Source organism: Cervus elaphus, chromosome 4 (assembly GCF_910594005.1).
Source record: "Cervus elaphus chromosome 4, mCerEla1.1, whole genome shotgun sequence".
NCBI classification, from domain to species: Eukaryota; Metazoa; Chordata; class Mammalia; order Artiodactyla; family Cervidae; genus Cervus; species Cervus elaphus.
In genome coordinates, this window is record NC_057818.1 from 49,896,671 (window position 1) to 50,172,169 (window position 275,499).

Consider the following 275,499-nt stretch of genomic DNA (forward strand, 5'->3'; position numbering starts at 1 on the left):
TGCCCAATGTGATTGAAAGAAATAAGAGGGCAGAAACATAACAGCGCTAGTGCCGGGAAAGCCTGAACCAGCCTTGTCCCACCCCTACACGTTCTCGCCAAGGGAAGAAGGCAGTTTTCTCCAGGCCACCCCTGGGAAGGAAGGTTTAAGTTTCCTCAGGCCAGTTCTCACTGGCTGGAATTTGTTAACCAAGTTGTCCAGCTGCTTGCAGAAGTGCAGAATTGGAATGGATTGAGGGTGGGGTATGGACGGGAGAGAGATTTGGGAGTTAGGTGGGAGGAGGCTGGAGGTAGGGAGAGGAGTGTCTTGCTCAGGCCTGGGAGAGGTGTCTCTGGGGAACAAAGGTTGGGGAGAGTAGATTCCAAAGAGGGACATGTTTAGGAAAGGGGGGGGGGGCAATTCTTCACCTTCCTCCTCTCAAACTTGCCCCTCCAGGGTTCCCTTCACAGGGTGACACTAGAACCCCATCTCCAGGATATAACCCCAGGCTTCTTCCTAGATGCCTCCTTCCCCTCACCAGAGAACTGTCCACTCAAGACTCTCTCCCACCCACTCTCCCTTCTCTACCTCTGGGCACCTGGGTTCCCAGCCTCTGCTCTTTCATCCTCTGATCCATCTTCACACAGTTGCCAAGGGAAGCTTTATAAAATACAAATCTGACTGAGCCCCCTCCCTGTGTCTCCCCTGCTCCACTCCTTGCACAACACCTTAGACTGAAGTTTAGACTTTTTACAATGATTCTGAATAGTTTCGTGTCCTTTGAACAGGCTCTCTTGGGACTGATCGCTCTTCTCCTCCAAGCGAAAGTGAAAGTGTCTGTTACTCAGTGGTGTCCAACTCTTTGCAAGCCCATGGACTGTAGCTCACCAGGCTCCTCTGTCCATGGGATTCTCCAGGCAATACTGGAGCGGGTTGCCATTCCCTTCTCCAGGGGATCTTCCCAACCCAGGGATAGAACCTGGGTCTCCTGCATTCCAGGTGGATTCTTTATCATTTGAGGCACCAGGGAAGCCCTCTCCTCCAAGCAAAGTGTTAGTAACTGTAGGGGATAGATTTGAGTTCTTCAAAGGCACCAGGTGCTCTCCAGTCGCCTGGCTCAAGTGGTATCTTCTGCCTAGAATGTCATAATGTCTTAGAACCTTCTCCCGGCTCATTCTCACTAAATCAGGTTTCAGATGGGACATCTGCTCTTCCACAGAACCCTGTCTGCACCTCAAGCTGGGTCCCTCAGCCCTCTGTGCTTCCTCCATCAGAGTTCTGGCCACTCTGTTGTCACTGGCAGGGGCAGGACTGTCTTCCCCCCTGGACTGTGAGATCTATGAGGGCAGTGTCACTGCTAGGTCCACATAGTCACCCCTGGGTCCCTGGCACAGAACCAAGAGAGGAAGTGAATGAATGAATACCCAGGAAAAGTCTCACAGAGGCAGACAGAGACACTGAGACACTCAGATAGATGTGGATCCTCTAGAGTAATCTGAAGCTCTTGGCTCTAGTTTTATTGCCCCCTTTCTTTGTTCTCTGTTTCACAGGATGCTGTCCTCCCGGACAGGGCCAGAGCCCTATTCATACACATGGGAGGGGTAGGTGCTGTGCCCGTCGTACTCATCAGTGGTGAGGCAGCGCAGCATGAAGTGGCCCAGGTCGTGTTTGGAGATGACCCTCGAGGGCCCTCGTCCATCCAGGGTCACTGTGTAGGCCCCAGTCAATGGGTGGTCTCCTGCAAGGTAAAGACAGAGGGGCCAGGTAAAGCAGATGACCTTTCCTCTCCCCCAACTTGTGATCACTCCAGTGACATCCCAGGGTGTCTACAGAGTGCCTAGCTCAGATGGTAGAAGATGGTATAAGAGCTGGGCTTCCCTGGTTGTCTGGTGGTTCAGAATCTGCTTGTCAATGCAGGGGACTCAGGTTCAATCCCTGGTCCGGGAAGATCCCACATATCTCAGAGCTACTAAGCCTGTGGTCACAGTTATGGAGCCCAAAAGCCTAGAGCCCATGCTCCACAACAAGAGAAGCCACTGCAATGAGAAGCGCAAGCACCGAAGAGTACTTCCAGCTTGCTGCAACTAGAGAAAGCCAGGTCACAGAAAGGAAGACCCAGAGCAACCAAATAAATAAATTGGGAAAAAAAAAAAAAGAGGAAAGAAACATACACTGTCACCCATGTGGCATTCCTGCCAAAAATATTTAATCTGAGCCCGTAAGACAGGAATTTCTGTAATGACAGAAATCCAGAATGTGGAATATTTTAAAAGATATCTGGGACAACAAAACCCTACTATTTAGCATAGGGAACTACATTCAATGTCCTGGGATAAACCATAATAGAAAATAATATTAAAAAGAATGGATTCAAGAGGGAGGGGACACATGCACACCTATGGCTAATTCATGTTGATGTACGGCAGAAATCAAACCAATATTTTAAAGCAGTTATCCTTCAATTAAAAATAAATTTAAAGAATGGATATATATGTAAAAAGAAAAGACACCTTGCCTGTTATGTTTCATGTTAAAAAATAATTTAAAAAAATGATATGGAGGATTGTTCTAGATTGAAGGTGACATGCCAACTAAACACAACACATGATCCTGGATTGGATCCTGATTTTGAGGGGAGGGGAAGGTTGGGAGATATTTTTTGGCAATTGGGTATGTCTGAGTACAGAGTGGATACTAAATGATGTGATAGAGTAAATGTCAATTCCCTTAGTGCAATAACCGTACTGGGGTTTGTTTCCAAATACTTCTTCTTGGAAGATGCCTACCAAGAGGTTCTAGGAGTAGAGTGTGCCAATGTAGACACACACATTTTAAAAAATGTATGTATATACACTACATATATATTCACATAATTACACATGTACATTGTGTGCTAAGTCATTTAAGTCATGTCCAATTCTTTGCAGCCCCATGGATTGTAGCCCAGACTCCTCTGCTCATGGGATTCTCCAGGCAAGAATGCTGGAGTGGGTTGCCATACCCTCTTTCAGGGGAATCTTCCCAACCCAGGGGTCAAACTCATGTCTCTACATCTGCCTGCATTGGCAGGTGGATTCTTTATGACTGGCGCCACCTGGGAAGCCCCTACACATGTATTCACACAAACACACATACACATTAGCTGCACGCATAAATGATAAACAGATAGATGGGGAAAAGAAACAAGCCAAAATGTTAACAAGTGAACCCAGATGAAGGGTTTATGGGTAATTCTTAAACCTTGAATTTCTTTAACTTTTCTGGAGGTTTCAAAGTTTTCATACTCACACAAAAAAAGAACTAAAAAAAAACCCCCACAACTTCATGTTAAATAATTTTTAGGCTTAATCTCTCTGAATATTCACTTTAAACCTGGGAGGTCAAGAAGTAATATGAGCCCTGTTTCGAGATGAGGAAACTGAGGCTCAGAGGTCACAGGCCTGAAGTCTACACAGCGCTGGGGCTGGAGCTCTCCTTGGCTTCTCCACCATGCAGCCTCACCGCTGATTCACAGTTCAGGATTCTCATCTCAACAGGGTCCCTGAACTGAACCTCAGCATCGAAGCTTACCTGAACATCTGGAGGGTGGTATACGAGCCACCTCCTCCTCCAGGCAGAAGGCACACAGGCAGGCACAGAGGAAGGAGATAACAGTTCCTGACTCAGGCCTGGGCACTGCTGTTCCCTCATCCCAGAATGTCCTCCCTTCCCCCAGACACTCACCTGCTTCCCTCCCTCAGGGCACGCAGCCGTGTCCTTAGAAAGCCTCTGCTCTAAGCAGCACCCCATTACTCTCTTCACTGAACTATTAACGTATGTTTCTTCATTCAGCATAGCACCATCCATCTATCTTTCGTTTGGGCTTCCCTGGTGGCTCAGATGGTAAAGAATCTGCTTGCAATGCAGGAGACCTGGGTTCAGTCCTGGGGTTGAGAAGATCCCCTGAAGAAGGGAAGGGCTACGCACTCCAGTATTCTTGCCTGGAGAATTCCATGGACAGAGAAGCCTGGTGGGCTACAGTCCATGGGTTCCAAAGACAACTATTAACTTGCTCTTTCACATCTTTGTTTTGTCTCCCCCGCTAGAAATGTAAGCTTTGTGAGATCAGAGACTATGTCAGTGATACTTGCTTTATTTTTTTGGCCTCATCACGCAGCTTGTGGGATCTCTGTTCCCCAACCAGGGATCAAACTGGGCCCTGGGTAGTCAAAGCCAGTGAAAGCTTGGAGTCCTAACCACTGGACTCCCCGAGAATTCCCATTGGTACTTGTAATGGTGGCCAGGTGCACACCTCCTGTGCAAGAGACATTTGTAAGTGAACAAATCTCTCCCTCTGACTTTGGGTCTCTCAATGTGAATTCCAGACCAGGGAGGGGTAAAGAGGGTGTGGTTCCCTCCACAGCACCACCTGGAGGCAAGGCATCTTCCCTGGTATTAGTTCATTTCACAAATATTTACTGAGCACTTATTACAAACCAGTGGCTCAGTGGAAAAGAATCCGCCTGCAATGCCAGAAACGCAGGAGATGTGGGTTCAACCCCTGGGTTGGAAAGATCCCCTGGAGGAGAGCATGGCAACCCACTCCAGTATTCTTGACTAGAGAATCTCATGGACAGAGAGACTGGCGGGCTACAGTCCATGGGGTCTGAGCCAAGAGTAGGACAGGACTGAGCCAAGAGTAGGACAGGACTGAGCGACTGAGCATGCACATTGTTTTACAATGTGTGTGCCAAGCCCTTTCTAGGCCCTAGGAGCACAGCAGTAATCAAAACAAGACAAAATCCGTGCCTTCAAACAAAGCTTCATACTTCACAATTCTAGTGAGGGAGACACACACTAAATAAGATTAAAAAACAAGGGAATTCCCTGGTGGTCCACGGTGACCACTTCGCACTTCCACTGCATAGGGCAGGGGTTTGATATCTGGTAGAGGCTCAAACAGTAAAAAATCTGCCTGCAATGCAGGAGACCTGGTTTCGATCCCTGGATCAGGAAGACCCCCTGGAGAAGGGAATGGCAACCTACTCCAGCATTCCTGCCTGGAGAATTCCATGGACAGGAGAGCCTGGCAGGCTACAGTCCATGGGGTCGCAGAGTCGGACATGACTGAGCATTAACAATTTCTTTCACTTTCAGAGTAACTAAGATCCCACAAGACGTGCGGCACAGCCAAATTAATACATGGGTTTTAAAAAGAAAGAACCGACGTGAGTATAACTTCCCATCCCTTGAATGTGGGGCAGCCTCAGTATAACTTCCTTCTAATAAAGAGAGTACAGTGGAAGAAGTCCTGAGAGATTGCAATTTCAACAAACCTAGACAGCGTATTAAAAAGCAGAGACATCAGTTTGTCTACAAAGCTGTATAGTCAAAGCTATGGTTTTACCAGTAGTCATGTACAGATGTGAGAGTTGGACCTTAAAGAAGGCTGAGCGCCAAAGAATTGATTGATGCTTTTGAACTCTGGTGCTGGAGAAGACTCTTGAGAGTCTCTTGGACTGCAAGGAGATCAAACCAGTCAATCCTAAAGGAAATCAGCCCTGAATATTCACTGGAAGGACTGATGCTGAAGCTGAAGCTCCAATACTTTGGCCACCTGATGTGAAGAGCCGACTCATGGAAAAGACCCTGATGCTGGGAAAGATTGAAGGCTGGAGGAGAAGGGATGAGGATGAGATGGTTGGATAACATCACATGAGCTTGAGCAAATGAGTTTGAAGGACAGGGAAGCCTGGTGTGCTGCAGTACATGGGGTCACAACTGAGCGACTGAACAACAACAGGGAAGGCCCAGCGAATGTCCCCAGAGGACTGGAGGGGGCAGGCTGGTGCTGACCCTGCAGTTGGCTCTCTGTCCACTCACCTATATGTGGTGGCATCACGGCCACGTACTTCAGGCCCGACTGCTGGAGTACCTTGTGCATCCGGACATGGTCATCAGTCACATCCTGCAGTCTTGGGGGCACCTTGGAAGGGTCCCACAGTAGGAAGGCTGGGGGGACACAGGGCAAGATCAGACAAGACTTGAGGACAGCCTGGCCAGGCCCATACCCCGCAGGTCTCCTGCCAGAACATCTCCCTGCAGGAACTCATTACTGCCCTTCAGTTGTTCCAGGCTTCTCACCCCACCTGCTCCTGTCCGCTGTTACCTCCTGCCTAGACCATGGCAGAGCCTCCTCCCTGTTCTCCTGACCCTACCCCTGCACATCTGGGACCCTACCCCGACCCCACCTCACTCAGAGAGAGAGCAGAGGCCCCATCAGGGCCCCGGGGCCCCACTTGATCTGATAGCATCAGCCCCCTGGCCTCACCGCCCAACACTCTCCCCATCACTTGCTCTGTTGCAGCCATGCCCCTGCCTCACAGTCCCTTCCTCTCCTCACTGCCCCCTCATGCCGTCTCCCTTCCCTGGGAGACAACAGGTATGATGGGACAGAGGTGAGGAGTGTGGGCGATGGAGACAGACAGCCTGGCTCCACACCCCAGCTCTGCCAGCTGCAGGCTGTGTGATCTCGGGTAAGGCGATGGGCCTCTCTGGGCCTCCACTCCCTTGACTATAGACGGGAGGCGGTAAGAACAGCTGCAATTCACTGAGCACCTACGATGTGCTGCCATGAATGGAAGCACTATCAAAGGAATTCTGAGAGGATTAAGTGGCATTCGTCTGTAAGGTGCTCATATGGTGCCAAGCACAGAGTAAGTGCTCAACAAACATTGCTAGCATTAACTGCTCCTGTTACACACCCTGCAGCCTTCTTTTCAGATTATTCAGGAAGGGCATCTCTTTGTAAATTGGGAGCTCTTTGAGAGTAAAGACCTGGCCCATGTATCTAAGGCTCTGTCACTTCCTCTTCCATGCTCTCCCTGACCCCTTCTTAGGCTGGGTCAGACACCTCCTCTGAACCCCCAGCGTCCTCTAGGCTTCCCCCATCCCAGCTCTGATCCCTTTCCCCATGCTCCCCCCAGGTCCTGGCCTTGACCCCTCTGCCTGTGCCCCGACCCCCATCCTGGCCCTGACTACTCTGGCCTGTCGCGGTTTGATGATCACGCTGTTACCACTTCCCTTCTATTCATGAGACCCATGAGTGCAGGGCCCAGGTACCATTCAGCAAGGTTCAGATGCAGAACTGGTGCTCAATAAATGCACAGCAACTTGCAGTAGCTCCAATGCCACCTTGTAGAAACCCCGGGGCTGCCTGTGCAGTACCCAGCTCCCACTCCTCAGCCCCAACCCCTACGATCCTGCCACCCACCCGAGGTGCAGGCCACGACCTTGTCCACGCCATGGGCCTTCATGGCCGCCACGATGTTCTGGGCACCCTCGGACATCATTGTGGTAGGACCTTAGAGGAGACAGAGAGTGGCTGTCACTGGTGGGCGGCGGCGGTGGCAGGGGTGGCAAGGGAGGGGCTGGGGGCGGGGGCGGCGCTGGGGGCCGAGGTGCAGGGGTGGGCCGCGGGCAGAGCGGGGGCTCAGTACTGAGGTCATTGCGGGTGCCCAGCAGCACGACGACAGCATCTTGCCCAGCCACAGTCTTGTCCACGTCTGCCGGCTCCCGGACGTCACCCACCACCACGTGGGCCGGCTGGGGCCCGTCTGAGGGCAGCCTGGAGGGGTCCCGCACCAGCACCGTCACCTCATAGCCTGCAAAGAAGGGCAGAGAGGCAGGTCAGTCGGCTTGCAGGCTGGCACTCCTAGGCTCCAGGGGCTGGTCCTGGAGGGTGCCATGAACCCCCAAATCCATCCCCCAGGTCCCCTGTTCTGAGACCACGATCTTCAAACATTTTTGCTGGCATACTCACAGTTGATATACATACAGTTGATTGTTAAAATAGGGTGATACCTCCTGCCAGTTCATAAATAATCTGCTCTAATGCCTTTCTCTGCCTCTCATCTCCTTGACTTCTCCACTCCCTTCTCCCCCCACAACTAAAGGGTTAATACTCATCATCACACTGGTCTGTGTCCCCCGTCCATGGTCCTGGAGGAAGCTGAGGCACCTCCAAGTATGTTCATCATTGGGTTTGGTCCTCCAGGCCTCACTTCTGAAGGGCTGGGTCCTGTCTTGCATGCACATGTGCGTGCTAAGTCGTTAAGTCGTGTCCAACTCTTTGTGACCCCATGGACTGTAGCCCACCAGGCTCCTCTGTCCATGGGATTCTTCAGGCAATAATACTGGAGTGGGTTGCCATGCCCTCCTCCAGGGGATCTTCCCGACCTAGGGATCGAACCCGCATCTCTTACATCTCCTGCATTGGCAGGTAAGTTTTTTACAACTAGTGCCAACTGGGAAGCCCTGGGTCCTGTCTTAGTAGTCATTTATTTTGAATATTGTTTTGGCATGTCACCTCCCAAAGGAATTTTGGATAACTCCGTGTTCCTTGGCCCCACCATCACACACACAAATACTCCTTTTTAAAGTTTATAACCAACAGGGACTTGCCTAGTGGTCCAGTGGCTAAGACTCTGTGCTCCCACTGCAGGCACCTGGATTTAGTTCCTGGTCAAGGAACTAGATCCCAGGTGAGGCAGCTAAGAGTTCACATGCCCCAACTAAGACCTGGTACAATCAAATAAATAAATAAGTTTTTTTTTTTTTTAATCAAGTTTACCAGCAACATATTTCTTTCTTTGTTTTAGACAATGGCAAAATATATTAATGTTTATGCATATTGAAAAAAAAAAACAGTAGTTGTAGTCTCTGTCATGGGCTGAATGCTTGTGTCATATGCTGAAACCCTAACTCCCAATGGAATGGTATTTGGAGATGCAGCCTTTGGGAGGTAATTAGGTTTAGATGAGGTCATGAAGGTAGATAGAGAGTAGGGTCCCCATAATGAGATTAGTGTCCTAAGAAGAGGAAGGGGCTTCCGTGGTGGCTCAGTGGTAAAGAATCTGCCTGCAAGGCAGGAGCGACAGGTTCCATCCCTGGGTCAGGAAGATCTTCAGGAGGAGGGCATGGCAACCCCCTCCAGTATTCTCGCCTGGAGAATCCCATGGACAGAGGAGCCTGGCAAGCTGCAGTCCATGGGGTCGCACAGAGTCAGAGATGACTGAAGCAACTTAGCATGCTTGCACGCAAGAAGAGGAAGACCAAGGTACTCTGTCTCTACAGTGTGAGGACACAGCATGAAGGCAGCCATCTGCAAGCCAGGAAGCAGGCCCTCACTAGAAACCAAACCAGTTGGTACCTTGATCTTGACCTTCCCAGTCTCTGGAACTCTGAGAAATGAGTGTTGATTAAGCCACTTGGTCTGTGGTATTTTTGTTATAGCAGCCTGAGCTGATTAACACAGCCTCTAAACAGCATTCTCGTGAAAAATGAACCAGAGCTCCTTGAAGAAATGGCTGCTTGCTGGGCCCGGGCAGGGAGAAGACAAGACGAGCCTGGAACATCTGTACCACCAGCTATGTGAAGTTTAAAGAATGGTGAAGTGAAGTCAAGAGGACACAGAAGCCACTTGAAGGGGTTCTCAGGACCAATCAGGGGCAATTTGATTTGTCCCAGAGAATACAGATGGCAAAGAATGGAAGCACATCAAATATATAAAAATATGTGAATTCATAACGATAACTAAGAAAGTTCATTGGTCATCACTGGTAGCTATCAGAGGATTAATCTATTGTTCTGAAAATGATAAAGGAAAAGCAAAACCACAAAATTGTCCCAGTTTCCTTGATACTTGTCATCATATATTTAAAAAACAAATAATTAAAAATCTGTATACTCTGGGGCAACGATGATAATAGTGATACTTAGTGGCTTCCCTTGGTGGCTCAGTGGTAAAGAATCCGCCTGCCAATGCAGAAGACATGGGTTTGATCCCTGATCTGGGAAGATCCCACATGCTCTGAAGCAAGCAAGTCCATGTGCCACAACTATTGAGCCTGTGCTCTAGAGTCAGGTAGCCACAACTGCTGAGCCCCAGCGCCGCAATGACTGAAGCCTGCGTGCTCTGGAGCCCATGCTCTGCAACAAGAGAAACCGCCTCCATGAGAAGCCCACTCACAGCAACTAGAGAGTAGCACCCTCTTGCCACAATGAGAGGGGAAAAAGAAGTCGTTGGAGCAACGAAGATCCAGTACAGTCAGAAATAAATAAAATTTAAAAATAAAGATACATAATATTTATAGAGCACTCACTATATGCCAGGTGCCAAGTACTTTATATTTATCAGCTTATCTAATTGTCAAAGCAACCCGGATTTTGAATTCTATCTGTCCCTACCGCTAGCTAGCTGCATGACACTGGGCAGGCCACTTAACCTGTCTGGCCTTAGAGCCTTCATTTGTAAAATGACACCAATAATAGTCTCTGCCTTATAGGGTTGATGTAGGTTTAAATAGTATTCCTAAAAGTTTAAAGTGGTTGGTTGATTTTTGACAAGGGTGCCAAGACAATTAATTCAATGGGAAATGAAGAGTCTTTTCAACAAATGGTGCAGGGACAACTGGATATCCATGTGTAAAAGAATAAAGTTGGATCCCTACCTCACATCATATATGAAAATTAGCTCAAAATTATCAAAGATCTAAAGGTAGGAGCTAAAACTGCAGTCCATGGGGTCGCGAAGAGTCGGACAGGACTGAGTGACTGAACTGAACTGAAAACTATAAAAATCCTAGAAGGAAAGTGAAATTGCTCAGTCATGTTGGACTCTTTGCGACCCCATGGACTGTAGCCCATCAGGCTCCTCCATCCATGGAATTTTCTAGGCAAGAGTACTGGAGTGGGTTGCCATTTCCTTTTCCTTTTCCTAGAAGGAAACATAAGCATAAATCTCTGTGCCATTTGATTAGGCAGTGGTTTCCCAGCAGTGACACCAAAACAAGTGACAAAAGGGAAAACAGATTCACTGGACATCATCAAAATGAAAAATAAAAACTGGTGAAAAAATGAAAAATGAAATGGAAAAAAAAAAAAGCTTCCAAGGACACTATCAAGAAAGTGAAAAGACAACCCACAGAATGGGAGAAAACTTTTGCAAATCATATATCTGATGAGAGACTTGTATTTAGAATACATAAAGAACTCTTACAACTTGATAGTAAAAGATGAATATTAAAAACTGAGCAAAAGATCTGAATAGACATTTCTCCAAAGAAGATAGACAAATGGCCAATAAACGTATGAAAAGATACTCAATGTCATACAAATCAAAACCATAGTGAGATACTATCTCATACCCACCAGGAGGACTATAATCAAAAAGACACAATGACTGTCCGCGGGCCTGTAGGGAAATTGGAACCTTCATACACTGCTGATGATGTTGAATGATGCAGTTGCTTTGGAAGACAATCTGGCAGTTCCTCAGGTTAAACGTATTGTTACCCCTGTGATCAGTTGTGTCCAACTCTTTGTGACCCCATGGACTGTAGCCCACCAGGCTCCTCTGTCCATGGGATTTTCCAAGTAAGACTAGTGAAGTGGGTTGCCATCCCTTTCCCAAGGGATCTTCCCAACCCAGGGACGGAACCCACACCCCCTGCGTGTCTCATGAGCTGGCAGACGGATTCTTTACTACCACACCACCTGGGAAGCAATTGTTACCCCAACGACCCAGCAATTTGACTCCTAGGTATACGCCAAGAGAAATGAAAACATGTGTTCACACAAAACCTGTACATGAATGTTTATAGAGCCATCACTCAGCATAGCCCCAAAGTGGAAACAACCCAAGTTCCCATCAATGGAATGGATAAATAAAAGTGGTATAGGGAGGAACTTCTCTGGTGGTCCAGCGGCTAAGACTCTGTGATCCCAGTGCAAGGGGCCTGGGTTTGATTCTAGTCAGGGAATTAGATCCCACATGCCTCAGCTAAGACCCAGCACAGCCAAAGAAATTAAAAAAAAAAAATTTTTTTTTAAAGTGGTATAGGGACTTCTTGGCAGTCCAGTGGTTAAGACTTCACACTTCCAGTGCAGAGGGTGCAGGTTTGATCCCTGGTCAGGGAACTAGGATCCCATATGCCACACGACACAGCCAAAAAGTAAAAAAGAAAGAAAGAAAAGTGGTGTAGGCAAATAATGTAATGGTGGTGTTCTGTGCTTAGTCGCTCAGTTATGTCCGACTCTCTGCAACCCCATGGCCCACCAGGATCTTTTGTCCATGGGGATTCTCCAGGCAAGAAAACTGGAGTGGGTTTCCATGCATACCCTCCTCCAGAGGATCTTCCCAGGAATCGAGCCCAGATCTCCCGCATTGCAGGCAAATTCTTTACCGTCTGAGCCACCAGGGAAGCCCATGAATACTGGTGTGGGTGGCCTATCCCTTCTCCAGGAGATCTTCCCAACCCAGGAATCGAACCGGGGTCTCCTGCATTGCAGGCAGATTCTTTACCATCTAAGCTACCAGAGAAGCCCAACGCAATGGTATTCAACAATAAAAAGAAATGACACATATGCTACAATATAGATGAACTTTGGAAAAATTCTTTTTGCTAAGTGAAAGAAGCCAGTCATAAAGAGTCACATGATGTATGTTTCCATTTATAAGAAAGGTCTGGAACAGGCAAATCCATATAAACAAAAAGTAGATGAATGATTGCCTAGGGCTGGGGAAGTGGTTGAGCAGGAAAATGGGGAGTGACTTCTAGGGGTTTCTTTTTGTAGTGATGAAATGTTCTAAATTGATTGTGATGATATTTGCATGAGTCTGTGAATATGCTAAAACCCATTGAATTACATTCTTTAAATGGGTGAATGGTATTGTATGTGAATGATAAAGTAGCTATTGAAAAGATGCAAAATGAAAATAAATGAAAAGCTTAGAGGAGTGTCTGGCACAGAAAAGAGGGCTCTATGAGTGTTGGCTGTGACCAGGCCTTTCCATCATCTCACAATTGTATTTCCTGGCCTGGTCTAGTCCTGCCTGGGCTCCTGGCATGTCTCAACCCCTCCAACCCACACTGCACATGGTAGCCAGATAGAGCTTTCCACAGTTATATCAAAGTGCCCTACAACTGCCCTGGGGGTCCAGTAGCTAAGACTCCATACTCCCAGGGCAAGGGGCCCAGGTTTGATCCCTGTTCAGGGAATTAGATCCCACACGCTGTATCACAAGATCCTGCCTGTTGCAATTAAGTCCCGGTGCAGCCAACATAAATAAATTAATTAATTAAAAAAAAAAAACCAAAAACAAAGTGCCCTTGGCTCAGATCTCTCCTTATCCACCCCCCACCCCAGTGCCTTAAGATAGTCATGTTCTTTATGATAGCCTTCAAGCCTCCCCTCTACAGGCCCCCTCCATGTGACCTCTCCTCTCCAGACTGTACGGGAGCCAAAGCCCTCTTCACTCACTGCATGTCTTTCAGTTCCTCAAACGCACCATGCTGTCTCCTGCCTCCCGGCCTTCGCACATGCTCCTCTGCCTGAAGCACCCTTACCCTCTTTCTCCAGCCAGCTGTGCTTCCTCTGTCATGGCCCTATTTATGCTGACCAACCAACCGCCCTGTGGGTGCAGGGGCTGTGACATACTCAACACCATCTCCTGGATTTTATTATTATTTTTTAATGGCCCTGCCAGGTAACATGTGGGATGTTAGTTCCCCAACCAGGAATTGAACTTGTGCCCTTGGCAGTGGAAGCGCGGAGCCTTAACCAGTGGATCATCAGGGAAGTCCCTCCCCTGACTATTAAATCAACACAAAAGCACAGGCTATACTGCCCCAGGGACCTGAGTTCGGACTCCAGCTCCACCTCTCCTTTTTTTTTTTTGACTGCACCGCATGGCCTACAGGATTTTAGTTCCCTGACCAGGGGGAACCTCAAGCCACTTGCAGTAGAAGCTTAGACTTTTAACCACTGGACTCCCAGGGCATTCCTCTCTCCACCTCCTACCGGCGGAGGAACCTCAGAAAACACCTTTCCTGATTGGTCCCCAGTCTCTTCTCTAAAGTGAAGATCAGGGCTCTCCTGGTGGCTCAGTGGTAAAGAATCCGACTGCTAATGCAGGAGACACGGGTTCGATCCCTGGTCTGGGAAGACCCCCACATGCCTCAGAGCAGCTAAGGCCTCAAGCCACAACTGTTGAGCTTGCACTCTAGAGCCCGGGAACCCCAATAACTGAGCCCAAGTGTCGTAGCTACTGAAGCCGGAGCGCCCTAGAGCCTGTGCTCCACAACAAGATAAGCCACCGCAATGAGAAGCGCATGCCCTGAAACTAGAGAGTAGCCCCTGCTGGCCGCAATTAGAGAAAGCAGCCATGAAGACCCAGTGCAGTCAAAAATAAATAAATAATTTTTTAAAAAACTAAATAAAAAACTAATATTAAAAAACTAAAAAAAAAAAAAAACTAAACTAAAAAAACTAAAATGAAGATGATAGTCTCTAGCATGCCCATTCCTTTCATATGGAATGCTGGTCTCAGACACATTGGGGAGCAACGGGGGCTTTCAGGGTGTCAATGGAGTCACTGGTTAACTACCACCGTATTAGTAAAACGGATCCTAGTAAATTGTGGGCATTTTGGAGGAGAAACGTTCTCACCAACATGAGAGCTCTGACGCAGGCTCAGCACGAGAGTGCCCATCAGTGGGACATTATTGGTAATTGTGCTAGTGCCAAGTCGCTTCAGTCGTATCCGACTCTCTGTGACCCTATGGATGGTACTCTGCCAGGCTCCCCTGTCCATGGATTCTCTAGGCAAGAATACTGAAGTGGGTTGCCATGCCCTCCCTCCAGTGGATCTTCCCAACTCAGGGATTGACCGGGTGTCTCTTATGTTTCCTGCGTTGCAAGTGGGTTCTTTATCACTAGAGCCACCTGGGAAGCCTTACTGGTGATTAGAGACATTTACTGAGAGCCTCCTAGAGAATTCCCTGGCGGTCCAGTGGTTCAGACTGCATGTTCTCACTGCCGAAGGCACAGATTCAACCCCTGGTTGGGGAACTAAGATCCCACAAGCTGCAGGGCCCAGCCAAAAAAAAAAAAAAAGCTTTGTATGTGCCAAGGGCTGTGCTAAGCTCCTTCCACTGACGAGTGACTTAAAAAAAAATTTTTTTTAACACAACTCACATTTAAATTTAAATAGCCACAAGTGGCTAATGGCTACTATGTCAAACTGTAGTTTTAGAATTCACAGATTTTGCCCTTTACAAAGAACACAAGCATTTGTAAGGTTATTTCCAAACTTAAAAAAAATTTTTTTCTTTCTTCCTTTTTTGATTAAAACAAATCTCTTTATTTTTTTCCATTAAATTTTATTTTGAAATAAATCCAGACCTAGAGGAAAGTTGCAAGATCTAGATTCTCATATTTGCTTTATCTTTCTCTCTGCATGTATACACAACACATACATGTAACATGTATAATTATATGTATATGTATAAAGTTTTTTCCTAACTATGTGAGAGTAAGTTGCAGAAATCATGCCCCTTTTAAGCTTTTTTGATCTCAGCCCTCCATTCAAAGTAGATTTCACTAACCCCGAAAAACACAAACTTATACATGTATAACTGAGACAATAGTTTCATAAAACCAGTATTTAACATGTGATCCATTCCGACACTGTTATTACCCATTAAATATATTTCAGAACCCTCTATGATCCGCAGTTTGAAAACAGCCCTCAGATTCCAAAAACCTCACAAAGTAGGTTGTATCATATGCCCATTTGGAGGCTGGGGAAAGTAAGGCGAGTTTAGGTAACTGGGCCAGGATCACACAGCTATAATCTATATTCACTCAGCCAAGGAGTGTCTACTGAGCACCAGCTGTATGCTGGACGGGCTTCCCAGGTGGCTCAGGGATAAAGAATCTGCCTGTTAATGCAGGAGATGCGGGTTCAATCCCTGGGTAGCGAAGATCCCTGGAGAAGGAAATAGCAACCCACTCCAGTATTCTCATCTAGGAAATCCTATGGTCAGAGGACCCTGGCGGACTACAGTCCATGGGGTCGCAAAACGTCAGACACTGCTGAGCGACTAAGCACCGCACACCACATGGGCACCAGAGTCTGTGCCTTCAGGACTCAGTCCTACAGAACCACTGAGGTCAGTAAAAGCCTAGTTCATTCAAGCGCTTCCTTTTTCTGATGGGGACAGGGAGGCTCAGGCTCACTGTGGCTCTGAAGAGACCTCTCAGAGCCACTGTAAGAAGGCAAGGGCTCCCCTAGGCCTCAGGTACAGCCCATACTTCCTGGTTGCAGTCCCAGCTGTAACCAGCAGGGAGGCTAAGTGAAATTTTACAGAATCCAAGATTAAGAGAAAGGTAGTAGTAATCTGGGAATCCAAAACTCACAGTGACTCAGCATCTCTCAAATTCTCCCTCTTACTTCCTCCCCGAGAAATGTTTATCAGCAAATTTGTTTCTCCTGTTCCCACAAGTCAACATCCTCACTAGGTCTTCCCTGAGGAGGTGGAGAGAAGTGGGGCTAATGGGGAACTTTTGAGTCACAATCCCTCTCAGGCAAAGTTGGGATAAGAGGCAGCTGAGAGTGGGATCCTGGCGGCCTCCACCCTTTGGGGGCACCCAGATAGTCAATATCTTCAGAGTCACTCAGGCCAGCAAGGGTGGGGCTGTATATCTGGACAGGCCAGACTCTGCTGGGGGTTGGTGAAGTTGGGATGGTGGGGGCTGGGTCCTGCTGCATGATACTTATCCCCTTTCCTGTGGGGCAACTCTGAATTTTCAGCCCTCATTGACTTTCCTGGGGCTCGTTTCCCCAAGTCTTCACCCTTGTCTCCATGATCTTCTTTCCATTAGGTACTCATAGCAACCCACTCCTCAGTTTTTCAATTTTGAAATCCTTGGTGCTCAAACCAAGTGCTGGAGGGCTCTCAGCGGTTAAGAGCAAGTGTCAGGTAACAAATTCCAGCACTGTCCCTTTCCAGTATGTGACACTGGGCAAGTCACTCAGGGAGACTCGGTTTTCTCTCATTTGTCAGGTGGGGTGATACTAGTTCCCACCTCACATGAGTGTTATGAGTATTCAACACGTATGGCGAGAAGGCAGTGCAGGGAAGATGCCTCGTGCCTGGCTTAGCGACGCCCTTGCTAGGTGTGCAACCACCCACCACCATCACCACCACCACTACCACCAGCACACCAACTGCCTTTCATAAGAGCAATGGATGTAAATCTGTCACTGTAAAACAGTCCCCCAGCCTCCCAGGGCCATTTCGTTTCCCTTGGGACTCAAGATAAAACTGGACGTCATAGCGTCCCCCATTTCTGCCCCCGTGGCCACCAGCTTTGCCCTCTAGGTCCTCGCACACCAAGGCACGATGGCTCCAACCTCCCTAGGCCCAATCCCACGATGCCTAAAGTTCCAGGTGTGCACCCCGCGACATTCCCTGCCCGTCCCAGCTCATGCCTGCTTGCACCGCCTGCGCCAGCGTGGTGAGCCCGGTGTTGCCGGTGGCGCCGAAAAGGGCAATCTTCTTGACGACCATGCTGCGGGATCGTGGGGGCGCGAGGCCGCGGAGTCGCAGGACACGCGGGAACCGACTGGCTGCCTGTTCCCCTCGCGTCCTTTCCTAGAGGGAGGGACGGGGCGGGGCCGCCTAGAGGACCAACCCTCAGCCCGCCTCCTGCCCCACAGTGCGGTCGAGGGGAGGGGCCAAAGGCCACGCCTTCAACTGAGGACAGAGAGGGCGGAGCTGGAGACAGCTCTCCTGAGGCCCAGCACCGCCCCCTCCGCCCGCCACTTAGCCCGGAAGGCGTATCTGGCGGTCCGCGAAGGTGGACGCAGAGCACCGCCTCCGCTCTCTAGCCTCCCGGGGTGGGGCGGGGCGAGCGCGGGCCTCGCCCACAGTTCTCTGCTCGTTCACGCCTCCTTTCTCACGGCCGTGAGTCTGATCTGGGGCTCACAGAACGCCCCACGGCCTTCCCGAGGCGACAGGGGAAGAAAGTGAGGCAGGACAATGTGGGTGCGTGAGGGTGACACTAGCTGCGTGTCTATGTGCCCGTGTTGACCCCGTGTGTCTCTGCGAATAACCCCAAGGGAGAGCATGATCGTGGAAGACACTGGTGCCCTCTGTGTAAAACACCGTATTACGGTGTGAGACTATGTGTGACACCACGTGTGGAAGGCACTGATGCTCTTCCTCTTTGACCTTGTGGTGACGCCGGTGGATAGTGTGACCGTTTGTGATACTACATGCATCCATGACGCTGGGGGATACGGTGTGAGTGTGGGACATGTGTGAGTTGTGATATACGGGAGTGTGTGACTCTTCGTGTGTGACTCTGTGACATCATTTGAGTGTGGCTGTGGGTGTTACTGTTGTGAGGTTATTTGTGACCTGTGACTGTGTAACGTGTGTGTGACGGTGCAGGACGTGTGACTCCGATGTGAGTGTGTAACAAGTTTGAGTGTGTAAAAGTGTGTGAGCTGTGTGATGGTGAAGCCGTGTGTGATATGTGAGTCGATGACACTCTGTGATCCCACGGAAGTGTGCAACGGTGTGTGGCACATGTGTGCTCGTATATGACTCCACGTGAATGGTGGTGACACAATTTGAGTGTTTTACGGTGTGTGACGCTGTCGGGCACCGTTTCAGCGCGGGACCTCGTGCAAGCTTGTGACTGCGGGACACACTTTGAATATCTGACCCTGCGTGACCCCGTATGAGGGGGCGACAGTGTGAGCGTGTGTATGTGGATAGTCCTTGTGACGCTGTATGCGACCCCGCGTGTGTGTGTGTGGCAGTGCGGGAGTGTGTGACCCCGTGGGAGTGTGCACTGTGTGTGACGCTGCCTCCGGCCCCTGCAGCTGTGTATCGCACGCTTTGGCCGGGTGTGTGGCCGCGCGTGGGCAGGCGCTGCAGGCGGCCGGGGTTGGCGGGGGACCCGCGGGCGGGAGAGGGTCCCGGGGGCGCGCCGAGCGCGGCGGCCGCGCGAGCGGGAGGAGGCGCGCCGGCGGCAGCGGCGCATGCGGATCTGGCCGAGCGGCGGGGCCGGTGGGGCCGAGCCGAGCCGGCTGGGCCGGGCCGGGCCGAGGACACCGACAGGGAGGGCGGTCGGCCACGGCGAGCAGCGGGGACAGCGGCACCGGCGGCCGCGGGCCCAGGTGAGCGGCGTGGGGGCGGATAGCCCCTCCCTCCAGCATCTTCCCACCTGCCTGAGCATCCCTCCCCCGCGTCCCGTGGGCATGGCCTGAGCCCCGAGGGTCTCCCCGGCTGTGGGAGGCAGAGGGTCGAGGGCAGAATGAGTCCCCAGTCCCTCACCCCAGTCCAACCTCGGCGCCATACGTGAGTCTTCCACCCAAGCCTTGTCCTTCCCAGGCCCCCTTCCTTGGGAACGGTGACTAGACTGTAGGGAGAGAGAGGCGCGGCCTTGGAAGGGTTAAAGCATCGGCTCTCAGCTCGTATCCCCAGCCTCGCCCGACCAACCTTTCCTGGGGCCCTCAGGACACCCCTTTTCACCTCCCCCACCGCCTTCTCCCTTCCCCGTTGAATCACGTAATAGACAGGGCTGTTCCACCTCCAGCCTGACCGAGAGCTCACCAAGTGCTAAGTGCCTTTCCATCTCCAAGTATCCTCCATTGAGGAAACAGTTGTGTTCATCGTTTAACAGGGAGGGACACTGAGGCACGGAGAAGCCAAGTTAAAGATAATCGGGTTTAAAGATAGAGCAAGAATAAAGCAGGACTTGAACTCATTTTTGTCTGACTTCAGCACAGGCACTTTGATTTTCTAAGATATGTGACTGGAGGGTGAATAGTAATAGCAAGGCCCATGTATTGAGGGCTTACGGTGTACTAGATACCATGTTCCCCACATCATTAATTCTCTCATCTTCAAACACCCCTGGGAAATGGGTACTATTATTATTGTTACCATTTTACAGATGAACAAACTGAGCCCTAGAAAAGGTGACTTGGCCAAGGTCACACAGGTGCCCACTTAAAGCTTTCCATGGAAGAAGGGAAAGATAATCATGGATTTTTGAGTGTCTATGGAAAGGGACAGTCTCTACTACATTGACCAAGACCGAGACCCTGCCTTCCTAAAATCTGATTTGTGGGCTACTGTCTGAATACTTTGAGAATGGGGACATTGAGCTCCTCGCAGCTCCCTCTTTTCTTAGTCTTAGAACCAGGCTTGGGGTTCTAGAGAATGGAGGAGATGTATCTAACATCTCCCACACCCTTAAATTTCATATTTACAATCTGGCAGTGTTCTAGAACATCACTCTAGAGTCAGACAATATGTCAGTCAGCTAGTGCCACAAAAATGCTACATAAGAAACCACCTCCAGACTCAGTGTCTTAAAACACTAGGCATTTATTTAGCCTTGAGTTAATCTGAGGTCAGTCACTTGGGCTCATCTGCGCTTATTTCCCAGTTAGGATGGGTAGGGGGATGTTGACTGTTGGTTGCTGAGGCTGGCCTTGGCTGTGATGAGGGCCTTGGACTTGGACTAGCCCAGCAATGTTTTTCTCATGGCCACAGTCAAACACAAGCAAAAACATGCAAGATCTCCTGAGTCCTGGGCTCAGAACTCACTAGAGCTTCTACCTAATTCTGTTGGTCACAGCAAGTCGTGTGGCCAAGCCGAGTCAGGGGGTAGGGCTTCCCCCCACTCAACCCCACTCTTTCATTCCTCCCGTCCCCAGAGTGGGAGAGCACTGAGGAGCTATGTGGCAGAGGACGTGGCTATACAGATGAAGAATTGAGACCGTTAATGCAGTTATTCAATCACAGTGACTAAGTTTCAATCCTGGTTACTCACTAGCTGTGTGACTTTGGGCAAGTGAATTAACCCCTCTGTGCCTCAGCTTCCTCCTCTGTAAAACAGACCTAATAATACCTTTCTTTAGAGTGTTAAATTTGTGGGAATTAAATAAGATATAATGCATATAAAGTACTGAGCACAGTGTAAGTGCTCAATAAATATTAATTATTGTTGTTACTGCCTTATAGAGTTCTATTGATAACAATGCTATAATTCTAACAATAACAGTGACAGTTTTTTAGGGGGGAGGCCATGTGGCATGCAGGATCTTATAGGTTCAATCTCTTGTTCCCCAACTAGAAATTGAACTTATGACCCCTGCAGTGGAAGTGCCGAGTCTTAACCACTGGACCACCATGGAATCCTAACAGTGACAATTTGCTGAGCCCTTACCCTCTGCTAGGTGTTAAGGTGGGTGTTTGACCACATCCCTGTGATGTGGTTAGGGTGAAAACTATTGTCATTATTAGCATGTCCCTCCCTTCTAAAGACAGAGAAACTGAAAGTGAGAGAAGGGACAGAACTCATAGTCAGTCCCTGTTAGAGGTGGGATCTCTAGACTTTACTGGTGGTCCAGTGGCTAAGACTCCATGCTCCCGATGCAGGGGGCCTGGGTTCGATCCCTGGTCAGGGAAACAGAGCCCATGTGCCACAAGTAAATATCCTGCTTGCCACAATGAAGATTGAAGATCCTGCGTGCTGCATCTAAGACCTGGCACAGCCAAATAAATGAATTTTTTAAAAAGAAGTGGGACTTCTGAACTCAGCCCCTGTCCCTAACCTGCCTCTCCTCATCCCCAGGCCTCATCTCCCCCAATGGCGCAGGTACCAGGGGAAGTGGACAACATGGAGGGGCTACCAGCCCCCAATAACAACAACCCTGCAGCCCGCTGGGACAGTCCCGATCGGGGCTGGGAGCGGGAGCAACCAGCCGCCTCCACTGCAGCAGCCTCACTCTTTGAGTGCTCCCGGATCAAGGCCTTGGCAGGTACCTGGAAGAGGGCTGGGGTTGGGGGTGGGAGAGAAGGAAGGGAAGGCACTGCTGGGGTGGTGTCTGTATACCTTGATGACCTGGAGGATGGGAAGAGGGTTACAGACACTTGGAACTGGAGTTTTTAGACCAGCACTCTCCAGTAGAACTTTCCATGATAATGGAAAATTGTTCTCTATCTGTGATGTCCGGTATTGTTTAGTTGCTAAGCACGTCCAACTCCTTTGTGACCCCATGGACTATTAGCCCACCAGGCTCCTCTGTCCATGGGATTCTTCAGGCAAAAATACTAGAGTGGGTTGCCATTTCCTTCTCCAGGGGATCTTCCTGACCCAGGGATCGAACCCATGTCTCCTGCATTGGCAGGCAGATTCTTACCAGTGAGCCACCTGGGAAACCTCTCATAGAACCTTAGAAATGTACAATCCCAGAAACTTGGGACTTTCTTTTTTTTTTTTTTAACTTGGGACTTTCTAAGTGTGCTTCCTTAGAATCCCAAAATGCTGACATCTAGCATCTTAGGACCATGGAATGTCATACTCAGAGATTCTTTGAATCCAAGACCTTTAGAAATGGCGACTCTTGTAAACAGAACTTTGTAATCACCGATCTTAGACATTTTAATTGTTGGGTCTTAGAATCTTAAAGCCTCAGAAATCTAGACTCTAATATACATAGGTCCTTAGGGCTTTATAATCCTAAAGCTTTAGGATTTCAGATTAGAAACATGGATACTGAGCACTTTGAGAAAGAATGACCACACCTTCATGTTTTTTTGCACTGAAACCCTCAGTCTTGGGACAACTAGAATGGTTTGTCACACTACTTTGATGTTTTAGGACAATATAAGCAAAAACCAGAGAACTGTATAGACTCTTAGGACCTTAGACCTTTGGAACTTTAAGTTCTTGAACCTTTGGACTTTGTATTCATGGAGTTTTAGAACCTCAGAAGTGTTTAACCCTCAATACTAAAGTTTTATGAGCAAAGACCCTTCTCAGACACACAATTCCATAATTGTAAGCCTTTAAAACATTAGACCCTTAGCATGTTGACCCTTGGAATGTTAATATCTCAGAAATGTGGCATGTTATACACATAAAATATATATTGTCAGAGTCATGAAATCCTAAAATCCCAAAGTCAGTATCAGTTCCCTCAGAATCTCAGAATGTTAGTAACTCAACATTTGACAATCGTGGGATCTACAATACTGAGATTCTTGGAACTTTATAAGATGTTAAGCATCTCATTAAATTCATGGGCCTCTGGGGAAGCAGGTGACATACACAAATGAATGGTCAACTGGGTGCTCTGGTCAACTGGTCACCAGCTCTAAACCCTAGGAAATGTGGGCCCAGAGCTGCTAGCTCTGATGTTTATCTGCCATTTCCCAATTAAAAAAAGAAACTGTAAGTAAGTGCACAAAGTCTGAACCAGATTCAACCCATAGATTGCTGGCCTCCTCTGGTTTCGACACCTAGAAGGATATAAACATATACTCATGAAAACTTAAAACTGTACTTAATTTTATCATTTTTTTGATCGTACCATACAGCATGTAGGATCTTAGGTCTCCAATCAGGGATCAAACCCATGCCCCCCGTATTGGAAGTGTAGAGTCTTAACCACAGGACCACCAGGGACATCCCAAAAATGTATTTTTAGACTCTTAGATTTAAAACCTTGGGCATGTATCCTCTTAGAATTCTAGAATTTATTATTTCATCCACAAAATATTTAGGCAGTGCCTGCTCTGTGCTTGGCCTGCTCTGTGCTTGGACAATAGGAGGGACGTAGTGGTGACTGAGGCAGCCCAGGTCCTGCTTCTCCAGGGCTCCCAGTCCAGTGGGAAAGTTAGATCCAGTCTGGCTGTGATGAGCCACAGGGATCAGAGCTGAGATGGGGGAGGCATGGGCAGAGGCCAGACGGGGAAGCTCAGAGCTGTAAGAACCCAGATGAGGGGCCTGATTCAGGAAAGAGGATCAGAGTGCTCCATGGAGGAGAAGATGGCTAAGCTGAGCTCCAAAGGACGAACAGGAGTGAATCCTGGGGAAGAGAGTGGAAGAATATCCCAGAGGGAGGGAACAGCATAGGCAAGACCGCCAGAAGTTGAGAGTGGCTGGAGCGGGGTGGTGAGTAAATGATGATGGGAGAGGAGGCAGTGGCAGCCAGATCTTGAGGAGCCTTGTTGGCCCTTCTGAAGAGTCTGAGGGCACCTGGGACTATGGGGAGATTTTATGCAGAGGTGGGATGTGTCTATGTGTGGATCAAGGACTCTACAACTTTAAGAACCACTGATTCGAAAACACCAGCCCCAGACACTTCAGATAGCATCCAGTCCAGAGAAATGTAGGGACCTCCTTTAAGGAAAAAAGCTTTCTCATACACTCCCTGTGTCTACTTAAATTATTACAACTGTGGTTTTCTGTTGTCTTTTTTCTTTTCCATTATGGTTTATTATAGGATATTGAATATAGCTCCTTGTGCTATACAGGAGGACCTTGTTGTTTATCCATTCTATACATTTATAATAGTTGGCATCTGCTAATCCCAAACTCCCAATCCATCCCTCTCCCACCCCCGCATTCTCTGTGTCTGTGAGTCTGTTTCTGCTTCATTTGTGTGATATTTTAGATTCCACATATAACTATTATCATTGAACTATGGTTTTCTTAAATGTACAAAAACACACAGCTCTGTTTATATCTCTTATGCTTGTTCTGGAACTAAAACACATAAATTGGATTGAGACTCAAACCACAAACCAGTAACTTCAGCTTAACAATGACGTCAAGATGCTGCTCTCCTACTGCGCAAAATGCTATTATGACATAGACAGCTACTGTGCATTTTCTTTTGCATCTCTTTGCCCACTTCTCTCATGGTTTTCTTTATTCAAACTAAAGCTAAATCTTTGAGCAGAGTCCTCTGTAAATGTTTTTGCATGAATTTATTTAAAAAATTGTCTGGATCCCGTGCTCAGAGAATTTGTGGTTCACTGGTCTCATGTGTCTGTTTGAGGCCCCATTCTCTCTCTCTCTTAAAAAAAAAAAATGATTTATTTTTCTGCTTTGGGTCTTAGTTGCAGCATGCAGGATCTTTTAGTTGCAGCATTTGAACTCCTAGTTGCAACGTGTGGGATCTAGTTCCCTGACCAGGGATGGAACCGGGGCCCCCTGCATTGGGAGCTCAGAGTCTTAGCCACTGGATTGCCAGGGAAGGCCCAGGGGCCCCTATTCTCTTGATCTACTCTTTTATTCTCTTTTATTCCCAAATCTCACATCAATGCCTTCTCTCTTATAGGCAATCATTGTGATTGTTTTAATGCAAATCTTTTTCTCTGCATGTGGATAACTTTGCAACATGTATTGCTAATTCCTTTGTATGCATCCATATTTTTAAACTCTTTATTAAAATATCACATGAACAGAGAAAGACAGATATATTGTGTGGCCAACATTTCCACAACGAGTACCCCCTTATAACTAGATTGGGAAACAGACTCTGACAGCCCCAGAGAAGCCCCCCTCAGGCTGCCTCTATATCATCCTGAGAGTAAACACTGTCTTAGCTTCTAACACTGTACATTCAGTTTGCTGGCACTTGAACTTTATATAAATAGGATCATGTAGTGGGTACCCTTCTGTGTTTGGTTTGATTCACTCAGCACTCGGCTCATGAGATTCATCCATGTCTACCTATACTTGTAGGCTGTTCCTTTTCATTGTTGTATAGTATTCCACAATGTGATTATGGCATAGCTTATCCGTTCATCTGTTGATGAGCATTTGAGTTGCTTCTACTTTGGGACTATCACAAACCAGATGATTACAAACTAGAGACTAGTGGTATCACAAGCGATTACAGATTATTGCTGCTCTAAACTGTGTAGTATACAAGCACTCATGTCTGACAGCTTATACCCACCCAGGAGTGAAATTGTTGTGCCATTTGGTATGTGTATATCTAAACTTTAGAAGAAACTTCTGCTTTGGATAATTTTACATTCCCACCAGCAGTGTATGAATGATTCAGTTGCTGTACATCCAACCCTTGGTGTGGTCAGTCTTTGTAATTTTAACCATTCTGATGGATGTGCATTCTATTGTGGTTTTAATTTGCATTTCCCTGATGACTAAAAGCAACTAATGAAGTGGAGCGCCTCTTCAAAGATTTACTTTGTGGATATGCTCCTGTGAAGTGCCCATTCAAGTCTTTTATCTACTTTCTTATTAATTTTCTTGCCTTTTTTTTTTCTTTTTTTCTTTTTTTTTGGCTGCACTGCAGGCTGTGTATGAAAGCTTAATTCCCCAACCAGGGATCAAACCCACACCTCCTTCATTCAAAGCGCAGAGTTCTAACCACTTGACGGCCACAGAAACCCCTTCCTGCCTTTTTTCTGTTTTGTGGATGTTCTTATATACTTTGGGTACAAATCCTTTGTCTGATATATGTCTTCTGAGTATTTTCTCCCACTATGTGGCTTGTCTTTTCATTCTCTTAATGTTGCCTTTAAAAAAATAATTTTATTTATTGTTTTTGGCTGTGCTGGGTCTTCGTTGCTTCACGGGCTTTCTCTAGTTGTGGTGAACAGGGGCTTCTCTTCCTTGCAGCGCTCGGGCTTCTTGCTGCGATGGCTTTTCTTCTTGTGGAGCCTGGACTCCAGCGCGCATGGGCTCAGTAGTTGTGGTGCTTCGTTGCTCCACAGCTCTGGGATCTCCCCAGATCAAGGGTCAAGCCTGTGTCTCCTATATTGGCAGGTGGATTCTTTACCACTGAGCCACCAGGGAAGCCCGTAATGTTGCCTTTTGGTGAATAGTGTTTCTTAATTTAAAGGTAGTTTAATTTGGTAATTATTTAATCATGATTTCCTATATGGCTCACACTCTGTGTCTTGTGTAAGAAGCCTTTGCCTGCACCAAGGTCATGGAGATATTCTTTGATGTTTTCCTCTGAAAGCATTATTGCATTCATTTCACATCGAGATTTCTAAGCCAAATGGTATTTAGTATGTTTATTATTATATACAGTGTGGGTCAAAGTTCTTTTCTCCCCCGCCCCCCCCCACCCCCCCCTCCACCATGAATGTCCAGTTGACTCAGCTCCACTTATTGAAGAGATTTTCCTTTCCCTACTGAACTGCCATTTCACTCTGTTGTAAATCTGGGAGCCCTGTATGTGTGGGTTTGTACATACAGGTATGGCTAATCAATGCATGTTTTATCATGGTCTCAATTGCATTTTTGGCATCATGTTCTCATTCAGCGCTATGCCGTAGAGCCTCAAGACTCATCCATGTGGCTCTGTGTGCCTCTAGTCTCACTGCTGCGGGGAGCTGATGGTGTGTATTCGTCATGCTCCACGTTCCCAGTGATGGACAACCAGGCTGTCTCCAGCCCTCAGCCTGTCCCTGCCCCCTCCCGCCAAACAGCACGGAGCTGAGGCATCGTCATGTGTGCTCCTTATAAACCAGTGTGGAGGGACTTCCCTGGTGGTCCAGTGGCTGAGACCCTGCCCTCCCAATGCAGGGGACCTGGGTTCAGTCCCTGGTCAGGAAACTAGATCCCACATGCTGCAACTAAGACCTGGTGAAGCCAAATAAATAAATAATAAGCATTAAAAAAAAAACAACAACCCATGTGGGAAAGTTTACAGGACATATACCTAGGGAAAGAATTATTGGCCCACAGAGGGAATGCACTAATTTAATTTGACTCAGATTGTCTTCAGAGTGGGCTTCCCTGGTGGCTGAGATGGTAAAGAATCTGCCTGCGATGCAGGAGACCTAGGTTTGATTCCTGGGTCTGGAAGATTCCCCTGGAGAAGGGAATGGCTACCCACTCTAGTATTCTTGCCTGGAGAATTCCATGCACAGAGGAGCCTGTTGGTTAAAACCCCTGGGGTCCCAAAGAGTCAGACACGGCTGAGTGACTAACACAACGGTTGCCCCACCAGCTGGCATGAGGATTATGATGTTCCCACATTTCCATCAATACCTGGTATCTCCGGCTTCCTCACTTTTCTCAGACTAATATCCAGTGTATCGTTTACATATTGTCTCTATCCTTTCTTGGAAACCAGTATAGTTAAGGGAGTAGTTAGTCCCTGCTCTATGAAAATCTTGATGTATTAAATATGTGAAAAAATTAAACTCTTATTCTAAGGACATGCATTTCACTTAAAAAAATTTTTTTTGGTCACACTGCACAGCATGTGGGACCTGGTTCCCTGACCAGGGTCGGAACCCTCACCCCCTGCACTGGAAATGCAGAGTCTTAACCACGAGACTGTCAGGGAAGTCCCAGGCTTGCATTTCACTTGAGATTGGTGACTACCACAGTGGGGAAGAATATGTAAATGGCAAAATAGTATGAGCACAATGGCAGACAAAGAACAATTGTAATTTGACTTAGAGTCTTGACAACCCAAAGATGTGTATGGCAGCTAGAGGACCAGGAGGAAGCAGATGGGCCCCTCAAAAGGGTAAAATTGAGGAGAATTCAATGAAGGGACTATTTACAGATGTGTGGAGATTCCAGGGACTGGGAGAGATCCCGGGGAGTGCTGAGAGGGGAGAGAGGCACCTCCAGCAGGAGTGGGGGCTGTAGGAAGCGCCACCAGGCCCTGGGGGAAGCCTAGTCAAGCAAAGAAAGTGAAAGTGTTAGTCATTGTTCAGTCATGTCCAACTCTTTGCAACTCCATGGACTGTAGCCCACCAGGCTCCTCTGTCCATGGGATTTCCCAGGCAAGAATACTGGAGTGGGTTGCCATTTCCTCTTCCAAGGGATCTTCTCGACCTGGGGATCGAACCCAGGTCTCCTGCATTGCAGGTAGATTCTTTACCCTCTGAGCTACCAGGGAAGCCATGCCCTCCTCCAGGAGATCTTCCTGATCCAGGGATCGAACCTGTGTCTCTTACATCTCCTGCATTGGCAGGCGGGTTCTTTACCACTAGGAAACCCTGGGGAGGAAACAAATCCCTCTCTCCTCTCATCTCCTGCTAGCCAAACCCAACCAGAAGTCTGAGGCCTCTAATGACCCGAGAGCCCATTCCCACGGTCCACCCTGGCCAGCCTCCCTGGGCTCAGAGCAGGTGCACCAGAGGAGGTGGCACCAGAGGGGCAGATGGAAGGCACCCGGCGAGGTAGCCGCACGCGCTCACCGGCACAGTCAACGTTCAATGTCAACTTAGGCCAGAACTGGCACTCTAGGACACATTTGGTTTCAACCCCACTGTGTTTTGTAAAAACGTAAATCAGTTGCCAGCATTTAAAAATAGGGAGATTCTTGTCTCCAGATTTCTGGCACCTCGTGGGCTATCCCGTGGTACGGCAGCACCGGGCCTTCACTCCCGTGAGGCTCCAGTCGTGCGGGGCTGTGTGGCTGCTGCTCCCTTTTACCAGGGCCTCTTTCTCCCTTGTGGAGCCTGCCTGGCCGAGGTGGGCATTTCAGTTCTGGACCCCAGCTCCATGCTAACGAGACTGTAATCACAAACTCCCAAATCTCACTGCATCGTTCTCTATAAAGTCACCATCACAGACAGTCCAGGATGTGTTTCTTCTCCTTCTTTTTTAAAAGAGTATTTATTTATTGGCTGCACTGCTGTGTCTTCGTTGCTGAGTTCAGGCTTTCTCTAGTTGCGGTGAGCGGAGGCTACTTTGGTGCACAGGCTTCTCACTGCAGTGGCCTCTCTTGTTGCGCAGCACAGGCTCTGGGAGAGGGGGCTTCCCTAGTGGCAGCTCGTGGGCTTAGGTGCCCTGCAGCATGTGGAAACTTCTTGGACCAAGGATCGAACCCGTGTCACCTCTGTTGGACTACCAGGGAAGTCCATCCAGGATGTGTTATTGTTAATTTTCTTTGCAGATCACGGAAATGAAGTTACAAAATTAAAAACTATTCTCCTGAGTCCTTGTTTTCCAAGCATGCATTCCCAAACACCCAGGGTCCCCCAGAGCCCACTGAAGTAACCCTGACCTAGTCTAAACCCCTCATTTTGGAAATGGGAAAACAGAGGCCCAAAGAGGAGGGATGGGCTTTGGGCTTTTCCCAACATAGCCTGTCGTTAGTAAAGGCAGAGCTGAATCCAGTTGCCCTCATTCTGCCCCTCTCAGGGGATGCTCTCAAGTTCCACTCGGGCCTCAGCATGAACCGTAATCTGCTATGGGCATTGGCTGTCAGAAAGCAGGATAAGCAAACACCCCATTTACATATTTTCCGTCATCACTTCCTTATGTGTGATCAGTGATCATGTGTTCACACAGGTCCCCCATCCCATCCAAAAGTACACAACCCACATTTAAACAAACAAGGTTTGCCATTTGGATTCACTGGGTTGTTTCTGTATATTCAGAAAACATTTATTTTTAAATTTTATCTATTATCTATTTGGCTGAGCTTGGTCTTAGTTATGTGGGATCTAGTTCCCTGACCGGGTAGGATATGGCATATCCATACAATGGACTACTGGGGCTTCCCAGGTGGTGCTAATGGTAAAGAACCCACCTGCCAATGCAGGAGGCATAAGAGACGTGGGTTCGATCCCTGGGTCAGGAAGATCAGCTGGAGGAAGGCAAGGCAACCCACTCCAGGATTCTTGCCTGGAGAATCTCCATGAACAGAGGATCCTGGGGAGCTACAATCTGTAGGGTCACACAGAATGGGACACAGCTGAGTGACTTAGCACCCACGCATGCACAATGGAATATTACTTAGCTGTAAAAAGGAATAAAAAACTGCTACATACCACAACATGGATGAACCTTGAAAACGTTATGCTGAGTGAAAGAAGTTGTACACAAAAGGCCACATGTTGTATGATCCCATTTATGTGAAGTGTCCAGAGTAGGAAAATCCTTGGAGACAGAAAATGGATGAATGGTTGCCTAGAGTTAGGAAAAGGTGGAATGGGGAGTGACTGTTAACAGGTATGGGGTGTCTTTTCTGGGGTGTTAAAAGTGTTCTGATATTAGATAGAGGTGATGGTCGTATAACTGTGTGAATATGCTAAAAACTACTGAATTTACAACTTAAAAGGACAAATTCTATAGTATGGGAATTATAGCTCATACTAAATCTGATATTTAAAAAAGAAATGACAGGAAGAGAGGTCCCAAACAATTTCTTTGTAAGCAGCAAGGAGAAGTTGCACACATCCTCCCCACCTTGCACCTCCCCCTTATGTCATCCCAAGCCTTACTCCTTGCCCCAGGGATGGGGGAAACCTGGCAATCTAGCTACCACAGAGGGGAAGATGTGGTTCCTGCCCTCAGGGAGCATGCAGTCCAGCACAGTCCTTCCTCTTAGTTCCCCCACAGCCTGTCAGTGGCTAGCCCTTACTTTTTCATCTCTAAAGAACTCCAAGATGCCCCCTCTCCCATCCCCTCAGTGTCGGCCCTGGTCCAGCCTCTTCCTGTCTCTCCTGAGTCCTTTCCCCAATCTCCTCCCTGGGCTCCAGGCTGCCATTCTTGCCCTCTCGGATGTACCCTCCCCACAGCAGCCAGGGATAGTCCTAAGACCCAACTCTCATCCTCTCCTCCCTCCTTAACCCTCAATGACTCCCTAGACTATTATCTGTGTGCGTAGGCACTCAGTCGTGTCCGACTCTTTGCAACCCTAGGACTGTAGCCCACCAGGCGCCTCTGTTCATGGGATTTTCCCAGGCAAGAATACTGGAGTGGGTTGCCATTTCCTCCTCCACGGGATCTTCTCTACCCAGGGATCGAACATGCTTCTCCTGCATTGGCAGGCGGATTCTCTACAGCGGAACCACCGGGGAAGCCCCAGCTTATTATCTGTGCCCCCACTAAGCTGAGCTCTGCCAGAAAAGGGCTCTGGCTGAATTCAGAGCCTAGAACAGTGCCAGGCGCATAGTGGGCGCTCGAATACTTACTGAACGAATGAACAGAGCTGAGTAGGGTAAGAAACAAGACAGCTTTCCTGTGGAACTGATAGCTCAGGAAAATTTAAAGGACAGGGCGGTGAGGGAAGGGCGTCCCAGATAGGAGGAAGCACCTGCACAGACTTGATAGTTGCAGAGAGCTGGGCCTGGGCAAGAACTGCCTGGGCCTTGGAGGGCTGGGGTGAAACTGATAGGTGGAGTTCCTGGAGGAGTTGGGGGCTCATCAGGACCTGTCCTTCAGATGAGCGGGAGGCCGTGCAGAAGAAAACCTTCACCAAGTGGGTGAACTCGCACCTCGCCCGCGTTGGCTGCCACATCGGGGACCTCTATACGGACCTCAGGGACGGCTTCGTGCTCACGCGGCTGCTGGAAGTGCTGTCCGGGGAGCAGCTGGTGAGGGGGCCAGAAGGGCTGGGGAAAGGGGGCCGCCCTGGGGTCTCGGGCTGGGCTACTACAGGGCCAGGCTAATGGATGGATGGAGCTTACTAGAAAGGCTGAGTGGGTTAAAGACGCCTCATTCGGGTGGGCGGGGCCATGGCACAGGGTGGAGCTTAGCTGGGGAGAGCCTAGGGGGTCTGGCTTGGAACAGAGGTGGGATTCTGTCTAAGGAGCAGGCTGTCCTTAGGGGAGGGACTCTGGGCTTGGGTGGGGCTCTGTTGGAAGTGGGGCGGGGACTAATGGAGAACGATGGAGCTTTATTAGAAGGGCTTGGCTTGGATATGCAGTAGCAGGAGGCATGGCTATAAAATTGGGGCGGAACTCTGTTTCAGGGGTCTATGGTAGAGGGCGTGGTTGTCATCTGAAAAGTGAGGCCGAGGTCCTGGGAGTCTGGGGATTAAATGGAACTCTTGTATGTATATGGCATATTGTATGGTTTGCAGTTATATTTCTGGGCTTGGATGGGACTTCGTTGCAAAGGGTAGGGTTCTGATGGAGCTAGAGATTGATGAAAGGACCAGAGCTCTGGAAGTCGTGAAGGGCACAAGGTATAGAGCAGGAGCACCCTTGGAAGGAATAAAGCAACTGAACAGCAACATAAACAAGAGGAGAATCCTGGAGTGGGGCGGGGCTTGAAAGGAGTGGGCATGGCTCTAGGCAGCAATCTTAAGAGGAGGAAGTAAGGGGTGTGGTCATGGGACTAGTGGCAAAACAGTGGTGGCCCTGGAACAGAGAGCCAATGGAAGGGGCGGGAGTAAGACTATGGGCAGGGGGCAGGGCTTCATGATAAAAGGTGTGGCTATCAGTTTAGAGGTGGAGCTTAACTTGAAGGGGGCGGGGCCAGGAACTAGAATAAGCCCTGAAAGGACAAGGCTTACAAAGGGTCTGGCTATGAGTGGGGCAGATCTTCTTTAGAAGGATTGCATCCTGGGGCTTTGATAAGGCTGAGGGGGCGTGGCCTGGGCCAGGGGTAGAGGGGCATATTTATGCAGATGACCTTCTTTGGTAGAGATGGGATCAAGGGCACGTGCTCTTGGCCAGGCCCTGGCTCTCCTAATTACCCTGCCGCCCTAGCCGAGGCCCACGCGTGGTCGCATGAGGATCCACTCACTGGAAAACGTGGACAAGGCCCTGCAGTTCCTGAAGGAGCAGCGTGTGCACCTGGAGAACGTGGGCTCACATGACATCGTGGATGGGAACCACCGATTGACCTTGGGGCTGGTCTGGACCATCATCCTGCGCTTCCAGGTGATCCCAAGTGACCCCAGCCCAGCCCAGCCCACCCCCCGCGCCGAGAGAGGCCTTAAGAGGCTGTCCCTCACCCACTCATCCAGTCATTCCAGAAATATTCCTAACAGGCTCCAGGAAACAACACCATCATTACAATCATCATGCATATAGATTTTACTCTGCTCTAAGCACTTGGCATTTAATATGCACAATAACCCCATAAATTCGATATTATCCATTATCGCATTTTACCAACAAGGAAACTGAAGCCCCGAGAGGTGAAGTAATATGCTGAAGGTCACACAGCTGAGTAGTGGAGCTGGAATGGGCATCCAGGCAGTCTTTCTCCAGTTCAGAAACAAAATAGACAAATTTTCTGTCTTTATGGAGCAAGACATGGGGGGCAGCAGTAGACAGATAATAAATAAACCCATCAATATGCAAACAAGACATGTGGGGAAAGGACCAATTCTAAGCAGAGAAGAAAAAAAAGAGCTATGTAGAAAAGAATAGATTATGATAAAGCAGTAATAGGGATATAAAATAGCTAGTTGATCATATGGACCAGAGAAGGACTCTGAGAGAGGCTGATGGCTGAATGATTATGAAGATGAAAGGGAAGAGCATTCCAGGCAGAGGGCACAGCAGATGCAAAGTCCCTGGGGTGGGAATGAACTTGGCAGTTTGCAGGAACAGAAAGACCAGTATGATTAGACTAGGGAGCAAGGGGAAGACAGGGAGGAGATGAGTCAGAAGTGTCGGCAGGGCCTAGGTGATCTGTGATTAACAATTTAATCTTATTCTGTCTGAGATGGGGAGAAATTAGAGTTTTATCAAGAGAAAAGGCATCATCAGACTTAGAACTGTCCCTCTGGGTTGGGGGTCATCAACAAGATTGGGAGCTGGAAGCCCAAGGAAGAGGCTGGAGCTGGACTGGGGTGGGGCACAGGCAGGTGAAGAAGGGGCCAGGTGGGAAAGACTCGGTAGGGGGGAGTGGACATGCCATAGGGGAAGGGGAGGGGGAGAGAGTTGGTGCCCCCACCCCAAGCCTGAAGCTGCTCTCCCATCTCCTCTGTCGCCCCAGGGTGTGTGTGGGGGGGTGTCTCCCAGCCTCAAGCCCTCCAGACCCCAGCAGCCATGTTTTGTATCCTCACAGATTCAAGTCATCAAAATTGAGACTGAGGACAACAGAGAGACACGCTCAGCCAAGGACGCGCTGCTCCTGTGGTGTCAGATGAAGACAGCTGGGTAAGTCCTCCATTCTCAGGGGAGCCAGGCCCTCACCTCTGGGCTTCCCCCCGGGACAGGTGCAAGGGTCAGCTCAAGTCCTCAGTGTCAAAAGTTGCATCTTAAGTTACCAAACTCTTCCAACCTTGGTGTATCACAATCCCGTATCACAGTGTAACCCGTATCACAATCTGGAAGAACTCAGACTCCTCAGGGGAACAATGCCGGGAGGTGGGGGGCTGTCCCCAGCCTGCCCCCTTCTTTCCTTCCACCTGGTCCTGCACCTCTAGAGGCCTCAGGTGCACCTGTGTGGACCCCTGGGCCCTATTCCTGATCTCTCCCCCACCCCACACCCTTGAGAGTAACCCGCTCAGCCTAGGAGGGCACACCCAGGGCTCAGGCAGCTGGGATGGGAAGTTCAGGGTCCCGGTATCTTCAGTGGGTTTGAGAAGAGGGGCACACAGACACCGCTGGGCATGCCCCCTGGTCCCCCAGCTCTCTGCTCTGCTGGGAAAGGCCTGGCCTGAAACTCAAGTGCCCTCTGGAGAACAGCCTGGGGAGGAAGGAGGTAGGGGCAGGCATGGATGGAGACTGGACGTTCTCTGTCTCTTGTCCTCCTGGGGCTGCCTCTCTGTCTTGCAGTGCTATTTGTTCTTCCGTGTGTCTGTTTTTACCTCTATATCTGCTTTTCCTTGTTCTGATCTCTGCCTCCCCCCGCCCTTCTCTCTTCTTCCTTCTTCCTTTCCCCACCTCTGCCTGTATCTCTCTCGCTCTGTCCCTCCCTTTTCCTTCTTCCCTTTGTTTCTCTCTCTTGCTCATCTCCCATCTCTCTCAATCTCTCTCCCTCCTTCTCCCCATGCTCTCTCCATCTCTCTGTTCCCTCCTTCCTTCCTTTCTTTTCCCATATATCTATGTATCATCTGTGTCTATCTACCCATCTGTCTACCTACCTACTTTTCTATCATCTATCTTTTATCATCTATCTATCCATCTCTGTTTCTCTTCCTCCCTCCCTCTTTCTCTGGACTTTCTCCATCTCTGCCTCTGTCTCTCCTTTCCACGCTGCCAGTTACCCTGAAGTAAACATCCAGAATTTCACCACCAGCTGGCGTGATGGCTTGGCCTTCAATGCCCTCATTCACCGACACAGGTACCACCTGGCCTCCTGGGGCAGCTCGGCCCTGCACCCTACCCCCACCCTGTCCCTCGGGTGCTCACCTGTACATGGATGTGTATAGATGCCACTCACGGACACAGGACCCACTCCCTTCACCTCTCTGCTTACATACACATTTCCAGTCACACACATGCTCTTACACATTTACACAGAGATGCACACACACACAGACCCTGTGCACTCATGGAGACCCATGTGCCCACCCATAGATGTGTGCACACCTGCATACACTCATGCACATATACAACTTCTACATGGACCTGCTGCTTGGATGCTCCCAGGACGGGCAGCTCACTTACTATGGATGGTCCACTCTGGTGTGTCCACAGCACCTCCTCCTATTAGAAAGTTCTTCCTCACAGTGAGCCCCCAAGTCCTCCTTCTGGCTCCCTGCTCACCCACCTATTCCTGCTTTAGGGTCTGGTGCTGAGCTGACTGAGGAAGGGTTCCCAGGTAAATTACACCCACATCATGATTGATAACCTGGAGGAGGGCATGGCAACCCACTCCAGTATTTTTGCCTGGAGAATCTCCATGGACAGAGAAGCCTGGCCAGCTACAGTCCATGGGGTTGCAAAGAGTCAGACACGAGCACACACGTGCACACACAGACTGAGCACACACGCACGTCATCCATAATAACGGGTCTGTTCATATGACAGATGGGGGAAACTGAGGCCTGAGACTGGAAAGGACTTGCTTCCGGTGTGAAGGAAGCCAGAACCCACATGTACACACTCATGTATATGGGGAGACCCAGCGCCACCTACATGCCCATCAACCCACAAGCTCTAACTGGAGTCCTGCTAACAAGGGGAACATCACTGAGTGTCCCCGGCATGTTCTAAGTGCTTTCCAGTAAGTCATTTAATATTCAGTGAGCCTATAGGCAGAGCCTGTTATTCTCCGCTTTTTACAAATGAGGAAACGGAGGCACAGAGCAAGACAGTAGCTCACTCGGAGTGACAGCCAGGAGAAGGCTGGGCTGGGGTTTGAGTCAAGAGGGCGGGCTCTGGACCTCACATTTCCAAGCGCTACACAATACAGTACAGAACCCATCCACATAGGTACATGTGAGTCATAAAGTCAGACGTACACGTGGGCTTCCTGGTGGCTCAGAAGGGAAAACGTCTGCCTGCAATGTGGGAGACCCAGGTTCGATCCTTGGGTCGGGAAGACCCCTGGAGAAGGAAATGGCAACCCACTCCAGTACTCTTGCCTGGAAAATTCCATGGACAAAGGAGCCTGGTAGGCTACAGTCCATGGGGTCGCCAAGAGTCGGACACGACTGAGCGACTTCACTTTTCTTTACACGTGCCCTCACGCAGCGCTCGCCCCACAGCTACATGGCGCACAGACACGCACCAGCGCACACGGCTTTCCCCTTGGCCGGGTTGTGCTCCTCCTGCCCTCGCCCTGGGTGGGACTCAGACAAGGATGTCTTTTCACCCGTTTGCCCACCGGCTTTGGAGCCTGCCTGCTGCCTGCCCGCTCTGTGCCCCTGCCCAGGCCCGATCTCGTGGACTTCAGCAAGCTCACCAAGTCCAACGCCAACTACAACCTGCAGAGAGCCTTCCGCACGGCTGAGCAGCACTTGGGGCTGGCACGTCTCCTGGACCCTGAGGGTGAGCCCTGCACGGCCCCAGCCTGGGTTTCCTCCTGGGGGACTCCCAAATCCAGTGCTGCCCCCAAACTCAACTGCAACACCCACCCAAAGCCCAAGATCATTTCTAATTCAACTCCCTCCCAGTCCCCACCTCTTCCTCATCACCAGTGCTACCCCCTTCCGGGCCCCATATCTTCTACTTTCTCCATCTCTACTTGTTTTTTTTTTTTTTTTTTGGCCATGCTGTGGGCCTGGCTGGATCTTAGTTCCCCAGTCAGGGATTGAACCTGTGCCCTTGGCAGTGAAAGCCTGTAGTCCTAACCACTGGACTGCCAAGGAACTCCTGTTCATCTCTGTCTCAAACCCAACCCTATCTCCATTCCTATGTTCAACTTACCCCTCCTTCCCCAACTCCATCCTTTTTTTTTTTTTTAAACTTTTTACTTTTGTATTGGGGTATAGGCGATTAACAATGCTGTGATAGTAATAGTTTCATTTGAACAGGAAAGGGACTCAGCCATACAAATACATGTATCCCTTCTCCCCCAAACTCCGCTCCCATCCTCCGCTCCCATCCAGGCTGCCACAAACATTGAGTGGGGTCCCATGTGCTATACAGTAGGTCTTTGTTGGTTATCTATTTTAAATATAGCAGTCCCAACCCCATCCTTGGGCTTCCCTTGTGGCTCAGCTGGTAAAGAATCCACCTGCAATGTGGGAGACCTGGGTTTGATCTCTGAGCTGGGGAGATCCCCTGGAGAAGGAAAAGGCTCTCCACTTCAGTATTCTGGCCTGGAGAATTCCATGGACTGTATAGTCCATGGGATCCCAAAGAGTTGGACTTGACTGGACATGACTGAGCAACTTTCACTTTCAACCCCGTCCATAATCACCTCCCTGCCAAACCCAAACCCCCCAACCCCAGCCCCATCCCTAAAGCCAACACCACCCCCAACCCAATCTCCAACACCATCTTCATTCCCATCCCCAGCCCATCCATATTTCTGCCCGCATGCACAGCTCTGCCCTCATTCCCAACCCCTTCCCATTTTCAGTCTGTCCCCAACCCCACCCCTGACTTCAACCTCATTCCAAATTCATGGTCACACCCAATACCAGCCCCCCATCTCTAGGGTAATGGCCATGATCACACCCCACCAATTCTCTGTATCTGGAATAATGGTTGCTTCCTTTTTCCGAACACCTATGGTGTGCCAGGCACATGGCTGGAAGTTGTATCAACACTGTTCCCTTTCACGCTCACACTGATTCAGTTGGAAAGAAGTCATCAATCCTGTCTTAAACTGATGGAAAGGAAGGCTCAGAGATGTGGAGTCACTCATCTAGCATCACACTGAAAACCCAGTAAACAGTACTTTCTGATTCCAGAATTCATGGACTTAGTCATTCCTCTGCCCTGCCTCTTACAGTGCCTGGCACATAGTGGGTGTTTATTGGATGTCAGTTTTATGAGGTGAAGAAGAATAAGGGCCAAGTATGATGCTATGCATTCAGTGGGTAAATTGAAATGATAATCAGGATTTATTGAGTTTCTCCTTTATGCCACTATGAGTATTCTCCACTATGAGTATTCTCTCTCATACTCACAGTGTTCTTAGGTGGCAGGCACTGTGACTGTCCTTACTGTAACAATGCGGAAACTGAACTCAGAGCAGTTCAATCTATTTTATTAGGATATTGAGTGAGTAAGTGGTTGAGTTAGGATTCAAGCTCAGGCTGCCTTCAAAGCCCATGTTCTTGACCTCAAACTTCATATACCATTCATACACTTAGTTTATGTATTTATTGAGCTTCTGCTGTGTGCTGGGCATGGCAGGGACAGTGGTAAAAGACAGGCATAGCCCTTGTCCTCATGGAGCTCAAACTTGATAAAGACACAATCACATAAGGCAATGTGTAATTAGAAATTGGGCTTCCCTCATGGTTCAGATGGTAAAGAATCTGCCTGCAATGCGGGAGACCCGGGTTCGATCCTCTAAGGAAGGGAACTCACTCCAGTATTCTTGCCTGGAGAATTTCATGGACAGAGGAGCTTAGTGGGTTGCAAAGAGTCAGACACAACTGAGCTACTAACACACACACGCACAATTATAAATTGTGATATATTCTAGGAGGAAATGATAAGAGGCCACGAGGAAGAATAACAGGAGGAGATCAGGTCTAGACAGGATGAACAGGAGGAAACTTGAGTGGAGCCCTGAAGGGTGAGTGGGAGTTTGGCACATGGGAAAGGGAACAGTGTTCCAGACAGTGAGAACAGCATGTGCAAAGGTCCTGAGGTGGATAGTAGAATGAATGGTGTGTCCAAGAAATCACTATATATAATTTCTCCATGGTGGTGTATATGTGTCAGGCACTGTTTAATCCATGAAATGGAACCTCACTGGGCAGATAAAAAAACTGAGGAACAACAGCAGACTTCCCTGGTGGTCCAGTGGTTAGGACTGCACACTTCTGCTGCAGGATTACAGGTTTGACCCCTGGTCAGGGAACTAAGATCCCACATGCTGCTTGGTGTGGTCCAAAAAAAAAAAAAAAAAGACAAACTAAGGAACAGAGAGGTTAGTTATCTTGTCCAAGGTCTCACAGCTAGGAAGACTGAGTTCTCCCAACCTCTCCTCGGTATGTTTGATCTCTCTGTCAGAGTGCTCATCGTCATGCTCTCTCCTTTACCCCTCAGATGTGAACATGGAGGCTCCAGATGAGAAGTCCATTATCACCTATGTGGTCTCTTTCTACCATTATTTCTCCAAGATGAAGGCTCTGGCTGTGGAGGGGAAACGGATTGGAAAGGTACAGGAGCCCAGGAATGGAGTGGGTGGGAGCCTGGGAACCATACGGGGGTGTATCTGGAATAAGACTGACCCCCCTCCCTTCCTCTGCCGGGTCAGGTCCTGGACCAGGTGCTGGAAGTGGGGAAGATCATTGAGCGCTACGAGGAGCTGGCGACCGAGCTGCTGGCCTGGATCCACCGCACCGTGGGCCTCATCAGCAACCAGAAGTTTGCCAACTCATTAAGTGGGGTGCAGCAGCAGCTTCAGGCTTTCACGGCCTACTGCACGCTGGAGAAGCCTGTCAAGTGAGGCCTGGTTCAACAGGGAGGGTGGCAGATGGAGGTGTGGAGGCAGGGTTCCTGAGCTCAGGCCCCTTCAGGTTTCAGGAGAAGGGAAACCTGGAAGTGCTGCTCTTCAGCATCCAGAGCAAACTGCGGGCCTGCAACCGTCGTCTCTACGTGCCCCGGGAGGGCTGTGGCATCTGGGATATTGACAAGGTGAGGCTGAGGATGTAGGGCAGAGGAAGGGTTGCCCTGTGAGGTTGTATAGGTTGTGCACTGCTCAAGGGAGCCCTTCTCATTGTAGATGTCATGGATCTGACATCCATTCTAATGGTTTTTCCAGCAGTAAAGGGTCACAAGGAAGCAAGATTTTTTTTTCCAGTGTGTGCAAAGGTGCCACAAGTGCTGAGCATGACCTCAGACAGAGAAGCCAAGGCCATTAAACTGTGGGGAATTATTGGAATCTTATTTATTTATTTGGCTGCCCCAGGTCTTCATGGCAGCATGTGGGATCTTACTTGTGGCATGTGAACTCAGTTTTGGTATGTGGGATCTAGTTGCCTGACCAGGGATGGAACCCAGGGTCCCTGCATTGGGAGGACACAGTCTCAGTCACTGGACTACCAGGGAAGTTCTGAGTTGTTGGAATCTGACTGCCTCTCTAGGCGTGGGGACAACTGGAGAAGGCAGAACATGAGCGAGAGGCTGCCCTCCGGGCCGAGCTGATCCGGCAGGAGAAGCTGGAACTGCTGGCCCAGAGGTTTGACCACAAGGTGGCCATGCGGGAGAGCTGGCTGAATGAGAACCAGCGCCTGGTCTCCCAGGTATGGGGCGAAGGGCTTGGCTCCGGGGGAAAGGGAGAAAGGGTGGGGCTGACGGCCCTGGGACCAGAAAGGGAGACTTCTTGATTTCCTAAGCAACAGAGAAGTGTTGGATTAGTCTCCTAGGTGACAAATGAAGGTGGGATGGGAGAATTGGCTTCCTAAGTGACTGGTGGGGGAGGGATGTGGGCCTGCTCTCCAGGGTAATAGGAGAGTGAGGCAGGTCTCCAGAGTTAACTAGACAGGACAGAATTAGTCTCTTCAGAAATAGGGAGAGTAGTTAATTATCTCTTAAGTGACAAAGGAGGTTGTTATCAGGTGTCCAGTGTAACTCAGAAGGCTAGAATTGGTCTCCTAAGCAACAGGACAGGGTAGGCCTGGTCACCAATCTCTAAGGAAATGGAAGGATGGGGCTTGTTTCCTGGGTAACAAATTTAGGGTTAGAGATGTAACAGGGAATGGTGGGGCTGGTCTCCAGGGTAACTGGGGGATGATGAGACTGGTCTCTAGGGTAACTGGGGATGGTGGGGCTGGTTTCCAGGGTGACAGGGAAGATTGGAGATGGTCTCCAGGGTAACTTGGGGTGATGGGGTTGATCTCCAGGGTAACAGGGAAGGATGGGACTGGTCTCCAGGGTAACAAGAGCAGGTAGGGGAGTTTCCAGGGTCACACAGTGTCAAGGTAACAGGTTAACTGCTGAGTCATTATGGATGAGCATCCGTGGCCTGCCCTGCCCCAGGACAACTTTGGGTATGAGCTGCCGGCGGTGGAGGCAGCCATGAAGAAGCACGAAGCCATTGAGGCAGACATAGCAGCCTATGAGGAGCGGGTGCAGGGCGTGGCAGAGCTGGCCCAGGCCTTGGCAACTGAAGGCTACTATGATGCCCGCCGGGTGGCAGCCCAGCGCGACAGTGTCCTGCGCCAGTGGGCCCTGCTGACTGGGCTGGTAGGTGCCCGGCGAACACGGCTCGAGCAGAACCTGGCTCTGCAGAAGGTCTTCCAGGAGATGGTGTACATGGTGGACTGGATGGAGGAGATGCAGGTAGGGGCCAGATCGGGGACCAGTGCTGGGGGTGGCCTACCTGGAGGGGAGGGAGGGATCTTTACCCTGAAAGAGTTGTCAAAGATGGAGAGAGAAGAGGAGAGAGACAGAAAGAGATAAAGAGAAAGGGAGACAAAAAGAGTGAAAGATACAGAGAGAGACACAGAGGCAGAGGAAGAATGTATGAGAGACAGAAAAATCTCTGGAGAAATAGAAAAAAGACACAGTCGTACAGAGACAGGCAGGGACAGACAGAGACGGAGGTTAAGTCAGAGGAAGATTCAGATGGTTTCAGAGAAAGAAATCAGAAAAAGACCTGGAGAAGCAGACCCAAAGGTATCGCCAGAAATCTATTAAAAAATGGCTACAGAGAAGGACACACAGGAAGATGGAATCCATTTGTGAAAAAGAGAGAGACCTATGAGAGAGAGATAGATGGATACAGAGCGAGATGCAGATAAGATGATGGAAGCAGAGAGAGAGATACAGACACAAGACATGGGGAGAAAGAGATAGGAATCGAGATGGAGGTAGAGAAATATAAACAAGAAAGGGATGAAGGCAGAGAGAGAGATGGAGCCCAGAACTATGGAGACGATGAGAGACGGAACATCCAGAGAGACAGAGATGGAGAGAGGTGATGACAGAGACAAGGAGTCTGAGACAGAGATCAGAGTTCAAGTGATGGAGTAGAGGAGCGAAGGCTGGCGTGGGCGGTGGGTGGAAGGGAGAGTGGCCTGCGGGCTGGTGCCAAAGCCACACTCAGGGCAGCTCTTACCTGTAGGCTCAGCTGCTGTCCCGGGAGTGTGGGCATCACCTGGTGGAGGCGGAGGACCTGTTGCAGAAGCATGGACTGCTGGAGGGGGACATCGCGGCCCAGAGTGAGCGGGTGGAGGCCCTCAATGCCGCTGCCCTGCGTTTCTCACAGCTGCAGGGTGAGTCTGGGGTTGAGGACTGGGGTGGAGACTTTCAGGGCTTGTGCTAATAGAAGCAGAATGTCAAAAAAATAAAAAAGAAGCAGAATGTCTCCTGAGATACAGATGAAGAAGTGAGCTCCCCATCTTTGGAAGCATCCAAACACCAACTAGGATCACACTCCATCAGGGACATCACATGGGAAATTAGTGCCTTGGGTGTAAGGCTGGCCCACATGACTTCTTCCTGCTTTGAGATTCTGCAATAATAGTTCACATTTTTTGAGCATTTGTTATGTGCTAAGCCTTTCACAGCGGGGTCTCAGTGAATGCCATAAAAAGACTGGGTAAGGCAGTTATTGTCAAGGCCTGCTCAGCATTAGGCGATAGAAACTCAATTTCAATTAACTTAAGGAGAACAAGGGAAGGTATTGGCTGATGTAACTAAATGTGTAAGAAGGGTTGAGTTTTGCTTCAGGTATGGCTGGATCCAGGGATAGTTCAATGATGCTTTTAAGACTCCACCTCTCTCCAACTCTAGTGTTTATGTTTGTGTCACTATTGGACAGTCCCTCCCCTTGTGGTATAAATCTGGGACCATCCAGCCCACATTTACATCCCAGCAGCTTCATAGATCCAGCAAGAGACAGGCCCCTTTCTCCCAATATTCTGGCAAAAAGCCCAAGGAAAGCTTTCATTAGCCCATGGTGGGTTCCATTCCCACCACTCAGCCAAGCATTATGGCCCAGGGCTATATACATCATCTAATTGGCCACATCTATGTGACATGCTCACCCAGGGCTAAGAGTGGGATCAGCTCCCTCCAAAAACATGAACTGAGAAGGGGGCAGGGATGGGATGCCATTAGCAGAAGCAGGGCCATGTGTGCCAATAGGGAAAAACTTAGACTGACTCTAGAAAGTTTCTCATTTTAGTAATGTCAACACCCTCCAGCTAAAGACCACTAGGAACCCTGCTGTAGTCAAATCAAGCTTAATTTGCATGCATGGGAGTATGGGGACCATGGGGCATCTTAGTAAGAGGATGTTAAGAGGGGCTTATTGTAGGACGTGGGCTTGTGTTAGGTGATTTGGGATGATTTAACGTAGTGTATTTTGCTGCAGGTTGGATGCTGTCAGGAAGTTGAGTAATTAGATGATTGTGCATCTTAATCATTTTTAACCAGGTGGTGGGAGGAACATGATTGGCAGGAGTGGTTCACCTTGGCCAGGCGTGGGTGGGCAGGCAGGTGACTGTTTTGTGGTTTGCACAGTGACCTTGTTTTGTGTGCACTCAGACATGATTGTGGAATGGTCTTGTCTCCATCATGATTGTGGAGTGGTCTTTTTTTTAAAAAAAATGATTTTATCTATTTATTTTTTGGTTGTATTGGGTTGCTGTGCGGGCTTTTCTTTAGTTGTGGTGAATGGGGGCAACTCTCTCGTTGTGGTGCATGAGCCTCTCATTGTGGTGGCTTCTCTTGTTGCTGAGCATGGGCTCTAGGGCACATGGGCTTCATTAGTTGTAGTTCCCTGGCTCTAGAGCATAGGCTCAATAGTTGTGGCCCATGGACTTAGCTGTTTTGTGGCATGTGGGATCTTCCTGGAGCAGGGATCGAACCTGTGTCTCCTGGATTGGCAGGTGGATTCTCTACCACTGAGCCACCGGGGAAGCCCTGCTGAGTGGTCTTATCTGGTGTTTTGTCTTGTGCAACTGTGTATGAGTGCTGACAGCATCAATACTGCTTTTTTCTTTCTCACTGATGAGGAAACTGAGGTTCAGAGGTGCAGAACTGATAAGAGGGTTTGAAGGCTGATCTATCTCATTCCTTTATCAGGAGCTAAGGCCCTTGGGAATCCTGGTGCATTGTTAGACTATGAAGAGGCTCTCCAGCTTTCAGGGGCTACCCAGGTGGTATAGTGGTTAGGAATCCTCCTGCCACTGCAGGAGATGTGGGTTCGATCCCTGGGTTGGGAAGATCCCCTGGAGGAGGAAATGGCAACCCACTCCAATATTCTTGCTTGGAAATTTCCACAGACAGAGGAGCCCAGCGTGCACACACACTCCAGCTTGCAGGATGGTCAAGGGAGTTTCTCACTCTCATGGGCTGGGTCATGTCCTAAGAGCAAATGTTGAGGTCTCCTTCCAAGCCCCGGTGCAGGCATCCCCATCCTAGCTCAGTCCATCACCAACCTCACAACCCCAAGAGACATCATTCATTTGTCATCCTTCACGCTTTGTTCTTATGGATGTTTGTCCAGGAGGCTCCCCCTGTCTTTTCCTTGTGAGATCTCAGGGCCCAATGATAATGCGCCAGCAGTGCCGTGGAAACAGCAAAGAGGCTAGTATGGGGTGTGTGTTGTCATGGTGACGGAAGGCAGCAGTGTGTGTGTTGTCATGGTGATGGGAGGCAGCTCTGCCTGCGAAGTGGTCCAGAGTTGGCCTCCTGATGTACCACTTCTTAGCTGATCCTGAGCAAGCAGCTTTCCTCCCTGAGTGTGAGTTTCTTCATCAGCAAGATGGAGCTAAGGAGGATACTGGCCTCATAGGATGGTTGTGAGAACTCAGTGACATTGGGTCAGAGTAAGGGCTGGATACATGGATGCCATTGATTTTTACCAGTTGGGTGCCTTGGAATTTGGGTCAATTTCAGTGAATGTCCAGCAATGCATAAACCCCACATGCCATCTAGGGCAGTGTCTCGCCCACTGTTTTGACCCAGTAAGAAATACATTTACCTCATGACCCACAGTTCACAGGCACATGTGCAGACACACAGAGAGACACACAGAGACACAAAGCCTTTGGAAAACAATGCTTCCCCTTACTTCTCATATTTTCTATTCCTTCTACTCTATTCCATTAAAGAAATGCTGACTGCCACCCATTAAGTTAATCTCACAGTTCTCAAACTAGAGATCCAGGTGTGTGCATGTGTGCTAAGTCACTTCAGTACTGTCCGATTCTTTACAACCCCATGGACTGTAGCCTGCCAGGCTCCTCTGTCCGTGGGATTCTCCAGGTAAGAATACTGGAGTGGGTTTCTATTTCCTCCTCCAGCAGATCTTGCCAACCCAGGGATTGAAACCACGTCCTGCTGCTCCTCCACTGCAGGCAGGTTCTTTAAGAGGTCCAGGAGGAAATATTTGAAGATAAAGAGGAGTTTAGGTCATCACTGGGTTAAGAGATAAGATGACAGAGGATGAGAAAGGGGAGTCAAATACATAGGTTAAGAATAGAGAGGCTTCATTTTGTCAATTTCCGAAGGAAAGACACTGGGCACTTAAACTAAAATATAAAGATTCTAGGATTCTCTGAGTCTCCATTTGCATCCTTCATTCAGTCAGTAAGGCACCATTTTCACTAAGCTACTGCTCTGGGCTCCACCATGTTCTGGGCAGTGGTGCGAACATGGTCTGATGGAGACAGCCCCAGGTCTTGTCCTTATGGGGCTCCCACTCCAATGGGAGAGACAGACTGTTTGCCACAGCCCAGAGGGGTCAGAGGTAGGATGAGGGAGTCACAGGCAGAGTGGCCCACGCTGGGATAGGGGAAACAAGCCTGGGCGAGCCTGGTAAGGTGCCTGCTCCAGATTTGAGGTGTTGGGGAAAGCTGCCAGGAGGAGGGGACGCATAACCTGACATCTGATGAAGTCGGGCCAAGGACTCGGCAGATAGCCTGTACCACCCTCTCTTGGGCGGCTCCTGGTCCGTGCCCAACCTGGGATCTTCCCCTTTCTGTGGCCCAGGCTACCAGCCCTGCGATCCGCAGGTCATCTGCAACCGCGTGAACCACGTGCACGGCTGTCTGGCGGAGCTGCAGGAGCAGGCGGCCAGGCGGCGCGCGGAGCTGGAGGCCTCGCGGAGCCTGTGGGCGCTGCTGCAGGAGCTGGAGGAAGCCGAGAGCTGGGCCCGCGACAAGGAGCGCCTCCTGGAGGCGGCGGGCGGCGGCGGCGCGGCTGGCGCAGCGGGAGCGGCGGGCGGCGCACACGACCTGTCCAGCACCGCGCGCCTCTTGGCGCAGCACAAGATCCTGCAAGGCGAGCTGGGCGGGCGCAGGGCGCTGCTGCAGCAGGCCCTGCGGCGGGGCGAGGAGCTGGTCGCGGCCGGTGGCGCCGTGGGTCCGGGCGCCGAGACGGTGCACCTGGCGGGCCTGGCGGAGCGCGCGGCAAGCGCGCGGCGGCGCTGGCAGCGGCTGGAAGAGGCGGCGGCGAGGCGCGAGCGGCGGCTGCAGGAGGCGCGGGCGCTGCACCAGTTCGGCGCGGACCTGGACGGGCTCCTGGACTGGCTTCGCGACGCCTACCGCCTGGCAGCCGCGGGCGACTTCGGCCACGACGAAGCGTCCAGCCGCCGCCTGGCCCGCCAGCACCGCGCGCTCACTGGGGAGGTGGAGGCGCATCGCGGGCCCGTGGGCGGCCTGCGGCGTCAGCTGGCGACACTGGGGGGCGCCAGCGGCGCCGGGCCCCTGGTGGTGGCACTGCAGGTGCGCGTGGTGGAGGCCGAGCAGCTGTTCGCCGAGGTGACCGAGGTGGCTGCGCTGCGGCGCCAGTGGCTGCGCGATGCCCTCGCTGTCTACCGCATGTTCGGCGAGGTGCACGCGTGCGAGCTGTGGATCGGGGAGAAGGAGCAGTGGCTGCTGGCCATGCGCGTGCCCGATTCACTGGACGACGTCGAGGTGGTGCAGCACCGGTGAGCGCGCACCGGTGGGACTCCCGGTCCCCTTCGTCCCGCACGCAGTCTCGATTTCCTTGATTCAACAATTTTCCCATGTTCACTCACTCGGAACCAGCGTGTGTGAGCTTAGTCGCTCAGTCCGGTCCGACTCTTTGCAACCCCATTGGACTGTACAGCCCACCAGGCTCCTCTGTCCACGGGGTTTCCCAGGCAGGAATACTGGAGTGGGATTGCAATTACCTTCTCCAGGGGATCTTCCCAGCAAAATGGGAATGATACTTACTGGTCCCAACCTCATGGGCTCCTGGAGAACAGTAAATGAATTCATATGTGCAAAGTAGTTAGCAAATGCCTGGGTCCAGGGAGCATTCCAGGGGCGTTTCCTGCTATTCCTGTGAGACGTATAGTCACCTGGCTATATTAACCTCCAGAAATTAACCTCCAGAGATGGCCCAGCACGATGCCTCCCCCGGGACTCCCATCCCTAGATGGGAAGGATGTTACCCCTTGCATAGATGTTACTTCCCCAACTAATAAAACCGTTCTGACCCTTGTCACTTTCTCTTCTCACCCCACTTTACATTTCTTCATAGCAGTTACCACCCTGGGACATACTAGATACTGATTTATCTGTTGGCAGACTTAGAGATGGGTCATTAAGTTAGTGGATAGACCCTCTGCATCTCTCTCTCTGAGCATGTTCATCCATCCGCTCATTCAGTGGATACTTATTGAGCCCCTGCTCTGTTCCAGGCCTTGGGCTGGGCATTGCTGGAAACACAGGCCTGGTCCCCATTGTTGCTGTGCCCACAGTTACCCAAGTCATGGCCTTGGGCATTGTTTTAAACTAGGGAAGACCATAGCCAGCTTAAAACTGTTCTCCCTGGCTGCCATGTAGAGGGTGGACTGAAGTGGGTGAGAAGAGAGGCAGCTAGGGTGGTGGCTCAGGTAGGAGATGACAGGACTGGACCAGCGCAGGAACCCAAGTGGACAGGCTATGGGGGGCAGACAGACTTGGGGGGAGTATTTGTCCAAAACAGAGCCCAGGGCTCTGGCCTAGGGATTGGCTGGGGTTGGGGAGGGGGAAGGGAGGGGAGCTGTCCCTGGGATGGAGACCCAGAGGAAGAACAAACTGCGGGAGATGTTGAAGCGAGTGTGAGTCACAGCAAAGAGCCCAGAGAAAGAGCACAATGGGCTTTAAGGTGGGGGACAGGCTCGAAAGGGATAATGTTGAGGCTGAAGACAGATGTGGGACTGACGGGCTCGGGGGCCAGGGCGGAAGCTGTGGGGGTGGGTGAGATGGATGAGGCAGGATGTGAGGCAAAGCTGAGAGGGCCCAGGGCAGAGCCCTGAGGGACCTAATGCTTAAGTGACAGGCAGAAGAAGAGAAGCCAGCAGAGGAGCCTGAAGAGATGAGGTTGAGAGTTCAGAGGAGAACCAGGAGTAGGCAGTTTCACAGAAGCCAGTGAACAGGTCCCCAGGGTCCAGGCCCCACTGATCGTGTCCATCTTCTTCCACAGATTTGAGAGTCTGGACCAGGAGATGAACAGTCTGATGGGCCGTGTCCTGGATGTGAACCACACAGTTCAGGAACTAGTGGAAGGAGGTCACCCCAGCTCGGATGAGGTGCGCTCCTGCCAGGACCACCTCAACAGCAGGTAAGTGAAGCCTGGGGCTAGAAGTCCTTCTGGGTCCCAGACCAGTTCTTCCTATCATTCTTTTCCTCAGTCACTCAACTATAGAGGACAAGAATGTGCCCTTTCAAATTCCTGAGATGATAAGGTTGTTATTGTTGTTCAGTCACTAAGTTGTGTCCAACTCTTTGCGATCCCCTGGACCACAGCACACTAGGCTTCCCTGTCCTTCACTATCTCCCAGAGTTTGTTCAAACTCATGTCCATTGAGTTGGTGATGCCATCCAACCATCTCATCCTCTGTTGCCCCCTTCCTTTCCTGCCCTCCATCTTTCCCAGTATCAGAGTCTTTTTCCAATGAGTCAGCTCTTCGAATCAGGTGACCAAAGTGTTGGAACTTTGGCTTCAGCATCAGTCCTTCTAGTAAATAAAGGCTTCAGGCTGCCTAGTAAATTCGCAAAATCTTGAAAAAAAAATGATAATACCCAGTGTTAGTTATGATGTGGTAAAATGAGAACAGAGTACATTTCAATGGGCTCTTAATTTACTTGTTCAGAAATGATTTATTGAGAATCCAATAGCTGCCAGGAATTTTTCAAGCACTTTTTTAAATCTCCCAATATCCCAATTGCCATAGTAAAGTTTCCAGCATTCAGAACTCTTTAAGAATAGTAACCGATTAAATCTTTCCCCCTAGAATACTACAAGTAGTTCTTGCAAGGTAGGAGTCTTATATGAACACACAGATCCAGAGAGGTGAATTCCTTATCCAGGATTACTCAATCGAGTAAGCAGGAGTCAAACCCAGTTCTGCCTGAATCCAGAGCTGAGGCCCTTGACCACATATATGCAGTCTTCCCAGCAACTCTGTAGGGGTGTAAATACCCGTATAAGAAAGGAGGAAACAGGAACTCAGAGAGGTAAAGGTGGTCTAAGGTCCCATGGGAAATTAGGTGGGGATCAAGCCTGAATTTAAAGTTGAATTTGTGCCTTTAACTGCTGTGCTGTGAGATCCCAATATCCAGTGATTTCCAAGCCTCTGTATCCTCAACAATCCCAGGGTACCAGGTCCTAAAAAGATAATGACAGCTAGTGATTTATGGCAGTTAGTGAGATGATGTGCCAAGTACTTTAGCCACAAGACTCATTAAACACCCAGTGAAATGGACATAATTATCTGCCTTTTTTCAAATGAGAAAACAGAGACGAAAATTATTTGCCCAAGTTCACATGGTGAATCTAGCCAGAGCAGAATTTGAACTTGAGCCCTTCTGATTTCAGAGTCCTAATCTCTGCCCTTATGCTGTGTCCATTCTAGAGGGGTCAGAGAGAGAGTAAAGAAATAAACAATAAAAGAACAAGATATTTGGAGAGTTGTAAAGATTCATGCAAGGAAACCAAACCAGTCAAACCCAAAGGAAGTCAACCTTGAGTATTCATTGGAAGGACTGATGCTGAAGCTGAAGCTCCAATGCTTTGGCCACCTGATGCAAAGAGCCGACTCACTGGAAAAGACCCTGAGGCTGGGAAAGATTGAGGGCAGGAGGAGAAGGGGACGACAGAGGATGAGATGGTTGGATGGCGTCACCGACCCAATGAACATGAGTTTGAGCAAACTCTGGGAGATGGTGAAGGACAGGGAAGCCTGTCCCTCTTTGTGACCCCCTGCAGTCCAGGGGGTCACAAAGAGTCAGACAACTTAGCGACTGAACAACAAAACAATGCAGGAAATAAGAGTGATCTGGTAGGGCATAACTGGGGCTTGGGGGTGATTTTAGATCTTGTCTTGGGCTGGTGTGCACCATGACATGAACTGGGCCCTCAAAGGGGATGAAAAAGATCTAGCCAAGAGTATATATGGGGGAGGGGAGGGAGGGTACAAAGCATTCCAGGCCATGAGCACAGCCAAGGCAAAGGCCCTGAAGCATAAAGGGGCTTGATGTGGTCCTGAAGTGTATCCCCACTCCTCGCTGGCAGGTACTGTTTGAAGTGCTTCACGAATCATATTAATAACTCATTTGACTCACTGCACGCCTGTGAGGTTGGTACTGTGCTATGACTGTGTGCATTTTGCTGGTGGGGAAATGAGGCACAGAGAATGTTGCCAACCAAAGGGTACATAGCTCAGACCTGACTCAGAGCTTGACACTGTCAGGCAGTATCATCACTTGCTTGAGGGCACAGAACAAATTTAAAAAAAAAGAAATCTTTTGATGGCGCCTACAGATCTTAGTTCCCTGACCAGGGATCAAACCTGTGCCTACTGCATTGGCAGTGTGGTCTTAACTACTGGACCACCAGGGAAGTCCCATAAATTTATTTTAGGATAAAATAGGTTTGACTCAGCACGTGGCTTATAGTACATGCTCAACTACTATTTATTGCATCCAACATATTATCTGACATCACAAGCCAACAGGTTTCACACTCTTTGGTTCCAGAACCCTTTGCATGCTTAAAAGCAATTAAGGACCCCCAAAGAGCTTGTTTTAATGGGTTATGTCTGTCAATATTTACCATATTAGAAATTAATACTAAGTAATGTAAAATAGCAAGTCGTTAAAATAACAATAATAAACTTACTATGGTAACATAACTTTTTAAATGAAAAAGTGACTATTTTTCAAAACAAACAAAAAAAAATGTAGCAAGAAGAATGATGTTGTTTTGCATTTAAAAAAATTATTTACTTTGGCTGTGCTGAGTCTTTGTTGAGGTGAGAGGTTTTCTAGTTGCCTATGTGGGATCTTCATTCCCCCACCAGGCATGGAACCTGGCCCCCTGCATTGGGGGCTGGGGGTCTTATCCATTGGACCAGCAGGGAAGCCCCTGTTTTGCATTTTTGCACATCTCGTTAATGTCTGGTTTAAGAGAAGGCAGCTGAGTACTCATGTCTGCTTCTGCAATCAGTCTTTTTCCTGTAGCTTCTGGAAATCTCCACAGTACACTCGGCACAGAATGAAAGTGAAAAGGCAAATAGCGTCTTAGCATTTTGATGAAGATAGCTTTGCCCTCGCTCAGGTTACATTTTGAGAACCGCTGTTCTAAGCAAATGTGCCTGGCAGAGTCCATTTTACACAGGCAGGAACTGGGGCTCGGGAAGATAAGGATGACATTCCAAGGTCACACAGTGGCTGGGTTCCTCCCAGGGTCGATGGGCCCTCTGCACCCAAGGGAGTGTCTCTCTTCCTTACGCCGCCCTGCTTCTCCTGGGCAGGTGGAACCGCATCGTGGAGCTGGTGGAACAGCGCAAAGAAGAGATGAGCGCGGTGCTGCTGGTGGAGAACCACGTGCTGGAGGTGGCGGAGGTGCGCGCCCAGGTGCGCGAGAAGCGGAGGGCTGTGGAGAGCGCGCCCCGGGCGGGCGGCGCCCTGCAGTGGCGCCTTAGCGGCCTGGAGGCGGCTCTGCAAGCGCTAGAGCCGCGCCAGGCGGCCCTCCTGGAGGAGGCGGCCCTGCTGGCTGTGCGCTTCCCGGCGCAGGCTGCGCGGCTGCACCAGGGTGCGGAGGAACTGGGCGCCGAGTGGGGCGCGCTGGCCAGCGCGGCTCAGGCCTGTGGCGAGGCGGTGGCGGCGGCCGGACGCCTGCAGCGCTTCCTGCACGACCTAGACGCCTTCCTGGACTGGCTGGTGCGCGCCCAGGAGACAGCGGGCGGCGGCGAGGGGCCCCTGCCCCGCAGCCTGGAAGAGGCAGATGCGCTGTTGGCGCGCCACGCGGCGCTCAAGGAGGAAGTGGACCAGCGAGAGGAGGACTACGCGCGCATCGTGGCCGCCAGCGAGGCGCTGCTGGCGGGCGACGGCGCGGAGCTGGGCCCGGGCCTGGCGCTCGACGAGTGGCTGCCACACCTCGAACTTGGTTGGCACAAGCTGCTCGGCTTGTGGGAGGCGCGCAGGGAGGCGCTGGTCCAGGCGCACGTCTACCAGCTCTTTCTGCGCGACCTACGCCAGGCGCGTGCGGTGCTACGCAACCAGGTGCCCGCTTCGGGGGGTTGGCACGGGTGGGGGTCTGAGGACGCAGGGGATTTTGGGAACAGAAAACTGTATGGAGGAGTGTGTTTGCGGGGACCACTGGGTTCCTGGCGTATCTCATGCTGCGGGGGGGGGGGGGGGCACGGGTATCTGGTATGAATAACTGGGTTTGTGAATAATCCGGTGTGAACAAGTGTGGGTGTGTGTGTAACAGAATTTGAGTATTACGATGGGGGAGGTGTCTTAGTCTCTTAGAGGTGACTAAGTTTGTGGACTGTTCTGAGTGAGTAATGCACTTGGAGGTTCTTTGGAGTGACTTCCCGAGTTTGTGGGTTATCTGGAAGGAAGGAAGAGTATGAGTTTGATTGGTGATGGTTAATGGGGTTTAAAGAAGCTCTTGGGGTGGATAACAGAGGATGAAGTTTATGGCAGGAGGTAGTTCAGGCTGAGGGATTCTTGTGGTCAGTAAATGATTGTGGATTATGTGGCTGTAGGGGCCTAAATTAGCAGACTGTCTTCTTCTTGGGAATGGCAGATTGTCTGCAGAGCGTCACTGCGTTTATTATGGCTTGAGGAATCAAGTGCCATGGTTATCTGGGAACAGCTGATCAATTCAAGGATCTTTCTGAGATGGGGACCAAGTTTGAGGATTTGGACAAGATAAAACACCTGGTTTTCAGATAGTCCAAGAGTAGATTCCAGCTTTTAGGAATCATTTTAGATAACAGGGGCTTCCCAGGCGGTGCTACTGGTGAAGAGTCTGCCTGCCAACGCAGGAGATTCGAGACACGAGTTCAATCCCTGGGTTGGGAAGATCTCCTGGAGGAGGAAATGGCAACCCACTCCAGTATTCTTGTCTGGGAAATCCCATGGACAGAGGAGCCTGGTGGGCTACAGTCCATGGGGTCACAAAGAGTCAGACACAATTTAGGGATTAAAGAACAACAACAAATATGCTGTGAAAAATAATAAGGCAGGGTAAAGGGATACCTAGGGGGGGGTGGAGAGGTCAGAGACCCGAGGAAAATGAAAGAGCCAGCCATGGGGATATCTGGAGGGAACAGCATGGGCCAAGGACCTGATGTGGGGTCACGCCTGGCACGTTCAATGCTAGAACCTAGTGAGCAGGCGAGAGCAAAGTGGTAGCTGGGCAGGCTGGCAGCCCCCCCAGGTCCTGGATGGAGCAGGGCCGACTGGAGCCTCCCCGTCCTCCGTCCCCAGGAGATGGCATTGTCGGGTCAGGAGCTGCCGGGCACCGTGGAGTCGGTGGAGGAGGCGCTGAAACGGCACCGCGATTTCCTCACCACGATGGAGCTGAACCAGCAGAAGATGCAGCTGGCTGTGCAGGCTGCCGAGGGCCTGCTGAGACAGGGCAACGCCTACGGGGAGCAGGCCCAGGAGGCTGTGACTCGGCTGCTGGAGAAGTAGGTCCCTCAGACCCCAGGGGCCCAGGGGCTGGGATTCAGCACAGAGGAGGGGTGACCAGGCCAGGATTCCCTTTCCTTCCATCACATTTCTGCTTCTTTGTTTTTTTTTTTTTTTTTGGCTGAGCCATGAGGCTTGTGGGATCTTGGTTCCCTGACCAGGGATCGAACCCATGCTCCCTGCAATGGAAGAACTGAGTCCTAACCACTGGACCTCCAGGGAATTCTCTCTGTGTCTCTCTCCGATTTCGACTTCATTCCATATTGCCTTAGATCTGATTTAAATTGATATTGGTGAAAAGGTAACTTGTGGTTGATAACCCCAAAGCTTCAGAAGTATATACAATGAAAAGTTTCTCTCCCAAGCCTGCCCTCAGCCTGGAATAGGAGGACTGGTTGTTACAATGTTAACATCTACTGTGTGTCAAGCACTATTCTAGGACCTGGGCAAAACAGCAACCCCTCCCTTTCCCAAGGAATATTCTAGCCCTGCAAGCAGTGACAGGGAAGCCTGGCCATGCTGCAGTCCATGGAGTCGAAGAGTCACTATGGGGTCGCAAAGAATGGGACACCACTTAGCGGCTGAACAACAACAGCACCAAGCAGAGTCCTTTATAGGATTTCCTTCAGGCCTGCTTCCTTCTGTCTGTCCTCCCTGTTTCTACTCATCCTCGTGACCCCAGCTTTCTCCTCTCTGGCATGAATGAGACAGGAGGAGAGCCTAGTACTGCCCTGTCTTCTGTCTCCTGATGGAAATCATAACCCATCCCTCCACCACCATCCAGAGTCCTGAGACCCCCCGCCCCTCATCTCTCTGGCTCTGGCATCCTTTTCCCCTAAATCCCTTTGGGAAATGGATGGTGGAGTTTCCTAAAGGAAACTTGTATGGGGATTCTCATCCTGAGGAAGCGAATTCATGATCTAGTGTCCCCAACTCCAGGCCTGGCACCTTCTTTCTTTTATTCCATGTTTCCTTTAAAAAAAAATTGTATTGGCTTTATTTATTTATTTGGCTGTATCAGGTCTTAGTTGCCACACACAGGATCTTCACTGCGTGGCACGGACTCTAGTTGTGGCACACAGGCTTAGTTGCTCCAAGGCATGTGGGAATCTTAGTTGCCTAACTACGGATCAAACTCAAATCCCCTGCATTGCAGGGCAGACTCTTAACTGCTGGACCACCAGGGAAGTCCTTCACATTTCTTGAGTATCTACTCTCCGCCAGGCTCTGCAGAATCAGAAGGAGGAGGAACCTGGAGGGCTGTTCTTTTGAGTCATGCCTTTCTTCCTTCGCAGTCATTACTTGCTCCTTTCATCCTATTGTTTATTCATTTATTCCTCAGCCAATTAAACAGGGACTGAGTCCATGCTGTGTTCCTGGCTCCATGTGGGGCAGTGCTGGGCATGCCCTGGTAACCGGGTCAGAACACAATTGCATCCCTCACAGAGCTCTCATGCCATCTGGCAAGGATGACCAAGAATGGTCAGGGCCGGGCTGGGAGAAGCGTAGGCAGAATGGGCAGGTCTGGGGTGGAAGAGGTGCAGAGGTCTGAGGGAGCCCTGGGGTCAGACAGGGCCAGGTCCCAGTCCCAGCTCTGCCTCTCAACCTGTGAGATTCAGGGCAAGTCACTTCTTTCTCCCCATGGGGCTCACCTCGCCTGGAACCTGGCCCTGACCTGCGTGAAAAGATGTTCTTGCGTTTTGTCTGCATTTGGCACATGAGGCTCAGAGAGGGGAACAGACTGGCCAGAGGTCACAGCTGTTTTCTCACCCTCCAGGAGACAAAGGGTTTCTCTCATCCCTGGGACAAGTTGGCTGGTGAAGGCCTGGAGGGACTGAATTCAGTTCCATTTCAGAGGCATTTCCTGTTTCCTGAGCTGAATCTGGGCAGGAGGGAGTCCATATTCTGCTTGTCTCTGGCCCTTCATGTTCCTCCATTCAGCTCTGTGCTTGAATCTCTTTGTAACTTCCTCACACTCTCCATCTCTTTGCCTCCATCTCTCTGTACGTCTATGTATCTCTGTTTCCGTCTCTCTCCCTGTTTTTCCTACTTACGTCTACATCTGTCTTTTCTGCTGCCTCTCTCTTTTTCTCAGACATTTTACTTCTGTTTCTGCCCTCTCTCTTTCTCTCTGCCTGTCTCTCTTTCTCTGTCTTTTAAAATCAATTAATTTTTGGCTGTGCCGGGTCTTCATTGCTGCTCATGGGCTTCTCTTGTTGCAGAGCAGGAGCTCTAGATAGAGGGCTCAGTAGTTTCGACGCATGGGCTTAGCTGCTCCGTGGTATGTGGGATCTTTCCGGCCCAGGGATCAAAGCTGTGTCCCCTGCATTAGCAGGCCGATTCTTAACCACTGGGCCACCAGAGAAGTCCCCTCTATGTCTCTCTTGCTTTCTTTCACTCATCAAATATGTATTGAGCACCTACTGTGTGCCAGGCCCCTTTTTTAGGTATTGGGGAATACAGGGGTGAGCAAAACAGATAAAAATTCCTGCCCTCGTGGAATGACGTCCTATGGGGGAGACACACAAGATAAATAGGGGATATATACAGTGTGTTGGATAGTGTTAAGTGCAAAGGAGAATGTTAAAGAAGAAAAGAAAGCCAGAAAGTGTTGGGCAGCGGTCAGGAGGGGTCTTGCTAAGAAAGTGACATTTAAGTACACTTTGAGGGGAAGAGCATTCCAGTCAGAGGAAACAGCCAATGCCAGCCAACGCTCTGAGCTGGGAGTTGTTTGTTCAAGGCACAGCAAAGTGGGACCCTTTCAGGCCTCTCTGCCAGGCCTCTTGGGCGCTTTGCCTGCAGTGCAGGCTGGAGGCCAGGCTGCCTGGGGCTGTGATGCCTGCTGGCTCCGGGTTGGCGGGGCCTGGGTCCAGCCTGGCCAGTTCACTTAGACCAAGGGCCTGCCTCACTTTGCCTCCCTATGGCTCCAGCCCTGTTCTATCCATGCTCTGCTTTCATCCCTCTTTCCAGCTCTGTTGCAGCCTTCTGGCTGGCTGGCTGTACCTTACTGGTGGCATCTTGCCACTTCTCTACCTGTCCCTTTCTGGGCTCTCCCTCCCAAGACTCCCTCAGCCACTTTCTTTCCCTCTGCTTCCTTGTCTATGGTGTTCTCTTCCTCTCTGTCTCTCTGGCACTACCCCTGCTTCATTTGTTTCCTTTTTCTCTATCTTTTCCTATTTTCTCTATCTCTGGGCCTCTTTCTCATTCTTTCCTGAATCTCTGTTAATCACTCTTTCTCAAGAAATCACTCTATGTCTCTGGTCTTGTGTGTGTTTCTGTTTATCTCTCTAGGTCCTTGCATTCTTCTCTGTCTCTCTGAGTCAATCTATCTCTTCCTCCTGATCTGTCTTTCTCTCTAGGTGTCTCTTGTTCTCTAAGTTTTTGTTTCCCTCGGTATTTCCTACTCTGTCTGTAGATCTCTGTTATCTCTCTCTATGGGGCTGCGTCTGTGTCTCTCTAAGTGTCTCTAGTTCTTTCTTTCCAGATATCTACCTGTCTCTGTCCCTCTCTCCCTCCCCTCTGTCCTCTCTAGCTGTCTCTGGCTTTGCCCCCACTGACGTTTCTTTGCCTTTCCTCACATCCCCACTTTGCTCTCTCCTCTTCCTCGCTCGTACATATGCCCCAAGTTCCTAGCCCTGCCAAGTTCGATGCCCTCACAGCCCCGCTGCTAGCGCCCCCAAACTCAGGCTTCCCCCAACTCTTATCTCCTCATCCCCAGGAGCCAAGAAAATCAACTACGGGCCCAGCAATGGATGCAGAAGCTACACGACCAGCTTGAGCTGCAGCATTTCCTCCGAGACTGCCACGAGGTAGGAACTCTAGCTGAACTCCAGCTGTGCTGGGCACGGGGACTTCTTCGCTAGGGAGGGAAGTGCTCCAGGGCAGAGGCGCGGTGGGGGCAGGGACGCCCCGTCTAAGTGGGTCGCGGAGCGATGTTCACCTGGCACCGCCAGGAGGCGTGCGCATCCTGGCCTCAGTGCGCATGCTCATCAGCTCCCTCCGCCCACGCGGGCGCGGCGAGGGGGGGGGGGTGGTGGTGGAGGGAGGGGCCTTGGGCGCCCCTGGCAACGACGCGCGTCCGCGCCTAAGGGTCCCGCGGGGACGCGCGCTGATCTCACCTTTCTTGCAGGAGATTCGTGAGAAGTGCTTTGCTGGGGAGGGGGACCAGAGACAAGGAGAGGGGTATGCGGGGAGGCGCGGGTGGACCAGAAATCCAGAGCGCAGCTTCGGTCAGAGATGGTCCAGGACCAAGACTTCACCCCTTTAAAGCGTCCAGGAATCAAACTCTGCCCCTTTGGAGATGATCTGCACACCCGTTAGGATCTCCCCAAAACAGAGGTGGTCTAGATCCCCTTCTTCACTAGAGACGACTCAGGAGATAATGTTGCCTTTCTCTCCTTCCCTCGAATTCCATAGAAACTATGCTGGACTCTGACCCCATAAGAGATGGCCCCATGAGAGATGGCCGAGTAAACATTTTCCTAATCCCAAACAGAAATGATCCTGGCCTCACCTATCTACCTGACCCGGGATAATTAGCAACCCCTCCACGAAGACACAGAACAAGTTTCCTGCAACCAAAGATGGTTCAGAAACCAGGTCCCAGTCCCCCCAGTTAAAGATGATTTGATTCCCCCATGGTGAACCCCCGTGGAACTCCCCGCTCCCACCCCCCATAAAATGGTTAAGGGCTTCCATCCTCTCCTCCCAACTCAAGTTCATTAGAGATGGGTCTGGGACTCGAACCCACTAGAGACAGGTGCAGGAACCCCCTGTCCCTGCCTTTTTCCCACAGGCAGATTCTTCTGGACTGAAGAGTCCAGGCCCCCTCCCACATTTCCCACTCCTGTATAGCTGAGGTAGCCAGGAATCTGAGCCCCTTCCCATCAGAGATGATTCAGAAGCCCACCCCACCTCACCCCCCTCACATCGCTGGGGTAGGCCAGGCTTCAGCCTAGCCCCCAGAACCTCTCCGCAGCTATTTGGTCCTGGAGTCCCTTCCCCCTCTCGTTAGATTGTTCTGGACCAAGCCCAATCATCTGAGATGGCGCAGAACCCCCGCCCCCCACCCCACACTTTAGGGAGGGTGATGATTTCTTCTCCACCCGCATCTGGGGCCCGGCAGGGAGGCGGGCACCGAGGCAGGCAGGGGGCGCGCGCGGGCGGGCGCGCTGCCGCGGCGCGGGGGCGGGGGAGGGGGCGCGCGTCCGCCGGAGACTCAGCCGTCACCACCGCTGCCGCCGCCGTCGCAGTGGAGGGGCGAGAATCCGCCCGCCCGCCGCAGGGACGCCCCATCAACGCCTCCGCCACTTCAGGTCTCGGGGGCGCCCAGGGGTGGGGGCTGATGCGCGCCCCCGCTGAGGCGGGCGGGGGGGAGGGGGCTTGGGCGCGTTCCCGCCCGCCCGCCGCGGGAGGGAGCGAGGGGCGTCGGCGGCGCGGGGGTGGGTCGGCTGGGCTCTGGGACCCCAGCCCCGGGGAGGGGCCCAGATGCCGGGAGCTGTCCGCGGTGCTGCTGCGGGTGGGACTGAGGGGACGGGTCCCAAGGGATAGTATCGGAGACAGGGGACTTCTAAGGCTACTCCTGGGGTAGTGTGGGTTTGCCCTGGGGGTTAAGGGGGTCCCAACCTCTCTAGGGGCCTCTTCTCTGGGTAGTGGGGCATCTGAGATTTGCGCTGAGGTTGGGGGACTCTCAACCTTTGAAGGGATTCTTCCCTGGTTCTTGCGGAGTCTGAATTATAGATGATGGGGGCGAGTCACTTTTGCCGGGATCTGCCTTGGGCAGTGAGGGTCTTGGACTTGCTCTGGGTTTGGAGTGCTCCGACTTTGGGGGCTTTCCCCCCAGGTTATTTGGGACTCTGGCTTTGCCTTCAGTGATGGGGGGTTAGTCACTTTTGGGGGGCTTTACTTTGATGACGGAGTACCTCTCCTTCAGGGTCTTTGCTTTCCCTGTGAGCTGTGACTGCCATTGGCAAACTCTTCCCTGCTTATGTCGGGAATCTGTGAATAGCGTTGGAGGATTCAGCATTTGACTTGGCTTGTGTGTGTGTGTGTGTGTGTGTGTGTGCACGCGCGCGTGTGTGTGTGTGTGTGTATGTGTATGTATGAAGGAGTCTGAAACTGTCCTGGACCCCTGGGGAGCACATGCCCAGGGGACAGAGTGGTGTTTGGCCGACTGGGAATTTGTCCTTGGCTATGACTGCAAGCTAGAGTCCATGGGTTGTTTTTTTCTTTTTTTCCAAGAGGGAGGAGGAGGATCTTGTGACTGAGGGGGGAGGAGAAAGGGGAGGAGCAAACTGTCCAGGTGCCAGGTTTGGTCATGAGTGGGGAGGTTCCTGCTTGAGGGACAAGTCTTATTGGAAGGGAAGGGTGGCTCAGAAAGCAGCCTTGTGATTGGTCCTGCTGAGGGTAGTGAGAAGGGCCCACTCCTGTTGCTTGCGTTTGGATGACTGATTTTGTTGGGGAGTGGGGGCACTAGAACTGGCTTTGGTTTGGGATGGGGGTTGGCTACAGAAGTTCTCTCTGGTCCGTGTTGGAGAGTCTGATCCTAGATTTGGAATATCTCCTTTGGGGCAGACTCATTTCGGGAGCCAGAAGGTAGCCCTGATGCTTGCATTTGGGGGGTTGGCTTTGGTTGGGGGCTAGAACTCATCATGGTCTTGGGAAACTGTAGTCTTGGCCCGAATCCTCAAGGCTGGATCTGGGGAGTCCTGTGGGCTCATTAGTGAGGCTGGATCTGGGTTGCAGGGCACAGGTCTACCCCAGATGGGAGGGATGGTTTGGAGGGAACTAGACTTGACACTGGGGCTGCCCAGGTGGTGCTACTGGTAAAGAATCTGCCTGCCAATGCAGGAGATGCAAGAGACGCAGGTTCCATCTCTGGATTGGGAAGATCCCCTGGAGCAGGAAGTGGCAACTCCAATATTTTCGCCTGGGAAATCCCATGGGCAGAGGAACCTGGCGGGCTACAGTCTGTGGGGGCCATAAAGAGTCAGACACAACTGAACACAAGCACGCAGACTTGGCACTAGTTGGAAGTTTTTTTAGGGGTTCATCTAGCCATATCGGGAGTCTGGGTTTAGATATGGGGCCTTCACTTGATACCTTTGGGAATGATTTGGATATCTTGAATTGGTCCTTATTAGAGGTAGTGAGAGGAATCGAAGGATCTAAGTATTTCTGGGGATGGGGTGCAAGGATGAATTGGGAATGAACTGAATTAGGTTGGAGGGCTTGTTTGAAGGTTTGATTTGGCTATGGGTAGGAAGACTGGTCCAGGAACCCTGCCTTGGAGCTTAGGGCTTATGGGGAGTTGAGAAGGGCTGTCCTGAGGACAGGGGCTAAGAGATGAGGCATTCTGGAGAGCCTTTCATCCATCCTCTACTTCCTAGAAGAGGGCTTAAGCTGTCCTCACCACCGCCTCCCCACCCATGAAGGCCTTACTTGCAAAGGTTCTTCCATCCCACCGTTTTCTCCCTCCCCAGTCCTGGAAGCCTAGGCCCCAAACTGGGGACATCATGGAGGGGATGGGGGGCTATGCTAGGTTGTGGAGAATTGGCTGAGCCCCTCCCCCTGTCCCGCACAGCTGGATGGCTGGATCCATGAGAAGATGCTGATGGCGCGGGACGGCACACGGGAGGACGGCCACAAGCTGCATAAGAGATGGCTCCGGCACCAGGCATTCATGGCCGAGCTGGCTCAGAATAAGGAGTGGCTGGAGAAGATTGAGAGGGTGAGGATGCAGAAAGCCTCTCTGCCCCCACCCAGGGTCAGGGGCCTCCAGGGAACTCACGTCTCATCTCCTTCACACTCCACTGCCAGCCTGCATTTCTCATACCTGTGAACTGCTTCAGATCATTTCCATGCCCATTCCTAGCTCTGTGGCCTTGAGTAATTCATGTAACCTCTTTGAGCCTTAGTTCCCCCGTCTGTAAAATGGCCAGCATCTCTTATGAATGACTGTTAAATATTTCACCCCTTCCTATAATCTCTTCTCCAGGCTTCCTTCCACACCATTTGGAGCATTTGCAATAAGACGTCAGGTAGTCGGGGTGAGGCAGCCCCAGGAAGCTAGGGTTAAAGTGAACATTGGACTTCCAGGGACAACCCAGGGTTCTCATTCTGTCTATGCCTGTTACCAGCTCTGGGGCCTTGAGGGAATTGTGTTAACATCTTTGAGCCTCAGTTTGCTCTGCTGTATTTTAATTTTTTATTATTTTTTACTTTTAATTTTTTACTGAAGTATGATTGATTTACAGTAGTGTCTTAGTTTCTGGTATACAGCAAGGTGATTCAGTTATGTGTATGTATATACATTATAGATGTATATATATTTTTTCTTATAGTTTATTGTGGGATATTGAATATAGTACCCTGTTCTCTCCAATAGACCTTGCTCTATTTTATTTTTTTAATTTTATTTTTTTTAACACCAAAAACATTTTGTATTGGGGTGTAGCCAATTAACAATATTGTGATAGTTTCAGATGAACAGTGAAGGGGCTCAGCCATATATATTATGCTCTACTTTAAAATTAAGGAAATAATAACTGTAACTACTTCCCTGGGCTCTTGTATACGTAAAGTACTTAACACAAGGCCAGGCACCTAAGAGCTGTCATTGCTATGGTGTTACCTTTTTTTTTTTTTTTTTGGTGTTACTATTTTTAATATGTAATATGATATATGTGGCTCTAGGCCAACATATATGAGAGCTTGACTTCAGTCTTGGGGGGACCCAGGAAGATTTTTGCTGTAAACATCAACCCCCAAAACTGCCCCTAGACCTGCAGCCCTGTATCCCCCCACCGTTCTAACTCAAACACCCAGGTGGGTCTTAAACCCTTAAATGGTCACTGGTGCCCCATAAATGGTGGCACGAGGCAAAGCCACGCTCCTTGACTTTCAATTTAACAGAGGTTTGTTCTCTCTGCCTCTCTCCCCCTCTCTTTCTTCCTTCTGCCTCTCTCTGTCTTGTGGTCCTCTTGCCATGTTTGTAACTTGGTACATATCTCTGTGTCCATCACTTTATTTTCTCCCTGTCTCCTTCCCATGCCTCTGTGTCTCTGTCTGTCTCCTCCCCACACCTCTGTCTGTCTGTCCGTCTCTCTTCATATACGCCTGGTGCTTTCTCTGCATCGATCCCCGTGTCTTTGTCTCTCTGTGTGCCCTCAACTCCTTGCTTCCGTCTCTCTCTCCGTATCTCTCGCTGTGATCTGCTGCCCTCGTATTTCTCTGTCCCTCCCCACCATCCACTCCCTCGCTCTGATTTCCTACCTCCCATCGTCTGGGGCAGGAGGGCCAGCAACTGATGCAGGAGAAACCAGAGCTGGCGGCCTCGGTGCGGAAGAAGCTGGGCGAGATCCGGCAGTGCTGGGCGGAGCTGGAGAGCACCACCCAGGCCAAGGCGAGGCAGCTCTTTGAGGCCAGCAAGGCCGACCAGCTGGTGCAGAGCTTCGCGGAGCTGGACAAGAAGCTCCTTCACATGGAAAGCCAGCTGCAAGACGTGGACCCTGGTGGGGACCTGGCCACTGTCAACAGCCAGCTGAAGAAGCTGCAGGTATGGCCTGGCGGATGCGGATGGGGGCTTTCTAAACACGGTAGGGCCCCAGTCAGAGTCAGATCCCACTGGAGGTATTTCAGACAGAGGCTAAGATAGGGGTTATGTGTTAGAAGGGCTGGAAGCAGAAAGGGAACATGAGGCAGTCCAGCTAGTTAGTTACGGGAAGCAGCCGCCACCCCTAGGGAAGGAGAGGAAAGGGAGAGGAAAGATTTAGAGCCAAGAAGGTGGATTACAGGCACACCTGAGGGTTTCTCAGAACCCTGACATCTGTTTCCCTGGATAGAGAAACCAAGGCCCGGGGTAGGGGGATGGCTTTACACAGAATAATAACAGCACTCATGGGACTTGCCTGGCGGTCCAGTGGTCACAGCTCCGTGCTCCCAGTGCAGAGGGCATGGGTTTGATTCCTGGTCATGGAACTAAGATCCTTCATGCCATGCCATGTGGCAAACGAACAACAACAAGAACAAACGGCGTTCATGGAGCACTTCCCCTTACTGAGGAAGCCTTCTTGCTGAATTCTCACTGACTCCCGCCAACAATCCTGAAAGATCGGTACTATTGTTATCTCCAATTGGACCAGCAAGGAAACAGACACAGAAGGTAGAGCGCCTGGCCCAGGGACACACAGCCAGTCAGCGTCTCCATCGCAAAGCAGGGGTCTTAGAAGACAGACCACGTCTGCTTTATCTCTGCTTCTAGCCTGGCAGCCAGTAGATGTTCATTATCTGACTGATGTGCTGACTGAAGGTGCGAATATAGGTGTTGAGTCCGTCTCACCTCCCAAGGTGTGACAACTCCTGCCCGTACATCTTAGGAACAATGCCTGAGGCTCTGGGGGGTGAACTTACGGCCCAGGGTAGCAAGTGGCTGAGCCTGGATTCAAATCCAGGTCCCTCAACTCTTCACTGCTCCTGCATAATTATGCTTCTAGAGTGCTTGACGTGGTGTCTGGCAAAAAAAAGTCAACTGATAATAAAAGCCCATGACACTGGTTAGTATTTATTCAGTTATCTATGCAGCAAATCTTTATGGAGCACTTATGTCAGCACGCCAGGCACTTTTCTAGAATACAGCAGTAAGCAAAACATGAAAAATCGCAGCCCCCGTGGGGCTCCCATTCTGGTGGAGAGATGGGCAAAGGAGCAAAGAGAAACACAGACCTGCATGAGATGCCAGGGTCGTCATCGGTTTCTCCACCCCAGTGGTTCTCCATTGCCTTGTCTCCAGGATCCCTTTACCTCTTACAAATCCCTGAGAATCCCAAAGAACTGGTTTGTGTGGGTTGTGCCTGCTGATGTTTGCTATATTAAAAATTAAAACTGAGACATATTTTTAAAATATATTTTTATTTATTTGGCTGTACAGGTGTTAGTTGCAGCACGCAGCATCTTTAGTTGTGGCATGCAGGCTCTTAGTTGCAACATATGGGATCTAGTTCCCTGAACAGGGATCGAACCTGGGCCCCCTGCACTGGGAGCACAGAATCTTAGCTACTGGACCACCAGTGAAAGTGAAAGCCGCTCAGTCATGTCCGACTCTCTGTGACCCCTAGCAGGACTGTAGCCCACCAGGCTCCTCTGTCCATGGAATTCTTCAGGCCAGAATACTGGAGTCGGTAACTCTTTCCTTCTCCAAGAGATCTTCCTGACCCAGGAATCAAGTCAGGGTCTCCTGCATTGGAGGCAGGTTCTTTACCAGCTGAGCTAAGTCCCTAAAACTGAGACATATTTAAATGATCGGTTTGTTTTAAAACAACAGTAAGGAATCAGTCAATCACATGTTATCCCCAAAGCATTCTTTTTCGAAGAATAGCTATAATTTCCAAAACAATGGAGGCAGAAGGTTGTCTTCATTCTCAGTGTTTCATGCCTGGCTTAAAAGAGCACTGGAGGGACTTCTCTGGCCGTCCAGTGGCTCTATGCTTCCACTGCAGGGGGCATGGGTTTGATCCCTGGGTGGAGAACTGAGATCTTGCATGCCATGAAAAAGGCACTGGATTCTCACTGCTTCTGCATTCCATCTCTTCCAATAACACAGGTCCTACGGTCCTTGCAGAACCCCGCTGTGCACCTGGGAGAGAATGAGAGTGAGGAAGGCAAATAACACCTTAATATTTTTTTAAAAATGATAGTTGTAACCTAGGGACTTCCCTGGTGGGCCAGTGGCTAAGACGTCATGCTCCCAATGTAGGGGGCCCGGATTCCATCCCTGGTCAGGGAACTAGATCCCACATGCTGCAACTAAGAGTTTGCATGCCACAATTAGAGATTCTGCATGCCGTAATGAAGACTGAAGATCACACGTGCCGCGACTAAGACTTGGCGCAGCCAAATAAACAAATAAATATTTTTTAAAAATAGTTGAAACCTTGCAGATGCCTTGAAAAGATCTTGGGAATCCCCAAGAGTCCCCAGACCACACTTTGAGAACCACCGATCTGTGCTCTGTGCCCGCCACAGATAACCCAGCCCTCCTCTCCAGCAGGCCTACCAGGAGGGGCCCTGCTCATAGTCACTGGACATGTGAGGAGCCCACAGCACAGACAGGGTCTGTGACTCTCCTGAAGCCACACAGCCACACCGTGGCCATTCAGGGCCACGTTTAGTTCCCAATCGCCTTCCTCCCTGATACTCCCAGGACGCAGTGGGGGAAGGTGACCCCCTCACTGGTCTCTGAAAAATCCATCACTGTCTGAGGTCCACACTGCGTTGGCTGGGCAGGCAGTGGGCAGGTGGCGATGGCCTGGCCCCAGGTCTGCTCTGAGGGATCGCCCAGAGTACTGGCAGAGACAAGTGGTGGCCTGGATGGTCAGACAGAAGAGAGAGCAAGATGAAATCTTGGGCAGGGGAGGCAGATAGACCTGGGTTCAAATCCCAGCCAGGGCCTAAGTGTAGTCCTGCTCTGAGCTTCTGTCATCCCATCCCTGCCTCAACACAGGCCCTCTAAGGCCCCAAGTGAAAGTCGTGCACCAGGGTGTGGTGAGTTCCCAACAGATGGGGATCTGTGACTGTCAGGGTCCCAACCGAAAACAGAAGGCATCCTCCACTGAGGACAGTTTGAAGAGGGCTTATTGAAAGTATTGTCCAAGGTGTGAGCAGGCGATGGGGAAGCCTTGAGGCCAGCAGCAGGGAACCTTCACTTCCGGGGGGGAGGGTGAGGGGCGGCATGGAGTCTCCAGACAAGAGCAGGAACCCTTAGTCAAGAATGGCTACAGGGGCTTTCCAGGTGACCCAGGTTCGATCCCTGATCCGGGAAGATTCCATGTGCCGAGGAGCAACTCAGCCTATGTGCCACCACTGTTGAGCCTGTGCTCTGGAGCCCGGGAGCCCGTGCCCCCAACTAGAGACTAACCCCTGCTCACCACAACTATAGAAAAGCCCATGTAGCAATGAAAACCTGGCACAGTCAAAAATAAAAATCAATAAATAAAATTATACACATATGTGCATATATATATTTCTAAGAATGACTACAAAAAAGAAAATCAAAAACACACACAAAATGGCTGCTACTGCAGGGAGGAGCTGGGAAATAATACATCTACCCCCCCTTAGTTTTGAAATTAATTTTTTTTTGGCCATGCTTCAGGGCATGTCAGATCTTAGTTCCCCGACCAGGGATCGAACCCTCGCCCCTTGCAGTGGAAGCACAGAATCTTAACCTCTACTGATTTTGAAATTCTTAACATTTGAATCAAAGGACCTGCATTTTAATTTTGCACTGGGCCCTGCAAATTATGTATCTGGTCCTAAGCCCAGCCCAGCTGGAAGCCAGAAGGCAGGGGAACCAATTGCTGTGGTCCTTACAGGGCACTTCACCCACCCAGGGCACAGAGCAGGATGGAGAAGCTTAGACTGTGGTCAGGAGGGGCAAACCAAGACCTCCAGCTCAGTAACAACTACAGCTAGGATTATTCATTGTCTTACAATGTTGGCTAACTCTTTCCTGGCAGCTTACTGCAGTGGATAAAAGCAGACTCGACTCTCAATGGTATGGGTTTGAATCAGAGCTCTGCCACTTACTAGGTGTGTGATGTTAGATGCATGGCTTTCCCTCTGGTCTGAGCCTCTGGTGCCTCTTCTGTCCAACGAAGAGGACCCTAATACTAAGCCACTCGGTGGCAACAGGGCTACGAGAGACAGTACATGCCAAGGTCGAGGCCGTATATGCTGAAGTCTGGCTGCCTGGGGTCAAGCCCAGCTCTGTGATTTATTAAGTGCATCATCTGGAATTATTTCTCTTTTTGTGCATCAGTTTCTTCTTCAGTAAAATGGACATAATAATATTAGCGACTTCATGTGAACAATGTAAAGATTAAAAAATGATGCATAATGTAGTTTCAGAATTGCTGACCCAGCAAATCTAAGAGACAGTACTTGTTTACAGGTTTTAAATTTTTAATTGTCTTCAACCAAAGAGTACATCATCACTCTACTGTGTTAGAAAGTTGGGTTATTTCTCTGTCTTCCATAGATGATGTTGACTATGTGAAATAGTTGTTTCATTTGTTTCTGATTATAGTCCATTTTGGCATTTCCCCCCTCCCCCATCATGTAGCTTTTAAAAAATGTATTTGACAGGGGTCAGGCGGGGGTTACTTCCTGGTGGTCCAGTAGCTAGGATTCCAGGCTCTCATTGCCGAGGGCCTGGGTTCAATCCCTGGTCGGGGAACTAAGACCTCACAAGCCGGGCAGTGCATCCAAAAAAGAAAATTCAGTTAGAAAAATAATGTCTTTGGATGGGGACGTACTATATGAAACATTAATATAGTGTGAGAAGTCAGAGGCATTTGCAGTTCACCCGGTTGTGACAGATAGCTTGCCTAAGTCCTGATGCCGTTTGATGCATTAAATGAGAGCTCCTTTTTCCAGCCATACTTGCCAGCACTTGGTGTTGTCAGGTGTTCAGATTTTTCCCCAGTCTGGGGGATGGGAAGCATTTCTCACTGTGGGATTTGCGTTTGCAATTGACTTCACCCCTGTCTCCCTTTCTGGCCATTTAGGTTTCAGAGGGAGGGTTTGGGGCCCTCTGCCCAGGACAGGTGAGGACTTGGCTTGACCCTCCACAGGGTGGTGGGTTCACAGGGCGGCGGGTTCAGCCCCCCACACCCTGGAGAGCATGATATGGGGTTCCCATTGTTTAAGGGAGAGACTGAGACCTGGCGGGGATGAGGGCCCGGCTGGGGGGGGGGGGGGGCGGTCACATGGCGATGAGCAGGATCCAGCGCAGGACTCCTGGGCCCTTTCTTCAGCAGAGGGCGCCCGAGGCGGGGAGTGACTCAGTGGGCCGAGGCCTCCAGACGGAGTCCAGCTGGGCCTCAGGAGCTGCCCCTGGGGGAGGGAACTCCCGAGGCCCCCGCTGACCCCTGGGGCCTGCCTGAGATCCCAGACACTGGGCTTGTGCAGCAGAGAGGGGGCGGTCCAATGGGGCACATTTCCCGGCTGCCCCACCCCTCAGGGCACCCGAGCCAGGTTGGCTGGGGGAGGTGGGGCCCCGGGTCTGAGGGGTGTGGATCCGTGAGTTCCCCATCTCCCCTCTCTGCCTCGCTCTGGGCCTGAATCCCAGTCCTGCTCCCCCAGTTCCTCTGTGTCTCTGTTTCTCTTAGTTTTTCCCTCTCTCATCTGTCTCTCTCACCTGTCTTTCTCAGTATCTCCATCTTGCTCTCTCTCTCTTCACTTCCTTTCTCCCTCTCTGCCCCTCTCCCTTGACCGCTCCTCATCCCTCCGTCCTCCTCGCCTCCTTCCCCTTGTCCCTCCATCCCAGCCTCTGCAGCAGCCTTTCTGGAACCCCAGCTCCCAGGTCAAGGCCACATGGCACCCTCCCCCCAGTCCTCCTTTGGGGCCTCCTCCAACTGTCCTTCCCAACTGAGGGGCCATATGTTGGAGTCCCAAACCCCTGCTTTCCCAGTCCCCAGGGGCCAGGCCAGCTGGTCTGGCTCAGCCTCGGGCTCTTCCAGGAGGGAAGGGGGGAGCTGGTCTCCTGCCATCTCAGGGGGACCAGACAGGGCAAAAGGCACTGGAGGCTTTGCAGCTGCTGGGCTGAGTCCCCAGAGACTCCTTACCCACCCCACCCTGAGCCAGAAAACACTCTGGCCAAGGAAACACCCTCTTTAACCGAGAGGGATAGAGTGGGGAGGGAGGTGGGAGGGGGGTTTAGGATGGGGGGCACAGACATATGTATACCTGTGGCTAATTCATGTTGATGTCTGGCAAAAAAAATCACAATATTGTAAAGTAATTATCCTCCAATTAATTAATTGAAAAAAGAAAGAAAACACCCTCTTTGCCCCTTTTCAGTCTTTGTCCCCCATTTCTTCATCTAGCTCAGCATGGCCCAGAGTCGGGAGCCACACCATCCAGGGTTTGAACCCCCATTCTACTACTGTCTACTGTGTGACTGAGGGTGACTAACACCACCTTTCTGGACCTCATCATCCCGGATTGCAGAGAAGCAGAGTGGCCCAGGGCTACGAGGGTTTTGTGGTCACATGATCCTGGCTTCAAACTCTGGTCCTGGCAGTTTTTACTCTAGACCAGGCACTAATCTTCTCTGAGCCTCAGTTTCCCCATTTGGAGTATGGGAAGGCGGCAGGCAGGGCTTCCCTGATAGCTCTGTTGGTAAAGAATCCGCTTGCAATGCAGGAGATTTGGGTTCGATTCCTGGGTTGGAAAGATCCATTGGAGAAGGGATAGGCTACCCACTCCAGTATTCTTGGGCTTCCCTTGTGGCTTAGCTGGTAAAGAATCTGCCTGCAATGCGGGAAACCTGGGTTCGATCCCTGGGTTGAGAAGATCCCCTGGAGAAGGGAAAGACTACCCACTCCAGTATTCTGGCCTGGAGAATCCCATGGACTGTGTAGTCCATGTGGTCACAAAGAGTTAGATGTGACTGTCACTTTCACTTTCAAGGCAGCAGGCGGGTCTGAGTAGGAATCAGGCTGATATAGGGGATCTGGGTTTGCATGTCACCAGGTGGCAAAGCACCTGAGGTTCTTTTGGAAATAGGTGCCTCTGTGTTTTGTTGATTTGGTTTGGTTTTTGCCTTGAATTTGAATGTCTTTTTAAAAATGAGATATGATTCCATACCACAAAATATACTTTTTTAAAGTGTATAGTTCAGTGGTTTTTAGTGTATTTGCAAAGTCGAGCAACTCTCACCACTAATTCCTGCACAGTTTCATCACCCTGAAGAGAAACCCTGCGGGGCTTCCCAAGTGGCTCATTGGTATAAATCTGCCTGCCAGTGCAGGAGACGTAAAAGATGCGGGATGGATCCTTGGGTTGGGAAGATCCCCTGGAGGAGGAAATGGTGACCCACTCCAGTATTCTTGCTTGGGAAATCCCAGGGACAGAGGAGCCTGGTGAGCTACAGGCCATGGGGTCACAAAAGAGTTGGACATGACCAAGCGATTGAGCACGCAAAGAGAAACCCCATACTTAGTCACTCTCTGTACTAGTCTGCTTTCTGTCTCTACAGATTTGCCCATTTTAGACATTTCATATAAATGGAATCATACAATATATGGCTCTCTTTGTTTCCTGGCTTCTTTCACTTAAAGTTTTCAAGAGTCATCCATGTCGTCCCTTTGGTTTTAACATTTCAAGCTGGTTTAATTTTTTTTTAAATGTTAACCTTTAATACCAAGAGAAGCAGAAGAACATGGCAACCAATCCAACAAGCAAAAGCAACACATGTTTATGGAGATTTACTCTGTGCCAGGCATGGAGCCAGGAGCTGGGCTCCAGTTGTGAGCAATATGAACATCCCCATCTTCCCTGACCTCATGGGCTGTTGTGAGGATTAACTTAATTCATTCTTGTCAAGTGCTGAGAGCAAACATGGGTGTGTTACCCATTATTGCTGTTATGGTAAGAAGTTCAGACAGAAGAGTATGATGTGAAAAGTAAAAAACCTTTCTCCTCCACATGCAAGTCCCACTCCCCAGGGGTGTAAGTGCTCTCAACTGTTTCTTCTCTATTCTTCTAGAAATATTCTATGCATACTCCCACATGTACACATGACATACAGACCACAGTGAAGCTTGCCTTTTCCCTTGGCCGAACACCCTAGGCATCCCTCCTTGTAGGACATACCCTGTCCTTTTAAACTGTTGCGTGATATTCCAGGGGATAGTTTGACAGTGTCATTGACCAGTCTTCTGTTGCGAAACCTTTAAGGCCGTTTTTGAACTTCTGCTAGTATAAATAATGTCACAACAGACATCCCTGTCTGTGTGTATTTAAGCCTGTGTACAAATATTTGAGAAATAATCCTCAGGACTTCCCTGGTGGTCCAGTGGCTAAGACTCCATGCTCCCAATGCAGGGTGCCTGGGTTGAGTCCCTGCTAAGGGAGCTAGATCCTGCATGCCACAACTAAAGATCCTACATGCCGAAAAGTAAAGCTCTGTCATGCTGCAAGTAAGACACGGCACAGCCAGACAAAGGTATTTATGTTTACCACTGAACCACCTGGGCAGCCCCCCTTCAGTGTTTAGGAAAATGCAAATAAAATAACTACAAAACAGTATCTCTCACTTCTCAGATTAGTGGAGATAAAAGGTTTGCAAATGCCTAATGATGGTGGCCATGTGAGGAGATGGATGGTTTTATATATACATATTTATATTATATATGTATATAATATATAGAGAATATGTATCCTTTTCTTATATATGTATATGTATGTGTATATTATAAGAAATATATATTAGAAAAGAATTATCAAAGTAAAATTTTGGTACCAGAAGATTTATGCATTAAACTTTCCCCCTCATTTCTTTGTTTCTTTCCCTTTTTTTGGCCATGCAGCTTACGAAATCTTAGTTCCCCAACCTGTGCCCTCTATAGTGAAAATGAAGAGTCCTAACCATTGGACCTCCAGAGAATTCTCTAAACTTTTTGACAAATATTACCAAATATCCTCCTGAAAAGGCAGTGGACACACTTGCAGAATGACAGCCATCCATCTCCCCACATGGCCACCTTCATCAGCTGTTAGCAAGTCTTTTACCTCTGCTAACCTGAGAAGTGAAAGATAATTGGTTTGTGCTATGTTAATTTGCATTTTCCTAAACATTGAAGAGGGGACTTCCTAGGTGGCCCAGTGGTAAAGGATCCTCCTGCCAGTGCAGGAGACACAAGTTCAATTCCTGGGTTGGGAAGATCCTCTGGAGAAGGAAATGGCAACCCACTCCAGTATTCTTGCCTGGAAAATTCCATGGACAGAGGAGCCTGGTGGGCTACAGTCCTTGGGGTGGCAAAGAGTCAGACACGACTGAGCAACTAAACGACAAGATGACGCTGAAGGAGACCGAATACCTTTTCTCGTGTTTAATGACCAGGTACTTCTGTATCCTTTGCCCATGTTTGCAAGAAAGGTTACATATTAAATAGGTGTTTGAAATACTTTGCATTTTTCTAGAAGTAGAAACATGGCCGTCCCTGGAATAATTCCATCTCAGGCTACATGGCCACTTGCTGCAGAGGGATGAAGGGGTTTTCATTTCATGGGGAACTGGAACTTATAACCTTAAAATTTCAGACTATATTCAAAAGTTTCCTCAATTCTAATGTATTTTTATTTTCTACATATCACTACAATGATTTTGTTAATAAAAAAGTTTTGGGGAATGACTATTTCATTTTTCTTTGATTTCTGCCACTTGTGTGTCTTTAAAAAATGTCCATTGGATATGACTTTGATTTGTCATAAGGTTTGATTTTTTACCCATTTTTCTGACTCCTACAGATTGTGAACTGTATCAGCTGGGACTCCTTAAGGTGCGGTTCCTAGGACTTAGGCTAAAAGGAGCTGAAAGTTGTTGGCTCATATAGCTGGAAGAACCAGGGGTAGGGGCCTGGGGTAGGAGCTTGGGGCATGGCTGGATCAGTCCCACAAATTCTGTCCTTTGGAGTTTCTCTTTGTTTCTGCATCCTGCTTTCCTCTGTGTTGGTCTCATCATTGGGGAACCTGTTCTCTCTTGGTGGCAAAATTGTCCCTATTATCTCAGGCCTGTGTTCTTCCAGCTTTAGAAACAGGTTGAGGAGGAGACCACCTCTTTTCAGCTCACAGGCTTTTCCAGAAAAAGTATGAAGAGTTTTCATTGAAAAAAAAAAAGAGTTTTCATTGGCTGATCTTAGGTCACATGGCATCTCCTACCCAATCCTTGTGGCCAGGGTGATTCAGTGTTCTTATTGGCCAAGCCTGAGTCACATGGCCTTTCTTGGACTGATGGCTTTCATCATCCCCTCAGGAAGCTGAAAGAGTTTTCATCCACCCAGCTTAGGTAATAAGGCCGTCCTTGATCAGTCCTCGTGGCCACAGTGGTTTCAGTATTTTGATTGGCCAGGTTGTGGCCCCCTTAGGCCCTCTAGGTTTTAGTAGAAGGCTGGTCAAGAAGCTCTCTGGTGGCTCAGCGGTAAAGAATCTGCCTACCAATGCCAGAGACATAAGAGATGCAGGTTTGATCCCTGGATAGGGAAGATCCCCTGGAGAAGGAAATGGCAACCCATTCCAGTATTCTTGCCTGGAAAATTCCATGGACAGAGAAGCCTGGAGGGCTACAGTCCTCGGGGTCACAAAAAGTTGGACTGGACTTAGCTACTACACAACAACAAGAAGTTGAGGATCTGAGAGTGGGATTTGAGATGCTAGGAAAGAAAGGACCAGTCTGGGGCAGGCAAAAGCAACAACTCCGCACTACAGAACCTTGCAACAAAAGTCTTGACTTTGTTCTTAATATTCCAGCTTTGGGTTGCAGTCTTTTGCTTTAATCTGTTACCACTTAATTTCATTCCTGTTATTTTGTTTTCTATATTTCCCCCATCTGTTTAGAATCACACAAGTAATACATAAATATATTCTTTTGTTAAAAGCTACTGCTATCTTAGAAATATTCAGTAAAACATAAAGTCTCCCTTCAACATGCCTCCTGATCCCACAATCCAGAGAGAACCTCAATTATTATTTGGTATGCATCCTTCTAGACCTCTCTTTATGTGTTAATAGAGGTACCTATATGGATTACTAATGGTTTTATTTTTTTCATGCTTCAATTCTTTTTTAATTAATTAATTTATTGGCTGCACTGGATCTTCATTACTATGAGCGGGGGGGCTATTCTCTAGTTGTGGTGCATGGGCTTCTCATTCTGTTGTTGCAGAGCATGGGTTCTAAGGGGCTCCGGCTTCAGTAGTTGCAGCACATGGCTCAGCAGTTATGACGCATGGGCTTAATTGCCCCCAGCATGTGGAATCAAACCATGTCCCCTGCATTGGCAGGCAGATTCTTAACCACTGGACCACCAGGGAAGTCCTAATTGAGATTCTTGAATAAATAAATATAATGATTCAGACATCAAAAACTGTATAAAAAATCTTATGTGAAAAGTCTCGCCTTCATCCCTGTCCCCATTCACTAAATTCTCATGCCCCCAGTAGGTAACATCTGTGATTAATTTCTTCTTTATTCCAGGGAAGTTTTATACATTTGCAATTCACCACAACTATCTATTCATAGTATTCATATAGTATTCATAAGTACAAATATCTATTCATAAGTATGTTCTAATTTTTTTTCCTCTTAACAGTAAGTCTTGGGTATTATTCCATATTGATGAGGATTTGTTTAATCATTTCACTCTTGATGGACATGGAGGTTAGTTTTTCCATTTTTTCCCATTATAAGCTCTGCTATGATGAGATCTTTGTTTTATTTATTTATTTGGCAGTGTTCAGTCTTAGTTGTGGCACATGGCATCTTTGTTACACCATGTGGGATCTTTTCTTGCGGCTCAAGGGCTCTCTAGTAGTGGCATGAGGGTTTAGTTGCACGTGGGATCTTAGTTCCCCGATCAGGGATTGAACCATGTCTGCTGCCTTGCAAGGTAGATTCTTAACCACTGGACCACCAGGGAAGTCCCCATGATGAGATCTCTGGACAAACATCTCTGCTATGATGAAAATCCTTGTACGAACATCTTTGTGCATACATGCCACTGTTTCTTTAAATACGTTCCTGGAAGTGCAAGTGCTGGGTCAAAGCATTTTGACACATACTGCATTTTGATAGTACCTGCCAAACTGCCTTCCAAAAAGGCTGTTACTAATTTACACCACCACTGACAGAGGCTGAGTGTGCTCATCTCCCTGTATCTTTGCCAACACTAGATGTTATCCATCTTTCACAATTTTGCCAGTGTGATGAATAGAAAAGAATACCTTGTTTTAATCTGTATTATCCCAATGATTAGTTAGATTGGGCATCATTTCCTGTGCTCATTTTTTCTTCTTTGTGTTGCCTGTTCACATCTGTTGCCCATTTCTCTTTTGGGCAATCTCTCTTTGCTGATGTCATTCATTTGTGCATTGGGCAAACCACAGTAGAAGGCCTATTACTTGCCAGACATGGTTCTAGGCACAGGGGAATACATAGGTGAAGAGAGACACAGCCTCTGCCCTCATGAAGCTTATAGTCTAGAAGCAGACCAAAAACAAAAGTCTCATGAGTAAAGACAGTTATCCGATGGTGTTTAAGTGCTGACGAGACAAAGGGAGCTGGATAAAAGGGAATTCTTTTACTGTTAAAGAAACTAGTTCCTTGCTCTAACACATTTTAAATGTTTTTCCAGTTTGTCATTTGCCTTCAAATCTAGAAACTTTGGTTGACACAAAACTATTCTTTGTGGCCAAGTTTATAAATCTTTCCCTTTACGGTTTATATGCTTGGAAACATTTTCTCCATCCCAAGACTGTAAAAACATTTGCCCAGATTTTCTTGGTATGCCTTATGGATTTACTTATTCTCCTTAAGTCTTTAATCCATCTGGAATTGTTTTCAGCATAAAGAGTGAGGAAGGGATCCAGTGAAATTGGTCAGCAACTTGGCCCATGACCATTCATTGAATAATCCATCTCCTTGGAGATTGGAAATGGCATCTATAAACTATATGAATTCTCCTGTGTATTTGGGTCTGCTTTTCTGTCCCTGTGGGCCATCAACCATTTAAGTCACTATATCTGTATTTATTTAAAATTATTTAAATTATTTATTTATTTGGCTTCTCCAGGTCTTAGTTGTACATGTGGGATCTTTATTTGTGGCATGCCAACTCTTGAGTTGCGGCATGTGGGATTTAGTTCCCTGACCAGGGATTGAATCCCGGCCCCCTGCATTGGGCGCTTGGTCTTAGCCACTGGACCACCAGGAAAGTCCCTGTATATATTTTTGATATTTGAAAAGATTGACTCTTTGGATAAATTACCTAACTTTTCTGGGCGTCAGTTTGCTCCTCTATAAAACAGGGATACCACCAACCTTGAAGGGTTTTTGGGAGAACTGATGGGCTGCTTTAGTCCAGGGACTCAAGCAAGCCTCATTGAAAAGGTAATAAGTAGTTGAACTGAAATCTGATTGACGGGGAAGAGCATGTCTGGCAGAGGAAATAGCAACAGCAGAGGCCCTGAGGCGGAAACTAGCTTAGTGGGTTGCAGGGATCAGAAAGGAGGACAGCGCTTCTGGAAGGAATTGAGCAAGGGGAAAGTGGAATAGTGGGCCTCGACCAGGGGGTTGGCTGTCATCATAAAGGTACTGGGGAGCCACAGCGGGATCGGGAGGGAGGCCGGGGCCTGCTGACCCTGCTCTTCTTCCTTCAGTCGATGGAGTCGCAGGTGGAGGAGTGGTACCGCGAGGTGGGGGAGTTGCAGGCGCAGACGGCAGCGCTGCCCCTGGAGCCGGCGAGCAAGGAGCTGGTGGGCGAGCGGCAGAACGCGGTGGGCGAGCGCCTGGTGCGCCTGCTCGAGCCGCTGCAGGAGCGCCGCCGCCTGCTGCTCGCCTCCAAGGAGCTGCACCAGGTGGCGCACGACCTCGAGGACGAGCTGGTGAGGATCCGCGCGGGGATCTGGGGCGGGGCCCGGATGAGAGGAGGGGCAAGCGGAGGTGGGGCGGGGCCAGCGGGCAAAGGGGGTGGAGACTGGGTGGGGGCGGGGCCGTGGCTCTGAGAAGGGTTCAAAGGTGGAGATGGCGGAGGGACCTATCCACTAATACGCTGATAGACTCAGTCATTAGACCCTTAAGTTTTTCATTACTCGCTCGCTTATCCACTCATTCATTCATTCACTCTCACATTTCATTAACACTTGACTCGTTGATTTATTCATAAAGTCATTGATTTATTCATCCCCTCATCCTTTATTCCTTCCATCATGCATTTATTTTTCATTTATCACTCATCCATTCAGTTCCTCATTCAGTCATTCACTAATTTGCTCATTCACTTGATCGTTCTGGGCCCGGCCCTTTCTTACATGACGCTAGGGTCACAGGAGTTACCACAGCAAATTCCGTTTCTCCAAAGGGGAAAACAGACTTATCCTAAGTCAAGATGGTTAGGAATGTGATGGGGGAAGCTAGGGGACTGTGGGAGCCCAGAGGAGGCAACTGGCCAAGTTTTGAAGTCAGAGAGACTTCCCTGGAGGAGGGAATCCCTAAGCTGAGACGTCAAACAAGAGCTGAGCCTGCTGACGGGGTGGGAGGGGAATTCCAGGAAGCACGACCTGCCTATGCAGAGACCAGAGGTAAGCAGGAACCTGACTCAAGTGCAGAGAGCCAGTTAGAGCGTGTCTAGGGAGGAGGTGGAAGACAGGAGCAGGCATTTAGTTGAGGGAGGCCCTTGGTTGCTTTGGAGGCTTGGATTCTTGCAGTTTAGTTGAGATGGAGGGGTCCTTGCCCTGCTCACTGTGTCCTTCCCTTGACCTGTTCCCTGATTCCTTTCCAGGCATGGGTCCAGGAGAGACTGCCACTGGCCATGCAGACAGAGCGAGGCAGTGGTTTGCAGGCCGTCCAGCAGTACATCAAAAAGAACCAGGTGAGCAGAGCCAGGGCAAGGGAGTGGGTCTGGACACATTTGGATACAAATGACAGAAAATGCTCAAGGTGGTTAAAGCAGAAGAGGAGAATGTATAGGCTCTTGTAACTGAGGAGACCGTGAACAGCAGATACAGAGGTGTCCAGGTGCTTCCAAGAGGTCATGAATCTCTCATTTCCATTTTTTTTTTCCTTCCTATTAGCTTTGTTCTCAGGCCAGCTCTTTTCTTCTGCTGGTAAAAGAACTCGCAACAGATTCAAGTTTATATCCCACCAGGAAAACTAAAGAGACTCGCTCTCAGTAATTTCAGTAGTAGTCCCAGGAATAACTCTTTTTGGCTCAACTTGAGTCGCATGTCCACTCTGAACTAATCATGATGGCCAGGGATTTAGACTGCTCTGAATGGGCTGGTCTGGGCTGAGGGCTCAGCCTTGGAAGCTGCGGTGAGATCAGCCTTAATTATCTGGGCTGAGATGGAGGCAAGGCGGTTCCCCAAAAGAAAATCAGGGTCCTGTGACTGAAAGTAAGGAAAATGGCTATTGGGCCATGAAAAAAGAAAACAACAGACAAACAAGAACTCCAGGGACTCCCCTGGTGGTCTGATGGTTAAAACTCCACACTTGCACTACAGGGGTCATGGGTTTGATCCCTGGTTAGGGAACTAAGATACTGCATGCAGTGCAGCTGGAAAATAATAATATAATAGTAATAATAATAATACATTGATTAAAGATTTACTGTGTATCAAATACTGTCCTGGGGGTTATGTCAGATATTTAATCTCTGCAATAACCCTATGATGTAGATATTGTCATTACCTCCTTTTATAAAAATATATGTATAGTTTGGGAGAATAGGGCACTGAAGAATGGTAGGGAGGTGGGCACACAAATTATTTTGGAAAGATTCGTGATCGTGCTCTACTAGGGGAAGTTCTTTAAAAGGCTGGCGGTTTTCTTCGATTTTGTTTTTCTATCTTGATGAAAATACTGCTGGTGGTGGACCATGCTAGGAACAAACAAACCGGCCCATCATTTTCACAGTTGAGGAAATCAGTCAAGCGCATTTAATATTTAAAATTGGAGATGCTGGAGCTGTGTGTGTGAGAGATTGCTAGATACACAGGGGCTGTGAAACAAATAATAGCGGCTAATGTTGATTGAGCACCTACTGCACGCCAGGCACAGTTGTCAGTGCTCCACGGTACAGCAACCCCACAAGGTAAATATTCGGGGGCCACCACTAGCCATGTGCCTTTGGCAAGTTCTTCCACCTCCCGTTGCCTCAGTTTCCCCATCTGTAACATGAGAATGATGCTTGGCTCCTGGAGTTGGAGTGAGGACTAAATGAGTGACTACAGGGATTTCCTTGGCGGTCCAGTGGTTAGGACACTGCCCTTCCACTGCAGGGGGCACGGGTTCCATCCCTAGTTGGGGAACTAAGGTCCCACATGCCACACAGTGTGGCAAAAAGAAAAAGAAAGTGACTACATTATGCAAAGCCCTGACTTAGCAAAGTGCCTGGCAGGCACTGGGTGTTGACTGTTGTTATTTTGTTATTATTTAATATCTCCATTTACCAGTTGGGGAAACAGAGGCAAAGGAGAGGTTAGCTAAAGAACTCAGCAAGTACAGAGCTGGTTGAGAGAACCTTCTGGGGGTGATGGAAGTATTCTGTATCCCGATCTGGGTACACAGGCGTAATAATGTGTAAAACGTGTCCAGCTGTATTCCTAAGATGTGTGCACTGTTGGGGTAAATTATACCCCAACCTGTGTTTAGGCCTTTGTTGGGATCATTAGGCGGGTATCATGGATCACCAAGGATCTTGTTTGAAAGCAGAGTCTCTGGATCCAGCTTCTTGTGTTCAAATCCTGTCAGCCCTTACCAGCTGCTTGTTCTCCCAACGTACTTCACCTCTGCTGCCTATTTTCCCACCTGCAACAAGGGGAGGATGAGTGAGGAGGAATCGCGAAATGTGGTATCCGGCCCGTGGCCAGCGATCTGGGGCTGTTTGTCACTCTCTCCTGGTTGGTGCCAGCCGTGCAGGCACCGGGCCTCTGAACCCCCTCTCCTCTCCCACCCGCAGGGCCTGCGGCGGGAGATCCAGGCGCACGGGCCACGCCTGGAGGAGGTGCTGGAGCGCGCGGGCGCCCTGGCGTCGCTGCGCAGCCCCGAGGCTGAGGCCGTGCGCCGCGGCCAGGAGCAGCTGCAGGGCGCCTGGGCCGGGCTGCGGGAGGCGGCCGAGCGGCGGCAGCAGGTGCTCGACGCCGCCTTCCAGGTGGAACAGTACTACTTCGACGTGGCCGAGGTGGAGGCGTGGCTGGGGGAGCAGGAGCTGCTCATGATGAGTGAGGACAAGGGCAAGGTGCGCCCGGGCTGGCGGTGCGGGGGGTCGGGGGTGGGGGGCGGTGCGCTGGAGCCCGGGGTCGGCCGCTGCCGCTCATCGCGGGCGCCGTGTGTCCCCAGGACGAACAGAGCACCCTGCAGCTGCTCAAGAAGCACCTGCAGCTGGAGCAGGGCGTGGAGAACTACGAGGAAAGCATCGCGCAGCTGTCGCGCCAGTGCCGGGCGCTGCTGGAGATGGGGCACCCGGACAGGTGGGCGGGGCCAGTTCTTAGGGAATGGTCCGGCAGGATCTGGAGCTTCGCGGTTGGAAATTGGGGCAGGGTCAGGACTGGACGTTGGGGTGGGAGGGGTGGGTCCCTTTTGGCCCCGTGCTGGTGCTTTAGGACTTTGGCAAGTGGTTGGGGTCCCCTCATGGAGGAGCGCTGTGAAAGGACGTTTGAAGGTATGGGGCCAGGAGCACTAAGATTTGAGTGCGTAAGGGGAGTTGTCTAGAACTGAGGGGAGAAGTAAGAGCTCAGGGCAGGAAGGGTTCTGTTCCTATCCAGTGTCTGGGAGGATAGAAGAGCCTGGAGCACAGTGAGTGGGTGTGGCCTGAGACCTCCTGGACTGCGGGTCATGTGGCCTCTCTGAGGTTAAGTGTAGGGGCCACATCTAGGAGCCTTGGCCCAGGGGTGAAGTCTGAGACAGAGGCGCAAGGCTCAACCTCTGTCCTCCTGAGCCTGGAGATCCTGACTGGAGGTGAGGTGGGTTGGCTGGGGAACCAAGTAAGGGGTCTGGAGGCCCCCCCGAAGTCGCTAGAAGGGCCAGGTGTGTGACCGCAGCCTGGAAGGCTGGGCACACGCGAGGGGATGAGAGGGAGTGATGAGCTTATCAAGCTTAGGGAAGCAGAATTTTCCTTGAGCCCTGAGATGCAAGTGCTGAGTTGGCTGCATTCAAGACTTGCAGAAAAGAGAGTCGTGCATGAAGGAGTTTGGGGGGGGACTCAGTTCTGCCTCAAGGTTCAGAGGAAACACAGCCCTGCCCTGAGGGGAGGGGGTGGCAGGGGCTCAGAGCTCGGTCCTGGAAGTCTCTGCCCTTCCCTGTCCCCTCCCTGTCGCCTTCAGCGAGCAGATCAGCCGGCGGCAGTCTCAGGTGGACCGCCTGTATGTGGCACTCAAGGAGCTGGGCGAGGAGCGCCGGGTGGGCCTGGAGCAGCAGTACTGGCTGTACCAGCTGAGCCGCCAGGTGGATGAGCTCGAGCACTGGATCGCCGAGAAGGAGGTGGTGGCCGGCTCCCCTGAGCTCGGCCAGGACTTTGAGCATGTCACGGTGAGCAGCATTAGGAATAAACAGCGATCCAGGGTCCACTGTGTCTGCTACTAAGGTTCTCGGGGTCTCAGTTTCCCCATCCATAATAGGGCGATTGTAATAGCACCACCTCATGGCTCTGCTGAGTCACTGATGGATTAATATAACTTGAAGCCGCGGTCCTCACCCTTTTTGGCACCAGGGTTCAGTTGCATGAGAGACGATTTTTCCACGGATGAGGAAGAGGGGATGGTTTCAGGATGTTTCAAGCACATTACATTTATCGTGTACTTTATTTTTATTGCATCAGATACACCTCAGATCATCGTTAGATTCCAGAGGTTGAGGACCCCAAAAAAGCACTTAGGACAGTACTGAATACCCACAGAGCCTAACACAGTGTTAGTTACTATTCTTAGGGTCTTGTTAGTTGCTCAGTCAGGTCCCACTTTTTACGACCCCATGGACTGTAGCCTGCCAGGCTCCTCCATCCATGGGATTTCCCAGGCAAGAATACTGGAGTGGATTGCCATTTCCTTCTCCAAGGTGTCTGCCTGACCCAGGGATTGAACCTGGATCTCCTGCATTGAAGGCAGATTCTTTACCATCTGAGCTACCTTATTTTATTATTGTTACTATTGTTGCTACAGAGTGAGTTCTCAGTAAGTGTGGGATGTTGTATTTTGTTCTGATGGTCACCATTAGTGTTGTTATTCTGCCACAAGATGATGGGTTGGAGGGGGCTCGTGTCTACGGCACTTTGCCCATGCTGGCACCCCCCGCCCCCCACTCCCTGGTGGCAGGTGCTGCAGGAGAAATTCTCAGAGTTCGCCAGCGAGACTGGCACGGCAGGGCGGGAGCGGCTGGCAGCCGTGAACCAGATGGTGGATGAGCTGATCGAGTGTGGCCACACGGCGGCGGCCACCATGGCCGAGTGGAAGGACGGGCTGAACGAGGCCTGGGCCGAGCTGCTGGAGCTTATGGGCACGCGGGCCCAACTGCTGGCTGCCTCTCGGGAGCTGCATAAGTTCTTCAGTGATGCCCGAGAACTCCAAGGACAGATTGAGGAGAAGCGGAGGCGACTGCCTCGCCTGACCACCCCGCCGGAGCCGAGACCCAGTGCCAGCTCCATGCAGCGGACCCTGCGCGCCTTTGAACATGACCTGCAGCTCCTTGTGTCCCAGGTCGGGGGCTGGTGGCCAGGAGGGGCTGGTGGGAGGGCCTGGCAGCATGGCCAAAGGACGGGGGCAGCAGTCCTGGCAAAAATCGGGCTGTGGACCACGTTGAAATTAGACAGTGGAATAGACAGAAAACAGACCACAGAACAGGGAGAAGTTATATGATGGGGCAGGTAGAAAATGGACTGATTGCATGGGGCGCAGAATCAAACAATGACAAGAAAAAAGCAGTATAGTATGCCTGATAGAAATCAGACAGTGTTTCCAAGGGAGGTTGGGCAGGGGTTCTTGTGAAAACTGCAGAGTGAATCTTACCCAAAGCCCGATGGAGAATCTAAAACGAATTGCAAGGAAGTTGAGAGAAATTTGGCTGCAAAGCAAATAGAAATTAGACCGCAGGTCTCTGATAGAAATCACATGATTTTCCCTGAAGAAATTTGATGGGGTTGGATCTCATGAATGGAAATCAGGGCTAATAGGAATCAGGGAGTGGATTTGATAAGAATTAGGAGGTAGATCTGAGAAACCAGGTGAAAAGGAAGCTGTGGGCCTCACAGGACACAAGCCACAGAACTGAAGGAAATAGGGTTGTAGGTCTAGTGGAAGGTAGAAATTGGACAATTGTTTTATATATATGATATGAAAGATTGTTAGAAGTCAAGCAGAGATTGATAGTCATTATGTGGTGGATCTGACACAAATATGATGGTCCTCTGAAAGAAGTCAAGTGGCTGAAACCATGGAGAGTGAGCAGTGACTAACTCACACAGCAGAGCTAGTGGAAATTGGATGGGAGACCTGCTAGTAATTGAACAGCGATCCTGAAGGACATTGGGTGATAGGGAGTGGTCTGAAAAAATTGGACAGCACGTCTAATAGATGTCAGGGTGAGGAAGGGTTTCCCGAAAGAAATTGCATGGGTCTGAAACAAGACAGAGGGGGGACCTGAAAAAGCGAGGTGGCAGACCCAATAGAAATAGAGCTCTCAGGTTAGAATTCAGACAGTGGACTGAAAGAAACCTGACGGTAGCTGTAAAAGAAGTCAGAATGCAGGTCAGTCACAGAAACATTAGGCAGCAGACATGAGAGAAATACGGTAGTGGGTCAAAAAGAAGTCAGAGAGTGTGAAGGTCAAAAAGAAAGCGGGCAGTGTCTAGGAATGGAACCCACTGGAATCTCAAGGGTGCAGGCTCCTTACTTCTTCAGGCTCTGCACCCAGTCTGCAGACGGGGGGTGGGGGCGAGGGTGGAGCCTGGATCCCCATGGAGGTCTGGTCCATGTGCTCATCAGGTACGGCAGCTGCAGGAGGGGGCAGCCCAGCTGCGGACGGTGTACGCGGGCGAGCACGCGGAGGCCATCGCCAGCCGGGAGCAGGAGGTGCTGCAAGGCTGGAAGGAGCTGCTGGCAGCCTGCGAGGACGCCCGCCTGCACGTGAGCTCCACGGCCGACACCCTGCGATTCCACAGCCAGGCCCGAGACCTGCTCTCCTGGATGGATGGCATCGCCGGCCAGATTGGGGCAGCTGACAAGCCCAGGTGCCCCTCTTCCCACCTCGGGTTTCCTCCCTGCCTCCGGGCAGCCACCCTCAGCCCCTCCACAGTCCCCGTCCCATAAAAAAAAAAAAAAAAAAAAAAATCACCATAGCCAATACCTGCGTGGCTTCTCTACCTGCCATGCATTGTTCTACAGGCTCCTCATGTGTGAAGACCCCTTGTCACGCCTGCCATGGAGCTCAGAGCACAGGGCCTCCTCTGCTTCTGTAGGGGTGTCACAGCATGGGATGGATTAAAGCCAGGATAGGGATGGGGAGGTGTATGTGGGGCTTGACCTAGTAGGCACTGACTTACTGCTCACATCATGGCTTGATGTGAGTATGCAGCAGAAGCCTCTCCCACAGTGGTTGGGAACCAGTGTCCTTCTGTCATCAGCCCTGACATGAGTTGCTGGGCCTTCTGCATCAAGCTACAAATGAGGAAAAGAGAGCTGAGAATACAACCAGAGGTTTTAGAGACTAAACCTGCACTCACATCCCTTTGGCTCAGTGGTCCAAACCTGTCTGCTAGGAGCTCTGAGAAAAGTAGTCCAGCAGTGTGTCCAGGAAAACAAGGTTGTAGAGAGTAGTGGATACATAGCATTGTTTCTGTGACTGTGAGGACTGGAGTCTGCATTCATTTACTCAGCAAATATTTATTGATGCCTACCGTATGCCAGAGGGCTTCCCAGGCAGTGCTAGTGGTGAAAGAGCCCGCCTGCCAACTCTGGAGACATAAGAGATGTGGGTTTGATCCCTGGGCTAGGAAGATCCCCTGGAGGAGGGCATGGCGACCCACTCCAGTATTCTTGCCTGGAGAATCCCACGGACAGAGGAGCCAGGTGGGCTACAGTCCATAGGGTCGCTGAGTCAGACACGACAGAAGCGACTTAGCGCACATGCACGCACGCACTGTATGCATGCAAGCTTAAGCCCCTGACCAGTGCAGCTTACGTTCTGAGGGAGGAATCAAGAAACAGATAAGTCAATAAACAAACACTTAATATTATTCCAGATAGTAATAAAAGAAAAATAAAGCAAAGTAAGGGGACCTGAGTGCAGTGATGGTGAGTCGGGTAAAGTTTTGGGGGAAGGGTCTTCCTGGTGAAAGGATCAGCAAGGGCAAAGGCCCTGAGGTAGGTTGTAGTTAGATATGTTTGCAGAAAAGCTAGATGATCATTGTGGCTGGACAGAGTGAGTGAGCGGGAGAGTGGAAGGTGGTAGGAAATGAGCTTAGAGGGACAGTAGCATGGTGCGGGCTTCCCATATGGCGGTTAGTGCTAAAGCATCCACCTGCCAGTGCAGGAGACACAGGAGACATGGGCTGGATCCCTGGGTCAGAAAGATCCCCGGAGTAGGAGCTGGCACCCCATTCCAGTATTCTGGCCTGGAAAATTCCGTGGGCAGAGGAGCCTGGCAGACTGCAGTCCATGGGGCCTCAAAGAGACATGACTGAGTGCTGGGCGTGGTGAGGAGTTTGCCTTTTTTTGGAGTGAAATGGGAGCCACCGGAGAGTTTAGAGCAGGAGGAGAGGGTGATGTGATATGGTGTATATTTGAGAAAGATCAATCCAGGTGCTTGTGGGAAGTGAGAGTGTGGAGAGCCAGGATCGAAGCAGGCAGGCTGCTCAGGAGGCTTCTGCCATCATCCAGGGCACAAGGTGACGTTGGCTTGACCCAGGGTGGCGGCTGAAGAAATGGGAAGAAGTGATCGATTTTAGGAAAAAATGGAAAAACTTTTTATTATGAGAAATTTCAACTCTCCACTGAAGTAACAGTAACAGAGGGAACCCACGGGTGTACAGTGAATACCCAGCCAGTCTTCGTCTATGTACTCCCCTCCGCCCCCTCCACCCTAAGCTATTTTAAAACAAATACCAGATTTCGTATCATTTCACAGAGTATATTTTAAAACATTTTTTAAAGATTTTTTAGAAAATTTATTTATGGCTGCACTGGGTCTTCGTTACTGCAGGCTTTCTCTAATTGTAGCGAGCAGGGGCTACTCTCTAGCTGCAGTGTGCAGGCTTCTCATTGCAGGGGCTTCTCTTGTTGCAGAGCATGGGCTCTAGGCGCATGGTTCAGTAGCTGCAGCTCATGGGCTCTAGAAATCTAGCTCTGTAGTTGTGGCACACAGGCTTATTTGCCTGAAGGCATGTGAGATCTTCCTGGACTGAGGATTGAACCTGTATCCCCTGCATTGGCAGGCAGATTCTTCATCACTGGACCATCAGGGAAGTCCATTTCACAGAGTATGTTTTAAAGTTATAAATGTCCAGTCTTGACTGATGGATTAGGTTCTGGAGCTGAGGGGAAAAAGAGGAGTTATAGATGAATAATGGGTGAATTTATTGAGGTAGAGAATTTCGGGGAGGGTACATTCAGGAGACGGGAGAATCAGGGAGACTCTTCTAGGCATACTAAGTCTTAGGTAGGAATTGTTACAATGTGGATGATCAGAAATAAATTTGAACATATTCAACATTAAATCTTTTTTTTTTTTTTTTTGGTCACACTGCATGGCTTCTGGGATCCTAGTTCCCTGACCAGGGATTGAACACAGGTCCTCAGCAGTGAGAGTGTGGAATCCTAACCACTGGGCTGCCAGGAAAGTCCCTGGACGTATTAAGCCTTCTAGGGCTATACTTGTTGACTGATGGAACCTTCAGAAATTTGGAATTTGTTTTGGCCATATAACAGTTTAGAATGGTCAATAATTATACAACACACGCCACAAATATGATCCACATATATAATTTAAGATTTTATTGTAACCACGTTAGAAAAAGTAAAAAGAAGCAAGTGAAAATTCATTTTAGTAATTCATTTTATTTAACCCGTTTATGCGTGCATGTGTGCTAAGTTGCTTCAGTCATGTCCGACTCTTTGAGATGCTATGGACTGTAGCCTGCCAGCCTCCTCTGTCTGTGGGATTCTCCAGGCAAGAATACTGGAGTGGGTTGCCATGCCCTCCTCCAGGGGATCTTCCCAACCCAGGGATCGCCCGTGTTTAAGTTTCCTGCATTAACACGCAGATTCTTCACCACTAGCGCCACCTGGGAAGCCCTTTACTTAACCAAGGATACTCTAAATATGATTACTTGAGCATGAAGTGAATATTAAAATTATTGAGATATTTTTCCTTCATTTTTTATACTAAATCTTCAAAGTATGGTGTCTGCTTGACTCTTGAACACATCTCAAGTCAGAGTAGCCACATTTCAAGTGCTTGACTGCCATATGTCTGGTGGTTACCCTCTGGGACAGCACAGACTTAGAATCACGGGCTAGTGGAAGCTTCAGAAGTATAGCTTTAGAGGATTAGAAAAATTGGATCTTGAAATTCTCAGAATCACCAAAGTGGGACATTTTAGCACTCTGGGAGAAGTCGGAATCATTGAATCAGTGAAGAAGGTTGGCCCCTCAGAACCTGGTTGTGGGAGGTGGGCGGGGGGAGCACCAGCCTGGGGGATCTGGGCTCATCACAAGAAGTGTATGTGGGGTGGGCTGAGGGAGGCGGCCCGTGGCTCAGATCCTTACCCGCCACCCACTGTAGGGACGTGTCATCGGTGGAGGTGCTCATGAACTACCACCAGGGCCTGAAGACTGAACTGGAGGCCCGGATGCCAGAGCTGACAGCGTGTCAGGAGCTGGGGCGCTCTCTGCTGCTCAACAAGAGTGCCGTGGCTGACGAGGTGGGAGGGGCGGGGCTTCCCCTTTGTCCTCTGTGCCCATTAGGGTGGCAGGCCAACCCTGATGCCTCTCCCAACCACCTGCCACTCCCAGATCCAGGCGCAGCTGGACAAGCTGGCGACCAGGAAGGAGGAAGTGTCGGATAAGTGGGACCGCCACTGGGAGTGGCTGCAGCAGAGTGAGTGTGGGCCCAGACACACGGGGCTCAAGGGCACAAGGACATCATGCCCCAGCGTGTCAGGAAATGCCCAGAGGGTGACAGTCATGCTTGCATACCCCATGGGTCCCCAGCGGCAAACATGAAGGCCTGGGCGAGTGGACAAGGGGGCTGCCCTGGCACTGACTCCCAACACCTAGGGGAGAAGCTGGTGTCCTCAGAAATAGCCCAGCCCTTCACCTTCCTGCAAAGCCCAAAGTGGCCAGGGCTGGGATGGAGGAAGCCAGAGCGGGTGTGGAAGGCCAGAGAAAACAGCCCCCAGGTAGGGCCCCCGGGTGCCCCCAGCACCCTTCCCCTGAATGTCTCTCCTCAGTGCTGGAAGTGCACCAGTTTGCCCAAGAGGCAGTGGTGGCCGATGCCTGGCTGACGGCCCAGGAGCCGCTTTTGCAGAGCCGGGAGCTGGGCAGCAGCGTGGACGAAGTGGAACAGCTTATCCGGCGACACGAGGCCTTCCGCAAAGCGGCCGCAGCCTGGGAAGAAAGGTTCAGCTCTCTGCGGCGCCTGACCACGGTCAGCACCCCATTTCCTGCCCCGGACCCCACCCCCGCACGGTCCCACATCCATCTCTCTATATGAGAGAAACACATGGGCCAATACACAGCCTCCACGCTGTGTTGAATGAGGGCTGAGACAGACCATCACCGTGTTTCCAGTCCTGGGGGTGAGGGGAGCTTTGAAGGGAGAGGGGACAGACTGTCACCTGTCCCAGTGACAGTCCGGGGCTAGGATGGGGGAAGCACAGGGGAACTTGAGAGCCCAGAAGCACTTGTCCTGGCCTGGGAGGAGTCTGATCTGATACTTGAAGAATGACGAGATCATTGTAATAAAAGTCTCAAGATCCTGAAGGAAGGAGGCAGTGGGTGGGAGCGAAAAGGCACCTACAGAAAGCGATGATTTAATCAGTTATTAAATGAGCGCTAGGTGCTTGCTGGAGAAAATAGGAATTAAGCTTCTAGCCAACCCTGCTTTTTCACTGATAAGAACCAATAAACTGGGCGGTGAGGCAGACGACCCAGAGCCACCTTCCCAGTCCCCACCTCCACCCTGCCCCTCCACTGGAGCCTGGCCCCTCTGTCCCCAGATTGAGAAACTCAAGGCAGAACAGAGCAAGCAACCGCCCACCCCACTCCTGGGGCGCAAGTTCTTTGGAGACCCTACGGAACTGGCGGCCAAGGCCGCGCCCCTGCTGCGGCCAGGGGGCTATGAGAGGGGCTTGGAGCCCCTGGCCCGCCGGGCGTCGGACACGCTCTCCGCCGAGGTGCGGACCCGGGTGGGGTACGTGCGGCAGGAGCTCAAGCCGGAGCGCCTCCAGCCGCGCATCGACAGGCTGCCCGAGGTCCCGGGGAGGGTGGAGCCTACGGCCCAGCCGGCGGCACCAGAGGACGCCGCTGAGACCCCCGGGACCCCTGCGGTAGTCGCAGCGGAGCAGGTCCGGCCGCGGCCCGAGCGGCAGGAGTCAGCTGATCGCGCGGAGGAGCTGCCCAGGAGGCGGCGGCCCGACCGGCAGGAATCGGCCGATCAAGCTGAGGAGGCTGCGCGGAGGCGGCGGCCAGAGCGGCAGGAGTCAACGGAGCATGAGGTGGCACACAGCCTTACCCTGGGCCGCTACGAGCAGATGGAGAGGCGGCGGGAGCGGCGGGAGCGGCGGCTGGAGCGGCAGGAGTCTAGCGAACAGGAGATGCCCATCAGAGGAGACCTGGCCAAGGGGTGAGGCCTAGGGAGTGAAGGAAGGGGGACAAGGAGAGCTCCTGGAGTCGCGCAGGCCCAGAGGCGAGGGTTCAGAATTGCCTAGCTCCCTGGATACATTCGTGGTACCCATTGAACAGAGATGTAAACTGAAAGAGGCTGAAAGAGGGTAGGAGTCCTGCCTAACAACCCACAGTGGCAGTGGCTTCCTTCAGGTGCAGGTTGTCAGGTACCGGGTCCTGACCCCTGCATCAAATCCCCTGGGTGACCCTGAGCAAGGATTTCATCCTCTCTGCATCTCAGTTTCTCCACGGGGCTAACGGTGGAACCATCACCTCTCTGATTGGAGTTAAGATCCTTCATCACCATCTCCACCTTATAAACTGGGAGATTTTATGGATGGAGCAATTGAGGCTCAGAGAGGGCAATTCACTCAGTTTGGGTGAAACAGGACCAGAACCCAGAGCTTTCAGAATCCAGAATTAATGAGAATGTGTCATGTGGATCACTTCAATCAGCCGTGTCCCCAGAAAGAGGCCTTTGGTCAAAGACGTTTCAGTGACAGTGATTTCCAGACCCCTTTTAAATTCTGTATTTCATGAACACTGGCCAAGCGCCCACTCTGTGTGTGGTATGTGCTAGGGAGAGCAATGACCCAACCAGCTTCAGCCCTGCTTTCATGTGGCTCACAGTCCAGTGGGAGAAACAGATTTGTCACCAGAGAGTATGACGCAGAGTGACCAGGGGCTGGGAGGGGGCAAATCCAGGGAGCCTGAAAGCTTAGGGGATGGGTGGAAAAAGGCAACAGTGTGTTCAAAGGCTTGAAGGCACCGGTTTGCATTTTGGTCTTTGTGTTGCTTAAAACTCAAGAGGGCAGAGAGGTTCCTTCGTCCACCTCACAGACACAGTGCTGAGCACCCATGGTATGTAAGGCAGACAGCCAAGACAGGCAGCTGCGGAAGTGGACAGGGACCTGGCCTCTCAGGCTAAGATGTGGAGGCTCCTCCAGCCAGCCAGGCTGGTCTCTGGGAGAAGGCATCCCAGTCCCAGTGAATCTTTCTGCACCCTGCCCCCAGGAAGGCCACCCTGGCTGACATTGTGGAGCAACTGCAGGAGAAAGAGGCAGGCCCAGGGCTCCCTGTTGGGGTAAGTTGAGCCTCGGCATGGGTGGGGGTATGGGGGCCCCTCTCAGAGCAGGAATTAGGATTCCAGAAACACAGGAGCCTAGCCCTGCCCCCTGTCTGAACTGTGCAGAGAGACTCTTGGGATGGACAGCGGCCCTGAGACACCTACCACAATCTGAAATTTTCTCCCTTAGAAAGATGAGGCCACCGACCTAAGAGATTCCTACCACCCTACACAACACACAGATTCCAGACTTTCCACATTTGTCCTAGACCCTTTCCTCTAAGCACAGCAGGAGTCTCAATATTCCTTACTGACAACGATACACAAACAAAGAAGGCCCCGGATTCCTTCTATAGATAGATGGGACACCCACCTGCCCGTATCCCCACCTCCATAGGACCAGAGCCCTTACCCCCAAGATCTAGAGGGATTCCAAACATAAGAGTCCTGACAGGCCCACTCCCAAGATCCGGGGAGCCCTTAAGCGTTGGGACTCCAACCCTGAGGTCCTCCCAGACTCGCCTCCAAGACAGATGGCCCTGCAGACAGATGGGACCCCCCAGGCCCGTGAGTTCCCCCAGACAGATGGCCCCCCACGCCCCACTATGGACAGCACCCCTCTTCCCCCTCCCTTCACACAGCCTTCGCTGCCTCAGCCTCGCGAACTTCCCCCCGGCCGCCTGCCCAACGGGCTTGAGCCGCCCGAGCGGACACCTCGGCCGGACCGGCCGCGGGCGCGGGACCGGCCCAAGCCGAGACGGCGGCCGCGGCCCCGAGAGGGTGGTGAGGGCGGGGGAAGCCGGCGCTCGCGCTCCGCCCCGGCCCAGGGCGGCTCCGCCCCCGCGCCTCCACCACCGCCCACTCATACAGTGCAGCACGAGGGCTTCCTGCTGCGCAAGCGCGAGCTCGACGCTAACCGCAAGTCGTCCAACCGGTGAGCGTGTGGGCGGGGCTTTGGAAGGCGGGTCCCAAGCGCAGTGTCCAATGAATGAATAGGTGGGCCTGGAGAGGGGGTGGGGCCAAACTCTAGGGCGCCCAACCCGTGGTGGGGTAGGTGGGGCCTGAGAAGGGGGCCTTAACTTCAAAGAGTCAAGCAATGAACCGGAGAAGCGGGGCTTAAGGTTAGTGTGACCAATGGGAGCCGGCGGAGCTTAGATGGGACGGGACCTGAAGAAGACGTTATTGCTACTCAAGTCTCAGATCAACCAACCCAAGAGTTAACTAGTGCTAACAGCAAACTAGATGTGGGGTCTAGTCAAGAGGGTTCTCAAGATCTGTGAGGTGGAGCCTGGAGAGGTCCTTCAGCCAATGAGTAGGGTGGGTTAATTTATTTCAGTTCAGATTGCGGAAGGGTCTGATAAGGGGCTGATCCCAAACTAAGGAGTGGGGGCACCTCATATAGGTTTCCTTCCGGATGGGGGGGCCTGACAGTGATGTGTCTACTCTTGGGAGTCCAGCTCAGGGCTGTTCAACTCTTTTTTGTCCAACTGGGAGTCAGAATCTAGGGAGAGGTGGAGCCCAAAAGGGAAGAGTTGAACAAGCAGAATGAGTTGGGCGGAACAGATTGAGGTTTTGTCTGTGGGGTCTGGAGTTAGTCTTTCCTCCTTGTGCTGAGACCAAGGGGCACCTTGGGGGTATTTTGCTTGTGGGAGACTTCCTCCTCGGTTGGGGCTTTGGTTGAATGGGGAGATAAGAATTCCTCTTTTCAGACATAGGCTAGTAGATCAGCCCTTCAGGGGATTTGGGGATGAGGGTGAACAGGGGTGGAGGAGTAGCAAGGAGCATGCCCAAGCAAAGGCTTGTGGAGGAGACAGCTTAAGTGTTGCCTTCAGGAACTTCAGTGTGGGAGGGGATGAGGAAGAGCAGTTCCAGCAGGGGCCAGTCTGGGCAAAGGCTTGGTTCCCAGAGACTGGGACACTCCTCTCAGCTTCACAATTGCCATAAGGAAGCGTACTCCCGGCGTGTGGCTCAACTAGGGCAAAGGCCCAGAGGGAGGAAGACTCAGGCATATTCAGCCCCCGAAGGGTATCAATGAAGAATACCCAGGCAGAGTGCTTTGACTCTGCCTTGAGCCCCATCTCATTGCCCCAGGTCATGGGTGAGCCTGTACTGCGTGCTCAGCAAGGGGGAGCTGGGTTTCTACAAGGACGCCAAGGGCCCGGCATCCGGGGGCACACACGGCGGGGAGCCACTGCTCAGCCTGCACAAGGCCACCAGCGAGGTGGCTAGTGACTACAAGAAAAAGAAGCACGTCTTCAAGCTCCAGTGAGCCCCGTCAATGGGCGAGCGGGAGGGTCCCAGACCCAGCTTCCCCCTCCCAACAATACCCTGCTCCCCTGGAGGACCGTCAGTAGATGGGTGGATGGGTGGGCTGTGCCCCTAGTCCTGGAGCCCCCAAGTCTTGTGTCCTCTCCCACAGGACCCAGGACGGCAGCGAGTTTTTGCTCCAGGCTAAAGATGAGGTGAGATCCGATCGTTTCTCTCCCTATTCCAACCTCAGGAGCCAGCTGGCTGGCTGGCTGGCTGGCTCCTGGCCCTGAGTGATGGGTCTACGAAGAGGGAAAGTGCAAGCCAGAGTTACCTGGGCTGAATGGGCAAGCCCATGGCAACGAGATTTCAGAAGTTCCTAGCCTAACTGTGGGAGATGGAGAATCAGAAGCGCTGCCTGGAGGCCCCAGGATAAAGTCCAACCTCCTTGCTTTGGCTTCTGAGATGAGACTGAAAAGTTAGGAGGGCATTAGCTTAAAAAAAAAAAAAAAAAAGATGAACTGCAAGTACAAGGAAACAGAGGTACAGAATTGCAAAAGGTTAAGTGTGCTGAAGGACAGTTCAAGGAAGAACGTTATTAGAAAGGTTCCCTGAGGCTGGATCTCTAAGGACACTGCGGGTCATTCAGGGAAGTCTGGCATTTATTCTAAGTACACTAGAGAGGGACTTCCCTGGCAATCAAGTGGTTAGAACTCTGCTTTCACTGCTGAGGGCTGGGGTTCAATCCCTGGTCAGGAAACTAAGATCCCACAAGCTGTGCAGCACAGCAAAAACAGAACAACAAACAAAAAAACAATTCTAAGGGCACGAGGAGGCCGTGGCAGAGTTTTGAGCAAAGGAAGGCTGCAGTGCTGCATAAGAAAGATCCCTTTGGCTACCAGTGTGCAGGGTAGATTGGAGAGGGTGAATGGAGGAGTGAGGCACAGGAGTGGGCCGGGCAGGGACCTGGGCGGGAGAGCACAAGGCTGGGAGGGGTCGAGGAGGCAGGTGAGAGAGAGGAATGTGAGCAGGCCTTGGGACTGGGGCTAAGGGGAAAGGCAAGGGGAGGAGGAACAGGCACAGAGGTGGTTTGAAGAGATGTTGAAAATAGTAACACTTGCTACCCATTCATCTTCCCAAGAGGCTATGAAGTAGGCCTTTATTCTCTTTTATTTATCTTTAAAATGGAAATAGTTTTCCATCATTGGGTTACTGTGAGAATTAAATAAGTTGATACAAGTAGAATACTTACTAAGCTGGGAAATTTAGTGTCTGCTGATATTATTGCTTCTTGTTGTTTATCTCTATAGTGGGAGTTAGATATAATCCAATTGCATTGGATTAAGTGAGTTGATCCACAGCAGTGCTTAGAACAGTGTGTGTGTGTGTTAATCACTCAGTCGTGTCCGACTCTTTTGTGACCCCACGGACTGACTATCCCCTGCTAGGCTGCTCTGTCCATGAAATTCTCCAGGCAAAAATATTGGAGTGGGTTGCCATTCCCTTCTCCAGGGGATCTTCCCAACCCAAGGGATCGAACCCAGGTCTCCTGCATTGCAGAGGGATTCTTTACTGTCTGAGCCACTAAGGAAGAGCTAGGCACAAAATAAGTACTAAGTAACTATTTACTTCATCATCGTTGTTGTTGTTTTTATTATTACCCCGTTTAATAGATGAGGAAGCTGAGGTTCAGAGTGGGCAGTCAGATTCCAGACTCATCTATTACTCAGTCTCCTCTCTTCCAAATATAGTCTATATGCCCTATTTCTCTCTCCAGGAGGAGATGAACGGCTGGCTGGAGGCTGTGGCTGCGTCGGTTGGGGAACACGCCGAGATCGCCCGCTGGGGCCAGACACAACCCACCACGTCGTCCACAGACGAGGGCAACCCCAAGCGGGAGGCAGGGGAGCGCAGGGCCAGCGGGCGCCGGAAGTGACTTCCCACCTCCTCGACCCTCCTCCCCGCACCGTGGGCACAAAGACACTTTCTCTTCCGTAGGGGCGGGAGCCCCTAGTCCCACTAACACTGAGGATGCGCCATGACCGGCACTGGAAAGGAGGGGACTTCTCCTGCACCCCCAAGAAATGGTGGGGGGATTGCTGCCCCTATAGCCATATCTCGGCCCCTTCCCGCTCGCCACCCCCACCCCAGGTGCTGGGGCTCTATTATTTTTATGCAATAACTGAGCTTGGGGGGGCGGGGAGCGGGTAAAGGGCCAGCTGAGCCAAGCCCCCTGCCCCACGAAGCTGGGGTGGTAGGGGCGATAATTCCCGTCCCCACCCTCCGCCCTAGGGACGGGCATGGGGGCGCTGGTGAGGTCCCCTGGACCATCCAGGGTGCTAGGGGGTGGGGAGGGGACGCCCCCTCCCCGCCTTTACCTCACTTCCAATGCTGCCTTGATCTCTGTCTGGGAAGGGGGCGTGAAAGGGGCCCTAGCCTCCGCACTCCGCTGTCTCAGAGCCATGCGGTAATTCCTTAGTTTATTTTTGCAAAACGTCGACCTCCTCCTCCCCTGCCCCGCATCCGCGAAGGCTTTTAATGGGAGGGGCGTCAAAGCTCAAAACTGTCTTCCTCTCTCCTCCCCCCTCCAGTTGTAAATACGACATGGTGAGGGGAGGGGCGAGGGGAAGCCCTCCCCCCCTGCATGCTTCTGGCTGGAGCACCTCCCTGGGGAGTGGGGGAACTGGGTTGTGGGCAGCCCCCATGGCCACCTAGAGAAGCCACTGGTCCAGGGGTGAGGAGAGGTGTGGCAGGCGCACACTCTATGTACCTATAATAAATCTTTTGGCTTTGACGGTCTAAGCGGGTTTGTTCGCGTTTCATGGGCTGCACCCAGGAGGATTGGGTGGAACGACAGGAAGAAACTGTTTTACAGCGGACATTTAGATGTCCCTATTGGTGTGGACTAGTTTCGAGGTCTAAACTCGTGTTCCCGATTAAGCACCTAGATGCCACTCCTAAATTGGGAACCCCAGAGGAATGGAGGAACGGTCTGCTATCTGTGGTAACTAAACTTCCCCAAAGGAGCCGCTCGGTCCGCCCCGTCCAGGACAGGAAAGGCGGGACCCTTTAAGGAGGCGGAGAAATGAATCGCGAAATGGGCGAGCGTTTTGCCCAATCGCTAGCTGCTCTGGGAGTCTGCAGCCCAATGAGCACGCGGTGGGGGCGGGGGCGGGATGCACACCCGGAAGCGGGTGCAGGCCGGCCGGCTAGCCCGGGGGCCATGGCGGCCGCGGCCCCTGCAGTCGACGGGGTCCCAGGTCGAGGGCCTCCTGGAGAGGTGATTCATTTGAATGTGGGAGGCAAGAGGTGAGTGTAAGAGTTTCTTGAGTCACTACTCTCGGGGCCGGGGACCGGGCTGGGAGTACCCGCCTCTCCCAGGGGGGAATTCTGTCCATCAAGGATTGCTCCGCCCCCTGCTGGAGGCGCGGGAGCCTGGCTGGATGCTGGGGGAGGGAGGGAAACTTACCGGGTCCTGAGATTGGGGGCCGCATTCTTCATCTTCCCTCCGTCATCTCGCGTCCGCTCACCGTTTCCGCACAGATTCAGTACCTCTCGCCAGACTCTCACCTGGATCCCAGACTCCTTCTTCTCCAGGTGATTGGGGAAGCGAGTTTAGCGTAGGGGACGGGAGGGTTGGGTATGGGGAGACCTCATCTCCCCGTTACACACACTCCGGCCCGTGACACCTGCTCTGCGTCCCCTCCCTGCAGTCTTCTGAGCGGACGCATCTCGACACTGAAAGATGAGACCGGAGCCGTGAGTAGAGCGAGAGCTGAAACGGGGCGGCTAGTAGGAGGAGGGACAGGAGCCCCACTCAGCCCCGCTCTTTGCCCCATCTATTCTCTGCCTCCCTTCCCCGCAGATCTTCATCGACAGGGACCCCACCGTCTTCGCTCCCATCCTCAACTTCCTGCGCACCAAAGAGTTGGACCCTAGGTGGGCATGGAAGATAATGGGGAGTCCCCCACTTCTTTACCCCTTGAGAAGTCTCTTCTTCCTCTCAGAATGTTCACTTAAGTCCTTTAGAATATCCCTCCCCAACACACACACACACACACACACACACACACACACACACATTTTCACCACCCAGATCATTTCTTCTTTAGAATCTTGATACCATCAACATTTGCTACCTCTTGAGATTCTCTCTGCAGTTTCAAAAACTTGGTCCCCAGAATTCTCTGCCCACTCCCACTCCCCAGATCCTGACACCTAGTCAATTCTACTACCTAGGGGTGTCCACGGTTCCAGTCTCCTCCACGAAGCCCAGTTCTATGGGCTGACTCCTCTGGGTAAGTGGCCCAAACCCCTTAGCATCCTCATAGAAAGCCAGCCCTCTAACGATGCTCCCTCTTTCTCCTCACTTCTGAAAGAAGGTGGGGTTAGAGCTGAGAGCACTGGATTTCGTGGTCCTGGGTATCAGGGGACGGGCGGTATTCTGTGGAGAAAGATGGGGGAGGGGGAAAGGTTCTGCTTCAGCCTTCTCCAAGTCCCAGCCTGTGAGTCCTTCTGCCTCAGTTCGTCGTCTACAGCTTCTTGAAGAGTTGGATCGATCTTCTTGTGGAAACGTCCTCTTTAATGGTTACCTGCCTCCACCAGGTGGGAACTACTAAGGAATATAGGGTGGGAATGGAGGGTGGGGGATTAAAGACTACATTTCCCATAAGGCTGCAGCCCTTGCATGCCTCAGCTGTGATCCCTGAGACACTGTGGGAATTGTAGTTCTATATCAGATGCTTTGACTAATGCTTGGAAAGGAAGTAGGAAACTGCGTTTCCAACGAGGCAGTGGGCCAATCTAGTCCCCTTGAGGCTCAAGCTTGCCTTGGAGCCCAGTGGAAGTTGTAGTCCAGTTTTGATTTCCTTGTAGAGAGTCTTAGGGAGAACTGGTGTCCTTTGCATGGAGGGGAGAAATATTAAAGGAGAGTTATTGACTGTAATCCCCATGGAGCAGCCAGCCCACTGGTCATGGAAAATATGCCCCAACTGGTTATTGGGAACTGTAGTCTACTATGCTTTGCTGATTGGTAGAAGGAACAGAGTTGGGGAGTTCAATTTATGACTTTATTTCCCTAACTTCAGTCAGTACGTGTCACCTTCATGAAGTTTACCAAATATGAAGACCTACTGTTCTCTTAACTTAGTTTGATCCTATATTTTTTTATTATTATTTTAAATAGAAGCTTTATATCATTGTCTTTTATGCCATAAATAAGTGGATGTGAAATATAAGAGTGTAATTAAACTCTGGGTAGATGCTGTTGCCTGCCAGGCTTCCATTTCTTAAAAAGAAAGATTAGCAAATATTGAAGAGGTATCAGTATCATCACAGCCCCAAACTGATTCTTTGTGATGGGCTCAAAGGAACTGATCAGGGAGCAGCTCACTATGTGATTCAGTATCACTTAACGCCACGTCCCTGCACCACCAAAAATCTTTTCTCTAGGAGAGGATGCTACCTGTGTGGGAAAATCAATATCTGGCACATTTTAAGTGTTTGCTCTGTGACAGTTTTTACAGTTATTACAATGATTGTTGCACTGCCCCTTCTTTCTGCCATAGTGTTCCCGGTGAAGCGGCGGAACCGGCACAGCCTGGTGGGGCCCCAGCAAGCAGGGGGTCGCCCAGCCCCTGTCCGACGGAGCAACACGATGCCCCCCAACCTGGGCAATGCAGGGCTGCTGGGCCGAATGCTGGATGAGAAATCCCCTCCCTCCCCGTCGGGTACATTTCTGCCTCATGGGAGATCGGGGTAGCCAGTGGGCCCTGTGACCCTGCCCTGATCCCTGCCTTTCCCCCTAAGGGCTACCTGAGGAGCCGGGGATGGTGCGCCTGGTGTGTGGACACCACAACTGGATCGCCGTGGCCTATACCCAGTTTCTTGTCTGCTATAGGTGCTCAGGGAGGGTGGTGGGAGGAGGCCTTGAGCCCTGTTGATGCGGGTAGGGGATGCTCAGGTGAAGGTTGATGATGTCCCCCAATCCTCCAGGCTGAAGGAAGCCTCCGGCTGGCAGCTGGTGTTCTCCAGTCCCCGCCTGGACTGGCCCATTGAGCGCCTGGCACTCACAGCCCGGGTGCTTGGTGGGGCCTTGGGAGAGCATGACAAGATGGTGGCAGCAGCCATGGGCAGCGAGATCCTGCTGTGGGCTCTGCAGCCGGAAGGCGGTGGCTCTGAGATAGGTACGAGAGGGAACCTGGGCTTCCGTGGTGGCTCAGCGGTAAAGAATCTGCCTGCAATGGAGGAGACCCGGATTCGATCCTTGGGTCGGGAAGATCCCCCAGAGAAGGGAAGGGCAACCCACTCCAGTATTCTTGCCTGGAGAATTTCACGAACAGAGGAGCCTGGCGGGCTGCAGTCCATGGGGTCCCAAAGAGTCGGGCACAACTGAGCGACTAACACTTTCACTTTCTTTCTGAGATAGGTATGGCCCCAGGCTTTTTCTAGAACCCTTTCACCCTTTATAATCCTGCTCCAACCTGTGGCTTGTTGAAACAGCCACCCTACAGAATTCTCATACCTGTAAGACTTTGTGTTGTTACAGTGTGCCAACCCTTTGAAATTCTGTATCCCATTAGCATTCCTTGATCTGGTAGAAAAATCCACCCACATACAGTTCTCTTCTCTGTCAGAATTCATGGTCCTGTTCAATCTCTTTGCTTTGGTCAAATTCTCCATGCCAGTAGAATCCCCGAACCTGTTAGAATCTGTTCTCCTTAGAAATCTGACTCCTCAGACTAATCTGTTCCCTGACCAATCTTAATCCTCGTGAGAATCCTCTGCCACCCATAGGGTTTTTTGCCTTTGTTGAAAATCTCAGCTGAATTCCACACTCTGTTAGAGTCCCACACCCCAGCAGGAATCCAGCCCATCATAATCCTCTCTAATTCCTGCTGGAATCCTCTAGTCTGTAAAGACTCTATGACTGAATTGAATCCTCTGGCCCTCGGAGTTCTCAAGTTCTCGAGTTCTTGCTGCCACCCCACTTCTCCCGCCGTGAGAGGGGGTCCTGGCTGAGCCCTTCTCACCCTCTGCAGGAGTCTTCCACCTGGGGGTGCCTGTGGAGGCCTTGTTCTTTGTTGGGAACCAGCTCATCGCCACAAGCCACACAGGGCGCATCGGCGTGTGGAATGCTGTCACCAAGCACTGGCAGGTCAGGGGGCTGGCCAGCCTGGCCGCCTCTTTCCCAGGGGTCCAGACCAGTCAGACCCAAGGAGGGGCTCCTTTCTGGCCCACCTGACCCAAAGAACCAAAGAATCTAGTAGTGGGCCAGATGCAGTATCACAGTGAGGTGGAGTATGGTAAAGGCCTAATGAGGATCTGGGAGGCCTTCCTGGAAGAGGGGCTGCTGAGCTGACATGAAGGATGGGTGGGTTTGGAAAGGAAGAGAGGGATCTCCAGGCACTGGGGTGGCCAAGCGGGTAAGGGGAGATACTGTAGGAGGCTGAGACCCAGAGATAGATGTGCAAGCGTCTGTCATTCTCTTTGCACTCACCCCAAGCTCTGTCCAGCGTGTAAAATGTGCGTGCGTGTGTGTGTATATGTGTGTGTACAACATATATATACACCTACAGTGTTGTTTTCTAAAGTGTGTGTTGGGTGAGAGAGATGGACAAGCAAAGAAATGAGAGAGAAAGAAACAGAAATGGAGAGAAATAAATAGAAACAGGAAGTCAGAGGCAAGAGAGAGAGCGAGAAAGAGGGTGGATGGAGAGACACCAGGACTGAATGATTGTGGTAGATGAAGGGACCACAGAGAGATGGAGATGAATAAAGAAATGCCAGGGGTAATAAATAAAAGAAAAAACAACTAAACAGAAAAAGAAATGTCAGGGAATACCCTGGTGGTCCAGGGGTTAGGACTGTGAGCCTTCAGGGCTGTGGTCCAAGTTCGATCCCTGGTTGGGGAACTACGATCCTGCAAAATACACAGCCTGACCAAAAAAAAAAAAATGTTGGAATGTCAGAAGTACAAAGTCAAGGAGAGGCTAAGAGATAGTGCCCAGCAAGAGCTGTTCAGAGACAGACGTCAGGAATGCAGACCTGGATCTGGCAAGGCTGGGGGAGAGTGGACCTAGAAACCCTGCCTGGGGGTGGTGCTGGAGCAGAGAGGCGAAGGCCTGCCGGGAGGGGCGCCGCAGGGAGGGCCACCCTGGCCACAGCCCTCCCTGCCCCCAGGTCCAGGAAGTGCAACCCATCACCAGTTATGATGCTGCAGGCTCCTTCCTCCTCCTGGGCTGCAACAACGGCTCCATCTACTACGTGGGTGAGCAGCGGCCAGCACCCCAGCTACCCGGGAGCCTCCCCTCAGAGGTGGGAGAGGAGGGGAAAGGCTGGGCTGCCTTGAACTGACCTGTTTATCCTCTGTGCCCCACCGCCCACAGATGTGCAGAAATTCCCCCTGCGCATGAAGGACAACGACCTCCTGGTCAGCGAGCTCTACCGGGACCCGGCGGAGGACGGGGTCACAGCCCTGAGCGTCTACCTCACCCCCAAGACCAGTAAGCTATGGCTCAGCCTCGCCCCTCTGCCAGGAGCAGCCAGCCTCGGCCCCAGCCCACGCAGTCTCCCTACCGCTTGACACTTGCGTAGCATGGGCCAGTGAGATTTATTGAGAGGGAGACAAATTCAGCTCATTCAGTCATTCCACAGTTACTGAGCACCATTTATATGTAAGCACAGTGCTAGGTGCTAACCATGGCAGGCTTTTCCACCAAGGGCAAAGCCGACCCCTTGTAGTTCTTTGTGTTTCTTTCCCATCTCTGTGATTAGGGCATGATGCTTGCACGCTACTAAAACAGAGGATGTGTCACTTGGGAATTCCCTAGCCGTCCAGTTGTTAGGACTCTGTGCTCTCACTGCGGAGGGTCTGGGTTCACTTCCTGGTCAGGGAACTAAAATCCCATTAGCCTCAGGGTGTGGCCAAACTGTACTCCCCACCTCAAAAAAAAAAATCCAAAATAAAAACAAACAAAAAGAGGATATGTGTCTTACACGGGGTGAAGCTGAGTTCTCTCACTTGGAACGGTCTTTGTGTTTTGTTTTCTTGATCGCAAATGCAGAGAAATAGATTAGTTTCTTATTTGTTTTTATTGAGATATAATCTCCATCCCATAAAGTCCACAATTCAGTAGTTTTTAGTAGATTCACAAAGTTGTGCCGCCATCACCACTATGTAATTCCAGAATGTTTTTAGCACCAAAAGAGAAGCCCCCCGCTCATTAGCAGTCACACCCCAGTTCTCCTTCCTGACTGCCCGCTAACCCACTTTCTGTCTCTATGGATTTGCCTGTTCTAGATGTTTCATGTAAAGGAAATCATACAGTATGTGGCTTTTTGTGTCTGACTTTTTTCACTTTGCATAATGATTAATCTTATTTTATGGTTAGTGCTTTCTGGAGCTTAAGATGTCTTTCCCTCCCCGCAGTTTGCAAAGATTTTTTTCCTATATTTTCTTCTAGAAGCTTTGCATATTTCACTTTTACACATAGGTCTCTGTTCCACTTCAGATTAACTTTTATGTGCGGTGTGAGGTAGAGGTCACAGTACATTTTCTCTAGTAGCAGTAAACTAATAATACGCTTAACTTCATAGCCTGCATCACATAAATCCCCTTTCTTTCTTTTTAAACTTTATTTATTTACTTTTGACCATGCCTCACAACTTGTGGGATCTTAATTCCCCACTAGGGATCAAACCCAGGTCCTTGGCAGTGAACGTGTGGAGCCCCAGCCACTAGACTGCCAGGGAATTCCCAAGGGCCCTTTTCTTATTTCATTGACTCACTCCTTTCCTCCTTGCCACATGCCACTATTCTGTCATGCATGTTTAACATTTATCTTTTCATTTGTATGTGCACTTAAAAAATGCATATTATGGACATGTTTTTGAATTTTCATGAACAGTATTGAGTATATATCTCAGTTTATGTATTTTACTTTGATCCATCCTGCCTTAGCTTCCCTTGTGGCTCAGCTGGTAAAGAATCCGCCTGCAATGCGGGAGACCTGGGTTTGATCCCTGGATTGGGAAGATCCCCTAGAGAAGGGAAAGGCTACCCACTCCAGTATTCTGGCCTGGAGAATTCCATGGACTGTATAGTCCATGGGGTTGCAAAGAGTTGGACACAACTGAGTGATTTTCACTTCACTTATCCTGCCTTAAATTAAATGTCCATCCATGTTGCTGCGCATCACCTGAAGTCATTGCTTTTAACTCTTGCACAAAATATTAAAACCACCTTTTACCCACATTCCTTAAGATGGCCCATTAAATCTGTGACATTACAACATACCTTTTCCCCTGTGGAAAGTTGGCGATGGGGGAGGAGTCCCTCAGGCACACTGGGTTGCATTTTCTTGTCTTGCTGTCTTTTTTTTTCTTTTTTCCCCACTGTGCAGCTTATAGGATCCTAGTTCCCTGACCAAGGATGGAAACCTGGCCACGGCAGTGAAAGTGCTGAGTCCTAACCACTGCATTGCCAGGGAATTCTCACTGCTGTCTGTCTGTTTGTATGCCCCTTGCCATGTTTCTCTGTTTTCCTCAAATTCCGTCTTTCTCTCTGCCAGTCTCTGTCTCTATAACCCTCCCTGTTTCTGTTTGTCTACCTCTTTCTCTGTTTTTCTCTCTCTCTCCCGACTCTTCTTAGCTCTGTCTCCGTCTTCATTTCCGTCTCTGGTTCTCTTTGTCTGCTCCTTCCCCCTCTCCTCCCTTCCTGTTCCTCCGTTTCCCATGTCTTGCCACCTTGTTCTCTCCCCTCCTCTTTACTTTCTGACTCCGTGTCTGTTCCTTGCTGACTCTTTCTGTCTGCCCCAGTTTCTGTCTGTCTGTGACCCCGTCCCTCTCTTCCTCCCCGGCTCCTCACCAGGCGACAGTGGAAACTGGATTGAGATCGCCTACGGCACCAGCTCAGGGGGCGTGCGGGTCATTGTGCAGCACCCCGAGACGGTGGGCTCGGGGCCTCAGCTCTTCCAGACCTTCACCGTGCACCGCAGCCCTGTCACCAAGATCATGCTCTCGGAGAAGCACCTCATCTCGGGTGAGTCTCACCCAGCTGCCCCGGGCATCTTTCTCCCTGCAAGATGGATGGCTCCGCTGGGAGCATGAAGCCAGGCAGATGAGGGTCTCCACTGGGGAGGGACATGGTGTGGGGAGTGGCCTCCAGAGAAGGGGAGCAGTCTGGGGGAGAGTGAATTGCCAGGAGAGGGGAGAATTCATCAACTTCCCTATTGCCAGGCACAGGATACCGTGATAAGCAAGACAGGCCAAGTCCCTAACCTGTGGAGCTGACAGGCAAGAGTACTGGAGTGGCTTGCCATTTCCTTCTCCAGGGGATCTTCCCGACCCAGGGATCGAACCCGGGTCTCCTGCATTGCAGGCAGACGCTTTACCCTCTAAGCCACCAGGGAAGCCCCCTAGTTGGGGCAGCAGATGATAAATCAAAACAAATATAAATCATTATCTGATAATGATGGGGGCCACGAATAAAAACAAGGCTGTGTGAGAGACTAGAGAGCACCAGGGTCATGAGAGGGCATGGTTCGGGAACGCCTTCCTGATGAAGGCGCTTTGAACAGAAATGAGCAGCGCAGATCAGTGGGGATAAGCATTCCTGGCAGAGGGAACAGGCACTGCAAAGGCTCTCAGACGGGAGGACGATCGACATACCTAAGGAAGCCCAGAGTAGAGTGGGCGAGGAAGAGGGTGGAGGTGATGGGGTAGATCAGGGGGACCTTGTAACCCCTGCAGAAGACTTGGTCCTTAAGCCTGAGTGAGATGGCCCCGCAGGAGGGCTCCCAGGAGAGGAGGGCTGTGACCCAATGCAGGTGTTCACAGGGTCCCTCTGACTGCACATAGGGACAGGCTGGGGGGCAGGAAGACCAGGGAGGAGGCTGTTGCGATGGTCCAGGCAGAAGATGAGGCAGACATGACCAGGATGGGGGCGGGTTGGGGTCAGTGGGCAGAGAAAGTAAGATCAGCCTCTGGAATGACTTGGAGGCAGAGCCAACAGGATTGGTAACTCTTTAGAATTCTGGGGAAGAGAGGATGAAGAAAGGGAAGAATTCAGAGGGGCCAGAATCCTGACACCTTGGAAAGGAAAGGAGGTCATCTCGGGGCTCAGGAAGGTCGAAGGTTGGGCAGTGGCCATTCCCCCGCCAGGCCTGACCAGCTCCTGCCCTCTGGCTGTCCAGTTTGTGCCGACAGCAACCACGTGCGGACATGGTCTGTGACTCGCTTCCGCGGCATGATTTCCACCCAGCCTGGTTCCACCCCACTCGCTTCCTTCAAGATCCTGGCATTGGAGTCGGCCGACGGGCATGGCGGCTGCAGTGCTGGCAATGACATCGGTGCCTCCTAGCCCCTGGCCCCCCACCCCCACAGACCCTGCCTGACCTCCACCCGCCTCCACTGATCCCTTTCCTCACCCCTGGAGACCTCTCTTGACCCACCCAACTGATGGAGTTGACCTCCACCGACCACCACCTGACCCCTCCTGACCGCCACTTACTCCCAGCCACCCCACAGTTGGATTCTGTTACCCCCACTGATCCCTGCCAACCCAGGACGCTCCCCCCGATGTGCCTGAACTCCACTGACTCTTGCTGACCCTTGACCCTCTCTGACCTGGCCCAGCTCCAGCATCCTGGGGATGGAGACCTAGTCCTGGGTTGGGAGATTCAGCTGTAGGGAAAGGGGCATAGTCTTAGGGTCTAGAGGTCCCAGAGACCCCAACTGGCCCTGACAGCCCCCATCTACTTGGCCCAGGCCCCTACGGCGAGCGAGATGACCAGCAAGTGTTCATTCAGAAGGTGGTGCCAAGTGCCAGCCAGCTGTTCGTGCGTCTTTCATCCACTGGTCAGCGGTGAGGACCATCCCGTCAAACAGGGAGGGTGGTCAGAGCCAAAGGCGGGATGCACAAAGGTCAGAAGGGCATCTCAGCCAAGGGGGCACAGCAGGAGCTGAGGCTGGGAAGGAGCGCAAGCCTGGCCCTAGGTGTGGAACCGGGGGGTATCAACGGTGTGACAGGTGTGAATGGGAGTGAAGCTGGAACAACCCCAGGTACCTATGTAGTTGTGGCCTGGATGGGGGCCGGGGGTGGTGAGGGCTGGGATGGGGGAAGGATGGGAAACCATGGGATCCCAGAGGCAGTGCTTGCGTCAGCCTGGGAACGGGGGTCTCTTGAAGAGGGGCCTCTGAATAAAGACCTTGAGGATAAATAGGAGCAAAGAGAAGAAAGGAGGGAGGGGACAGGTGTGCCTGGCTGAATGGGCAGCGTGTGCCAAGTCTGGAATGGCCAAAGAGGGTAACCAGAGACGTGCTCGTGGTCTCTGGGGGCCTGGAGCACAGAACTGGAGGTGAGCATTGAGGCTGCAGCGGGGTGGAGCCTTGCTAATCGTAGGGAAGAAACAAGACTGTCCTGCGTGGTCTGGGAGCCAAGGCTGCACTCGGGGGGATGGACTGGAGGTTGGAAGAGAGGAGGCCAAGAGCCCAGGGAGGAGGCTGGGACAGACGGCTGGCTGGAGAGGGCAGGGCTTGACCGGGGCCCGATGGGGAGGGGAGGCAGGGCCAAGGGAGAGAGGCAGGAGGCCGAGTGGGCCGACTGTGGGTAATGCTGGCAAGTGAGGGAGCACCGTTCTCCTGGATCAGGAACAGGGAGGGCAGCAGGTCTGGGGGAGAATCCCATTTAGGCCCCATGATGGGTGTGTGGGGCTGGGGACATCCACGAGGCCACTGGACCCACAGGGCTGGAACCCAAGGCCTGGGAGCAATGGAGAAGCTTGGGTGCTCGTCGGAGAGGCAGGAGGGGAAGTCACAGTGGTGGGGCCTGAGGCCTGGGGGTGGGAACAAGGATGAGAGGAGGGAGCAGGCCAGGCTCTGGTGTGACCGAGGTAACCGCTGCGCCCTCCCCTCTCAGGGTGTGTTCCGTGCGGTCCGTGGACGGCTCACCCACCACCGCCTTCACAGTGCTGGAGTGTGAGGGCTCCCGGAGGCTTGGCTCCCGGCCCCGGCGCTACCTGCTCACCGGCCAGGCCAACGGCAGCCTGGCCATGTGGGACCTGACCACCGCCATGGACGGCCTCGGCCAGGCCCCTGGTACTCCCACTGCATAGGCTCACCCTGAACCCCTCTCCACAACCTCCTTTGCCATGACTGCCCTCCCCAAGCCCTGGCCCTCTGACCCCTTACCCTCAACCCCTCCTTACCCTTGCTTTTAAAGTACACTTTTATTTAGTTGGTTAGTTTTGGCTGTGCTGGGTCTTCGGTGCTTCGAGCAGGATTTCTCTAGTTTCGATGAGCAGGGCCTGCTCTCCAGTTGCGGTGCTCGGGCTTCTCACTGCAGGGGCTTCTCCCTGTTGCAGAGCATAGGCTCTAGTGTGTACTGGTTTCAGCCGTTGAGCCTCTTGGGCTCTAGAGCTCAGGCTGAATAGTTGTGGTGCGGGGGCTTAGTTGCTCCGTGGCATGTGGGATCTTGCCAGATCAGGGATTGAACCTGTGTCTCCTGCGTTGGCAGGCGGATTCTTTATCACTGAGCCACCAGGGAAGCCCCCTTGCCCTTGCTTTCTAACCTGTCTTAGCTTCTGACCCTTGTTCCTTGACCTTTTGACCCTTGTTCCTTGACCTTTTTTCCTATCCCGACCTCAGTCTTTGCACATGACCTTTGTCCCTTGGCCTATGACCCCTGTCTTGCCCCTGACCCTGCTTCCTTGCCCCCCAGCAGGGGGCCTGACAGAGGAAGAGCTGATGGAACAGCTGGAACAGTGTGACCTAGCCCCGCTGGCTTCCTCCAGGGGCTCTCTCCCCAGCCCTTCACCCCGGACCTCTCTCACCAGGTAAGCATGACCAATGGGGGAGAGGGCAGAACACGGTGGCCTTAGGGGAGGGGGAGCCAGCTCCACCCTGACCCCCTTCATTGACCCTCATCACCCCCTCAGTCTCCACTCAGCCTTCAGCAACACCTCCCTGTCCAGCCGTCGGGGGAGCCCAAGCCCCCCACAGGCTGAGGCCCGGCGCCGCGGGGGAGGCAGCTTTGTGGAACGCTGCCAGGAACTGGTGCGGAGCGGACCGGAGCCCCGGCGGCCACCAACACCAGCCCCCCGGCCCTCCTCGGGTCTCGGAGCTCCCCTTGCGCCCCCCAAGATGAAGCTCAATGAAACTTCCTTCTGAACACAGCTGCCATGGTGCCTTGGGATATCCAGGTCCTGGGGGACTCGGGTGCCTCCCTCACTTCCTGTCAGAGCCCTGGGTTGAGGGCCAGGGCCTCCTACTGTTACGAGATCCCCACCATCTCCCTTGTCTGGAGCCAAAGTCACCCTTCCTTAATAAAGTTCTCACTGCCAACGCTTTGGTTACATTCTTAGAGGGTTTGGGGACCCCTAGGGAAAGGGCAAGAGAGACACAGTACCCCATCAGGTCCTTGGCTGTAGATTCAGGGACATCTGTCTCTCTCAGTTTAAGTGAAGAAGGGGAATTGGTTTACACTCTGGCTTCAGGCATGGCTGGATCCAGGGCTCAAATACTCATCCGGAATGTCTTTCCATCCTTTGACTTTGGTCTCCTCTGAGATCATTCTCAGTCAGATTTTCCTCGCTCTGTGCCAAGATGACTCCACAGAGCTCCTTAGCAACTTTTTGTCTCTGTTGTTGTTGTCTCCAAGTCGCGTCCAGCTCTTCATGACCCCATGGACTGCAGCACGCCAGGCTTCCCTATCCCTCACCATCTCCCAGAATTTGCCCAAACTCATGTCCATTGAATCGGTGATGCTATCCAACCATCTCATCCTCTGTCACCCTCTTCTCCTTCTGTCTTCAATCTTTCCCAGCATCAGGGTCTTTTCCAATGAGTCAGCTGTTCACATCAAGTGGCCAAAGTATTGGAGTTTCAGCTTCAGCATCAGTCCTTCCAATGAGTATTCAGGGTTGATTTCCTTTAAGATTGACTGGTTTGATCTCCTTGCTGTCTAAGGGACTCTCAAGAGTCTTCTCCAGCACCACAGTTCAAAAGCCTCAATTCTGCAGCACTCAACCTTCATTATGATCCAGCTCTCATATCCGTACATGATGACTGTCGTGTCTCCTTGTAGCAGCAAAATCACAGGATTGATTCTTATTGGTTTAAACTGAATCAGCTGGCCATTCCTGAAGCAATCATTATGTCCTTCCAGGGATCATGTATCCTCACAAGCCAGGCAGTGAGGTCAGCCCCATGCTGACAGAGTGAAGGAAGAGTTCCTTAAAGGTGAATCAGGATACTATTACCACAAACGGGGTTGAATAGGTACGGGCTGGCAGAAACACAAGCTGTCAGCTAGGTGACATTTGTGCCCCAAACCTCACTGCTGCAAACACCTTGCCCATCCATATCCCCGGCTTCCCAGTTTTTCACCCCTCTCTTGCTCATAACAGAGAGGGTGTGATGGCATCAGCTCGCCCCAGCCTGACATCCTTGAGGTTTCCCTCCAGATAATACCTATTCCTCTGGCAGCTCCTCAGGAAAGTTTTCTGCATCTTTTCCTTGGGTCAATGAAAAAAAGAGAAAGTGGGTCAACTAAGAACAATGGATTTTAGAGTGTGCTAGTTCTAGAATTCCAGAGTTTCTGGGATGCCAGAACTTATGTAACTTGGCAGAATGTTAGAGGATCTAGAACACAGGAATATTCTATAGTGTTAGTGGATGAACAATATTAGGCTTTTCCCCTGCCTATCAAAGAATCCAGACTGCAGAAGTTTCTGAAAAAAGACCAGGAAATTTGATTCTAGAACAGAAGAGTGTTCTAGAATGCCTATCCCAGTAGGAATGTCTTACAAGCCAGAGATTCTAGAATGCTGAGAATTGTAGGACACAGAAAAGAATCTGGATTACTAGGAAATCTAGAGCATAGGGGTATTCTGGAATGTCAACCCTTCTAGATCACTAGAGGATTGGTTTGCATTCTAAGAAATCCATAATGTCAATGGGCTCTGGATTTCCAGAGAATATAGAACATTAAGAGGAGCCCTAAAAGGTGAGTGAGTCTAAAACACGAGTGTTCTGGAATGTCTGTGCTCTAGAATATGCAGGTATTTTGTGATGCTCGTAGAGCTGGAATATTGAGATAGTTTTTTCCATGCCAGGGAACCTAGAACACTGCTTTGGGATACTAGTGATCCTAGAATTGAGGGTGAGAATGTCAGAAAATCTAGAATACAAAGGAGATTTGTTGTTTTTGTTTTTAATACCAAGGTAAAACCCTGTGTGTGAGCACATACAATGGAGGAAGCTTCTGGAATGCTAGGACTCTAGAACTCTGAGAGATTCTGAAGGATTGAGATCAGATCAGGATCCAGGAGCGACTTAGAAACAACCCTGGGGGATAGTAGCAGTGATAGGGAGGGACTGGGAGCTGGGAACTCCAAATTCTGGGGGGAGGGGAAGCCAAAGCCATCCCCGGAAGTTGCAGTGGTGAGCCAGAGGCTGTTGCCTAGCAACGAGCATTGAAGATGCCCTGAATCCCAAGCAGAAGGGAGAAATTTCGGCAGCGCCCCCAGCAAATGCTCCAGCTACAGGGTAGGAGATGGGGAGGGGGGCAACGGGAGCAGGGCCACATCGTCCTGCAGGGCCATGTTAGCAGGGATCACGGGAGCCACACGAAGACAGGGACACAGCACATTCAGTGGGCAGAGCCGGGCACTCCATCATTGAGCAGGGACAGCCCACGGATGTCCCTGAGTGGGGCCTGAGTGCCATCATTACTGCTACAAGAGGCTGTGTGTCCTGGACAGTGTGTGTGAGTCCAGACTTCTGGGTGGCAGTGTTGGGTGGAGACTGTGGGTGGCGGTGATTGTGTGCGTGTGGCTGTGTGAGTCAGCCCGTATGCCTCAAGGTAAGGAGGGAGGGTGAAGAGACCCTCTGTCCCCCTTGCACACCCCTTGGAAGAAGGAGTTGGGGATGAGGTCGAAGCTGAATTGATTGCTGTTCTTAGTCTGAGGTCAGCCCTTTGGTCAGGCCTGGTACCCTGTGTGGGTGGAGCCTGGGATCTACTCAGGGTGGGGCTAAGCCTACAGAACTGGAAACCTTAGGGTTTGGAACCCCTGGAGGGGGAACGAGAAGGGGGTAGGGTTTGGCACCCTAAGTGTGGAGCCTCAGCCTAATTCTTGTGGGAAAGGATTTGGTCTGAAACTCAGAGAAGAAGGGATGGGGAACTGGGGTTCAGGCTCTAAAGTGCTGATGCCTTTGGAAGAAGAGAGACGGGGTTTTTAATTCCAAGAAAAGTGGAGCCTTGAATTTATAATGAAAGGACTGGGCTGGGCTTGACACCCTCTGAGTTGCAGGGTTGTGAGCAAGGCTTGGAGCCCTAAAACCACTAAAGTGGGAGCAGGTGGGGACTAAGGCCCCTTGTGGCTTGGTGCTCCCAGTGGTAGAGGTCCCTAGAAAGGGAGGGGACTGGAATTCTTTTTTTTTTTTTCCTTTCAATTATATTTAGTTTTGACTGTGCTGGGTCTCCATTGCTGCATGGGCTTTTCTCTAGTGAGGCACAGGGTCTATAGCACGCGACCTTCAGTAGTTGCAGGATGTGAACTCAATAGCTGCAGCTCCCGAACTCTAGAGCACAGGCTCAATAGTTGTGGTGCACAGGCTTCGTTGCTCCGAGGCATGTGGAATTTTCCTGGATCGGGGATCAAATCTGTGTCTCCTGCTTTGGCAGGCGAATTCTTTACCACTGAGCCACCAGAGAAGGCCTGGGACTAGAATCCTTTAAGGAGAAAAAGTCTGCAATTCTGGGAGCGTGCTCTCAGCTTTTAAAAATTCAATCAGGGAAGCAGGTGTGGTACCCTCTTGGGGGGAGTGGAGAGGGGTGCAAATAGGGGAGCAGAGCCAGGGGGAGCCCTCTGGAAGGGAAGCGGAGTCTGTGAATTAGGGGCCCAGCCATGGTCCTGTGAGAGGCAGAGGCTACAACCTTCCTAGGAACAAGCTATTGTTTGTTAAGTCTGGAACCCCTGAAATACAGGGCCTTGAGAAAGGGCCAATCCTGTGGGAGGATGTAGAGTCGGGGTACCGTCCGGGGGGCGGACCTGGAGCTCAGTGCAGCATTAAAATTAGCCCCCAGAATCCTGAGTCTCTCTCGTAAGAAGTGGGCACCCGTGGGGTCTTCCGGAATCTAACCTCATCGGGGAGCAAATTCTGATGGATTTCTCCCAGGACTGTGAGCCGAGAGATGAGGTCTTCCAGAGGGAGTCTAGTTTAAGGGAATCCGGCTTCCCAGGTGTCTCAACGGTAAAGAATCTGCCTGCAAACCAGGAAATGCAGGAGACGCAGGTTCTATCCCTGGGTGGGGAAGATCCCTTGGAGGAGGGCATGGCAACCCACTTCAGTATTGTTGCCTGGAGAATCCCATGGACAGAGGAGCCTGGCGGACTACAGTCCATAAAGTCTCACAGAGTCGGACACGACTGAAGCGACTTAGCAAGCTTTCACGCCTGCCACCTACGCATCGACTAAGAGGAGCCCCAGCAGCTCCACACTTGGGGCCTCTCCTTTAAGGCAGGATTCACTGAGCCACTACCCTCCTCGGCACTGAAAATTCCGGGCCCCAGCGCCCCCCGCCCGGCACCTGTCCACGTAGCCCCACCCCTGTCGTCTCCTGATTGGCCGTGTAGGCAGCGCCCCCTAGCGGCACCGGGCTCTGATTGGCGGGAAGTTCGCAGCCCGCGACTGGGGGATTGTGGAGAAAATGAGTCGGCCTCCGGCGGGGGCGGGAGGCGGGGCAGCGCCGAGCCGGACCCGCTGGACAGACCGGCCGCCTGGAGCGCGACTCCACGCCGGACACGATGCGGCTGCCTGGCCCCAGCGGCCGCCGCCCCCTCCTGCTGGTGCTGCTGCTGCCGCTCCTTGCAGCCGCCGCCACCGCCGCCTCCGCCGCCGGCCCCAGCCCCAGCCAGGCCGTCGAGGTCGCGGCGATCCCGGGCCGTCCGGCCGGGTAAGCCCCGCTGCGGCCCCTTCGTCCTTGTGCCCCCTCCACCCAATAAGTCTGGCGGTCCAGGAAGACCAGGACTTTCGGATTTAGGGGAACATGTACCCACTGCTTCGTGATAGGGATGAAGAACCAGAGTTCTTGGATTTATTAGGGCCCTCTATTTTGTAGGGGTTAGAATCCGAGGTGTATTGAGGTTCTGAGCGGAGGGACTCCCCTCCGGTGCGGTAGAGACGGATGTGGCTTCAGGGAATTCTAGAGTTTATTTGGAGCAGGGTCCCAGTTTGTATGGGGATGGGGCTTTGGGTTCTCCTAGGATGATAGATGGGTGGGGCCGAGCTGGGATGGGGTCCCCAGATTTCTGGGATGCTTAAGGAGGAAGAGTATGGGAGGTTATCTTGGCGCTTTAAGCAGGAGTTGAGACGTCCTGGTTTTCTGGGGGTTGGGAATGCTTGAATTAATTAATGGAGACCTTTTCCTATAAGACTTGGAGTTTGGTGTTGATGGCGGAGGGGCTTGTGGGAAATTGTGCGGAGGTGTGGTGGTGGGGGGGTGCTCAGATTTCATGAGGGTTAAGGATGCTTTAGTTGCCTAGAATTAGAGGATTCCGGGCTTGAATGAGGTACTTGATTTCGGGCTTGATTTCGCGGCAAGAGATCCAGAATTTCGTATAGATTTGGAGTTATAGCCACTCTTCCTGTCTACGGGTGACGAGATCGGAGGAAACAGTCTGCCCAGTACCCCCACCCCCCGCCCTGCGGCCCAGCGCTCCGTTACAAAGGCCCCGGGCTCCGCTCCCGCCTCGGTCTCTGCGAATACGTTTAGTAACCCGAGCCGCGCCGGGGGCGGGGCTGGGAAGGGGTTAACCCGGAGAAAAGGCAGGAGGGAATGACGGCAGGATCGGGGGTCAGGGAGGCTCCCACCCGGGCCGCCCCCTTCTCTACCGGGCCCCACCCGTCTAAAAAGAGTCCATACGGCCGACGTCCCCTTCGCAGCATCCCCGCTCCTCCTCTCTCCTGCCCTGCGCGCGCGCCCATGGCCCTCGTCCCCCTTAGCCTGGGAATAATGGATTTGTCTGGGGGGCCCCTGGGTTGCGACGCACTTGCGCCCAAGCTGAGGACTCCGCCGGCCAGAATCGGAGACTCTCCCGGCGCGGAGATTCCTCCGAAGAACGACTCCTTCCTCGTGGTCAGGCGGGAAACTGAGGCCCAGGGACCAGGAGACTCTGGCTCCAGGACACAGAGCGTTGAAGGGCAGGAACGGGCTAGAACTCAGACCTCGGGATTCTCAGTGCTGGGCTGTGGCTCCTGTATCCCTGTCCACCTCTGCACCCCGCTGGACCCACAGTCAAAAGAGGACTTCCCTCCCCAGCCGTTGAGGCCTGTGGACGTGGCGCCATCTGCCGGCAAACTGCGGGATGACAGCTGAGTCCAGGACAGGGACGTGCGGGGAGGGCGGGGTTCTAGATTCCCAGAGCCGGCTTGGAAGTGCGCTTAGAAATCTTCTCTGAGTCTCTCTCTTTTTTAAAAAAATAATTTTTAAAAAAGACTTTAAAATGTCTTTTCCAATAATTCCTTACCCACAAACACTTCAGAAGAAAAATAAACGTGAGGTTGCTGTGACCTTTATCTAAACCAATTTGCCTCCCATTGTACAGATGGGGAAACTGAGGCAGCGAGCGACGTGCCTCAAATTGGTCACATAACAACCCCAAGCACCCTCCAGCCTTATCTTGGCTTCCCCTCCCCTATCCCTCACCACTGTCCTTTGGGGAGTTCTATAGTGCTAGGGGCTGAATGACTTCCATCCCTCTATTTACAGTGTTCTTTCTTGTCGCTGCTGCCCAAGCCGATCGCCCAGAAGGAGCCGCTGCTTTAGAGGTGGGTTCTTGTAGGCAGGGTATAGGTTGGAGGGGAAAGATGGTAGAAGCAGAGGAGCTAGGGGGGGTCCCTTCCTCATCCCTCACCCCAGCTGGAGAGCTGGATGAAAGAAGAACTCGGTTGCCTCCTTTTCCACTTAGTCCCTGGCTGTCTCTGAAGCCTCCTGCAGGATCCGGAGCTGCCGGCCGGAAAAGTGTGCAGGCCCTCAGCGGTGCCTGGCTCCAGGGCCCCCAGAGCTGCCGAGCCCCAGCCCCAGCGTGAGGAAGAGACAGGTGTCCCTTAACTGGCAGCCACTGACGTGAGTGTGTGACCCTCTCCTGCTAGATGCTCCCAACCCCGCCATTTCCAGCACATATCCCTCTGCTCCCTGGGTCTCCTTTTCCTTGCTCTCTCTTTCTACCAACTTACGTCTCTGTTTCTATTTCTCCTTTTCTTGCCTATTGCTGTCTCTAGGCCTTCCGTTTCTCTCTCTCTGTCTCTGTCTCCGTGTCCTTATTGGTTCCTTGCATCTGTCTCTCTCTATTGGTTCTTTGCGTCTGTCTCTTTCTCTCATAGTTACCTGCCTCTTTCTTCTGTCTTCTCTCTCTCTCCCTCCCTCATCCCTGTTTATCCCACTGACTTTGTTCTTCCTAGCCTCTAAAGAATGTTCCAGGCCTGATCCCCAGAAAGAGATGGAAGGGGGATGCAGAGCCTCCAGTGGAAGACCTCCTGATGTAGGAGGTCCCTTCCAGCTGCGGGAGCTGGGGGGAGGGGGTCAGCCTAACCGCGGTGACAACTCCTTCTCTGCCCCCTCCCACCCAGGCTGCAGGAGGCCCGAGCCCTGCTGAGGCGACGGCGGCCCCGCGGGCCGGGGGCCCGGGCATTGCTGAGAAGGAGGCCCCCACAGCGCGCCCCTGCCGGCCAGTCCCGGGGTAAGAACGTCCGCCCTTCCTCCGCCGGGTTGGGGGGGGGCGGTGAGGGGGGATGGGGGGGTTCCGGGCCAGATAAAGCCGTCTGGTTCCCACGGTGCAGCCGCCGCCTAGCCGCCCCCCACTGTAGCTCAGCACCCCTCCCCAGGACTCAGCCTCCTCTAGGGACCCCGGCGTCCGGCTTCGAGAGGTGAGTCCGGGACAGGACAAGACGCGGGCCAGAGGCGCTGACCCGCGGGGGTGGGGCCAGGAAGCCAAGCGTCCGGGCTCCCCGCGGCCGAAGAGGGGGGCTCTGTCCCGGCCGAGAGCGCCCGAACTAGCCCAGACAACAAAAGCGATTGTGCGGGTTGGCGCCTGCCAGGTCACCGAATGCCCCAAATTGCGGGGCGGCTAGGGGCCAAAGGCCTCCCACTGCTCTTCCGACCCTCCTCCCGCCCTCCTCCTGCTCCAGCTCTCAGCCCCTGGGCTAGCACACCCCCTAGTCTCCTCTACCCTCAAAAGTCTCCCTCCTGCTGTGGCCTTCAGCCCAGATGTGTCCCCTCCTCCCTAAAGTCTTCCAGATGTGGGCCTTCCGCCAGATGTGAGGACCCCCGCCCACCATCTCCCTCCACCGTTTCCCCTAATCCATTCTGACTTCTCCTCCCAGGTGTGAGGGTCCCGGTCAGATGTGACTGCATCCTCAACTGGGCCCCTCCAGCGTCCTGCCCACCAGGCAGACCCCCAGTCCCTTCGTGTGCCCAGGTGCACCGACCCTTCTCCTCCCCCCCAAGATGTGCCACCTGGCTGCCCAGATGTGCCATGACAATCGCCTACCCAGATGAAGCCCCTGTCTCTGTGACTGAGGCGGAGACAGCCTTTAGTCTTCTCCCCAAATGCGGCCCCCACTCCTCTTTCCTCCTTAAGGACTCAGCCTGGTCTGGGGTGGGGTGTTGGGGGGACCGGCCCGCCCCCACCTGTTCCCTTCCCCGCCGCTCCCCTGCGGGCCCCATTCACTTGTTGGTGCGGGGCGGGAGCAGAGGGGGCGCCCCCCTCCCCGCTCCGAGTCTAGCGCCCAGCCTGCGCGCCTCTGGCTGCGCGCCCAGCCCCACGCGCCCCCGCGCGGCCGCCGGGGAGGGAGTGGTGGGGAGGGGGGGCCTGAGCGGGGGCGCGGCCGCCCTCCCCCGCGGGCGGGCGGGCGCGGCCGGGCCCCTCGGGCGGGCTGGGGCGGCGGCGCGGCGGAGCGCGGCGCTGCAGCCATGGCGGGCGGCGCGCGGCTGCTCTGGGTGTCGCTATTGGTGCTGCTGGCGCTGCTCCGGCCGCAGCCCGGGCTAGGTCGACCCCGAGAGCGCCTCCGCGTGCGCTTCACCCCGGCCGTGTGCGGCCTGAGCTGCGTCCATGGGCCCACCGGCCCCCGCTGCACCCCGACCTGCGCGCCCCGCAACACCACCAGCGTGGACAGCGGCGCGCCCGGAGGGGCGGCCCCGGGGGGACCCGGCTTCCGCGCCTGTGAGTGCGGGGTGGTGGTCCCGAGGGAGGGGTTCCCGGGGGGGAGGAGGAGGATCCCTGGGGATGAGGGAGACAGTCCCCAGGAAGAGGGATCCCAGATTCCTTGTGCCAGAGTGCTGGGGGATCCCCGGCTTATTTAAGGAAGAGAACCTCAAATTCCTGACTTTTGGGGTTGGATCCTGAGAGTCCTGATTCTGCAAGCAGTGAAGGTTCTCAGGGACCTGTGGTGTCCCATGTGAGGCGACTGGGGCTGACTTTCCTGCCTTTGAGTCAAAGTGGGGAATCTCAGAATTGAGGGGCTCTGGAGCTTGGGGGAAAGGGGTTTGAATCCTGTGATTGTGAGCAGGGGTCCCCAGAGTCCAAGGGAGAGTTCCAGGGCCTTGAGAAGCGGTTTCCCGTTTCTGCTTCTTTGGGTGGGAGGCATTAGGAAAGTCTAGGATGGGAGTGCCTGTGAGGAGGGGGATTGGGGTGTGGAAAGTCGATCCTGAGAGCTGAGAGGAAAGGTGTTCATAGGAGGGTCTCTGCCAGACCCGGAGTTGCAAGGGTCGCACGTGGACGAGCAATCCAATAGGCCGTCTGGGGGGAAAGGCGCCCCCTGAGGGCAGAGGGGACAGGAGGGTCTGCGCACCAGGCTCCTCTAGAGATGGAGAGCCCTGGCGGGGGCGGGGGGAGTCAGGTGAGGTAGGGGTGGTGGGCCACCTGTTGGCTCCAGGGCGTGGTGGTGGGTGGGCTCTCAGGGGCTGGGCCTACCTGCCCCCAGTCCCGGAGGCCCTCTGGAGTGGGGAGTGGGGGCCCCTGGCGCCGAGAACTCGCCCAGCCTGGCCCCCGGCCAACCCAGCCCCGGCCGGCGTGAGCTCATCTCTCGCAGGAGCCCCCGCCCGCTGCCACTCCCTCTCTCCACCCCTTCCTCCCCCTTTCCCTCACTCCCTCCCGGCCCAGCCTCAACGGGCCTGTGCCAGGCGCCGTGCCCAGGCGGGTGCCAAGCCCCTGGAGGCGCAAGGAGGGGACTGCGAGGGGTGGGGGGAGGGCTGACCTCGGGAGGACCTCGATGTCCTCAGCTCCTCACCCCTCCAGGGGTGTGGGACATGGAGTTGCCTGTGCCCATCTAGCGACCCGCCCTGCCCTCAGGGAGCTGGGCCGGGGGGCCTACATTCAGGACAAGAGAAGACAAAGCAGTGTCTTTGATGGCTCGGAAATGCCCCCTCCCGCGACAGCTGCCCCCCAACAGAGACTCTTCCTATTTTGGAATCTTGATTCCTAGTTAAGCCTCTCCTAAGCCTGCCACTTAGTTAAGGACCCCTCTTAGAACACCCTAGAGTCCTGGCCTGAGCCCCCTAACTAGGGGAGCTAAGAATCCTCTGCCCTCAGTCCCCATGCCCCTCCGCACTGCTATCAACAGACTCCAGAGACCAGCCCCTTCAGTGAAGTTCCCGCCCACTCTTCTGATGTAATCGCCCCAAACTGCACCCCTCACCAGAGAAATCTAGTTTTGTCCCTCAGCTACTCCTCCCCACTTCCAGGGGAAACCCCAGATTACAAAGGCTGTACAGTGATAACTCTACTCTCTAGCCGAATTCCCTTCCTGAAAAAGTTTCCCATTTTCTTCTATCTCCAACTGAATCCCGTCAGAGATCCCCGATTGCTGGGTATCCAAATCCTTCTCTCCCAGCTGACACCCTCCCCCAGAAACTTCTGATCCCTCTATTTTCAGAGAAACCCAAAGGTGGTCTTGATCAGCTGATTCTCCCAAGAGGACTCCAGATACGGTGCTCCCCTCCACCAGCCATTAATCTAAAGACGTGGGTACCTTATCCCTTAGCTGAGAGGGAAGGGGGTATTCCACAATATCTTAGAACTTTCCCAGACAGCTGAGGCCGGGGACTCCCAAGAATCCCACTACTCCATCTCCACCTTGCTCTCAGCACCCTCAAATTGGCCGTTCCTTCGAAGTCACTAGAGTTCCGTTAGTAGGTAACTCTCCCCAAAAGGACTAAAGAGGTTCCTTCTGCCTCCGTTTCCTCTGGGATCGGCTCTGTTTCTGTTCCAGAAACCTCCTGAGGTCTTCAAACAGCGGAGGGCTGCCTTCTAACTGATCTCCTCCCAGGAGTCCAGTCTCCGTACCCGTATAAGTTGAGGGGGCTCCCTCTATGTTTTCCTGTCTCCAGTGTGTGGCTCAGAATCCCACACACGCCTTTCTGGACGGCCCCGGCCGCCTGCCCCATCCTCCCCTCCGCACAGCTGTCTCCAGCTGTTCTCGGCAGCCCCAGGGGAGAAAGGGAGGGGGTGCCCTCGCAGGATGTGTCCGGCCTTCTTTGGCTCAGCGGGCCCGGGGCTCCCCCAAGGGTCCAGAACGAGGAGCCGCCGCCCTGCCCCCGCCGCACCCCTCTCTTTGTTTACCCCGCCGCACAGCTGGCAGCGCCCCGCCCCAAGGTGGCCCGAGGCCCAGCGAGGACGCGCACAGGGGAGAGCAGGCGCGTTCCCGCTGGCCCCGCCCCGGGGCTACCGGAGGCGGGAAGTCAGAGCTGGAACCCGGGAGCCGGAGCCAGAGGGGAGGTGGGCGGAGACAAAGCGCGGGGATGTGGGGCTAGGACGCGCAGATAGCGGGGAGGTGGGATGAGAGGAGCGCGGGCGAGCGAGCCAGGGCAAACTAACGTGAGGAAGGGAAGGTGGGTGGGGCTAAACGCAGCAGGTTAGACGCTTCGATGGGAGGGGTTTGCAATCCCCAGGGGAGAAGAACGCGATGTGGGCGGGGCGCATAGAAGCGGGGGGCGGGGATAAACGCACAGCCTGTGGGCGGAGCTTGAACCGGCCTCAAGGGGTGCGAACGTGCCTAGAACGGTAAGAAGACAGAGTTGCGAGCACGGGATGGTGCCAAGGAGTGACTGAAGTGTAGGTTTAGTCAATGGAAGTGACAAGCGCTGGGTCTGACGGGGCTGGACCAGCAAAATATGGGCAGGACTAAACGCGAAGGCACGAGTTAGAGCGGGCGTGACTGAGCCTATAGGCGGGGCCAACGCCATCTGGGCGGGGCTAGTAAGCCTTGGACTCCGCCGGAAAGTGGGACTTGAGAGGGAGGGCGGGGCGATATGAAAGTGAAGGAGGAGCTTGGGGGCGTGGCAAGTGGACTCAGGGGGCGGAGCTACACCTCCAGGGGCTGGACCCAGCCAATGCCAGTGGCCAGGGTTAGTGGGGAGATGACACAAGACGGCTCAAGGCTGAATGACTTAGAACTGAGTGATACCTTTGAGGCTGTAGTTATAACGTTACGGGTTGAGCTACTGAGGGGTTGTAGTTATAACGTTAGCGGCTGAGCTAAGTGAGGGTGCTCTTGTCCCAAGGGAGGATGCAAGGAGGGTTGCCGACCCTGAGTGTCCTCGCTGTCTCCCCAGTCCTGTGTCCCTTGATCTGTCACAATGGAGGAGTGTGCGTGAAGCCTGATCGCTGCCTCTGTCCCCCGGACTTCGCTGGCAAGTTCTGCCAATTGCATTCATCGGGCGCCCGACCCCCGGCCCCGGCCATGCCAGGCTTCACCCGGTCTGTGTACACCATGCCGCTGGCCAACCACCGCGATGATGAACATGGTGAGGAGCGTGCGGCCGGAGTTCCCTCCGTACCCTCCACCACCTCGTCGTCCCTCTGACTCCCGTGTGTCCTTCCTTCTCCTGAGTACCCTTCTCCACCGCGCCCTTTCCCCGCATTCCTACTCGTGCTTTGCCCCGCGGTGCCTCTCTGCAGGCGTGGCGTCTATGGTGAGCGTCCACGTGGAGCACCCGCAGGAGGCGTCGGTGGTGGTGCACCAGGTGGAGCGTGTGTCCGGCCCTTGGGAGGAGGCGGACGCCGAGGCAGTGGCGCGAGCGGAGGCGGCGGCACGATCGGAGGCGGCAGCGCCCTACACAGTGTTGGCACAGAGCGCGCCGCGCGAGGACGGCTACTCGGACGCTTCGGGCTTCGGTTACTGCTTTCGGGAGCTGCGCGGAGGCGAAGTGAGAAGAGGCGGGTGGGGAGGGGCCCGGAGCGTGCCACCGCGCGGGGGCGCGCTCACCCTACACTTCCCCACAGTGTGCGTCCCCGCTGCCCGGGCTCCGGACGCAGGAGGTGTGCTGCCGAGGGGCCGGCTTGGCCTGGGGCGTTCACGACTGTCAGTCTTGCTCGGAGCTCCTGGGTAAGCCCCAGGATGTCCCCAGGGTGCTCGGAGCTGGGGAGGACTGAGAACCCTGCCGCTCCCTGTACTCTGCCCGTAGATGTACCCTTACACGAATTCTAGCCACGCCTATCCCATTGTGGGGATCGCTTCCAGTCTAGACCCACCCATACCAGCTGGGACCATCCATCCCACTTTCTGACTTTGGCTAGCTACGCTGTTCTTACCCGACCTTCACGCCATTCGCCAACCTAAGGCTGACCTTGCGCTCAAACCACACTCAACACCTTTTAGTTCCTGCCACCCCATTTTCGCCCCCGCCCACTCCATTCTCGCTCCTGCCGCCCCTGGCCCACCCTTCTCCTCTCTCCACAGGTAACACCCGCCAGGGGGGCGCCCCAGATGGGCCGTGTCCAGCTGGTTTTGAAAGGGTTAATGGGTCCTGCGAAGGTGAGCTGGGGCAGGGGTGGGAAGAGCTCGGGTCCAGGGAAGGGGCTGGCGGGGAGCTGGCCCTGATGCCTCTGGAGTCACCCCCTTCCTCGTAGATGTGGATGAGTGCGCGACTGCGGGGCGCTGCCAGCACGGACAGTGTGCGAACACGCATGGCGGGTACACTTGCGTTTGCCCCGACGGCTTTCTGCTTGACTCGTCCCGCAGCAGCTGCATCTGTGAGCCGCCGGGGTCTGAGGCTGGTCCCGTGTCCACCCTATCCTCATGGCTGAGCATCCCTGGGTCTAATTCCCTTAGACCACACCCTCCCAGATCCTCCCAGATTCCCTGGTCCCGCCCCACCCCCCACCCCCCCAGTCACTGGTACCTCCCCTTCCGCACATCTCAGACGACTCTCTGGAGCCTCTTCGGCTCCTCTAAGAACCCCTCAAACCTTTTGAACTCAGATCTCCAGACTTTCATCAGCTCCTCTCAAGCCCCGATATTTCCTCATCTCTCGCGATACTTCAGATGCTGAGATCCTTCCCAGACCCCCTTTCACCCCCTCAGACTCTCCCCAAGCCCAGAACCCTTCTCAGACCTCCAGGCCCCCCGCCCCAGCTCTTCTTCAGACTCTCTCAGAGATTTCCCAGATGCCCTTCACACCCACCGAGCCCTCCTTGGGACCATTCCCCTACCTTCCAGATCCCCTAGTCCACTACACTGCTAACCCTTCCCTGAAGAATTTCCTCCCCGACCTCCCCAGCCCAACACGTGATCTCAGAGGCTAAGGGGCCGTGCTTCCGCGTGCTTCGAGACGGCGGCTGCTCTCTGCCCATTCTACGCAACATCACCAAACAGATCTGCTGCTGCAGCCGTGTAGGCAAAGCCTGGGGCCGGGGTTGCCAGCTCTGCCCACCCTTCGGCTCAGGTAAGTGCCTCCTAACTCCCTTTCTCTAGCTTTTTTTTTTTTTTTTTTTTTTTTTGCGTGCGTGCTCTCTGTTCGACTCTTTGCATCCCCTTGGATTGTAGCCCTCCAGGCTTCCCTGTCCGTGGAATTTCCCAGGCAAGAATGCTGGAGTGGATTGCCATTTCCTACTCCAGGGGCTCTTCCTGACCCATGGATGAGCCCGCGTCTCTTGCATCTCCTTCATTGGTAAAGTGGATTCTTTACCACTTGGGCCACCTTGGAAGCCCACCTTTCTTTCAGTTCAGTTCAGTTCAGTCACTCAGTCGTGTCCGACTCTTTGCGACCCCATGGACTGCAGCACACCAGGCCTCCCTGTCCATCACCAACTCCTGGAGTTTACTCAAACTCATGTCCATTGAGTCGGTGATGCCATCCAACCATCTCATCCTCTGTCGTCCCCTTCTCCTCCCGCCTTCAATCTTTCCCGCCTTTCTTCAGAGTTGACGCTAACGGGCCTTCTAGGCTCCACCCCCAGACTCTCCAATCAGGTTGGACCCTACTCTTAGCCACACCCCCAGCCTTTGAGACAACCTATCATCAGAGTGGACTCCGTCTGGGACCCCACCCCATCTTGGGCCACACCCACACCTGTGGCCCAGGACCTTTAAGTTAGGCTGTGTCCCAGGAGCGTCACCCCCAGTCTCAACCTCTCATAGCCCTTGAGATATACTGCTTACCCAACCTTGTCTCGAGGCTTGGTCAAGTCCCCAGCTCCTGAGACACTGACTCCTATCGAAGTTCAGTTTTGGGCCCCGCCCAAGACACCCCTCTCCGAGACACCTCCCAGGCAATCTTTTTCTGCATAAAACCAGACCCCACAATGGACCTGATTGTTTCCTGGCCTTCAACCCTGTCCCTGTATACCCCAAACTAGACCCCGCCTTCAACTCCTGTCCCTGCCATCATCCCAAAGAGGGAAAAACATCCTTGGTCCCCCCACCCTTAGCCTCTGAGATGTCCCATTCTTTGGCCAGGGTACCACCCCATCACAGCATCCAAACCAAACCCCTAACACACCCCCAGGCCAAGCCTTCCCCACGATCAAGTCCAGACCCTCAACTCCCTCTTCTCTTTCTCCTTCACCGCCCTTCCGTCTTATTACCCCCACTCTCTTGCCCTTTCTCTGCCCATCTTTCTCCCTTTCCTGTTACCAGAGGGTTTTCGGGAGATCTGCCCAGCCGGCCCTGGCTACCATTACTCGGCCTCCGACCTCCGCTACAACACCAGACCCCTGGGCCAGGAACCACCCCGAGTGTCCCTCAGCCAACCCCGTGCCCCACCCTCCACCTCTCGACCACTCTCAGGTGAGCTGGTTTCTGGAGGAGGGGGTGTTGTCTCCAAGGGGCTGCCTCAGGCTCACCAAGAAAAGGGGGAATGATCAGGGACACCCAAATCCAGGTCTCCACTGCTGACACCGCTTCTTTACCAGGCTTTCTGCCCACTCATCGCCCAGAACCTCGGCCTGAGCCCCGTCCAGGCCCTGAGCTTCCTCTGCCCAGCATCCCTGCCTGGACTGGTCCTGAGATCCCTGAATCAGGTGTGGTAGAGGAAAGTGAGGGCAGTGATGGGGGGTATTACGGGCAAGAGTTCCAGGGAGGGAGGCTCCACTGTGAAGATTCTAGAACAGAAAAAAGAGGAATGTGACAGCCAGAGGAGTTAAGAAATGGGTGGGAAAAGATCAAGGTTTGCTGGGTGGGGTGGTGTTTACATCAGGGGCTGGAGTCAGACAGGCCTGGGTGCAAGTTCTCTGTCATTACTGTGAGGATTAAACAACCTGTCTGTGAAGTATGTAGGAGATAGTAAGTGCTCAGTTAATGTGAGACAGATAAGTGATTTTCGTGGAGGACACTAAGAACATATTTCAGGCAGAGGACTGGAGAGTGAAATATTTAAAAAATGGAGACTTTGGGGGTGGCAGTATGGGAGGATTCAGGGAGAAGATCTGATGAGAACATCGCATCCAGAGAGAAGACTGGTTTGAGGAGGGACACCCAGGAGGGTGTTTTAGGTAGAGGATCTGAGGGAATTGTACTGGGATGAAAGGGACGGGATTCGTACATGGGGGAACGCTGGCTCACTGGACCCCCGCAGGTCCCTCTGCAGGCGAGTGTCAGCGCAATCCCCAGGTCTGCGGCCGCGGACGGTGCATCCCCCGGCCCAGTGGCTACACCTGCGTGTGCGACTCCGGTTTCCGACTCAGTCCGCAGGGCACACACTGCATCGGTGAGCCAGGCTGAGGGGGGAGGATGGAGGCGGGGCGGGAGGCTGTACGCTGTCACCTCCTGACCAGGCCCTTCTATACCCTCAGACGTGGACGAATGTCGCCGCGTTCCCACGCCTTGTGCTCCCGGGCGCTGCGAAAACACGCCAGGCAGCTTCCGTTGCGTATGCGGGCCGGGCTTCCGAGCCGGCCCGCGGGGTACGGAGTGTTTGGGTGAGAAATCCAGGCCCCACCCCAGCCGGGGTCTCGCTCCAGCTCTCCCTCTGGTGCAGTCCCCGCCCTCGCACGCTTTCCCACGTCCCTTCAGCCCAACTACTGCCTTGGCCTGGCCCCCGGCCCCGTCTCCAATCTCCAGACGGATTCCGGCCCCATCACTGCCTCTTTCGCAACCGGCCCGCCCTTCCGGTCGGGGCGGGTCCCTGCCTTCTATAGCCTGGCCCTCTCTATGGAGCTGGGTCCTGGCCCCGCCCTTTCATTGGCCCCGCCCTCATATAGCCCCGCCCCTTCTATGTTCCAGACTAGTGCCTTCCTTCTCCAAGGCCCCTCCCCTGACCCTCAACTGCTGTAATCCACCTCCTCACCATGACTCCTGATTTCCGCCCTGTCATACCATTGCCCCATCCCCAATTCACCCCTTGCCCCGCTCCTGCCTTCCCTTTTCTGGGTCTGCAAAGCTGCCCTTCCCGCCCTTCCCCAGTCCTTACCCTCCCCCAAATTGTCCCCCTCACGATTCCCCTCTCTGCCTCTGCCCAAGTTGGGTTCCCAACTCAGGTCCTGTCCTCCCCGCTGAAGCTCCGCTGCAGCCTTAAACCGACGCACTCCGAGCCCCTCTACCGCCCCTGGCTCCCGCTTCAGCCTGGCCCCTGCCCCAGCTTGACTCCGCCCCTGCCGTCCCCACATCCACCCCCCACACACCAAGCCGTCTGGGGGAGGGGAGGAGGCTGAGTGTCTGCCCCAGCCCCGGCCACCCTGTTTGTGCCCGCAGACGTGGACGAGTGCCACCGCGTGCCGCCACCGTGTGACCGTGGGCGCTGCGAGAACACGCCTGGCAGCTTCCTGTGCGTGTGCCCCGCGGGGTACCAGGCTGCGCCCCAGGGAGCCAGCTGCCAGGGTGAGGGACTGGGCATGTAGGGGGGAAGGGAAGAGCAGCAGCGGTGCAGGATGCTGAGACCGAGCCAGGAGGCTGAATCGAGACAGAGGCCAGGCTCTGAGAACCAGACAGGCAGCTTGGTTGGGGACGAAGAGGCCAAGTGATGGAAAACAGAAAGGCTGAGTCATGGAGGTTGGAGAAACAGAGGGAGGTGGGTGGAGATGAAAGGGTAGAGTTATGAAGGACAGAGTTTAAGGAGGCCGGCTGATATGGACTAGAAAGAGTTCTAGGAAGCAGACAAACAGCTTCATAGGGATTGAAAAAATAGAGGGATAGAAGATGGAGGTAGGATGATGGATAGGATGGCAGAGTGATGAGGATAGAGAGCAGGGGCATTAGGACAGGGTGGCAGGATGGTGCAGGGTGAAAGGTCAGAGCAATGGAGGTCAGGGAGGCAGAATAGAGTATGGGGGGAGGGGCATAAAGGAGGTATGACCTGGGTCCCTTGTTCCGAGCAGATGTAGATGAATGTATCCAGAGCCCGGGCCTGTGTGGCCGAGGGGTCTGTGAGAACCTGCCTGGCTCTTTCCGGTGTGTGTGCCCTGCTGGCTTCCGAGGCTCGGCATGTGAAGAAGACGTGGATGAGTGTGCCCAGGAGCCACCGCCCTGTGGGCCGGGCCGCTGTGACAACACAGTGGGCTCTTTTCACTGTGCCTGCCCTGCTGGCTTCCGCTCCCGAGGGCCTGGGGCCCCCTGCCAAGGTGAGGGGGCCAGGTTTAAAGTCACTCCGTCTCCCCCCTTTGCTGTGGGGGCTGGAGAGAGACAGGTTTGAGAGGGGGTGGCAGAGAGGCAAAGGGATGAGACTCAGTGGAGGAGGACAGGGACAGAGGCCTGGGGAAAATGAGGGGGTGGGGAGGGTCTGGCTCCAGAGTCTTACCCCCTTTCTCCAAATATGAGGGTGCTCTCCACCCCTCCCCCCTTTTCTGGATGATGCTGGCTCAGCAGTAAAGCATCCATCTGCAATGCAGAAGATCATGTACAATGCAGAAAATACGGGTTAGATCCTGGGGTCAGGAAGATCCCCTGGAGAAGGAAATGGCAATCCAGTCCCAAGTATTCTTGCTACCCCATGAAAAGGAGTCCGGCGGGTTACAGCACCACCTTGTGCTTGTGGGAACTCTGAGGAAGGGACAGGGTTGAGGCACAGAAGGCATCATGCAGGAGGTGGTATCCTGGCTACTTCATGGCAGTTGGAGAGACCATTAACGGGGAAGCAATGCAAGGATCGGTCCTTCTGGCAGGAGGGGGCAGCCTGAGCAAGATCCAGGACACTGCCTCCAGAATGGGATGTTGGGGTGGGTGGTGATGGTAGGGGGTCCAGGCCCCTTCTTTAGCCCCACTGGCCTCCTCTGCCCCAGATGTGGACGAGTGTGCCCGTAGTCCCCCGCCCTGCGCCTATGGCCGATGTGAGAACACGGAAGGTGGCTTCCAGTGCGTCTGCCCCACAGGCTTCCAACCCAATGCTGCCGGCTCCGAGTGCGAGGGTGAGGCCGGGGAGGGAGGGAGGAATATGGATGGATGAGGGGGGCATTGGGCCACTCCTTCAAAGCCGCACTCTTGTCTGCTCCCCAGATGTGGACGAGTGTGAGAACCACCTGGCGTGTCCTGGGCAGGAGTGTGTGAACTCACCAGGATCCTTCCAGTGCAGGGCCTGTCCTGCTGGTCACCAACTGCACCATGGCCGATGTACTGGTAAGATCAGGTCCTGGGTGTGACCTTGGACCTGCCTCATGACTCCTGACTGAGACTGTGACCTCTGACCTGACCTGCAGCCTTCTAACCTCGATCTCAGTCCCCTTACCTGGACCACAACACCCAGAGCATGACTGTGATTCTTGACCTAGACTTGACCCCTGATCAGAGTGCAGTTTCTGATCTGGACAATGACCCTTGGCCCTGAATGTGATTTCTGCCTCTGTGATCAATGACCTTCAACTTGACTGTGACATTTGACCTTAGCCATGAACCCTGCTGATAACCCTGGGACCCCAGCCCTGGTAGCAGTTGTGCCGCTCCTGTCCTCTGGCCCTGTTTTCGACCTGTGACCCCTAAACTTGACTGTGACATCCGATCTAACCATAACTACCAACCGTAACCCTGACCATAACCCCTGACTCTGTGTGATGCTTGACCCTGTCTTTTTCACTTCCCCTGCCCTTCCTCAGGGTCCCTTCTCTGGAACCTGATTGGGTTCATGATCCTGGATCCCAACCCCTGACCAGAGACTCGGACCCCTGACTCATCAGAATGGCATCCAATTATCCTGCTTTATAATACCTGACCCCTTACCCTAACTAATGTCTGACCCCTGTCCCAGTCCCTTCACCTGCCCCTGGGATCCTGGCACAGGGAGTTCCCAGAAACCCAGACACAGGATCCCCCGATGATGGTCCCCAGGATTAGGGAGCCCTGGTCTCCCTTACCCAGTTCTGCTGTTGACTCTTCACCTCACATCCAACCAAAGACACTTCCCATCATTTCTTTCTGACCCTCATCCATCTGTCCCTAAGCAGAACCTCTTCTGAAGTCTCCATTCCCGCAGATGTGGACGAATGCAGTTCGGGTGCCTCCTGCGGCCCCCATGGACATTGCACTAACACCGAAGGCTCCTTCCACTGCAGCTGCGAGCCAGGCTACCGGGCGCCAGCTGGTCGGCCCGGGCCCTGCGCAGGTGGGCTGGGTGGGGAAAGGGCTGGACAGCCTTGGGGTGGGCCCTGGCTTCCTGGGCAAAGCCTGGTGGGGGAGGTGGGAGTTGGACTCAGGGACTGTATAGGTGGAATTTAGAGATTGGCCGTCTGGGGCGTGCCTTGCGAGCAGAGTTGCGGCTTTGTAGGCGGGGCTTGGGTACCGGGGGCGGGTCTGGTGACCCAGTCTGAACTCTGGGTACCCTAGACGTGAACGAGTGCCTGGAGGGCGACTTTTGCTTCCCCCACGGTGAATGCCTCAACACCGACGGCTCCTTCGCTTGTACTTGTGCCCCCGGCTACCGGCCCGGACCCCGCGGAGCCTCTTGCCTCGGTCGGTACCCAGGCTGGGCCTGGACCGGGAAAGGGTGGGGAAAGGGAGGGGCGGAGTTGGAGAGGAAAGGGGGAAAGGGCGGAGTCTGGATAAATTGGGCAGTGAATGGAAAGGCTCGAGCCAAGCTCTTCGGGAAGGTGGGGCTTGCAGGAAAGGGAGGAGCCTAAGGCAGGTGGGGGAAGGCGTTAGAGTCTCGGAGCCATAGGGGCGGGGAAAAGGCGGTGGAGGGGCGTGGTCTGGAATGTCAGGCAGGCAAGGAGAGTGGCTTGCGGTTGCCGACACTGTCCTGCAGACGTGGACGAATGCAGCGAGGAGGACCTCTGCCAGAGCGGCATCTGTACCAACACCGACGGCTCTTTCGAGTGCATCTGTCCTCCGGGACACCGCGCCGGCCCAGACCTCGCCTCCTGTCTCGGTGCGAGACCCCCCCCCCACCCACCCCCGGCCAGATCCCTCTCCCCTATTTGTCTCCCTATCTGCCTCCCCTCTGCTGCTTCCTCCTTTCCCCTTTCCTGCGTCTCCCGCCTCCCCCTTCTGACTCTGCTCTGCCCTCCTTGACTCCCCCACCCGCTCTCCTTTCCCTCCTTGCCACCCCTCTTCCCCCGCGCCGCTTCACCCATCTGACTGCCCCTCCTCCTCCCTCAGATATTGACGAATGTCGGGAGCGCGGCCCGGCCTTGTGCGGGTCCCAGCGTTGTGAAAATTCCCCGGGCTCCTACCGCTGTGTCCGAGACTGCGACCCCGGCTACCACGCAGGCCCCGAGGGTACCTGTGACGGTGAGACCATTGCCCCCGCCCCCACGAAGAGCTTTCTTGATGACTAAGGAGTGGCTCCAGGCTTCACTTACCTCTCTCCCCATCGGTGCAAACAAGCTACTAGTGTGTCCTTACATTGTCTGTAGTGGGGAGACAGGAGGCTGAGGGAAGACGCTTCTATCAGGAAACAGGCCAAACCTCACTTCCAGAAGCAGCACAGATTTGGGGGTGGGGGGAATGGTGTGCAGGTCAACATTTTGTGGAATAGATGAAATGACTGTGGACTGCCTTGGGTTCTTGGGTTGCCAGACCCCTGATTCATGGAAACCTAGTTTCATGGACCTCATTCACTAATTTCACAAGAATTCACTAAGCCCTACTGTGTGGGACACTGGCGGCAGAACAGGCAATAAGTCCAACAGTAAATCCCTGTCCATGGGACTTCCCTGGTGGTCCATGGTTAGACTCTGTGGTCCCAATGCAGGAGGCCCAGGTTCGATCTGTGGTCAGGGAACTAGATCCCACATGCTGAAACTTAAGATCCCACATACCACAATGAAGACCCAGCACAGCCAAAAGAAAACAAACAAACAAATCTCTGTCCTCATGGAGCTGATGTTTTAGGGGGTAGAGACAGACAATAAATATGTAAATAACTCTGATTCATTCAGCAAATGATTTAGGGGCACCTACACCTGAGGATACAGTGAGGAACAGGACAGACACAAACCCCTGCCAACGTGGAGCTTGGATTCTAGGGAGGTGACAATTAGCATGCTAATAAATACATGGATATAAGTTTAAGAAGGGAAGTAAGGCAGGATAAATGGACACAGAGGACAGGTTAGATAAGTGTGGGGGGGGGCTGGTTTAGGGGGGCTTGACTTAGACTGTGGAGTGAAGCAAGAGTGGGAGCCATGCAGATAGCTGAGGGGAGAGTGTTCCTGACAGGGAACAGCAAGTGCAAAGGTCCTGAGGTGGGGCCACGTTTAGGCTATTTGAGAAATGGTAATGAGGCCTTGCCTGCCTTAAGAGGTATCAATGCTTGTTGGTCAGACTTGTAGAATACCAGATTCAGAGACCTCTCAGGCACAGGAACTGGAAGCAGCACCAAGAGCCTGTGACTCCAGGCCTGTGACCCCCCCTCTCTTTCCCCTCTGCCCTTCCCATGCTTTTGCAGACATAGATGAGTGCCAGGAATACGGCCCAGGGATTTGTGGAGCCCAGCGCTGTGAGAATACCCCTGGCTCCTACCGCTGCACGCCCGCCTGTGACCCTGGCTACCAGCCCACACCAGGGGGCGGATGCCAGGGTGCGTGTCCCTGGGGCCATGGGTGAGATGCGGAGGGGATAGAAGTTCCAGCCGCGGCCTGACTGTCTGGTGGTTGCAGATGTGGACGAATGCCGGAACCGGTCCTTCTGTGGGGCCCACGCCGTGTGCCAGAACCTGCCTGGCTCCTTCCAGTGCCTCTGTGACCAGGGCTACGAGGGGGCGCGGGACGGGCGTCACTGCGTGGGTACGGGGCTCCTGGGGGAGGGCGGGGCCAGAGGGTGGGGAAGAGGCTGGTCAAGCCCTGCTCCTCTCCATAGATCTGAGTGCATGTAACCTTTAGGGGTATGGAATTTAGACCTTGGAATATAAGATCATCTTCATGTCAGTCAGGAGCCCCTATTAACTCAGACTTTATTTGGGGTATGCTTAAAAAATTCATGCATATGGGAGTAGAAGTGCAGTAACCTTAAGTGTATGTAAACATTTTTTTCCTCCAACATTTACAAAAAAATGTTTGGCAGCACATGGGACCTTAGTTCCCCAACCAGGGATTGAAACCCTGTCCCCCGCATTGGAAGGCAGAGTCTTAACCACTGGACCCCAGGGAAGTCTGCCAACATTTTATGAGAAAATTTTCCAAACATATGGCAAGTTAAAAGGCCTGTAGAGTGAATCTCTGCACAGCCATGACCTGCATTCTGTTATCATTATACTTGCTTCCTCACATGTCTCTCCATTCATCCACCTAATTTTTTGGAGAGATTTAAAATTAAATTGCAGGCATCACTATATCCCTCCCCCAAATGTTTCGTGCATAATGCATGTCATTAACCAGAGATCAATATGTGTTCACAGATATTTTTGAGGTTCAACTTACGTACAGTGCAATGCATGAGTCTTAATTATACATTCGCTTACTTTTGACAAATATGAACACATCAGGCTTCATTTCTTTAAAGGGAATCAAAACTGTGAAGTTCAGGGAAATATTTGAACTTCGGAGATATGTGAATATAGGAGTTAACGAGGCTTGCTGTCTCCCAGCTCTGCTATCCTCTATTGCATTTATCTTCAGGCAGATTCTCTTTTCACAATAACGAAAGGGGCCCTCGCACCTCTGGCTGACATCCTCAGCTTGCCATCCCTAGCTACAGAGGGAGGCTCTGTGTATTTATAGAACAAGTTCCAGGACTGGCTTTGATTGGCCCAGCTGGGTCACTGCCTGTCTCGGAACCAGAGAAATGCATCAAGCTGCTTGACCTGCTCAAAACACATGGGTTGAAAAATGGAGGAGCAGAGGGCTCCCGTGGGGAAATCAGGGTTTGTCACTGGAACATAAGTAGAGGATGGCATCTGAGCCATTAAAATACTTGAAAGCAAAAAAAAAAAAAAAATACTTGAAAGCTCAGACTTTTATGGAATTCCAGAATTTTACCATCCTTGACTCCCTCTTCCCTGTTGTCTCCTGCTCACAGATGTGAATGAATGTGAGACACTACAGGGCGTGTGTGGAGCTGCCCTGTGTGAGAATGTGGAAGGCTCCTTCCTCTGTGTCTGCCCCAACAGCCCTGAGGAGTTTGACCCTATGACTGGGCGCTGTGTTCCCCCTCGGACCTCTGCTGGTGAGACTGAGATCAAAGTCTACTTAACTGATGGCTGTTGGCCCTGCAGAAAAGTCCTGAGCTCTAACCATTCCTGATGTGGACAGCTGCCATCAGTTAGATGCTGTTGTTTTAAACAAGAAAAAATCTGCAAAACACAGGAGTTAACCTAGGTGTGGGACTCAGTGTCAGGAGAAGTAGATCATGGTTCTGACTTGACCAGATTCCTCCATTCAACAAATGTTCACTGTGTTTAGGCCCTTTTCTGGTCACTGAGAACACAATAGTGACCAGAAAAGACCACCCTGTCTCCAAGGAGCTCACAATCCAGTGGGGACAGATAGCAATATAGCCTGACAGTAATCATCTAGAGAAATCAGGACTGTGATGGAGGCAAGAGCCATGGGGTAGGTGGGGAGGAGAGGGCAGGTGAGAGAGGGGCTCTAGCAGCTCCAAGTGGACAGGTTGTGGGGCTGCCTAGGTCGGGGAGCAGCGTCTAGGCCTAGGTCTGGGTTTGAGTATGAAGATTCCCAGGCCGGTTTGGGATGTGTTGATTAGGAGGCCTCAGGGAGGCCTCTAGGAGGCCAGGGAAATGCCCTCTTCTCCTACCTGAACTGCAGGTGGGATGAGGGGCCAGATGCTTGGGAGAGGGAAGTAGGGAGGTAAGAGGTAAAGAAATGAGAGGAGGCAAGAATGGAAGAGACCATGGCTGATGGTGAGGGGTGTGGAGCCAGGTTCTGCCACACGGGGGCCTCAGTTTCCCCATCCTTAATGGGCTAAAGCCCCTTGTCTCCCCAGGTACGTTCCCAGGCGCACAGCCCCATGCACCTGCCAGCCCCAGTCTGCCGGCCAGGCCCCCACCCCCGCCCCCGCCTCGCCGGCCCAGCCCACCTAGGCCGGGCCCTGTGAGCAGCGGGCGCAGGGAGTGCTACTTTGACACGGCGGCTCCGGATGCCTGTGACAACATCCTGGCTCGGAACGTGACGTGGCAGGAGTGCTGCTGCACTGTGGGTGAGGGCTGGGGCAACGGCTGCCGCATCCAGCAGTGCCCGAGCCCCGAGACAGGTGGGCATGGGCCTCGGGGTGCACGCAGGGCTGAGGGTTTGGGTAGAAATAGGTGGACATGGGACGGGGACAAGGGGACACACTTGGACAGGGGGCAGAGGTGCTGGTATCGCATGGGCAAGGGTGACTTGCCAGCCAGGTGGGCATCAGGCTGAGAGGTGGATACAAATAGGCGCAGGGGCTGAAGTCTTGGGCGGTGAAGGGCAGGCATGGGGCAAGAGTGAGCACTGAGGCAAGTGGGCACAAGCAGGCCCAAGGCAGGGGCCAGGGCCAGGGTGTGGGGGCTCAGCCCTGTCTCTGTGTGCAGCTGAGTACCAGTCATTGTGCCCCCATGGCCGGGGCTACCTGGCGCCCAGCGGAGATCTGAGCCTCAGGAGAGGTAAGGCTCACCCGCCCTGTCTCCAGCCCAGCTCTGTCTCACCCTGTCTGTTTTCTTCATCTCTCTCTCTCCTGTCTCCTGTCTTTCCCCTTCCCACCCCTATCTTCTCTCTGTCTCTGGGTTTTTGTCACCATCTCTTCCTCCTTCTCTTTCATGATCCTGCCCTGAAGCCACACACTCCCCTCCCCCGATCCAGCCCATCCCACCACCTGGCCCTCCCCCATCTCTGGTGAGGCGCGTGCCTCTGATCATCTTTCCCGCAGACGTGGACGAGTGCCAGCTCTTCCGAGATCAGGTGTGCAAGAGCGGCGTGTGCGTGAACACAGCCCCAGGCTACTCGTGTTATTGCAGCAATGGCTACTACTATCACGCCCAGCGACTGGAGTGCATCGGTAAGAGCCCCCCCCACCTTCACCATCACCCCCACCCTCGCCTGGGACTCTTTCCAACCCTTGGTCACGCCAGCGCCTCTCTGGAATGTGACCACCACCAGCAGGAAGTCGTTGCTGAAGTCTAGACTCCATTTATCAGATTGTCAATGCACTGGGGAAAGGGCAAAGGGGAGGAGGCTACTTCTTAATCACTCCCTCCATGCCTCCCTAGATAATGACGAGTGCGCGGACGAGGAGCCAGCTTGTGAGGGCGGCCGCTGCGTCAACACTATCGGCTCTTATCACTGCACGTGCGAACCCCCACTTGTGCTGGACGGCTCGCGGCGCCGCTGCGTCTCCAACGAGAGCCAGAACCTCGGTAGTCTTCCCGCGCCCCGCCCCGTCAATTACCACGCCCCAGTCCCGCCCACGCCGTCCAGCCCCTCTTAACCTCCGCTTAGCCTCTTGCCTACACCCGGGCCACGCCCCTCGCGCGTGGCTCGGTCACGCCCCTTAACGCCCCATTTAGCCTCTGGTCTTGGCATTTGCCTCTCAGAACCAGAGGCCAGCTGGCGTGGTTAAAGACGAAGGTTTCAGAGGAACCTCCCTGCCACTTGCTGGTCCCGTGTACACAAGCACGTTTGCTTATTCCCTCTTGGACCCCCAGCACATTGGGTAGATTGGCAGTAGCCCCTACCTTAAGAGGGTGGTTCTAAAGAATTCTGTTTTCAAGAACAGAAGGAGGACCTGGTCTCACTAAGTGCTAAAAGCATGCTTTCTGTTATTTCCCTGTGTGTCTCTGTCTCTTTGCACCTCTCTCTGAGTTTCTGTCTTTAGGCTTTTCTCTAAATTTCTGACCCTCTCTGCATCTGTCTTCGCTTTTAGGTCTTTCTCTCTGAACCTTTGCTTTCCTGTGTTTCATTGAATCTCTTTTGATGTGTTTGTCTTTATTTCTTTGGGTCCTTTCTCTCTTTTTGCCCATTGACCCAAACTCTCTTCTTTTGCTTCCTCTTCCTGCAACATCCTCCCACACTCTTATCTAAGACGTCATTCAAACAACAATGCTCAGAGAGGAAAAGCAACTGCCCTGGGGTCACAGAGCCTCCCAGAGGCCAGGCTTGGATAGATTCCTCCTCTCCAGACCCTATCTCCCTCCTATTTGATGACTCCGTGCCAGGCCAAGCCCTGTACTCACCTGGAGCTACTTCAGAGGACTTCCGGAAGCCACATCACAGCTTGATGAGACAGCAGGAGAAGGACTGAATGATAGGGAGGGGCTGGCTGGGCTGAAGGAGATTGAGCAACTTGGGAAGACTTGAGTGTCTTCTTCCTGCCTTGATGCATGCTGTCTCTGCCCTCAGATGACAATCTGGGAGTGTGCTGGCAGGAAGTGGGGGCTGACCTCGTGTGCAGTCGCCCTCGGCTGGACCGCCAGGCCACCTACACGGAATGCTGCTGCCTCTATGGCGAAGCCTGGGGCATGGACTGTGCCCTCTGCCCGGCCCAGGACTCAGGTACCGCCACCGGCCTGGGCTGCACGCAGAGACTCTGCCCCTCAGGCTCCAAATCCAGTCCCAGACTCCCAGTGTCAGACTCCAAGACACCCCCAAACTCAGCCCCTCAGACCCCTATGTCCCAGCCCATTCCTAAATCTTGGTTTCTTAGGCCCCAGGTCACAACCCAAAGACCTCCAAGCCTCAACCACAGAAAACCCAAGGCCTGACTCAGCAGGTGTCATAGTTCTAGTCCCATAGGACCCTGAGGTCTGGGCTTTCAGACCCTCAACCCTCTCTGGAACCCCAAGACAACCCATGAGAACCCTCCCCCAAAGCCTGGACCTTTAGAACTCAAATGCCAGTTGCTGAGATCCTGCCATCCTGGCCCCCAGACTCTGGTCATAGCTCACAAACCTCCAAGTTCCACTGGCTTGGATATTCACATCCAAGTGCCTAAGAGGCCAGCCCACAGCAACAGAGATCCCGCTTGCCTTGTCTCTTAAAAGCCCAGAGTCCCCCATTTCTCAGCCCTTGGGAAACCAGTGCCAGCCCCAGGTCCTTGGTCCTCTGACTTCCAGGTCCCATGGCTCAGATCCACTCCCATGCATCCTGACCCCTCAGGTCCCTGATACTTACCAGTCCTAAAACACCTCCATCCCACCTTCATAGGCCCCTAGCCCCAGATCTCATGGGTCCCCAAATTCCATCACTTGGATCCTGACTTCTAGCTGTAGTCCTCAGTACTCCTGACCTCAGTGCCTTGGAATCCCAGTCTCAGTCCTCAGACCTTCGGTCCTGGCTCCAGAACCCCTGATCCCAACCCTGCAACCCCAACCCGCTCCTTTGACACCCATCTAATGTCTCAGCCCAAGCCCCTCCCACCCTCTCCTCCAGGCTCCTCTTCCCTGAGGGGGGACATAAATAGCCGGTGCCGGGGAAGCCCGAGCTGATTGTTAGGCTTGGCTCCTATTTGCAGATGACTTTGAGGCCCTGTGCAACGTGCTGCGCCCCCCTGCATATGGACCCCCGGGGCCAGGTGGCTTTGGACTCCCCTACGAGTATGGCCCAGACCTAGGTCCACCTTACCAGGGCCTTCCCTATGGGCCTGAGTTGTACCCACCACCCGTCCTACCCTATGACCCCTACCCACCGCCACCTGGGCCCTTCGCCCGACGGGAGGCCCCTTACGGGACGCCACCCTTCGACATGCCGGACTTTGAGGACGATGGTGGCCCCTACGGTGAATCCGAGGCTCCTGCTCCATCCGGCCCGGGCACCCGCTGGCGCTACCGGTCCCGTGACACCCGTGGCTCCTTCCCAGAGCCCGAGGAGTCGCCTGAAGGTGGAAGCTATGCTGGTGAGTACTGAGGCCCGAGTGATGAACGCCAAGTGTACAGAGATGGCGATAGGAGAAGGGAAGGAGGGAGGGCCGGGGAGAGACAGAGATAGAAACAAAGAGAAGTCGGGGCAGACACAGGCTCAGAGAGACAGGGAAACAGAGATATTGTTGGAGAGAGCGACAGAGAGCAGAGATGAAGAGGAACAGAGCCGTCTCAGTAGATGAACCGAGAAAACGATGAGGACAGAGGGAAAAGCTAGAGAGAACAGAGCAAAGTAAACATCCCAGCCCCACAGCGCCGCCCACAGCCCTGGAGCGGGATGGATAGTTTAGAAGGGGACCCCGGGAATCAGGGGCAGGGCCCCACTTGAACCCCGGAATCCCCACACTCTCCGCAGGCGCCCAGGCTGGGCGCTACGAGGGCCTGGAGGCAGAGGAGTGCGGGATCCTGGATGGCTGCGCCCACGGCCGCTGCGTGCGCGTCCCCGAGGGCTTCACCTGCGACTGCTTCGACGGCTACCGCCTGGACATGACTCGCATGTCCTGCGTTGGTGAGGGCGTGGGCCAGGGCCAGCATCGAGGGTTTGGAGATAGGGTGGAAAACCTTTACTAGCGGTGGGTAATCAGGGTCGTCAGGAAGACCGGCCAAATGGCTAAGCAAGGGAACAGGGATGGGGCATGCCTGAAGATCAGGTTGGGAGGAAAGCCAGGCTGTGACACAGGACCAGGGCTGGGCTTGAAGCTGGATGGAGAGAATAGAATCCTGCAGGCGTGATTGCTAAGGACTCCCAGGGCTACTTTGAACAATTTGCTTGACTTCTTTGAAGAACCTTTAGTCTTCCCATCTGTAAAATGGGAATATGAATTATGTCTGCCTAGTTTAGACAGCAGGAAAGCGGAGTGGTTACAAGCCAGGACTCTGGGCAGTTGGATAGACCTCAGGCTCTGTCCAGCAGCGTGATATGTGATCCCAGACAGGTCACTGTCCCTTGCTCAGTTTTTCTCATCTGAAAAATGAGCATATCTTACATAAGCCATTTCACAGAGCCGAGAACATAGATTTGCAATGACAGTGTAAACCAAAGCTCAGCGAAGGGAACTGACTTTCCCAAAGAGCTAAGAAACAGCAGGGGGCTGGGCACTCGAGAGTCTTTTCGAGCTGGTCTGAGAATTTCCTGGGCTTTTTGTGTGACACGGGGCGAGAGGCTTCCCCATGCTGAGCCTCAGTTTGCCCAGTACCTACCTCATAGGGTTATTAGAAGGATGGTTAATACAGGTAATATGCTCAAAACAGTGTCTGGCACAACAAGCGTTTGTGGTTGTTGATATCATCATCAGTACTGATTTCCTAACAAAACCCCAGTGTCCTAGGATCTACCATACCCATCTCACAGAACACACAGCTGAAGCGCAGAGAGGTTAAGTCACCTGTCCAGACTCACACAGCCAACAGTCTCCACTCCAACAGGAGACTCAGCATCACAACCCTCAGGGGCCAGCGAGGCGGGCTCCTGGGTCCCCAGCCCTGAATAGCACTCCTGGTATCCCCTCTCCCCAGACATCAACGAATGTGACGAGGCCCAGGCGGCCGCCCCGCGCTGTGTCAACGCGCGCTGCGTCAACACCGATGGCTCGTTCCGCTGTATCTGCCGCCCAGGATTCGCACCCTCACACGAGCCGCATCACTGCACGCCCGCCAGACCCCGGGCCTGAGTCCCCAGCAGCCCCGGGCCGCAAACTCCGCGCTTGCGCACGCGGGGTCCCTGCTGCGCAACCCTGCCACCCGCCCGCTTGCGCGCATGCGCACAGGGATGCCGGACCCGGCGGAGAGGCGGGTCGGTGGGACAGATGGACAGAAGGAGCAGCCTTCCTACCGACGCCACGGGCCCAGGCTTAGCCCACGGTCCCCTTCACATTCCTGCTCCTTTTTATAAAAATGTTCAATTAAAAAACACCTATTTTGTACCTTCCGCCTCTGTCTGCCTGATGTTTCTCAAAGTTTGGCTCCAGTTTGTTCTTTGAGCCACTAAATTACATCCTCTCCCCTTTGCTGCGCCTCTGTTGCTTGCTCTTATCTCTGCCTCCTTTGGTCCCTGCTTTTCTCCTGTGTCTGTTTCTTTGTCTCTGCCTTCGGGCTCTTGTCTTTCTGCTTCTTTGCCTAATTCTCTGTGTCTGTTTCTGTGTTTTTCTGTTTCCCTCTCTGTTTCCCTCTCTCTCTAATCTCGAGGTCATACCTCTGGATTTTTAACACTCCTGCCCTTCCCGATAATCCTGTCCATAGCCTCAACTTCCCCCTGGCTTAGGCCTCAAGAAGGGGTGGGATAGGGTAGCCTAACCCCTGATCAAAGGGGTCCCTCTTTACTCAGCTAGAGGGAACCCAGATTTCCTCTACTTCCCAAAGAAGTTTCAAGCTTCTCTGGTGCAAGTGGGCCATGGGGGAGGAGGTGGGAGCAGGAGTCTCTGGAGGGGGACGTCCAGACCCAGGCCTTCAGCTGGAATTTGGCTGTGGTAGGCAGGGAGTGGCACTCTTGGTGGGTGGCCTGTGCAAGGACATGTGGAAGCTGGGATGAACTCTGTGTGTGGTGGTGAAGAGCCTAGCATAGACACCCCCTCCCCGTTGGTCCCTGCCTGCTTCCTGGACATGTAGAATCCAAAGTTCTCCTCTCTGAAAGAACAAAAAACGGTCTGAATGGGAGTAAGTTCAGTGGATTGGGGACAGTTGGGAATGGGGTAGCTCTTTGACACTGAAAAAAAAAAAAAAAAAGATGTATCTGGACTTCCCTGGTGGTACAGTGAATAAGAATTCCCCTGCCAGTGCAGGAAACACAGATTCAGTCCCTGGTCCAGGAAGATCCCACATGCCACAGAGCAACAAAAGCCCTGGGCCACAACGACTGAGCCCGTGCTCTAGAGCCTGGGAGCTGCAACTACTGAAGCCCCCACACATCCTAGAGCCCACGCTTCACACCAAGAGAAGCACCCTAATGAGAACCCCATGCACAAATGCACCACAACTAGAGAGAGCCCACGAAGCAACGAAGGCCCAGCACAATCAAAATAAATACATAGATTCAAAAGAAAAAAAGATCGTACCTGAGTCATTCTTCACCCATTCTTCACCCTCACCTGTTAGTGCGAGGGTCTCTAATGCTTCAGGGACCAGGTGAAATGGAAGCTGGTGCAGGATAATAAAGTCAAAGTACAAGGGTAAGGACACACAACCGGGGACACTCTACTTAAGGGCTGGATGGAACAGAGAGGGAAATCTCCCCATTAAAAAAAAAACTTTGGGGGGGGCCATTCTCTGCAGCTTGCCAGATCTTAGTTCCCCGACTAAGGATTGAACCTGGGCCCTCAGCAGTGAAAGCACAGAGTTCTACCCACTGGACCACCAAGGAATTCCCTCCTTATTTTAAATTAAAATATTTGTTATAACCACTCTGTGGATCTGCTCCATGAGAGACCAGTTTCGATCTTTCAGGTTCAGCTCAAGTTGTGTAAATGGGGAGCAGGGGCACCTTCTTGACCTGACCCCGCATGAGCTTCAGGAAGGGTCGCTTTCTCCCTGGTGCCACGTACAGGATCATACAGATAGCTCCTGATCCACAGGAGTGCTGGCGGCAGTCACATGAGCCATCTGTCAGGTGCTTACAACCGCACCTGGCAAGTGCTCAGTGATTGTTATCATAACCCCGATCAGATGGTGAGCGCAGGTGGCCAGATCTTGTTCTTCACTCAGTCTCCCTCACCTGAGGCCAGACTCTTTCCCCTCCAGGGGGACAGTGAAAAACACCTGGGACAGTGAGAAACCTAGTAGGGGGACCTTAGCTGGGAGGGGCTCAAAGCTCCAACAAAGGCAGTGATGGCCGCACAATTTTGTACTGAAACCCACTGAACTGTACACTTTATTTCTTTTATAATTTTATTTATTTTTGGCTGTGCTGAGTCTTCACCATTGCGCGGGTTTTTCTCTAGTGGCCGTGAGTGGAGGCTACTCTTCCTTGCGGTGTGCAGGCTTCTCATTGCAGCAGCTTTTCTTGTTGCCAAGCATGGGCTCTAGGCAAGAGGGCATCAGGGCTCAGTAATTGTGGCACATGGGATTAGTTGCTCTGAGGCATGTGGGATCTTCCCAGACCAGGGATTGAACCGGTGTCTCCTGCATTGGCACACAGATTCTTTACCACTGAGCCCCCAGGGAAGCCCTGAATTGTACACTTTAAATGGGTGAGTTGCATGGGATGCAGTTCAATAAAGCAGTTAAAAAGAAAACTCCACAGAGGGAGTCAAGAAGTGACCTGTTAGTTGACACAGGGAACCTAGCCCAGACACTGACCTGTCATTAATTCATTCATTCAACAAATATGTTCTATATAATACCTACTTTGTAAAAAGCGAGTGTTGAGAACACAAACTTTAGCCTAGCCCTAGGAGGTAGGAGCTAGGGAGGTTCCTTGGAGAAGTCGTCTGAGCTAAGACCTGAACAATATCGGGAAATGAGCCAGACCAAGCAGTGCAGGGGGGTGTTCCAGGTGGAGGGAACAGCTTCTGCAAAGGCCTAAAGGTCACGAAGGCAATGTCTTTTAAATGTCCTCTCCTTTCTTTAAAAAAAAAAAATTAAATATTTATTTATTTATTGGCTGTGTTGGGTCTTCGCTGCTGCTCGCAGGCCTTCTTTAGTTGCAGCGAGAGTGGGCTTCTCACTGCGGTGGCTTCTCTTGTTTCAGAGCACAGGCTCTAGGCACTGGGCTTCAGTAGCTGTGGCCTACGGGCTTAGTTGCCCTGAGACAGGTGGGATCTTCCTGGACCAGAGATCAAACCAGTGTCCCCTGCATTGCACAGCAGATTCTAAACCACTGGAGCACCAGAGAAGTCCCTCCCCTTTCTTCTGTATGTCCCTCCTTGTGTTGGACACTGCTGGTTTGGACGATGCTGGTGACAATTTCAGTGCCCAAGCAATCCCTGGTCTCTGCCTTCACTGAGCTCCAGTCGGAGACAAAGACAGTGCATCGTCAGACGTGACCATTTGTGCTGGGATGGGAGAGTCACAGGAGAGGGGTCAGGGCTGGGATAAGGAAGATTAGAGGCTGTAGGTTCGCAAGGGAGATGGCACCTGACCTGGTCTGAGAGGACATCAGGGAAGGCTTCCTGGAGGAAGAGATAGAGTTCTGAACAGTCTCTGTTCAAAGATCCCTTTGAGAATCTGTTGAACACTCTGGACATTCACAGAAGAAAAAACACACAAACGCTGTGGGCAATTCCCAAATACTATCATTCCCTCAAGCGCCTGTGCCTAGGCAGCCCATAATTATCCGATGACCCCCTCACGACCGCCTTGCTATCTAAATGTCCCAAGAATGGGTCTAGGGGATGGCCAATAGTGCTGGAAAACTTGAGATGAAATTTCAGCATCCTGGGTGTGGGGTGGGGTTTTGAGAGACCCAAATATCCCTCTCATCCACCGCCGAGACGGGAGGGTGTGCCGAACATCTATTTTTTTTCCTGCCTACATTCTCCACAGTAACCTCTAGCTCCGGCGCTGGGGGGCCCTTGGCACGTGCAGAGACCAGCGCGTTCTCCTCTGGAATGTCCCGAGGGAAATGGTCCAGACTGTCCCCACTCTCGCCAGACAAGCGCCGCAGCGCCCCCTGACGGTCACCGAGCAAGCGCGTCCCAAGCTGCCCTCGCCCCCTAGTGGCCAATGCTTATTCAGAATGTACACAGTCATCAGCTAGCGTCGACCTCTCCTTTTCAACCTTTGGTCTGCTGGCTAGAGTCATCCTCGTCGCCGTCGTCAATGTCGTTTCCTTCTTCATCACCACCATCACCACCATCATCATAGCTAATACATAAATAGTGCATCCTATGTACCTGGCGCTATATCACCTCATTTAATCCTCACATCAGCCCTGTGAAATGGGTTCTGTTACCATCTTCGTTTTCCTCATTTGAAGCACAGAGAGATAAGGAAACTACTTACCCAAGATCACACAGCTACTAAGTGGCTGAGTCTGGGTTGAACCTAGGCAGCTTGTCTCCGAAGGCCACTTTTCAGAACTGCTCAAAAATAATCCTGAAGTAATAGGATGGTTGGGGATTGCTTCACATTAATTCCACAGAACAGCTGTGTGTCAGAGTGGAAAGAGCCTGGGTCCCGGAATCACCATGTTGCTAGCTTGGATTATTTAATCTGTGGCTATTCAGTGAGAATAAACTTCTTAGCTATGGTTTTCCCGGTAGTCATTACGAATGTGAGAGTTGGACCATAAAGAAGGCTGAGTGCCAAAGAATTGATGCTTTCGAACTGTGGTGCTGAAGAAGACTCTTTAGAGTCCCTTGGACTGCAAGGAGATCAAACCAGTCAATCCTAAAGGCAATCAACCCCGAATATGCATTGGAAAGACTGATGGTGAAGCTGAAACTCCAATACTTTGGCCACCTGATGCAAAGAGCTGACTTATTGAAAAAGACCCTGATGCTGGAAAGATTGAGGGCAGGAGAAGAAGGGGATGACAGAGGATGAGATGGTTGGATGGCATAACCGACTCAATGGACATGAGTTTGAGCAAACTCAGGGAGATAGTGAAGGACAGGGAAGCTTGGCGTGCTACAGTTCATGGGGTCACAAAGAATCGGACACAACTTAGCAACTGAAGAATAACTTTTGTTGTTGTTTGAACAACAATTTTGAAGTCTCTTTGTTGTAGCGACTTCGCTTTGATCCTAAAACTAGGGCACCAGAATCACCTGAAGGGCTTGTTAAAAGGCAGAATCCTGGGTTCCACTCCCAGTAAGTCTGGAATAGGGACCTAGAATTTGGATTTCAAATAAGTTCCCAGGGGCTGCTGCTGATCTGGGGACCAGACTCCGAGAAGCACTGCCCTCAGGAATACAGGTCCTTACCAGGTGTTGTTTTGTATGCCTATTGCTCGTTCTCTCTCTTTGGGAGAATTACCTTTTTCACTCTGAGTCCATGAGGCTGACCCCACTGGAAGACTCCCGGCCTGGCCAATAAGTGAATCCCTCCCCTTAGCCTTTGCAATTGGTTCAGAAGTGGGCGTGGCCCTGAAGTCGGACCAATGAGAGTCAGTCCTCGGAGTATCGCGGGATTGCCGGGGAGGGGCCTCCTAGACTTGCTGTGCCGGAAGGGCACTGGCGTGGAGCGTTGGGGGCTTCCCTGAGGGAAAGCTAGTCTGGAAGTGAAGCCAACACAGGCGAAAGCAGGGCTGGGAGATGAATAGAGACACTGTTCCTGACACATGTGCCTCTGGGTCCAGTGAATCCCCAGAATGTTTCAGGAATTGGGCATTTTCCTTCATATCCTACATCAAATCTGTAAGCAAATTCTGTCAGGTCTACCCCTAAAAGATATTCCATCCTGTATTTTTTAACTGAAGTATGTGCATGCTTGCTAAGTCGCGTCAGTCGTGTCTGACTCTGCGACCCTATAGACTGTAGCCCTCCGGGTTCCTCTGTCCGTGGGATTTTCCCAGGCAAGACCACTGGAGTGGGTTTCCATGCCCTTCTCCAGGGAATCTTCCCCACCCAGGGATTGAACCGGTTTCTCCTGCGTTTCCTGCGTTCCAGGCAGATTCTTTACCACTGAGCCACCCGGGAAGCCCCTAATTGAAATATAGTTATGCATACAGTATTATATGTTACAGGTGTACAATAGTGATTCAAAATTTTTAAAGGTTATACTTCATTTATCATTATTATAAAATATTGACTGTATTCCCTGTGTCGTACAATATATCTTCCTGTCCTGTACTGGATGAAAAGTTAGGTTCTTGATATAAATTAGAACATTATTGGGTCAATAACAAAATTGGAATACAAATAGTAGAGTAGGAAACTTTTGCATATTAATGTTAAATTTATGAAAGTTAGTCATTGTACTGTGGTTATGTAAGAGAATATTGATATTCTTAGGAAATGTACACTGAATTATTTAGGAGTGAAAGGCCATGGTGTATCTTAACTTCAAATTATACAACTCCCCCCCCACACACACACACATAGAGCAAATGTTAAAGAGGGTAAAAATGGGGTTTCCCTGGTGGTTTAGTGGTAAAGAATCCGCCTGCCAATGCAGGAGACCCAGTTCCAACGATCCCTGGTTGGAGAAGATTGCATATTCCCTGGAGCAACTAAGCCAGTGCACCACAGCTACTGACCCTGTGGTCTAGAGCAAGGGGACTGAAACTACTGAGCTCATATGCCACAAGTACTCAAGCCTGCTGCCCCAGACCCGGTGCTCTGCACCAAGAGAAGCCACACAATGCAACGAAGAGCAGCCTCTGCTCACTACAACTAGAGAAAAGCCCATGCAGCAACGAAGACCCAGTGCAGCTGAAAAATACATAAATACAATTATTTTTAAAAGAGTAAAAATATTAACAAGAGGTGAACCTGAGTAAAAAGTATATGAATGTTCTTTATACTATTCTTAGTCTGGCAACTTTTTTTTTGTAAATGTGAATTTATCTCAAAAAGAAAAAGTTAAAAACATGTTTTGAGAAATGAGAGATCTAAAATTCTGGACAACAATATCAGTATAAGTAGAACTGGGGAGATTAAAGATAAAATGCTCTACATTCCAGGTAGTATTTGGTCTGAAGATTAAACTTTTAATTAAACTTCAGATCTGATTTTCTTTACAGTGTGTATGGTAAAGTTTCAAGGATTACTGCTAAAAGGATAGAAGTGGTACCTAGATTCCAAATTAGTAGAGGGAAAAGGAAGAGTAAGAAAATATGACATAGCAAACAAAAAGCACAATCACTTCAAAGAAGTCTTAATAAGAGCAAGGGTGGCAGGAAGCATAGAAAAAAAATGAGGACAGTAAAATCACAAAGTAATGGGATGTCCCTGGTGATCCAGTGGTTGAGACTCTGAGCTCCTAATGCAAGGGGCTCCGGTTTAATCCCTGGTTAGGGAACTAGATCCAACTAAGACCTGACTTGGGCTTCCCAGGTGGTGCTAGTGGTAACGAATCTGCCTGCCATTGCAGGAGATTCAGAAGATGCGGTTTCAGTCCCTGGGTCTGGAAGATCCCCTAGAGTAGGAAATAGCAACCCATTCCAGTATTCTTGCCTGGAAAATTCCATGGACAGAGGAGTGTGGTGGGCTACAGCCCAAGGGGTTGTGAAGAGTTGGACACGACTGAGCGACTGAGCGCGCGCGCACACACACACACACACACACACACACACACACACACGACCTGGCACAGCTAAATAAATAAATATTTTTAAAAAACCACAAAGATGGTAGGAGTGAATGAAATACATCACTAATCACACAGAGAAAAAGTGTATTCTGGGTCTAAACACTTCTGGTTTACTTCACTGCTTCCACCTGTGTCCCACCCTCCTACCCAGACTTCCTGCTCCCACCCCTGCCCCTGAGTCCCTTTCTCAAGCAGCTAGAGCAGGGGTCCCCAACCTCTAGGATCTAATGCCTGATGATCTGATGTGGAGCTGATGTAATAATAATAGAAATAAAGTGCACAATGTAAGGTGCGCAATGTAAAATGTGATGTGCTTGAATCATCCTGAAACCATCCCCACCCCATCCGTGGAAAAAATCGTCTTCCATGAAACCGGTCCCTGGTGCCAAAAAGGTTGGGGACCGCTGAGCTAGAAGGACTCTATAAACACTCAAGTCAGATCCAGTCCCTCCCCTGCTCTATCTCACTCGTAAAAGCTAGGGCCCCCACTGTAGCCCACAGGACGCTGCTTCTGGTTTTAGAAGGACCATAGGACCATCTGCTTATGGTTTCATTCCACACCTCCTTCCCCTCCCTGCTTATTCTTCTCCAGGCACATGGATCTCCTTGTTTCTGTCTCTAAGAAACCAGGTGTGTTCTCACCTCAGGACCTTTGCACTGGCTGTTCCTTCTGCCTCGAGGACTCTTTCCACTTGGCTCACTCCCTCACCAACAGAGACCAGATAAATGAACTGGGTACAGCCACACAGCAGGATCCACCAGAATAACCTATAACTACACATGATTACAAGAATGAGTCCCACATTGTGTTGAGTGGGAAAAGCCAGACATTTGAGATAATACATTTTCTGATTCCATTTACATCAACTTCAACACAGGAAAAACCAGTCCACGTTGTGAAGTCAGAATGAGGGTGACTCTGATGGGAGGGCAGATGGGCTGAAAAGAGCCCACCTTGGTTGGAGAGCTGGTGACAGTAGTGTGTTCAGTTGGTGAAAATTCACTCTACTGAGCACTGATGGTCTGTCCGGCGTTGCATGTGCGACGACTTCAATAAACAACTTCAAGAAACGAAACAAAAGAAAAAATGCAATGAACCCTCCATGTTCCCACCACTCGGCTTAAGAAACATTTCCAGCCCTCAGGGCCCGGCTCTCCCTACACAATATGCTTTTATAGCCACACACCCAGCCCCTCCGCCCCAGTTACTTTCCCCAGTTTACTAAGCACATCTCCCCACTCTGGCAGCTAGTGGGGAGGGAGTGTATTGGGGAGGTCTTGGGGGTGGGGGAAGGGAAGAGGGATGGGATTTCCGGGTCCCATCCAGGCGGCCGGAAGTTAATGCTCCTGAGATGCCCTTGCCCTGAGTACTGATAGGGGGACACTTTGCAGGGGGCCCCCCAAGTGCTCAGGGCCAGTGTCTGGGAGGTGGGACTCAGCACTGACCCTTCCTGCTAAATAGTCACTGGAAATGCAACCTCCTTGTTTGCACACTCTCTCTCGATCTCTTTCTGTGTCTCTTTCTCTCTCTGTCTCCCTCCCTGTCTCCCTTCCTCCTTCACAATTTCTCTCTCCTCAAGAAGAAAAAAACTCACAACTATTTACACAAACTTTTATTACATCAGACTGTAACCAAAGGAACCACGTTCCAACTCTAAATCTTTCAATAAACTTTGAATAAATAGCAGGGCTTTTTATTTTCTTTTTTGTACTGTAAAGTTTATTTTTAAATTCTTTTTTACTGGCACGATTTTATATAGATGAGATTCAAGAATAGTTCAGCCTTCATATTTCTTTTCTGGCCATTAATATTATTCATTTCATTTCCCAATTATTATGGGAAATTATCTTGTATAGTGAATGGAAGTGCTTGGCCGGTCTCTGTGATAGCCAAGCAGCATGCCAGAGGGTGTGGTGACATTTAGGAAGCGGGGGGCTGGGAGTGGGGTGCTGAGGGGGCCCAGATGACTTAAGGGAAGACAGGAGGTCAGGCAGGGACCCCAGGTGGGACACGCCTTGGGGACTCTGGGCTGGAGGAGGCGATGAATCCCAGTCCCATTGAAAGTAGAAACCACAGAACACAATGTCATGTCGGTTGCAATGGGGGAGAGAGTAAAAGGAGGGCATGGCCGCTCTGTGCCAACCGGGTCCCCACACCAGGAGATGGCTCAACCTTCGGGGCTGTGAATAAAGAAGGAAGGGCAGGTCAGACTAACTGCTGCCATCATTGAGTGCTTCCTTATAATTGTAAGGAAGGGCGCCCTTCCTTACAACCTGGGTCCGCACAGTGCCCATCTTACAGATGAGAAAACTGAGGCTCCAAGAGAGGAAGACCCCAAGCTGCGGAGCAGGACTTGAGCTCTGGTCTCCTACTTAATCTTGTGCTTTGAAATCTTAACTTCAGGGCTTCAACCACCTCCGATTACTGCTTTTTCTCCATTAGGGGAAAAAAAAATACAGAAACATAAAAAGCAAACATGTTTGATTACAAAGCCTGAGGGAATTTTTGGAGTGACAGAAGTGCCACGAATCCTGCTTGCGGTGGTGGTTATACAATTCTATGCATTTGTCAAAATGGAATACACACAGATACCTAGCCATTGATGACTTATATTGTTTGTAAACAAGAATATTTTTAAAAGTGAATGTACTTTGTCTGGATCCCAATTCAAACAGAACAACTGTAAAACGATGTTTTGGGAACAGTGGGGGAAAACTTGAATAAGGAATAATTAGGAGATGACAGGTCCTTCTCAGTTGCCTCTGTGGTAAAGAATTCACCTGTGATGCAGGAGCCGCAGGAGAAGCAGGTTTGATCCCTGGGTGAGGAAGATCCCCTAGAGGAGGGCATGGCAACCTATTCCAGTATTCTTGCCTGGAGAATCCTATGGACAGAAAAACCTGGAGGGCTACAGTCCATAGGGTCACAAAGAGTCGGACACAGCTAAAGCGACTTAGCACGCACAAGGGGTGATATTTTAAATTTTGTTAGCTCTGATAAGGCATTGTAGTTATATAAAAATATGCACCCCTTCTTTATTTTGAGGTTTATTGTTGTATTTAAGAATGAGCATGTCCCATCACTTGTATTTCTTTTTTTAATGGTCCCAAATAGAGGGGAAAGAAGATGAAATGGCAAAATGTTGATATTTCTTGAAGTTGGTTGATGGGCCTATGTGGCTTTATTGTCTCTCTGCTTTTGGTATCTGTTTGGAAATGTTCACGACCTAAGTTAAAATTTTTGAAAATTAAATTAAAAAGAAGAGTTCCGTGTTGGTTAAGCACAATTTGGAAAATAGAGAAAACTAGAAAAAGACACTACTTCCCTAATCCCACATCACTACTGTAATTAAGATTTTGATGTATTTCCTTTCAGCGTTTTCTATTTTATTCAGGCTTTAAAAGTGGTGTGTGAGTGTTTTACATAACAGTGTCAGCAAACTGTTTATACAGTCCTGCTTTTTCCCTTCTTAAAACGTAAGCTGTTCCCTTGTTAAAACATCTTTGTGTAAACACAATCTCTAATGTTTGTATGGTGTTTACTCAACGGGGCAGTGTTGCCAGACATTGAAGCTGTTTCCAATTTCCTCCCATTATAAATAATGCCTCGATGCACATCCTTGTGCGTCCCAGAGGTGGAATTGCTGGGCCAAAGGGTGCGGATCCCTTGGCAAAATCTCCATAGTGTTTCTGCCTGACCCGAAGCTGAAATGACCTCATACGGTTAAAGTGAGATTTCACTGCTATTTGTTATTTCCTAAAAGTTTGATTCATGACTCGAGTTCATAAGAGGGTGTATTATTTTTTCCCCCAGTTGCAGGAAACAGAAATCCATTCACACCAGCTCATGTCAGAAGAGGGTTGTGTCAGCCAGCAAGTAAAGCTAATATTCAGTTTTGTTGGCCTGAAACAATAAGCCAGGTATTTTACCAGCAAAATTGGGTTTGCTTGGGAACAGGAAATTATAATTTGGGAAACGCAGTCCACAGCAACGAACAAGCAAGTGGAGAGAACAAAGGAGAAGAGCATTCTTTTATAGAGGGGCGGAGCTCTTGGAGGAAGTCCATTGGAGGAAACTTGGGAGCTTGAAGTTTAGCGGCTTTTCATTGGCTGAGTTGTAACTTTCTCTCACTGGCCACGGAGTTGCCAGGCAAGAAGAAACTCTTCCTTCCTCCTACTGGGTAGTAAAGCAGTAACCTTCTTCCTGTTGGAAGTAGAAAGTTACATCTCTTCCTGTTCAGTCTATAATTGCCCCAGAGAGGTGGAGCATAACAGCTCCCCCTTCTGGCCTCTCCACTTCATACTTTTAATTAATAAATATTATTTTTGGCAGCACAGGATCTTTGTTGCTTTTTGCAGGCTTTCTGTAGTTGCGGCAAGTGGAGGGCTACTCTTCCTTGCCCAACACCGTCTCTCAGGCTTCAGTAGGTGTGGCTCACGGGGCTTAGCTGTTCTGCAGCATGTGGAGGCTTCTCAGACCAGGGATGGAACCCTGTCTTCATTTTTAGTGAGGCTTCTGTTTATTAATTTTCACAGCTTGGACAAGCTATCCTGCTATGTTGACTGTTGAGATGCTAGATTATTTCTGTATTGGTTGGTAAGTCGTGCTGCCTCAAGACCTGCACATTTCCCCTACTATGACCACTCCAACTTCCCCCACTTCCCAGACCTCCCACAATGCAGGGGGGAAAAAGAACCTTACGATGAGGCACAACATTGAGGCATTCTGATCGCTCAGTGCCCAAATTACTGGTTGTTAAATATTTTGATTAATCTTGGATACTAGAACAGAAAAGCTGACTCAGATGGCTTAAAGGGTACAGGAAATTTGTAAGTCGAAATTCCACACTTGCCTGACTTGAGCTAAAATTGACACATGTGTTCAGCAGTGTCACCAAGGACCCTATATCTTTTCACCCCTCTACCCCACCTTTTCCAGGGGCATCTCCCAAGAGAGCCCCCAGCAGCCTCTGGGCCACAGGGACCCTCATTCATATCCGCCAGCTAAAGGGAAGCACCTTTATCTCAGGTTCCCCCACACGCAAAGTAATAAGACTGACTCTGATTGGCCAGCTGAGGTCACATGCTGTGCCAGAGCCAATCACTGTGGCCTGGGGTGGACCCAAATGCCCAGATTGGCTGAGCCAAGTCACCTGTTCCTCAAAGGTAACACCCTTCATTTGAAGCCACAACAGAGGTTCAAATTCCATCTGTATCCATCTTTATCCGATTCCCCACTGTCCTCTCTGCTCAGTTTCCGGTAAAACAGAGATAATAATGACACTCACTTTCTAGGATTGCTGTAAGGATTAAATGAGTTCATTAATGCTGAGCACTTAGAATGGTGCTCATAGACAGAAAGCGCTTAAATGCTAGCTGCTATTACTGTCATTACGTGATTATTTTCAGCGTTCCAGGCTGCCATTCTCTGCAAGTTTCTTATTTTTGTACTCCACCCTCTTTCTTGTTACTATTGCTGGGTAACAGATCCCTCCAAAACATGGTTGGCTTAAAGCAACAATCAGCCTTTTATCTCTCACCATGTCTGTGATCAGATTTTTGGGAAGGGTCCAGCCGGGCAGTTCTGCCGTGGGATCCCATATGGATGTAAATAGTTAGTGGCTGAAGTTGGGACGGTGACAAAGCCGGAGGTGGGTGGGCAGCTCTCTCTTTCGTTGTAGTCTCAGGGCTTCTCCAAGTGGTCTGTCCACGTGGGCTGGTTTGGGCTTCCTCAAATCATGAATGGCCTCCAGCAGTCAGACTTCCTGCATGGCAGCTCCGGTCTTCAGTGTCAGTGTCTCACCCAGGAGGCCGAAACAGCCTCACCTCTTCCGATCTAGCTTCGGAGACCAAGCGGCATCACTTCCAGCACGTGCTTGTGGTTACAAGCAACTCACAAACCTCAGGTTCAAACAGAGGGCAGGCAAACCCCACTTCTCAATGGGAGGAGTGTCAAGGTTCTAGAAAAATCTGCGGGATGGGAAACGTCATTGCAGCCCTCTTTGGAAATTACAGTCTGGCTTCCTTTAGTACTAATTTAAGTCCCACCTTGGTACAATCAGTGCCCAAGGTGGGTCACATTCTCCCAACCCCAATTCTAAATGGAAATAGTTTATTGAGAAGTCTCAATTCCTCGGGATCAAAAACACTATCATTTCCTTTTGTTTTTTAGTGACTGCCTCCACCTCTGCTCTGTTAATTTACTTTTTCCTGCCAGAGAAAGGCTAAGGGTGGCTCAGATGGTAAAGAATTTGCCCATAATACAGGAGACCTGGATAAATCCTTGGACTGGGAAGATCTCCTGGAGAAGAAAATGGCAGCCCACTCCAGTATTCTTGCCTGGGAGAATTCCATGGACAGAGGAGCCTGGTGGGCTACAGAACATGGGGTCACAAAGAGTCGGACATGACTTAGTGACTAACTCAAAGGCTATAGGGAACCTTAATGACAGTGTCACCAGATTCTCTAATGTTTCCCATATTTTCTTTCTGCTTTTGGCTGGGCTGGGTCCTTGCTGTGGCATGTGGCTTCTTCATTGCAGCGTGAAGGGTGCCTCTGGTTCGGTGTGTGGGCTTCCCTTGTTGAGGGAGTGCGGGCTTCAGGAGTTTCAGGGCTCAGACTCTGTAGGTCTGGCCCCTGGGTTAAGTTTCCCTGGGTCATGTGGGATCTTAGTTCACTGACCAGGGATCAAACCCATGTCCTCTCCATTGGAAAGCAGATTCTTAACCACTGGACCACCAGGGAAGTCCCTGTTTCTCTCATTTTCATTCATTTTAAAGCACAGTCTTGAACACTAGATTATTTTATGAAATGATTGCTCCCATTTTTTAGGTGTAATAGTAGCATGGTTCTATCAACCTTTACTTTCACTCTCTAAGAGAATGGCCTCATTCTTAGAGGATACGGGCTGAAGTATTTAGCAGCCAAGCCTCGGTGTGGTTCAGCAAATGTTCACATATGTGTGAGCACGTGTGGCTATACAGAGAAAGAAGGGGAACAGCATGAAATGTTAACAACTGCTTATTCTTGGGTTTCCCAGGTGGAGCTAGTGGTAAAGAACCTGCCTGCTGATGCAGGAGATGTAAGAGATGGGAGTTCCATCCCTGGGTTGGGGAGATCCCCTGGAGAAGGAAATGGCAACCCACACCAGTACTCTTGCCTGGAGAATCCCACGGACAGAGGAGCCTGGTGCGCTACAGTCCATCCGGTCACCAAGAGTCAGACCAGCTGAATCAGCACGCGTACCTGCTAAGGCAGAGGGTATGCTGGAGTTTGTTGTGCCGTTCTCTCAACTCTTCCATAGACTTTGTTTTTCCTAACAAGTATTTGAGGGGAAGAAAACTTCAGCTGAAACCAGATTCAAATTTCATGGGTGAGGGAAGTTCCAGCTTCTCCCGAGGACTCTACCCTTTCATCTCCCTCCAAAGAGGATGACACTTCTTTCCCTCTTCCATCGTTTTCTGGGGGAGATGACAGAGGTTAGGCTAGCCCTGTGTCGAGTTTTCAGGGTAGGTGGCTGGTTCCTGTTGTGGTGATCTTGAACTGAGGCAGTGGGGTAGTTGGCTGCTTTTGTTCCCATCTTTGGACCTAGTACCAATTCTGGAGGTCCTGGGAAAAGTTCAATTTAACATCCTCTGACAGAAGCCTAAAGGCAGAGACTCGACGTGGCTTTCAACAACTGATGGCTGTGATTCTCACTCAGGGGCAGTGCCTGGGGGCCTTTTCAAAATGTGTGGGATATTTGGTGATTGTCACAATGACTTGGGAAAGAGTTGTTAAGGGCAGCTGTTCTGGATTTTGTAAAAAACTTTTTATTTTGTATTGGGTCAATCAGGGGCTTCCCTGGTAGCTCAGTGGTAAAGAATCTGCCTGCATTGCAGGGGCCACTGGAGACATGGATTTGATTCCTGGGTAGGGAAGATCCCCTGGAGGAGGGCATGGCAACCCACTCCAGTATTCTTGCCTGGAGAATCCCGTGGGCAGAGGAGCCTGGTGGGCTACAGTCCATAGGGTTGCAAAGAGTTGGACATGACTGAAGCGACTTATTCCAAAGGACTGGTTCCAAAAAGGAAAAGGAGTATGTCAAGGCTGTATATTGTCACCCTGCTTATTAACTTATATGCAGAGTACATCATGAGAAACGCTGGGCTGGAAGAAGCACATGCTGGAATCAAGACTGCTGGGAGAAATATCAATAACCTCAGATATGCGGATGACACCACCCTTATGGCAGAAAGTGAAGAAGAACTAAAGAGCCTCTTGATGAAAGTGAAAGAGGAGAGTGAAAAAGTTGGCTTAAAGCTCAACATTCAGAAAACTAAGATCATGGCATCTGGTCCCATCACTTCATGGCAAATAGATGGGGAAACGGTGGAAACAATGGCTGACTTTATTTTTTGGGGTTCCAAAATCACTGCAGATGGTGACTGCAACCATGAAATTAAAGGACACTTACTCCTTGGAAGGAAAGTTATGACCAACCTAGACAGCATATTAAAAAGCAGAGACATTACTTTGTCCGTCTAGTTAAGGCTATGGTTTTTCCAGTAGTCATGTATGGATGTGAGAGTTGGACTATAAAGAAAGCTGAGCGCCAAAGAATTGGTGCTTTTGAACTGTAGTGTTGGAGAAGACTCTTGAGAGTCCCTTGGACTGCAAGGAGATCCAGCCAGTCCATCCTAAAGGAGATTAGTCCTGGGTGTTCATTGGAAAGACTGATGTTGAAGCTGAAACTCCAATACTTTGGCCACCTGATGTGAAGAGCTGACTCATTTGAAAAGACCCTGATGCTGGGAAAGATTGAGCGCAGGAGGAGAAGGGGACGACAGAGGATGAGATGGTTGGATGGCATCACTGATTCAGTGGACATGAGTTTGGGTAAACTCCGGAGTTGGTGATGGACAGGGAAGCCTGGCGTGCTGTGGTTCATGGGGTCACAGAGAGTTGGACACAACTGAGCGACTGAACTGAACTCAAAGTGACTTAGTATGCACGCATGCATAGCCAATTAACAATGTTGTGAGTTTCAGGTGAACAGAGAAGAGACTCAACCATACTTATACATGTATCCATTCTCCCCCAAACTCCCCTCCCATCCAGGCAGCCATGTAACATTGAGCAGAGTTCCATGTGCTATACAATAGGTCTTTATTGGTTATCCATTTTAAATGAAGCATCGTATACATGTCCATTCCAAACTCCCTAACTATTCCTTCCTCCCATCTTTCCCTGTTCTGGAATTTTGATGTCAAAGCCCCTTTTACACTCTTAAAAGTGTTGAGGACCCCAAAGAGCTTTTATTTATATGGGCTAGGATGTCCCTGACAGTCCAGTGGTTAAGAGTCTGTGCTTACAATGCAAGGGGCGAGAGTTTTGATCCCTGGTCAGAGAACCAAGATCCCACATGCCACATGGCTCTGCCAAAAGAGTTATAACTGTTGATATTTACTATTGTGAATGTCAAGTCACTGTATTTGAACTTAGAACTGATACTTTGAATATATAGGAATCCACAAGCACATATTCCGTTAGTTGGCAGAGCAATGACATCATCACATGTCCCGGAGCTTCTGAAAAACTCCACTGTACACTCAAGAGAAAAAAGACAGTGGGCTGGCCAAAAAACATCCTGGCATTATTACCAAAATAATGTTAACTTTGTGGACAAAAGGTCTGGGGAGCTCCCAGGGTACCCTGGACCAAACTTTGAGACCTATTCTAAAGGCATTTATAAACCTGGGATGGTTAGGTATGCCAAATGGACTGCAAAGTACAGGACAATTCAGCCCCAAATGTCCAAAGCACCCCTTTGGATGGATTGCTATCCCTTTCATCCAGTTATCTGTGACTTGGAGGGGGTCTCTTGCATATAAACAGTGTTGGTGGAGTGTTTATACATTGTTCCCTCAGATACAGGCTTGACTCCTTCATTTCAGTCAGGTCCCTGATCAAATGTTTTCTTCTTAGAGAGGTGCTCCCTGATCACTCTTAAAACTGAACCCCTGGGGGAACTTTTCTGGTGCTCCAGTGGTTAAGACTCCATGCTTCCAATGCAGGGGGTTCTGGTTCAATCCCTGGTCAGGGAACTAGATCCCACATGTCATGCAGAGGGGCCAATAAATAAGTAAAACTGAACCACTGGAAATTCCGTGGCAATCAGTCCAGTGTTTAGGACTCTGTACTTCCACTGCATGGGACCCAGGTTCTATCCCTGGTCAGGGAACTAAGATCCCACAAGCCTTGTGGTGGGTCAAAAAAAAAAAATCGCTACGTCCTCCCCTGGTTTATTGTCTTCACAATACTTTTCATCACCAGCCATTATATCACATATATACTTATTTTTAAAATCCTCTCATTAGAATATCAGCTCCAGCAAAACAAGGTTTTTCCTCCCCCCCCCCCACGCCCAGTGCTATATCCCCAGGGTCTAGAACAGTAGCTGGCACAAGTGTTCAATTCATATTTTTGAAGGAAGAAATGAGGGACCAGACCTATTTTCCCATTAGCCGTGGGACCCAACAAGACTCTGAGGTCCCTGAGGGCAGGGCCTGTGTGTGTCATTAAGTATCCTCAACACTCAATACCTAATAGAAGCAAGCATTTCGAAAATGCTTGTAAAATGAAGAGAAGAATACATAATGATGGGAAGTAATCAGTGGTTGCCTGGGCCTGAGGCTGGGAACCAGAATGGGAATGGACTGAAAGAGGGCACGAGAGGAGAGATCCTTTTTGGCTGACAGAAATGTTCTAAAATTGGATTGTGGCGATGGCTGTATAACTCTGTAGAAACAATCACCACCCACTTAAAACAGGTGGATTTTATGATCTGTAGATTACACATCACCAAAACTAAGCACCGTCTGTGTGAGGGAGCAAATGAATGGGCACCCTAGGAGGTGCAGGGCGTCTGAGCCTTTCGCTGTACTGCCCTGGACGATGCTGGGGACACGGTGCTGACCAAGACCACCCACCGGGAGGTGGGAGACATAGGCACAGGGGTCAGGGCAGGGATGGGGGAAGCCTAAGAGACTGCAGGAGATTCAGATGAGAATTCAGAGACGACTTCCTGGCGGAATGAACGACTGAGCCAGACCCTAAAGGATCATGTTGTCCGTGACCGTGACACTAGTTTTTTGGGTTTTGCTGTTTTCCTTAAACACTTTTCCTGTTAAAACCTTAGCACAGGTCGGGCGGGTCTCTCCACTAATCCGGCCCTTCCGCGAGTTCCGCAGGACAGGGCCACAAGGGGGCGCTGTTCTACTGCGCTCTGGGAGAATCTACCGTGATCGCCTTGGCCTTGCAGGAGCCGGAGACCGGAGCGGCGGGTTCAGGGCGGAGCGGGGAGATGGGGGTTGTGTGTCGGGGGAAAGGTTTCCGAAGGGCGACGCGTGTCCCCTTCGTAGGGTGGCGGAAGCAGCCCCGGGGAGCCGCTGATCGTCAGCGGAGCGGAGGGCCGCTCTCGGTCTTGCGCCGGAGCCCGCGGCGCAGCGAGCGGCTTTCGGAGGCGCTCCGAGAAGGGGGCGGCCCAGCGCTAAGCGCAGTCTGGCGTGGAATTTCCCAAAATAGCCCTGGCCGCCGCCGACGGTTCCTGGAGAGGAGGCGCCGGGGCGGGGGTTTGGGTTTGGGGGGGCGGAGCTTTCCAAAGAGAACAGGGAAGGGGGCGCTCAAGCAGCCTGAGCTGCACGTCTCCCCAAAGATGACCTCGATGTGGGCGTGGGGTGGGGGGGATGTATCACGTGGTGTTAGGTGGGACGAGGTCACTGGGGAGGGCGGTGGCGCTAATTCCGCGTCCCTGGGTCTATTCTGAGAGAGTCTTCCTTGGGGAAACTGGCAAAGAGGAGGCCGTGGGAGGTCTTTGGGAGATAACGGGTCCGTGGAACTCCACATCTGCTTCAACGGGGATTGGGGGGAGGGGGTTCGTGTGTGTGCGCGTGTGTGTGAGCGCGAGCGCGCGCGTGCAGAGGGAGGGCGTCTGAGAAAGACTGCTTTGGGCACAGCGAAGAATGGTTTTCTGTAAAGATCGGCCTCTGGCACGGGAGACGACAGTCTTGACTCTGTCCTTGATTTTCTGTGTGCTGAGTGGCCTGTTTCCCCATCATACCAATAATTCGAATCACCTCCTAGTCCTAGGCTCTTTCTGCCCCTCTCACTCGCCCGTGGTTTGTAGAGGTGAATTGCTGAAATGGCCTCTTCTGGGCCTGGCCTTATGCCCGGACATCAAAATGACCAAAGCAGCCCCAGACCCATCCCTCACCCATAGTCCCGTGGGAGATCAGATAGTGACAGCGTAGAGAGGGTCGGGCCTGGTCTGGGAGAAACAGAGAGGAGTTAGGGCCAGGAGGGGAGACGCTCAGGGCCCCGGAGGACCCAGCTGGAGACTGAGGCTCCAGACTTGCCCTGGAGGGTGATGGAGTTTCGAAAGGATTGGATGGGGGCGGGGCCTTGAAGAGGCTCCACCTCTACAAAAAAGGAGATCTTTGAACTGAGGCCTGAAGAATGAGTAGCATCCTGTGAACTGTTAACCGAGAGCTGACACGGATCTATATCTGATTCATCGATATGAAATGGCATATCCAGGACATTTTATTATTAGGGGAAAATAAAGCAACTGTTAGTCACTCAGTCGTGTCCGACTCTTTGTGACCCCATGGACTGTAGCCCGCCAGGCTCCTCTGTCCGTGGGATTTCCCAGGCAAGGATACTGGAGTGGGTGGCCATTCCCTTCTCCAGGAAGTCTTCCAGACCCAAGGGTTGAACCCAGGTTTCTTGTATTACAGGCATATTCTTTACTGTCTGATCCACCAGGGAAGCCCCAAAATAAAGCAAACTGCAGTACAAAAAAGTTTTTAAAAGGAATGAGTAGCATTCTTCCTGGAGAAGGTGCAGTGTCAGGAAAGGGTATTGTAGGCAGAAGAAATGGCATTTGCAAAGGCTTGAAGAACAGCTCCTTCCAAGCAGAGTCCTTTGCTTGCTCCCTAGGAACCCTCTTTGGTGCCCAGGAAGACCATCTGTCACAGGTCCCCTAGTCCAGGATCCAGCTGGTTGATGGGCTGTAATGTAAACCCTTGAGGGCAGATCCTAGGCTTCTCCCCTCACAGCCTGGTGGTTGAATGACTGGCCTTGAGGTCAACCAGAAGCTGGACTTGAATCCCAGCTCCCTCACTAGTCAGATGTGTGACCTTGGGTAAGTGACTCAATTTCCTGATTTATCAAATGAGGATATGGGTTTGGGTTTCTTGAGACCAGCCTCCTCATTTTAAAGAGCTATAAAGGATTAAACATGTCATCTATATAGTATGTATTTTTAAATATATGACTTTGTAGATTGTTATCAAGGAACCCAGGAAACAACAGAGAAACTTAAAAACGTGCTGCCATGTCAAATGACACTTTGGCCTATGTTACGGAAAATGTAATTGGTGGAACATGAAGTCAGCTCAAAGCTGTGCTATTCCAAACCTAATTATTTAAAATATTAATACTAAACTTATTAGCAGCAGATTGTATACATACACACACACATATATATATATATATACATAATTCCTTGGTTCAAAATCTGTAAGAATTAGAAATGGGGTGATTAATTTGGGGTGCCCACTAATATCCACTTCCTGAGTCCTAGGTTACCTGCTACCATGCTATGACTTGGAGGTTAGTACACAGGGAGAACCTTTTTACTCCCTTTGGTTTTAGATAACTGGGAGGAAAGGCTCGGTCTCCACACCGTCTCCCCTGGATACACACCCTGCTTTCTCGAGGGGCACCATTATATTCTTCCTTTATTGGTTGTCCTTGTATAATACAAATCTGCAAGTTTAGATACAAAAAAATCTGGAAATAAAAGATAGAAAAGTACCCGCCAGGCACCCCTTCCTTCTTCCTGGAACCCCTCCCCAGCGGGCACCGACGTGAGGTAACTGAGCTTCTTCTTCTTCCCTTTCCCCTTCCCCCTACTCCACCTCCTGGCCCCCCGACTTGGCCCCCTATCCCCTTGAGATCTTGGTCCAAAGAAGAGGTGGGCCCCTGAGGGGAGGGGAGGGGTGGGAGGGGTGAGCACAGCATTGGCAGTGAACGCAGCAGGTGGGCAGAAGGGAGCCCTTCGCTTGTGCTGTGTACGGGGGTGGGATGATCAGACCTGGGCGTGGGCACTCGTGTGGGGCCCACGAGGGCCCCGAGGTGGGTATCCCACCTCCATCCCACCCAACACTGGAAGGTAGAGAAGGTCAACAACAGAAACAGGGAAATGTAGCTCGAACCAAGGCGCTCAGTGGGACTGTGGCCATCCCCCTGTGTCTGGAGTGAGGGGAGAGGAGGTTGTATCAGCCTAAGTCTGGCAGAGAAATGGGTCCCTTAGCCAGGCTGGGTCCGTCCCTGAATTCCATCCCGTTGCAACCTGGGCGTCACAATGTCAGTTCCGTAGTGGTTGTGGGAGGTGGTCGAGAGAAGGCGTTAGAGGGGCCATGGGAGGGAGCAGGACTAGGGGAGAGGTTGGGCCTCCACTCCGAGGAGTGGGACACCCGGAGATGACGGGGTGGGCAGGGCGGCTCGGGCTACAGTTCAATCTCGAAGGTCTTCTGCAGGTCGCCCGAGAAGGGGTTGGAAGGCTTCTCCACAGCAGGTTTGCCTTCTAACGCTGCCCACTGGGCCTCAAAGGGGTCCAACTCAGGGGCCGGGGCTGGGGCCGGCTCCGGGGGCCAGGGCGCCCCATTGGGGCGTGGACGGGCCTGGCCCCCAGGGGCGCTGGGGGTGGCAGGGGGTGGGAAGGCCCCAGCTTTCCCGAGCAGGGTGGCGGGCTGGGGCTGGAGCTGAGCAGCTGAGCAGAAGGCGTTGGCCACCATCTGTGAGGGGGTGATGCCCACCACGGGCACGCGGGGCATGGGCGGGTAGCCCAAGCCTGGGTAGGCGGGCACAAAAGGGGGCTGCATGTGCGGGGCCGGCAGGAACACGGCCACCTGGGCAGGTGTGGCGTCGAAGGGCCCCACGGGGGCAGGGAAGGGCTGCAGGCCGGGGTGCACAGTGGGCACAGGGGCCGCCTGCTGCTGCTGCTGCTGCTGCGCCTTTGCCACTTGGGACACTTCCTCCAGCCACCTCTCGGCCTCCGAAGGGGTCCGCTTGTGCCCAGGCTGGAAGGCAGCTGCAGGGGGCACGGAGGGCTCACCCCAGGCAGAAGTCCCTGGAGAGAGAAGAGGGGCAGTTAGGGGGCGTGGGCTGCAGCAGAGAGAACCCCAGGTTGGCGACCAGACTCTGCACCAGGCTGCCTGCCTTGCCTCTAGCCTGGCTCCTCATTAACTTCACGGACTTTGGACAAATGACTTGACCCCTCCTGAACCACATAAGGTCATACAGCGCTCAGAAAATTCAGTTCTGAGATTCTAAGGTCCTGAGATGGAAAAATATAGGCAAGGGTGACAATCACACAGACTGGCTTCCCTTCTGGTTGGTCAGTAACAAATCTGTTATTAAATACTTTCCAATATTACCCTTGGCTCTAATATTTTGACAGTATTGTTTTAGAAGGCTAAGATTCTAAGATCGCATGGCTCTTTCTCAGAATGTACTATTCTAACATGGTGGGTAAGTTTCAGTAGTTTTAACTTTGTGTTTTCGAAGATTCTAGAGATTTACATTGTTTGGAATTCCAAGGTGCTTCCCCAGTTCTGGAATAAGCATGTGGCTCGAGGGGGATTGCGTGGCATTATTTTCTCAGAGAGCTGGCTTTCAAGGCTGTGAGATTCCAAGGTTTTGTGGCTCCAAATCTATTAGGCTCTAATATCTTGTGATTCAAAGACTGTAGGTGTCTAGATTTTACAGTTCTAAGACAGGAAGGTTTAAACATTGATCCCATGCTTCTAAAGTTCTAATCCCATAATTCTTATGTTATTTCATGATTCTAGGATGAATTCATGTCCCTGAGATGACCTTGTGGTTCTAAGATGGTGCATGGTTCTAAAGTGGTAGATTCCATGATTCTATGATGATTCATAGCTCTTAAATGATCCATGGTTCTAAGATGATTCCATGGTTCTACAGTGATTGATTCCATGATTTTAGGATGATATTGAATGATCCATGTTTCTGTGGTAATCTCATAGCTCTTAGATGACCCAGAGTTCCACCCAAGCTTGTGGGATTCCAAGATTCCCAGAGTCTCTGCCGTGGGCCTGAAAGGAGCAGGGGGATGCAGGATCAGCACTGCAGGGCATCTGCCTCAGGAGAAGGGCAGAGTTTACCTGTCGAGGCTGGCGGTGGCCCTGATGCTGGGGCTCCAGCACTGGCGAACGATGAGCTGATCTGCGTGCACAGGGCACTGATGCTGTCGCTGTCACCGGCACCAGGCGGCTCCATCTCAGGCACTGGGAAGTCAGGAAAGGGTGGAGGTCAGTGAACAGGCCCAGGCTCTGCCCTTGACCCCAGCCCTGTGGGTGGCCCTCAGAAGGTGTGGGTGTCGGTGGATTCACTCTGCCGTAACTAAGTGGCCATGGCCACAGAAATAACTGCATGCATGTGTGTGTCACACCTGCGTGGTGCAAGAGCCAGGAGTATGTGACAGCAAAGTGATTCAGTTATACATACATCTGTACATATATATGTGTGTGTGTGTATTCGCTTTCATATTCTTTTCCATTATGGTTTATTACCGGATATTGAATATATTAATAGTTCCCTGTGCTATGCAGTAGGGCCTTGGTTACCTATTTTATATATAATAGTTTGTATTGGGTATGTGTTTTCTAAGTGTGTGCAATGGTCACACCTGGTTCTGCAACTTCTGTGTGTGTATGTGATTTTCGGTTGCTCCTCTCTCTCACTGTGTGACTTCCGACCGTGACACCCACAGCAGACTGGGACATCTGTGTGAGTCTATGAAATTTCTGGGTGGCAAGTCACATCCAAGCAAGTGTCTACAGGCTTGCGAGGCCTCCACATAAAGTCTGGGGTGTCTGCCCCCTCAGAGAGCAGATGTGAGAGCCCTGGGGGTGTGCTTACTGGCAGGCTGCTTAATGAGGACAGCAAATGCGAGGGTGTGTGCAGGACACGGGAGTGAGCTGCAGGATATGGAGTGAGCATGCGTCATTCCCAACAAGCGTTGGCACCTGCTCTGCAGTCACCTTTTGGACTAGCCCAGCCTCCTGGATACAGATCAACACCTCCCACAACAATCCCCGGGGCCATAAGGGGGAGGTGTCACAGATCTGGCATTTGGGAACAGGAGAGCGAGCCAGACCGCATGACTTCACTGACAGCTGGGAGGAAAGGCAGCCCTCCTGCCTGTCTCCCTCGGGCAAAACATAGTTCCACGCCACCTCTCTTCTCTCTTCCCCACGGCAGACGTTGTTTTTAAATCATGACATATGCCATGTCTCTCCCCTTCCTGGTTCACGGCAGACATTAGTAATCAAACACGATGCTTTTCTCCCGTGAAACTCTTTGCTCACTTTACCCCTCACCCGGCCAGACCTCGTGGCTCTACTGGCCAAATGCTGGAAGAAAGGACTGGTAATGCCATCTTTCCTCCAACATAAAAGGGCATTTTTACTGGCTCTTTCCTATCACCAGCGTGGCAGACATTGCTAATCAATGATGACATACTTCCTTTTGCCTTGTCACTCTCCTAGGAAGGCATGTCTAATCAATACATGGGTGCTGCCTCCCACAGTCCTTTATCCACAAGCAACGTGACGAATCCGTCACTGTGCTCCCTGATTCCATGATCCCCAGACTACTTGTGCCCTTCGTCTCCTGCTTCCATAAGCCAAATTCTGGGAGTCATCTCTTGAGCAAAATGTAATACTCCTGCTCTCCCTTCTTGCTTGCCCACAGCAAATTTTGGTAATTAATCACGTGGTGTGCCACCTTACTCTCTTTTCTTGTTCATGCCAGACACTGTAAGGAGACCGTAATGTCCGTCATCACTCAGTTCTCCCTGCCCTAAACAGACATTGCTCTGAACCTGTATCCTTCACCTCTATCTCATGGCTCTACTGGTCAAAAGCTTGGAAGGGAGCATTAGCCTATGGTGCTTCAGTCTCCTGAGCAACAGCATGGCATCCGGGCCCAGCTACTCTCCTCTGCCCTGCCCACGGAAGTTTTGCTCGTCAATCATGATGTACGCCACCTCTCTCCTGTCCCTAACTACAGCAGACAGTACTAATTGATCATGACTTGAGCCACCTTTGTGCGATCCCTTACCCGGAGCAGACATTGCTAATGGATCACAGCTTACACTACCTCTCTCCTCGCCCAGACTGATGGCAGACATTGCTAATTGATCATGATGCGTTCCACCTTTCCTTTGCCTGTGGCAGACTGTGCTAATCAATCATGATGTGTACCACCTCTTCCCTATCTCTTGCTCAGAACAGTCAGGGGCATTGATCCCAATGTTCCTTCTTGCAGAGTCCTGGGCTCACCTGTGCCCTTCACCTGGAAGTCAGTGCGGCGCTGCAGCGTGGATGGCAGCTCATTCAGCCGTAGGCTCAGCTGCCGTTTGAAAGGCGAGTTCTTCTGGCTGAGTGCTGGGAACCCACGGAAGGAACCCTGGCGAACCAGCTGCTCCAGGGGGGCATGGCGCCGGGGGATGGCAGCTGCAGTGGTGCCTGCAGCCACTGGGGTGCCTGCTTCACCCTTCTCACCAGGGGATGTGGTGGCCGGTGTTGGGGACACGTGCCCAGGCTGGGCAGGGCCAGGAGCAGCAGTTGGGGCAGCTGCTGCTTCTGCTAGAGACATGGGGGAGAGAGAGATGGTTAGATACTTCCCCTTGGCATGGGGGCCTCTCCTCAGTCCCCTTGATTGTTATCCAATGCTGCCTTCCTCACCACATGTGCTCTGGCCTTAAGACAAGCTTGTCAGAGCCCTGAAATGTCCCTCATCCCCAATCAAGCCAAGACCACTTTCCCCAGGAGGCCCATGGGGAGTCATCATCCACCCTGACCCTCTGTGTGTCTCAAGCTTTCTGTCCTCCATCCATCTTCCTCTGCTGCTTCTGCTATTTCTCCCTCTGAGATCTCCTGTCTCCCTTTCTAATCAACTTAACAAACACTTCTTTGGTGCATGACCAATGTATCAGGCACTGTTCCAAGTGCCTTGAAAGGATGAACTCATTCAATCCTCACCACCACCCAATGAGGTTGAAACTATTTTACCCCATTTACATACGTGGTAACTGAGGCCCAGCAATGGCAAGAGACTTGCCTGAGCCACACTGAGAAGGAAGGGGCAGGCTGATTCCACAATCTGAGCTCCAAACGACTGAGCTAACCTGCTTCTTCCTCTGGCCTGCTCTCTCCATGTGATGCTGTCATCCTCCGTCATTCCATCTGCTCTGTTCTTTGTCTGCCTCCCACCATTCTTCCCGCCTCAAGTACTTCCTCCATTCCTTCAGTTGCTACCCATTGTTCTAGACCCAGCTTGGCACACTTCCTCTGAGGAGTTTTCCAGACTGTTTCAATCCCTCAGCTTGGGATCGCTCCCCTCTGGGGCTGCTCTTTGTCCTCTGTGGGTACCCGGTCTCCCCACTCAGCACAAAATGGCTGCCTATACACAAACACACAACCATCCTCCCACGTGGCCTCACCTGAGCCACAGCCTGAGTGCTGTGTGTGTGTGCTTAGACACTGTTATGTCTGACTCTTTGTGACCCCATGGACTGTAGCTTGCCAGGCTCCTCTGTCTATGGAGATTCTCCAGGTAAGAACACTGGAGTGGGTTGCCATGCCCTCCTCCAGGGGATCTTCCCGACCCAGGAATTGAACCTAGGTCTCCCGCATTGTAGGCAGATTCTTTACTCTCTGAGCACCAGGGAAGATGAGTGCTAGTGAGGTTAAACTCAGGGGCTAGTGGTAAAAAACCTGCCTGCCAATGCAGGAGAGATGAGTCGTGGGTTTGATCCCTAGGTTGGAAGATCCCCTGGGAGAGGGCATGACAACCCACTCCAGTATTCTTACCTGGAGAATCCCACAGACAGAGGAGCCCCATGCTGGCTACAAACCTTAAGTTTACATTTGTCGAGTTTTGACAACTGTATACACTGTGTAACGAAACTGTGTAACATCAAGATCTAGAACATTGCCACCAACCCAGACCATCCCCTCATGCTCAGTCAGTCCCCACTCCCTAAGAAACAACCACCGTTCTGGTATTTTTTTCATCACAGGCTACTTCTGCCCATTCTGTAAGTTCCCATAGAGTATACAGTTCAACAGAGCCATAGAGTAGTATGCTCTTGTCTGTGGGTTTTATCCCTCATCGTGCAGTTGTGCACGGAGGCCCAAGTCACACACTGCTTGGCTCTTGTACCACTCGGGTGTGACACACACACACACACAGTTATTTTTGCAGCCATGGCCATTTCGTTACTGCAGAGTGACCCACACACCTTGTGAGGGCCACCTGCAGAACGGGGGTCAAGGGCAGAGCCTGGGCCTGTTCCCTGACTTCCCAGGGTCTGAGATGGAGCCACCTGCTGCCAGCGACAGCGACAGCATCAGTGCCCTGTGCGCGCAGATCAGCTCGTTGTTCGCCAGCGCTAGAGCCCCAGCTTTAGGGCTACCGTCCATGGGGTCGCAAAGAGTTAACACAACTGAAACGACTAAGCACAAGGCAGGCAGGGAGGCCGCCCAGCGCTTCTCCCATCGTCCACGAGGGGGCGATGAGGCCCTCCCCCAGGTCAGACTTGGGGCAGTGGAACCAGGCTGGGATGCGTTAAGAATCACTAAACCACTTCTGCCCCCACCACCTGGGGCCTCAGAAAGTCTCCTCCTATCTCTGGGCTGCAGGTTCCCCAACTGAACCTGGAATAAACATCTCCCTGCTGCCTCCCCAGGCCTCCTGAGAGCCTCAGTTGAGACAGTGAATGTTCAATTGCTCTGGAATCCCACAAAAGCTTGGTAAACAACTTTGTGGAAAGGGCACTGTTCCCTATCTCCTAAACTGAAGAGAGCTCTTTTGTAGACGTGCGGTGCCTCCAGACTGTGAATCAGTGCATCATTGGGCAAAACATGGTGATGTGTTCAGCAAGTCATATTACCACACTTCGTAAACTCTCATTTTTGCGGTGCAAACTCTAAAATGCTTTCTACCTGGAAATTACAGTATCCTTTGGATGGAAACAGCAAAATCCATTGCAAACTCTAAAGCCCATAACATTCTTGGTAAATTCTAATATCCTATATAAGTAGTAAACTTACCCACCCAGTGTGTTCTTTTGCAAACAGTAAAATATCTATATTCAGGCCCTCTGTTAACTATACTTTGTAATCTGCTTTGTCACTGATAAAGTTCTTTACAAATTCTGATAGATGATGTAAACAGAAAATATTTTGTAAGCTATGAAGAAATCTTTAAATTTGTCAAGAGGTTTGTAAACGGTCCCATAATTTACCAAGAAGAACAGACGTTGTAAACCTGAATATTATAGCAAGTGATAAAAACTTGTTTTCCTAACTTTTTCTAACCTTTTTAGCTAGAAATGTTTTAAGCTTACAGAAAAGATGTAAAAATGGAACACAGAGAACACAGGTTCTCTTAACCAATGTTCCCCAGCATTAACTTGTTACGGTATTTGATCTGTCTCTCCTTCCATAATTGTCTTTCTGTGACATTTAAGTTGCACACAACAGCCAAGACATGGAAACAACCATCTGTCCATTGACGGATGAATGGATAAAGAATATGTGTGTGTGTGTGTGTGTGTGTGTGTGTAATGGAATATTACTCGGCCATAAAAAAGAATGAAATAATGCCATTTACAGCAACATGAATGGCCTTAGAGATGATCATATTAAGTGAGGCAAGTCAGACAGAGAAAGACAAATATCAAAGATGTCACTTATATGTGGGATCTAAAAAAATGATACAAATGAACTTATTTATAAAACAGAAATAGGACTTCCCCTGTGGCTCAGTGAATCTGCCTGCCAACGCGGGAGACAGAGTTTCCATCCCTGATCTGGGAAGATCCCATATGCCACAGAGCAGCTAAGTCCATGTGCCACAACTGTTGAGCCTATGCTCTAGAGCCCAGGAGCAGAAACTACTGAGCCCTCTTGCTTCAAATACAGAAGCCCTTAAGCTTTAGAGCCTGCACTCTGCAACAAGAGAAGCCACCACAATGAGAAGCCCCCGCTTGCTGCAACTAGAGAAAAGCCCAGGTAACAAAGACAGCACAGCCAAATATAAATAAATAAGTAAAATTAGGAAAAAACCAAACAAACAGACATCGAAATAGACTCACAGACATAGAAAACAAGTCTATAGTTACCAAAGGGGAAGTGGGAGGAGGGATAAATTAGGAGTTTGAGACTAATAGATACACACTACTATATGTAAAATAGATAATTTGTAAAGAATTTTATCACAGTATAATTTCTCAGTTAGGGAATTAAACATGGATATGATACCATTAGGTAACCTAGAGTCCATATTCCAAATTCTTTCTACTCATATTCTTTATGGATATTAATATATATTTCAACATATATATATATTCAAAATATATATATTGAATTGAACATTGAATACATATATTTATATAATATCCAGGATCCAATACACGATCAAACATTGCATTTTTTATTAATAATATCTGTCAAATCTCTTCAGTCTCCTTTATCCTGAATCCCAATGGTAAATTCTTTGTAATTCTAAGCAGTGCTTTCTAAAAATTTAAAAACTAAAATCCACAGTAAAAAAAAATAAAAAATTATGTTTTGACCCAACACATAATACACTCAAATATTTAAAAAACACAGTTTGAGAACTTACAAACTGTTTGCCTTTGACCTAGAATGTCAGAGCCTGCCAGGTACTTTTCCAGCTTTCATGACAGCAATCCACAGTAAGAAAAATACTTTTTACCTGGCAACCCGCCCCTCTCCCCCACCACGCACATAGACCCACTGACATAAAAGTACATAACTACACTTACCCTCACTACATTCCCCTACGCTGATATTTTTCTGTCGTTTTCCATTTTATTTCTTAAAATGCCAACCACAACCCAGCAATTTGACTTCGACAACCCATTAACAGGGTGGATACACAGTTTGAAAAGCCTGAGAACCTCCTTGGGTTAGCAGATAATAAAGCGCTCGGTGAGCTTTGCCAGGGTTTGTGGCCGGTAGAATATTGCCCAAAGGACTCCTTAAACCCAAGAACGCTGCAGAAACTGTAACCAGACTTCGTGGTCGGTGCCTTGCTTTGTTTTTATTTTTTCTTTTTGGGGGTGGCTTGTTTTGGGGTTTGTTTTGTGTGTGTTTTCTCCTCTGCTTTGTAAACTGTAGCGCCCCTGCACCCCTGCTCTCCTCACCCAAACCGGATCCCTTAGCCACACCCCCGGCCATCCCTTAGCCACACCCCCGGCCCATCCGACGCCCCGCCCCGCCAGGCCCCGCCAGGCCACGCCCCGCCAGGCCACGCCCCGCCAGGCCACGCCCCGCCCCGCCCCGCCACGCCACGCCACGCCACGCCACGCCCGCCGGGCAGCACCCACCTTTCTTTTTGTCCTGGGCCTCTCGCTCCGCAGGCCGCCCTCCCCCAGACAAGCGGAAGGAGCCCTCGCGGGAGAAGCTGGTGCGGCTGGCGTCGAAGGCAGCCGTGACCCCGCATTCCTTCTCCCGCCGCTGTTTCCGCTCCAGGCAGGCCGCAAAAGCACAGCCCACCGCGTGGCTCAGCCTCTCGCCCTGAGGGAAGAGGTGGAGTTGGGCTTAGCGACTCTGTGTGGTGCAGACTGGACGCCCGGATCCCCGGGTTCCAGCAGCTGGGTGACCCCGAGTCCCTTCACCTCTCTTGGGCCCCGGGCACAACTGCACGAGGAGGGACAAAAGCCGCAGACAAGAGCGTAATGACTGTATGGCTCTGTTGAGCTGTATTACTCTCTGTGAACTTACAGAATGGGCAAAACTAGCCTGTGATGAAAAACCGTCAGAACAGTGGTTGTTTCTTACAGAGTGCGGATGGGTACTGATGGAGCACCAGGGGGCCAGTCTGGGTTGGTGGCGATGTTCTAGATCTTGATGTTACACAGTTTCGTTATACAGTGTACACAGTTGTCAAAACCCTACAAAAGTATACTTAAGGTTTGTTGGCAGCATGAATTTCACTTCAAAAGAAGACGAGCTGGAGGGACTTCCCTGGTGGTCCAGTGGTTAGGACTCCGTGCTTCCACTGCAGCGGACATAAGTTCAAACCCTGGCCAGGGAACTAAGATCCCACGTGCCTCAACTTGAAGTCAAAAAAGAAAGCTGGAAACAAATACGACTTCTGCTTACTGGTATGCAAGCTGAAGTGTTTGGGGGAAGTATTCTGATGTATGCAACTTTGAAATGCATCAAAAAATAAGATGTGTAGGTAAGTGATATCAGTTCAGTTCAGTCGCTCAGTCGTGTCGGACTCTTTGCAATCCCATGAACCACAGCACGCCAGGCCTCCCTGTCCATCACCAACTCCCAGAGTCCACCCAAACCCATGTCCATTGAGTGGATGATGCCATCCAACCATCTCATCCTCTGTCGTCCCCTTCTCCTGTCCTCAATCTTTCCCAGCATCAGGGTCTTTTCCAGTGAGTCAGCTCTTGACATCAGGTGGCCAAAGTATTGGAGTTTCAGCTTCAACATCAGTCCTTCCAATGAACACCCAGGACTGATCTCCAGGTAAGTGATACAAGTCCAGACAAATGTTAATTGCCGGATCTGGGTAGAGGGGTGTACAAGTGACTGGTGACTGTACAAGTCTTTCAAGTTTGCCTACTTGAGAGGCTCCAAAGCCAGAGACAGCGTCACTGACTCAAATGGACATGAGTTTGAGCAAACTCCAGGAGATAGTGAAGGACAGGGAAGCCTGGTGTGCTGCAGTTGATGGGGTTGCAAAGAATTGGACATGAAAAAAAAAAAAAAAAAGAATTGGACATGACTAAGCAACTGAACAACAACAACAAAGGCCAGAGAGCCTGAGATTGATGCTGGCTTCCCATTTCTCAGCTGTGTGACCTCAGGAAAATCACTTCCAGTATCCAAGCCTCCGCATCTGTAAAATGAGGGCTGTAATAGCACCCGCTTCATCGGGTTGTTGCAAGAAAGGTGAATAAATCTATGCAGGGCATGTGGCACAAAGCCAGGCAGAGGGAAACCCACATATATGTCAGCAAAAATCTTGTGTAGCCCTGGGTTGAGCCCTGGTTTGCATCCTTTTACAGAATCCTCACAAGAGTGCCAGGAGGTGGAAAACCTTGTGAACCTATTATACAGATGAAGAAACTAAGGTTCGGTCAACCTGCCCATTATAACAAGTGAATGGCAGAGTTTGGATTCTGATGAGGTATGTCTGACTTCTGTTCCCTAAACAAGATGCTCTGCTGCAGCTGCTGCTAAGTCGCTTCAGACGTGTCCGACTCTGTGCGACCCTATGGACAGCAGCCCACCAGGCTCCTCTGTCCACAGGATTCTCCAGGCAAGAATACTGGAGTGGATTGCCATTTCCTTCTCCCAGAAACAAGATGCTCAGTTGCCTCTTAAAGTTAAATTTGAGGACAAACATCCTCAACACAATGCCAGCAATCTGAATCCAACAGCACATTAAAAGGGTTATGCACCATGATCAAGTGAGATTTATTCCAGAATGCAAGGTTGGTTTAACATATGAAAATCAATCAACCACATTAATAGAATGAAAGAAAAAAAAAAACCCACATGATTCTTGATTCTCACAGGAAAAGCATATGACAAAAGTTGGAATAGAAGGGAATTTCTTCAACCTTATAAAGGACATTTATGAAAAACTCACACTTAACATTATCCTCAGTGGTAAAAGACAAAGCTTTCCCCTAGATCAGAAACAAGATGAGGATGCCATTTTCATCATTTCTATTCAATACTGTATTGGAAGTTCTATCTAGAGTAACTAGACAAGGAAAAGAAATAAAAGGCATCCCAAGTTGGAAAGAGAGAAGTAAAATTACTTCTGTCTGCAGAAAGCATGATCATATACTTAGAATATCATAAAGGAGCCACAATTAGTGCAAATAAATTCAGCACAGTTGTAGGATACAAAATCAACACATGAAAAAATTAGTTATATCTGTATACATAGGCAGTAAACAATTAAAAAATGAAATTAAGACTTCCATTTACAGTACCATTAGAATAATAAAATAGTTAAGAATAAATTTAACCAAGGAAATAAAAGATGTAAACATTGAAAACTACACAACATTGTTGAAAGAAATTTAAGAAGATTTAAATAAATGGAAATACATCCTTGTGTTTGTGGATTGGAAGACTAATATTGTTAAAAGGGCAATATTTTCCAAAGCATTCCGCAGATTGAATGCAATCCCTTTTAAAATCTCAATGTGCTCTTCCACAGATGGAAAAGCTGATCCTGAAATTCTTATGGAATTGCAAGGGACTCATGACAGCCAAAACAATTTGGAAAAAGAATAAAGTAGAAGAACTCACACTTTCCAGTTTAAAAACTTACCCAAAGCTAAAGTAGTCACTGCAAAACAGTGTGATACTAGCATAAGGACAGACATATAGACCAGAAAACTGAGAGCTCAGATCCTGGAACAACTAGATATTCACATGAAAAATAAATGAAGGCTGACTCCTACCTCACATCATTTATAAAAATTAACTCAAAATGGATCAAAGACCTAAACATCAGAGCTAAGGCTATAAATGGTTGGATGGTTGGATGGCATCACCAACTCAATGGACATGAGTTTGAGCCAGCTCCAGGAGATGAAGGACAGGGAAGTCTGGCGTGCTGCAGTCCATGGGGTCGCAAAGAGTCGGATGTGACTGAGTGACTGAACAAGAAGACTATAAAACTCTTAGAATAAGACATTTGGTAAATCTCTATGACCTTGGATTTGGCAATGAATTCTTAGATATGATAGATGACACCCAAAACAGAAATAACAAAAGAAAAAAATTGAGAGATTGAACTTCATCAAAATGTGTACATTTGTACATCAAGGGACACTATCAAGAAAGTGAAAAGACACCCCACAGAAGGAGGGGAAAGTTTTGCAAATCACACAACTGCTAAGTTTCTGGTTATCCAGAATATATAAAGAGCTCTCAACAGTAAAAAGTCAAACAACCCAATTAAAAATGGGTAAAGGATTTGAATAGATATTTCTCTGAAAAAGATGTACAGCTGGCCAATAAGCACATGAAAAGATGCCCAACATCATTAGTCATCAGGGAAATACAACAATGAGATACCCCTCACATCTATAGGATGGCTATAATAAAAAAAAGTGTTGACAAGGATATGGAGAACTTGGAACCCTCATACAGTGTGAGTGGGAATGTAAAATGGTGCTGCCACCAAGGAAAACAATGTGGCAATTACTCAAAAAATGCACACTGCTATGTGTAAAACAGATGGCTAGTGGGAACCTGCCGTATAGCACAGGGAGCCCAGCGCAGCGCTCCCCAGTGACCTAGATGGATGAGAGGTTAGAGGCAGGTCCCAGAGAGAGGGGATATATGTATACATATAGCTGATTCACTTCACTGAACAACAGAAACTAATACAACGTTGTAAAGCAACCACACCCCAGTTTAAAACAATGAAATTTACTATATGCCCAAGCAATTCCACTCCTAAGTACATACCCAGAAGAATTAAAAACAGGTATTCAAACAAATACTTGTATACCAATGTCCATAGAAGCACGAGTCATAATAGATAGCCAAAAGGTAGAAACAAACCAAATGTTCATCAATGGATAAATAAAGTAAAATGTGGTATGTCCATACAATGGAATATTATTTGTTCATTAACAGGAATGAAATAAAAAAATAAAATAATAATAAAATAAAATAAAAAATAAAATATAAAAATAAAAGGAATGAAATACTGAGTCATGTTACAACAAGGATGAATCTTAAAAACATTATGCTAAGTGAAAGAAGCCAGTCATAAAAGATCATATACTATATGACTCAGTTTGTACACACTGTCTGCAATAGACAACTCCATAGAGATAGTAAGCAGGTAGTGACTTCTTAATGGGTATGAGGTGTCTTCTAGAAATAATAAAATGTCTGGAACTAGATAGAGGTGATGGAATTGTGTAAACAGCATTGTGAATATACATGTCACTAAATCGTACACTTTAATTACTTTGGAACTTCCCTGGTGGTCCAGTGGTTAAGTCTCCATGCTCCCATTGCAGAGGGCACGGGTTCCATCCCTGGTTGGGGAACTAGGGTCCCATATGCCCCGTGGTGCAGACAAAAATACATAAATAAGTAAAATTTCAAAATAAGGAAAAATTCATGGAGCTGTGCCTGGGTCATCTGTACATGTTACTGTATGTATATGCTCCTCAAATGAGAAAAGCTAGAGAAACATGAAGAATTATTGACAACGAGGAGGATGATGATAAATAATGTTTTTCTGAGTGCTTCCTATATGCCAGGTATTGTTCCAAATTCCTGTTCCAAATTTGTTCTGTATCAAACCCGTCAAGTCTCACAATAATCCTCTGTTAGGGTCTGTGAATGGGTTTCCCAGGTGGCACTAGTGGTAAAGAACCTGCCTGCCAATGAAGGAGGCATAAGAGCTGTGGGTTTGATCCCCGGGTCAGGAAGATCCTCTGAAGGAGGGCATGGCAACCCACTCCAGTATTTGGCCTGGAGAATCCCATGGACAGAGAAGCCTGGCGGGCTTACAGTCCATAGGGTCGCACAGAATCAGACACGACTGAAGCGACATAGCACGCACGCACTCAGGGACTGTGAACACACCCCCTTTTCCAGATGAGGACAGAGAGGAGAGGTAAAATGAGTGACTTGCCTGATAGCACACAGAGGGCTGAAGTTGGGAATACCAGGGCATGGGAGTCAAAGAGTCAGGTGGCTTTGGGCTTTGGTGGTACTCACTGAATCCTTGAGCGCCAGGAAACAGTGGCAGATCCAGCGACGGGTGGTCCCATCACGGCAGATGTAGGAGAAAGCCTTGTCCAGGTTGCGGTCAGGAGCACAGAAGGAGACTTTTTCGATGGTCTGGTCCACCAGCAGGTCCTGGGAGGGAGGCCAGGAAAGGAATAGGAACTGTCTCCTGTGTATTCATTCAGTATTCCCTTCGTGTCTGCACTGTGTCCGTCCCAAATGGCTTGGGGACCCTGCATTTGTTGAAACAGCTGTGGGCCCTGTTTACATGGGGCTCCCAAGTTTAGGGCGGGAGTCGTAGTCATCACCCAAGGGAGACAGGCCAGAGTCCCAGCCACGCTGCTCTTGATGGGCAGAGGGCTCAGGGCTGGATCCGGGAGGTGCAGGGGCTTTTGGGAGCAAGATGAGGTGCCTGACCCAAGCTGGACGGGAGTCCGGCAAAGCTTCCTGGAGGGGGTGAATCCTTTTCAGTCATTAACCTAATTGTCATCACGTGCTGGCTGGCTTCCCGGGCAGTCTCTGGGCTAGGGGCAGGGAATTCAATGGTAAGCAGAGACTCAGGTCCTGGTCCGCAGTGCTTCCATCTGGCCAGGCAGATGGACAATAAGCACATAACAGCTAACATTTATTGATCGGAACACTTCTGCTATACCGGGCGTGGTTTTAAACTATTTGCACATACATTCTCGTTGAATGGTAGGCTCCACTTTTATCCCCATTTTTGCAGATGAGGCAAGTGAGGCATAACAAAGATTATATCTCACCCTGCGCCCCCTTCATGCCCGGGGTCACCCAGCTGGAAAGTGGGTGGGCTGGAAGACCAGCTGAGGCAACTGCTCTAGAGTCTGTGCTCTCACCCACACTCCAGGCCAGTTCACAAATAGCCACAGGACTCAATCCTGAATTATGACTGTGAGGTGTGCCAATATATTACAGGAGCACATAGCTGAATCTCAAAGGTCTCCAAGGGAGGGACACCCCAGAGGTGGGTGAGAAGGCCCCATTCGAGCAGGCTGAGGAGAGGGGGGCCCACTGGTGCCCACTCCCAGGCCCACAGGTCTCCTACCTTGGTCTTGTCATCCACCACCCGTAGCCCATCGGCTGACACCCACAGGACAGACTTCACGGACTTCCGACCCATCTGAAACGCAGGCAGACAGAGGGCATGGTCAGGGCCGCCTCTCCTGCTCTGACCTTGCTCCCTCCCTGCTCCAGCCCCTCACTCACCGCCTTCAACTTCTTCACAGCATCTTCACACACGTGCATCCCGCGCGACTCCTCCACCTCCACGTGGCCCAGGTACTTGGTGGAAAAGGGAAGGGAGGACACAAAACAAGCACAGTCGTCAATGCTTCCTAGTGTTCACCGGGCTGCAAGTCCTATCAGGCAATGTCCTAAGCACATCGTGTGTATTAACTCATTACTCTGCATCTCAGACCTACAAGGTGGGGAACTCCATTCTCCTCCCAGATATACAAGTGAGAAAACTGAAGCACAGCTCGCACTAGTGATTCGCACTCTGCCTCTATCCCTGGGCTTTTGTGTGTGTGTGTGTGTGTGTGTGTGATATAATTGCTTTATAATGTTGTGTTAGTTTCTGCTGTACAAAAATGTAAATCAGCTGTACATATATCCCCTCCCTCTTGAGTCTCCCACCCACCCCCTACCCCCCATTCCGCCCCTCTCGGTCATCACAGAGCACCAAGCTGGTCTCCCTGGGTTATACGGTAGCTTCCCAATAGCTATCTATTTTATTCATGGTAGTATACGTATGTCAATATTACTCTCCCAAATTCATCCGTTCTCCTTCCCCCGCTATGTCCACAAGTCCGTTCTCTACGTGTGCACCTCTCTTGTATACCTGGACTTTCTTAACACATCTCGGTGTCCTTCTGAGTGACACTGTCTGCCTCTGCGCCTGAGGGCTGGCCTCATGCAATGACTGATGGGAGCTGGGGTACACATGCTCCAGCTCCCTCACCCCGCGGGTGGGATGGTTCCATTTCTCAGAGTTCCCCAGTGGCATCAAACTCAGTTGCTCACAACTGTAGTTTAGTAAAACACCCTTTATTGGCCGCCTTCCAGTCTTCATTCTCTCCAGCATTTCCTGCACCTCTCAATAGCCCCTCACACAAGATCCACTTCTAGGGGAAGGGAAAATAAGGCAGGGTGGGGAGGAGAGGCGAGTATGTGTGTGTGGGGTAGGGGACCCCCCGTTCTGTGACCATCATCTGTTGTCTCCTAACCAGGAAAAGACTGAGTGGAGATTTGAACCTGAATCTTGCCATCTCCCATATAAATTTTAGTGTTTGTTGTAAAGGGTCGTGGTGGTCTAAACCAGAAAGTACCTAACAGTAGTGAAAGTGAAAGTCGCTCAGTAGTATCGGACTCTTTGTGACTCCCATGGACTATACCGTCCATGGAATTCTCAGGCCACAATACTGGAGTGGGTAGCTTTTCCCTTCTCCAGGGGATCTTCCCAACCCAGGGATAGAACCCAGGTCTCCCGCATTGCAGGCGGATTCTTTACCAGCTGAGCCACAAGGGATGCCCAGGAATACTGGAGTGGGTAGCCTATCCCTTCTCCAGCAGATCTTCCCAACTCAGGAATCGAACCGGGGGCTCCTGCATTGAAGGCGGATTCTTTACCAACTGAGGTATCGGGGAAGCCCACTTAACAGTAGAGGGCTTTGCAAATGCTACAGAATCTTTGCGACCTTCTAGTGCCCTCCCTGGAAACTGTGAGCTCCCACAGAACAGCGTGATTCCAGGCGGGACGCGCCTTCCAACACACACTGCAGGTAATATTTTCCTGGCACAAGAGAATGTGTCTTGGGTTTTAATCCCAACTGTGAAGGACCCAGGTGGGGGAGGGGGACGCTAATGTTGCAGGATCCACAGTTCTTTGCGGATGTCAAATCTCTTTCACACAGGCTGTCTCAGTCACCTCCCTGGGCACTGGAACGCATGCGCACATCAAACCCCTGGCATACAGCTGCGGCCACGCCCAGCCGAGCCCCGCCCACTCACCCTGACAGGGAAGCTGCACGTGCCCTTGCGCACCGCGTCCTCGTCCGCCTGCCACTGGTGTGGGCGCGACGCTTCAGGCACGTAGGCTGGCTTCCTCCGCCGCAGGCTCTGCCTTAGCTTGTTCATGGTGCCCACCCCGTCTGCTGACACAAAACAGGGGTGCAGGTCAAGGGCGAGGGTCAGAGGCATGGGGCTCAAGGAGGGGAAAACAACGCGCAGGGAGCACAGGGTCAGGTAACATGGCAGTAGGGTTACAGGGTTAGGGGGGGTCACTGGGTCAGAGGATCTGACATTTGGGGGACATGGATCAGCAGCGGTTAGGGGATCCTGGCAAGGGGGCACCTGGAAGGCAGGGGAGTGAGAGAATTGGCAGCAGGGATTCAAAAGACATGGGGCTAGGGACTTCCCTGACTGTCCAGCGGTGAGTGATTAAGACTGGTGCTTCCAACGTAGAGGGTACAGGGGGCACAGGTTCCCCCTGGTCGGGCAACTAAGATCCCAGATGCCCTGTGGTGAGGCCAAAAAAAAGGCATAGGGCTAAGGGGCGTGGAGTTCTGGGATGGGGTGTCCTGAATCACAGCTTTTAGGGGTCTGGAGCTTGGAGATGTGACAGTCAAGAGGCATGATGATCCAAAGTAATGGGAAGTTAAGGTAGTGGGGGACCTGGGAGGTAGAGGGCATAGCAGTCAGGGGCCGTGAGGTCAGGGGGTTTAAAGGTAAAAGGTCAGAGGTGGTCAGAGGGCACAGGAGTTGAGAGTTGCATGGGTCCAAATGGGGGGATGGGGGACACAGAAGGTCCAGGGGTTGAGATTCAGAGCCCAGGCCAGAGAGTGTTGGGGACGGGCTGGTCTCTGATGCAGATACAACCGCTCAGACGACTACCGTCTGTGAGTGTGTGTTCAGCTGAAGCTTGTGTGGAAGGACGCAGCTCTGAGAATGGTTGTGTCTATGAGCCTGAGAGTGTGTGTGTGAATGCTGTCTGAGGGGATGTCTGTGGCCAAGATTGTGGTTGTTGTCTGAGTGTCCCTGAAGCTCATGGCTAAAGAGAGTGGCGGTAAGTGTGTGTCAGGGAATGTTGCCTGTGAGCATGGGTCTGTGTTTGAGCATGAAGCTGTTTTCTTTGAAAGGCTATGTCTATGACTGTCATCTTTGATGCTGTGTGTCTGTGTGAGGAAGTGGCTGTTGTCTTTGATGACTGTTGCCCATGACATGTGTGTCTGTGAGAGATACTCAAAACACCATGTCTGTCTAAGAGTGAAGCTGTTGGTGGTGAGGCTGTGTTTCCATGGCTGTTTGTGACAGTGTGTCTGGGTCAGATCACATGTTGTTGTTACAGAGAGTGTGGGTCTGTGAGTGTTGTTCTGGGAGTGTGTCTGTATGCAGCCATGTGTCTGTGAGGGTATGTGAGGACATGAGGCTGTTGTCTTTGACATTGTGAGTGTTATTTATGAAGGTGTGATGGTGTGAGAATGTGGCTACTATCTATGACAGTGCTATTATTTGTGAGACTGTGTGTGCAAAAGTGTAGCTCTTATAAAGGCACGAGCACATGGGTGCTGTCTCTGAGGCTGGATCTGCTTGTGAAAGTGTGGCTGTGGTCTGTAAAGTGTGGGTCTGTGCATGCTGTTGGAGAAATTGGATAAGAGGACATTTCTTGAGAGTCCCCAAGTCTGTAGCACTCGCCTGGGAGGGAGTCTGGATGTTGTTGAGGATTGTGTCTGCATGTTTGTGTGACCCTACACCTGTGCGTGCAGAGATGTTGGTGTGTGTCTGAATGTGTGTGTGTGTGTGTGTGTGAGACACAGTCTAGGTAGGTGAGTCTGTGAAGGAGGTCACTTGAATGTGACAAAAGTCATTCGATGATGTCCACTCATAAGTGTGATTAAGCCTGTGTGACTGCAGGGGTATTTCCTCTGGCTGTACTAGGCAGACCCACCCCCTCAGTCACCCTTCACCCAGTCCCCAGTTGGCCACTCACCTGGATCCGTCCTGGAGATTTCAGGGGGCCCCAGGGCCCCACAGGGGGCAGGGGGCAGATGCTGCTCAGGCCTCCTGGGTCCGCCCTGCCCGAGGAAGGGAGGGAAAGTTGAGAAGCTGGCTCGGGGTGGGGCTCAGTCCCCTACCTCACCCCTTCATTGGATATCAGCCAACCCCCCTTCATCTCAGGATCCCTGATGAGAGTCCTGGTTGCTATAGCAACTGTTACTAAGGCGATCAGCCACCTGGTTGCAAGGACCTAGGAATGAGTAGGTGTGTTTGGGGGCATCCAAACACAGGGGGTGTCCTGGCCTCAGAAGGCCGTCCGTACCCAAGGGGCTGGTGCGGAGTGGGAGCGGCCCTGCCCTCTAGACACATGTCCAGGGCTGCACACACACATACAGTCACAGGTGTACATGCAACTCTGGTCTCCAGTTGTCTCCAGCACCTGGTTATAGCTCTGCACAATTAGTTACATACAGACACAACCACAGCTACACACACGGGATCACACAGATAGACATCGACAGTCACAGCCACTGTAAATATCTGGCCACATATCCATGTTCACAGACACATAGTCTCTGCTACAGACCATTTGTCCGCAGGTAAAGAATCCGCCTGCAATGCAGGAGACGCGGGTTCAATCCCTGGGTCAGGAAGATCCCCTGGAAAAGGAAATGGCAACCCACTCCAGTATTCTTGGAGAAGGAAATGGCAACCCACTCCAGTATTCTTGCCAGGAAAATCCCATGGACAGAGGAGACTGGGAGGGCGACTACAGTCCATGGGGTCACAAAGAGTCGGACATGACTGAGCAACGAGGCACACACACACATACAGAGTGCCAGGCTGCCTCGGCAGCGCCACAAATGTCTGGTCATACCAGCAACTGATACTCGGTCACTTCTCTTTTCTCCGCACACATACAAAGAGCCGGGTCCAGGCACACCCACCAGGGCAGCCCGTGAACAACCACACCCAACGAGAGCTGTTTCCTCAGGCACCCATCCAAGATATTCATGTCACAGACCCACCCATGAAGAATCACACCCTGCTGGAGGTCACCTATTAGCACCGAGGCACACACAGTGTTCACACACAGCTCCCCTGCTGCCTGTTGACATCCGGTCAGGGATGCATGTAGACATACTGACACACGTTTGGTCACACCCAGCTGCAGCCACATGTGTCTAGTCATTGACCAGCACACGGCTGTACAAGGACACCTAACCCCAACTGTATCGGTCACACCAACACACCTTTTTAGTCACACGCTGTTACACAGTCATACATCCCAGTCAGAGACATACCTTTGGTCACAGTATCAGCCACACTTCTATGGATGGTCCTCCACACGCAACCACAAACAGGGACCCTGATGGCCATGGCCCATGCATTAGAGAGAAACAGACACACAAACTCAAGACAAGCATACAACCATCCAGAGAAAGGTCTCCCCGAGCCCCACTCAGACACAGCCAGACAGTTGGTGGCTCAGAGTCAGTCATACGCATTTCAGAAATGGTCATGTATCCAAAGTCCCACCCCAGGAGTGTCCCCATTACCCAGCCATGTATCACAGTCATGGTACATCTATTGCAGTTATCCACCATCCAACTCCCAGCTGTACTATGTCACATCATCCCAGAAAAACAAACAGTCTCTGTTTCTGCAAACACGTAGGTCACACAGACAAGTACAGGACCATGTACAATCACAGCCCCATGTGGACAGACACACCATATCTCACACACAGAAACACCAGCACACAATTTCCATCTCACACACCCAGATGGAGCACTTATAGCTACATTTACACAGAAGACATGGTTCTGGATGGAGACATGTGTGCTGTCAGGAGACATTCACTCTGTCACCAAATCACACAAATTCAACAAAGCAGCCTAGCATGCCTGCAGGGACACACACCCACCCACCCCAAACAGCCGCACTGCTACAGACTCACAATCTTACAGACCATGACACAGACACAAGTAGGCAGAGTCACACAGGGTCACAGACATGCAGGTCACACACAAATATAGAAGTCACAGTCTCATACACACCCCCACAAACACACGCAATCACCTGGTGCCAGCACATACAGACCCACCTATAGGTTGAGTCACATGCAATTAAGTAACTCACTATTAATAGTCAGGGTTCCAGACTCTTAAGTCAAATACATAACCCAAATCACACATACACAACTACCAATGCAGAGTCAGTATCAACACACAGACCTAAATGTAGTCATTTATACAACCCCGATCACATACATGGATGTGGTTATGAACAGAAATATACAAGTCACAGTGCCAGAACACAACCTGTCACATAAGCACAATGTGACTTCATATACAAAGGCGGTCATACACCCAAAACTGCAGGCAGAGTTGTGTCACCCATGTGTTTGTGACAAACACATGGGTGACACACATATAAAATCAGCTAGAGACACAACCACAAAGACTAGAAGTCATTAGAACAGTCGCACATGGACACAGAGTCATAGACACAACTCCACTTCCAGTCACAACTCCACCCACATCTTCAGTCAGCCATACACATGCCCAACCCCAGACTCAATGGATATACTGTCACATATCCAGTTAGAGTTAGCAAGGTGCATATGTGAGGGTCACAAAAGATGTAATCAAAGATACAACCAGAGTCACAACTACGCACACAAACAGAGACAAAATGAAAAGTACAGGGTTCTGCACATGGAGCAAGCAGCTATCATACATACAAACACAGTCACACAAATGCTGGGGTCACACACAAATACAATCACAGGCACTATCAGACACAACCACAAGCAGGAAACACACACACACACACACACACGATTCCTCACAGTCCCCAGCAGCAGCTCACACAGACACACACAGGCAGCCACAGTCACAAAAACACAGGGTCACACTCTTAGCCACCTCCCCATCGCTGGCTTCCCCCCCCTTCCCCCCAGGTACCACACACAAAGCCGCCGTCACCAGCACGGCAGACACTGCAGACAGACAGGGCTGTACCAGGTCCCTGGGGAGCCGCCCCCTGGCCCAGCCTGAATCCTGGAGCCTGGGGGGCCAGAACTGAAGAGGGAGGCGGTGGATTGTCTGCGATTCGGGCCCCTCCCAGACAGCTGGGCAGCCCCCAGGACAAAGAGGGTGGCCCAGGAGACCTGTGCCCTGGGACCCTTGACCAAGCCTTTTTGTGTGTGGGGGGGGTTTGCCTGAAATTCCCATTATTTTATTCAGGCTTGAGGGGGATGGGGTCCCAGGCACAGAGACCTTGTTTTGAGAAAGGGATGTTCCTGGGACAGCGCCCAAGTGTGGGGGCGATGCTCTGCCCGGGATGCCTCTGAGGCCTGGGGACAGACTGTGCTTGGAATCCCCCCAGGCCTTGCCTTGGTGGGGGAGCTGTGCTCAGGGACCCCATTCTCAAGACCTTGCCTAGAGGGTTGTTGTGTTCAGAGACCCCTTCAGGCAGGGAGGGGTAAGGATTGTGTCTGGTGTGGAATCCCCTCCTAGAGGCCTTGGCTTCCTACGGAGGTTGTGTCTCAGACCCCATCCCCAAAATCTTGCCTAGGAAGTTGTACCTAGAAGCTGTCCCCCTGTCCTTGATTTTTTGGAGAGGGAGATCTCTTTCTGGGATCCCTATCTTCAGAACCTGGGCAAGAGAGGGCCTGTGCCCGAGACCCCTGTCTCCCAAGATTGGGCTTGGAGCGGAGCGTATTCCTGGACCACCCCCCAACCAGGACCACCCTCTCCAGCCTTGGCACCCTCTCCATCCGGGTGCCGCGGCCACCTCCCACCCTCCGCCACATCAGCAGCGGCGCCGCCCCCCACCCGAGCCCCCCTCTCCCGCCCTTCTCACTCTGGCCGCCGCGCTGCGGGACATCCAGGGCTTGGGCGCCCCCGCCTCCCGCGGCCCCGGCTGGGCCCGGATCCCCGAGTGCTGCTGCTGCTCTAGCGGCGGCGGCGGCAGCTCTGTCTGACGCGGGCCGGGGATGGGGGCCGGGGGTTGGTGCGGGATGCACGCTCGCTAGCCTGCTCCGCTCCCTGGAGGATTCCGTTCCAGGGGCGGAGGAGCGCCCCTCCCGCTTCGGCTCCCCGCCCTAGCCCCGCCCATTGGCCCGCCGCCTGCTGGATATGCAGAGAGACCCCGCCCCTTGAGCAGCAGGCCCCGCCTATACGCAAATATGGCCCCGCCCCCTTCTGTGTGGCCACCGCCCCGCCACGCCCATTGGCCCGTCCTGGGCTGAGCACGCACGTGAATGTCGCGGACACTGGTTCCTCTCGGTCCATCCAGGCGTGGGCTCCCTTCCCCTCCGTGACCCCTGACCTCAGATCCCCTTAAGTTCTGCGTCCGAAAGATTTGCCTCGGGAGGCGCCTCGCCGCCCCACATCCCCAAATCTTTCAGCTAACCCCACGGATCTCCCGGCCCAGCGGGGGCGGGCAGAAGCGGTGACGAGGCACTTTTTGCTGGGAAGGGGAGGGGGAGTGAACAGACCCCGACGTCGTGGTGCGCGGTCGGTTCAGCTTTGGGGGCGGGGGCGCCAGGCTGGGACGGGGGAGCGGCTTCTGGCCGCCCAAGCGCCTCTGCTCCCGCCCAGTCCTGTGGGTTTGGCAAAGCAGCTGGCAGGGGCATTAAGGCCCATTAGCAAAAAAGCGAGGTTGCTGGGAGCCGAGCGGAGGGAGCCAGGAGGCTGGGAGGTGGTGTGTGTGTGTGTATGTGTTCTGGGGGGTGGGGAAGGAAGGCCTTCTCAGCTGCCTCAGCCTTCGGAGCAGGTGGTCAGCACGTGCGGGAGGGGCGGGGGTGGGGGGCGGTAGGGAAAGGAGAGAAGGAGGTTCCTGGCAACAGATGGCCCAGGCAGGACTGGGGCTTTCAGACAAGAGGGTGGGAGGGGGCTGGCCATCTGCACCTGGAAGCAGCCTGCGGACCGCCCCCCCCTCCTCCCGCCCCCAGCAGAGAAAAGAACTGGGGGAATGGGAGGGTCACTTTTATTAGGACTGAAGATTCACCCCCACCCCACCCCCCACTCCTGCCATGCCCTCCCCAAACACACAGGGGATGCCACCAGGGAGAAGGCAGCTGGTGCAGGGGTAAGCAAGGCAAAGGTGAGGGCTGGCTCCACCAACCATCACCCCCTCCTCTTTCACGGACCATATCTATGGAGGACCTGAGGCAGGTGAGGGGTTCCCCCTCTAGCTGCCTCTGCATCTCCATGATGGCAGTGCAGAGGGGCCTAAGACTCTCTCAAATGTTTCCAGAAATAAATTAATACCAAGGTAGAATTCCTGGATGCTCCCTTTGGAGTGGGGAGGGCAGGACACGGGGATATGAAGCTGGGAATGTCCTACTCCCAAGCCCAAGGTGGGTCCCCAGGCCTAGAGCAGGGAGGGGAAAGAGGCCTCATAGCAGGGGATGGCCTGCTATGGGGCTGGAGTCCTGAGATGGAGTCTCTCTGACGGGTCCTCTGGTTAGGAGGCTATGGGCCGTGGCTATGCCTGGCGACTGGCCCAGTAGCGGTGGTAGGTGTCCTGGAAGAGGTCCCGGCAGGCGATGTGGGCACGGAGGCGGGTGCAGGCCAGGAAAGCCCCGGCCAGCTTTCGGTGCAGGGCATAGGTCTCCTCGGGTGGTGGGCGAAGCCGGTGCCGCAGTAGCACAGGGATGAGGCCCTGCACACGGCGGGCAGTGTCACCCGCCCCAAAGTCATAGGGGCCCTGGGTGGCGAAGGGCTCCCCCAGGATCATCACGGCCTCCACGTGGGCGTCCGAGAATGCCTAGGGGTCGGGGAGACGAGAGGCACCCAGTGTGGATATATAGCCCTCAGAGTCTTAAGGACAAACACAAGCCCTCAATTCCCCAGAGAGTAACAGGCAGCCTCCACTCCTTCCGGAGCCCCTAAGAGACAAGCAGCCCTCCTCTACTCCCCAAAGCACCCTTCCTCTCCTCTCAGGGCCTCCAGTAGACACATAGCCTTCACTCTTTTGGACAGAGATGCAGCTTCTGTTCCTCAACCCCCTGCCCCACCAGATCCACAAGCAGCCCCCCACTCCCTCTCTAGAATAGATGAGTGGTACCCCCATTTACCCCTCCTCCCCAGAGCCCCCAGTACAGAGAAGCAGTCCCCCTAGAGTCCCCCACTCATCCACAGTTCCCCCAGTACAGAGAAGCGCTTTTACTCCCCGCAGGGAGACACCAGCTCCAACTCTCCCCACCTTGGTCTCAAAGCCTGTGAGAAATTTGAGGTCTCTCGATTTCTGCAGGACCCGGTCTTTATCTCCATTGGCTGCAGCCATCACCACCTGCACAGGCGGATGTGGGCACAGAGGCAGAGGGGTTCAAGGATGGGTCTGGAGATGGGAGCTGGAAGCCTGGCCCTGCCCGGATCCACTTCCGTTCTCCTCCACCTAAGCCCGCTCACCTGGAAGCCTCTCCCTCCCCACCTTACCCCTGTCTGTGCCTCTCTCAAGACTGTTCCTGAGCCTGGGGGTTGGGGTGGTCAGGCATCCCGCCCACTTGGCTGGGAAGGCAGTGGCTGCCTGGAAGCAGGACAGAGGAAAGCAGATGCCAAGTGATGCCCACGGGTCCAAACACTTAGTTGCTAAAGGGTGTGACCATGACCCAGAACTGCCTCTGAGGTTGCCATCTCTGGGATCACTTGATGTCTGGCTTCCATACTGGATTTGGAGCCCCAAGAGGGCAGGGTTCCCAGTTGGGTGTAGTTGCAAGTGGCACAGGGTCTGGCACTCACTCAGGAGGCCCTTGGTGAAAACCCTTGTTTAGTAAATCAGTGTTTGGAGCTAAGCAGCTCTCCAACCATGTAGGATGGGCAGGAGTTGAGGGCAGAGGGACAGACAGACAGAACCGGGAGCCAGCCTGCTTGGGCTCCATCCCAGCTCTGCCACTCACTGGCTGACTCTGGGCAAGTCACTTTGCTTTGGGGGCCTCTGCTTTCTCATCTGTGAAGTGGGGATGATGAAAGCGTCTTCCTCATGGGGCTCTGGGAGGATGAAGGAGGTGTATCTGTGGAGTGCTTCACGTGGTGCCTACGCGTGTGTGTGTGTACTCAGTTGTGTCCAACTTTTTGTGACTCTATGGACTGTAGCCCTCCAGGCTCCAATGTCCATGGGATTTTCCTGGCAAGAATACTGGAGTGGGTTGCCATTTCCTCCATCAAGGGATCTTCCTGACCCAGGGATTGAACCCATGTCTATCCGTGTCTCTTGCATCGCAGGGGGATTCTTTACCACTGAGCCACCGGGGAAGTTGCCCACATGAAGGAAACACCATAAATATCATGAATTCCTATCACGACAGTAAGTGCCCTACATACAAATGAGTTCCCTTCTGAGAGCACATTCCTAAGTTCAGTTTTGTTCCGAAGTCCAACAAAGTTAGCCTGGGTACCCAGTTAACACAGTCATATACTGCTGCTTTCATGCTTGCTTCCGGACGTCTTGGGCTTGAAAGAAAGATGTTGTACTACTGTACTCCATACTGTACAGTGTAACAAAAGCATAGACCCTTGTAGAGAATGCACGCAGGTGACAACAGAGGTGACAGTGTACGCCAGACACGTGAACTAACTTACGTGACCGGACGTGTGAACACAGGTTCGCCTCTTTGAAAGTTTGCAACTTGAAGGTTCGTGCGTAGGGGACTTACTGTATTAAAAGGTGGATAGGAGGGTCCCTGCTTCCCAGAAGAGGAACCAGGCTCAGAATGGGGAATGGCACGGCGAGGAGGGGAAGGGAGACGAACCCTTCACCACTGGGTTGCCTCTTCTTGGGAGGAAGGGGGATACAGGATTAAATCTGGCAGTTCTGGTCTGTCCCAGCTCCCCCTGCCCCAGCCTGTCTGGCCATCTGTCACGCCTGTGGTCCTTGGGAGACCTGTGTGACAGGGCTTTTTTAAACTGGAAAAGGCTGGGGAGGCGGCAGGAGGGCCATGCTAAACAGGACCGTGGGGGTGGGGAGGGGATGTCTCAACTACCCAGAGAGGCCTCAGCTTTGTGCTCAAGAGTGGCCTGCAGAGAGAACCCCAGGGAGCCTCTGTGTGTGTGCGTTTGCGGGGGAGGTAACCAACTCCTTCCTGTCTCCATCCAAAGGGGATCCCCCTACCCCACAAGGCCCAGCTTCTCAAGCCAGAGCCCTGGGCCTTGTCTCTGACAGCTCTCTTCTCCCAGCTCCCCCACCCCATTCCAGCTCCTAGGGTTTAAGAAACCACTTGTTATTCAGGAGTTTCCTAATTCTATGTCCCTCCCCTGCTCCATACAAGCTGCAAAGCCTGGCTTCAGAGATCCAGAGCCTTATTATTTATTTCTTAATGCCAGATATTGTATTTCTCCTTCTCTGCAAGCCTTAGTATCTGGCTTGAGGCTTGGCCCTTCAGAAACCCCAGGGCTGAGGGGCACTCACCTCAATGTAATGGTCTGTGAATTCGGTCCCAAATTCCCGGCTTGCCCCGAAGTCCAGCAAGGTCACCTGGGATTGAGGGATGGTGAAAGTGATGCTGGGAGTCCACCAATGCTCCCCATTGTCTGTGGGGGGGTGCCAGGGCCCATCCCTCTGTCCCCACAACCCCCCACACCCCCTCCGGCCCGAGTCCCTGACCAGCCCCCTCCCGGACTCCTGGCTCTGGTCTCCACACTTCAATCCATCCTCACATGAAGCTGAAGGGACCTGGTTTTTATTTTGGCGGTTCTAGTTGTTTTTATGATAACATGTTTTAGGCACAGAAGAAAAAAAAAAAACATCCAGAGAATAAGAAAATACATGGAAGAGTAAAATCAATGCTCACAAATCCTACTACCCAGTTTAAAATTACTACCAATCAAAGTGGGGCCTGATTCTACCTCCCCCAGTCCCTACCCTCTCTTTCAGGGTCACTACTTTCCTGAAATTATTATCGTTTCCTGAAATTCCCATGCATGCATTGCTACATTTTCTACATATATGTGGACCCATGAACAATACAGTCATGTTTTGCATATTTTAAAACTTCACATACATGGCATTTACGATAGTTATTCTGCAAATTCTTTGTGTTTAACATGGTTTTGCAATTCAGCCCCACTGTTCTAGCTCTTTCATTCATTTTTTCACTGCCCAGTTAAGATCCTGTTGGATGAATATATCACATTTATCTGCTTGATGGGCACTGTGGTTATTTTGGGGTTTTGCTAGTGAATGAACACATGTGTAAATTTCTCTGTAACAATGGAGTTCAAACTATTGATGACAATCCACAGTAAGAAAATGCAGATTCAAAAATGAGGGGATATAAGGATACGCATGGCTAATTCATTGTGCTCTACAGCAAAAACTGACACATCAGTGTAAAGCAACTATTTGTTGTTGTTTAGTCGCTAAGTTGTGTCTGACTCTTTTGAGACCCCATGGACTGTAGCCTGCCAGGCTCTTTTGTCCATGGGATTTTTCCAGGCAAGAATACTACAGTGGGTTGACATTTCCTCCTCCAGGGGATCTTCTGAAACCCAGGGATGGAACCCACGTCTCCTGCATTGGCAGGCGGATTCTTTACTATTGAGCCACCAGGGAAGCTCTATACTCCCAACTTAAAAAAAAAAAAAGGGAAAAGAAAATGCAGATTATTCTGGGCTCCAGTGTGAATACACACATAAATATAAACATCAGATACAAGTGTCCCGAAACAATATGATCCCTCCCACTGGCAACATAGTCCATGCCTTTAAAATAAAACTGCTTCTGAGACCCAACAAATTGATGTCAGGACTCAGATCCCCGCCCTCCACCCCTCCCCGGCCCCCAAGTTGGGAAAACTGCCCTCCCTGCCGTGGGAGCCTTGGAGGGATGCAGGGTGTCTGTGCACTTGGGGGAAGAAGGTGGCAAGGGACAGAGGCTGGATACAGTGGGGCCATGTCATCCTCAGCACGTGGGATGGTGCTGGAAGCTGTGGAAGGGACTTGTGTTTTAGAAGGACCCCTCTGCGGACGGAATGGCACAGATCACTGTGGAAAGTTACTGAGCAACCGAGAGCCTTTCAGTGCAACCTGTCACTCCCAGGCCTTTGGATGGCCTGTGTTCTTTACCAGGAAAGCTCTTTATTCCCTGCTCCTTAAATGGCTGTGCCTCTCCCGTCTTTCTGGCTTCAGCTTCCTTGGCCCCATTCACCCCAGGCAGGTTAGCCACTTCCCCTGGCTTCCCACCGACCCCTGAGCTTCCCCCATCACTTGACCCCTCTGTGGCCTGTGCTTCCCTGCCAAGGTACTAACTGCAGGTCACATTGTCTGGTGATGGGGCCCTGTGTTGGGTGAGGAACTGTGGGAAGGCAAGGGTCGGCGCTGTCTTGGCATCACTGTCAAGAGGCAGTAGGTGTTAATACTTGGGATGTTCTAAATGAATGACAGGTGAGGTAATGACTCTTCTCCATTGCCACTAGGAAGTCATGGCCTAGCCAGAGATTTCCCAGCATCCCTTGCACCTAGATAAGTCATGTGTCCGGTTCCTAGCAACAGCATGGTGAAGAGAATGATGGGTCATTCCTGGCCAAAGCAGTTAGGCAGGGGTTACCTTCTCAACCTCTCTTTCCCCTTGCACTGGAAAGAGAGCCTTTCAAGGCCTGGGGTGGGGGTTGGGGGGCGGGGTGGCACACTCATAAAAGGGAAGGAGCCTGGGTCCCTGAATCACTGCATAGAGGAGGCTGCTCCAGCCTGCTACAATAGCTATTGGAGCTATTGTGCTGAGCTACTGATACATTGGGAAATATCTGTTACAGCAGCTGACGCACCCTGACACATCACAAGAAACCCACCTGGTGACTGGAGGCATCATACAGGAAGTTGGCCCAGTTGGGGTCCGTCTGCATGAATCGGAACTCAAACAGCTCCCGAAGACAAAGCCTCAGGAGCTGGAAGCAGATCTGGGGTGGAGAGAGGAGTAACAGAAATCTCAGAGTCATGTGCCCCTGTAAAGCCCTCTGGAGCCTGGAGGGGGACTGTGGTTCTGACCTGCCCCGCCTGGCCAGCCCTGCCCCAGGGCAGCACCCTTCTGACTGCCCCATGAGTCCATGTACCTGGTTCCGGATGTCCTGGCTCAAGCCCTGGCACTGGTCCAGGGGGACCCCTCCAGCCAGCTCCATGCCCAGCACCCGCGTCGTGCACAGCTCCTGAATCACCGCTGGCACCCGAAAGAAGGGGTCATCTGCCAACAGCTGCCTGGGACAGATGGGAGGGTAGGGGTGGGGACCTCACTCTTCAGGCCCCTGTGGCCCTGGCATGAGTCCTCCCCCTCCTCTGAGAAGTCTTCCACGGGAAAGTCTGTGTCTCGTCTTCTTTCCTGCCCTCTTCTTCCCTCTCTGCCCTGAGTGATGGCCAATACCTGGCTGGACTGACACCCATTCAGACATTTCCTTCATTCATTCATGCATTCATGCAACAAGTATCTTTGTGCCTGCCCCTAAGTGTGGCTGGAGACCCAGGGACCACTTCCCTACTGGAAACACTTCTCACCCCAGGATGAGCTCAGTGTATTAAACTCAATGAGCATTACTTTCTCATCAACTTATTAATTCATCTATCTGAAAAACAGTCACTGACATACAAATCTTTGAGTCCACAGTGATACTCGTTGGCCACTCCTTGGAGTCATTATTCCAAACACTGACTAATAAAGGGCATTCTCGGTGTCCATCCCTGTGTTGGATGATGCTGGGTGACAGAGCAGTAGGAGGAGCCCCAGGCATGCCCCTGCTGCCCCCACCATCAGTCACAGAAGACCACATTCTAACAAACAGACCAACAGTAGATTGAGATAACTGTGTCACTGTAAGATATGGGAGGCAAAGAATATGAGCAAGGCCTCTGGTTGGGGACCTGTGGGAAGGCTGGCATTGGGGGTGGGGGGACAGGGAGCTGGGGAAATGATGTGGGTTTTATCCTAAGAGCACTGGGAAATTCTGGGAGGGGGTGGTCTCCCCATACTCCACACAGGGGTGCTCTGGCCCAGCCCACTTGACACTCTCCTTCCCCAGGTCCTACTTTGCTCTGCTGTGCTTCGTCAGTTTTGTCTGACTCTTTGTGACCCCATGGACTGTAACCCTCTAGGCTCCTCTGTCCATGGGGATTCTCCAGGCAAGTATACTGGAGTGGGTTGCCGGACCCTCCTCCAGAGGATCTTCCCCACCCAGGGATCTAATCCAGGTCTCCTGCATTGACATTCTGCTTTGGGGGCTGGTATTTTTGTGCCTGTTGATTAGATCTCTGATGTTTGAACTGCTCCTCATGGGCCAGGCTTCTGCTGAGCATTTAGTCAGCACAATTCCCTCTTTTTAAAAAAATATTTATTTGGTTGCGCTGGGTCTTAGTTCCAGCACACGGAACGTTTTAGTTGTGGCCTGTGAACTCTTAGATGTGGTGTGTGGGATCTAGTTTCCTGACCAGGGATCCAACCCCGGGCCCCCTACATTGGGAGCAGGGAGTCTTAGCCACTGGACCACCAGGGAAGTCCCAGCATAATTCCCCTTTATCCTCACTTCCCCTGAGGAGGATGCTCTCTCGAGGCCACCAGGCGGATTAAAGCTACCCAGTCCATTAAGGACTAACCCAGGACTGAATCCTGAAACTGGATCCCACATCTGAGCCCAGGCCCCTAACCACTGCCTTCTACTGCTTTCGTATCTACAGAGCTGGGCTCAGTAAACATGTGGGCCATGCTTCGCACTGTGGAGGGTCTCACTGAGATGTAATTAATTGCAGTTTATCATGATGCCCCTAAGATACAACCACTGTTCCCCGGAGCTGTAGTTCATTCCTTTTTGATGCTACGTGATACTGTTGATGAATATACCATAATTTATTTATCTGCCCTGCTGGATAAGTTTGATAGATTTGGGTTGTTTCCAACTTGAGGCTATGAGTGTTCTGAGTATTCTAGAAAAGTTTGATGGTGTGTACTGCCCTAAGTGTCCCTAGAGTATTTAGCCAGGAGGGCAACTGTTGGGTTAGATGTGGATCCTGAGCCTTGATGATGCCAAACCAATCTCCAAAATGCTTCTATCCATTGTTTCTCCTGCCCACAGAGCATAAGGGATGCCCTGGAGCCCCCAGCTCTTTTTTTTTTTAATTTTATTTTTTGGCCACGCTGTGAGGCACATGGGGATTTAGTTCCCTGACCAGGAATTGAACCTGTGCCCCTGCATTGTAAGGGCAGAATCTTAGGGACTGGACCACCAGGGAAGTCCCTGGAGCCCCCAACTCTTGACACACAGACACACACAGATGGCTTCATCGCTGTTAGTCCAGTGGGTGTGATGGTGTCTCGTGTGACTGAGTGCCTGTTGACAAGTCTGTCTTCTGCATCAGACTGCAGTGGTTCAGTGTCCCATTTGACAGATGAGAAAGTAGAGATGTTTAGAGAGAGGAATTTAGAATGCGCACAGAGGACACAGGGTGTGAATGAAGTAATGAGTGAAGGGCTGGATGGGTGATCAAATGAATGAAGAGAGAAACAGTCTGCCAGCCCCACCCCAGGACTCCAGTTGCCAGAAGCTGTGGGGGTACCCACTTCCCTCTCAGCCCATGAAGGAATCTGGAGGGAGGAAGGGGGCCTCCAGGGGCCTGTGTGTGTGTGTTAGTCACTCAGTCATGTCCGACTCTGCGACCCCATGGACTATAGTCTGTCAGGCTCCTCTATCCTTGGGATTTCCCAAGCAAGAATACTGGAGTGGGTAGCCATTCCCTTCTCCAGACGATCTTCCCCACCAAGGGATTGAACCCAGGTCTCCTGCGTTGCTGGCAGATTCTTTACTGCCTGAGCCACCAGGGAAGCCTGTCCAGGGGCCTGTAGGGGCGTCAGCTCACCTGAAGTTCTGGGCACAGGCCGCCTCACGACGATAGTCACACTCCCACGCCAGCTCCCGCTGCAAGGCCTGCAGGCTCTGCTCAGCAAACAGGCCTGGGGGTGGGGAGTGGGGGCGGGGGGCGGGGGCGGTGCAGCCGTGTCAGGCAGTGAAGGCCACAGCCTGCCTCCTGCCCCCTGCCTGACCCCTCAGGCTCCCACTCAGGGACATCTTCTCTTGCCAGTCGTGTCTGTCACTCTGTCTCCCCAGCCCTCGTCCTTTCTGCTCCATGTTTTCACCCACCTGGTCTGGGTACACACTCCCCTCAGTCCTTCACACAGCTGCGGGCTCTCTGGAAGCCTCTCGGCTGGGGTCTCTTTCTTAGGCACGCACACCGGTCCTTGGGCCCCTTTCACAGTCACATCTGCCACCTATTCTCTGTCCCTTTTTTGGCCATGCTGCACACACCATGGCATGTGGGATCTTAGTTCCCCGACCAGGGATCGAACCTGTGCCCCCTGCAGTGGAAGCACAGAGTCTTAACCACTGGATGGCCAGGGAAGTCCCCCTCTGTCCCTATTTCTTACTCTCTCACGCTGCTTCCAGTGTCTCTGAAGCTTCCTTCTGGGCCTGACTGTCTCATTCTCGCTCTCCCCCCGCCCCCCCTCTCTCACACACACTCTGCTCCATCTCCCTCAGGCGCTCTCTCACATATTGCAACACACTCGGGAGGCCCCACTGACACCCCCTCCTGTTTCTGTGGCTTGTTCTCAGGCCTCCTGTCCCGCTCTGCACATCCCGTGTGTCTGTTTCTGGATTTCTGTCTGGGCTTCTGTCTCTCAGGATCTCTGTCGGCATGTCCAAGCTTGACTTTGTCACACGCCTGTACCCTGGGCTCTCCCCACCTTGGTGTCCCTTCATTCTGTCTCAAACACCCAGACTTGGGTGCTCACTCGGGCTCACACATGTGAAACACCCTGCCCTGAGCTGCTGGCCACCCCTGCTGCATCCAGCCCCCGCCTCCTTTATCTCTTCAGGGCGCCACCCCCCATAGTCAGGGTCGGGGTGAGGGGGGTACTGGGTGCCTCACCCTCTGGCAGGGCCACGCTCATCTTGAGCACCGCCAGCAGGTTCTGGACGTCGCTCTGGATGCTCTGGGCAACGCCTGGGTACTGGGAGGGGAGGAGGGACGGAGGATGGGAGTCACCCCCTGGGGTGGCCAGGTGCCCACCCCACTCCCACCCTGCCTCCCCTCTCACCTGGATCTTCACGGCCACCTCTGTGCCGTCCCTCAGCACGCCCTGGTGCACCTGCCCGATGGAGGCAGCTGCAAAGGGCACCTCCTCCAGAGAGGCCACCTTGGCCTGCCAGTCCCCGCCGAGCTCCTCTTCGAGAACTCTCTGGGGAGAGTGGTCATGACACTCGTCATCGTGGTTTCAGGCAGCTGGGTCCGTGCCCTGTGCTGGGTGCTTCACGTGTTAATAACCCCACTCGCCACATGCAGGGCCCCAGGCCAAGCTCTTGGCTGCTACCCCACTTTACAGATGAGGAAACTGAGGCTCAAAAAGAGGCCTCCTGGCCCAAGGTGATGAACCAGGCACTGACAGACTGGAAGGCCCACACTCCCGAGGCTGTGCGGGCAGCTGTGGGGAATGCTATTATGTATGGTTAATCCGTCTGCAATGTGGGAGACCCAGGTTTGCTCACTGGGTCGGGAAGATCCCCTGGAGAAGGGAATGGCAACCCACTCCAGTATTCTTGCCTGGAGAATTCCATGGACATAGGAGCCTGGCAGGCTATAATCTATGGGGTCACAAGAGTCGGATACAACTGAGCAACTAACACTTCTTCACCTCAAGATTGATAATTGTCCTCCATTATACCCATATACCCGTATATTGTTTTATTAACTCTACAGTTAACATGGTAAAAAAGAGCTAAAATTACAGAGCTCTTCCTGTGGGCTGGGCCCTGTGCAGAGTGGCTCAGAGACGGGCAGTAATTGCCCAGAGTCATATGGAGAGGGAGAGACCAGTGCTCAGAAGGCAGGCGGCTGGATCCTGGACTCCACACCCTTGCCCCAGTGATTAGAACAGCTCATGTCCTAGGCAGTTACTCAGTGCCAGGCGCTGTGCCAACCTATTTACAGACACACTCTCCTTTAATTTAAAAAATGGTAATAAGAACAGCTAACATTTGCATGTCACTCGTGGTGCGTCAGGGGCCCTCCGAGGTGCTTTGCACACACTGGTTCCCGTAACCCCATGATGTGGGCATTGTTAGAACTGCCACCAATCATAGATGAGGTCACTGAAGCAGAAAGGGCAGGCCACATGTCTGACCGCACAGGTAGCAAGTGGCAGAGCTGGGGTTTGAACTCCCAAAGTCTGGCCTCTCACCACAGTGCTTCACAGCCTCTTTCAGAGCCCTGAGCCTGCCAGGAACTGGACGAAGTGCTCTGTGCCTTCTCCTCACTGACTCATCACCACCATCCTCTGAGATGTGGGCTTTAGTGATTCCCATTTAATGAACGGGAACACTGAGTCAGACAGGGAGCTGAGCCATGAAGCTAGGAGGGCCAGGCAGGTGGGGCAGGCCTCCCTCACCAGTCTTTCCCGCTCAGAGCACTCACCAGCATCTGCCAGCGTGGCATGAAGTCGGCGCTCTGACGGACCCGCTCGAAGATGCGCTGCAGCTGGGGGCTGATGAAGCTGTTGTCTTGGGGGAAAGCAGGGAGAAGGAAGCCAGTGAGAGGGGAGGCCACGAGGGGCCCTGTGGGAGTATCTGAAGCCGGGGCTTGGTGGTAGGTGGGGTGGGGTGAGGCTGAGGTCAGGGGTCAGGAGTCGAGAGTCATCATGCTGCTGTACCCTGGATGCTGAGCATTTGGCCAACCTTGAGGGCGGCCCCCCGAACTGTACACAAGGTCTGCACAATCCTCTCGGCGTTGGCCTCCGACAGGAAAAGGCTGGAGCCTGGCTGGGAGCCTCCCTCTGGGGTGGAGAGAAGCATCGTTAGTACGGCAACCACAAAAAAGATCATTATGACACCACCGCACAGACACCAGAATGGCTAAAAAAAAGATGACAATACCAAGTGTTTGCAAAGATGTAGAACACTGGAGCGCTGACACTGCTGGGGACCGTGCCACAGCCCAAGTCCTTTGGGAAACAGTTGGCAAGTTTCCACTGAAACATACACTGTACCCAATTTCCCTCTGAGGTCTATCCCCAAGAGAATGCATAAATGTGTCCACCAACATATGCCCCAAGAAGGTTCACGGCAACACTGTTCCTAACAGTCTCAAAATGGAAACAACCCAAAGGACCATCAGTAGAACCAACAAAGGGACTGTGGAAGAGTCACGGGGTGATGAGGACAGTGTTGAATAAACAACCTATGACCGCTCACAGTAACACGGACGCACCTCTTAAACAGAATGCCGAGCGAAACAGGCCAGGCACACGCAAGGATACACTGTCCGATGACACGGGTGTAAGGAGCAAAAACAGACACAACTAATCTCGAGGGTCAGAAGCCAAGACAGTGGGGACCCCTCATGTGGGGAGGACGTGCCAGAATGGGTACAGAAGAGCTTCTGGAGAACCAGCGCAGCAATTCTCCAAGTGTGGTCTGGGGGCCCTGAGACCCTCTAGGAAAGTCTGTGAGAACAGAACTTTCATAATTATACCAATACATTATTTGCTCTTTTTTACCCTTATTACCCTATAAATGGTCAGTGGAGTTTTTTATTAGTTCTGTGACTTGTGATGCTGTAATTGCTCTGATGACAGATGGAGTGAGTGTGTATACTCTTGTTTACAACATTTTTCAGTTTTTAAATTTCAATTTATTTTTTTTGGCAAAACTGTGCCCAAAAAAAATGGGATCTTAGTTCACCAACCAGGAATTGAACCCAAGCCATTGGTGGTGAAAGCGCAGAGTCTTAACCACTGGACTACCAGGGAATCTTCCCAAATTTTTCAGTTTTAATCTCCAATACAGCACATATAGTAAATATAACCCACATAAACAAGTTCTTGGGGTTCTCATTCTATTTTTTAATGGTTTTATTGAGATATAATTCACATGATATAATTTACCCATTTAAAGCACACAGTTCAGTGACTTCTAGTATTTTCAGTTGTGCAACTATCACCATGATCAATTACAGAACATTTTCCTCACCCCAAAAGGACACCCATGCCTATTAGCAGTTGTTGTTTACTCGCTAAGTCGTGTCTGACTCTTTAATGATCCCATGGACTGTAGCCCACCAGGTTCCTCTGTCTATGGGATTTTCCAGGCAAGAATACTGGAGTGGGGTGCCATTTCCTTCTCCAGGGGGTCTTCCCAGGGATCGAACCCGTGGCTCTTGCATTGGAAGGCAGATTCTTTATCACTGGGCCACCAGGGAAGCCTGTGAGCAGTTACTCCCTCCCATTTCCCTCACCCCACCTGCCCTTGAGCCCCTGAAAACCACTAATCTACTTTCTATCTCTGTAGATTTCCCTCCTCTGGACATTTTAGATAAATGGAATCATAAAATATGTGGCCTTTTGTGTCTGGCTTCTTTCACTTAGACAGTATTTCAAGATTCAACCACACAAATAGCATGGATCAGTCCTTCATTCCTTTTCATGGCGGAATAAAATCCCATTGTATGGATATAACACATTTGGTCTATCCATTCTTCAGTTTTAAAGGTGTAAATGGATCTTGAGATTAAAAAGTTTGAGAACTGCTTGTTTCAGGGTTTTTTGATATGGGTGCACAGATGCGTCCACTTTGTGAAAACGGCCCAGGCTGTACAATTAGACGTGTATGGTTCTATATGCAAATTCTATTATTCAATAAAGTGTTTATTAAGCTTTTACTTATTTCATAACAGTTATTGAGCTCTTTATTGAGGGCTCACCTTGTGCCAGGCAGAATTTTAAGTGTTCTTATGGTTCTTTGGCTGAATCTCTACAATCACCCCAGGAAGTAAGGAAAGCCAATGCCTTAAATTTCAAGGTGAGGAAGCCAGAGATTCAGAAAGGTACCTTGCCTGGCTCTACGTCACACAGCACAGAAGTGGCAAAGCAGGCTGTAAATTCAGTCTGGGCTCACCTTAAAGCCAGACTGTTCCTCCACCTACTCCCAACTTTTTGCTTTGAAAAAGATCCAAACAGAAAGAAAGGATGCATTCAATCCTGTGAATACCTACACACCTGATTCAAAGTTTTGACATGCTCCTTCACCTGCTTTAACTGTACCCAGACACTGACCATTATTTTTGCTGACTGATTTGCACTCAACCTGTGCTAAGAATAAGGATAATCCCCTACACAATCACCATGCCAAAATCACAGCCAAGAAAATTAACACTGGGATTGCCTTGATGGTCCAGTGGCTAAGATTCCATGCTTCCAATGCAGGGTGCATGGGTTCGATCCCTGGCCAGGGAAGTTCCACATGCCACGTGACCAAAAAATACAAAATTAATAATAGAGTCAATAAATTTGACATTAAAAAAAAGAAAATTAACACTAATTCTCAAATATCTACTACCCAGTCATATTCTGATTTTCCCAATTGTCCCCCAAAGTCTTTTATAGTCATGTTTTTCAAACATTCAATCATGGCTCACACATTCCCTTTGTCAATTATTGTCTCTCTAGTCTCTTTTGCATTTAGAATATCCACCCCTGTTTTTGTTTCAAGACATCGACATGCTGGGGAATCATACCCACAAATGCCGATCTCTACACTACCCAGTCCATCTCTATTGGCTACAGACCTTCAGCAGCTCTCCTATTTTTGTGCTTCCTCTTCTGCTTACAGTTAGGAACTCCACTGTGGATGGCTTACATTTTTCTCTCCCATGACCTGCTTCTACCCATCACCACCCTGACAGCAGCTTCACCTGCTCTGAGCACTCCACCATGACCCAAAGAGGTGGCTGTGTCATCATTGGCTCCATTCTCTGGATGAGGAAACGGGGGCTCAGAGAGGTGAAGCCACTTGCCCCAGGACACACAGCAAGGCCAGGGTGTGGACCCGGGCACATGGCTCACTTACCTGACTGTACACCTCCTCCGGGCAGGGACTTCTTGGCCACCTCAGCCAGTGCTCCCAGCCCCAAGCTCACAGCCAGTCCTGGGGAAGGGAGAGGAGGGCCTGAGTGCTCGCTTGCCCTGGGGCGATCTCCTTCCCCACCCCCTAACCACCTCCCTGACACTCTTTCCTCTCTGTCTCCCTCTATGTACCCCTGTCTCCCATCTCTTTGTAGTCAAGTCTCTGCATCCCTCTGACTCTACATCAGTCTCTTACTCACTGTCTCCCTGCTTGAGGTTCCTGTTCTGTTTTCATCCCTCTCTCCTTGTCTCTGTCTCCCAGGTCAGTGTTTCTCACCCCTGGCTGCACCCAGAGTCATGTGAGGAGCTTTTGTAAATACGATGCCCAGGCCCCACCACTGAGGTTCTGGTTAAACTGGCCTGAGACGAGCCCTCGGCATGTGGGATCTTAGTTTCCTGACCAGGGATCGAACGTAAGTCCCCTGCGTTGGATTCTTAACCACTGGACCACCAGGGAAGTCCCTAGCGCTTTTTTTTTTTTTTTTAAGAATTTTTTGATGTGGATCAGTTTTAAAGTGTTTATTGAATTTGTTACAATATTGCTCCTGTTTTATGTTTCAGGTTTTTTTTTTTTTTTGCCACAAGACATGTGGGATCTTAGCTCCTAGACCAGGGATTAAACCCAAACTTTCCGCATTGGAAGGCAAGGTCCTAACCACTGGATTGCTAGGGAAGTCCCTCAGAATTCTTTTTCTTTTGGGCATCCATCCCAGATGATTCCAGCATACAGCCAAGAGTAAGAAGACCTGGAAACGATCCCCTTCTCCCCGCAGGCCGCTCTGTCTTCGTATGACTCCTGTCTCTCTTCTTCATGCTCACCTCTCCTTTTCTAAGTCAGTTTTTTCTCCATCTCTGCCCTTCCCTCCACCCAGTATGTCTGTCTAGGCCTCCTCTCAGTTCCTCCTTCTGATGTTATCTCTCCAGCTCTGATTTCCTCTGCCTCCTCTGTCTCCTTGTCCTCAAAGACATCTTAAGTCACCCTGCCTCTTGTACTCTCACCATTTCCATAAATAATCATAGTTCGCATTTTCTGAGCACTTTCTCCATGCCAAAAACCATTCCCAGTGTCTTTTATGCACTGACTCATTTTGTCCTCACACCCTCATGAGAGAAACTTTACAGAAACACTTCCATTCTACAGAAAAGGAAATCGAGGCTCAGAGAAGTAACTTATCCAGACTCACAAAGTGAGGATGCATAAGAATCACCGCCTTGAACCCCGGGCGGCCTGGTGCCAAAGCTCTAAGCAGTGCATTTGACTCCTTCTTTACACTGTGAATCAGTATCTTTAAAACTTGAACCATGATTCATAGTCAAGAAGACATTTGCATTATAACCGATAGAGACCAGTGATACATAATGTTTCATGAAACAAGACTTCTCCCTGACTCTACATCTGCACTCATATTTTCCATTCTTCTTTTAAACGCTCGTTCAACCTACTAAATTATTTCATGCAGGTTGTGACCTGAAGTCTGAATAATCCTGGTGCAGGACCCAGGGTTGAGTCCTGTTTACCTCCCTTAGCCTCCGATTCCTCTAGAATGGAAACACTCACTCACTGATTCACTGCACAGACCACGTGTAGGGGGCCTCCGCACATTCCAGGTTCTCAATAAACACAACATTCCTCTGTGTTTCTCTTGGTTTTACAGGCCTTTGCCTTCATTCTCTTTCCATCTCTCCCTCTTCTCTCTCTGATTCACTCTCTCCCTTGCTTCATTCTGTAAATGTCACCTCTTCTGATCTAGGTCATGGTCTCTCACAGTCACACCTACCCCCAAAGTTGGCCAAGCGGCTGATGCGGGAGGCGGGCACCTTGCGTTCTCGAGAACGGTCACTCAGCTGGGAAGTGGGGAGAAGAAGGTCTGAGAGGGAAAAGATGGACAGAGCACCCAGGCATTCCAACCAACCTGCCACCACACCCTTCCCCAAGCTCCGGAGGCCAGCTGCCTTCATGGGGGTGTTGCTGACTGGTACCAATGATACCTGGGGCCGGGGCGTCTTTCTGATCCGGGCCTCCCGGGCCTTGCGAATGTCCTCCTCACCCAGGCCCCTGCCAGGCCCATCTTGATGAAGTTTTTGGGCCCAAGAACCCCTACATGGCCCCTGCAAGAGACGTGAACACTGGTAAGGAGTGGAGGACATGGTATCTGCACGGCCCTTTTAGACCCCTCCCTGTCCTTTGGCCCCCCTGAAGCCGCCTTCAGCCTCTTCCCCTTGGAAACCCCTCCTCAGACTCTTACCCAGCAGCGGGGCCCCGGCCCCAGGGCCCCATAAGGCAGACCAATAGTCCGGCCCAGCTGTCCACAGGTCGCACGCAGTAGGCCCCCCACCTCCTGCCACATTGTCTGGGGGAGAAGAGGAGGGACTATATGGGTAGGAGTTGTAGGACTGATCTCTCCTTTGCCTCACGTTCCTCCGTGTCTACCCTAAGGCTCCCACCCGCCAAAGACTTCCTTCCCTGTTAATAGGCCCCCAGATACTCCTGGTTCCTTCTCTCATTGCCAAGAACCCATGGCTCTTCCCGCGCACCTCTCCGAACCACTTTCCCCGGTCCCATCTCCGCCGTTGCTAGGGTCCTCCCCCGTTGCTAGACACCCACAGATCCTCCAGGGCTACCTCTCCACTGCTCTGAGTACCCCCTCGTAGCTCGGCACCGCCTTCCTCTCTGTTGCTAGGCACCCACAATTCCTCCTGTCTTCCCCCCACCCCGTTACTGGGCACCTCCCCTGGTTGCTAAGCACCCACTCGCTCGGGGTCAGCTACGCGCTGGGGGCCTCTTGCGCTTCCGGGAATCTCCTCACGCCCGCCCCGTCCGGTCAGTTAGCCAATGATGGAGGAGTAGGTCACTGACTGGCACAAAATACGCCCCGCTGTGCGTGACGGGGCGGGGCCTAAGGGTGGTTAGGGGCACTACAGGAGCTCACATGTGCCATTTTATGCCTTCCACTCACCTCAAAGAAACTTGTATGCAGCAGACCTTTCAGTTTTTTGTTTTTTTTTTTTAACCTTTCAGTTTTTTACACGTCTTTTTTGCAAACTTTCCTCTCCTGTAGAAACTCACTTCTCCGTTCCGTGAACATTTTGGCAACCTCTTATTTGTACCCCCAGTAGGTTCAACGCATCTCTCCTTTGAACACATATGTCCACAGCAAACATTTCCCTTGCACATGGAGGAGCCCTTCCACTTTGCAAGTTCACTCTCTGTTTCAAATAGCCATATCCTGGTACCCAGCCTCCCTTGCACATAAAATCTCCCTTCCTTGCTCACCAACTTCCCGCCTACCGGCCGCCACCGCCCCATCCCCCCCCCCCCGGACTCCCCCCGCCACCGCCCCATGTGAAAACTCCCTCACATTCAGCCCTTTGCACACCTGGGCCCCCCGTTCCCCATACACCCTGTTCTCTTGGCTCCCCACCCACCTGCAGGATGGTGTGAGTGGGAGCCCTTTGTTTCCTGTAGGCCTGACATTTCCCAGAACACACTCAGCCAAGATTCCCTGTGCTGACTCAGGAGCCCCGGCATCCCAGAAAACCAGCTCCCAGCCCATCTGGGTGTGTGTGTTGTTGATGGGGGAAGGAGGACAGGCTTCAAGCATGCTCCCCCCACAACCCCACAATAGGCTGACTCACCCTTCTTCTCACAGTCTGGAATAGAAGGAGCTGGCTGGGGCATCTCTCCTACCACTTGAAGAAGGGATATGACACCGCACAGAACAGTCTCCCCCCCCCCCCCCCCCAACCGTGTCTATACCCCTTGGTCAGGAATCAGACCTCCCAGTCTCTGTCCCTGTGCTATTCGACCTCAGAAGAGCCTTAGGCTTTTCTGAATTTCAGCTTCCCAGCCTGTATAATGCACTAGGGGGACCCTGCTATGAATTCTCATTGGTCTGTAAAGAGATGACTCATTTTAGAGCCCTGGGTCTGTGCCCAACACCCATTCCAGGTGATTCAGTTTCAAGACAGAAACCACCCCCTGTACCGTACCAGACACAAGGGTCTGACTCAGGAGCTAGGTGGCAGCTCACCCCAAGGGGCAAAATACATAAAAAGCACCTGTGATAATTACTCATCCTACAAAGTTGTGACTGAAGGTACCAAGCTGGGTACCACATGCCTCACGTACATGAGATCATATTAGCTAGCCTGGTGACCACAAGCAAAGGCTACAAGCTGGCAGAGCTCTGAGCCTCAGTATCCCCATTTGTAAAGTGGGGTCATGGCATTCCCTTTAGGGTTAGTGAGAGAGAAATGCAGTGAAATAGTGTCTGTAAAGAGCTTGGCACAGAGCCAGTACAGAACAAGAGCTCTATACATGAGAGAAATTTCTTATAGTAAAACCATTCTTTTCAAAATTTCTGTGAAGTGCTTACCATATGCTTTTCTAGGCTCTGGGGACACAGCAAGAAACAATACAGACAATCTTTGCCTTCTTGGTAATGGCTTCTGGTGAGGGACACAATAAATAAGTATATGTAATAAATAAATAAATGAGTATATGTAATTAGGTGACACTTGTTAAAGAGAAAAATAAACCTAGGAAGGGCAGGGAGAGGAGGGAAGACTGTGCGTTTAAATAGGGTGGTTCAGGGAACTTCTCTGATGGTACAGTGGTTAAGACTCCTCACTTCCACTGCAGGGGCCACTCATTCTTTGATCCCTGGTTGGGATCTAAGATCCCATGTGCCACTTGGTGTGGACCAAAAATAAATAAATAGGGTGGTCAGGAAAGGCCTCATTGAGCAGACATCATCTGAGTAAAGATCTGATGGAGGTAAGGGAAGGAACTATTGAAATAGCTGAGGGAAGAATGTTACAGGCAGAGGGAACAACCAGTCCAAAGTCCCTGCGATGGAAAAAAATAGGAATGAGGTTAATGGCAGAGTGAAAGGGGCGAAAAGGATAAAATTAGGTCTGGGAGGTAAACAGAGCCAGCTCAGGTATGCTACAGGGAGTCACTCACGAGTCACTCAAGAGTTGGACAGGACTGAGTGACTGAACTGAAGGTTCAAATCTATACAATTTATATGTATGATCCTTTTTTTTTTTTTTTTGTACCTCTTTGGCTGCACAGGATCTTAGTTGCAGCACAAAAGATCTTCCATCTTCTTTGCATCAGGTGAACTCATTAGTTGTGGCATGTGGGATCTAGTTCCCTGACCAGGGATCAAGCCTGAGTCCCCTAAATTGGGAGTGCAGAGTCTTGGCCACTGGACCACCAGGGAATTCTCAGATATGTGATCTGGACTCACTGCTTTGCCTTTCTGTGCCTCTGTTTCCTTGACGGTGCAATGGGGATGACGATGATCCCACCTTTTAAGATTTTGGGTATAAAATGGTAAGTGCAGCTCCTGGGACAAAGCAAGTACACAAATGTGTCATTGTAAATAAATAAAAAGTCCTCATAACAACCCTTTTTACAGATGGGGAAACTGAGGCTCAGAAGAGACAAGTCTGTTGGGAAAGGTCATCCTGGAAGTCAGTGTTGGAACCAGGATTTGGCCTTAAGACAATTTCTTTCACTGCTCTGGGCCACAATTTCCCAGTTGGTAAAAGTAATTGGCTCCTATGACACTGATCACACCTTTTTCCAAACAGTAAAGTAACAGATCCTCATTTTACAGATGAGAAAACTGAGTCTGGGGCTCAGACTGGGGGTTGGGAGCGGAAGTTACTCCCTCAAGGGGACGCGGCTAGGAACTAGCAGAGGCGGGTCTCAACCAACGCAAACGGAATTCCCAAGTTTCTGAAAGTCTTTCCCGGCGCAGCGTGAAGAACGAGCGGGCTGCTGGACTCGTCGCAGGGGGTTACAGGGAGACTAAACTAGCCAGTCGAGGGCGTGGCGAGTTTGGACTAGTTGCGGGGTGTAGCGAGGGGGTCTACTCGCCCGCGATCAAGACACCAGCACCACAAACACGACCTGTCAGGGGCTCGCAATCCTTCCAGCCAAAGGAGGTGGGAGGAGCCAGACAAGGCTCGTCCCTTACGTCACGTCCGGCGAGGCGGGGCTTCGGGGCTTTCCCCGGGATGGAGGAGGGAGTATCGGTTAACCCCTCCGTGGCTGGGCGGGCTGGAGCTCCGAGGGCCGGAACCCACGAATTGGGGCTCCCCAGCCACACCCCTCGTGGGATTTAAAGGGACAGGAGGGGCTGGGCCCGGTCGAAGCCCGAACCTTGCGAACGGGCATGAGGCGCTGCCCGTGCCGGGGAAGCCTGAGCGAGGCGGAGGCCCAGGCGCTGCCGGCGGCAGCCCGCATGGGACTGGCGGCGCCGCGAGGGGGGCGGCGGCGGCAGCCAGGGCAGCAACGACCTGGGCCCGGAGCTGGGGGCTCGGTGGGGCGGCCGGAAGGGGGCGGGCCCCGGACCCGGACCGAGGAGTCCCACCTCCACACTGAGCCCCAGAGGGCCAGCCTCGGGTTTGAGTCGAGGGCCGACGGACGGGCTGAGCCTGAAGCAGCTGGCCTCGGAGCGGAGACGGAGCGGCCCAATCCAACGACGGAGACAGGCAAGTCCATTCTCCGGACACATCCAGGAGGGAGCAGCCACTGGTCAGAGCTGGAGACAGCCGGTGACTGGACGGAGACCGGGACAGATGGCTTTTGGGCTGACCCACACAGGACTGACCTCCAGTCTCAGCCCCATAGGGCTAACCTCTGGGCACAGCCAGGGGTTGACGGGCCCTGGACAGAACTAGAAATACATGGGTCACAGACCCAGCCAGAGAGGGCCAAGCTCAGGGCTGATAACCTCTGCACCCACCAGAACAGGTCAAGCGTCCGGACCCAGCCAGAGGGGGTCCCTCTCTCAACAGAGCCGGGTGCTGACAGCTCTTGGAAAGAACCGTTCACCGAGGGCTCCAGGACGCAAAAAGGTACCGAAGACTCCTGGACGGAGCTTCGCGCTGATGGCTCCCAGATACAACAGGACACTGAAACAGCCTGGAAGCAGCTTGACCCCGGTGGTTTCCCAGCACAAGATACCGATGGCTTGTGGTCACAGCCCGGCACTGACGGACCCCAGACAGAGCCTAGGACAGATTGCCTTTTGGGGGAGCCCAACCAAGATGACTCATTAGAGGAACCAGAACACAGGGAGTTGGTGACTCACCTGTACCCTCACCTGGCGGGAAGCCCCCTGACCCCTGTGCCCCGCCTCATTATCACTCCGGAGACCCCTGAGCCTGAGGCTCAGCCAGGGGGACCTCCCTCCCAGCTCGAGGCGGGCAGTGGTGGCTTCTCCTCTGCCTCCTCTTTCGACGAGTCTGAGGATGACGTGGTGGCTGGGGGCGGAGGTGCCAGCGACCCCGAGGACAGGTCTGGGGTGAGTGGGACCCACCCCGCCCTTGAGCCAGACCCCCACAGGCCCCATAGCCCACCCCCGACTCCCCCACCCCCGCCTTTCCTTTGAGAGGTTCTCTAGAACTCCACCAGCAGTTTTATCTCCAGGCACCTCTTTCATCCACCAACCTCTTCCCTCTGATGGCAAGGTTCCTAGCTCTCCAGGTGCCTTCCTCTTCATTCTCTCCTTTCCCCCGCCTCCAGTCCTGGGGTCTAAAATGGATGGCTGCTGGCCGACTTCATGGCACCCAGGAACCCCTAAAAGTTGTGTGAGTCCTGTGAGTATATACACATGCTTTTGCAGCAAGGGTCTGTGACTTCTGTTGGATCCTCTAGACAGTGTGTGATCCCCCCAGACTTTAAAGAATACTAGTTTAGGGAGACAGAAAGGGTGCACTTTCTACCCCACTTTGCTTAGTCTGGGGCCCGTAGCTGCCTTAAGGGATCATCAGCCTTCAACACCCCTAAGCTCATTCACTTCTGTAGGCAGCAAGCGCCCAGTATTTTTTTCTTATCATTCTCAAAGAGCTGTGTGAACCCGAAACGCTAAGGGACCCCAGCCAAGGACTCTCCAATCTCCCCACTGCATTGCCCCAGCTCCCCAGGGTGCTCCTGCAATCTCTTGTTTACATTCTCCATCCTCAGCTTGGGTGCGGTTCTCTGCCGGTGAATCAGGAGGGCTGGCAGGGCAGGTTCAGGGAGGGAGGGTCAGTGCAGAGGCAGGTATGAGAGCCTCTCATGGGTCAGCCTGCTGGACCCTCCCATTGTCCTGGGGCCCCTGGCTGGAGTCTGCCCTGAGCCCTGCTCACCCGACATGCTTCGCTCTCTGAACGTGCTCACACATGTGGCCGCAGATGTAAGAGATAGACCTGCCTCAGCTTGCCTGCGCTGACCCTCTGGGGCTCTGCTGTTGCTGTTCCCTCTCCCTATTCCCTCACTTCCTTGGCATCTCAGAGCAGCTGAGCTGAAGCGAATGAAGAAAAGAAAAAAAATAACAACTCTCAAAAAAAAAAAAAAAGCAACAGCTCTTACTCGCTCATGCCCAGCCCTGTGCCAAGCTCTTTCACTGATTTATTTATTTTTTGGTTGCAGCTTGCTGCACAAGGGATTTAAGGTCCTCAATCAGAGATCAAACCGGCTCCCCCTGCACTGGGAGTGCAGAGTCCAAACCACTGGTCCGCCAGGGAAGTCTCTGTGCTGAGCTCTTTGCTTGTATCAACTCATTTAAACTTCACAGCAGCCCTGTGAGGTAGACACTATTATCCCCATTTTACAGATGAGGAGACTGAAGCACAGAGACTCATCCAAAGTCACAGACCTTGGAAGACACAGATTCCAACTTTTACTGAATGTTAGGCACTTTTTTTCTCAGTGCTGTATATGTGTTAACTTGTTCAATTTTTATAACGGTGCTGTAAGTTTGGGATTATTATCTCCATTTTACAGAGGGGACACTAAGGCCTAGAGAAGTGAGATCACTTGCTTAGAGTCGGCCTTGTCCGGCCAGAGCCTAGATTCTAATTCAGTTCTGACTGAGTTGAAAACCCAGGCATTTTCACCCCTATACTGTGTGGATCCATTCCTCCTTATCTGCCTTCTTCTGGAGCCTTTCTGTCTTCAGTGTTTCCTCATCCTCTAGAATCTGCCTCCAGGGCCCAGCTGTGACCAACATTTGAAGGTGCCCAGCTCCAGAGTCTTCCATGGCTCCCCAGGGCTTTCCTGATAGCAATCAGGAGTTTGGTCCTGAGTTCAGAGTTTCCTGTCTCCAGGCTCCTTCCTCTGTTCAGCTTCCCTTCTCCCCTCCTGACCCCTTCTGCTGTTGCAATGGAGCCTAAGTACGAGCTGTTCCCCGAACACACTGCTGCCATCCTGCCTCCGATTGTTGCTCAAGCCATTCCCACCGCCCTGAATACCCCTCGCTTCCTGCTCCCTTCGTTTTGAAATCCCATCTGACCTTAAAGACCCAGCTACTTTCTTCCTTTCCTCCCCGCTTCCTTCCTTCTCACGTGCATCCTCCTAATCAGGCAACAGACAGTCCCCAAGTCCCTGCTATGTGTTTGGCTCCATGTTGGTTTTGCCGGGAACACAGCAGTGACCCAGATGCTGCCTGCATGGAGCTCCCAGGTCACTGGGAGGAGACAGACCCATCACCAGGTAGTGATAACTCGGAGGGGTCAGGGCTGGGATGGGGGAGCCCACAGGGTTGTGGGAGTCCAGAGAAGGTGACTGGCCAGACCTAGGGTATCAGAGAGGGCTTCCTGGAGGTGGGGAAGGGGCATGTGAGCTGAGGGCATGATATCTGAGACAGCCCAGATTAAACATCAGATCTAAGAAAAAAAGAGATAAAGAAGATACTGAATCTGCTTATGATTCAGTGTATGTGTAGAACTTCCCATACTGCTTATGATTAAAAGAAAGAGAAACACACTTTCAATCAACTTCCTTCAACCCAAACTATATTTTTGGAGTACTTATTCTGTGTCAGGCCATGACTGAGGACATGCTTGTAACCATGGCAACCTCAGTTCTGCCCTCAATCAAGGCTTGTAATCTGGCAGGGCTGTGGTGGATAAGCCCAGGGCAGTGAAGGCAGACCAGAAGTAGAACCCCAGCACTACACTGTGTGATTTAGGCAGGTAACTTCACCCCTCTGGGTCTGTTTCCGCCCCTGTAATACAGTCAACAGTCCTCCTGGGGCGGTGTTTTTAGGATTAGGTGGGTTATGCCATGCTGAGCCTTTGTCATTGTGCCTGGAATGTTCCAGGTGCTTAGTAAACAGGAACTTTCATTCATCACCTCCTCTCCATGGCTGGCAGCTGGAGAGGGGAGGGAAGAGCCCTTCCTGAGTCCTGCAGTCCCACTCCCTGGTCTGTGTTTGACCTTCCCGCCATCCATTAGATGTCTGCCCCCATCCATTAGATGTCTGCTAGGTAACGGGGCTTCAGGGTATAGGAGATAACATGGCTTTGACCCTCAGGTGGAGGGAGATGAGCCATGTAGGTTTTTTTTTCTGAACATGACTCGTTTTCCCAATCCTTGCTAAGAGTTTGGTATGTGTTTGGAGCAGAGAAGCTATTTGTGTGTGTGTGTGTGTGTGTGTGTGTGTGCGCCTATGTGTAGAGGTTCCCAGGTGGCACTAGTGGTAAAGAACCCACCTGCCAATGCAGGAGACATAAGAGATTCGGGTTCGGTTCCTGGGTTGGGAAGATCCCCTGGAGGGCATGGCAACCCACTCCAGTATTCTTGCCTGGGAAATCTCATGGACAGAGGAGCCTGGTGGGCTACAGTCCACAGGGTCACACAGAGTCGGACAGGACTGAAGCGAGTTAGTATGCATGTGCACACGCACACGCGCGCACGCGCTCATGTGTGTGTGTACGCACATGGGCGTGTGTGTGCATATGCAGTGAACTCAGGCACTAACCAGTTCTCAAGATGCTCTTGGTTGAGTCAATAGGATACAACTAAATCCTTGTTTTCTGTTTGCTTCTCTTTTATTTGCTGTGACCACTTTTTCTCTGCATCTATGTTTCATTTTCTTTCTCTGTCATGGCTGTGTCTCCCATTCTGTTTCTGTTTCTTTCTCTTCTAGTAACTCTGTGTCAGTGGGAAGAGGTCAGGACTGCTGTAGTAACAAACAGCACCCAAACTTAGTAACTTGGAGCAACAAAGGATTTTTCTTTTTTGGCTGTGTTGCTTATGAGATCTTAGTTCCCTGACCAGGGATTGAACACGGGCCCTCAGCAGTGACGGGTGAGGTGAGGGGCCCCTGCTCCATGCTGTCTTCACTCAGCTTCTGTTTCTTCCCAGAGTGCCCTGCCCCCCTTCCTTCTTTAATAGGAAAAAGAACATGGAGTCACTCACTGGCTTTAAGACTCCACCTAAAAGTGACACTTGCAGTCACATTTCATTGGCCAAAGCTCAGTTCACGAGGGCAGGGGTACCCCTGGCGGGGAGACAGGCCTGAGGCCTTCGGTGGGCAGCTGTTGGCGCTGCCACAGCCTCTGTCTCTGTCCCTGTCATCACTTTGTCCCCTGTCTCTATTTCTCTGTTGTTCGGCTTCTGTCCATCAGCTCCTTTATCATTTTCCCTGGAAGATCTGCCTTCATTCAGGAACAGCAGGCTTCCCCATTTTTGGTGTGTGTATGTCGTGGAAAGATTTGGGGGGGTTGCTGGTGACTACAATAAAACCTAGCCTATCTTTACTCCTTTGAGAAGGACAGAGAGACACAGATACAAAGTGATCCCACTGAGGGACTTCCCTGGTGGTCCAGTGGTTAAGACTCTGTGCTCCCAATATAGGGTTTGATCCCTGACTGGGGGAGATCCCTTATGCTGTGCAACCAAAAAGTGATGACACTGAGATAAATGGAAAGGGACTCTTCTCACCTTTGCTGAGGCTTTGGGGGTGCTCATGATTACTAAAGTAAGTGAGCTTTGCTTACCCCAATGAGCTTAAGCCCAGTGATCCCAGGAAGCCCCCCTGGCCCTTGGAAAGACCCCAGGCTGCCCCTTGGCTCCCTCTCAGGGCACTTGCCTCATCCCCCTCCCTACCTGGCCTCAGCCCTGACCCCACCCTCTCTGCCCTACACAGAACAAGCCGTGGAAGAAGCTGAAGACGGTTCTGAAGTATTCACCCTTTGTGGTTTCCTTCCGAAAACACTACCCTTGGGTCCAGCTGTCTGGACACTCTGGTGAGAGCGGGTGGGGAGAAGGGTGACTGGGGGGTAGGCCGGGCTGGGCAGGGAAGCCTGGGCGGGGAAGGAACCGTTCTTTGTACTTTAGGTCCCCCATCTGTAAAATGGGCTCAGTGACAGACTCCAGTTCCTGGAACTGTTGTGGCACGTGCTTAGGCCTGGGCCGGGTCATTCATCCCTCAGGATGGAGGGCTGTTTCCTGTTAGTCTGGTGTCAGGGTGGTGGGGGGCAAATCTTTGACCACGGAGACAGAGGGGCCTGAGCTCGAATCCAAATCTTTCTTTGTGGATGGCTCTGGGCAAGTTACTTTCCCTCACTGAGGCCCTACCCCTCCTAAATGGCAGTTCCCAGTCCCTGTCCCCATCCTGTGTCTGGAGCAGAGTAGGCCCCCAGGAAACAACAGCTATGGGGCTTTCCTATTGCTCAGTGGTAAAGAACCTGCCTGCTGATGCAAAAGATGGGGGTTCGATTCCTGGGTGGGGAAGATCCTCTGGAGAAGGAAATAGCAAGCCACTTCAGTATTCTTGCCTGGGAAATCCCATGGACAGAGGAGCCTGGCGGGCTACAGTCCATGGGGTTGAAAAGAGTTGGACTCAATTTAGCGGCTAAACAACAACAAACAACAGCTTTAATGTTTTTTCCCCCCAGGACCTAGCACAGTGTCTTAAGCACATAGTAGCATGAGGCCAAGCATCTAGCATTTTTGGTAAAGGGCTAGATAATAAATACAAAGTGCTCAACTCTGTTGTTGCAACACATAAGCAGACATAGATAATGTGTTCCAATAAAGCTCTTTTTGTTTTTTCTTTTTACAAAAATAGGCAGTGGGCTGGGCTAGACAAATTGTTCCCATCAACAAAGGGAAGGGAACTTATCTTCCTGTTCATCCTCAGATCTGAGTCAGAGAAAGGCAAAAATCTCCACCCACCCCACCCCCTGCCCCCCCGCCACTGCCCCGCAAAACTGTCAACACAGGCCTGCCATCTGTATGTATCCTAGTTACTATTGCTGAGTTTAAAAAAACTGAAAACAGAAAATTCAAAACTTAGTGGTTTAAAAAAAAAAAAACAACTTAGTGGAATAAAACAACCATATTATTACACTCGTAAGTTTTGGGTGATACCTGGGAATTCAGACAGAGCATAGCAGGGATGACTTATTGCTGCGCCATGATACCTGGGAATTCAGCTAGGACAATCGAAGGCTGCAGGCTGGAAACCTTTGGAGATTCATTCATTCACACACCAGGCAGTTGATGCTGGCTGTTGGCTGGTTCTCCATTGGGGCTGCCAGCTGGAAAGCCCATACATGACTTCTCTGTGTGGCTGCTTGGGCTTCCTCACAGTATGGTGGCCTCAGCAGATTTCTTACTTGGTAGCTCAGGACTGAGAGGCAAGGGTCTGTGACAACAAAGTGGAGGCTGCGTCTCAGACTCTGAAGTCGTAGTGTTGCTTCTGCCATAAGAAGCAAGATTCTGTCAAAATCAAGGGGAAAAGAATTAAATAATTAGATTCCACTTCCTGATTGGAGTAGCAAAATTCTAGATGAGCATGTGTACATGAGCTACTCTTTACTCATCATATATATATGATGAAAACAAAACAAATGCCCCAGGAGAAGGGTTCGTGATTACCGTTACAGACATTTTGGAAAATATAATCTGAAAATACTATCTGCCTCAGTAAAAATTTGTCATTCTAATCTACACTATCTGCATGGCCCAGGAAATGCCAGATTTGTGAATTAACCAGGTCCGTTTGTTAGCACTCTGGGACTCCAAGCTGAAACAAATGCGAATGTGCTCTGGAGAGTCATGCTCTTGACTCAGCTCTCACAAAAGTTCTCACCGCTGATCGTGAGCTCATAATCCAAAATTACAAAACAAATGAGGACATAGTGTGCTGGGAACCCGACTCTGTTTAAACAAAAATGCAGAACTAGGCCCTTCCTTCACCAACTCTGGCCAAGATTTTTTTTTTAATTGAGGAATAATTGCTTTACAGTATTTTGTGGTTTTCTATCATACATCAACAAGAGTCAGCCATAGGTGCACCCATGTCCCCTCCCTCCCAAAACTCTCTCCTATCTCCCTCCCCATTCCACCCTTTTAGATCGTCACAGAGCACCTGCTTGAGTTCCCTGAGTGCTACAGCAGATTCCCCCTGGCTACCTATTTTACATATGGTATTGTAAGTTTCCATGTTACTCTATGGATACATCTCACCCTCTCCCCTCCCCCCATGTTCATAGGTCCGTTCTCTATGTCTGTTTCTCCATTGCCTCCCTGAAAATAAATCCGTCTTTTTAGATTCCATATATATGCATCCGTAGACAATATTTATATTTCTCTTTCTGACTTACTTCAATATAATAGGCTCTAGGTTCGCCCACCTCATTAGAACTGATTCAGATACGTTCCCCTGGCCAAGATTTTGAGAGCTGCAGGGAGGGAGAGGAAGGATTGCAGACGGGTCAGGCAAGATGATGGTGGCCAGGATCTGAGACACACGGGAGGTGGCTCATCCAGTTTCTGACCCTCTGGTTGATGGCTGCTCATAGGGAACTTTCAGGCAGGAGAAGATGGTTGGATTCTGAAGCGATTTTGTCAGTATGAGCAGCACAGCCTGGAGCAGCTGATGCGTGACCCCCTGCGGCCTTTTGTGCCAGCCTACTATGGCATGGTGCAGCGGGATGGCCAGACCTTCAATCAGATGGAAGATCTCCTGGCAGACTTTGAGAACCCCTCCATCATGGACTGCAAGATGGGCAGCAGGTAGGTTCAGGGGCAGCCATGGGGCAGAGGTGAAGGGTTGGGTGGATGTTTTTGAAGATAGCACCAAACTGACCTTCTTTTTCTTTTTAAACAATACTTAATTATTTATTTCGCCATACGTGGTCCAACTTGTGGCATGTGGAATCTTTAGTTGTGGCATGTGGGATTTAGTTCCTTAACCAGGGGTCAAACTGGGCCCCCAGTACTGGGAGCACAGAGTCTTAGCCACTGGACCACCAGGGAGGTCTTAAGCCAATCTTCAAAGTGGTTGTAGTAGCATCCTTTCCCATCAGCAGTGTATGAGAATTCCAGTTCCTGTTTTACTACTTTTAGCTATCTTGGTGGATATCTCTTTATTTTTTTAATTTCTGTTTCTCTGATGACCAAAGAAGTTAAGCATTGATTAGTCATTTGGATATCCTCTTTTGAAAAATGCCCATTTTACTATTTCGTTTTGCCCATTCTTTGATCAGGCTCTCTTCTTGTTATAAAGATTTGTAATTCTTTATATATTCTGGATACAGGTCCTTTGCTGGAGATACAAACACACACACACACACACACACACACACACCATTCTCTCTCTCCAACTCTCCCATTTTACTCTCTTAATGTCTTTTGATAAATAGAAGTACTTTTAATGTAGTACAGTTTATCAATTTATTTCATTATGGTTAGCTTTTAAAGAAATCTGCCTACTTTAAGATCACGATGATCTCCTGTGTTTTCTTCTATAAGCTTTGTTTTTTTTAAAAAAATATTTATTTATTTTTGACTATGCTGGGTCTTTGTTGCCGTGGGGGCTTTTCTCTAGTTGTAGCGAGTAGGGGCTACTCTCTAGTTGTGGGGCACAGGCTTCTTATTGCAGTGGCTTCTCTTTGTTGCAGAGCACAGGCTCTAGGGTGTGCAGGCTCAGTAGTAGTTGTGGTTCCTGGGCTCTAGAGCACAGGTTCAATAGTTGTGGCATATGGGCTTAGTTGCTCTGTGGCGTGTGGGATCTTCCTGGACCAGGGATCAAACCTGTATCTCCTGCATTGGCAGGCAGATTCTTTACCACTGAGATACCAGGGAAGCCCCTACAAGCTTTGTTTTAACTTTCACATTTAGATCTGCAATCCATCTAGATGTAATTTTTATATATGGTGTGAGGCAGGAATTGAGGTTCATTTTCCCTTTCCATAGGGATATCCTGTTGACCCAGTATCATTGATTGAAAAGACTACTCTTTCCCCACTGAATTGCAGTGCCTTCCTTGTCATAAATCGGGTGAATGCACTTGTGTGTCTGTTTGTGGACTCTGTCCCAGTCCATTGATCTATTTGTCTATTCTTGTGCCACACTGTAGTTTTATAACACTCCTTGATATCAGGGAGTAAAAGTCCTCCAGGTTTGTTCCTCATAGTTTCCCTTGTTACATCCTTTGTGTCCCAGGACCTACCTGGAGGAGGAGCTGGTGAAGGCGCGAGAACGGCCCCGGCCCCGGAAGGACATGTATGAGAAGATGGTGGCTGTGGACCCCGGGGCCCCCACCCCCGAGGAGCATGCCCAGTGTGCGGTCACCAAGCCCCGCTACATGCAGTGGAGGGAGACCGTGAGCTCGACGTCCACCCTGGGCTTCCGGATCGAGGGCATCAAGGTGAGGCCCAGGAGCTGCTGGCCTGTTTCCGGAGGGCTAAGAGCTAGGTCTGAGACAGAGTGACAGAAAAACCAACCAACTAGGATGTCAGAAAAAAAACTGGAAAGATGCCCGATTTGGAGAGCGAGCAGGAGACTGCAGAGGATGGAAAAACAGGCTGGGAGAGGTCCGCCTCTCTGTTCCTGCCATGTCTGTCACAGACCAAGTTTTGTTTATCCACCCGCCTGAAAGTCTCTTGATTCCATCTTCTTTCCCCCTCCCCGAGGCCCTGTCCGAGTCCAGCCCCATCTTCTCGTACCCCAGCCCCTCTGGGCTCCGGGATGCTGATCTCACCCACTCTGATCCATCATCCAACACAGCAGCTGGATGGGCTTTTTCCTCCTTATGCAGAAAAGTTTTCTCTTTCTTCTTTTTTTTTGTAAATTAAATCTATAGCTATCCACCACAGTTTGAAAGTCAAAATACTGTAAAAGAAATCTCTCTCCCAACCCTGTTGCTCTTCTTCCTGTTCTGTGCCCGCCCCCCGCCCCCAGCCCCACACCTGCTCATGGGGAACCACTTGATCAGTTTCTTATATTTCTTCCTGTATATACAAACAAATGCAGCTGTGTATCCTACATTTTCCTCCCTTTCTTAAAAAGATGGCATGGTCCTGGAGAATTTTTCTTATCATTGCAGAGAGAGAGAGATTTTCCTCCCTCCTGCCTTCCTTCCTTTCTTTTCCCGCTGTGTTAGCTCTCTGTGGGTGTGCCACAAGCCCCTATAAATGGCACAGTGAAGTACTTTCATTTCTTTGAAAGGGTCCTCCTGTCTCCTGCCACAGGCCCTCTGCACTTGCTCTTTCCTGTGCCAGGGCTGCTCTTCCCCTTTCCCCTGGTTGACTGACTCTCAGTTATTTTCCAGTCTGCTTCCAAATTCCACTCCCTCCAGGAAGCCCTCCTTGATTTCTGTCCTGCTAGTTCAGGGCCTCTCTTTACCTCCTTATAACTTCCTACACTCCCTTATCTTATCTCCCTTTATGATGATCTTATTCAGTGTCTGCCTCCCTCATCTGATTATAGCTGTGCTGTTACCTCTATGTTACCATTGCCCACAGGGGACCTGGCTGGCATAGCCTGGTAGGATGACTCAGGGGGCCCTTTGTACCTCTCTCAGATGTAACAAATGACATTATTCTCCTTTATTTTATTGCTTCTCTGCCTTTTGACTAAGATCAAGTGTAGCATGGGAGCTTCTCAGATGGCCCAGTGGTAAAGAATCCACCTGCCAGTGCAGGAGATGCAAGACACGCAGGTTCGATCCCTGGGTAGGGAAGATCCCCTAGAGTTGTTGAGTCGCTAAGTCGTGTCCGACTCTTTGCGACCCCATGGACTGCAGCACTCTAGGCTTCCTTCTCCTTTGCCATCTTTCAGAGCTTGCTTAAACTCACGTCCATTGAGTTGGTGATGCCATCCAACCATCTCATCCTCTGTCGCCCCCTTCTTCTCCTGCCCTCAGTCTTCTTCAGCATCAGGGTCTTTTCCAATGAGTTGGCTCTTCACTTTAGGTGGCCACAGTATTGGAGCTTCAGCTTCAGTATCAGTCCTTCCTAACAAATATTCAGGGTTGATTTCCTTTAGGATTGACTAGTTTGAGCTCCTTGAAGTCCAAGGGACTCTCAAGAGTCTTCTCTAGCACCACAGTTTGAAAGCATCTCCAATAATCTTGCCTGAAAATTTCCATGAACAGAGGAGCCTGACGGGCTACAGTCCATGGGGTCATAAAGAGTCAGACACGACTCAGTGACTGAGCACTTTATTGAGTGGTGCCCAGCACTGTGCTATGGATCCTACACACTCAGGCTCTCCTAATCCTTATACCAGCTTTAGGAGGTGGATATTAACACAATCCCATTTTCCAGATGAGGAAATCAAGGTTGAGGCAGGTGAAATGACTTGCTCAAGACCACTGAGTTAGGGAGTATCAGAGCCATGATTCAAAGCCACATCCAAGCCTCTCCAAAGCCCACTTGGCTAGAGCAGTTCAACCAGGGGGGTTCAAGGTCAGAGCCGAAGGACTGGTTGCTCAGGAGTATGACCAGGTGGGCTGGCTTCCCCTAAACAGCAAGTAAGCCTGGAGGCAGGTAGTTGCCCCCCAGAGGTGTCTGAGGCTGCTTGGTGTTGGGTGTGGGAAGGAAAAGCCATGATACCCCTCGTCTTGCAGAAAGCCGATGGGACCTGCAACACTAACTTCAAGAAGACGCAGAAGCTGGAGCAGGTGACAAAGGTGTTGGAGGATTTTGTGGACGGGAACCACACAATCCTGGTGAGCAGGACACCCGTGCCCCCATATTTAGAAGCGTAGGACTGCCACATCCTTGTTCCTCCCATGTTAACCATCTTTTGCTTCAGCTGACACGGGGCTGGCATTGCTCACTGTCTTGTCAGGGTTGGCAGGGCCAGGAGCACCCTGCTGTCATGTCTGGTGGCTGCCTCACTGTCTCAGCTCCTGGCTTGATCGCCCAGCAGGCTGGCCTGGGCTTGTTCTCACAGTGGAAGCAGCAGGCCAAGAGAGCAAGTGAAAAAGCAAGGTCTCTCAATGACTGGGCTCAGAATGGCCACCTTCATACCTGCAAGGTTCTATTGACCAAAGCAACTCATATGACCAAGCCTACATTATAAAGGAAAGAGTCTGCCTCTTGGCAGGAAAAGCTGCTAGGAATTGTGGGCATTCATATAATCTACCAGCTACACTCTTGTCTGTGCCACCCTGATGCCTCCAATCCTGCCCCCCCCCCGCCGCCCCCCGCCATTTCCCCATGGCTCCTCTTATCCCATCCTGGCTGGGGTCTAACCACTCCTTTGGGGGAATGAGATGGAGTCAGATCTCAAGGTGGGTAAGGACCCACAAAGTCCATGAACTAACCAGAAATCTTCCCTCTCACCTGCAGAGAAAGTACGTGGCACGCCTAGAAGACCTTCGTGAAGCTCTGGAGAGCTCCCCGTTCTTCAGGACCCACGAGGTGCGAGCCCCAGCTGCCATGGGACAGAGGGCCCTGTGTGTGTAGGGCGTCTGGGTCCAGGTGGCCTCAGGAGAAACCACTGACAGGGTCACCTGCCAAAGCTATAAAAGGAGACCCTGAGGGAACTCCCTGGCGGTCTGGTGGTAAGGACTCTCACTGCTGAGGGCCTGGGTTCAATCCCCAGTTCGGGAACTAAGATCCCACAAAGCTTGTGGCACATCCAAAAAAAACAAGAGGCCCCTCCCCCAGGTTTGGGGGGTTTGCTTCTTTAGGGTAAACAGCATCAGGAATTTCAGGGAGGGGGACAGTTAGGAGCATGAACTGCAGGCAGCTGGCCTGGGATGAAGGCTGGCCCGGCCATGTGACCTGGGGCATGTGACCTGCCCCCCTTGGGCCTTGGTTTCCTCCTGATACAGGAAGGGAAAATAGTACCTTCCTTATGGAGCTGCTGAGGTGGACCTGAGCGAATACAGAGTGCTGTTCAGAGTGCAGAAAAGTTCCCAGCTCTTGTGATGATTTCGTAGCCATAATTATTATTTAACATAATTTTTCTTTATTTTTGGCTGCATCAGGTCTTAGCTGTGGCATGCGAGATCTTCGTTGTGGTGCTCAGACTCAGGGATGGTGGTGCTCAGGCTTAGTTGCTCTGTGGCATGTGGAATCTTAGTTCCCCAACTATAGATTGAACCTAAGTTCCCTGCATTGGAAGGCAGGTTCTTCTCTCACTGAAGAAAATAATTTTATGTATTTTTATATCTTTGGCTGCCCTGGGACTCTAGCTGTGGAGAGCAGGGGCTACTCTCTAGTTGTGGTGCAAGGGCTTCTCATTGCGTGGCCTCTCTTGTTTCGGAGCGTGGGCTCTGGGGCATGTGGGCTCAGTCAGTAGTTCCTGGGCTCTAGTGCACAGGCTTAATCGTTGCACATGCATGGGCTTAGCTGCTTCACTGCATGTGGGATCTGGAATGAGGATTCTTAACCACTGCATTGCCAGGGGAGTCTCCATGATTACTTACAGTTATTGTTCCCTGCATTCCTCCTTTGGCAGCTCTCCCCCTCCCTTTCCCAGCCTGTGTCTCTTTGGAAGCTGTCACCTCTCTGGGGCTGTCTCAGGAAGTCTGTGGTGATGTCACCAGGTGTATCTCCATGCTCTTCCATCTCTCTCTTCCAAGTCCCTCTCTCCTCTTTCTCCTGTTATCACTGACTGCCGAAAGAGCCACATCTGGGAGTCGGGCGGGCCCGTGTTTGAACCCCAGCTGCCTGGGCAGTGGCTCTGCAGGCCCTGTCTCCTGACCCGTAGGACAGGGTACCAGTAGCACCTGCCTCCTGGGTGTTGTGAAGGTTAAGTGGATTAACTTAGGTAAAGCCCAGTCCACAGGAAACCTTCAGTGTGTGCCAGTTTTTACTGTCACATTTGTCATTAGTGACCATCACTCTCATCATCGTCACTGCCTTTGAGCTTCACATGCGAGGCACAAAGAGGAGGCTTGGGGACTCTGTCTCTTCTATCCTCGTGTTTGGTTTCACTTGCCTGGTGACTAGAATCTGAAAAAAAAAAACGAGTTGCCAAGATTTAAAATCTGAGACTTCATACCAAAACCAGGATTTCTAGTTTCCTTTGGACCACAGGAGACGTGGCAGTCCTGGGCCCCTCCCTATATGCCAACAGCCGTCCACACCTGGGCGGCGTCGCCTCTCCTGACAGCCACCTGCTCAGCTGCCCCATCCTCTGGGTTCTCTGGAAAAACTGATGTTTGAAACCCAACTAGAAGAAGGGAGGGGCTTGCAAACCTGGTTAGACAAGAGGAAGGAATGTGTTGCTAATTTAAAAAAAATTGTTTTATCTATTTATTTTTGGCTGTGCTGGGTCTTCACAGCTGCTGCTCGAGCTTTCTCTAGTTGCAGAAAGCCGGGGCTACCCTTCGTTGCGGTGTGCAGGCTTCTCATTGCAGTGGCTTCTCTTGTTGTAGAGCACAGGCTGTAGGGCACGTGTGCTTCAGTAGTTGTGGTTCCCGGGCTCTAGTGCACAGGATCATTAGTTGCAGTGCACCGGCTTAGCTGGTCCACAGCATGTGAGATCTTCCTGGACCAGGGATCGAACCCATGTCTCCTGCATTGGCAGGCAGATTCTTTACCACTTAGTCTCCAGGGAAGCCCTGTATTTCTAATTTAAAAAAGAAAAAACAGCCCAGTATCTCCCTAGGGCGGTGTGCCCAGCTCCACAAGGCAGTTTGTGAGCTGTGGAACATGGAATGCTGCAATGATCCCAGGAGGGAGGGGCTCTTACCATCATCCCCATTCTACAGATGAGGAAACAGCCTGGAAAAGAGGAAGCCCCTTGCCTTGGGTCACCAGTAGCAATTCCCTGGGGCTGAGCAGCTGCTGCCTCTTACCATGAGGAGGCATTATCCACACCCTCAGTCCCCACCAGGCTCCTCTGACCCATTTAGGATCCTGCAGGCATTGGATTTTGTACCCCAGTTTGAAAAGGGGCAACAGCTAACACTGTTTCACATTAAAATTTTTTTATTTTAGCTGTGTCAGGTCTCAGTTACAGCTCTCGGGCTTCTCTAGCCACTGACTTCTTTCTAGTTGCAGTGCACAGGCTTAGGAGTTGCAGCACTGGGGCTTAGTTGCCTGAGTCCTTGTCCCTTGCATTGCAATGTGGATTCTTAACCACTGGACCACCAGGGAAATCCCTATTTTGCATTTGTTTATACAGGCCCGTCTTCTAAGAGCTTTATGTGGATTACTTCCTATATATAATATGCATAGCAGTCTTCAATGTAAATAGTACTTTTTCCATTATTCCCTATTTGTATGTGATGATATAGAGATAAGGAGAGTTAAAAGTCCCCTGCCCAGAGCCCTGCAGCCTGTAAGTGGCAGAGCTGGGGCTTGAACCCAGGCAGCCTGGCTCCAAAGTCCATGCTATCAGCCACCCTCAGCTGTCTGCTGGGGCAGGGACCTTGGCCGTGCCTGCCCCTCCCTTTAACCTTGTCTCTCCCTCTGCAGGTGGTAGGCAGTTCCCTCCTCTTTGTTCACGACCACACCGGCCTGGCCAAGGTCTGGATGATCGACTTCGGCAAGACTGTGGCCCTGCCTGACCACCAGACGCTCAGCCATCGGCTGCCCTGGGCTGAGGGCAACCGTGAGGATGGCTACCTCTGGGGCCTGGACAACATGATCTGCCTCCTCCAGGGCCTGGCCCGAAGTTGACCTGCTCGTCCACAACCAGGTTCATTTACTGGATGGTGCCCATCTGACTGGAGGGGCCCCAAGATGCGAGGGGGCCTGAGGTCAGCCACAGGGGAGCTGAAGTCCAGGGATGGGAGAGGTTGCACCGCACACCACGCAGGACCAGTGCGGAAGATCCGAAGGGCCTTGGAGATGGGGGTGGGGGCCCGCCCCACCCTTCGATGTGATGGAAGGTTATTAAGAACCAGAGAGGCAGTGTGACCTGGCTGGGGTCCACAGCTGAGTCAGAACCAGACTGGGCCCCTGGCCAGCCAGGAGGGAATGCAGAGGCTGCAGCTAAACCACGCGCCCTGAAAGAACACAGTGCACGTGATTGCACGGTACAGGCGTGACCTCGGGCCTGTCACCACATGAGTGACTGTAACCACAGCCCCTCCCTCTGCGGGCTGGCTGCTGGCGGGCCGGCAGAACCAGACCTCATTAGTGAACAAACGCAGCGGCTCTCCTCCCACCCAGGAGTCATAGCCCCCACTCTTCATCGGGGGGCTGCCAAGGCTGGCAGAGGCTCTGAGGGTGTGGCGCTGGGGGTCGGGCCTGAGAGCTGACACTGCTGGGCAGGGCTCGGCTCACCCTGTCCTACCTGCCCTTGGCCCCACGAGTTCCTCCCCTGCTCATGGGAGAACTGCTGACCCCCTGCCGACCGAAACCACAACCACGTCCCGTGCCGCCACCGTGACAGCACCACCTCGACCCTCAGGCACTAGCCTCAGCCTGGGGACTTCCTCCTTCTGCCCTCTGCCCTCTTCTGTCTCCTTCCTCCTAGCGGGCTGCGGTCACAGGAAGGGCTTTCAGACGCCAGGCAGACTTGGGCCTGGCTTGGGACCCAGCCACTTTCCTCGGGAGTGCCCCCTCTCCGGCCTCTGCTGAGAAGATGCCCTGCTTGACTGGGCCTGAGGTGCAGGGTGGGTGGGGCTGGCAACTTGGTCCAAACCAAAAGACCCCAGCACCCTGAGGTGTGGGTGGAGCCCCTCCCCCCTTAGCCAAAGCTCTGGCGCGGTCTTCCAGGCTGAGGGTTGCTCCTTTTCTACTGACCATCTTTATACTTATTTATACGAGAGAGGTAGTTGTTAGATGGGGCCGCGCTAGGGATCAGGAGGCAACATCGCTTCACTGCCTTCCTCCTGTGACAACACCCCAATAAACACATTCATAGTCCACTTTGTGGTCTGTTTTTTTTTTTTTTGTACCTGGAGCTTATGGGCTCAAAGCTCATAATTTGAGCATTAGCGCTGCACGGGGTGAGGGGATAATGACAGGTCTCAGGTAGAAGTGGGCTCAGAGCTGGTGATTCATTCATCAGCTTCACTGAGTCGCTACTCCTGTGCCTGGCTCTGTGCAGGGGACAAAGCGGTGACCGAGACAGCTCAGAGTTCAAGGGCTCCCAGGATGGTGCACCAGACACTGCCAACCTGGGTGTCAGGGTGGGATGGGTAAGAAACACTCCACTGTACAGTGTCTAATAGAACCCTGTCGGGCACTGGGGACACAGCATGGGCCGAGACAGACCTGTTCCTCCCCTTGCTCAGTGGATGCAGCAGGCAGTCATTAAATGGTCATCTCTCTGTCTCTGCCACTGGCCAGCCCTGTGACCTCAGGCCAGTGACAGCACTTCTCCAGCCTGTTTTTCTCTCAAACTGGGAGGACCTAGCACCCTCCTTACATGAGTTAACAGGGTTGTGAAGGGGTTGGCACAAATAACTAGCAGTGGGAGCTTTTGCTTTCTAAATCAGGAGAGAACACAGGTGGGAGCGGTGCTGAGCCTGAGGGCCTCTTCCCTGAGGAAGTGATAAGCAGCCGGGACTGAGGAGTTCAGGAATTGTACCGGAGGGCTGGGTGCAGGGACGGGACACCACAGGCACCTGAGACCACAGGCAGTGGTGGCAGAAAGTGTGAGAAGGAAGAGCCTGGGGTGAGTTTAGTATCCAGGAGGATGCTGCATGAGGAGCATACAAGAGGTGCTGGAAGCTTCTCTGGAAGGCAGTGGTGAAATGTGGTTTGTGTTTGGGTTTTGTTTCTGGTCGCACCATGTGGCATGCAGGATCTTAGTTCCCAACCAGGGATCAGAACCCGTGGCCCCTACAGTGGAAGCACGGAGTCTCGACCACTGGATCGCCAGGAAGTCCGTGGTTCGTGTTTTAAAAGGCTTCCCCGGCTCGATGTAAAGACACTGGGAGGCAGGAAGGGGTGCAGGGAAAGGGTGGTTGGCATCCAGAAATGGGTGGGTGCAGCACTGATGGTGGGGGTGGACAAGTCCTGGGGTCTCAGAGGTTGTCAGTCTCTCCCCTGCAGAGAGGCAGCCGGTCTGTGTGGCTCCTGGCTATAACCCCAGCCCAGAGTAGGTGCTCAATACTGGCAGGTGGGCTTGGGGGAGTTGGGGTGATGCCCAGGATGGATTCGGGGGGACCCTGCACAAAGAATCTCTGGTTGAAGGTCCAGTCCAACCCCTTGGGCTGCCACTCAGAAGGAGAAGCTGAGGCACGCTGTGCCTGGTGACACAGCTGAGCTGGGGCCGCAGCAGCCTAGTGGCTGGAGTGCTGTGGTCGGAGGAGCAGGGCCTGGCCACAGAGGCCGGCCCGCACCCCGCCGGCAGGCACCACGTACTCCCGGCCATCCGCAGCCCGAGAGGGCGAGAAGTCCGTCAGCTGCAGGTTGCTGTCCCGGACCTGGTCATAGTCCCACAGCTGGTGGTGCCAACTCTTGCCCTGCTTGGCGAGCAGGTAGACAGCCCCCGGGGAGCCTTCTTCCGGCAGGGATGGTGGCTGGTGGGGTGTGCCAGGCACTGGGTGGAACAGGCCTGGCAGCTCGGGATCCTCCGAGTAGCCAAGGCTGGGCACACGCTGCACACCCAGCAGGACCCCTGGGGGGAGAGGGAGAGGCTGTGAGGAGGAGCTGAGTCCTGACGAGGGGCTGGGGCTCCCAGAGTCCCCCCACAGCCCTCCGGGGGGGGGGGGGCGCTGGCAAGATCCCTGCACTGTACACAGCGGGGGCACAGCTGGGCTTGGATCTGAACCCACGGTGCTGGGCTGGAGAACTGCAGGCATTTTACATCCTGCCGACAGCCTGGCAGCAGGGAACAGAGCAGACGTCACCGCCTAGCCGCTGCGAGCTGTCCCGGAGAGCCGTGCTCCGAAGTGAGCACACCAGGGCGCCGCCTTCTAGCAGGCAGGTGGAGAGACGAAGGTGCTGACTATAGCTAATAGCAACAGACGTGGAACGTACCAGGCACCATTTAAAGAGTTTGAACATTCAAACAGCCCTCTGTCCTGGGGACTGTTGTCACCCTGATTTCCAGATGGGGACCTGGAGGCCCAGAGTCACAGAGCCTGGGAGTGTCTGGGCCAGGTTTGCAGTCCAGTTTGATCCTCCCCTGTGCTCTGAGTTTCTTGTTTGGGAAAAACCCTGATTGACAGATGCTGAAGTACCTGCTGCCGGCCAGGACCCTGCTAACTACCCTGTAGGGACAAAGGTGGTCCAACCCTGGCTCCCGCCTGGAGTACTGCGGAGGGGCTGGCACGAGGGTGAGCACGTGAGGAGGGGAGACTGGGGATCAGGGAGGCCCGTGGTGAGGGTCAGGGCAGGGGAGGGGAACCCACCTGCGCTCACAGCCCAGTGGGCCTTGTGGCCCTTCCTCTGACACGGCTCGTGGTTGAAGTCCTCGTCGTAGCTGCACTGCAGTCAAGGCCAATGCTGCGGGCGGCCCCGGGACACCCGCCCCCCTCGCCGACTCCCCCCATCCCAGCCCGGCTCCCTCCCTGACCCTGGGATACGGGATAAGGAGGGGGTGTCCTGCGACAATGTGCTGCAGGATGCGGTCTCTGTTGGGACCGCCCAGGCCGCCGCAGAGCACCTCTGCCTGGCAGCCCAGTGCCTCTTGGGCCAGCCTGCCCATGTCAGCCACTGCAGGGACAGAGCAGACACACGAGGAGCAGTCACTGTGCACCAGGCACTGGGAAAAAGGCTTTTAGGAATCAATGCCTATAACCTTCATCTTGACCATCATCTCTTTGTACATATGTGGAAAATGAGCCACAGAGAAAGACACAGATCCTGTATTAATGCATGTGTGTGGGATTTAGAAAACTGGTACACACGATCCTATTGGCAAAACAGAGACACTGACACACAGACTCAGAGAATAAATGTGTGGGTACCCATGGGGCGGGGGTGGGAGGAACTGGGAGATCGCAATTGACACGTGTATACTATTGATACTATGTGTGAAACAGACAACTAACGAGAATCCACTGTATAGAACAGGGAACTCAACTCACTGCACTATGGTGACCTGAACGACAAGGAAGTCCTAAAGAGAGGAGATACATGGCTGTGTACGGCTGACCGATCCTGCCGTCCAGCAGAAACTGACAGCATTGTGAAGCAACTCTATTGCAATAAAAATTTAAAAAAAAACGTGAGGCACAGAGAGGATAAGTTGCTTGTCTATGGTGACGCAGCAGGAAGCGGCAGAGCTGGGCTGGGAACCCAGGTGGCCTGGTTCCAGAGTCCACCTCATAACACTCTGCTCTACTTCGGCGGGGGGTGGGGGTGTGAAGGGCGCAAAGAATGGAACAAAGTCCCCCATGTGCCTGATGTGCCCCAGCCAAGCTCTCCAGTCCCCTCCTGCAGGACATCTGGGTGACACCCTTCCACACCCAACCTACCTGAAAACATTTCTCCCTGGGCCGTGTATCCTCTCTCGACGGCCACCTGCACGAGTCTCTCCAGAGAGGTGCCGCCGGGGGGCGCCAGGAGGGTGCCTGCCATCCACAAGGCCACTAGCCCACACCTGGGGAGAGACAGGCCCAGTCCCCCAACCTCTAATTCGAGTCTTTCCTGGCCCCCTCGGCCCTAGAAGCTGGAGTGTGGGGAACAGTTTGCCGCCCTGGGGGATTTCCCTTCTTGTCTCCCAGGGCGAGTGGGGAGACCTGACTTCCTCCTCCTAGGAGAGAGGATGGCCAAGGCCTGAACCCAAGGCTGGAGGGCTGTGGTGGGGTGAGAGGGTGGGAGGTTAGGCAGACATGTCACCTGGGCTTCCAGGAGGAGCAGGTGCCAACGGGGAGTCAGAGACAACGGACCAGATTCATTTGTTCACTTGCTTGTTTGTTTCAACTGTTTACTGGGCATGCTCCCAGGACCCTGACCTGGGTAAGTTCCCCTTCTCCCTCCCCTCCTCCTTCCCCCTAGGCTGCCTGGGATGAACCCACTCTTCCCACACTCCCCGGCCAATCCTCACAGAGGCTGGTGAGGGCAAAGGCTTGAGGGCACAGCCAGCCAAGGGGCTGGGGTCCCAAATCAGGGTACGTACTGAGGGCCTTCTTGGATGAGGGAGGGCAGGTCAGCACAGAAGAGGATCCACCACAGGTCACTTCTGAAACTGAATCAGAGGCGCATTCAGGTCATGAGGCAACCAGGTCCTAGGGTCTCACCCTCAAGGGCTGCTCTTGGCTGGGTCAGACTGCCTTCATCCCTGATGAGACACTTCCCTTCCCCACCTCTGTTTTCTCAGATGAGAAATGGGAATCATTCTTCTGCTTGGTACTCCCTGCTTTTTCTCAGCTATTGAAGGGGTAAAGAGCAGATGTGCAAAAAGCTTTGCAACTAGGAGTCAGAGGAAGTTATTAGCAGGGATGTCTCTACATCATGCTGAGCCTTAGTGGCTCAGTGGTAAAGAACCAGCCTGCCAACGCAGGAGACTCGGGTTTGATCCCTCAGTCGAGAAGATCCTCCAGCAAAGGGAATGGGAATCCACTCCAGTATTGTTGCCTGGAAAATCCCATGGAGAGAGGAGCCTGGTGGGCTACAGTTGCAAGGAGTTGAACAGGATTTAGCGACTGAGCACACATGCATGCTGTACACCATGGATTAAAAAATTAACAAAAGAAAGAAAGGGAAAATTTTATTGGAGCCAACCTGAGGATTATAACCTGGGAGATAGTCTTTCAGAACGCTCTGAAGACTTCTCCACCCATCAGATGTCAAAAACACAGCCATATGTTAAGTTTTTGAGACAAAGGGTTGTCAAAATATTATTGACAGTTTACTCAATCCAGATTGAGTACAAAGCAAGTTGTGGGACATGGGTCATTTTGACCACTTAACAAGATTAAGAAGGAAAGTCTTCTGATGAGATTAAGAAGGAATGTTACTCTGTAAGGAAGTCTGATAAATGCACACTAAATAGGAGGGAGGAGGCCCAAACAGGCAAATAAATATTTTACATTTAAATTTTATCTTGCTGGGACTTCCCTGGTGGTCCAGTGGTAAGACTTTGCCTTCCAAAAGCAGGAGATGCAGGTTTGATCCCTGGTAGGGGAACTAAGATCCCACAAGCCTCAATAACCAAAAAGCCAAAACATAAAAAACAGAAGCAATACTGTAACAAATTCAATAAAGACTTTAAAAACGATCCACATCAAAAAAAAAAAAAAGAAATTTTTCTCTTGTCTTGACATAAAACAAGAATTTAATTTCATCAATGCCAAATCTCTGCATGTTTTCCACTCTCAAACCTGTTTTTCATGCAGTTGGACAGGACAGAAATCCCTTCACTCAGCCTTGAGCAAAACCAAGTGATAGCTCCAGGCCTAAGAGATCATTGATAGAGTCAGGCCCAGTCCCATCCTAGGGGAGGCCACTCAGAATATTTTGGTGATTCCAGTCCTTCCCCCCTCCCAGCTAGGGCTCAGGAGGTGCTGGGCAATGTGCTTATATCTCTATCCCAAAGCCAGTGAAAGGGGAAGGCTGGGAGGCATCCTCCTGATGAGAGGAGATATCACAGCACAGTGGTTAAAAGCAGGGCGTGGCCCCCCGCCGCCCCACCTGCCGGCAAAAAGCAGCGAGCCCCACCGCATGCCCTTCCTCTTCTAAGCACTGTGGCCAAGTGACTTAACCAATGTGAATCTCAGCTTCCTCATCTGAAAAATGGGGTAACAATAGTTCCTGCCCCGAGGGGAGAGAGATAAATTAAAAGGTTGAGTTTAACACAGATACACTATTATGTACCTGGAGGAGGGCATGGCAACCCACTCCAGTATTATTGCCTGGAGAATCCCCATGGACAGAGGAGCCTGGCGGGCTACAGTCCATGGGGTCACAAAGAGTTGGACGTGACTGAAGCGACTTAGCATGTATGCATGCATGTATATACATATGTGTATCTGAATCACTGTACTGTACACCTGAAAATAACATGACATTATAAATCAACTATACTTCAATTAAAAAAATAAATAGTAACTTCCTCGACAGCACTCAGGGGTTCCCTCCTCCAGGCAAGTCCCTGGGACCCCCACCCCCCCACCCCCACTCCTGGCGCACTCCCTCTGGACTCCCTCCCGATTGGTCGGACCTCTCCTCTCCGGGCTGTCGCTGTCTGGTGGAGGGAGTGATCTGTTTCTCCCACTGGACGAGGTGCTCTCAAGGAGCAGGAGCTTTCTTCATTGCTGAGGCACACAGCCACTGAAGGCCTCTAAATAAGGAGCTGAAGCAGACTGTTTGCCCTTGAGGAAATGGGAAACCCCAACAGAAGATGACTGAAGTTATGTGGGGAGAGGTGGTTGGGTGAGACCACGGGTGGGAGGGATGGGTCCTGGGACCCTACCGGTCCTTGTGCAGCTTCAGGAGCCTCTTCACATCCTCTCTGCTCCCGGGGACTGGGCCGGCCCTCTCCAAGGCCTCCTTCAGGAGCTGACTCTTCTCTAGGCCGAAGACATGAGGGGGAGCAAACCCGGTGGTGGGGGGCGGAGGCGGCAATGGAGGTGGTGGGGGAACAGGGGCCTGGAAACTCGAGGGTGGAAAAGCTAATTCGGGGAGGTTTGGGGTAAGGGGAGGAAGTGGGATATTAAGGGCCTGGGATGCAGGGGTTTCGGGAGGAGGAATTGGTGGCTCTAGAGGAGAACATGGAGAAATCATTTTGGGGTCTGTGACTTAGGCTGAAAGATCGAGAATGGGAGAGAGGGGACAGATTCTCCAAAATGTGGTCACAGGGATGGAGAGTCTGACGGTCTTAGAGCTGAGCTCCTGATCTGGGAGCTTAAGTTGGGATTGCAAAAAAAAAAACAGGGCTAAAATCTGGAACCTTGGGAGCAGGGATTGAAGCTGACGCAAATCACAAGGAATCTGAGGCTTAAGGGGTCCTTTAATGTGCAAACAGATCTGTGGTACAGAGTTGGGATGCAGAGCTCAAGGAGTGAGGCTTAGTAGGAGTTAACTTCTTATCCTGGGCTAGTTTAGAAACTTGGGAAATTATGGGACACGAAAGCCCAGGCCTGGGGCAAGGCACCTAAAGCGTGGGATTTAGGACCCCTGGGCTAAAAACTGGGAGAATTTAAAATAGATCCCACCCCCTCGCATCTCAGACCCGAGTTTGGAACCTTAGAGCTGACCTTTGAGTCAAGAGGTCAAAAGGACACTTGACAGGGAAAACAGCCTAATTGTGGAGGAAGTCCTGAAATCGGGGCGCAGCAGGAAGTCTTGGGGACTGGAGAAGGCTCACAGATTGAAGGTCGTTGGGAGCCCCTAAACGGCTGTGGTAACAGGATCGGGCTGTAAAACGCGCCTACCCTTCCCGCAAAATGGCTGCCGCAGCGTACAGCCTTTCCCAAATCCCGCGGTAAAACTCGCAACTCAAGTCCGCCCCTTTAGCGATCACGTGACAGAGACAGGCTGCCAAAGAAAGGCCTTGGAAGAGACTGCCGCGAGAACCGAGTCCTGATTGGCAGGAAGCGGGTGAGGGGGCGAGGCCTTCACTGATTGGTCCGTAGTCGCGTGCGCCTCTACTGAGGCGGGAACCCAATTGCCGTTTTTATTGGCAAAATCTGGGTCCGGGAGCGAGCCTTGCTCTGATTGGCCAAGCTACCAAATTTCCGCGCAGAGATTGGCTTGTAGACAGACAAAGGCGGGTCCAGAGGAGGAAGTTTTGTGGTCGGCGCTCAGCAGCGTAGCAGGCACCGCTTGCGGGATCTGAGACCGTTCCGGTGAGTATTGGGTAGAAGCGGCCGTGGGCGCCTGGCGGCGGAGCGCTTGGCTCCCGGGCTTTCCTGCACCTCGTGTAGCAGGAACTATTTTTTTTCTGCGCGAGGCCGTTCGGAAAATCGTGTCGCCTGCCTTAACTGGCTCTTACATCCGGGCCTTTTCTCCTGGGCCGGCCTTTGAGCGCGTGGGCCAGTGGGAATCGCCACCTAGGCGGAGCCTAGGCCGCTCCGCCTACTAAGTCGAGTAGAGCATCCTGGGACTCGTAGTAAACCTCACGAGATTTCCCTCACCACGCGGGGAGGAGAACCTGTGTTCTGCGTTTGCTTTGTTTTCCGAACCGTGCTTCCCTCTTCCCTCTTCTTTACCTTACTTGACTTTCTCTTGGAAGGAAGATCCTTAAGCAGCCCGCGTTGGGACAAAAGGATTTTCAGAAACCCAGAACTGAGTGGGACTTTTTCGTTCTTTCAGACCTACCTCAGCAACTTACTCCATGGCAGTTCCCGAGACCCGCCCCAACCACACTATTTATATCAACAATCTCAATGAGAAGATCAAGAAGGATGGTGAGTTTTAGGGATAGTCCGGACACCAGGCTATCCCACACGAGCCTGCCCCCTCTTCTGTCCCCAGTATCCATGTCTGTTCCTCAGCCTTCTCCCGCCAAACTCTTTAAGAGTTCACCCTTCGGCGTTTGCACAGGCAGTGCGTTTGGTATTTCCTCATTTTCTCTTACACTTTTCCCGTTAACCTGGTCTTTCAAGGTCTTTCACGGTTTTAGCTTTAAGACCCCCCCTCCTCCAGGATGCCTCCCCCTTCCCTTTTCCACCCACGTGCCTGCCTCTGACTTCCTAAAACCCTTAACCTCCCCAGTCAAGTCCTGATGTGGCTGTCAGGGGGCTGTCTCTTTCCTGGCCTTTGAGCTCCAGGAGGGTAAGAACTGCAGTTGTTGGCCACTGTCATGCCCTCAAGTGATTAGCCCACAGTGAAAACGTTTCATTTCAAAATAAAGTGAAATGAACCATGATGGTGGGTAACACTGGGTACCGGGTGCTGATGTATAAATAATGGTTACATTTAACTTTCACAGCAACCCTGCAGGAAGGACCTATTGTTCCCATTTCTCAGATAAGGAAACTGAGACTGGGGAGGGATATGATTTGCCCAAGGCATACAGCACGGAAACGTGGTTGAGACCATTATATGGAATTCTGGTTAAGAACTCGATTCTAGATGTGACATACTTTTCTTTTTTCTTGAGCAAGTTATCACTTTTTATTGAACTTTTTTTTTTTTTATATATAGGAAAGCTGGGCAAAATCTTTGTGCAGGTGTTATAGGGAATATATGAACTAAACTTCCATGCTTTTTTTTTTATGGTACTTAGCAGTTAGTAAGGGTTGGATATAAGTGTTAGCTCTTATTATCTCCTCAAGAAAACTGTAAGGAGAACTGAAGAAGCTTGCTGGCATTAAGTTGAAGTTACCGATAAAGTTGCTATTGAAGATAATAAACAAGCCATGTAAATTCCTCATATACTATTAGAGCATTGTGCCCAGCCAGTTCTCTGTGGAGCTGTGGACATGGTGACTGAGACAGTCCTAGTCCTGACTTCATGGAACCACAGTCTAGTAGAGATGACAGACCTGCTCCCAGACAGTGATAGCCCAGAGTAGCCATGGCCATAATTGGGGGAAGTTGAGGCATAATAGTCAAGGCTGGGATTGGGCACTTGGAAAGAGGTATTCAGGTTCATAGAACAGGAGACATTTTGGGAACGCCTACCAGGTAGAGGAAGAAGCATTTGTGTTACAATGAGGCAGAAGAGTGACTAACCTGGACCAGCATGTGCAAATGTCCAGGGGCAAAAGAGAGCCCAGGGCATCCTGGGAACCGCATGTACTGTTTTGGGTGCCTGAGACCTAGAGGCTGGTGATTCATGAAGAACATTCAGGCAAGCAGTGCACGCTGGCTCCTGAGGCTTTGAGGGCTGGGTGGGGTGTTTTACTTCATCCTGAGGGCTTTGGGGAGCCAGGCAAGGGATGCGGTTAATTGTGGAAGATCTTTCCAGCTGTGGAGGGTGAACTTGCATGGGCAAGAAAGGAGACTGGGGAGAGGCCCAGCACCTAGGGGAATGACTAAGGCCCACACTGGGTTCATGGGGATGGCAGGTGGAGACAAATCTCGGAAATGTCATCAGGATTTTTGGCTATTTGCTTTCCTCTTTACCCAATCCCCCTTTTCTTTCCTAATGTCTCTTTGGCCGGGTATCTTAAGCTCAGGTACCTTCTTTGCATAAGGCTGGTACCCTTTCCTGGCTGTCCATTTGCTAGGGAGGTTTGGTGGTCCTGGGTTCAGATGGACTTAGGTCCCGAGCCAGTGACAGATCCTCTGAGAGCCTCTATCCACATTAGTAAAATTGGGTCAGTTATAATTGCTACCTCATGGAGTAGAGGTAAAAATTCGGTGAAGTTATTCCCAGAAATCATTTACTGCTATGTTTCTTCAGGCAAATGTATTTGGAGATTTGTGTGCTGGCAACTATACTGTTCATTAGGGTTTGTTTTTTTTTTTTTTTTGGCTCACACCAAGGGGCTTACAGAATTTTAGTTCCCTGACCAGGGATCAAACCTGGACCCTTGTCAATAAGCACAGAGTCCTAACCACTTGACCACCAGGGAGTTCCCTGTGGGGATATTGTGATAAACAAATAGGATAGACTTGTACCTCTTCAGAAAGAGGACCAAACAAAAAGGAAACAAACATAAAGTCAGGAGGTGGGAAATGCCTTGAAAGAAAAGCAAGTAGGTTCTCACAGTGGGGGTAATGACATGAGGGGGCTCTTATTTCACCAGGGTGGTCATGGAAGGCCTCAGGTGGGAACATCTCTGCTGAGTCCTGGGTGACTGGAAGGAGGCAGCCATGTACACATCACCAGAAGGTTGCTCCTAGTAGAGGGAGCAGTCAGTGCAAAGGTCCTGAGGCAAGGTTGCTGTGACGGGCCTGAGAAGGGGCTGGGAGGCCAGTGTGGCTGGAGCTATAGGAGTGAAGATGGGGCATGGGGAGAGATGAGGTGGGAGAAGTCAGCCAGGGCCAGATCAGAGGGGCTCATGTCAAGGTGTTGGAGACAATGAGGAAAAGTGCTTGCATTTATCGAGCATTTACTGTGTGTCCTCTATATGTGTGACTCGTGTTCCCCTGCAGCGACCTTGTGGGCTAGGTATCTTGATTGCTGACCTACTACAGAGTCAATGCACACGACCACCTGAGTGGTTCTAGGCTGCTGATGGTATTGCTTAGTACTCTGTCAGGGGGCTGATGGTGTCCCCTCTGGGCTGCATTTCCTCTGAAAAGCGGAGCTCCAGCCCCAGGACATGATACCCTGGCCTACAGTCACCGCTGGGTCTTTCCTCTCTCCACTGCAGAGCTGAAGAAATCCCTGTATGCCATCTTCTCCCAGTTTGGCCAGATCCTGGATATCCTGGTGTCACGAAGCCTGAAGATGAGAGGCCAGGCCTTTGTCATTTTCAAGGAGGTCAGCAGCGCCACCAACGCCCTGCGTTCCATGCAGGGCTTCCCCTTCTACGACAAGCCCATGGTGAGCACCGGGGGTGGAGGGTATGGGCGTGTGCCTGCGCCAAGTGCTGTTGCAGGCTGGATGGGTCTGGGCTGCTGTCGCCTGTAGATCAGAGCCTTAAGGATGGGAGTTTCTCCTGTTGGTCCTCGGCATCCACTGTTCACTGTACTGGGGCTGTGGGGACACACAGCAATCAAGGGAAGTCCCAGCTCTGCCCTTGTAGACCCACAGTGCCACTGGAGAGACACGCCTGTCTCCGGGTGGTGATGACCCGAGGGCTCAGGGCTGGGACGAGCGAGTGCACAGAACTCGGGGAGCTTACTCTCATCCGGTCTGGGAGTTCGCAGGGGAGCCTTTCTGGATGAGTAAGAGTTGGAGAAGAGTAGCTGAGACAGACAAATGAACTAAGAATGGGAGATAAGCAAGAACCTGTGTAACTGAGGGAGTGAGTCAAATTCATTCCGCAGAAGTGGAGGGTGGGGGATGGTGGGGTGGGCATGGCCTGGAGAGTTGTCAGAAGTCAGGCTAAGGAGCTGATCCTGAAGGTGGATTTGATTCCAAGGTTGCTGGCCAACCATGCAAGGGTTAGGGAGATGCCTGTGGCTGTTGGGGATCCTCCCCAACAGTTCAGTTGTGGGAGATGGGGTTCAGTTGTGATGGTGAGGCTGGGTCAGGATCCCAGGTCTGGGATAAGGGGAGAGTTCATCTAGGATCGGGGGTTAACGGTGATGGCTAACACTGGGTACCAGGTGCTCATGTATAAATCATGGTTACATGGGGCCATGGGATGGGAGGAAGTGGGTTATAGATGTTCAGTAGGCCTTGAACAGACAGGGGTTCTGTTATTCAGAGTCCCTGCCCTGATCCAGAATTCCTGCCATATCAGTCAGTTCTCTCTCCCTCTGTCAGTTCTTCTGAGTTTCACCTGTTTGGAATATGCCTCCCTGAACCAGCAGGGTGGTGACAGCAAGTGTCAGTGCCTGCAGGCTCCAGGCATGTCGTTTCACGTGGAACACATTGGCCCCAGGGGCACAGGCGGCCTGGTGCCCTCACCTCCTTCCGGATGGGACTGCTCTCTGACTCCTGCCTGTTGTTTCCTGTTGTGGGTGTGTGAGACCACAGTTGCCACGTCTTCCATTGCTTTTCTGGAGTATCTGGAAATTCCCTTTTGAGGACTAAAAATAATAAATCATTTTGTGTGGACCTTCCTCCCCTGCTTTTCTCTGACATCAGTGCTTGAACCGTAGAAAGCACTGAGCCACTGTGAGTTCTGTCAGGGAATCCTGTCAACTCTACCTGGAAAACCTCTGCTGAAAACATAAAATAAAAAAAAAAAAACAACCAAACTTCTACTCCAAAAAAACCCTCCACTGATTCTTCCCACTCCTCCCCTGGTACCCACCTAGTCCCAGCTTCGACCCTTCTCCCTGTTTTGACCCCCTGCTCCTCCCAGGCCTCTCTATCCCGTGGCCACAGTGCTCCTTGGGAGTCACAAGTGAGAGCTCGTCATTCCCCTGCTTATAACACTCTGTGACTCCCGGCTTGCTCAGGAAAAGACAAAGTCCCCTAGGCCCCCTGTTGCCTCTGTGATGTCGCCTGCCTCCTCATCCACGTAGGCCTCCCTGCTGTTCCTTGAGCATACCCCATACTCTAGCTCTTCAGTGGCTCTTCCTTTGCTAGAACGCTTTTTTCCCTCGATGCCTGCGTGCCTCCCTCCCTCCCTGTCTCTACACCAGCATTATCTCTCTGAGGTCTTTCTGGCTGCACTCTGAAAATTTCAGTTCTTCTCAACTCTTCACCTCCCCTTCTCCTGTTGGTTCACTTTTTAATCTCTGTCATATCTTCCCCAGAGAACTAATTCCACAAGAGCAGGGGCTTTTGTGTGATTGGCTCATTGCTGAATCCTCGGGGCAAATTTGGGTGCTCTGTAAACAGCTGAATGAGATTGAGTTTGGAGAAGGTGTGATGGAAACCTCCCTGCATAGTGCTCCTATCCTGGCCTTGTTTCCTTCTACCTTGAGCTGATGCTTGGAGCTGTCCCATCTTCCTATCAAAAAATCCCAACAACCACTTCCTAAGAGCTTGCTACATGCCAGGCACTGTTTAGAGTCGTCCTTTGAAGTGGGAAATACCCTCAGTACCCATTTCACAGGTGGGGACATTGAGGCCAAGGGATTTCGATGATGTTTCCCACCAAGCTCCAAGCAAGGTCTGATTTTGGCTCCTAAGTCCAGCCTCTTTCACCCTCTGCTCTCTGTTGGGCAGCGCATCCAATACGCCAAGACCGACTCGGATATCATTGCCAAAATGAAGGGCACCTTCGTGGAGCGGGACCGCAAGCGGGAGAAGAGGAAGCCCAAGAGCCAGGAGACCCCAGCTGCCAAAAAGGCCGTGCAGGGAGGGGCGGCTGCCCCTGTGGTGGGCGCTGTGCAAGGGCCTGTCCCGGTAAGCCAGGGCCCACAGATGCAGCCCTCTCACCACCAGGTCTTCCTTGGCCTTGTGGGCTGGCGCGGGGTGGGGTAGGGAGAGGTACCCCCTTGGGGATTCAGACATTCCCCCCACTTCCATTTTTCTTGTGAGATTGTGTGCCTATCTATAGGGGGGTGAGCATATGAATGATGGTATCTCCACTTGGAAATGTCTAATGTCTATGCCTCCCTGCCAATTTCTCAGGATCTTTTTCTGTGTGTCTCAGTCTTTGTTTTTTCTCTCCTTGACCTTGATTTTGCTGTGTCTTCTAAAGTCAGTGTCTATGAAGCAAATCCAGAGGAAACCACTAACCAGCTATTAGGATTAAAAGAATTTCATTTAACAAGGTCACCAGATCAATATGGAAAAGTCAGTTTTATTTCTGTACATTAGCAACAAACAAGGATACTTCAGATTGAAAAACACCTCTAAGAAGTGTGCAAGGCCGCCCACTGAAACGATAGAATACGGCTGAGAGAAATTGGAAGACTCAGTGCTATTAAGATGTCATTTTTCTCCAAACTGGTTTAAGAGTCAACTCTGTCCCAATCAGAATCCCGAGAGGTATTTGTGGGCACAGACAGGCTGTCTGTAAATGTCTGTGATGGCAAAGCAGGGGCCTGTTGTTGAGGAATGGTATGGTTTCCTGAGGATGGGAAGATGGACCAGTGGGGCAGAGTGGAGTCCAGAAACCTGCACGTGTGTAGGTGGTTGCTCTGTATGTGACTGAGGTACCACTGCTCTCCAGGGGTGAAAGGGCTTTTTCCCCTAATAAATCATACTGGACCAATTGGATATTTGCAAGAGGGGAAAGTTAAGCCCTGCCTTGGCTACATATAAGTTAATTTGAGATAAACAGTAGACTTGAGGGTGTCAGCTCCAGTAATCAAAGTTCTTGAAGAAAACAGAAAAATGTCTTTATGACCTTGGTGAGACTATAAGAGTAGAAACATCCTGTTTTCTAAACAAGATACAGAAGGCATAAAGTACTAAAAAGATGAACGAATTGGACCCACTCTGGTCTCCGAACCTCCGAACGTTCTGATGGGTCGTCTTGTGTCAGTGTCCGTGTCTTGGGTTAAACTGCCCCATCCTTACCCTCTCTGCTCTTGCTGTGCCCAGCTTTCCATCCAGCTTTGACTGTTCACATGAGGTTCAGCTCCTGTCTCCCCTGGGAGCACATGCTCTTTGCCTTCAGCCTCTCCCTTCCCCTTGCTGTCACCCCTTACCATGTTCTTCTGCATCAGCCCTGACCATCCCCGTCTACCTCTGCCTTCCACTGTCTGTCCTCTGGGCCTGTTTCTTTCTCCATACACTCTGTTTATTTATTTGGCCATGTCGGGTCTTAGTTGCGGCATGCGGGATCCTTCTGTTTTGACGCACCAACTTTCCAGTTGTGGTATGCAGCCTTAGCTGCTCCGCAGCACGTGGGATCTTAGTTCCTAGACGAGGGATCAAACCCAGGTCCCCTGCATTGCAAGGCAGATTCTTAAACACTAGACCAGGGAAGTCCCCATAAAGTTTTAAAGCAGTACAGCATGCTGCTTATAGTGTTTATTTCCACCCCTTTTAGTTGATAATGTTTTTATTTTTCTTCTAGTCTTTTTTTTTTTTTCCCCAGTAGGCCCCCAAATTTGTTCATATGTCCACAAGCAAAGTTAGGCCATTCTGACCGATTTTTCTTTTCTTTTTTGGGGGGGCCATACTGAGTGACGTGTGGGATCTTAGTTCCCTGACCAGGGATTGAACCTGTTCCCCCTGCAGTGGAAGCACCAAGTTCTAACCACTGGATGGCTAGGGAATTCCCCTAACCAATTTTTATATGTTAAAAAAAAGTTTCTATTTATTTTTAACTCTTTCTAATTTGATGTCCCCTGTGACCTTGGGCCTGATCTGCTCCATCCATCCCTCTTTGGATGCCTTTCTTGCCTTTTCCAAGTCTGGATCTTTTCTCTGTGTCTCACACCCGGGGTTTCCTGTAACAGCCTTTTCTCCTGTTTCCTCCCAACACTGAAATCACACCTCCTCCCACCTGCTGGTGCCCTCTCAGCCCTGCCCTCCTCTCCCCGCAGGGCATGCCGCCGATGACTCAGGCGCCCCGCATCATGCACCACATGCCAGGCCAGCCCCCTTACATGCCGCCGCCGGGCATGATCCCGCCTCCAGGACTAGCGCCCGGCCAGCTCCCACCGGGGGCCATGCCGCCACAGCAGCTTATGCCGGGGCAGATGCCACCTGCTCAGCCTGTAAGTGTCTGGTCCTCCCAGGGTCTAGTATAGTCAGGAGACAGGAATGGCAGGCAGGGCGCTGTTTTAGGTTGGGTGGTCTGGGCAGGCCTCCCTGAGGAGGTGCTGTTGGAGGAAGAAGATTTAGCAGTGGCGTCAGGCCCTGGGACAGAGGAATTGGTGTGTTTGCAGGAGCAGGTCAAGGGGAGGCTGGAACGGGGGTGGGCTGCACCTCGCTTCACTCTGTGAACTGCTGAGCACCCGCTTATGGGTGCAACTGTGCTCCCTTGTGGCTTACAGTCTAGGGCACCGTCGGGTAGACGGGCAACAACACGGGGTCTGTTAGGTGAAAGACTAGAAAGAATTCAAGCAGGGCGGGGCTGGAGGGCAGGAGGGCCGTAGATCCCCGACCAGACTTACGGTCTCCCGTCGCTCTCCTGCAGCTTTCAGAAAATCCACCAAATCACATCTTGTTCCTCACCAACCTGCCAGAGGAGACCAACGAGCTCATGCTTTCCATGCTTTTCAACCAGTAAGTGGGGCCTGTGGCTGGGCTGGGCCTGGAGGGTGGTGGCCGCGAGGTGGCACCACAGGGACAAGCCTCATAATTCTGCTGGTGGAGCCTGAGCCTGTGCAGGCGGGGACAGCGCATGGAGGACAGAAGGAGGAGGCTGAGGCCAGCCCTGCAGCGGCTGGGCGTGGACGACAGCAGTGGCCAGGATGGGCAGGCTGTCTTCTGCCTTTAGGGAGATGACTCTGGATCTCATCTTTCCAGTCTCTAACTTAGACAAAGGCAAGGTGCAAGTCCAGCAACAGGGAGATGTCACTGAATGCTGGCTAGACTGGAAGAAGTCAGCCTGTTCAGACTGCAGGTGTGGGAGTGGGGGGTGCTCGACCCTTCAGGGATGTGGGTGGGTGCGGGCCATTGCGTGGGGTAACTGTCTACTGTTTAGTCAAGTGCTCACCTAGACTTCTCTGGTGGCTCAACGGTAAAGAATCCACTGCTAATCCAGGAGACGCGGGTTCAATCCCTTGGAAAAGTAAATGACAACCCACTCCAGCATTCTTGCCTAGGAAATCCCATGGACAGTGGAGCCTAGGGTCACAGAGTCAGACATGACTTAGTGACTAAAGAACAACACTTGATGACTGCTGTTCATGTGAAATTCTTTTTTTTTTTTTTTCACGTGAAATTCTAACGTGCCCAAGAGACTGGGTGGGGCATTCCTCATGGTGTGGTTGGGAGCTGGAGGCAGCCTGGGAGAAAGGTGAGGTCAAGTGCAGGTGCTCGCAGCTAGAGGGGACAGGAAGAGCATGCTGCATGGTTCTTTATACCAGGGTCGAGAGCAAATTTTGAGAAACTGAATGAAACAAAAATCATACCATTCAATTTTATACCATGTTCACAAAACAATGTATAGTTTCTAAGAATACTGATGGAATAAAGGATACCCGGTAATCCTGAGGATGGTTGCCTAATGGGGAAGGAAGTAAGGAATGAGAAGAGGGAAATGAAAGAAACAGCAGATCATAAAAGTAGAGGGTAGTGGTTTCTGGGGCTTCCCAGGTGGCTCGTTGGTAAAGAACTTGTCTGCCAGTGCAGAAGATGCAGGTTTGATCCCTGGGTTGGGAAGATCCCTTGGAGAAGGGCATGGCAACCCACTTCAGTATTCTTGCCTGGAGAATCTCCATGGACAGAGGAGCCTGGTAGGCTACAGTCCGCGGGGTTGCAGAGAGTCGGACTCAACTGAGCACATCAACTTAGCATTGTCCCCATTTTGGGCTGGATGATCCTTTGTTATTGGGGCCGTCTTCTGCATCATGGGGTGTTTAGCAGCATTCCTGGCCCCTACTCACTGGATTCTTGAATGTTCGAGGGCAGTGCTGAGGCTGGATCCCTGAGGTCTCTGCCTTTCTCTCAGGTTCCCTGGGTTCAAGGAGGTCCGGCTGGTTCCTGGGCGGCACGACATCGCCTTCGTGGAGTTTGACAATGAGGTGCAGGCAGGGGCCGCTCGAGACGCCCTGCAGGGCTTCAAGATCACCCAGAACAACGCCATGAAGATCTCTTTTGCCAAGAAGTAGCACCCTTTCCCCATGCCTGTCCTGGCCCCCTGTTCTGGGGCCACCCCCTCCCCCCTTGGTTCAGCCCCCTGAAGGTAAGTCCCCCTTGGGGGCCTTCTTGGAGCCGAGTGTGAGTGAGTGGTCTCCACACAGCATTGTACCCAGAGTCTGTCCCCAGACATTGCACCTGGTGCTGTTAGGCTGGAATTAAAGTGTTTTTTGCGGTTTGTTTTTTCACAACCATTTGTTTTTATTTATTTTCTTGTCCTCCGTGTTTCCCTTCCCTGCACACCACAATATTCTTAGTGTTTGAGAAGCTCAGCACATTGGGGATTGCAACTTTGGGAAAATACAGAATAGTGTAGCAACACTGTCCAAACTTAAGTTGCTTTTACTATTTTTGGCAGATTGAATTCAGGGCAAGAAGTTAAAACCCAGGCTGCCAAGTACAGTTGGGCAGGTTCTGTACTGCACAAGGATGCTGCTTTTAATGGCACACCATTCACTATAGACTCATATGTTGATTGCAATAATTTTCTGACATGATAGAGTGTTAAGAAAGAGGTTTTTCTTTACCTTTTTCTAGACAAAAATGCTTTCTCTCATAGCAAGAGTCTCACAGAAACCACTATAGCTACTTCTGAAAGAAAAGGAAGGAAGACGAGTATTCACGAAATCATTGAAAGGATGGTAGGAATGGCAGTTTGGGTTGGAGATGCTGAGTTCAACTTTGCAGCCCCCGATTGAGCTGCAGTCTCTGGAATTCAGGAAGGGGTCCCTGCTGCTGCTGCGGGGAGGGTCCATGCTGACTTGGTCACACATGGGAGACACCAGCCAGGAGCTTCGGGCAGGTGGCTGATTCAGTCTCCCTCCAGTGCTGCAGCTGCAGTGGAAGCTAGATGTGGTTTCTGGCTGAACAGCTGAAGCTGGGTAAGAAGGGGAGATTGAATGGGGGACCTTTGAAGCTTAGCAGCCTGTCACAGATCTGACTTGACAATTTTTAAGTTGACTAAATGTGTGTGTGTGTATAAATATATATATATATATAGCTTAAAACCCTTTCTCACACCATATAGATAGCAAAATGAGATCCCTTGCCAGAAATAGAAAATTACCACAAAAATAAATACAATGAGGCACAGTGTTTCTCCCTGGATGTCTTTTCCCCTGTTAAGGCTCTGAGCCCCAGCTTGCACCTGCACTGCTCTCTCCATTAAAGAGGAACGACGGTGTTGGAAACGCTGAAGACTTAGGGCACCACATGCACACTTCCTCCTTGTAGGATCTAAAAGATGGAAGCGGGAGGGTGATTGTCATCTTCACCACATAAAGTTATTGCAGACAGCACGTGGGAACGTGGGGTCTCTGGACAGTCCCCCCAACCCCCACAATAGACAACTGATGTCCCCACTCTGAGTTTCATCTTTCTTCCTGAGCTGTGCACCCCACCCCAGGTACTTAGCAAGCACTCAGTAAGTTCCACAGATAACTTGCCAAGTACCTAATACACACCAGGTACTGTTGTGGCATAAAATATGCAGTAGTGAATGAAATAGACAAGCTAATTTTAGATGCTGAGTTCTGATAGAACTGACATGATGGGGTGATGGGGTGGTAGAGCTGGGGAGCAGTAATGGGTGATCAAGGGAAGCCTCTGGGAGGTAACATGAATAGAGCTATTTGATGCTTGTATGGTAGTTGGTGCTGGGTGTTGTGTGTGTGGAGGTGGCTTAGGTCCAGTCTTTGACCAGGAGGAATCCTTCCCCACCCCAAGCCTGTGTGTGTCCCATCTTCCCCTAAAACTAAAGTTTGGACTTGCTGGCCAGAGGTGAGAATACCTGAGGAAAGAGATGGGTCTTCAGACAAGTGGATCTCTGTGAAGTGTGGTTTTAGATAGGAGACTTGAGTTCACATCCTCTGCCACTGTTTCATTCTGGCCTTGGGCAACTAACAGCTCCAAGCCCAGTAGTGATGGGTATGGGCCTACAGCCAGATCTAGCTTCTCCACTTACTGACACTAACCTTGGACAAGTTCCTTAAGGCTCTGTGCTTCCATTTCTACCTAGAATGGGATTATAATGGTCCCCCTTCAAGGTAGTGCAGGGTATGCATTTGAACTAATAAACAAAAATATGCATGGTGAATTCTTTATTAAATAACTAGTATCCCAGATGAGAAAGGTGAGGCTCTGAGAGTAGTTTAGGGCAGTCAGGAAGTGGTTTCTGAGAAGAAATAGTGATCGTGGTTGGACATCGCCTAGCCTAAAGCCCAACATATAATATTCACTCCGTACTTGAGAGCTGGGGCTATTTCTGGCAATCAAAGGGCTGCCTTGTTCTGCTGCCCCTCAGCACAGGAAATTCCAAGGTGGTTTTTCCATACTGGCTCCTCTTGTTCTGTCTCTGGGGGCACAGCTGAAGGGCCTAGGTCTCCAAGCCAACTCAGAAAAGATGGAATTGGATATTTTAACCTGCCTGTCTGAGCCTCTCTGTTGAGGGGGGTGACTTGTTACTTGGAGTGGCCTGGGCTGCCTTGGGCCTCTTTGGGTATTTCCTTGGGCTGGCAACCCTCACCCTGTCCTTGAAATGGTTCTGCCTGGGTAGCAGGCTCAGAGGTGGTGTGGGCGAAATCTGGGGCTGGTTTAAGGAGGGGACCAGACTCAGAACACAGGTTTCCTTATGCTACTGCCGAGGGAGGGCGGGAGGAAACTGGAGACCCCATTCCTGCCTTAGCCACTGTCTTGCCCAGAGTCCATGATGGCTTGGTCCTTGGTGTTTCTCGGTGTCGTCTTGCTGTCTGCCTTCCCGGGGCCTGGTGCCGGCGGCCGCCCCATGCCCAAGCTGGCTGACCGGAAGATGTGTGCCGATGAGGAATGCAGCCGTGAGCGTTAGGGGTCCCGGGGTGTGTGGAGGGCTTTGGTTGCTAGCCTGTGTGGAGGGTGCTTTCACTCCCTTCTATATTCCTTCTCCAGACCCCATCTCCATGGCCGTGGCCCTTCAGGACTACGTGGCCCCTGACTGCCGTTTCTTGACCATACACCAGGGCCAAGTGGTGTATGTCTTCTCCAAGCTCAAGGGCCGAGGGCGGCTCTTCTGGGGAGGCAGCGTGAGTCTTGGGAGAACAGAGGAGGAAAGGGTAGAGAGCTGGGGTGGGAGCGTACCCTACTTTTTTACCTACAGGGCAAATCCCAGGGAGTGAACTGAAGTACAGTCGGCAGGGGGTGGCTGCTGTGATCCACTCTGTTTTTCTTTCTTTAGCAATTATTAGGGCATGTCCTGTAGTGCCAAATTGCTATAGACACCAAAGGTACAATAAAGAATGATGCCTTTTATTCTGATGAAGGAGACAAGCCATCAAAAATACCAACTCGTGTGTGCTGCTTTGAGAATTAGTATAAAGTGACTGGGTGACTAATTCACATGGGGTGGTCAGGGAGGACTTTGCAGCAGGCGACTTTAAGCTGAGATTGGACTGACAAGGATGGAGCCAGCTAGATGATCAGGGAGGAGCAAGTGTGCACAGGACTTGAGCAGGAATGAGCTTGCCATGTTCCCAGACCCCGGCTTTTAACTCCTCTTCCCCAGGTTCAGGGAGATTACTATGGAGATGGAGCTGCTCGCCTGGGCTATTTCCCCAGTAGCATCGTACGTGAAGACCAGACCCTGAAACCAGCCAAAACCGATGTCAAGACAGATGTGAGTATCTTGGGGGCTGGCAAGAATCTGGAGGGAGGACCTTTGGGTTGCAGTGACAGGCAAAGATGCTCCTAACCTCAGCACCCTAGCAACCTCGGCGCCCTGGCAGCCTCGCTGCGTGCGCTGGAACAGACTCCCTGTCTTTTCTTATTTGAAAGATGAGTGATTTCTAAATCCAAGTTCGATTGAGAGCTGCAAAGTTGAGCGCTCTAGGCTAATTTGCATATCACTTGTGCAGCCAAACCTGGTCCCTGAGGCTGCAGCATTTGCTAAAACCACTAGATCCTTTGTGGTGTGACCACTGGTTTTCTCCCCACTGTTTCCCCTTTCTCTTTTTCAGATATGGGATTTCTACTGCCAGTGAGCTCAGTCTATGCTGTCAGTGCTGTTGTTTCTCCCCGACTTTATGCAAATACATCAGCCAAGTGCAAACTGGGTCTCTGTGGTCTTTGTGGTGGGGATCTAGAAAAAAATGTTTCCCCCAGGTTTCTGAATCTAGCCAATCAACCCACCAACTGTGGTGACATAAGTGGTTGCTAGGCAGAGTTTCATGGGCTGAAGGCTCTGCTCCAAGCTCGGTCGAGGTGGGCTCCTAAGCTTAGCTATTACAGACAAATAAATGAGAAGATGGAATAACTGAACAGCCATATTGGGGAATTATAGTGTCCTTTCTAGACCAATAGGAGAACTATTGAACTGTTGGGAATGAGCCAATGGGACCATGAGCAAGACACAAATCATAGAGCAGAGGTTTTCTGGGTTCTCTTGTAAGATTTTCCGCAAAGGGAGGTAGGAGGTTAATTTGTGCGTACCATCCCAGTTTTCATCCTTCCTGCCTTTGAGATCAGTACTTCCAGCTCAAGGTAGTTCCTCTTCTAGGCTCTGTCAATCTTACACTTATTCCGTTCTTTGTATCCTTATCCCCGCCCCCAAGTCCGCTCCTACCCAATCTGGAATCTCGACTCTGCCCCTGGGCTCCAGACCAAATCCGTTTCGGAGCTGGGCGAAGCATTTGTGGCACCACCAATCGCTCGTCTTGGTCCCGCCCCTTTAGACCCTGCTCCTCTTACCACCAATCTGCGCCTTTGTCCCGCCCCCTACCTGCCGAGTCCTCCAATCCCGGCCTTGGGGAAGCGTTCCCTAGTATCCCGCAGCGTTAGCGGGTCGCGCCGGAGGGGGGTGGAGGCGGAAGTGGCGGCGCCGGCCCCGGGAGTAGGAAGGAGCCGGGGCTGCACCCCGAGCAGAGCGGCTGCCAGCCGAGGAGCAGGCGCGGCCGTGTCGCCATTTTGCGGCCCTAAGCGGCCGCCACCGAGTCATGGCTGAGACCTACGGTGAGGGTGGTGGGCGGACGCTGGGGTCTGGGGTCTGGGCCCAGGAAGGATGCGGCCTGTGTATGGGGCGGGGCCTTATATGCCAGGGGGCGGGGCCTGGTATTATGGGGCAGAGCCTAGAGGCTGCTGGGAGGGGTTTAGTGGGTGTGAGGCTGAGCTTAGTTAATTTGGGCGGAGCCTGAGGGTCTGGGGTGTGGGCGAAATCTGGAGCGGGATTTAAGGGATGCAGTGAGGATGGGTCATGGTAGACCTTGAAGGAAAGGATGATCCTCACTGTGTCTGGGCGGAGCCTGGGTAGATTGGGCGGAGCTGACTGTGAATGGCAAAGATCAAGCTTGATGGTCTGGGGGATACTGAAGGGATGCTCTGGACCCAGGGATTACCCTGGGAGAGGGCTGGAATGCGGTTGCGGGTGCGTAGTTCTTTAACTAGGGGGTGGGACTAGCGGCAAGGGGTGGGGCTTAAGCTTGAGACTAGCAGTAGTGCCTCGGACTGCGGGAGGGAAGAAGGGACAGAGTTGGAAAATCCGGATGTATGGATGGGTAGAAAGTGGGAGAACAGGGTTCAGTAGAAAGAACAATGGATTAAGAGTCAGAGGGAGCTGCATTCATTCAACGAATAGAGAAAAGCTGAGGGAACAATGCAAAGAGGCTGAGGTAGGAAACAGCTTGTCATCTTCACGGAGTAGACAAGGCCAGAGGCTGGAGTGCGGTGAATGAATCAGAAAGTGGTAGGAAGCGAAGTTGTGGGGCGGGGAGGGGAGGGGGGGTAAGGACAAGATTGTAGTCCTTGATAAAATGGTTTTCAAGAGGCTTTAGCAAAGTAATAGTTACTTGGACTCTGGAGCCAGTTGGTCTGGGTTTGAATCCCAGCTGTACCTAGCAGTGGGATCTTGGGCAAGTCAGTTAACCTTTCAAGACCTCCGTTTTCTCATCTGGAAAATGGGGATAATTATTAGTATACCTCCTTCACAGAGCTTTCCTGAGGATTAAGTGAGTTGTTGATGTAAGAAAAGACTTTTACTTGTGCTGGGTATGTGGTAAGCACTCTGCAAGAATTATCTGTAATGGTTGTTACCCACAGTTCTGTATCTGCTTGTGTCTGTTTCTCTCCCTGTAATTGTGATGTTCTCCTGGTTTCCATCTTTCCATGTCTTTCTCTCCGAATGGGTTTTTCTTGAATTTGGCTCCATCCGCTCAGACTTCCTCTTCAAATTCCTGGTGATTGGCAGTGCAGGAACAGGCAAATCATGTCTCCTTCATCAGTTCATTGAGAATAAATGTGAGTTTCTGGGAGTGGTTCTGGGTGCACTAAACCATGGACAGGGCCATGGTGGGGGCAAGTAGGCAGCTGTTGGGCAGGGGTGGGGCTGGCCTTAGGTACAACTTCAGTGCTGGCTGCCAGGTCCGTCCTTTGATATACACTCTTTGCGAGGTCCTCCTTGAGCCTCAGTCAACCCAGCAATGAGAATGGGTTTCACAGGCCTCAGGGACGGGGAATCCTCTGAGCGCCCTCCTGTCTCTTCTCTCCCTCCCACTCCCAGTCAAACAGGACTCCAACCACACAATTGGCGTGGAGTTTGGATCTCGGGTGGTCAACGTGGGTGGGAAGACCGTGAAGCTACAGATTTGGGACACAGCTGGCCAGGAGCGGTTTCGGTAGGTGGGCTGGGCTCCCAGTGAGAAAGCGTGGGGGAGAGGGGAGGAGAGAGAAGGGAAAGAGGCATGCAGAGTTACCTGGAACCATAATGACAGGAGCAAGGGCACACTGAGAGGGTGGGCAAGGTAGAGAGAGAGGGCAAGAGAGACTGTGATGAGCAGGTCCATGTAGTCAAAGAAAGAAGGTATCTTGGAGAGAGGATGGCAGACAGACAAAAAGAGATTGAGAAGGAAGCATGATTAGGAGTGGGAGGGCCAGGGAAGGATGACCGACCCTAGCGAGACCCTGTGGGATAGACCCATATGGCTGGAAGGATGGAGACTTATTTCCAGGGAGCAATAAGGCCTGGAGAGGAGGAGATGCTTGAGGTGGGGCAAGGAGCAGAGAGTAACTGAAAATGACTGAAACAGAGAAGGAAAGTTGAGAGGTACAGACACTCAGGAAGGGAGAAAAAGAGACAGACTGAGAGAGAAGAGGGAGATTAGGACACTCAAATAGAGGTGAGAAACAAAGACAGGGAGAATGGGACAGGTGTGGCCAGAGAGATGGAGAAATGGATGTTTCTGGGGGACAGGCCAATGTGGAGGGCTCAGCACACAGTATGTCTTCAGGAAATGTCTGCAGAAAAAGTGATAGACACATGGAAACCCTGAGTGAGAAATAGCCAGCAGAGAGAAACAAGGGAATCCAGCTCCTGGGAAAGGGTGGTCCCTGGTCAGCACTGAGTATCTTCTGAGTTAATATTCATGTAAGAGTTCATTCTGTGAGCTGCCCAGAGACAAAGAGAGGATGCAGGAGAGAGAGGTGTGCGACTGCGCCAAGATGGCAGTAAGTGTTCTGTAAATGGTTGTGGTGTGACTGCACGAGTTCCAGAGGGATCCAGCCTGGTGACACAGCAAGAAGCAGACAGTTAACCACCCTGGGAACGGGGCCTCCCCAAACAGCAGGAGAGAGCTGAGCAGATGTAGTTGCGTAGTGCTTGCCCAAGACTGGGCAAAGGGGGGATGACAGAAAATGTTGAATGAATGGGAAACGATGAATGAAAGGGAAAGGGTGACAGAGCCAGACCAACAGAGATGGAGAGAAATAGAGAATTAAAGATAGATACAAAAAAAAAAAAAAAAGATAGATACACATACAAGACATAGAACGGTACATACCAAGGAAGAGATGCAGAAAGACAGGGACACAGAGAGAGTCAAAAGTGGGGAGAGGGGATTCCCTGGTGGTCCAGTGGTTAGGATTGGCACTTTCACTGTCGAGGTCCCCAGGTTCCATCCCTGGTCAAGATCCTACAAGCTACATGGTGTGGCCAAAGACAAACAAATGGTAGGGAGAGATTGTGACAGAGGCAGGCAGCCAAGATAAAGATTGAGGGAAGTAGGCTACCAGTGGGAGAAACTGTAGTGAGACCCAGACCATGGCCAGGTTTAGGAGGAGGGGCCAGCAGTGCAGGGGGGCCTCCGAACCACCAGTCTCTCTCCGCAGAGGGGGGCAGTCTTGGGGCAGACCCCAGCCTCGGGGGTGACTGGGTCCCCCTGGCCCCACAGGTCGGTGACACGGAGTTATTACCGAGGGGCAGCCGGAGCCCTGCTGGTATATGACATCACCAGGTGGGTGACGGAGCGGGTGGGGTGGGGCCCGGGCTGCCGCCGCCACTGCACCTGCCTGCCTCCTGGCTCCCTTTTCCACAGCCGGGAGACTTACAACTCGCTGGCTGCCTGGCTGACGGATGCGCGCACACTGGCCAGCCCCAACATCGTGGTCATTCTCTGTGGCAACAAGAAGGACCTGGATCCGGAGCGTGAGGTCACTTTCCTGGAGGCCTCCCGCTTTGCCCAGGAGAACGGTGAGGGCTAGGTGGCGGATCAGTGGGGCAGGGGACCAGCAGAGGAATGGGGGCCGTTCAGGGGGAGCCTGGGAGAGCCCCCTAGCTCTCTGTGGCTCTGCTCAGCAGGGCAATGTGCAACTTTAGAGGTCTGCATTCAGATCTGGGTGTTGGCCATGTGCGGGCTATATGACCACTCCGTTTCCCCATCTGGAAAAATGGGTGCCCCTCTGGACCACCTCCCTTAACTATCACACACTCTGCTTCACATGGCGTATGATGGTTAAAGGGAGCTGGTCCAGGGGAACTCTTGGCACGGCTTGGATGAATGGGTGCTTGATGAATGTTGGCTGCTAAGAAGGTTTCAGCCACCATGGGGAGGCAGCATAGAATATTGGTATAAGGTGGAGGCTGCAAACCCTGATGGCCATAGGGGACAGGCACATTTTGTGAATAAGGGAGAAGGGCAGGGGAGACCCTCAGGTTAGCAGGCACTGATGTTAGGGGAATGGACAAGACTGACAGCCACACTGAAAGGTATGTAAGTACGCTATCATCATAAAGACCACAAATAACAAATGTTGGCGAGGATTTAGAGGAAATGAACCCCTGGTACGCTGTTGTTGGGAATGTATACTGGCGCAACACTTTTGAAAACAGTATGTCAGTTTCTCAGAAAACTAAAATTGAACTACCATGTGACACAGCAATCCCACTCCTAGGTATGTATCTTAAAAAAAAACAAACCAAAAAACAAATTCAAAAAGATACCCCAATGTTCATAGCAGTATTATTTATAATTGCCAAGATATGGAAGCAACCTCTGTCTATCCACGGATGAATGGATAAAGTGGTATATATACACAATGGAATACTATTCAGCCATAAAAAAGAATGAAATAATGCCATTTGCAGCAACATAGATGGACTTGGAACATATTACTAAGTGAAGTAAGTCAGAGAAAGATAAATACTGTTTGGTATCACTTATATGTGGAATCCAAAAACTAAACTAGTGACTACAACAAGAGGTATGCAGGTCTAAACTCATTTGAAAACATTGTGTTGGCTCACATCTGCTGACTTAGGGTCTGTCCATGTTCCTTCATTTTGTAACCTCTAGGTTTAGAGGATTTGCTATCAGAAAGATGTGGGTTTGAATGCTGGCTCTCACTTACTGTGAGGCCTTGTCACATGGCTAATGGGTGGACTGTAAATGGGGCCTGTGCTGGATGGTGCTGGGGACACAGTGATGAAAACAGCCCTGGGCCCAGCTCTCATGGGACGGAGGGAGGAGGACCATTTCCAGAGAGTGATAGTGCAAAGAGGCCAGGGCTGGGAAGGGGGAGGCGAACAGGTCAATGAGAGCCCCGGGGAGGCACCTGATTCACCCTGGGAAGTCAGGAGGGCTTCCTGGAGGAGGAGATAGGAGCTGAGTTCTGAGGGTAGAGCCCGGTGGGTACCTGGGGAAGGGGGCATTCATGGCAGGGGAACATATTGTATGGAGGCCCGAAGTGAAGGCTTGAGGGACAGAATGAGAGGTAGCAGGTCAGAGCAGGTAGCAGTGGAGGTTGGAGACTGACTGAGGCCCTGACCGTCTTTTGAGTGTCTGTCCCCCTGCCCCCACCAGAGCTAATGTTCCTGGAAACAAGTGCTCTCACGGGTGAGAATGTGGAGGAGGCATTCCTGAAGTGTGCCCGCACCATTCTGAACAAGATTGACTCAGGTGAGACCCCCAACTGACCGGCCTGGGAGTGGAAGGCAGAGCCCAGAGGTTTCCAGGGACTGGTCCTGACCTCTCCCCTCCCTCCCCCCAGGTGAGCTGGACCCGGAGAGGATGGGCTCCGGCATTCAGTACGGTGATGCCTCCCTTCGCCAGTTGCGGCAGCCTCGGAGTGCCCAGGCCGTGGCCCCTCAGCCCTGTGGCTGCTGAGACCTGCAGAGTCAGGTGGGATTCTGGGGACCCGGGAGCTGCAGGGCTGGTCTCCCAGCAATGGGGAGGACAGAGCAGAGACAGCGACGTAGAAAAGGAGACACAATCAGGAAAAGGGGCTGTCTTCCCAGACACGGGAGATCCACCCATTCTTCTCATCCCACTGCCAGCTCTCTGCCCTGCATCTCCGACCCTCCCATTCATACTTCCTCAAATGTCTGTTGAGCACCTACTATGTGCCAGACCCTGTTCACAGCATGGGGGATAACAGCAGTGGGGAAAACAGGCAAGAATCCCTGCCTTCGTGGAAGAGACAGACAATAAACAAGACCCAGGAGCAAACCGTATAACAGCCAGAGAGATAAAAGCTATGGAGAAGAATCAAGCAGGGTGGGGAGGTGGAGGAGTGGACGGTCAAATGGGATGATGTGGGGAGGGCTCACTGAGAAGGTGACATTTGAGCAAAGACCTGAAGGAGGTGAGGGAGGGGGTCGTGTGGGGACCTGGGGGGAGAGTGTTATAAGCAGAAAGAAGAGCCAATGCAAAGGCCCTGAGGTAGGGTCCTGCCTCCCCTGGGTGAGGAAGTCAAGGCACCCAGTGTGGCTGCAGTGGAGTGAGTGGATGTGTATGTGGATGTGTGTGTGTGAGTGTGTTGGGGGGTAGGTGAGCAGAAGATGAGGTTGGGGTGGGGGAAGCAGATGAGTGAGGGCCTCGTGGGCCACGGGGAAGGCTCTGGCTTATACAAGCAGAGAAGGGACAGGATCTGATTCAGGTGTTCATAGGGCCCCTCTGGCTGCAAACAGAGAGACTGTGGGGGGGGGGCGGGTGGGGGTGGGGATGGGGTGGGCAGGGGTGGTTGCCCAGAAACCAGTGAGGAGGCTACTGCAAATTCAAGACTATGGTGGACAGGACCAGGGTGGGGGCAGAGGAGGGGTTGAAAGGTGACTTAGGTTAGATCATTTTTGCATCCAGGCGTGTCCCCTCTTGATGTAATCGTAAAGCACAAATCTGCTTCTTTCCCTCTGTTCTTCTGGTAACCTCCCCTGCCTCATCCAGGAAGCCTTGCTTCCCCTATGCTTGGTTCAGAGTCCTTGGCAGGCTTGAAAGACTTGGTCCCATCCTCACCTCTCTGTGGGTGACTACATCTTGACAGTTCTTGTCTCTCTGCTTCAAACCCACTCGCCACCACCCCCCTCACCCCCGCCCCAGCCATTGGCAGCTCCAGGATGGCCTTGGAGCAAAGTGGTTAGACCTTGGACACAGGTACTTTGACAGCAGAGCCAACATAATTTCCAGATGAATGGATTTGAGAGAGATGAGTCAAGGGTGAGCTCTTGGGGTGGGGCTCCTTTCCTTCCAGGCCTCTGCATCAGCCATGCCTGTCCTCCTACCTCCCTTCTCAGGCCAACTCCTATTCATCATCAGGTCTCTGCTAAAATGTCTCTTCCCAAAAGGGGTCACTGTCTCTAGATGGGCAGTCTGACAACTGCCCCTCCTTTTTATTATTATTTCCTTTTTTTGGCTGTGCTGAATGGCTTGTTGGATCGTAGTCCTCCAACCAAGGATGGAACTCTCGCCCTCGGCAGTGAAAGCGCAGAGTCCTAACCACTGGACCACCAGGGAAGCCCCTGTCCCTCCTTTTTAAAGTGTTCAACTCTGTCCCCTCCATCATTACTTACATTGTGTGGTGTTTGTCTCCCCCATCTGAGAAGGTGACTCATCACAGACTCCAGAGCTGGGCTGCCTGCATTTATACTCCGACTCTCACTGCATAGTTGCGTGACTGTTGGCAAATTATTTAATGTCTCTGGGCCTTGGTTTCCTCATCTGTAAGTGGGGCTAATAATAGTACCTACCTCAAGTGAGTATTGAGAAGATTAATTAAGTCATGTAAAGTGCTGAGAACAGGGCCTGACAGTCAGTAAACTAAGACTCAATAAACTAAAGACCGTTTATTATTTTTCTTCTTATCCAATTTAAAGACTCTGGGCTGTGTAGAAACAGATGGGTTTCACCTCAGGACATAGTTTTGAGTCTGTTTCAGGGTTTTCTCAGTGAATCAAATCTAATGAGTGCATTTTGAAACTGTTGATTGCAATCTACAGGAGGAAATACACTTTGTATGTTGGTCTAATGCAGTCACACACATAGAAAACTAAAACACACATTTTCCTCATACTAATATTCTTAAAACAGAGGTGAAATTCACATAAATTTAGCTATTTTAAAGTGTACAATTCAGTGGCATTTAGTACACTCACAAGGTTATGCAACCATCACCTCTGTCTAGTTTCAAAGCATTTTCATCATTTTAAAAGGAAACCCCATACCCTTTAAACATTCACTCTCTGTTCCCCCTCCAGCTTCTGACCTACACCCACTTGCTTTCTGTGTCTGTGGACCAACATTATTATGTATGAAGCACTCTGGTATTTTTTATTTTATTCTATTTCAGTGAAAAATTGCTCAAGGCCCACCAAACTGATTTCCCTCCCCACTAATGCAGTTGTGCACATTGGGATCACCTGGAGAGCTTTAAAAGCTACTGATGCCTGGGCCTTACCCCAGAGATTCTGAAGTGATCTGGGTATTTCTAGAAGCTCACAGGTAATGCTGTCTTCAGATAACCACAAAGCAAGAACCGATTGTCCAATGTATCTCTGACTTGGAAAACACTGGAATGAGACCTAGAGTTTAGGTAGTCCAGGAACACAGAGGCACACAGAGATACAAATGTGGGGATACAGAATGTAGACACCAAGACGCCCCTCTACAGACTCAAGGAGACAGCTCTCTGAGGCAAATACACAGGGGAATGTGGGTGCCCTCAGAGTGAGAGCGCACATTACCTGCAGACAAGAAACAGAAAGTCAGAAAATGTAGCAAGTTAGGGAGAAAAAGTATAGACAGAAGGGCATAGATAGGAGGGCAGGAAGATACCCAGAAAGGCGACAAAGCTGCAGCTGACAGACCTGGGACCCCCCAGTTCACCTCACACTTTTCTTACAGCTCACCTGCTCTCCAGGACCAGCCCTGTCCTTCCGTCTGGGGCCCAGACCCAGGCCCTGGGAGGCCGAGCCCCTCACCTGCCCTGGCCCCAGAGAAGCTGCCCTGCCACCGGCCTCCCTTCCCTGGCCTGGTGGGGCCTGGCTGAGGGGCAAGACTGAGCCATGGGGGAAGGGGGAATCTCTCCGAACCTGCTGCTGCTTCCTCTGTCTTGGCTAACCCCTGTTTCCCCTGAACCCCTAACTCCTCTTTGAACATACTCAGAGAGTTCACAAAGCCTGAGACCAGGGCCATTTGGCCTCAGCATCCCTGGCCCTGCCATTGCGAGTACGTGTTATTTATTACCTGGAGGCCTGTCCTGTCCCAACACCCCTCCCCCCCATAAAGCATTGTTTACACCTGTGTCATAGCCTCTGTCATTTTGGGGTGGTGGGGAGGGAAGGGAGGCAGATGAGGTCCCTGATTATGTTTGGAGTCCATGTTTTAGGGTTGGACATGATGTGGGGGTCCACCATGACTCCATGGCTCAGGTGTCTGTTGTGGAGGAATTTTGCCCACATATGTAACACGAAGGTCCTTCTGTTTGTGATGGGTGTGATGGGATCTGTAGGAATGGGTGCTGCTTGTGTGTGTGTGACACTTTGCTTGTTGAGTGCTCTGTGCCTTTGGTGATTATGTCTACAAGGGTGGTGTTGTCTGGGACACCGAGGCTAGGGAATGAGAATTCAGGCCTGTGGGTGAGCCCTGGGTCAGCCCAGTGGGTGATACTTAGGCATTTCTGATGCCTGAAAGTATGAGGCAGTGTCTAGTTACTGCTTGACTGTGTATATGTGCCCCTTAGATCTGTGTGTGTTTTGGTGTGTATTTGGCTCTGTTGACACACCTGTATGTGATCATGAATCCTGTGTGTGCCCCTGAGGACTGTGTGGGCTTTTATACTACCCTGACCCCCATGCATACTTAAGATCAGTGTGTTACCTCCAGTGTCCAGGTGGACCGCTGACACCTGCACGTGCTCTGCCAGGGACTGGTGCAGCCCACTGAGGACACTCCCAGTGACTCTCTCTCCCCCAGGCTGGCCTTAAACCGTCCTTAAGGGAGGCCGGAGGCCCTGCTCAGCCTGGGGGCTGGTGGAGGGGGCGGGGCATTTAAATGACCGCATCTGCATTTTATCCCCCCAAGTCAGGTCGTCCAGAATGTTCAAAAGACTCGAGACAATCATGAAAACGTCTTCTCTGACTGGCTTTCCTAGCTGGTTTTATTCGGACTGCACACAGTTGTCCCGAAGGGGCAGAGCGGAGCGGGTCAGAATCTGCACATCCCTTCTAGTCCTCTCTCCCTTCTGTCAAGGACGTTCCGCTTTTTTCTTCTCCTTTATAAAATGTCCCTATGTAAATTACTTGCTGTCGTGCAAATTTACATACATTTACCAACTATTTGCCCAGACGCTTCTCAGTAATCCTAATCTTGGGCTGTGAGAAGGCGGAGCTGTTTATGTAAATAATATGATGATCTACATGCCACTCCCCGACCCCGCTGCTCATCCTCCCGCAGCGTTCTTCGCTCTAAGGAGACGGGCCTGTCTATGTAAATGGAGTAATTTGCATGCCCCTCCCATCCGCTTCACAACTTATACGAGCACCACCCCCCCCCCCCCCCCCCACCCCCGGCCCGATCCAGCCCTTCCTAACAGCGTTCCTCCTCTCGCACAAAAGGGGCGGGGCGGAGGGCTCAGAGAAGCCCGGCGTCAGCGTCGGATCCGTTTATTTCCCCTTTCTCCTGGGAGGGAGGGTGTTCTGAACTCCACCGCCCCGCCCCGCGCGGCTCGCGCCTGCGCCTGTTCGTCTCCTCCGCCTGGACGCGGTCACGTGCTCACCGGGCGAGGCGGGGGCGGGGCGTCGCGGGTGGTGGGGGCGGGGTATGGCGCGCTGTACGGCGCAGGGCGGCTGGCACAAACGGCGGCGCCGGGGCCGGAGGAAAAAGCTCGGTGAGGAGAGCTCGGGAAGGGAAGGGAACGAGGCGGAAAAGGAGTTGGAGGTCGGGCTCCGGCGCGAGCCGGGCGCGGTGTGGGGGGCGCGCGCCCGGCTCTCTGTGGCGGAGCGCCGCGACCCCGGGGAGGGGAAGGTGGGGGTGGGGCGTGGGGGAGGGAGCGCGCGCCGGGCACGTCGAGCGCCGGCCGTTGCGGGGTGTTGAGGTGGGAGTCGGGAGCGCGCGGCGGGCGCAGGCGGGGGAGGGGAGGGGAGGTGGCACGGGGTCCCAGCGGTCCCTAGGCCTTGCTTTCGTGTCCTGGTGCGCCCCGAGGGCCCTCAGGGCCCACACCGAAGGGACTTGGGAGGGGGCCTCTTTTTTCCCCCCTCGCCCTGTCCCCGAGTGCGTGAACCCTCCTCCACCCTTCGCTCTGTCTCCGTGGACCCTGCTCCCACGGCTCCCTTCCGTCTGTCCGTCTCAGGACCTCCCTTCCGTCTGGGTGTGTGTCAGCCCCTAACGGGCTTTCCTCCTGTTGGGCTCGGGTCGACCCCTCCACCCAGTTCTGCCGGGCTGTCTCAGGCCCACTCTCTCTCCTCTGCTCTGCTCTGTTATTTTTTCTGTTTCGGGACCCCCCCCCCCCCATTTTCCACTGCCTGTAGATCCCCACCTTCCTTCTGTGTTTTCCAGGCTGATCCGCCCCCCCTTCCCCCAGTCCTCGCCGTTTGTTTCTAACTTCTACTTCCCACTCCGCCATCCTTTTCTACTAAGAGTCCCCTCCTTCTTTTTTGTTTTTGGGTCTGTGTCTGAGGATGTATTTCACCCATAGCCCCCACTGCAGTCCTCTGGCTGTGGGTCATCTAACCAGCCTCACTTCTCCAGCTGTCCCCTTTATTGCCCCTTGTCTCTTCCTGACTCCCCCCAAGTCCCAGAGTCTCCGCCGCCCCCACCCCCCGCCATGACCTCAGGTTTTGGGGTCTTTGTAGCTAAGTCTGTCTTCCCCTCTACTGCCCCTACCACTGCCCCCACCCCCCTCCAGTGCACTTGCCTGTGTAGCTCTTCTCACTTTCCTTTTTTTTTTCTCTCCAGCCACTGTGACAGGTCCCTTCCCAAGCCCCTAGGGACAGCAGAGGACTTGGGGACCAGCGAGCACCCCCAGGGCAAGAGAAAAGCCTCTGCCACCTGCCCTGCTTCATCCTTCCCCACGCCAGGCCCAGCCGCCCCGGCCCCCGGCTGCATCAAGTGGAGGAGGAGGAGGTGGAGGAGGGTGGCACCATGGGCCTGGGCCGTGCCCTCCATGCCCGGGGGATGAAGACACTGCTGCCATGGACAGCCCGTGCCAGCCCCAGCCCTTGAGTCAGGCTCTCCCTCAGTTGCCGGGTTCGGTGTCAGAGCCCTTGGAGCCTAGCCGGGCCAGGATGGGGGTGGAGAGTTACCTACCCTGTCCCCTGCTGTCCTACCACCGTCCAGGAGCGCCCACTGAGGCCTCGGCGGGGAGCGGGACCCCCAGAGCCACAGCTACTTCCACCACAGCCAGCCCCCTGCGGGAGGGCTTCGGTGGGCAGGATGGCGGCGAGCTGCGGCCGCTGCAGAGTGAGGGTGCTGCGGCACTGGTCACCAAGGGGTGCCAGCGGCTGGCAGCCCAGGGCGCCCGGCCCGAGGCCCCCAAGCGGAAGTGGGCAGAGGATGGTGGGGATGCCCCCGCACCCAGCAAGCGGCCCTGGGCCAGGCAGGAGAACCAGGAGGCGGAGGGGGAGGGCTGCAGCAGTGGCAGTGGTGAGGCCAGCGCCGGGCTGAGGGAGGAGGTGCTGCCTGCGGCGCCCGAGCGCCTGGCCCTGGACTATATTGTGCCCTGCATGCGGTACTATGGCATCTGCGTCAAGGACAGCTTTCTGGGGGCAGCCCTGGGTGGTCAAGTGCTGGCGGAGGTAGAGGCCCTGAAGCGGGGCGGGCGCCTGCGAGACGGGCAGCTTGTGAGCCAGCGGGCTATCCCGCCACGCAGCATCCGTGGGGACCAGATTGCTTGGGTGGAAGGCCATGAGCCGGGCTGCCAAAGCATCGGTGCCCTCATGGCCCACGTGGATGCCGTCATCCGCCACTGTGCTGGGAGGCTGGGCAGCTACGTCATCAATGGGCGCACCAAGGTGAGGCTGCAGGGACCTGCTGTGAGGGGTGGGGGAACGGGGACCCCCAGGCACTTGGAGGCCTAGTGTTCTGAGCATCAGTGGGTTTGGGGACAGGGTTTTAAGCAGCCCTGGTGCAGGGAGTGTCAGAGCTCGCTGTGGACTCTTGTGTCCTCTGGGCCTTAGTTTGTGCACCTCCAAACTGTGGGTTTGGCCCATAGTCACTGGGATTCTTGACCTTGCCGGGGATCCTCTCAAAGAACCTGAAGAGAGGTGCTGCCATTCATAGCCCCACGTCTGTGTCTGAGCCCTGGTGGGGTCAACAGCCCCGTGATGTCTGTCCATGGGCCTTAGAGCAAGTAGACGAGGTTTGTGCCTCTCTCTGCCCATCTTGTGTTCTTCCTGTCCCCTTATTTTTTCATCCATCTAAGTGTATCTGGTCCATCCTATCCACTGTGCGTGTCTTGTCTGTCTAGTCTCCTAAGTAGGAGAACCGGGAGGGGAGGGTGGCAATGGTGAGGCCCATGCCAGGCTGAGGAAAGATGCCCACCACGCCTGTGCTGGGCCGCACTGCACCCTGTATGCCATACTGTGACGTCTGCCTCATGGACAGCTTCCCAGGGGTGGCCATGTGCTGGCTCAGGTGGGGGTCATGACCCCATATCTCCCATCCTGCCCCATCCTAGTCCCTGTCCTCCATCTTCTCTGTTCTGTTTGTCCCTCACTTCATCCTGGTCTGACTGGTCTGTTTCCTTGATCTGCTTTTGGGTCTCCTCTTGACCCCCTTTTTTTGTTTTAGACTAGTAGTTATTAATCTTTTTTTTTTTTTTTTCCTTAAATCTGCTCAAAACCAAACCCTGTCTTAAGAAAAATGCTCATTTGATTGGAGTTTATGGGCAGTCATCAGGGCCTTCTGGGCCTCCAGCTGCCCATTCAGGAATCTGGGGTCAGGAGCCCTGCACAAGACAATAGTCCATAGGGCCTTTCAGTCTGCCAACACATTAACTGTCTTTCATGGAGGGGTGTGAGGGCCTGGCCTGGAGTTCACGGTTTGGTGGTGGTTGGACAAGGCCCTGTAGGGAGTGCCCGCTGCACTGCACCAGTGATGCCTGGCTGATGGCACAGGCTGTGTTCTGCCCTGCACGCATGAGGCTGTGCTCCTGGCGTCCCCTCCCTCCTCCCTCAGATCCCATCTTGGGTTCTGCCTCTGCAGCTTTCCTCTCAGGCAGGAACTGGCTCAGGGACCGGGGCTCCCCCCAGGCTGAAGCCATACTGGCCTCCCCACCCCAGCTGGAATTTGTCCCACTTTGTTCTCCCTCCTGTTACCTTGGTAGTGGAGGCAGCCCTTCAGGGGCAGGAGGTCAGTGGGAATCTTCTAGCCACAGGGTGCCCAGCACCTTCTCCCCAGGGTCACCCATCCTCACAGGAGGGAGGTTAGGGGGAGACCACAAAAACTGAGTAGCCCAAGGCGGGATACTTCTCTGAACCTCAGTTTGCTTATCACAGGATAGGAAAACCAGGTTAACTGCCTAGCTAGTCTGTGGCCATTTAGGAGGGAAAGGGAAATGCGTGACTGTCCTCTCCTTCAGTGCCTTGGATGTGGTTGGAAACAGGGCCCTGGAGGGGGTGGGTGGCTGGGGGTTGAGACTTTCTTAGCCCTAGGAGGTAAGAACAAGCCTGGCTGGACTGAGAAGGGAGGGGAGGAGCCAACCCAATCACTGGAGTTCCTCTCTGACCTTCCCCTGCCCCAGTGAGACAGCAGCTTCAGCTTCCTCACCTTCAGAGGGCAACATCTGGGTTCTGCCCCAGGCTCGAGTAAGATGGCGTGGGGTGCTGAGATGCGGGGTGGCCACAGTGGTGGGGGGGCTCGGGTCACCAGTGTGCCTGCGGCCAGTCACAGCCTGAACCCCTGTGTTCCTCTGCCTGCCTTCTCTCCCTGGTTCCTTTGCTCAGTTGACCGGCAGGTGGGAGGGAATTGATTTGCACTGGCTTCAAGGACTACCATAGGGGTCCTGGGGAGGCCCTTTTAAGACCAGTTTGGGGTGGGGCCTGCTGCTGTTGGCTCAGTCCTGGGATTCAGACTTGGGATGGGTGGGTACTGTGTGTGTGTGCTTTGCGGGGCTCTTGGCATGTTGATTCTAGCTGCCCCTACTTAAGCTAGCTGCCCTTTCCCGGAGATGGAAGTGTAAAGAACACGTTTCCATGTTACTCTGCTTGTTGTCCCTTTCCCTTGTGGGCTTGGGAAGTAGATGCTTCTCAGGCCAGAGGATGCTTACCCCACCCCCCACTCCCAGGTGAGTATCTGTGGGGGGAAGGGTGGGGCCTTAAAGGGCCTGCTTCTGTGTCTAGCCTGACACAGGAGTCCTGCTTCATGAAAGATACAATGTGTGTCCCTGCCTGCACGGTGGGAGCTCCTGTGAGGGTGCATGGGCAGGACACATGGAGACCCCGAGACCCAGAAGAGTGCTTTCAGTCAGCAACGCCCTTCTTGGCCCTAGGGAGACCGGCCTGGCCCTGGGAGGCAGTGCTGGGTAAACAAGTGCCTGTGCTGATTTCACTTTGAGGGGGATGGCAGGGGAAGTCAGCCCAGGTGCTCCTGGTCCCGAGACCTGACTAATAAGGGGGACCAGTGAAAGTGTTCCCGGCAGGTGCAGAGGCCTGGGGCGTGAGCTCAGCCTGGTCAGGGAAGAGTCAGGAGGACTGCGAGGCCAGAGTAGTTTAGGAAGCTGGTGGCCTTGGAGGCTGTGGTCAGGAGTTTGTGTTCTCTGGGGATGCAGTGAGGAACTTGAAGGGGTTTGAGCTGTGGTGAAGGGGAGTAAAGGGTCTCTGGCAGCTGTGTGGGGATGGTATGTAGGGGAAGAGGTTTCAGCCTTGGACCCCTTTGCCCACCCCATCCTCAAACAAAATGGGCAGACTCTGGGCTCGGATTCTCACTGGGGAGGGCTTGCCTGTCCCTAATCAGCGACTCACTGGTTCCAGGCCACCCCCCAATTCCGGCCACAGCCAGGGATCCTTTGCTCGTGGTGAAGTAGTTGCTCAGAGCACTGACCTGTCTGCAGGGAGTGAGCGGTGCAAAGAAAGTTCTTTGGAACCTGGGGCTGTGGGAGCCAGGACCTTGCCCTCATGTTGCCAGAGAGGTGCCCCACTAGGTGGCCATGGTGGTGGCCGTTGTCCTGGCCTCTTGCCCGGGGCAGGTGCTGTGGTGGACCAGGTGCACACGTTTAACGCAGAGCAGCGTACTCTCTGCTGGGGTGAGCCCCAGGGAATAATAAGCTGGGAGGAGGCCGAGGGCTTGAGTCAGCCTGGCCTGCCGTGGAGTGCCTGGTATAAGCCTCCTGGTTTTGGCAGCAGATGCCGATCTTTTTGATTGGGAATGTTTACCCCAGGGCTGTGGCAGATGGTCGTGGCCCCCAGGTGTAGCTGAGCATTATGGGGAGCAGGGGCCAGCGGAGTCTCTCCTGGCATCAGTGTGGGCCGAGGGGTCGACATAGAGGGTCCCCGGGTGGGGAGCTTCATGCCAGTGCTCCCTCTTCACCTTGTCCAGCCTTCCCAGTGGCTGTGGGCAGAGGACAGGACAGGGACCTTTAGACTTTCAGCCTGTGCTTTTAACTCTCATGTGTCAGGCACCAGGCTGGGTGCTTCCCCAGACATTTATGTCTCGTTCAGCAACCTGTGAAGTAGTCGTTAAGCTCCATTTCAGGGATGAGGAACCTGAAACAGAGTTGAGTCCCCTGCCCAGCATCGCAGCTGTTGAGGCCGCAGTGAGACTTGAACCCGGGTTAGCTCTGCGGGAAAAGTGAAAGTGAAGTCGCTCAGTCGTGTCCAACTCTTTGCGACCCCCTGGACTGTAGCCTACCAGGATCCTCAGTCCATGGGATTTTCCAGGCAAGAATACTGGAGTGAGTTGCCATTTCCTTCTCCAGGGGATCTTCCTGACCCAGGGATCAAACCCAGGTCTCCTGCACTGTAGGCAGACGCTTTACAGTCTGAGCTACCAGGGAAGCCTGCTGGGCCTTTCCCTCACATCAAACCTGTCATTTTGTGGATACCTCATGAGAAACAGGCCCGGAGTGGCCAGGCCCAGAGTTCGGCATGGCTAGGGTTGGTTTGGGCAGTCAGTAGCAGCAGTCAAGGAGAGAAGGGGAAAACCCTGTGGCTAGACCTCTACATATAGAAGCCATGGCTTGGAATGAGGCCTAACTCTTAGGTCTCTGGGGATCAGGAGCCTCCAAAGTCATATTCTCGGAGGGGTTCATGCTACTGCTGTAAACAGAAGGTGTTTGTTATCCCCGTTTTACAGGTGAGGCATTTGAGGCCCGTTCAGGTGATGAGACCATCCAAGGCTACTTGACAGGTTATCCTTGGAGTTGTGATTAGATCTCAGGTTCTAGTCACGTTATATGTTTTGGTACTGTTCACATGTGTAGGAGACTGTATCTAGCAGATACTCTCTGTCATTATAATCAGTGCTTCTCAACAATAGTGCAAATTAGAGTTACCTGGGAACCGTTAAAAATTCCAGGCGGCACCTGAGGCCAAGTACCTCAGAACCTCTGAGGTGGGCCTGGGCATCGTGTCCCAGGTCATTCCAACTCTACAGCTCTGGGAGAGAACTCCTCGTGTGGGGCTTTGAGTCCACATCCCTGTACAGAAAACGTTTAAATAACATTTAAATTGGCTTTATTCTACTGAAATGTTTGAGGTTGGGATTGGGTTGTCTTAGAAAACCAAACCCTCAGTCACTGAGCTGCGTCTTGGTTCCACACTCTGGGTATGTGTATGTTGTTCAGTTGCCAAGTTGTGTCTGACCCTTTGTGACCCCAAGGACTGCAGCATGCCAGACTTCTCTGTCCTTCGCTGTCTTGAGTTTGCTCAAATTCATGTCCATCAAGTCAGTAGTGTTATCTAACCATCTCAAACTCTGTGCCCCCTTCTCCTTTTGCCTTCAGTCTTTGTGTGCCTCATGTGTGTGTGGGAAGTGGGCTCTTGGGGCCAGGAGCTGAGGTTTCTTGTGGATAGAGGCTTGGCTAAAAAGGAACGTCTGGGAGCTGGAACACTTGGAGCCCCCAGGACCCTTGAGGAGAGGTGAGGGGCTGAAAGGGGTGAGAAAGAGGAGGTAATGACTGGCTTGCTCAAAAGTCCCTGCCTATCAGTAAACCCTATCTCCATCATCTCTGCCAGGCCATGGTGGCATGTTACCCAGGAAACGGGCTGGGGTACGTGAGACACGTTGACAATCCCCATGGCGACGGGCGCTGCATCACTTGTATCTATTACCTGAATCAGAACTGGGATGTCAAGGTAGGATGGTGGGGTGGGGTGGCATTCATCCACAGCCTTTTCCTCTCCCCCGCTCAGCTGCTTGTATGGTCCAGGTCCTCTTTGCAACCCACTGGGGGGCGGTGTAATCTTGTAGGGGCCCTTCCTGGAAATGGCACCTCCTCCTCCTCTCCAGCTGACTCTGTGGTGGTGGCTCCTGGTGTTGGGTAATGGTGCAGTCTGCCCAGCCCCCAGCCTAAGGAGCACTTCCCCCGCCCCATTTCCTGTCGTCTTTAGTAGCTTCCTGCCCATTTCCATGGTGATGCAGACTCCGGGTTGTCATTCATTTTCAGAGTCAGTGGTGGGAGGGAGTGATGTGTGCAGTTACTATGCCCCCTGGTGGGCCCTTGTGGGTTGGCTGTGCAAGGCGAGGCGGGGCTCCAGGCAGTGCTGGCCAGCCTCCTGCCTCATCCTCTGGCCCACCCTCAGGTGCATGGCGGCCTGCTGCAGATATTTCCTGAGGGCCGGCCTGTGGTAGCCAACATTGAGCCCCTCTTCGACCGGCTGCTCATTTTCTGGTCTGATCGGCGGAACCCCCATGAGGTGAAACCAGCCTATGCCACCAGGTACGATCCGTGTTTCTGGGGATGTGCCCAGCTACTCTGCCTGCGCCAGCAGTCTTGTCAGACCCCTGGAGTGACTAGGAAGTGACGGGATGCCAAGAGGGGGGTGGCTGGAGGGATGGAGATAGTGGGTGGAATTAAGAGTGATCTCTAATGGCCCTCTGGGGCTGCTCTGGTCCCCAGGTACGCCATCACTGTCTGGTATTTTGATGCCAAGGAGCGAGCAGCAGCCAAAGACAAGTATCAGCTAGGTACCTGCTTCCCAAATGGTGACCCTGCCTCTCAAGTCCTTCCTGTTCCATGTACTACCTTAGGCCTCAAGCTGTCTCATCAATCTCTGATGAATCTCATCATCTCTTGATGAATCTCAAATTACTGAACCTTGCAGCTCATTTTTCCCCATCTTTGCCTACCTTCCCTAGACAGTTGACTCACCTGGTGTCCCCAGCATGAGCCTCATCTCTTGTGACGCTCTCCCGAGCTTCCGATTTTCCTTGGCCTCTGTTCCTCCCCTGATGACTCAGTCCGCTGTCCCTCTTCCTCCGCAGCATCAGGACAGAAAGGTGTCCAGGTGCCTGTGTCACAGCCGGCTACGCCCACCTAGTGGCCAGTCCCAGAGCCGCATGGACAGACAGCTTGCCCTGGCTTCTGGAGAGCCCTGGGCCCTGGTGCTGCCAGTCTTGGTGCCTGCTCCTTCCCCGCCACCACCACTGCTTCTGACTTTGCCTCCGTCCTGCCTGGTGTGGAGGGCTCCGTCCATTGCTGAGGACCAAGAATGAGGAGAGGCCTCTACTGCCCTGGGATGGGGGCGGGGGTTGTGACCTGGACAGGAGCCAGTGTTGGGCGCTGCCGTTACTGGAGCTGGGGGCTGTGTCCAGCCCTGCCTGGTCATGGCCCTCTCAGGTTTGGAGAGCTGGAAGGAGGCATCGCCACCTCCCGCCAGGACGCAGGATCTGGGGTTGGGGTGAGTCATGGCCTCTTGCTGGCAAAGGTTTGTGGGGGACTATCCCCAAGTCCCCCATTCCTCCAGCCTGGAATGTGAAGTGACTCCCCAACCCCTGTCGCCATGGCACCTTTTGGACTAGGCTGCCACTGTTTGGGCAGGATAAAAGGTGCTGGGAGGAGCATGGGTGTGCAAGTCCTGTCAGCCAAGAAATAAAAGTTTACCTCAGAGCTGCACACATCTGACTCTCTTGTTCCCTCTTTTTGATAAGAAGAGTCCTCCATCTGCAGTTCAGGCCTTTATGGACCGAAGAGGGTAAGGAAGTCTGAGAGCCAGTGAGCTGAGCTGAATCTGACTTCAGCAGGCCACGAGGCGGAGCTGGAAGGCTGGGGGCACATTGCTCAGCCCAGGGCACTGGGGGGCGAGGTCTGTGTCGGAGCGGCTCCCCACAGGGAGCAGGCAGAACCACAGTAGAATGGAGGGGAGGTTGGGGCCAGGCCTGCACCCAGGCACGTCCACTTTCCTGGGGACACGGGTGTGGAGTGAGAAACCGATGCATGCCAGAGCACGTCCTGACTGGTCCCCTCCCTGCCCAGCCCAGACCTAGGGCAAAGGGCATGAAGGCGTTGCTCTGCAAGTCGCCCTGGTCATTCAGGAAGTTGGTGGGGTTGAAGCATTCTGGGTCCTTGAATTGGGTGGGGTCCCGGTGTGCAGACACAAGCAGAGGAATCACAAAGGTGCCCTGGGGAGATGTGCCAAGGTTACTCCCAAAAAAGACCCCAGTTAGAAGCCAACGCAAGGAATCCTTTGTCCATCAGCGGTGAACGCTCAGACCCGCTGATAGGCCCTCCCCGGCCCCGTGCAGGATCCCCAGACTCAATGGTCACCTTGGGCAGGAAGTAGCCACGAAGGTGAGAGCACGAGGGAGCCCAAAGGCCACCATGCTGATGAAGCGCTGGATCTCGCGCAGCACAGCGTTGGTGTGGCGCGCTTTAGGCCAACGACGTCATCCAGCTCAGCCTGCACTTTGGCTGGGGCCACCAGAGGTGTGAACTATGCATACCTCAGCCTCCAGCTGACCCCAAACCCCAGCCCCCTCATCCCCAGCTCTCCAGCTTGCAGACCTACTACCTCTGGGTATTTGAGCAGAATGAGGAGTCCATAGCTCAGGGTGGTGCTTGTGGTCTCTGTACCGCCAAAGAAGAGACTGTGTCATCATCACCAACGTCTCTGCCTCGAAATGGCTCTCCAGGTTCTTCTGTTCCTATGGGTACAGAAGATAGGTGCTGCTGTGTGCCAGGTGCCTGCTGGTGGGTAGCAGGGCTAGGGTTTAGGGCAGCAGGGCCCTGTACCTTATCTATTTGATCTGGGAAGCTATCGATGAAATCGCGGGGCTTCCCAGGCTGCTGCGTCTGCTGGTGCAGCTGGATTTGCTGAGGGATGGAAACCCGAAGCTCTGCGAAGTTTCGAAGATTCAGTGGTGTGGGCCTGGGCGCCAGTCCAGGAGGGAGGGGAAAATGTACATCTGGGGGCACAGGAAATCAATTGGACCTTGAACAAGACCATTAATTCCCTGTGGGGGGACTGGACCAGGACTTCGATGTTGTAAGTTGCGAAACTTGCAACATTCTAAGAGTGCCCCATTCTAATGATCCATGCACTTGGGTTTGGCACAGACTGGGCACACGGCCCTCTCACCTCACCCCACCTGGAGCTCATGATGCGAAAGTTGGCATTGAAAAGGTCCAGGAGCCTCAGGAACTCCATGTCCTCATTGCCATAGCGGTTCCCAAAGACCATGGAGCAGATAACATTAGAAACAGCATTATCCAGTAGCTGCCGGCGTTCGAACGGGGCTCCTAGAGGTGGGAACATGATGAGGTCATACGCTGGGTGGTTCAGATCCCACCCAGCTCTTGGGTTACTGGCTTCGTTCCACCCAAACGCCTTCGCTCGGCCCTTTCTTGACCAGAGTCCACGCCCACAAATGGTCCCTCTCTTTTTCCAGGCCGTACCTCTAGGGGCTTGAAATTTCACCGAGCAGACAAGCCGCCTCTTCCAGGACACGCTCTTCGATGGTCCGCATACCCAAGCCGAACTCTTTAAGTGCTCCAAGTGCAAAATTGCGCAGCATCGGCCAGCGCGGCCCATTAGAAAAAGCTAAGCCTTGGGGGAGGTGTTGGGGGGGGAGGTGTTGGGAAGAGAAGGTGAGAGGTGGTAAGTTGGCCACGCCCCATCCCAGAAGCATCCCGCAATGGAGCTTTCTCGAAACTCTTCGCTCTGCTTTTCCAGATCTTTTGGACGCCACCCCAGCCTTCTCGGCCCTATCCACACATTGACCCCGCCTCTGCTCGTCCTGACCCCTGACCAGTGCTTGCTCTGTTTGGCTTTGACTCTTGGGCTCTTCTAGGGGCTGCACAAGGAACCAGGCCCCCTACTCCCATTCGACCCCTACAGTGTAGCTCCGCCCCAACCTCTCCTCATTACCCTTGACTCTAGGAGGCCCCGCCCCATTTCTCAGATCCGGGTTTTTTTCGCCGACTGGGTATTCCGGGTCCGCACTTCCGCCGCCCCCCGGGCCTCACCGTTTCCGCGTGTGAAGCGTTCGAAAACTGCCATGGCCCCGCGGCCGGAGAAGGCATCCGCTTGCAGCACCAGTGCGTCCCGCAGCGCTGCGTAGCCGCACAGGACCACTGCAGGGCGCGGGCCCAGCCACACCGTGAACACCGGACCCCAGCGGCCAGAGAGCTACACGGAGCCGGTGGTCAGCGGGCCCCAGTGGGCTCCTGACCCCTCCGCCGCCGAGACCCCAGAGCCCGACCCCCAGCTCCCTTCTCTTTCGGATCCAGGAGTCCAGCCCCTCCGCCTTCCCTCAAAATCTAGACGTTCAGGTCCCCAGCCCCCTGCCCCCTCAGAACTAGGTGTCTGGGCCCTCAGTACCCGCCCCCCTCCTCCCACCGCCTTGAGCCAGAACAGACCTCTCTACTCCCCTTCCCCTGGGACCAGACGGTGGCCCGCCGTAGGCTCCCCCTCCCTCAGGACCCAGGAGTGGGGGTTGGTGTGTGGCAGCGAGACTCCGCCCTGAACCTGGAGCTCAGGCCCACTTCCCATTTTCCCTCCAGATCTAACTTCCCACCCCGTCTCCTTCCCCAGGAAGCAGGACTCTAAGCCCCTCAACCTCTCTCAGGACTCGCTGGGTCTAAGCCCTCAGCTCTGTCTTCATTCAGGGAGCTAAGAATTCCAGCCCCCAGCCCCACTTCCAGAAATCCAGAATTCTGACCCGCCCCCCACCCCCCCACCCCCCCCACGCCGCCACTCGGGGCTACCTCCATGAGTGCACGGTCCAGGCGTCCAGACTTAACTGCAGCAAGTTCCCCAGCATCGGGGGTGGAGTGGGCCGGGGAGGTAGGGCTCCCTGCTTCTGAGTGCTGCGTGCACCCCAGCCCCGCCTGGCTAGTGCCAGTAGCAGGACCAGCAATGACAGCGCTATAATGCCAGAGATCATCATGCCCTGATCCTCGATGCCCGCAGCTCCTCATTTCTTCTATTTTATTTCCCTGGGGTCTTGGGTGGAGCAAGGGTGGAGACTGAGTGTGGGAGGAGTGGGCACCTGCCAGCCTCTCTTTCTGTAATTTGTCAACCCAAAGTCTGCACTCAGTTCTTTTCTCTGTCATTGGTGTGCTTGGCTTCTCCTGGCCTTTCGTGTGTGTGTGTGTGTGTGTGTGTGTGTGTGTGTGTGTGTGTGTGTGTGTGTGTGTGTGTGTGTGTGCGCGCGCGCGCACCTGCCTCAGGCTGTCTTATTTGGTAGTCTTAATGCACTAGCATTTTCATGTCAGCACACCAAATCAACAGGTGCACCCTCCATAGCACCTTTGGGTCCATCTTCCTTGTCCTGTAGTTGTGCATTCCTAAATCCCCTGGACACCTCTGGGCCCATGAATGCTGGACCTTATGCTTTTTAAAAAAATTAATTGGCTGCACTGGGTTTTTGTCGCTACGATTGGACTTGCTCTAGCTGTGGCAAGCAGAGGCTACTCTCTAGTCGCGGTGCGCAGGCTTCTCATTGCAGTGGCTTCTCTTGCTACAGAGCACAGGCCCTCGGGTGCCCAGGCTCTAGTAGTTGCAGCTCAAAGACTTAGTTGCCCCGTGGCATGTGGGATCTTCCTGCACTGGGGATCGAACCTGTGTCCTCTGCATTGGTAGTCAGATTCTTAATCACTGGGCTACCAGGGAAGCCCTGTACCTTGTACTTCTGATTCCTGAATACACCCTGATTCCTCAATACACTTCATAAAACACCCCTAGTGGTGTGTGCATTAGCCTGGCACTCCTGTGCTCCATGCCTGTTACCTAGGGATTCATACCCGAGCCCTTGTCGATTCCACACCCATTGCTCTTGGAGCCTTGTATGCTGTACCTGTCTCCCAGATGCTCACTAGGAGTCCCCTAGTGCCACTCAGCCTGGCACTTCCATGCCTATCCTATGACTCCTGGGTACCTTCCCACAGTTGACCGCCCTGAGTCTCCATACTTAGGCCCTGTCCTGAACTCCTCCATTTCTGTTCCCAATGTCCTGGCTCCCAGATGCCCCAAATGTCCTACATCCTTGCTGCTACACCCCTGGTCTCCAGTTCCCCAGGCCCCTCAGTGGGCACCCCCACCTGAGGCCAGGCCATGATGGCAGATAAACATGCCCTCCCTCCGGCTGGCCCTGGGAGTGTGGGCTGGGGTGGGGTGGGGTGGGGCAGACCCAGGCCTGGATGGGCCAGGGGTGGGGGATGTGGCTGAGTCTGTACTTGGAACAGACTGCTCAAGAATGCGGCCCACCCTCCCCCCCACCCTGCCCTGCTGGACCCAGGCTTCCGCCAGGTGCCTGGCACAGGGCCCAGACCCAGAGTGATGATGGGGGGGACTGTGCAGAGTCCAGGACTGGGTTTGCCTTTGGAAGTGTCTCACTCTCAATCCCTCTGTTTCTCTATTCGTCTCTTTCTCTCTTCCCATTTCTCTCTGTTTTACTTTCAGGGTCTGCCTCTGTTTGTGTCTGAAAACAAATTTTCTCTCTGGCGTGCTCTTTTCAGTATCCGTCTTTTTCTCTCCCTGAGCCTCTTTCAGTTTATCTTTACCTTAATCTCCCTCTGTCTCTGCTTCCCCATCTCCCTGCCTGTTTGTGTAGCGTGTCTTCCCACCTGTCAGCCTTTCTCTGTCTGGTGAATGGCAGAGGTTTAGGGGCAGGGCTCTGCTTAGAGGCACTGACCCTTCAGATAGCAGGGTTGCAGCAAGTGTGCCCTCCAGGACTTCACCCTCCAACTTCCCTCCCAGATTCTCAGATGGATCCTCTTTCTCGGGCTATTTTTAAGAAGTTTTTACTGGATTTGTTACACTATTGCTTCTGGGTGGGTTTTTTTTAACTTAATTTTTTTTTTTTTTTTTGGCTGTGTTGGGTCTTCAGGTTTTCTCTCGTTATGGCAAACAGAGGCTACTGTGTAGTTGCCGTGGTTTCTCTTGTTGCTGTGTGCGGAATCTAGAGCACAGGCTCAGTAGTTGTGATGCATGGGCTTAGTTGCTCTGCAGCATGTGGGATCTTCGCGGACCAGGGATCAAACCCATGTCCCTGGTGCTGGCAGGTGGATTCTTAACTGCTGGTCCACCAGGGAAGTCCGCTTCTGTTTCATGTTTTGGTTTTTTGGCCACAAGATATGTGGGATCTTAGCTCCCTGACCAGGAATCGAACCCACACCCTCTGCCTTGGAAGGTGAAGTCTTAACCGCTGGACCTCTAGGAAAGTTCCTTTCAAGCTCTTTTCAAGAGCAGGCATTTAGTATTGTTCACTTCTGTATCCCCAGCACCTAAAATAGTGCCCAGCACACGGTGGGCACCCAGTAAATGTTTGTTTAATGAAGGCATGGCTTTGTTTCATCCCTATTTCTGTCTTCTTTTCTCTGTCTCTCTCTAATTCAGACTCTGTTTCTCTCAGTCTGTTTTTGGCTGAATCCTTGTAAATGTCTCTCTTCCTGCCTTGTCTCTATTTCATCTCTTGAAGTTTCTCTCCAGTTCTCTTTTTGTCCTCTCAGATCACTGTCTTTCTTCAGCTCTGTGCCTCTCTTAATTTCCGTCTTGGCTTTAGCATCTCCTTGTCTTCCTTCTCTTTGGACATCTCTGTCTCTCCCCTTTTCTCAATTCCTCTCTTGCTCCTCCTCTGTCTCTCACTCCCAGTCTTTGATTTTCAGGATCTCACTCTATGTATCTTTCTGTCTCTTCCTGTCTGTCTCTTTCTGTCTCTTTTTCTTCACCATGTGTTTCTCTTTGCTGTCTCTCCATCTTTCTTTCTCAGTACCCGTGAATCTCCTTTTCCCCCTCCACTTCTGCATCCCTGCCTGGGCCTTGGGGCAGACTCAGCTTGGGGTGGGAACAGCACGGGGATTAGGGAGCCGCTGCCCCATGTGGGGACTGCCTATAGCCTCCCTCTAGCTGGCCCCATACCCATGTCGCAACTTCTGAATGCCCTTGGGGAGACTCCACTCAGGGAACGGCCTCCCACGTCACCTCTGCCCCTGGCTGGGGGGCCAGCCTCATTCTTTCTGCCTCCAGCTCAGTGAAGCTTGAGATGCCTGCTCTTTGAGAAAAGCTACTGTCAGCAGGATTGTCAGCTTGTCAAATCCAGTCCCAGGTTGGGAGACCCCATGCCTGGGACTGCTATCCCCACCCCAAAGGGAGGAACTGCAAGACAAAGAGATAATCCAGTGAGAGGGATGAGAAATGAGGGAGAGTTTCAGTCTTCCAGTGCCTCACTTCCCCATTCATTGCCCTTCCTCTCTGTCTTTCCCTGGTCATTGTTTTGTTTCTTTCTTTGTCTTTATCTTCTATTCTCTTTACCTCTCTAGGTCTCAGTTCTTGTATCTCTCTACTTTCCTCTGTGTCTCTGACTCATAAGATTTCGAAGAGCAGGGTGGGAGCCAGAAGATCTGCTTTCTACACCCGGCTCTGCTCGTTTCTGACTGTGTGATCTTGGGCAAGTCACTTCACCTCTCTGAGCAGCCTCAGTTTTGCTGTAAAAATATATAATAGCACTTCCCCGGTGGTCCAGTGGTT

The 275,499-nt window shown here is 51.9% G+C and overlaps 12 protein-coding genes and 2 long non-coding RNA genes across 36 annotated transcripts in view; 9 read left to right on the forward strand and 5 right to left on the reverse strand.

Moving 5' to 3' along the window:
• Positions 1–1,460: 1,460 nt before the first annotated feature.
• BLVRB (biliverdin reductase B) lies at positions 1,461–17,479 on the reverse strand. Its single transcript, XM_043899192.1, has 5 exons — positions 17,297–17,479; positions 7,458–7,622; positions 7,232–7,321; positions 5,842–5,970; positions 1,461–1,717 (listed from the first exon to the last, which is right to left on the reverse strand). Exons 1-5 carry the CDS (start codon positions 17,373–17,375, stop codon positions 1,560–1,562), a joined length of 621 nt encoding a protein of 206 aa, XP_043755127.1. The 5' UTR covers positions 17,376–17,479; the 3' UTR covers positions 1,461–1,559.
• A 1,212-nt stretch (positions 17,480–18,691) lies between these two features.
• Positions 18,692–97,316, forward strand: SPTBN4 (spectrin beta, non-erythrocytic 4). Of its 3 annotated transcripts, XM_043899189.1 has the most exons (36): positions 18,692–18,994; positions 21,463–21,649; positions 31,795–31,946; positions 33,066–33,239; positions 34,378–34,469; positions 35,518–35,598; positions 37,135–37,250; positions 39,933–40,045; positions 40,144–40,331; positions 40,406–40,523; positions 40,973–41,131; positions 41,868–42,170; positions 42,955–43,105; positions 46,833–47,772; positions 49,278–49,415; positions 52,609–53,359; positions 54,578–54,780; positions 58,500–58,590; positions 62,364–62,510; positions 64,074–64,337; positions 77,998–78,222; positions 79,119–79,208; positions 81,297–81,575; positions 81,677–81,807; positions 82,660–82,864; positions 83,647–84,027; positions 85,312–85,556; positions 89,108–89,246; positions 89,338–89,422; positions 89,775–89,971; positions 90,543–91,168; positions 92,224–92,293; positions 92,917–93,209; positions 94,367–94,540; positions 94,695–94,737; positions 96,300–97,316. In XM_043899189.1, exons 1-36 carry the CDS (start codon positions 18,857–18,859, stop codon positions 96,456–96,458), a joined length of 7,848 nt encoding a protein of 2,615 aa, XP_043755124.1. In that variant the 5' UTR covers positions 18,692–18,856; the 3' UTR covers positions 96,459–97,316. The 3 variants fall into 3 exon arrangements, 2 of the variants coding, with proteins under 2 accessions (XP_043755124.1, XP_043755125.1); XR_006340562.1 differs by lacking the exon at positions 92,917–93,209 and having other exon boundaries at positions 18,851–18,994; positions 96,300–96,398; XM_043899190.1 differs by lacking the exons at positions 18,692–18,994; positions 21,463–21,649; positions 31,795–31,946; ... (22 more) ...; positions 94,695–94,737; positions 96,300–97,316 and adding an exon at positions 59,962–60,096 and having other exon boundaries at positions 85,312–87,563.
• A 375-nt stretch (positions 97,317–97,691) lies between these two features.
• On the forward strand, positions 97,692–109,864 carry SHKBP1 (SH3KBP1 binding protein 1). 2 transcript variants are annotated; one of them, XM_043899195.1, is made up of 18 exons: positions 97,692–97,831; positions 98,066–98,119; positions 98,236–98,281; positions 98,388–98,461; positions 98,762–98,820; positions 99,047–99,127; positions 100,090–100,251; positions 100,331–100,421; positions 100,517–100,707; positions 101,563–101,678; positions 102,704–102,791; positions 102,910–103,026; positions 105,393–105,563; positions 106,717–106,872; positions 107,291–107,387; positions 108,441–108,619; positions 109,242–109,356; positions 109,459–109,864. In XM_043899195.1, the coding sequence occupies exons 1-18, from the start codon at positions 97,746–97,748 to the stop codon at positions 109,688–109,690; spliced, it is 2,115 nt and encodes a 704-aa protein (XP_043755130.1). In that variant the 5' UTR covers positions 97,692–97,745; the 3' UTR covers positions 109,691–109,864. The 2 variants fall into 2 exon arrangements, with proteins under 2 accessions (XP_043755130.1, XP_043755131.1); XM_043899196.1 differs by having other exon boundaries at positions 109,245–109,356.
• A 4,451-nt stretch (positions 109,865–114,315) lies between these two features.
• Positions 114,316–140,925, forward strand: LTBP4 (latent transforming growth factor beta binding protein 4). 6 transcript variants are annotated; one of them, XM_043899197.1, is made up of 33 exons: positions 114,316–114,479; positions 116,295–116,353; positions 116,513–116,651; positions 117,155–117,264; positions 122,136–122,327; positions 122,482–122,729; positions 122,806–122,908; positions 123,263–123,337; positions 123,433–123,555; positions 124,083–124,247; positions 125,441–125,590; positions 125,716–125,823; positions 126,378–126,509; positions 126,595–126,720; positions 127,493–127,618; positions 128,116–128,358; positions 129,016–129,141; positions 129,230–129,349; positions 130,200–130,328; positions 130,550–130,675; positions 130,968–131,090; positions 131,321–131,452; positions 132,612–132,743; positions 132,823–132,948; positions 134,180–134,326; positions 135,104–135,370; positions 135,678–135,749; positions 136,013–136,141; positions 136,353–136,499; positions 137,482–137,634; positions 138,593–138,973; positions 139,354–139,506; positions 140,514–140,925. In XM_043899197.1, the coding sequence occupies exons 1-33, from the start codon at positions 114,331–114,333 to the stop codon at positions 140,666–140,668; spliced, it is 4,866 nt and encodes a 1,621-aa protein (XP_043755132.1). In that variant the 5' UTR covers positions 114,316–114,330; the 3' UTR covers positions 140,669–140,925. The 6 variants fall into 6 exon arrangements, with proteins under 6 accessions (XP_043755132.1, XP_043755137.1, XP_043755135.1 ...); XM_043899200.1 differs by lacking the exon at positions 114,316–114,479 and adding an exon at positions 115,570–115,896 and having other exon boundaries at positions 116,494–116,651; XM_043899199.1 differs by lacking the exon at positions 114,316–114,479 and adding an exon at positions 115,876–115,912 and having other exon boundaries at positions 116,494–116,651.
• Positions 140,926–161,947: 21,022 nt separating this feature from the next.
• Positions 161,948–186,555, reverse strand: NUMBL (NUMB like endocytic adaptor protein). Of its 6 annotated transcripts, none has more exons than XM_043899209.1 (10): positions 186,371–186,555; positions 182,098–182,181; positions 180,119–180,256; positions 178,316–178,390; positions 178,155–178,229; positions 177,080–177,220; positions 171,676–171,865; positions 166,598–166,903; positions 164,417–164,539; positions 161,948–163,359 (listed from the first exon to the last, which is right to left on the reverse strand). In XM_043899209.1, exons 3-10 carry the CDS (start codon positions 180,242–180,244, stop codon positions 162,737–162,739), a joined length of 1,659 nt encoding a protein of 552 aa, XP_043755144.1. In that variant the 5' UTR covers positions 180,245–180,256; positions 182,098–182,181; positions 186,371–186,555; the 3' UTR covers positions 161,948–162,736. The 6 variants fall into 6 exon arrangements, with proteins under 6 accessions (XP_043755144.1, XP_043755145.1, XP_043755142.1 ...); XM_043899210.1 differs by having other exon boundaries at positions 180,119–180,261; positions 182,097–182,181; XM_043899207.1 differs by lacking the exon at positions 186,371–186,555 and adding an exon at positions 185,975–186,216 and having other exon boundaries at positions 166,598–166,900; positions 180,119–180,261; positions 182,097–182,181.
• Positions 186,556–187,085: 530 nt separating this feature from the next.
• COQ8B (coenzyme Q8B) lies at positions 187,086–206,440 on the reverse strand. Of its 6 annotated transcripts, none has more exons than XR_006340564.1 (16): positions 206,419–206,440; positions 204,289–204,393; positions 204,032–204,151; positions 203,821–203,887; positions 201,987–202,064; positions 198,794–198,916; positions 198,559–198,644; positions 197,186–197,326; positions 197,017–197,098; positions 195,949–196,042; positions 193,164–193,305; positions 192,903–193,010; positions 190,526–190,591; positions 189,774–189,889; positions 188,324–188,410; positions 187,852–187,885 (listed from the first exon to the last, which is right to left on the reverse strand). XR_006340564.1 is itself a non-coding variant. In XM_043899213.1 (15 exons), exons 2-15 carry the CDS (start codon positions 204,388–204,390, stop codon positions 187,604–187,606), a joined length of 1,578 nt encoding a protein of 525 aa, XP_043755148.1. In that variant the 5' UTR covers positions 204,391–204,393; positions 205,679–205,823; the 3' UTR covers positions 187,086–187,603. The 6 variants fall into 6 exon arrangements, 4 of the variants coding, with proteins under 4 accessions (XP_043755148.1, XP_043755149.1, XP_043755146.1 ...); XR_006340563.1 differs by having other exon boundaries at positions 189,774–189,892; XM_043899213.1 differs by lacking the exons at positions 189,774–189,889; positions 206,419–206,440 and adding an exon at positions 205,679–205,823 and having other exon boundaries at positions 187,086–187,885.
• A 1,411-nt stretch (positions 206,441–207,851) lies between these two features.
• On the forward strand, positions 207,852–225,900 carry ITPKC (inositol-trisphosphate 3-kinase C). Its single transcript, XM_043899204.1, has 7 exons — positions 207,852–209,364; positions 213,976–214,075; positions 216,638–216,851; positions 218,283–218,487; positions 220,690–220,791; positions 221,417–221,488; positions 224,501–225,900. The coding sequence occupies exons 1-7, from the start codon at positions 208,231–208,233 to the stop codon at positions 224,702–224,704; spliced, it is 2,031 nt and encodes a 676-aa protein (XP_043755139.1). The 5' UTR covers positions 207,852–208,230; the 3' UTR covers positions 224,705–225,900.
• C4H19orf54 (chromosome 4 C19orf54 homolog) lies at positions 225,448–233,366 on the reverse strand. Its single transcript, XM_043899217.1, has 6 exons — positions 232,344–233,366; positions 230,049–230,117; positions 229,405–229,529; positions 228,511–228,640; positions 228,337–228,407; positions 225,448–227,600 (listed from the first exon to the last, which is right to left on the reverse strand). The coding sequence occupies exons 1-6, from the start codon at positions 232,652–232,654 to the stop codon at positions 227,263–227,265; spliced, it is 1,044 nt and encodes a 347-aa protein (XP_043755152.1). The 5' UTR covers positions 232,655–233,366; the 3' UTR covers positions 225,448–227,262.
• Positions 233,367–233,588: 222 nt separating this feature from the next.
• Positions 233,589–244,285, forward strand: SNRPA (small nuclear ribonucleoprotein polypeptide A). 2 transcript variants are annotated; one of them, XM_043899218.1, is made up of 7 exons: positions 233,589–233,718; positions 234,185–234,279; positions 237,139–237,311; positions 239,556–239,735; positions 241,832–242,005; positions 242,428–242,516; positions 243,907–244,285. In XM_043899218.1, the coding sequence occupies exons 2-7, from the start codon at positions 234,207–234,209 to the stop codon at positions 244,064–244,066; spliced, it is 849 nt and encodes a 282-aa protein (XP_043755153.1). In that variant the 5' UTR covers positions 233,589–233,718; positions 234,185–234,206; the 3' UTR covers positions 244,067–244,285. The 2 variants fall into 2 exon arrangements, with proteins under 2 accessions (XP_043755153.1, XP_043755154.1); XM_043899219.1 differs by lacking the exon at positions 233,589–233,718 and having other exon boundaries at positions 233,979–234,279.
• A 906-nt stretch (positions 244,286–245,191) lies between these two features.
• MIA (MIA SH3 domain containing) lies at positions 245,192–248,172 on the forward strand. Its single transcript, XM_043899222.1, has 4 exons — positions 245,192–246,925; positions 247,017–247,150; positions 247,630–247,740; positions 248,081–248,172. The coding sequence occupies exons 1-4, from the start codon at positions 246,799–246,801 to the stop codon at positions 248,102–248,104; spliced, it is 396 nt and encodes a 131-aa protein (XP_043755157.1). The 5' UTR covers positions 245,192–246,798; the 3' UTR covers positions 248,105–248,172.
• Positions 248,173–248,325: 153 nt separating this feature from the next.
• On the forward strand, positions 248,326–257,899 carry RAB4B (RAB4B, member RAS oncogene family). Of its 2 annotated transcripts, XM_043899220.1 has the most exons (8): positions 248,326–249,071; positions 250,272–250,352; positions 250,615–250,729; positions 252,281–252,343; positions 252,425–252,579; positions 254,189–254,284; positions 254,376–254,506; positions 257,501–257,899. In XM_043899220.1, exons 1-7 carry the CDS (start codon positions 249,056–249,058, stop codon positions 254,489–254,491), a joined length of 642 nt encoding a protein of 213 aa, XP_043755155.1. In that variant the 5' UTR covers positions 248,326–249,055; the 3' UTR covers positions 254,492–254,506; positions 257,501–257,899. The 2 variants fall into 2 exon arrangements, with proteins under 2 accessions (XP_043755155.1, XP_043755156.1); XM_043899221.1 differs by lacking the exons at positions 248,326–249,071; positions 250,615–250,729 and adding an exon at positions 249,561–249,727.
• A 1,435-nt stretch (positions 257,900–259,334) lies between these two features.
• EGLN2 (egl-9 family hypoxia inducible factor 2) lies at positions 259,335–268,648 on the forward strand. The gene is made up of 6 exons (XM_043899216.1): positions 259,335–259,484; positions 260,552–261,606; positions 266,767–266,886; positions 267,334–267,470; positions 267,651–267,718; positions 268,016–268,648. The coding sequence occupies exons 2-6, from the start codon at positions 260,788–260,790 to the stop codon at positions 268,069–268,071; spliced, it is 1,200 nt and encodes a 399-aa protein (XP_043755151.1). The 5' UTR covers positions 259,335–259,484; positions 260,552–260,787; the 3' UTR covers positions 268,072–268,648.
• A 54-nt stretch (positions 268,649–268,702) lies between these two features.
• LOC122692042 lies at positions 268,703–271,121 on the reverse strand. 3 transcript variants are annotated; one of them, XR_006340565.1, is made up of 6 exons: positions 270,996–271,121; positions 270,426–270,576; positions 270,109–270,269; positions 269,763–269,935; positions 269,542–269,674; positions 268,703–269,152 (listed from the first exon to the last, which is right to left on the reverse strand). It is a non-coding gene; the product is annotated as an uncharacterized LOC122692042 (long non-coding RNA). The 3 variants fall into 3 exon arrangements; XR_006340566.1 differs by lacking the exon at positions 270,996–271,121 and having other exon boundaries at positions 270,119–270,269; positions 270,426–270,704; XR_006340567.1 differs by lacking the exons at positions 268,703–269,152; positions 270,996–271,121 and adding an exon at positions 269,383–269,441 and having other exon boundaries at positions 270,426–270,704.
• Positions 271,122–274,057: 2,936 nt separating this feature from the next.
• Positions 274,058–275,499, forward strand: part of LOC122692044 — a 2,651-nt gene continuing 1,209 nt past the window's right edge. Inside the window, exon 1 of the long non-coding RNA XR_006340568.1 lies at positions 274,058–275,499. This exon is cut by the window's right edge and continues 210 nt beyond it. This is a non-coding gene — a long non-coding RNA (uncharacterized LOC122692044).

Coding starts and splice junctions, on each gene's coding strand:
- BLVRB (XM_043899192.1), bottom strand. CDS start 17,375: ATGGTCGTCAAGAAGATTGCCCTTTTCGGCGCCACCGGCAACACCGGG. Junction 7,322..7,457: donor GGGCACCCGCAATGACCTCA/GTACTGAGCCCC, acceptor GTCTCCTCTAAG/GTCCTACCACAATGATGTCC. Junction 5,971..7,231: donor GGTCGTGGCCTGCACCTCGG/GTGGGTGGCAGG, acceptor GTGTCCCCCCAG/CCTTCCTACTGTGGGACCCT.
- SPTBN4 (XM_043899189.1), top strand. CDS start 18,857: ATGCGGATCTGGCCGAGCGGCGGGGCCGGTGGGGCCGAGCCGAGCCGG. Junction 54,781..58,499: donor GTGACTCGGCTGCTGGAGAA/GTAGGTCCCTCA, acceptor CCTCATCCCCAG/GAGCCAAGAAAATCAACTAC. Junction 78,223..79,118: donor ACGACCTCGAGGACGAGCTG/GTGAGGATCCGC, acceptor ATTCCTTTCCAG/GCATGGGTCCAGGAGAGACT.
- SHKBP1 (XM_043899195.1), top strand. CDS start 97,746: ATGGCGGCCGCGGCCCCTGCAGTCGACGGGGTCCCAGGTCGAGGGCCT. Junction 97,832..98,065: donor TTGAATGTGGGAGGCAAGAG/GTGAGTGTAAGA, acceptor GTTTCCGCACAG/ATTCAGTACCTCTCGCCAGA. Junction 98,462..98,761: donor ACCAAAGAGTTGGACCCTAG/GTGGGCATGGAA, acceptor TCTACTACCTAG/GGGTGTCCACGGTTCCAGTC.
- LTBP4 (XM_043899197.1), top strand. CDS start 114,331: ATGCGGCTGCCTGGCCCCAGCGGCCGCCGCCCCCTCCTGCTGGTGCTG. Junction 125,824..126,377: donor TCCTGAGATCCCTGAATCAG/GTGTGGTAGAGG, acceptor GGACCCCCGCAG/GTCCCTCTGCAGGCGAGTGT. Junction 130,676..130,967: donor CCGCGGAGCCTCTTGCCTCG/GTCGGTACCCAG, acceptor ACTGTCCTGCAG/ACGTGGACGAATGCAGCGAG.
- NUMBL (XM_043899205.1), bottom strand. CDS start 185,998: ATGTCCCGCAGCGCGGCGGCCAGA. Junction 171,866..177,079: donor TCCTGGCGCTCAAGGATTCA/GTGAGTACCACC, acceptor CTCTTCCCTCAG/GGCGAGAGGCTGAGCCACGC. Junction 166,904..171,675: donor GGCCCAGGACAAAAAGAAAG/GTGGGTGCTGCC, acceptor CCATGTCTCTAG/CAGAAGCAGCAGCTGCCCCA.
- COQ8B (XM_043899213.1), bottom strand. CDS start 204,390: ATGTGGCAGGAGGTGGGGGGCCTACTGCGTGCGACCTGTGGACAGCTG. Junction 203,888..204,031: donor GAAAGACGCCCCGGCCCCAG/GTATCATTGGTA, acceptor CCCACTTCCCAG/CTGAGTGACCGTTCTCGAGA. Junction 188,411..190,525: donor TCACAGACCATTACATTGAG/GTGAGTGCCCCT, acceptor CCGCCTGTGCAG/GTGGTGATGGCTGCAGCCAA.
- ITPKC (XM_043899204.1), top strand. CDS start 208,231: ATGAGGCGCTGCCCGTGCCGGGGAAGCCTGAGCGAGGCGGAGGCCCAG. Junction 216,852..218,282: donor GACTGCAAGATGGGCAGCAG/GTAGGTTCAGGG, acceptor TTTGTGTCCCAG/GACCTACCTGGAGGAGGAGC. Junction 221,489..224,500: donor CGTTCTTCAGGACCCACGAG/GTGCGAGCCCCA, acceptor CTCCCTCTGCAG/GTGGTAGGCAGTTCCCTCCT.
- C4H19orf54 (XM_043899217.1), bottom strand. CDS start 232,654: ATGATTTCTCCATGTTCTCCTCTAGAGCCACCAATTCCTCCTCCCGAA. Junction 229,530..230,048: donor CTCATCCAAGAAGGCCCTCA/GTACGTACCCTG, acceptor GTCTCTCCCCAG/GTGTGGGCTAGTGGCCTTGT. Junction 227,601..228,336: donor CCACTGGGCTGTGAGCGCAG/GTGGGTTCCCCT, acceptor CTCTCCCCCCAG/GGGTCCTGCTGGGTGTGCAG.
- SNRPA (XM_043899218.1), top strand. CDS start 234,207: ATGGCAGTTCCCGAGACCCGCCCCAACCACACTATTTATATCAACAAT. Junction 234,280..237,138: donor TGAGAAGATCAAGAAGGATG/GTGAGTTTTAGG, acceptor TCTCCACTGCAG/AGCTGAAGAAATCCCTGTAT. Junction 239,736..241,831: donor CTGTGCAAGGGCCTGTCCCG/GTAAGCCAGGGC, acceptor CTCTCCCCGCAG/GGCATGCCGCCGATGACTCA.
- MIA (XM_043899222.1), top strand. CDS start 246,799: ATGATGGCTTGGTCCTTGGTGTTTCTCGGTGTCGTCTTGCTGTCTGCC. Junction 246,926..247,016: donor TGCCGATGAGGAATGCAGCC/GTGAGCGTTAGG, acceptor TTCCTTCTCCAG/ACCCCATCTCCATGGCCGTG. Junction 247,151..247,629: donor GGCTCTTCTGGGGAGGCAGC/GTGAGTCTTGGG, acceptor CCTCTTCCCCAG/GTTCAGGGAGATTACTATGG.
- RAB4B (XM_043899220.1), top strand. Junction 252,344..252,424: donor CTGGTATATGACATCACCAG/GTGGGTGACGGA, acceptor CCTTTTCCACAG/CCGGGAGACTTACAACTCGC. Junction 254,285..254,375: donor TCTGAACAAGATTGACTCAG/GTGAGACCCCCA, acceptor CCCTCCCCCCAG/GTGAGCTGGACCCGGAGAGG.
- EGLN2 (XM_043899216.1), top strand. CDS start 260,788: ATGGACAGCCCGTGCCAGCCCCAGCCCTTGAGTCAGGCTCTCCCTCAG. Junction 261,607..266,766: donor TCATCAATGGGCGCACCAAG/GTGAGGCTGCAG, acceptor CATCTCTGCCAG/GCCATGGTGGCATGTTACCC. Junction 266,887..267,333: donor ATCAGAACTGGGATGTCAAG/GTAGGATGGTGG, acceptor GCCCACCCTCAG/GTGCATGGCGGCCTGCTGCA.